The 241,131-nt window shown below is 53.8% G+C and overlaps 2 protein-coding genes, 1 long non-coding RNA gene and 2 pseudogenes across 7 annotated transcripts; 3 read left to right on the top strand and 2 right to left on the bottom strand.

The window, feature by feature from the left end:
- Positions 1 to 49,434: 49,434 nt before the first annotated feature.
- On the top strand, positions 49,435 to 107,151 carry KLHDC4 (kelch domain containing 4). Of its 2 annotated transcripts, none has more exons than XM_007994301.3 (12): positions 49,435 to 49,636; positions 53,625 to 53,716; positions 58,272 to 58,350; positions 59,465 to 59,563; positions 64,070 to 64,206; positions 79,970 to 80,062; positions 85,054 to 85,213; positions 99,603 to 99,678; positions 103,195 to 103,403; positions 104,961 to 105,363; positions 106,470 to 106,592; positions 106,833 to 107,151. In XM_007994301.3, the coding sequence occupies exons 1-11, from the start codon at positions 49,538 to 49,540 to the stop codon at positions 106,589 to 106,591; spliced, it is 1,569 nt and encodes a 522-aa protein (XP_007992492.3). In that variant the 5' UTR covers positions 49,435 to 49,537; the 3' UTR covers position 106,592; positions 106,833 to 107,151. The 2 variants fall into 2 exon arrangements, with proteins under 2 accessions (XP_007992492.3, XP_037864109.2); XM_038008181.2 differs by having other exon boundaries at positions 58,272 to 58,355.
- Positions 107,152 to 111,588: 4,437 nt separating this feature from the next.
- On the top strand, positions 111,589 to 112,509 carry LOC140711633 (uncharacterized; annotated as a pseudogene).
- A 3,210-nt stretch (positions 112,510 to 115,719) lies between these two features.
- On the bottom strand, positions 115,720 to 222,514 carry JPH3 (junctophilin 3). Of its 3 annotated transcripts, XM_007994298.3 has the most exons (5): positions 221,503 to 222,514; positions 180,613 to 181,390; positions 129,035 to 129,159; positions 123,262 to 124,142; positions 115,720 to 117,279 (listed from the first exon to the last, which is right to left on the bottom strand). In XM_007994298.3, exons 1-5 carry the CDS (start codon positions 221,882 to 221,884, stop codon positions 117,199 to 117,201), a joined length of 2,247 nt encoding a protein of 748 aa, XP_007992489.2. In that variant the 5' UTR covers positions 221,885 to 222,514; the 3' UTR covers positions 115,720 to 117,198. The 3 variants fall into 3 exon arrangements, with proteins under 3 accessions (XP_007992489.2, XP_037864108.1, XP_007992490.1); XM_038008180.2 differs by lacking the exons at positions 115,720 to 117,279; positions 123,262 to 124,142 and adding an exon at positions 128,434 to 128,816 and having other exon boundaries at positions 221,503 to 222,270; XM_007994299.3 differs by lacking the exons at positions 115,720 to 117,279; positions 123,262 to 124,142; positions 129,035 to 129,159; positions 180,613 to 181,390 and adding an exon at positions 220,418 to 220,946 and having other exon boundaries at positions 221,503 to 222,277.
- On the top strand, positions 117,626 to 118,696 carry LOC140711723 (uncharacterized; annotated as a pseudogene).
- Positions 222,515 to 224,386: 1,872 nt separating the features above from the next.
- Positions 224,387 to 240,210, bottom strand: LOC119627669 (uncharacterized). Of its 2 annotated transcripts, XR_012093008.1 has the most exons (5): positions 239,317 to 240,210; positions 229,835 to 233,359; positions 228,167 to 228,255; positions 226,390 to 226,533; positions 224,387 to 225,828 (listed from the first exon to the last, which is right to left on the bottom strand). It is a non-coding gene; the product is annotated as an uncharacterized lncRNA (long non-coding RNA). The 2 variants fall into 2 exon arrangements; XR_005243864.2 differs by having other exon boundaries at positions 226,390 to 228,255.
- Positions 240,211 to 241,131: the final 921 nt, after the last annotated feature.

Genomic DNA, 241,131 nt, shown 5'->3' with positions numbered 1-241,131 from the left:
TTTTTTTTTTGTATATTCGTTTAAGTTCCTTATAGATGCTGCATTTTAGGCCTTTGTCAGACGCATAATTTGCACGTATTTTCTCCCGTTTTGTCGGTTGTCTGTTTACTCTGTTGACAGTGTCTTTTGCTGTGCGGAACCCTCCTACAGAGCTGTTCTCTGAGCCCTGCACACAGGCCCGCCTGGGCCGCTCCGCTCCGGGCTGAGAATCCGTCGGGGTGAGAGGCTGAGTGTCCGCTGCCGCTGTGTGATTAGAGCCTTCAAAGCAAGAGGCAGCAGAGACCAGGCAACGGGTGAGTTGGGAAAACGTGGGAAAATGAACAGATGGGCCGGGAGGGAGCACTTACCTCAGGAGCTAAGTTTAATTAGGTCCCATTTGTCCATTTTTGCTTTTGTTGCAATTGCTTTTGGCGTCGTCTTCATGAAATCTTTGCCCGTTCCTGTGCCCAGGATGGTATTGCCCAGGTTGTCTTCCAGGGTTTTGACAGTTTTGGGTGTTACGTTAAGGCCTCAATCCCTCTTTTTTTTTTTTTTTTTTGAGACAGAGTCTTACTCTGTTGCCCAGGCTGGAGTGCAGTGGCACGATCTCTGCTCACTGCAACCTCCGCCTCTCGGGCTTAAGCTCAGTCTCCTGAGTAGCTGGGATTACAGGCGTGTGCTACCAGGCCTGGCTAATTTTTGCATTTTTAGTAGAGACGGGGTTTCACCATGTTGGCCAGGCTGGTCTCGAACTCCTGACCTCAAGTGATCGGCCCGCCTCGGCCTCCCAAAGTGCTGGGATTATACCCGTGAGCCACCGCACCTGGCATTCCCTGGCTTGTTTTCTAATCGGCGCCCAGCACGGGAGCCATCCAAGCTGGTGACAGGTTTTGGATGAACGGACCTGACTTCCTCCTGCAGCAGAAGAGGCTCTGCCGTCACCCGAGGTCCAGCTGCTGGGGCCGCAGTGGGGTGCAGGGGCCCACCCGATCACACCCGTCCCTCTACGCTGCTCCGTCCCAGCCCCAGGTGCTCATCACCTCAGCGGAATCACTTCCCCATTTGGCAGCTTTGCATCAAAGAACTCAGAGTATTGGGGAATTTGGATGCTTTGCTGTGGCTGGGTGAAGCCGAGGGTGCTGGCTAAGAGGAAAAGGTGGGTCTCCAGGGCCTGGGGACAGTCCTGCAGGCAACCACACTGTGGCCAGAGTCACCAGCATCCGTGGGCTGCTTCAAAGACCCCGCATGGGAGGAGACCATTTTCTCTCTTCTGGCTCTTCTGAGGGAGGGGTGTGTGGGGCAGAGCTGCCCCCTCCCAGTCATGGCTGTTGGGCTCCCTCTGCCCATCTCTGCGCCTGGGGCCTGAGCCCTGCAGCCTGCTTCAGGGCCTCTCTTGTCCAGGGACTTCCAGTGGGGCCAAGGATGGGAGGCCCATTGGAGAAAGCAGAGCGCTGGCTGGGCGCAGTGGCTCACGTCTGTAATCCCAGCACATTGGGAGGCTGAGGCGGGTGGATCGTGAAGTCAGGAGTTCACGACCAGTCTGGCCAACATGGTGAAACCTCATCTCCACTAAAAATACAAAAATTAGCTGGGCGTGGTGGCGCACGTCTGTAGTCCCAGTTACTTGGGAAGCTGAGGCGGGAGAATCACCCAGGAGGCAGAGGTTGTGGTGAGCTGAGATCGTGCCACTGCACCCCCACCTGGGCAACAGAGCGAGATTCTTTCTCAAAAAAAAAAAAAAAAAAAAAAAGCAGAGCGCTCAGTGTGCGCACTGCTGCCCCTGCCCACGGTTTGGGAGTGGCCGTGCTTCTCCACAGCTGTGTGGGTGAGTTGCACCCTAAAATATGCTCGAGTCCTAACCCCGGTATCTGTGAACGTGACTCTATTTGGAAACAGGTCTTTGCGGGTGTGATTATCTAAGATGAGTCATGCTTACCGAGGGGCCAGCCCTGAACCCAGTGACAGGTGTCCTTAGAAGAAGGGGGGAAATTTGGACACAGACGCAGAGGAGAGGCTGTGTGAGGAGGAAGGCAGGGATTGGAGCGGTGCAGCCAGGCGCCTCTGGAGGGAGCAGGCCCTGCTGACTCCTTGATTTTGGACTATAGTTTTCCAGGATTGCAGGACCCTCAGTGTCGGCTGTTAGAGCCACCTGTTTGTGGAACCTATTGACAGCAGCCCCGGGACACTAATGCCACAGCTGTGACCAGGCTCTAGGAGAATTGCCACCCCAGAAGCGGAAGTAATGCCCCAGGTGTTGACGTTGCCTCTGCACCTCCCTGCTCCCCGAAGGACCTTGTGCTCAGATCTCCTGCAGGGGCCCCGCTGACAAGGTTGCCTGCAGCGTGCAGAGGCCCAGCAGCGTGGTGACCAGTTCCAGGATGGACAGAGATGGAGAGTGGAGATGTTGCAGGGGCCACAGGTGTCAGGAAAGCATGGACAGGCCTGAGCCACAGGCACTGGCTTTGGGTCCTGGCCTCAGGGCTCTGTGACCCTGGGGCAAGCTCGGATGGACTCAGTGTGGTACAGAAAAGAACCATGGTGATGGTTCTCATAGAGTCTCTGGGCTCTGGGCCACAGCAGTGCCGCGATGAGGGGGCGGGGCACCGAACTTCGGTCAGAAGGGGCAGAACACCTGCTGCCGCATGGGGATGTGAGAGGGGCAGAGGGAAGCTGTGGGCAAACCCTGCTGGGGATCTCAAACTACAGGACGCCTCTGCACTGGCCATGCCTGTGACGGCGGCCCCCTTCCTGCCTAAGGCTGTGCAGCCAGGAGCCCAGGTGAGACTGCTTTAGTTCCCCAGGGCCACTGCAACAAATAAGCACACTCTGTTGGCTTGAACCTTGATCCTCTCATAGTCCTGGAGGACAGGAGCTCCAACTCAAGGCCAGGTGTAGTGGCTCACACCTGTAATCCCAGCACTTTGGGAGGCCGAGGCGGGTAGATCACTTGAGACCAGGAGTTCCAGACCTGCCTGGGCAACATGGTGAAACCCAGTCTCTGCTAAAAATACAAAAATTAGTTAGGTGTGGTGGTGCGCGCCTGTAGTCCCAGCTACTCAGGAGGTTGAGGCAGGAGAATTGCTTGAATCCAGGAGGTGGAGGTTGCTGTGAGCCGAAACAACGCCACTGCCCTCCAGCCTAGGCAATAGAGCAGGAGTGTCTCAAAAAAAACAAAAAAGCCAGGCGTGGTGGTGCTTGCCTATAGTTACTCACAAGGCTAAGGCAGGAGAATTGCTTGAATTCGGGAAGCAGAGGTTGCAGCGAGCTAAAATTGCACCACTGCACTCCAGCCTGGGTGACAGAGCAAGACTCCATCTCAAAAAAAAAAGTTCAAAGTCAAGGCGTGGGCAAGCCCACACTCCCAGAGAAGGTGCCAGAGGGGGACGCTTCCTGCCCCAGGCTCCAGGTGTTCCCTGGCTGTGGCCACATCACTCAATCCCCGCCTTCTCATGGCTCCCGCCTTCTCATGGCTCCCGCCTTCTTGTGGCCCCTGCCCTGTGTCTCTGTGTCCCATGTCCTCTCCTCTGTGTGTCTCTGTCTCCAGTGTCCTCTCCTCTGTGTGTGTCTCTGTCTGCCGTGTCCCCTCCTCTGTGTGTGTCTCCATCTCCCGTGTCCCCTCCTCTGTGTGTGTCTCCGTCTCCCGTGTCCCCTCCTCTGTGTGTGTCTCCCCCTCCTCTGTGTGTGTCTCCGTCTCCCGTGTCCCCTCCTCTGTGTGTGTCCCTGTCTCCCGTGTCCTCTCCTCTGTGTGTGTCTCTGTGTCTTTTCTTCCTACAAGGACACCAGCCATTGAATTTGGGGCACACCCTGTTCCTGTGTGACCCCATCTTAACTACATCTGCAAAGACCCTATTTCCAAGCAAGGCCACACGCAACCACAACAGGGGCTGCGACTTGGTCTCTGAAGCAGCCGCCAGTGCCTCTGACGTAGCTGTTCCCATGGCTCTGCGGGAAAACACTGGTTTAGTCTTCACTGTGCAAAGCTCTGCTTCAATTCAGCCTGCGATATGGGACAGGCCCCTCGAGCCTCAGCCTCCTCATTTCCCTGAGGATAACTTTTCCAGCAGGACCAAAACTCCTGCTGGTGGGAGGATAGTGACTCCCTCCACGCAGATGAGGCCACTCAATGTCACATCATCCCGCTGATCCTGGGCAGTTTGGGGGGCAACCTGCGCATCTCTCTACAGAGCAGAGGACTTCAGTGCATTTCTGTGATGGCTGGGGACTCACTCTGCCTGTTGTTTCTTTTCTTTTCTTTTTTCTTTTTTTTTGAGACAGAGTCTCACTCTGTTGCCCAGGCTGGAGTGCAGTGGTGCGATGTCGGCTCACTGCAACCTCCGCCTCCCAGGTTCAAGCAATTCTCCTGCCTCAGCCTCCTGAGTAGCGGGATTACAGGTGTGTGCCATCATGCCCAGCTAATTTTTGTATTTTTAGTAAAGATGGGGTTTCTTCATGTTGGTTGGGCTGGTCTCGAATTCCTGACCTCATGATCTGCCCACCTCGGCCTCCCAAAGTTCTGGGATTACAGGTGTGAGCCACTGCGCCCAAACTGCCTGTTGTTTCTTAACGGTGTGGCCACAGAACCTGGGCTAATGCGCAGAGGAGGAGATGCTGCAGGCCGAGGCTGGATCTGGGCTCCCAGGGCCCGGCAGAGGGATTTTCTACAGCAAATGCAGCACCTGGTGCCACACGGCTCCTTTCCTTCCTGAGTGTGGACTCCCTGCGTCCTCCTGGAGCCAGGGCACTGCACCCAATGAAGGTTGCCGTGATCCAAAATCGTGCCACTGCACTCCAGCCTGGGTGACAGAGCAAGACTCTGTCTCAAAAAAAAGAATGCCAGTGGCACAGGACATGGTAAAATGGTTGAGTTATGGGGTGGCGGGTGTCAGGGAAACTCTGGAAATCATACTGGACTTGGGCTCCAAGTAGTGTTCAGCACTGATTTCAGTCCTCTCTCTTCCTTTCTCCCTTCCTTCCACCCCTTCCTTCTTTCTTCTTTCCGTACAGTCACATACACTGAAGCAAACTTCCTCCTAGGCACCACTCCATGAGTTTTGCCAGACACATACACTTGGCAACCCAAATCCCTATCAAGATAAACAACGTTGGCCGGGCGCGGTGGCTCAAGCCTGTAATCCCAGCACTTTGGGAGGCCGAGACGGGCGGATCACGAGGTCAGAAGATCGAGACCATCCTGGCTAACACGGTGAAACCCTGTCTCTACTAAAACTACAAAAAAACTAGCCGGGCGAGGTGGCGGGCGCCTGTAGTCCCAGCTACTCGGGAGGCTGAGGCAGGAGAATGGCATGAACCCGGGAGGCGGAGCTTGCAGTGAGCTGAGATCCGGCCACTGCACTCCAGCCTGGGCGACAGAGCGAGACTCCGTCTCAAAAAAAAAAAAAAAAAAAAAAAGATAAACAACGTTGTTTAAAATCTTTTTAAAAGGCCGGGCGCGGTGGCTCAAGCCTGTAATCCCAGCACTTTGGGAGGTTGAGGCAGGTGGATCACGAGGTCAGGAGAGCGAGACCATCCTGGCTAACACAGTGAAACACTGTCTCGACTAAAAATACAAAAAATTAGCCTGGCGTGGTGGCGGGCGCCTGTAGTCCCAGCTACTCGGGAGGCTGAGGCAGGAGAATGGTGTGAACCTGAGAGGTGGAGTTTGCAGTGTGCCACTGCACTCCAGTCTGGGCAACAGAGTGAGACTCCATCTCAAAAAATCTTTTTAAAAAACAGATTCCTGGCTGTTTAAAAAACAGATCCCAGCAGTTTTGGAGGCCAAGGTGCACCCAGCTGATTTCACATTTGAAAAAGAAAAACAAATTTTTGACTTCCTTTTAAAAAACTTAAAGATTTAGTAACCTAGGGCTCACCATCCTCAGAGCCCGGAAGTGGCTGGTGCTGAAGGCTGTTGCCCCTTGGTTGCGGTGTGCCTCCGCATTTAACCATCATTCCCACCTGCCCACTTCACTCATCCCTCTCCTGGGTCTGGGCCCTGTAGCTCTTTGAGATTTCAACTCCCAGCCTGTATAAAAACCATCCCCAAGAAAACAACAATCCAAATGAGGCCAACATGTTGTAGAGCCCACACAGTTGTGCAACATGGTGGCCCAGGTCCAAGCACCTTTTCTCAACCTGGAGCTGACAGAGCAAAGGAGACTGTAGGTGTAAAGGTCCCAGAGAGAACAGTGGGAGGTGAGATGGGTTATACATTCAGGACAGTCTGCCGGGTGAGATTAGGATTGCAGGCGTCACCACCGCCCCTGTCTGCACCAGTGGCAGACATAACCAATCAATGGCAGCACTGTCTCTCCCAGCCCAGGTTTTTCAGTCTTGGTTATTGGGATTTGGGGCTGGATAAATCTTCATTGTGGGGTTAACTGGTTGTTTCCTGTGCATTGTAGGGTGCTTAGCATCCCTGGCCTGCACCGACTGGAGGCCAGCAGCAACCTCCCCCTTAGTTAATTGTGAAACCCAAAAATATTTCACGCCAAGCTTGTCCAACCTGTGGCCCACGGGCCTCATGTGGCCCAGTGCAGCTTTGAATGAGGCCCAACACAAATTTATGAACTTTCTTTTTCTTTTTCTTTTTTTTTTTTTTGAGATAGAGTCTTGCTCTGTTGCTCAGGCAGGAGTGCAGTGGCACAATCTCAGCTCACTGGAACCTCTGCCTCCTGGGTTCAAGCAATTCTCCTGCCTCAGCCTCCCAAGTAGCTGGGACTACAGGTAGGCACCAATGTGCCTGGCTAATTTTTGTATTTTTAGTAGAGACGGGGTTTCACCACGTGGGCCAGGCTGGTCTTGATCTCCTGACCTCAAGTGATCCACCCACTTCGGCTTCCCAAAGTACAGTGAGCCACTGCATCCGGCCCAAATTCATAAACTTGCTTAAAACATTATGAGATTTTTTTTTTGTGATTTCCTTTTAGCTCATCAGCTATTGTTAGTGCATTTTATGTGTGGCCCAAGACAATTCCTCTTCCAGGGTGGCCCAGGGAAGCCAAAAGATTGGACACCCCTGTTCTGGACATTGCTGTGTCCCCTGGTTAAGAACTAAGTCCAGCTGCAAACACCGGGCTGCAGGCAGGCGGCACCAGCACTGGGAGCTTGTGGGGCGAAGCGTCTCTCCCATGTCTGCTGGGGTGTGGACCGTGCGGCTTTGCATGTGTGTGCTCTGTGAGGTGCCTGGGTGATGCTCCCCCTTCCAGGCCCTCCATGGTTGGCATTGTCTCAAAAGGCAGGCAGCCATTCTGGCTCCCATTGTCCCTGTGAGGATTAAAGGGCAGGACTGACTCCTTAAAAGGCCCCACCCCAACCTCCGTGGCCTCCTCCACCCCTGCTTCCAGGAGCTGTGCCTCTGGGGGTGACTCACAGGGGAGCCTGCCGTGTCCCAGGTGAGGGCAGGCACGTGTCAGAGCAGCTCAGAGGAGCAACTGGACCGTATTACACCCATTATCTCCAATTGCACAGGTGCCAACCTGCACACAAAGGGTGCAGCATGTTCTGGAGAGAAAGAGGAGCCCTCCAAGGCACCTCCATTCCCATCCCACTCATGAACCCAGCCCCCAGGGGTCAGTGACCTTACACCAACGGCAGCTCTGCCCCAGCTGCACCCTCCCATGCTGGATGAAAAAGAGGCTGGTGGCTGGTGCAAGAGGCAGATGTGATTCAAGCAGGAAGTGTGAGTTACAGTCCTGCCCCGCAGCTCTGTTTGGGAAGGCGCCTGCATCTGCACCAGGTGGCGGCAAGGCAATCAGAGCAATTAGCGGGGCCTTGTGTAGCTCTGTGGAAGGAGGACCTGAGAGAGACCCACAGAAAAGGGAAGCCCCCTCCTCCCAGAGCCCTTACAAGTGTGTGTGGGCACAGAAGTGGGAAAGAAAACATAGGAGTCTCCCTGGAGGCACCTCCCAGGACAGGCCCTGTCGGGGCTGGGTGGGCGCCAGGCTGCTGGGGAAATGACTGTGGGGGGCAGAAGACCCCGCTCCAGTCTTCCACAGGACGGCGTGGGGATGTAAGGCCGTCGGCTTTTTAAAGAGCTGTGGGAGGTGCCCCGGCTGCAAAGGGAGGGGCCTGGGGTGCTGGGAGGCCCGGCTGCAGCTTTACCCGGCTGTATGTTGGATGGGGGCTACGGCGGTCTGCGCAGAACACAGCTCCTTTGAGAGAACCGTTCGTGACACTTTTGTTTCCGGCACACGTACGCGTATGTCTGTGGATTTCTGAACGTGGGTCATGTTAAGGGAGGTTGACAGACGTCGTCCTCAGTCACACGCCCCTTGACCACAGTGGTGTGTGTCTTGGTCACCTTCGTGTCCCAGGTACCCTAAAGCTGCCTCTCCTCCATGTGGGGGGCTGCAGTGACTTCACTGGAAGGGCATGTTCTTGGAGGGGGCGAGGTGGGGGGCAGGGGGCCTCTCTGGGCGTCCTGTGTGTCTGCTCTCCACTCTAATGCCTGGCCCTCCGCAGCCCCCTTGCTCCTCCCTTGAGGCTTCTTGGTCCTGGCCCCTGGGGGGCTGCTGCTCCCACAGCTTCTGTTGCCCCTGCTCCCCCGGGCTGGGCTCCCACCTCACCCCATCATCCTCTGGAGCAGGGGAAACTGTGCCCTGCTCATTCAATGTAAACGAGGATTCTGACAGCCAGTGGGCTCAGCTTGGCCTTCTCAGACTTCCTCTGGGAGAACTCAGGGTGCAATTAACTGCAGAACCAGGTGAGCTGCACCTTCTCAGGTGTCAAAACACAGGACCCAGCCAGGTGCGGTGGTTCACGCCTGTAATCCCAGCACTTTGGGAGGCTGAGGCAGCTGGATCACCTGAGGTCAGGAGTTTGAGACCAGCCTGGCCAACATGGTGAAACCCTATCTCTATTAAAAATACAAAAAATTAGATGGGCGCAGTGGCTCATGCCTGTAATCCCAGCCTTTGGGAGGCCGAGGTGGGCGGATCATGAGGTCAGGGGTTCGAGACCAGCCTGGCCAACATGGTGAAACCCCGTCTCTACTAAAAATACAAAAATTAGCTGGGCATGGTGGTGGGCACCTATAATCCCAGGGAGGCTGAGGCAGGAGAATCGCTTAAAACTGGAAGGTGGAGGTTGCAGTGGGCCAAAATCATGCCATTGCACTCCAACCTGGGCAACAAGAGTGAAACTCTGTCTCAAAAAAAAAAAAAAATTAGCCAGGTATGGTGGCACATGCCTGTAATCCTAGCTACTTGGGAGGCTAAGGTAGGAGAATCACTTGAACCCGAGGTGGATGTTGTGTGAGACAAGGTCACACTGCTATATTCCAGCCTGGGTGACAGAGTGAGACTCTATCTCAAAAAAAAAAAAAAAAAAAAAAAAAAGGAAGTCCAGGGGTCCATGCGCCAAGGGCGGGACGGGGAGAGCCTCAGTTCCTTCCCAGCTGAGTGAGCCACAGGCAGATGGGCATATGTGGCAGTGCTGTGATGACAGCTATGACACGGAAAGAAGCAAGCCACAGAGAGGCCTGGTCCCTCGCCCTCAGCAATATGGCTGGGCGGCGTTGGAGATCCCATGGCCACGAGGTCCCAGAGACCAGTGGGAAAGGTCAGCCTCTGGGGCAGGAAGGATGAGGGCCCATCAGCTCGCTCTCTCCACATGCTGCCCCTGCCCATCAGACCCCAAGACATGGGATAAAGTGTCTGTCCAGGTGCTATGGGTTTGACTAAGCAGGTGCCTTCCTGGAAAGGCGGAGTCAAGGGGTCATCCCAGGGAGCCTCAGGACAGCAGTCAAAGCCGTGCTGTTTTCCCTTCAATCCTCCTCAACCAGGGTTGTGGCGGGAACATGGTGGGGAGGAGGGTGGAATACAGGGAGTATTTGCCAGGGTGGGAAGGGCCTGGGAGACTGAGGCTTCAAGAGAGCAGGAGCAGGGTCCCCCGGCTGGGGGAGGACAGGGAGAGCCCAGAAGGTCCCGAGATCCCTGCAGCAGGGAGGGGCTGCTGGCCTTCCTGGAGAAGCACGCCCCACAGCAGAGCTCCAGAGGGGAGCTGGGGAAGAAAACCCAGCCACAAACCCAACTGGAAGCCACAGTGGGCAAGAGAGACCCCCATGGGCAAGAGAGACCCCTCGTGGGCAAAAGAGACCCTCCGTAGGCAAGAAAGACCCCTTATGGGTAACAGAGGCCCCCGGGCCCAGAACAGGGTGGACACAGCAGAGAGAGAATCTGGAGACTGGGAGGCAAATCCCTTCAGGTTGGGCAGGGCAGGGCTGGATAATGACACCAGGCAGCTCTGGGCAGGCAGGGATCCCAGGGAGTGGGGTAGGTGCATCCGGGGCAGAAGAGCCAAAGATGGGAGGCAGGCAGCACTTAGTTCCAGATCAGCACACTTGTTAATGTTCCTGGCATTGAACTTCAAAAGAGCTTGGTCGGGGGAATGAGGCTGGGACAAGCAGTGACTGCAGCCCTGTGCCCAGAAGGTAGAATCAGGTCCTGACCCGTGAGTTGCCAAGCCCCAGCCAGCGCCCTCCTCCACGGTCTCCTGGCACCCCACCTCCCTTTGCCAGAGCATTCTGCCAGGTCCCTGCTGCACTGAGTTCCCCAGCATGAGGAAGGGGCCCCTCTGTGGACTAGGCTGATGAAAGTGATGAAAGGGTGTTGTGAACTATGGTTCACCGACCCTTCCTGCCTCCTCTCTGCAATGAGAGCTCTAGGAAGGACCACCACATATAATTGCACAGTTTGTTCACTGTACAAAAGCACCTAGTGCCAGCCTGTGACTCATGGGCACCCCGTGCACTCTGGCCTGGGCCTCTTCAGCTCAAGGATGGGGCCTCTGCTTCTCCGCACAGAGATGGTGTCCACTAACCTCCTGCAAGACTGTGTCAGCCCAGAGGAAGTGCTGTTTACCACTGCGTCCCCCTGGAATGGGAGCCTGATTTGGTCCTCACCAAGCCACTTCTTGGGCTGTGTATTGCTGCAGAACAAATCAGCCCAACATGTAATGGCTTAGGACAATACGGTAGCAGCTCATGAGTCTGGGACAGGCTGGGCTCAGTCAGGCGGTTCTTGTGCAGGGTCTCCCATGCCCGTGCAGTCAGGTGGCGGCTGAGTCTAGAGTCCTCTCAAGGCTTCTTTGTCCATGTGTCTGGCCCCTGCACTGGGAGAGCTGGAACTCCTGGGGCTAGTTAGGCAACTCTCCATGTGGGCTCCATGGGGCTTCCCTGGAGCTCCTCGTCACCTGGCAGTCTGAGGGTGGTGGGGTTTCTCACATGGAAGCTCCTTGCTCCAGAGTGACTGTTCTCAGAGAAGGGAAGAAGGGATGTGGGAGCTGCCAGCCTCCTGGGCCCCGGCCTGGAAATGGCACAGTGTTGCTGCCACTGGATTCTACTCTTCCAGCATCCTATGACACAAGGAGGGTGAACGAAGCGTGTGGTCATCTCTGCCCCACCCCATGCTATGTGGACTGGGTGGCGGTGATCTGATGTAGGGCCCTGTACCAGGAACTGGAGAGTCCCAGAATGAATGAACCCCCACCAGTGCGTTCTGGGAGCTGCCAGCCTCATCAGGCAGACGAACACCCTGGGAGTGACAGCACGGAGCACCGTGCAGGGTGTGCTGCAGAGGGATGGGGATGGTGCCCCCTTGGCCACTTTCTTCCTTCTCTCCCTCACTCCTGGTGCTGCATGGGCTGTGAGGAGACACATTTTGGAAAAAGAAAAAGGAAGCTAAGAGCCTCTGCGGGTATCATAGTGCGTTGTCTCACTCTGTCACCCAGGCTGGAGTGCAGTGGCGCTTGGTCCGTCTCAGGCCCCAATGTGTCTGTGACCAGCTGGCAGCGACAGCTGCTTTCTTTTTCTTTTTTTTTTTTCCTTTTTTGAGATGGACTTTTGCTCTTGTTGCTTGGTGGGAGTGCAATGGCACCATCTCGGCTCACTGCAACCTCTACCACCTGGGTTGAAGCGATTCTCCTGCCTCAGCCTCCCAAGCAGTTGGGATTATAGGCAAGCACCACCACACCCAGCTAATTTTGTATTTTTAGACGGGGTTTCACTGTGTTGGTCAGGCTGGTCTCAAACTCCTGACTTCACGGGATCCGCCTGCCTCGGCCTCCCAAAATGCTGGGATTACAGGGGTGAGCCACGGCGCCTGTGCAGCAAGAGCTGCTTTCTGTGACTGACGGCGCATGTGTCTGTCCGGGTGCTGTGGGGTTGACTAAGCCAGTGTCTTCCTGGAAAGACGGAGTTAAGGGGTCGTCCTGGGAGGTCTCATGGCAGAAGTGCCGTGGCAGGAGCCTTGGGGACCCGTGGAATTTCAGTGTGTGCAGATGGCGGATGGATAGAGGGGACCAGGGCACTGTGTGAGGCAGGAAGCAGCAGAACCAGGGTGGAAGCTCCTGGAAAGGTCCTGGAGCCCGGGAGAGGAACTGCGCTGTGACCTGGCAGCCGCCCCCTAAACAGTCAGGTCTGCTCTGTTTCGTGGGACTGTCTCAGGTTGAGAGGAAACAGCCAGGAAACGGCCGTAGCCACACCCTCTTAGGTGGTCACTGGTCTCTGACAGACCCGCAGGTCACCCAGGTGGGTGTGGAGGAACTGGCTCCCTGGTGAGGGGTGGCTCTTGTCCACTGAGGGTCTCAGGCCCTTTCCAGTTCAGACTGTGCAAAAGAGCAGTTCAGCCTGGGGTGGCCCGTGCCCTGCAGGTTCCTCCTCTGGAGGCCTCTGGGCAGGAGCATCAGGCCAGTGTTGGGAGCCGCCTCCGCCTTGAAGGTCCACCTGCCCTCTCCAGCTTTCTGTTCCAGGCTGACTTGGAGCAGAAGCTTGGAGCTTAATGCTGGGGTCTTCTGGGCCAGACACCTCTCTGTGACATTGTATCTCCAATGGGGGCTTCTGCACTGGCTCCACCGGTCAGAGAAGCCACGGGTTTGAGCTGGAAAAGGGGCCCAGGACATCTGCTTAGTCAACATCCTCACTGAGAGGTCTAGAGATGGAAGCCCAGGGAAGGGAGATGTGTGTTCCCAGACCTCCATCCAGTTAAAGCCGTGGTGGGAACTCTAGCCAAGGCTCTTCTTGTCTTCACTGAAGGCCTGTTATAAACACAAAACGTGTCAGACCCACTGTGACCAGCTTATCTCCCGTCGTCTTCCAGTTCTGCTCCTCAGGGGCACATCAACTCCTCCCTCTTACTCCTCGGAAGAGCAGGGAGGAGAAGGGAAGTCAGGTGGTTCCACTGGGGATGCTGTGAAATTAGAGACCCCTCTATTCTCAAATTTATAGTGCACATGGATAGTTTTCTTTTCTTTTCTTTTCTTCTTTGAGATGGAGTCTCGCTCTGTCACCCAGGGTAGAGTGTAATAGTGCAATTCTGGCTCGCTGCAACCTCCGCCTCCCGGGTTCAAGTAATTCTCCTGCCTCAGCCTCCCGAGTAGCTGAGACTACAGGTATCCGCCACCACGCCCGGCTAATTTTTGTATTTTTAGTAGAGACGGGGTTTCACCACGTTGGCCAAACTGGTCTCGAACTCCTGACCTCGTGATCTGCCCGCCTTGGCCTCCCAAAGTGCTGGGATTACAGCTGTGAGCCACCACGCCCGGGCTGTTTGATTTTGTTTTGTGAAAGTGTTCTGGGGGCTGCTGGAACAGTCCCACAAACTGGGGGCTGAAAACAGTAGGAATCGATTCTCTCACCATTCTGGAAGCAGAAGTCTGAAATCAAGGTACCAGGAGGGCCACGTTCCCTCCTAGGGCTCTTGGGGAGCATCCTTTCTGCTATGGTTTGGATACGCTTTGTTCCCACCAAAAGTCATGTTGAAATTTGAGTCCCAATTTGCCAGTGTTGGAGGTGGGGCCTAGTGGCAGGTGTCTGGGTCATGGGGCGGATCCTTCCTGAATAGATGAACGCTGTGTCAGGAAAGTGAGTTCTTGCTCTCATGGGGCTGGATTACTGCAAGAGCAGGTGTTTTTTTCCACACATTTGGTCTCTGTACCCCCTCGCCCTCCTTCTGCCTTCTGCCATGACTTGAAGCAGCATGAGACCCTCATAGATGGGCTGCCCAATCTTGGACTTCAGGCCACCAGAGTTGTGACCAAATAAACCTCTGTTCTTTATAAATCACCCAGCCTCTGGCGCACAAGGTCAGGAGATCGAGACCATCCTGGCTAACACGGTGAAACCCCATCTCTACTAAAAATACAAAAAAAGTAGCCAGGCGTGGTAGCGGTTGCTTGTAGTCCCAGCTACTCGGGAGGCTGAGGCAGGAGAATGGCATGAACCCGGGAGGCGGAGCTTGCAGTGAGCTGAAATCACACCACTGCACTCCAACTTGGGTGACAGAGCCATACTCCGTCACCAAAAAAAAAAAATCACCCACCCTCCAGTGTTCTGCCATGGCAACACAAAATGAACTCAGATACTTCCGTGTTAGTAGGATTCTCCAAAGAGACAGAGCCAAGAGGATGTACATTTATATATAGAAAGAGATGTGCATTAAGGACTTGGCCACATGGTTACAGTGGCCGGCAAGTCTCAAGATCTGTAGGGTGAGATGGCAAGCAGGAGACCCAGAAGAACCAATGGTGCATGCTCCAGTCTGAGTCTGAAGGCCTGAGACCCAGGAGAGCTGATGGTGTAGTTCTAGTCTGAAGGCACACAGGCTTGAGACCCAGGAAGACACAATGTGTCTGTTCTGGTCTGAAGGCGAGCACAGACCCATGTCCCATTTGAAAGGCCATCAGGCAGGAGGAATTTTCTCTTTCTCAGGAGAACAGCCTTTTTGTTCTATTCAGGTTTTCAACTTATTGGATGAGACCCACCCACATTGGAGAGGACAATCTGCTCTTCTAAGTGTACAAACTCACATGTTAGTCTTATCCAGAAACATCTTCACAGACACACCTGGAATAATGTTTGAGCCACAACCCAGCCAAATTGACACATAAAATTAACCATCACACTCTCCTTGCCCCTTCTAGTTCCTGGTGGCTCCAGGCATTCCTTGACTTGAGGCTCTGTCACCGCAATCTCTGCTCCATCTTCTCATGGTCTTCTTCTCTCTTTGTGTTTGAAATCCCCCCTCTTTTCTTTTATAAGGATACTACCTATTGGATTTAGCCTCTACCTTCAATCTAGGATGATCTCATCCTGAGATCCTTAACTTAATTGCATCTGCAAAGAAGATATTTCCAAATAAGGTCACATCCACAGGTGCCAGAGATTAGGACTTGAACATACTTGTTGGTGGGGGAGGGTGTCCCTATTAAACCACTACAGAGAAGGAAACAATATGTCCTCGGGGATTCCTCTATTTCTAATTCCCAAATAGGCTTTTCTATGCCCTCTGGGGTCTCATTCCCAAGTCTTGCTCATCCATCAATATAATTTATCTCATTTATCTTTTTTTTTTTTTTTTTTTGAGATGGAGTCTTGCTCTGTTGCCCGGGCTGGAGTGCAATGGTGCAATCTCGGCTCACTGCAACCTCCACCTCCCAGGTTCAAGTGATTCTCCTGCTTCAGGCTCCCCAGTAGCTGGGATTACAGGCACATACCACCACACCTAGCTATATCTATATCTATATCTACATATATATAATTTTTAAAGTAGAGATGGAGTTTCACTATGTTGGCCAGGCTGGTCTCGTAATCCTGACCTCAAGTGATCTGCCTCCCTCGGCCTCTCAGAGTGCTGGGATTACAGGCATGAGCCACAGTGCCTGGTCTTTCATTTATCTTTATTCTACAGAATCTCTAGCACTGAAATGTGTCACTAACGCTGCTCCTCAAGTCCTCCTATGTTTTCCACTTCTTTGGTGGCCTAGAAAACACAGCAGCTAGTACCATCTTGGATAGAGGTTTTCTTTCTTTTTTAAAAAAATATTGATTGATTGATTGATTGATTGAGGCAGGGTCTTGCTTTGTCATCCAGGCTGGAGTGCTGTGGTGTGATCATGGCTCACTTCAGCCTTGAACTCCCAGCCTCAAGCGATCCTCCCACCTCAGCTTCTCAAGTAGCTGGGATCACAAGTGTGCACCAACACACCCGGCTAAGTTTTGTATTTTTTTGTAGAGATGAGGTTTCACCATGTTGCTCAGGCTGGTCTCAAACTCCTGGGCTCCAACGATCCACCCACCTCAGTCTCCCAAAGTGCTGGGATTACAGGCATGAGCCAGTGCACCAGCCTATGGAGGTTTTCTTATTGGATGTGGTACCCTCCCTCGGAGGCATTTTGGAAGTTTGTGGGGGGTGTTTGCAGCCTTCCTAGGATGTGGAGTGAGAGTAAGGAGGCTAAATGTTCTGTGATATGGAAAAAGGTCCTAAACAGTGAAGGATTGTCCTGTTTGAGTTTTCAAAGGTGAAAAACCTGTTTATAACTATGTAAGCCTAAAACCTAACATGGTTATTATTTTTTGCCAATCAACACAAAGTGGGTTTGTCCAGATTTTTTTTTTTTTTTTTTTGAGAAGAAGTCTTGCTCAGGCTGAAGTGCAATGGTGCAATCTCTGATCACTGCAACCTTCGCCTCCTGGGTTCAAGTGATTCTCCTGCCTCAGCCTCCCGAGTCGCTGGGATTACAGGCACCCGCCACCACGCCCGGCTAATTTTTGTATTTTTAGTAGAGACAGGGTTTTGCCATGTTGGCCAGGATGGTTTCGGTCTCCTGACCTTGTGATTCGCCCATCTCGGCCTCCCAAAGTGCTGGGATTACAGGCGTGCGCTACTGCGCCTGGCCTAATTTTTGTATTGTTAGTAGAGACGGGGTTTCACCATGTTGGCCAGACTGGTCTTGAACTCCTGACCTCAAGTGATCCGCCCATCTTGACCTCCCAAAGTGCTGGGATTACAGGCAACAGCCACTGTGCCCAGTCGCTTTGCCCAGTTTTGATAAGTTCTGAAATCTGTAGAGATGAAACTACCATGCAGATGAAAGTTCTGGGTTCTGACTGGAACCAGGGGAGGCTTACAATTTTAGAAAATTCCCTCCCTGGCATTTGAGCCACAGTGCTCCTGATGCTGCCAGCGTTTGTCCCGGCCGCGTTGACGGCGAATGTACACGTGGGTACGGCATTTGTGTCTTCACTGTGTCTTCTAGCATAGTGGGGCCTGAGAATTTATGTCTTGAAATTCATATCACTTTATTGCCAATTGTTTTTATTTTCATACTTCCTTTCTGCTTCTGTTTATTTCTCATGCTTATATGGTCCAAGATATATTGTGTAGATTTTTTAAAAGTCTGTGTATTGGCAAGTTACAGTTTCTGTGGATTTCATTTCAGGGTAGAAAGGAGGCATTCGAAATATCTGTTATAAAATGAGGGCAATAACATGGTGAAACCCCATCTCTACTAAAAATACAAAAATTAGCCTGGCGTGGTGGCGGGTGCCTGCAAACCCAGCTACTCGGGAGGCTGAGGTAGGAGAATCGCTTGAACCCGGGAGGCGGAGGTTCCGGTGAGCAGAGATTGCACCATTGCACTCCAGCCTGGGCAACAAGAGTGAAACTCCGTCTCAAAAAATTAAAATAAAATAAAGTAGGCAGTGAGGCTGAAGGGACCAGGCTTTGTTTAGAAGGAGGTAGCCCAATCCACACAGATGTAAACAAATGTTCACTTTCCCGAAACTTTTGGCAGATCTGACGGCCGTTCACCAGTCCCCAGTTCTTTACGCACAGGCAGGAATTCTAGTCTCAGACTTCGGGAAGGCCAGTGGGCTCGGAGTGGAGGCAATGGGTGTCGCTTCTTGGTGGAGGCCCTTATTTGCTGGGGTTCGCCTTCCCCTGTCCTCTGCATGATGGCTGGGCAAGCAGGGATCGGTATAGGTCACGTGTGGGCCCTCCCCTGGCAGCAGCTCCCTGGGGAACCTCCTGGACCCCCAGCGGACTTGATGTACATGAGAAAGAAGCCTTAGTTTTATTTTTTCTTTTTTGTTTTTTTTTGAGACGGAGTCTCGCTCTGTCCCCCTGGCTGGAGTGCAGTGGCGCGATCTCAGCTCGCTGCAAGCTCCGCCTCCCGGGATCATGCCATTCTCCTGCCTCAGCCTCCTGAATAGCTGGGACTACAGGCGCCCACCACCGAGCCCGGCTAATTTTTTTTGTATTTTTAGTAGAGACGGGGTTTCACCGTGTTAACCAGGATGGTCTCGATCTCCTGACCTTGTGATCCGCCCGCCTCGGCCTCCCAAAGTGCTGGGATTACAGGCGTGAGCCACCGCGCCCGGCCAGAAGCCTTAGTTTTCAAGCCACTGAGATGCCTGTGCTTTTTCTTGCTGCAACAAACAGGCTCTGAGACAACATTGGCAGGCGGGCAGCTGCCTTGGGTTACGGTGTCTGAGCATTCAATTCTTCTCATATGACACTGACCAGTGATTCCACATGGGCCACCTGGGAGGGACCATGGCCGGGGACATGACATTGCTTTAGCCAAGGGCAGTTCCTGGAGAACAATTTGTGGAGAGACTCCTGGTGGGGGGATGAGAGCCTCAGTGCTATGGGGCTCTCCAGAGAGCGGCGTCCCTTGCAGTTGGTGGTCCAAGGCTCTGACCCAGCTTATGTGCCCTACAGCACCCAGCGCCATCAGCTTCCCCGTGGCCCCACCGGAAAGATCAATGTGAGAGGACTGAGGGTCTCCCCAGTGGCAAGCCAGGGCCCAGCAGCTGGGCCAGAGAGATCAAAGGGGCACCATGTGGCTGATACACACAGGGCCAGGCTTTTCTCGAGCTCACTGGGAGGGAAGCATGGCAGCAGCGGAGACTAACGCCGGGAACACCTTTAGCACCTGCTGAAGACTAACTGTGAGGGCTGGTTTAGGCTGTGGTAGATTTCCCTGGCTGCTTCCCCTCGAAGACGGTCCCCTCAGCAAAGCGACCTGCTGCTGAGGACGTCCACCTAGACTTTGTAGGAAGGAGCCATCAGAGGGCTCTGCTCTGTTCCTTTCTCTGTCCAGAACCCTCAGCCTCTCCGTGGGTGTCCTGCAGCCTGGGGTACCCCACCTGGCAGTGCTTCCCTTTAGACGTGCCCCTCTGGGACCGTCAGCTCCCTGGTTTCTGGAGTGTCACTGCAGGGAATGGCAAGTCTTCTAGTGTCTGACTACCCCTCCCAAGCTCGTGAAGACTGGGGAACTCCTGCCTGGGCCGGGCCAGGAGTAGGTTAGACCTCTGAGGCAGGTGCTATTTAGTATGATTGCTGAAGCATCACCCTTGGTGAGCAGTGGAACCTCAAGGGGTTCAGGCTGGGAAGAGAACCCCACAGGGAGGGCATGCCGGGGCATTTGACTTCAGACTGCTGATCAGGGTCCACAGGGCACCGAGGTGGCAGGGCGAGCAGAGAGCCCTTCTGCCGAGTTAGCAGGGATCCCAGCTGTGCCAGAAGACATTGTAGGACCTGGGACGGGCCACCTCACCTGCACCACCAGGTCCCCTCAGGCTTTGGAAACTGCCTATGTGTGATCACAATCACCAAAAGCTTCCGGAAATACGTATTTCCTGTGGGCTGGGAAGGGTGTATGCGTGCATAACATTTGCTTAGGAAATTGTACAAAGTACCAGGCCTCTGGTTTCTTGCCCAAGGAAATGGGAGCAATCCCTTTGATCCTGAACCTGAAGGTGAGATCAGAGGTCCTCACCAATGACTGAGACATGCCTCCATGCCAAGGACGTGAGGCCTTCATGCAGCTGTTTGCTGAAATCAGAGATAGTCTCTGTTTTCTTGGGGGCGGGGAGGAAACCATCATCTCTGGTATGGGAGAATTCTGTCGAATGAAAGGGACCCATTGCAGGCTAACAATGCTTCTCAGGTTATGAAAGCAGAGCATAGTTGATATTGCCTCATTTCATCCTCTGGGACACCCTGGGGGATAAACAGCACAGATTGTTCAGTTCCCAGGAGAGATGAAGTTCAGTGAGGCTGAGAGACCTACCTCTGATCACACTACCACTAAGTAGCCAACTTGGAATCTCTATTCCAAGTATTAGCTTTTTGTTTATTTTATTTTGAGACGGAGTCTTGCTGTGTTGCCCAGGCTGGAGTGCAATGGCACAATCTCAGCTCAGTGCAACCTCCGCCTCCCAGGTCCAAGCGATTCTTCTGCCTCGGCCTCCTGAGTAGCTGGGACTACAAGCGTGTGCCACCACGCCTGGCTGGTCTTGAATTCCTGACCTCAAGTGATCCACCTGCCTCAGCTTCTCAAAGTGCTGGGATTACAGGCATGAGTCACCATGCCCGTCCTGAGTATTAGCATTTTGAAGCAAGAATTATAGCTTTTTAGCTATTCCTCCTCATTGCTCTAGGGATTGCTAATATCTACCCTTGGTTTTTCACAGCCTATTCAAAGTTAGTTTTTTGTTTTGTTTTGTTTTGTTTTTGAGACGGAGTTTCGCTCTTGTTGCCCAGGGTGGAGTGCAATGGTGCGATCTCGGCTCACCTCAGTCTCCGCCTCCTGCGTTCAAGTGATTCTCCTGCCTCAGCTTCCTGAGTAGCTGGGATTACAGGCATGTGCCACCATGTCTGGCTAATTTTGTATTTTTAGTAGAGACGGAATTTCTCCATGTTGGTCAGGCTGGTCTCGAACTCCCAACCACAGATGATCTGACCGCATCGGCCTCCCAAAGTGCTGAGATTATAGGCGTGAGCCACTGCGCCCAGCCCAGAGTTAGTATTAGAAATATAAACATTACATAAAATGTAGAAGCCTTGTGACCATATTTACCCAACCCCCTCATGCTTCATGCTACTGTTGTTTTACATATTGCATCTACATATGTTACGAACCCCAAGGTGATGTGATAATTTTTGCTTTATACAGTCCTATGTATTTTCAATAAGTTAAAAAGGAAAAGTTATGCTGGGCATGGTGCCTCACTCCTGTACTTTGGGAAGCCGAGGTAGGTGGATTGCTTGAGCTCAGCCTGAGACCAGTGTAGGCACCATGGTAAAACCTTATCTCTACCAAATATACAAAAAAATCAGCTAGGGCAGGTGACGTGGCTCACGCCTGTCAGTCCAGCACTTTGGGAGGCTGAGGTGGGCGAATCGCTTGAGCTCAGGAGTTCAAGACCAGCCTGGGCAACATAGGAAGACCCCATCTCAATTAAATAAATAAATACATAAATAATAATAAAAATCAGTTGGGTGTAGTGGCATGTGTCTGTGGCCTGTGCTACTTAGGAGGCTGAGGCAGGAGGATCACCTGAACCCAGGAGGCAGAGGTTTCAGTGAGCCATGATTACACCACTGCACTCCAGCCTGGTCTTGTGGCCGCATCAAAAAAAAAAAACAAAACCAGACCTTGTCTTTTTTTTTTTTTTTTTTTTTGATACAGAGTCTCGTCCTGTCACCCAAGCTGGAGTGCAATGGCACGATCTCAGGTCACTGCAACCTCCGCCTCCAGGGTTCAAGTGATTCTCCTGCTCAAGTAGCTGGGCAGGACCTTGTCTTTAAAAAAAAAAAAAAAAGTAAAAAGAAAATGTGTTTGGCCGGGCATGGTGGCTTACGCCTGTCATCCCAGCACTTTGGGAGGCCAAGGCAGGCAGATCACCTGAGGTCAGGAGTTTGAGACCAGCCTGGCCAACATGGTGAAACCCTGTCTCTACTAAAAATACAAAAATTAGCTGGCCACGGTGGCAGGCGCCTGTAATCCCAGCTACTCAGGAGGCCGAGGCAGGGGAATTGCTTGAACCCAGGAGGCGGAGGTTGCAGTGAGCTGAGATCACGCCACTGCACTCCAGCCTGGGCAACAGAGTGAGACCCCGTCTCAAAAAAAAAAAAAAAAAAAGAAAAGAAAATGTTCAATATTGATTGGGGTGATAACTGCACAACTCTGTCATTGTACTAACGGTCATTGAATTGCACACTTTAAATGGGCAAATTGTACGGTAGGTGGGTTATATCTTAATCTATTGCTTGAAAAATAGCACATTGTTCTCACCCTCTTGGTTAGCCTGGAAATGTTCTGAAAGCAAGCTGCCAATTCCTGTCAGGTGCCACAGTGCTGATCGCAGAGCTGAGCCCAAGACCAGCGGCTCTGTAAATAGTCCTGGATTGACTGGCTGAGTGGAAGCCTCCCCAAAAACATGTTGATGGGTTTCATGCTTACATTTTGCAACGAGGAATAAAAATCTGCCCCAGACGGGAATTTGGTTCTTCTCCTGTCCCTTCCCATACACAAGACTCCGTAGAAACTGAACAAAGCACCGAAATTCATGTCCACCGGAGCCTCAGAACACAACCGGATTTGGAATCAGGGTCTTTGCATGTGTCATTCGGTAAGATGAGGTCACGCTGGATTAGGGTGAGCCCTAAATGCAATGACAGGTGTCTTTATAAGAAGGCCGTGTGAGGACACGCACTGAGGCCACTTGAAGGCGGAGGCAGAGACTGGAGTGAATGCTACAAGCCCAGAAAGCCGGCCGCCCCCAGAAGCTGGAAGAGGTGGAGAGGACCCTCCCCTGTCGCCTCCAGAGGAAGCAAATCCCTCCCTGCCCACCTGGTGTGAAGGGGCCCGGCCTCTCTGAACCTCCTATCCTCTCTGACTTCCCGCCTTTCCCCCCATGTCAACACGCGGGGTCGCTCCCTCCCGGGTCCCTCACATGCAGGAGCCCTGTCCTCCCTGTTGGGTTGCCCTGCTTAACTTACTCATCAGGATCCCAAACCATCTTGTGTATTTGTTTACTTGTCATGAGCTCCAGGAGAGCAGAGGCCTCTGGGTGCCTGGACTGGCGGGTTAAGGCGGCTCGCCGTCCGTCTCCCGGCGTGGGTTTGTTGCCCAGTGCTGACCAGTCACTCAGACACACAAAGAGCTCTTGGCCTGGGCCAGGGGAACAGAGGGCACTCTGTGCTGTGCCGATGCCGGCGTCTCTAGCCTCTGAATGCTGTCTGTGCACTTCAACAGATGAAGTTCTTTCCAACTGGAATGAAACCGCACAGTGAAACGGGGAGCTGTGCCCAGCTCCCTGGCTGGATCTTCTCCACCCATGGTCTGGACGTCTTGTTTATTTATTTTTTAAAATTTTTTAGTTTTTGAGATGGTGTCTCACTCTGTCGCCCAGGCTGGAGTACAGTGGCACAATCTCAGCTCACTGTAACCTCCGCCTCTTGGGTTCAAACGATTCTCCTGCCTCAGCCTCCCGAGTAGCTGGGCCTACAGACACGTGCCACCATGCCCAGCTAATTTTTTGTATTTTTTTAGTAGAGATGGGGTTTCACTGTGTTAGCCAGGATAGTCTCAATCTCCTGACCTCATGGTCTGCTCCCAAAGTACCGGAATTATAGGCATGAGCCACCGCGCCCAGCCGGAAGTCTTGTTTGTTTAACCCACCACTAACAAATCAAAGTGTGGCCTTGGCTATCGATAACAGAGAATAATATTTATTGGCTTGGTGCCATTGTTTGGGCAAGCTTTGTAACCACAAGTGGGTAAATGATGCCCCGTGTCTTGGCAGTCAGGCCTGGGCTGCTCCTCTCTGGGAGGGGAGCCCCAGGGAGTTGGAAAGCTGATGATGCTGAGACAAACAGCAGAGCTGCCTGGGAGGGCTGGGCAGAGCCTGTTCCCTTGTACATTTGCCACGCCAGCCCCACGTCTGCAGGGAGCGCCCTATGGCTCTGGTGGGTTGTTAACTACAGCGAAACATACATTATCTCTGGATAATTCGAGCATGGGATTCTTTTGCCCAGGGCAAAAAAGATGTGTCTGCTAGCCAAGCAGAGGGAAAGCCAGTGAGGCCAGTCTTCTCTGCACAATAAAGATAGAAAACCTAATGCAAACCTAATTCGCCAAGAGAATCCCACCAGAGACCATGGAGACCCCAAAGAGCAGGTGGAAGAGGCCAAAAGCTAACGGCCAAAGAGAAGCAGTGGGTTTGGATTTTCTTTGTACAGGGAAAGGATCCCAGGTGTCCAGCAGGATGCTGCAGAGGAGAGGCCTTGGGGGAAGCTTATGACCAGGAGCCCCACCTCACGGCGACTCACGGCAGATGGGGGAGCCGTATTTTGAACGGTGCACTTGGCGTCTTTGTTATTTTGAACGGTGCACTTGGCATCTTTGTTAAACCACTTTAGCACGCAGTCTACACTGGACTGACTCCTGACTCTCCCATGACTCAGCAGCCCTGCAAGTCAGCTCATGCCTCGCGTGCACAGAGCAGGTCCCTCCACCCCGTCACCAGGACCGTGACTTGGCAAGCTCAGGGGCATGGCCTGGCCCCCTCTCCTGCCCTTGTGCGTTAGAACCCTCAGGATCCTATGTGTTAATTCCCAAGGAATGAAACAGCTGGAAGGACCCAAGAATTGTTGGGCTCTCATTCCCGTGGTCTACTGACTTCCCAGACCTGATGGAACAAGCCTGAGGAGCTCGCTCGGCTTTCCTGGTGGCCTTTCATGCCTCCTCTCATTTTTCCATCTTTTGCAAAAGACTGCGGGCAGCACCCACACAGCCCTGCGTGAGGCTTAGGTCAGAAACAAGGAAAACTGCCAAATGCAGCCTTCTGGGTCGTTTCAATAACACATACCTCCTCGAGCAATTAGGTCCAAAGATTAACCAGCCATTTCTTAATAGAACAAACGAACATGTTTGGCTTTGCCTGGTAGAACTGCAGCCTTCAGGCGACTGGGCAAAATCTGGCCCGAAGAACTGAAGTAAGCCCAGGAGAAGCCTTCCGCTCAGCTAGGGAAGGCCAAGAGCTGTCAAGGGGTCAGAGCTGTTTGCTGTGGTGTGCGGGAGGAGAGCATAGAGTCTCAAGAATACCCAAAGCAGCCAGGCTCCAGGGCTCATTCCTGTAATCCCAGTGCTTTGGGAGGCTGAGGCAGGTGGATTACCCGAGGTCAGAAGTTCAAGACCAGCCTGACCAACATGGCGAAACCCTGTCTCTACTAAAAACACAAAATTAGCCAGGTGTGGTGGCTCTCGCCTGTAATCCCAGCTACTTAGGAGGCTGAGGCAGGAGAATTGCTTGAACCCGGGAGGCGGAGCTTGCGGTGAGGTGAGATCAAGCCACTGGACTCCAGCCTGGGCAACAGAGTGAGACCTTGTCTCAAAAAAAAAAAAAAAAAAAAGAAAAGAAAAGAAAAAAGCAAATGGTGTTGAATCTGTAGGTCAGTTTGAGGAGAATTGACATCTTTCTACTATTTAGTCTTCTCTCAGTTACTAAGATCTAGCCTTGCATTTATTTTGGTGTCCTTACACTTCTCTCAATAATATTTTGTGGTTTTCAGTGTAGAGGTCTTGCAAATTCTTTGTTTGATTTATTCTTCATTTGTTTGTTTTGTTACTGTTTTTGTTTGAGTCGAAGTCTCACTCTGTCACCCATGCTGGAGTGCAATGGTGCAATCTCGGCTCACCGCCACCTCCACCTCCCAGGCTCGAGCGATTCTCGTGCCTCAGCCTCCTTAGTATCTGGAATTACAGGTGCACGCCAACATGCCCGGCTAATTTTTGTATTTTTAGTCGAGACAGGGATTCACCATGGTGGGCAGGCTGGTCTCAAACTCCTGACCTTAAGTGATCCACCCGCCTTGGCTTCCCAAAGTGCTGGGATTGCAGGTGTGGGCCACTTTATCTGGCCTGTTTGATTTATTCTTAAGTATCTGATGTTTTTTTTAATAAATAGTGACTTTTATAAATGGTAACTTTTAAGATTTTAGCTTCGTTTTGTTTGCTGCTGATATATAGAAAAACAACCAGTTTTTGTATGTTGATCTTATATCCAGCAACCTAGATAAATTTACTTATGAATTCTAATAGACTATCAGTACAATCTTTAAATTTTCTGCATTTTCTAAACCTTACACCTTTTATTTCTTTTTCCTGACTTTTGTGCTAAGCCTTCTGGTACAATGTTAAATAGACATGCTGAGAGAGAACATTGCAGCTTCACCTTCTATTTCTTTCTTTTTTCTTTTTTCTTAAGACAGGATCTCATTCTGTCACCCAGGTTGGAGTGGTTACCACTCACTGCAGCCTTGATCTCCCTGGCTCAAGAGATCCTCTCATGTCAGCCTTCAGAGTAGCTGGGGCTACAGGTGTATGCTAGCACGCCCAGCTACTTTTTGGATTTTTTGAAGAGACGGGGTTTCAGCATGTTGTCCAGGCTATGGTCTCAAACTCCTGTGCTCAAGTGATCCACCTGCCTCAGCCTCTCAAAGTGTTGGGATTACAGGTGTGAGCCACCATGCTTGGCCCACCTTCTATTTCTTACCCCTTTCCCTTATCAGCAATCCTATGCTGGGAAGATGGCAGTGGCAGCATCGTTTTTGAACATTCCAAATCCCCACAAAAAAGCACAGCACATGACATGATAGCAAAACAAAAATTCCAGCGATTCTCTCATGAGTGTGCAGTGAAGTTTTCCAGAGGCCATATGACATGATGCAGCCAGGAGATTGGATGCAGAAGCAGATATAAACTCTGGGCCACTGGCCTGGAATGGTGGCTCACACCTGTCATCCCAGCACTTTGGGAGGTCAAGGCAGGTGGGTCACCTGAGGTCAGGAGTTTGAGACCAGCCTGGCCAACATGGTGAAAACCTATCTCTACTAAAAATACAGGCCAGGCATGGTGGTTCACACCTGTCATCCCAGCACTGTGGGAGGCCGAGGCGAGCCATCCGTCTCACTGTGCTTTAACAGCAAGTCCATTCTGTCTGTAGGTGGTTGCCGAGCATCTGAGGTCACTATTGGGCCTCTTGGGCTGTGGGAAGGAGTTTGTTCTTATCTCATTGTCCGGAGGAGCTGGAGGTGGGGATGGATGTGGCAAGGCTGTGGGAACCAAGAGGACAGACAGACGCTGAGCCTCAGGACCACGAGGCTGAGCAGGAGGGCAGGAAGCTGGAGCCAAGGGCTGGGGTGGGCACGGGGTCTGTAGAACCCCAAGGGGTGGCCAGTCCCTTTTCCGATTTGCACAGGGTATAGCTCTGCTCCCCTGCCTTGCACAGAAACATCATGGAGTTGATCTGACCTAGGGCCTAAGGGAGGCCAGGAGGAGCTACACATCGAGGGTCATGGGCCGTCTGGGCAGGCTTGAGCTGGCAGCTGAGTTTCCTGGTGTTTGGTTCCTTGATTTGCAAAATGAAGCCAGGGGTATTGTAACGGCTCAGTGGGTTCATCTTGCTGCTGCCTAGACAGAGTCAGCTTCTCAAGCCAGGGGAATTGCAATAGAGAAAGGGTCATCTGCACTGAGCCAGCCTTGTGGGAGACCAGACTTTTATTATCACTCAAATCAGTCTCCCCAAGCATTCAGGGAGCAGAGTTTTTAAGAACAATTTGGTGGGCTGGGGGAAGCCAGTGAGCCGGGACTGCTGATTCGCCAGGGACGAAATCAGAGGGAGTCGAAGATGTCCCCTTGTGTGAGTCAGTTCCTAGGTGGGCACCCCAAGATCAGATGAGTCAGTTCATCGATCTGGGTGGTGCCAGCTGACCCACTAAGTGCAGGGTCTGGAAAATATCTCCAGCACAGATTTTAGGAGCAGTTTAGGGAGGGTCAGGATCTTGTAGCCTCCAGCTTCATGACTCCTAAACCATAACTTCTAATCTGTGGGAAATGTTTGTCCTACAAAGGCAATCTAGTCCCCAGGCAAGGAGATCTGCTTTGGGAAAGGGCTATTCTCGCCTTTGTTTTAAACTATAAACTAAGTTTCTCCCAAAGTTAGTTCAGCCTACACCCCGGAATGAACAAGGACAGCTTGGAGGTTAGAAGCAAGATGAAGGCTGGGCACGGTGACTCACGCCTGTAGACCCAGCACTTTGAGAGGCCCAAGCGGGTGGATCACGAGGTCAGGAGTTCAAGACCAGCCTGGACAATATGGCAAAACCCCATCTCTATTAAAAATACAAAAATTAGCTGGGCGTGGTAGCAGGTGCCTTAATCCCAGCTACTAGGGAGGCTGAGGCAGGAGAACTGCTTGAATTCGGGAGGTGGAGATTGTAGTGAGCCGAGATCATGCGATTACACTCCTGCTTCAGCAACAAGAGTGAAACTCCGTCCCCACTCCGCCACCAAAAAGAAGCAAGATGATGTCAGTTACATTAGATCTCTTTCACTGTTTCAACCATAATTTTGCAAAGGCGGTTTCAGTATTCTGCACCCTGGCATGGCATGTAGAAAGAACCCAGGAAGCAAGACATAGCAGTCTAGAGTTTTATCCCTGGAGCCTGGGGGAGAGCGGGAGTGGGTTTGGCCCTTGAGGTAGGAGCTCCTTCACACCCAGCACACCACAGCATCAGGGCCCCCAGAAACATCTCTGGAGGCAACGTCCCCAACCCAGCACTCTGGCCCCATCAGACACCAGGGAGTGGCCCTACCTCTTCCAAGGTTCTGGCCTGAAATCTGAGGGTGTCGCAGCCAGAAGGTGTGGTGTGTTTTGCAGGTCACCACAGAGAAAATGGGACTTGGGTGTGAGGATGTTCTGTTTCTCCAATTCTGCCTCGAAGGGCCAAGTTACTTTGGGCGAGAGATTTGGGAACTCCGGGAGAGTTATGCCATCTTCTCCACGGCCCTTCAAAGGCATGAGGGATATTCTTGCAGTCACCAAGGCAGAGAAGCAATGCTCAGAGCCTGAGCTGTGTTGGTCTGATTTTCTATTCACGGTGAAATACGGATTGCCCTATGAATGCCACTACCCACATTCCGGCTACTGTGTGGCCAGCGGCCCCTGAGCAGGAAAAATTGACAACTTGACATCCCCTGTGGCTCAACTGAGATACCCTATCTTGTTTTAACCTGAGTGACTCTCTCCTAGCAGAGGGAGAGCTCGACAGACTCCATTTTAGTTTCTTCACTTGCAGCCCCCTTTCACCTCCCTCCCTTAAGGCATAACTAGTGTAAACTGATTCAAAGCGCATCCAGGAATGCACGTACTAATAAGATATTGAGGCAAGCTGCACCAGCAGCTCCTGGGGACGCGCTCTGTGTAAAATCAAAACTAGTGGCCGGGCGCGGTGGCTCAAGCCTGTAATCCCAGCACTTTGGGAGGCCGAGACGGGCAGATCACAAGGTCAGGAGATCGAGACCATCCTGGCTAACACGGTGAAACCCCGTCTCTACTAAAAAATACAAAAAACTAGCCGGGTGAGGTGGTGGGCGCCTGTAGTCCCAGCTACTCGGGAGACTGAGGCAGGAGAATGGCGTGAACCCGGGAGGCGGAGCTTGCAGTGAGCTGAGATCCGGCCACTGCACTCCAGCCTGGGCGACAGAGCGAGACTCCGTCTCAAAAAAACAAAACAAAAACAAAAACCAAAACTAGCCCCTTCCTCAGGGCCGAGAGAATTTTGAGCGTTAGCTGCCTCTCGGTCACCGGCTAATAAAGGACTCTTTAATTTGTCTCAAAGTGGTGTTTCTTTCTGACTCTCTTGGTCACAACACAACGAGGGGAGGCGTGTTGGATTCTGAGTCCTGTGGGTTTGTTGTGGGTTGGCTTTATTTTGTGTATTCTTATCTGCGGATGTTTTCGGTTGGCTAGAGTGGAACCCCGTGATGCTCGCGCAGTTAGATGGACAACTGCCTCGGGAAGGTCTCCCTTCCATTTTCTGGGTAAAGAACTCACTTTGTCGGCATCTGGATGCGCGTGGCCTGAGTCTCCTGTGATCTCCGTGCTGGTGCTTTGGCTGTGGGGGGTTGGGAGAGGCTGGAGTGTGGGTGGCACTGAACCAGCCTGGCCTGGGCACTCGGGGAGTGTGCCCTTCACGGTGTGGGGCTAAAAGGCACAGAAGGAGTGAAGGGGTGGGACTCCCAAGGAGGCTTCAATCCCCATGACTACTAAGATTCTTTTTTTTTGAGACGGAGTCTCGCTCTGTTGCCCAGGCTGGAGGGCAGTAGCATAATCTCGGCTCATTGCAACCTCCCTTCCCAGGTTCCAGCCATTCTCCTGCCTCAGCCTCCCAAGTAGCTGGGATTACAGGCACGCACCACCATGCCCAGCAAATTTTTGTATTTCTAGGAGAGACAGGGTTTCACCATGTTGCCCAGGCTGGTCTCAAACTCCTGACCTCAAGTGATCCTCCTGCCTTGACCTCCCAAAGTGCTGGGATTACAGGCGTGAGCCACTGTGCCCAGCCTGTGACTACTAAGATTCTAGATGGTTCCCATCCAGAGAACTTGGCATCTGTGCATCTCAGCAATGGGCGATGCTGCAGCATGACCTGCGGTTTTTCCTAAGTAGCGAACGGCTGATATTTAGAATCTCGTGAGCAAGGCAGCTACAGAGACAAAGGACCCGTGGGGGTAAAGGGAGGGGAAGGCCAGAGTCAGGTCCCTGGGGAGAGCGCCAAAGGCAGCTCCCACCGCTTCTTCAGCTTGTGAAAGGAAAATAAATCTTGGAAATCTTGTGGCCCCCAAATCTTAAGCTAAAGGGAAAAGGCAATCTGGAGCTGCTTAGGGCAAAATGGCCTCCCATTCTCTTCAGTCACACCTCTGCTCTCTGAAATAAATACTATCTGATTGTGTCCTTTGGAAAGGCTGATCAGGAACTCAGAAGAATGCAACGGTTTGTCTCTCACCGACCTGTCACCTGGGAGCCTCCTCCCTGCTCGAGTTGTCCTGCCTTTTTGGACGGAACCAATGTACATCTTACATATATTGATTGATGTCTCAGTGTCTCCCTAAAAGGTGTAAAACCAAACCGTGCCCCAGCCACCTTGGGTGCATGTCCTCAGGACCTCCTGAGGCTGTGGAGGGTGTCCAAGTACTTGGTGCCTTGAACAAATAATTGGACAAAATGCACAAATAAAGCAAGAAAAGAATGAAGCGGCCGGGCGCGGTGGCTCAAGCCTGTAATCCCAGCACTTCGGGAGGCCGAGACAGGCAGATCACGAGGTCAGGAGATCGAGACTATCCTGGCTAACATGGTGAAACCTCGTCTCTACTAAAAAATACAAAAAAAAAAAAAAACTAGCCGGGTGAGGTGGCGGGCGCCTGTAGTCCCAGCTACTCGGGAGGCTGAGGCAGGAGAATGGCATAAACCTGGGAGGCGGAGCTTGCAGTGAGCTGAGATCCGGCCACTGCACTCCAGCCTGGGCGACAGAGCGAGACTCCGTCTCAAAAAAAAAAAAAAAAAAAAAAAAAAGAAGAATGAAGCCCCAAAACCAGAGATTTATTGAAAACAAAAGTACATTCCACAGGGTAGGAGTGGGCTCCAGTATAGGGGCTCAAGAACCTGGTTACAGAATTTTCTGGGATTCGAATACCCTCTACAGGTTTCCATTGGTTGCTTGGTGTTTGCCCTTTGTAAATGAAGAGGCTAAAGTGAAGTTACAAAGTCATTTACTGGGTGTATGCCCTGTGTAAATGAAGAGGATGAAGTAAAGTTACAAAGTCACTCATTTGTCAATGAAATCATTTATGCTTCATTTACCTAGATGCCCTAGGTAAGTAAAGAGAATATTTCCTGTCATAGCTGAAGTGTTTCTATTTTATTTACTTATTTATTTATGAGATGGAGTCTCACCCTGTCGTCCAGGCTGGAGTGCAGTGGAGCGTTCTCAGCTCACTGCAACCTCCGCCTCCCAGGTTCAAGTGATTCTCCTGCCTCAGCCTCCCGCATTGCTGGCATTACAGGCACCCACCACCACACCCAGCTAATTTTTGTATTTTCAGTAGAGACGGGGTTTCACCATGTTGTCCAGGCTGGTCTTGAACTCCTGTCCTCAGGTGATCTGCCCACCTGACCTCCCAAAGTTCTGTGATTACAGGTGTAAGTCACTGTGCCCAGCCCTTACATTTGATTTAGTTCTAAGTAGTCACTTGGTTCCCTTCCTCCAGGCTCTATTCTCCTGCCTCAGCTGTGTCACAGCGCCTGTCCTTGACCTGGCAAAACAAGCTTTCTTTTTTTTTTTTTTTTTTTGAGATGGAGTCTCGCTCTGCTGCCCCAGGCTGGAGTGCACTGGTGCGATCTCGGTTCATTGCAAGCTCCCACTCCCGGGTTCACACCATTCTCCTGCCTCAGCCTCCTGAGTAGCTGGGACTAAAGGCACCTGCTACCATGCCCGGCTAATTTTTTGTATTTTTAGTAGAGATGGGGTTTCACTGTGTTAGCCAGGATGGTCTCGATCTCCTGACCTCGTGATCCGCCCATCTCGGCCTCCCAAAGTGCTGGGATTACAGGTGTGAGCCACTGCGCCCGGCCAGCTTTCTTAATTGATTGAGACCTGTCTCAGATTTTCGGGGTTCACAGGCTGCCAGGGCATTTAGGGTGCACTAAGCACCATGACTCGGTGCGTTTCCTCCCAGCAGCAGAAGGAGGCCACACACCTGGAACCACACGGGGTGAGATGGGTTAGGGTCTAAAATCTCTGTACTGAAAAGTGAACCACATCTAAACGCAACGTTGTCTCCTGCGCAGTATCCTGGATGGGAACAGGAAAAGGATGTAAATGGGAAAAGACTCAGTGAAATCCAAACCAAGTCTGGGGTTTAGTTGATGGCAATATACCAGTGTTGGTTGCTTAGTTTTGACCAATTTACCATTGTATGGAAGATGATCACCGGAGAACTCCAGAAACTATCTTAGCTGTCCTGCAAACCTACAATTATTCCAAAAGAAAAATATCATCAAAACAAGTAAATGAGGCCAGGTGCGGTGGCTCACACCTGTAATCCCAACAATTTGGGAGGCTGAGGCGGGTGGATCACTTGAGGTCAGGAATTCAAGACCAGCCTGGCCAATATAGTGAAACCCCATCTCTACTGAAAATATAAAAATTAGCCGGGCATGGTGACTCACGCCTGTAATCCCAGCTACTCAGGAGGATGAGGCAGGAGAATCGCTTGAACCTGGGAGATAGAGGTTGCAGTGAGCCAAGATCATGCCATTGCACTCCAGCCTGGGCAACAGACTGAGACTCCATCTCAAAAAATAAATAAAAAAGGGAAATGAATAAAGAGCCACAGACAATAGCTCCTGAATGCTGAGCCTGTGGGGAGAGGGTGAAGGACCTGTGGGTGAAGGCAGGCACAGGAAAGCTGGACTGGGAGCTCCACTGAGGGGCACGTGTGGTTCTCTTTGCAGGAAGCAGAGCTCGGCTCTTGCCCTCTCACATCCACCTTGAAGATTAGGATGAGAAGCAAACCCTCGGCTCCTGGGCTGAGCTCTTGGCAATCATGTCTCTCAACAGGCAGGGAGCAAAAGAAGATTGTTTCTGCACTCATTTGTTCTCAGAACAGTTGAGCAAACAGTCATTTACTGGTCTCCACAAACACTGAAGAGATACCAGGTGCTGGTGACTCCACAGGTTGCAAATGTACCCGGCATCAGATTCTTTTTTTTTTTTTTTTTTTGAGGGGAAGTCTCGCTCTGTCACCAGGCCGGAGTGTAGTGGCTCGATCTCGGCTCACTGTAACCTCCTCCTCCCAGGTTCAAGCGATTCTCCTGCCTCAGCCTCCCGAGCAGCTGTGACTATAGGTGCGCGCCACCACGCCCAGCTAATTTTTGTATTTTTAGAAGAGATGGGGTTTCATCATGTCGGCCAGGATGGTCTCCATCTCCTAACCTCGTGATCTGCCCGTCTCAGCTTCCTAAAGTGCTGGGATTACAGGCGTGAGCCGCCGCGCCTGGCTCAGATTCATAATCTTTTCCCTGACCCCCTCTGACCTCTGTGGATGAGGAGAGCTGGGCAGAACACCGTGATGGGGTCTCAGGGCTCCAGCGGTGACCACTGCTGGGTTGGACTAGCAAATGGAAAGGAGCTCACGTGTGCTCTCTGTGGCCTGGGTGGTAAAGAGGAGGTGGATCCCGGGGCTGTGGATGAGAGCAGTGGGAATATCAGCGACTATTTCTTCCCTCCATTAATCCTTGCAAAGCATTGCTATGTCTGCTTAAAACTTTGGAAGAAGAATGTCGCTTCAACAGCCAGGCCTGATGGCTCATGCTTGTAATCCCAATGCCTTGGGAGCCCAAGGCAGGTGGATCACCTGAGATCTGGAGTTTAAGAGCAGACTGGCCAACAAGGAGAAACCTTGTCTCCGCTAAAAATACAAAATTAGCCAGGTGTGGTGGCGCATGCCTGTAATCCCAGCTACTTGGGAGGCTGAGGCAGGAGAATTGCTTGAACTCGGGAAGCAGAGGTTGCGGTGAGCCGAGGTTGCATCACTGCATTCCAGCCTGGGCAACAAGAGTGAGACTCCCTCTCAAAAAAAAAAAAAAAGGAATGTAGCTTCTTGCACATTATTGACCTAGGGGTAGGACTGAATTTGGGATTTCGGGGCATTGCTTCAGAGGGAACCCTGACTCCCCCTGGGCCAAGTGAGACCAGGTGGCAGGGCCCCAGTGGCTGCCCGGAACCAACCCCCTGGCTGAGTGCCACAGCAGCCAGCTCTGACGTCCACGACCGGAAAGCACACCAGATGCTTCTGTTGACGTTGACAAAGGGCTTTGCCAGGAGGCTCAGGCGCGGGCTGGTCCCCATCCTTCCTCTTAACCATGGTTGCGAGGCTACCGAGGCCGCCTTCTGCGCGGGAGGACTGACCCCTGGCGACCGAGGCAGACATGGCGGGCTTGGAGTTTGGACTTTTCCGAGCGGTGGTGCATCAGCCAATGCGGCCTAAGGAAGCCGAATAACGCAGGCTTCCTGCCACCCGCAGCCCGGGAGTTGGGAGGTGTGGCGGGTGGGGTGAGGGGTCCGAGTCCCATGGTCTAGGACGTTCATTTCTCCGAGGCTCGGTCTCTCCTCTGGTGGGACCATGTCTGGAAGAGCCCCTGGCTTGGCTCCTGGAGCTGGCAGCCAGGTAGGAACCCCCACGAAAGCTCCAACAGCTGCTGCTGAGCCCAGCCCTCGGGAACCCGTTAGGGACAGCTCAGGCCGTCTCCTTGCAGTGGGCGAAAGGGCCCGGCCTGCGCTGCCCTCGTGCACCTGGACCACAGACCCAAGTGACGTGATGTTAAGAGGAAACGAAAGGTGACCGGGCGCGGTGGCTCACGCCTGTGATCCCAGCACTGTGGGAGGCCGAGGCGGGCGGGTCGCTTGAGCCCAGGAGTTGGACACCAGCCTGGGCAACATAATGAGACCCGATCTCTGTACAAAATATTTAAAAATTAGTCAGGTGTAGTGGTACACACCTGTGGACCCAGGTACTTGGGACGCTGAGGCAGGAGGATTGCTTGAGCCCAGGAGACAGAGGCTGCAGTGAGCCGAGATTGCACTGCCACACTCCAGCCTGGGAGACAGAGCGAGACCCTGTTTTGAAAGACATAGAGAGAGAGAAAGAAAAAAAAGAAAGAAGAAAGAAATAAAAGAAAGAGCGAGAGGAAGGAAAGAAGGAAGGAAGGAAGGAAGGAAGGAAGGAAGGAAGGAAGGAAGGAAGGAAGGAAGGAAGGAGGGAAAAGAAAGAAAGAAAGAAAGAAAGAAAGAAAGAAAGAAAGAAAGAAAGAAAGAGAAGAGAAAGAAAGGAAACAGATTGCCACTTGCTACTTTAAAGATACTATTACCAAGGAATGTATTGGCAGACCCGGACAGTTTCTGACCCTTGACTCCTCCTGCCCAGGGCTGGGAGTGGAGGGCCAGAAATGGGGACCTGGTTAGGGGAAGGGGGTGGATGCTTGGCTCATGTCGTACCTGGTAATTTAGAAATGCAGCAAGTCTAGTCATGTAGAACTCTGGCTTTCTCTCTTGTTGCTTATTCTTTTATTATTATTAAATGAATGTTAATGTGGAACCGCCGTGTGCACCTGGGCAGAGCCAACAGTTCATGGGCAGTGTGCTTGTCGCCCCCTGCCTGCCGGCTGCTGTCCTGGCCTGAAATATCTGCATCTCGGTCATGGTCCTCCAGAGCCACCAGGAGGATCCAGGAGCCAGGGCCACCCTTACGTCGCCTTAGCAACAGCATCCGTGATTAGACTTTAAGGCAACTGGGACCCGTGCTCCCTATGGGAGGCTGCAGGTTCACGTCAGTGTCTGGGTGAGTACATCCCCTAACCCTACTTTCTGGAAGGCGGGAGTTGGCTTCTAGGCACCCACCCGCTGTGTCCCAGCCTCTGCACAGTACTGGCATCACGGAGGTGTTCTGTTTTTGGATAAATCATGACTTACATGAAAAGATGCTCCACCTCCTGGCTGGCGTGTGGCGCTGTCCATGCTCTGGATTTTGGCCACAGCGAGACGTGCCCAGTGGCTTCTCATGGCTGTTAGAGTTTATATATCCCTGATAGCACACGTTGCAGAGAAAGGTTCATTACTTTTTTTTTTTTTTTTTTTTGAGACAGAGTCTTGCTCTGTCACCCAGGCTGGAGTGCAGTGGCGCGATCTCAACTCACTGCAAGCTCCGCCTCCCGGGTTCACGCCATTCTCTTGCCTCAGCCTCCCGAGTAGCTGGGACTACAGGTGCCCGCCACCACACATGGCTAATTTTTTTGTATTTTTTGGTAGAGACGGGGTTTCACAATGTTAGACAGGATGGTCTCAATCTCCTGACCTCGTGATCTGCCCGCCTCAGCCTCCCAAAGTGCTGGGATTACAGGCTTGAGCCACCGCGCCCAGCCAAAAATGTCCATGACTTATAAAGTCGTTAGTCAACAATTTCCCCGTATCGGCGGATCATGAGGTCAGGAGATCGAGACCATTCTGGCTAACATGGTGAAACCCCGTCTCTATTAAAAAATAGAAAAAAATTAGCCGGGCGTGGTGGGGGGGCACCTGTAGTCCCAGCTACTCAGGAGTCTGAGCAGGCGAATGGTGTGAACTTGGGAGGTGGAGCTTTCAGTGAGCCAAGGTCATGCCACTGCACTCCAGCCTGGGCAACAGAGCAAGACTCTGTCAAAAAAAAACAAAAACAAAACAAACAAACAACAACAACAACAGACAATTTCCCTGTATCCAGGGAACATGTGAGGGACTGGGGTGCCAGGCACGTTTTGGGGGGCCCCACACAGAGGGTCTGGCAGCAGAGAGGGGAGCAGGAGGCCTCCACAACCTCTCAGTAATTCCACCTGTGCCTTGCTTTTGCCTTGGGTCAGTTTCCACCAACGCCCTGGAAAAACCAAGTTTGTGTTTTTACTTTCAGTGTTGACCATGTTTCCAGTCCCCTCTGCTCCGCCCCAGGCTACAGCAAAAAAGAAAAAGAAAGAAACATAGGCAAATATGAGATATGAATCAGAGTGAGAGCCAACAACAAATTCTTTTTTTTTTTTTTTTCTGAGACAGGGTTTCGCTCTTGCGGCCCAGGCCTGAGTGCAATGGCGTGATCTTGGCTCACTGCAACCTCCGCCTCCCGGGTTTAAGCGATTATCCTGCCTCAACCTCCCAAGTAGCTGGGATTACAGGCACCTGCCACCACGCCCAGTTAATTTTTGTATTTTTAGTAGAGACGGGGTTTCACCATATTGACCAGGCTAATCTCGAACTCCTGACCTCTGGTGATCCACCCACCTTGGCCTCCCAAAGTGCTGAGATTATAGGTGTGAGCCATTGTGATTGGCTCTGACAGCAAATTCTTTAATGGGGATGTTAAAGGTCAGAGTTACAGATTTGCAGTGAGACTATTGAGCCCTATGCAGTCCACGTCCAACTAAAACATTCCCCTGCTCTGACCATGCTGGGTAAATGTTCCCTGCACCCCGTTATGAGCCACTGGGGCCATTATTCATTGACTTTTTTTTTTTTTTTTGAGAGAGAGTCTCACTCTGTTGCCCAGGCTTGAGTGCAGTTCACTGATCTTGGCTCACTACAACCTCTGCCTCCTGAGTTCAAGCAATTCTTCTGTCTCAGCCTCTTGAGTAGCTGGGATTGCACCCACCACCATGCCTGGCTAATTTTTTTTTTTTTTTTTTTGAAGGGGAGTCTCACTCTTGTTGCCCAGGCTGGAGTGCAGTGGTGCAATCTCGGCTCACTGCAACCTCCGTCTCCTGGGTTCAAGTGATGATTCTCCTGTCTCAACCTCCTGAGTAGCTGGGATTGCACCCACCACCATGCCTGGCTATTTTCTTTCTTTCTTTTTTTTTTTTTTTTGGAAGCAGAGTCTCGCTCTTGTTGCCCAGGCTGGAGTGCAGTGTGTCAGGCCTCTGAGCCTAAGCTAAGCCATCATATCCCCGGTGACCTGCACATATACATCCAGATGGCCTGAAGCAACTGAAGATCCACAAAAGTGAAAATAGCCTTGACTAATGACATTCCACCATGGTGATTTGTTCCTGCCCCGCCCTAACTGATACGATATATTCTCTCCCCACCGTTAAGAAGGTACTTTGTAATATTCTCCCCACCCTTGAGAATGTACTTTGTAATATTCTCCCCCCACCGTACAAGGTACTTTGTAATATTCTCCCCACCCTTGAGAAGGTACTTTGTAATATTCTCCCCCCACCGTAAGAAGGTACTTTGTAATATTCTCCCCACCCTTGAGAAGGTACTTTGTAATATTCTCCCCCTCTTAAGAAGGTACTCTGTAATATTCCCCCCCACCCCGCCCCCGCCCCTAAGAAGGTGCTTTGTAATATTCTCCTCCTGCCCTTAAAAAGGTACTTTGTAATATTCTCCTCCCACCCTTAAGAAGGCACTTTGTAATATTCTCTCTACCCTTGAGAATGTACTTTGTAATATTCTCCCCCCTCCTTAAGAAGGTACTTTGTAATATTCTCCCCACCCTTGAGAAGGTACTTTGTAATATCCCCCCCCCCAGGAGGTACTTTGTAATATTCTCCCCTCCTTAAGAAGGTACTCTGTAATATTCCCCCCCAACCCGCCCCCGCCCTTAAGAAGGTTCTTTGTAATATTCTCCTCCTGCCCTTAAGAAGGCACTTTGTAATATTCTCCCTGCCTTTGAGAATGTACTTTGTATGCCTATCCCAAACCTATAAGAACTAATGATAATTCACCACCCTTTGCTGACTCCTTTTTCGGACTCAGCCTGCCTGCACCCCAGCCTTGTTGCTCACACAAAGCCTGTTTGGTGGTCTCTTCGGACGGACGCGTGTGACACAGTGGTGTGATCTCAGCTCATTGCAATCTCTGCCTCCCAGGTTCAAGCGATTCTCCTGTCTCAGCTCTCAGCCTCCTGAGTAGCTGGGATTTGCCCACCACCGTGCCCGGCTTTTTTTCTTTTTGCAAGTGGAGTCTCACTCTTGTTGCCCAGGCTATCTTGGCTCACTGCAACCTCTGCCTTCTGGGTTCAAGTGATTCTCCTGTCTCAGCCTCCTGAGTAGCTGGGATTACAGGCACATGCTGCCATGCCTGGCTAATTTTTTGTATTTTAGTAGAGACGGGGTTTCACTGTGTTGCCCAGGCTGGTCTCAAACTCCTGAGCTCAGGCAATCCGCCCACCTCGGCCTCCTAAAGTGCTAGGATTACAGGCGTGAGCCACAGTGCCTGGCCTAATTTTTAGTATTTTTTAGTAGAGATGGGGTTTCGCCATGTTGTCCAGGCTGGATTTGGACTCCTGACCTCAGGTGATCCGCCTGCCTCAGTTTCCCAAAATGTTGGGATTACAGGTGTGAGCTACTGTGCCCAGCCTTCATTCACTGTTTATCAATCATTTATTAACATCTAACAAACAGTCCAACATTTTTGTCCTGGGACATAAAGTGAATAAGACAAGGCCAGAGGGAGATTAAAATCCCCTGGAAGAGAGCCACGGCACATGAATTATCACAATGCACTAAGTTTCAAGAGTATTCTTTTTTTTTTTTGAGGCAGAGTCTCACTCTGTCGCCCAGGCTGGAGTGCAGTGGTGCGATCTCGGCTCACTGCAACTTCCGCCCTCCAAGTTCCAGCGGGTTCTCCTGACTCAGCCTCCCGAGTAGCTGGGATTACAGGCGCCAGCCACCGCACCCGGCTAATGTTTTGTATTTTTAGTAGAGATGGGGTTTCACCATCTTGGCCAGGCTGGTCTTGAACTCCTGACCTCGTGATCCACCCGCCTCGGCCTCCCAAAGTGCTGGGATTACAGGGCGTGAGCCACCGCACTCGGCCTTTGAGAGTATTCTCACTACCAGAAAAGGAAGTGCTATTAGTAGGAACATCCTGACTTACTTGGAAATCGGATAATAAGAATGTTATTTCTGGTATGTCTTTGAAATACTGGACAGCAGTGAACGAATTCTCTAGCAGAGAGTCCTAGTCTAAGCCTGGGCATGCTTCTTACAACATAGCAACCCTCAGGTTCTAGCGTAGATGTTTCTGCTGCGTTTCACCTGCTCTGTAGTAATACATCATTCACTAGTGTTGCCAAGAATAGGAGGATGTGGTTAGCTCTGCACTCAGAATGAAGGTTTCAGGACCACATTTCCGTGAAATGTAAACATCTGGCCTTCTCCAGATGGTTCGTGATGAGAGTCTATGTAGGAACAATGAGAAAGAAAAGCTCTTCTTTTTTATAATTAGGGGGTTTCAGTGCAAACTGTTTCCACGGCCAGGCAGCCAGAATTTCAGGGGCTACCACTATGAACCCTAAGCATACATTGTTGATTATGGGATTATCAGGCTGGAAAACAGCTCGTTCTTAGGTTAAGAAGCCAGATGCTCAAAACATTGACATTATAGGATTTAAAAAATCTGCTTACTTTGAGAATCATCAGTGTCTTGACGTATTTGGTCAAGGAGTTGTTTTTTTTTTTTGAGACAGGGTCTTGCTCTGTCACCTAGGCTGGAGTGGAGTGGCACCATCTCGACTCACTGCAAGCTCCGCCTCTCAGGTTCAAGGAATTCTCTGCCTCAGCCTCCCCAGTAGCTGGGATTATAGGTGCCCACCACCACACCCAGCTATTTTTTTTGTATTTTTAGTAAAGATGGAGTTTCACCATGTTGACCAGGCTGGTCTTGAACTCCTGACCTTGTGATCCACCCACCTTGGCCTCCCAAAGTGCTGGGATTACAGGCATGAGCCACAGCGTCCGGCCTGGTCAAGGAGTTTTACTCTTTCAAAAACATATTTAGCAACAAGTTTACCTGCTTTGATTGCTGTATTTCCTCTGGTCTGGCATCTCTGATGACTGCATCCAGGAAAGTGAGGCTTTGGCTATGTCTGGGTAGGGTTAGGGAACACACGCACCAGGGGACAGACATGAACCTGCAGTCTCACATAGGGAGCACACAAGGTCCACGGCTTCCTCAGAGCCAATCCTTGGCTCACTGTTGTTGATACGACAAAAGCTGCTTCTGGCCGGGTGTGATGGCTCAAGCCTGTAATCCCAGCACTTTGGGAGGCGGAGACCGGCGGATCACGAGGTCAGGAGATCGAAACCATCCTGGCTAACACAGTGAAACCCTGTCTCTACTAAAAATACAAAAAATTAGCTGGGTGAGGTTGTGGGTGCCTGTAGTCCCAGCTACTCGGGAGGCTGAGACAGGAGAGTGGCATGAACCCAGGAGGCGGAGCTTGCAATGAGCCAAGATTGTGCCACTGCACTCCAGCCTGGGCGACAGAGCAAGACTCTGTCTCAAAAAAAAAAAAAAAAAAAAAAAAAAAAAAAAAAAAAAATTTGTTTCTAGCCAGGCGAGGTGGCTCACGCTTGTATTCCCAGCACTTTGGGAGGCTGAGGTGGGTAGATTGCAAGGTCAGGAGTTCGAGCCCAGTCTGGCCAATATAGTGAAACCCTGTCTCTACAAAAAAATACAAAAAATTAGCTGAGTGTCGCAGTGTGCACCTGTAATCCCAGCTACTTGGGAGGCTGAGGCAGGAGAATGGTGTGAACCCGGGAGGCGGAGCTTGCAGCGAGCCGAGATGGCGCAACTGCACTCCAGCCTGGAACACAGGGAGACTCTGTCTCAAAAAAACAAAAACAAAAACAAACAAACAAACAAACAAAAAACAGTGTTTCTAGCTGGGCAAGGTGGTTTACGCCTATAATCCCAGCACTTTGGGAGGCCAAGGCGGGTGGATTACAAGGTCAGGAGTTCAAGACCACTCTGGCCAACATAGTGAAACCCCGTCTCTACAAAAAATACAAAAAATTAGCCGAGTATGGTGGTGTGTGCCTGTAATCCGAGCTACTCAGGAGGCTGAGGCAGGAGAATCGCGTGAACCCGGAAGACAGAGATTGCAGTGAGCCGAGATTGTGCCACTGCACAGCCTGGGCGACGGTGTGAGACTCCGTCTCAAAATAAATAAATAAATAAATAAATAAATAAATAAAGCTGTTTTCTAGTTTGCAATTAGCATTTCCAGCATGGCTTCTATCTTCTGTTCCATTTTCTGTGCTATTTTATAGGTTTTAGTAGTTTCTTCTTCCCTATCTTTGCATCTGGTATCTTACAGAGTGTCCTTAATCTTCATGTGCTCCTTCTGAGATCAGTGATAAAGAAGACAGGGATACAGCAAGAAGGAAGGAGGCCCTGTGCGCGACACTAAGATTAGTGACACCATAGCATGGACCTTTGCTCAAAATACGTCAGCAGGAAACACACCCCAAGTGCCGAGAGTGTTGACGTGCAGCTGAGAAGGCTCTAAGTGACCGTGAGATTTCCTTCATTATACTCATCTGCATTTTCCAAATTTTGAAAATGAGTGTATTTTAATTACACACTAAAAAACATCATTTACGCCTGTAATCCCAGCACTTTGAGAGGCCAAGGTGGGCAGATCACTTGAGGTCAGGAGTTTGAGACCAGCCTGGCCAATATGGTGAAATGCTGTCTTTACTAAAAATACAAAAAAATAGCCAGGCATAGTGGGGGGCACCTCTAGTCCCATCTACTCAGGAGGCTGAGGCAGGATAATTACTTGAACCTGGGAGGTGGAGGTTGCAGTGAGCCAAGATTGTGCCACTGTAATCCATCCTGGTGACGGGGTGAGACTTCATCTCAAAACAACAACAACAATAAAAAAACTTCATTTACCTGGGTTCAATGGTTCATGCCTGCAATCCCAGCACTTTGGGTGGCCGAGGCAGGGGATCACTTGAGGTCAGGAATTCGAGACCAGCCTGGCCAACATGGGGAAACTCTGTCTCTACTAATAAAAAACAAAAATTAGTTGAACATGGTGGCGTACGTCTATAATCCCAGCTACTCGGGAGGCTGAGGCAGGAGGACTGCTTGAACCTGGGAGGCGGAGGTTGCAGTGAGCCAAGATCATGCCACTGCACTCCAGCCAGGGCGACAGAACAAGACTCTGTCTCAAAGAAACCTCCCCAAAACCCACCATTTAAAAACGAAGCGATGCTGCCTTTTAAGGAATATAGTAGATATAAGTTATTTGGACCATTCTTGTAATTCAAAACAACAAAAAAATACTGGATAAATGTTGAAATAACATCAGAAAGGCATCCGAAAGCTAACAAGGCATTACCAAGTCAGACCTTAACGGAGAGTAGCAACAAAAACAAGCCATTGGGCTCTGAGACAGCTTTTACTTTCACGCATGAGCCAGTCTTGCCAAACTTAACTTTGGTTTTGACAGCCTCCAAGGGCAAGATAAATGTAATCAAATCCAAGGTGTCCAAGGTGGGATATAAGAGAGAACTCCCCAGATTAAGTCAAGATTTCAAGAGTTCTGCCCCAAAAGGGTAAGATTGAAGCAGGCATCACCCTACCCCTGTGACCTAAGGAACCGCAGAAATCAGCTCAGTGCTGTGGGAGACGATCTCACAGCCCGGTCAATTTGCATATTTTTAGTAAAGATGGGATTTTGCCATGTTGACCAGGCTGGTCTTGAACTCCTGACCTCAGGTGACCCACCCGCCTCAGCCTCTCAAAGTGCTGGGATTACAGACATAAGCCACCGCGTCTAGCCCCTGTAAGCCTTTTAAGGAATCTCTTAGAGGCTGGGTTTCAGACAACCAAAATGACAAGATATCAACAGAAAAACTGCTGGGAGTCTAGCTGGATTTTTTCCCCTAGGACCAATCGAATGAATGCTGTGGCCTCATTTCCTAGAAAAAAAAATGCATACTGTTACAAGGGTTTGCAGACCCCAAATAAGACAGCAACCCAAACATGCATTACCAGGTGCCTTGATAAAGTGTGGTACATTCACCCTACTCAGAATGCACAGGAATGAACTACTGATTCACACACAGGAACTTCAAGGATGAATCTCAGAGTGAGGCTCAGTGAATGAAGCAAGAGTTCCCCGCCACCAAAAGAGTACCTCCTGTAGGATTCCTTTTTCTTTTTTTTTTGAGACCGAGTCTCGCCTTGTCACCCAGGCTAGAGTGCGGTACCACCATCTCGGCTCACCGCAACCTCTGCCACCTGGGTTCAAGCAATTCTTCTGCCTCAGCCTCCTAAGTAGCTGGCATTACAGGCATGCGCCACCACGCCTGGCTAATTTTTGTATTTTTAGTAGAGACAGGTTTTCACCATGGTGGCCAGGCTGGTCTTTAACTCCTGACCTCAGGTGATCTACCCACCTCGGCCTCCCAAACTGCTGGGATTACAGGTGTGAGTCACTGTCCCTGGCTGTAGGATTCCATTTTGTAAAACCCCAGAAAAATGCAAACGAATCAAGTTTCTATTTATTTATTTATTTATTTGAGATGGACCCTTGCTCGCTCTGTCACCCAGGGTGGAGTGCAGTGGCGTAATCTCGGCTCACTGCAACCTTCACCTCCTGGGGTCAAATGATTCTCCTACCTCAGCCTCCCTAGTAGCTGGGATTACAGGTGCCCGGCCACCATACCCAGCTAATTTTTGTATTTTTAGTAGAGACGGGGTTTCACCATGTTGGCCAGGCTGGTCTCGAACTCCTGACCTCAGGTGATCTGCCCGCCTCGGCCTCCTAAAGTGCTGGGATTACAGGCATCAGCCACCACGCCCAGCCACATTTCTCTTTATATTTTTATTTTTGAGATGGAGTCTTACTCTGTTGCCCAGGCTGGAGTGCAGTGGCACAATCTTGGCTCACTACAACCTCTGCCTCCTGGGTTCAGGCAATACTCCTGCCTCAGGCTCCTGAGTAGCTGAGATTACAGGCATGTTTCACCATGTCCAGCTAACTTTTGTATTTTTAGTAGAGATGGGTTTTCACCATGTTGGCCAGGCTGGTCTCGAACTCCTGATCTCAAATGATCCACCCACCCTGGCCTCCCAAAGTGTTGGGATTACAGGCGTGAGCCACCGCGCTTGCCACATTTCTTTTTTAAATAAAACCCCCAACCTTATCTTTGTTCTTTGGACATACTAAAGTTCACTCCAACCTGTGGATATGCCTCAAAATGTAATTCTATGATTCCCATACAAGATGTTTTGTTTAGAGATCCATCTCTAGATTTTTATTTGGCTTTGATAGTATTAATACATATTAAAACACTTTAATTTATTGTTTTAATTAGAAGAACATCACATATTGCTTTATGCTATGACGTTGGAAAATCGGCCGGGCGTGGTGGCTCATACCTGTAATCCCAGCACTTTGGGAGGCTGAGGCGGGTGGATCCTCTAAGGTTAGGAGTTCAAGACCAGCCTGGCCAACATGATGAAACCCTGTCTCTACTAAAAATACAAAAAAATAGCCAGGCGTGGTGGTGGGCACCTGTAATCCCAGCTACTCGGGAGAGTGAGGCAGGAGAATCGCTTGAACCCTGGAGATGGGAGGTTGCAGTGAGCCGAGATTGCACCACTGCACCCCAGCCTGGGTGACAGAGCAAGACTCCAGCTCAAAAAAAAAAAAAAAAAAAAAAAAGAAAAGAAAGAAAGACATTGGAATATCTTCATGAAGAAGATGGGACACACATTTCCAGGTTTCCAATTTGGAACTTCAAGGCTGACAAATTCCATCCTCGTGTCTCCTCATCCCTTGAGGCCCCCTCCTGAGTGGGTGGCCCTTCTCAGAGGGCGGGGCCAACTGTAGATCCCTCTGACTCCTCAGCACCCACCTGCCTCACCCCCTACCTGTGTACACTTGAAATATATACAGTTTATTGTATATAAGCAACACGTAGATAAATCCCTGATTACAGTTGGAAATCTTATGATTCCTCTCTCTGGAATGGATTCAAAGAAGTAGGAAAAATTCAGTACGGCCGGGGCGCGGTGGCTCACGCCTGTAATCCCAGCACTTTGGGATGCCGAGTCGGGTGGATCACGTGAGGTCAGGAGTTTGAGACTAGCTTGACCGACATGGTGAAACCCCGTCTCTACGAAACGTACAAAAATTAGCTGGGTGTGGTGGCAGATGCCTGTAATCCCAGCTACTTGGGAGGCTGAGATAAGAACGTGGGAGCTGGAAGTTGCAGTGGGCCGAGATTGTGCCACTGCACTCCAGCCTGGGTGACAGAGTAAGACTCTGTCTCAAAAAAAAAAAACAAAAAACAACAAAAAAAAACCTTTGTATTTTGCTTTTTTACTTTCCTAAACTTTATTATTGTTTCACTTGATTTTCTGAAGAATCCTGTGTAGTAGGTGAACTAGTTCATTATTCCCACTTTCCTGATGGGAAACGTGCAAAGAGCCGCATAATCCATACCACGCTTGGCGGAACCTTCCAATCACATTGATCACTTGTGGTGAGGGTAATTAGAAGTCAGCATATTTCCCAAAAATTTAGTCTAGTATTAATAGATTTTTTTTCTCTTCTGCACTTCAACTTGAAGGCAGCAGAGGGCGCCTGATCACACAAAAGATACACTCTAAAAGCTAGGGATAGAGTAAAGATAATCCATTAAAGTTTCAACGATGTGAATTTTACTAAAATAGAGCCCTGTACTTAATCTTTTGACTGTTTTTAGGATCTGATCTTATTTTTAGATGTTCTATTTGCTGTCTTTCTCAGTAATGAGAATTTCCATCTCACGTAAATCACCATGATGCCTGTAATCCAAGAGCCTTCTAATTTAGCTTCAAGCTTCTTTCAGATAATAAAAGTATTAAACCCCGTGTCCACCAGATCCTCCTAAATCTTCAATAGGTCGTACGCTCTGCCTCTCTCCGGCCTGAAGTGGGTGCCACTGTAATGTACTGCAGACAGATGAGCTGTGAATGAAGGGCCTTTCTGCTTCAAGTGCATGGCCTCAGGGTTACCCAGGATTTTTAGAAAAATGTTAAAGGATTAGGTGTGTTCTTAAAGTCATAGCACACTAGAGGGGACAGAACTATTTCCCCAGGGCGATAGTGAGGAGTTAGCCTTTTGTAGCTCATCCTAGAAGATAATCATGCCTGGATGCCCAGGCTGGCTTTCTGTGAAATTCTCCAGCTCCTTTCTGCTCAGTTTCTAACTGGTTCTTTTTTTTTCTTCTCTATCACCACACAGGTTTCCTACAAGCAGTGCTGGAGACCATGGTGGCCTTCAACCCGTTCTATCTTTTCTTCTCATTATTTCCCCTAATTTCATTTTTCTTCTTGAAGAACTAGGTTTATGGACAAGGCTTGGAGTTGGTTGGAAAATCATTCCTCCTTGGCTGCTCGGTGACTAGTCATTGATTGGATCTAAGGTAACTTCTTTCTTTCTTTTTTTTTTTTTTGAGATAGAGTTTCGCTTTTGTTGCCCAGGGTGGAGTACAGTGGTATGATCTCAGTTCACCGCAACCTCTGCCTCCCGGTTCAAGCAATTCTCCTACCTCAGTCACCTGAGTTGCTGGGATTAGAGGCGTACACCACCGCGCCTGGCTAATTTTTTTGTATTTTTGTAGAGATGGGGTTTCACCATGTTGGCCAGACTGGTCTTGAACTCCTGACCTCATGATCTGCCTAACTTGGCCTCCCAAAGTGCTGGGATCACAGGCGTGAGCCACTGCACCCAGCCGAGTTAACTTTTTTTTTTTTTTGAGACAAAGTTTCGCACTGTTGCCCAGGCTGGAGTGCAGTGGCGTGATCTCGGCTCACTGCAACCTCTGCCCCCTGGGTTCAAGTGATTTTGCCTCAGCCTCCTGAATAGCTGAGACTACAGGTGTATGCTACTATACCTGGCTACTTTTTTTTTTTTTTTTTTTTTGTAGTTTTAGTAGAGACAGTGTTTCACCATATTGGTCAGGCTGGTCTTGACCTCGTGATCAGCCCGCTTCGGCCTCCCAAAATGCTGGGATTACAGGCATGAACCACCGTGCTCGGCCTAAGATAATTTATTAAAGGCTGAGTCACACACAAAGTAATGAACTAGATTATTTCCTGATTTATGCTTTCCTGTTGCCAAATTTTGGCTTGTCTTTGTCCTTAATTTGCCTTATTCCTTGATTACCAGTCCAAAGATGACATCTTCTAAGGAATGATAAGCGTTTTTACTCTGCTCTTTCAAATCATAACATTCCACACTCTGCAGATGATTTTGCCATTTCTTACTTAATTTGAGGGAAATCCTAGAGTACAATTTCCTAGCAGGCATTTGGATCTTACCCATCTTTATTTCTCAGGCTCCACAAATTGTGTACCCTTGCAGGGTGCTATCATTAACTCTAGCCTACCAATGAAGAAACAAAAGTCCTCCATGTTAGGATATTTGAGGACATGTCCTTAGTACCTAAGGGTGTCTGGCACATTTTAAATGGGCCGTCTTTTTTTTTAAGATGGAATTTCGCTCTTTTGCCCAGGCCGGAGTGAAGTGGCGTGATCTCGGCTCACTGCAACCTCTGCCCCCTGGGTTCAAGCGATTTTCCTGCCTCAGCCTCCCAAGTAGCTGCGATTACAGGTGCCCAACACCACGCCCGGCTAATTTTTGTATTTATAGTAGAGACGGGGTTCCACCATGTTGGCTAGGCTGGTCTCGAACTCTCGACCTCGTCATCCACTCACCTGGACCTCCCAAAGCGCTAGGATTACAGGCATGAGCCACCGTGCCCAGCCGGGACTGTCTTACTGAGGGTCTGCAAACTCTTGTAACTGTATGATTTTTTTTTCTAGGAAATGAGGCCACAGCACTCATTTGATTGGTCCAAGGGGAAAAAAATGGGGTTAGTCCAAGAGTCACCCACTTAGGCAGTTCTACACGGGGCTAAGCAACGTGCCTTCACAGGGGGCACGTGCACCCTGGGAAAACTGAAAGAGCGAATTAGTCGGGCATGGTGGGCTCCTGTGGTCCCAGCTACTCGGGAGGCGGAGGTTGCAGTGAGCCGAGATCGCGCTACTGCACTCCAGCCTGCGCAACAGAGCAAGACCCTGTCTCAAAAAATAAAAATATAAAAATAAAACTCGGAGGGCACGTCTCCTAGGACACGGGAACAGGCTAGGTGGGGGCACAGGGCGTGAGAATGGCGAGCATGGCCCGAGTATGTCAGGCCGGGGCTGCCATCTTTTCTGTTTTTTGAAACAGGATCTTGCTCTGCCGCCCAGGCTGGGGTGCAGTGGCGCATTGCTGCCTGGAACTCCTTGACTCAAGCGATCTTCCCGCCTCAGCTTCCCGAGGAGCTAGGACCACTGGCGCGAGACACTACGCCCGTTTAATGTTTTTTTTTTCTTTTGTAGAGATGGGGCGGGCCGGGGGGGGGTTGGGGGGGGTCTCGCTTTGTTGCTCAGGCTGGACTCGAACTCCAGGACTCAAGCGATCCGCCGGCCAAGGCCTCCCAAAGCGCCAGGGTTACAGGCATGAGACATTGCGCCCAGGCCGGGTCATCTTCTCCGAGGCCTTATGCAGAGTCCGAGGCCCCCGGACCGGCTGCCGAAGACCGAGCTGCAAGACTGAACCTCGTAGGGAGCCCAGCAGCACCTCCACCCGGAAGCGACTCGAACTCGAGGCCGGAAGTGACTCCATTTCTGTGCGCCGAGCTCCGCCCCCCGAGCACCTGGTTTCGGGTGGAGAGCGCGCGCCGTTTGGTACCCCGGTGTCCCATCGCGGCTTGGGACTCGGCAAGATGGGCAAGAAGGGCAAGAAGGAGAAGAAGGGCCGCGGCGCGGAGAAGACGGCCGCCAAGATGGAGAAGAAGGTGTCTAAGCGCTCGCGGAAGGAGGAGGTGAGCGAGTCAGACCGGGCCTAGGGGCCCGACGTGGCGGCCGTGCAGCCTCGTCCGACTGCCTGCTCCGCCCGGGGTTGCGGGTCGCCGTGGGAGCTGCGCCGGCCCCGCGGGAGAGCTGGAGGCCGTAGAAACTGCCCCGGCGCCGCGTGCGGGCAGCCTGGACGGGGCCCGCCCCCTCCCGAGTCTCCACGTGTGTCTGGCCGCTTCCCGAAGAGCGACGGAGCTGCCTCCTTTAACGTGCTTGCTTTTCTTCGTGTGGTGTCGCGGGCGTTTTTCTGCGTTTCCTCCCACTCCTCCCTCCCTCTAAAGGTAGGCTGGGTGGTGAGAAGAGGCAGGGGTTTGGCGTAGGACGACCTGAGGTTGAGCCTGGGGCTGCCTCTGCAAGACGTGTGGCCTGGGAGTAAGACTGTTAACTTTTCTGAACGTCACGCTTCTCGTTTTTCTAAAGAGGACAGATAGTCATCACAGCGGCCCTGAGGAGTAAGCAGCAGATGGTTAAGTGAAGAAGGCACTGAAGCCACGGGGTAGCCCGTAGCAGCTGATGGCAGCCATCACGGTTGTCTCCTTCCCTCTGGTCCTCAGCCCAGGGTCTGCAGGAGGATCCGTCCTGAACTTGGGGTTGTGTGTTCTGCGGCTGCTGCTCGTGGGTTCGCTAACCGGGGGCAGTTTTACGGCCTGCCGTGTGCCAGGCACAGCTCCCTGGGCTTTAATCCTCACAACCAGCCCAATTCCTTAGCACTGGTATTCCCATTTGACAGGAAGTCAGACCAACAGGTGAACCATGAAGTGGTATGGAACTGGGGTGTGACGAGATGTCCTGAATCAGGAGCTCTTGACCACATTCCTTTGTCCCTTTTGTTCCTGAGTCATTGATCGCTCCATGTCCTCATCTCTTAAATAATGGAGTTGGACTTTTCCCCTCACACTCCTCTTAAGCTCTGACTTTTTTTTTTTTTTTTGACGGAGTCTTGCTCTGTCGCCCAGGCTGGACTGCAGTGGCGTGGCCTGCTGGCCAGGGTTGTGGCACAGGAAGTCAGTTCATCTGTGTGCCATCTTCAGAATGGTGCCTGGCGGAAAGTAAGCACTCAGTAACCAGCTGTTATCTGCTTTCTGCTTTTTTTTTTTTTTTTTTTTTTGAGAAGGAGTTTCATCTTGTTGCCCAGGCTGGAGTGCTGTGGCACGATCTTGGCTCACTGCAACCTCCGCCTCCCAGGTTCAAGCGATTCTCCTGCTTCAGCCTCCCAAGTAGCTGGGATTACAGACATGCACCACCACACCGGCTAATTTTGTATTTTTTAGTAGAAACCGGGTTTCACCATATTGGTCAGGCTGGTCTCGAACTCCTGACTTCAGGTGATGCGCCCACCTCGGCCTCCTAAATTGCTGGTATTAAAAGGCGTGAGCCACTGTGCCCGGCCAGTTACCTGTCATTTTTACTCATCTTCATGCCTCCCTCCAGTGCCCAATACTAAAGTGATTGTAACAGTAGCTTCCCTTAAGAGAGAGAGTCTATCAGTCCTGGAGTTTGTATGTTATCTTAATGAACCCTCGAAACAAACCTTTAAAAGAACTGGTCGTCTGATTAGGCGAGACTCACAGAAGATCATCTCTTTAAATTCAGCTGTGTCTGTAATGCAACCTAATCACGAGAGTGGTATCCCATTATTTTGCAGTCCTGGGAATTATTGGGGGGAAGGGGATCTTGGGGACAGCTTGGAATTCTGCTCCCACAGAACTCATGTATCAGGTCACCTGGTTTGCACCTTCACTTGGTCCTGGCCTCTGCCTGTCTTTCCACCTGTCTCCATGGGCTCACTGCAGCCACAATGCCTTTATTTTAGTGTCTCAAACATGCCAAGTTCTGTCTGTGGTCTTACCTGTACCCCAACCATACTCCGCCTGACTCGCCTTTTCAGCGTTCAGCTTATTGTCACTGTGGAGAGGCTGTCGCTGACTGGGCCACTGGTGTCACCCAGACCCTGCCACCTTGCTCTCCTTCAGTCCCCCAGTGATGACGAGGTTCAGCCCAGGTTAAAGACTGCTGCCTTCGAGGAGCAGCAGCAGAGCTCTCCTGGTGCATAGATGCTGGGATTTGAACTGTTTGTTTAACTGCATTGAGCAAAACAAGTTGAAAGAATATACAGTATGATACCATTTAATGACATTTAATTTTTTATTTTTATTTTTTTGAGATGGAGTCTTACTCTGTCACCCAGAGCGAGTGTTGCAGTGGTGCGATCTCAGCTCACTGCAGCCTCCACCTCCTGGGCTCAAGCAATTCTCCTGCCTCAGCCTCCCAAGTAGTTTGGGACTACAGGTGTGTGCCACTATGCCGGCTAATTTTTGTATTTTTTAGTGGAGACGGGGTTTCACCATGTTGGTCATGGCTGGTCTTGAACTCCTGACCTCAAGCGATCCACCTGCCTTGGCCTCCCAAAGTGCTGGGATTACAGGCATGAGCCACTGTGCCTAGTCAGTTTAATGACATTTAAAAATGTAAAACAATACTATGGCTGGGCGCGGTGGCTCAAGCCTGTAATCCCAGCACTTTGGGAGGCTGAGGCGGGCGGATCACAAGGTCAGGAGATTGAGACCATCCTGGCTAACAAGGTGAAACCCCGTCTCTACTAAAAAAAAAATACAAAAAATTAGCTGGGCGTGGTGGCAGGTGCCTGTAGTCCCAGCTACTGAGGAGGCTGAGGCAGGAGAATGGTGTGAACCCGGGAGGCGGAGCTTGCAGTGAACCGAGATCATGCCCACGCACCTCCAACCTGGGCGGCAGAGCGAGACTCCGTCTCAAAAAAACAACAAAAAAAAGGTAAAACAATACTATATGTTGCTTAGGAATACACATGTGTAATAAAAGTGTGAAGAAAAGCTTGAGACTAATAAGCACCGAGTTCCAGGTAATGGTTACTTCGGGGGATGTGTGGGTGGGTACATGCGGGTGACACTTTATTCCTTACCCTGGGAACGGTGCACAGAGTGTCTTGGATAAAGTTCTGTAACTTGTGTGTTTTAAATATTGCATAGTTTAGAATACTAAGCAGCGTACCCTGCTGCGAGAGCCTCTGGGAGGGATTGACGTTCACCCCGAGACTGAGGGGTGGGCTGAAGGAAGCACGAGGTGGCGCGTGGCGAGCTGAGGGATCCTGGTGTTTTCATTAAAGGAACGGAGAGGACGAGGACGCCGGTGTAGCTTGGAGAATGAGGCAGGGTGGGAGGTGAGGTTGGAGAGATGGGTGTGGGGGAGGGAAGATGGTCTGCAGGTGTGTGTAGCTGCAAGACGGACACTGAAGGCTAGAAGGAACTTGAAGTGTCAGGCTCGGGTGTGGTATGGGAGTGTCTCGTAAATGTTGGGAAACGGGCACTGGGACTGAGGCAGGAACACTGGGTTCCAGTGCTGGCACATCAGTGCCTCGAGTCACTCTCCATGGTAGTAAGAATTGACACCATCTTACACGGATTGACTGCAGCAGGTATTTGCTGAGTCCTTGCTGTGCAGGCAGTGTTTTAACCAGACACCGTCTTGCTCTGGGGGAGCTCATATTTTACTTTGTTGGGGTGGAGGGATGTGGAGGAAACAAATGAGCAAGATAAATGTATCAGACACTGCTCTGCAGACAGGAAGGCAGGCAGGTGCGACAGCCCGGGCCTGGGCTCTGAGAGGTGCTGAGGGTGTCTGCAGTGAAGTCACGATGGGCTTGTCTAAGTGAAAGGTCTTGCAGGGGGAGCATTAGGGGTGTGGGGTGAGATAGTACTTGGTGCACACATCTACCCTTTAAGCAAACTGCCTTTGAGGTCAAGCTCTGGTTACTTGTGAATGTGTCAAACTCTGCATTTCAGACGCAGGCACAGTGTGTTACAATTCACAGACGTGACTGAGCCCAGTCGAATCACACTGACTGGGGGAAAGCTGGGCAGGCTGTGGCTCCGCGGCAGGTCTTGGGAACAAGTCTCATCTGTGCCTGCTTGCTTGCCCTAGGAAGACCTGGAAGCGCTCATAGCCCATTTCCAGACACTCGATGCCAAGAGGACTCAGATTGTGGAAACTCCGTGCCCCCCGCCCTCACCAAGGTGAGCAAGTAGCATTTTCGCATTGTATATCTGTTTCCTTTTCTTCTTTTTTTTTTTTTTTTTTTTTTTTGAGACGGAGTCTTGCTCTGTCGCCGGGGCTGGAGTGCAGTGGCCGGATCTCAGCTCACTGCAAGCTCCGCCTCCCGGGTTTACGCCATTCTCCTGCCTCAGCCTCCCGAGTAGCTGGGACTACAGGCGCCCGCCACCTCGCCCAGCTAGTTTTTTTTTTTGTATTTTTTAGTAGAGACGAGGTTTCACGGTGTTAGCCAGGATGGTCTTGATCTCCTGACCTCGTGATCTGCCTGTCTCGGCCTCCCACAGTGCTGGGATTACAGGCTTGAGCCACCACGCCCGGCCTTCCTTTTCCTCTATGCATTGAAAAACTGCTTTAAATAGCACCAGGTTTTGTAAATGATCAGGCACTTGGAACATTTTCATTATTAAAACCTGTTCTCGGTCACTTCTGAAGAAATGGAATGAGGCTGTTGAGCTTTACTGTCATAGAACCTGGGAGCAGGGCCTCCGGCACAGCCACTGCCTCTGGACTCCTGTGCCAGCTTTGAAAGCTCCTCCACTGGTCATGATGTGTGGATGAAAGTGTTGACCCAGTGAGCTTTTTTTTTGGTTCTTAAGGTATTTTAAAAGTGCGTATTGTAGGCAGAAAGCTGAAAATCACCTTAGCTTTTGCTGTGTTTGTAATGCTTTTAAATTCTCATTTGAAAAGTTTGTAAACATAAATTGAGTATGAGCCATTTTAAATGAATTTGAAAAGTACGTAAAAACATTCCGAGTCTGTAGGATTTCATACACATGTGGGATGAGCTGGAGTGAGAAATGGTTTGCTTTATTTCCCTCAGTAGGAGATTAACCTTGCAGCATTTACCGTCTTAATAAAGCTGCTGCAGGCCCGAGTGGAAGCCGGGGTTGCCCGTCAGGAGTTGGGGGTCTCGATTGTGCTGCGTTTGCATTAACGAGGCGCATGTGATGGCTCTGGTGCCCGAGTCCCACCCGCTGGCCTCAGGGGCAGGGTTATCATCACCGGCCCAGAGGTGGGAGGAGCGCAGGGATCAGCCCCTGAGCAGAGTGAGTGGTGGTGGGGCCGCTCCCATAGGCCGATGTCCTTCCTGGCTTTCACTTAATATCCATTAGGATTTGGGTTTTCTTTTTCCCTTTAGTTTGCATGTTGCCCTCAGGGCCAAATGTAAGTTATACGTGGTAAATGTACTTTTGTTTTTTCTTTTTTTGAGATGGAGTCTCACTCTGTCACCTAAGCTGCAGTGCAGTGGCATGATCTTGGCTCTCTGCACCCTCTGCCTCCCAGGTTCAAGTGATTCTCCTGTCTCAGCCTCCCAAGTAGCTGGGATTACAGGCGCCAGGCACCACACCCAGCTAATTTTTGTGTTTTTAATAGAGAGGGGTTTTGCCATGTTGGCCTGGCTCGTCTCGAACTCCTGACCTTAGGTGATCCACCTGCCTTGGCCTCCCAAAGTGCTGGGATTACGGGCATGAGCCCGGGCATGAGCCACTGTGCCCAACTGTAAATGTACATTTTCTTTTTTTTTCTGACGAGGAGTCTTGCTCTGTCGCCCAGGCTGGAGTGCAGTGGCACGATCTCAGCTCCCTGCAAGCTCTGCTTCCCAGGTTCACACCATTCTCCTGCCTCAGCCTTCTGAGTAGCTGGGAGTAAAGGCACCCGCCACCACGCCCGGCTACCTTTTGTATTTTTAGTAGAGACGGGGTTTCACCGTGTTAACCAGGATGGTCTCATCTCCTGACCTTGCAATCCACCCTCCTTGGCCTCCCAAAGTGCCAGGATTACAGGCGTAAGCCACTGCGCCTGGCCACGTTTTCATTTGAGTTGTTGGAGCAAATGGCTTCTGACGTTCCAGCACTCCCGAGGAAAGCCGCTTTGAATGGGGATTGGTTTTATTTTTTCTTGTAGAGACATTTTTTATGTTGCCCAGGCTGGTCTCGAGTTCCTGGGCTCAGGTAACCGTGCCTGGCCTTTTACATTTTGTTTTGTTTTGTTTTTAAATGATATTTTAGAATTTTTCCATAAATAATGTTGCCTGAAAGTCAGATTTCATGTCAGGATATAATTTAAGGGGTTGGCAGTTCCTTGGGTCAGCTGGAAATGCTTCCTAATAGGAGGGAGCAGTTACTGAAGCAGCTCTCCTGAGATGAAGACCTTTTGCTTGGTAACCTAATAACTTCGAACCTCCTACCTCTTTTTTTTTTTTTTTTCTTTTGAGACAGAGTCTCGCTCTGTTGCCCAGGCTGGAGTGCAGTGGCACATTGTCTGCTCACTGCAAGCTCCGCCTCCCGGGTTCCCGCCATTCTCCTGCCTCAGCCTCCCGAGTAGCTGGGACTACAGGCGCCTGCCACCACGTCCGGCTAATTTTTTGCGTTTTTCGTAGAGACGGGGTTTCACCAGGTTAGCCAGGATGGTCTCGATCTTGTGACCTCGTGATCCGCCCGCCTCGGCCTCCCAAAGTGCTGGGATTACAGGCGTGAGCCACCGCGCCCGGCCCCTCCTACCTCTTAATCGTATTAGTTGAGAACCTCGTGAGAGTGACCAGTTTCTAAATGAATATATCCTCAGGATTGGCTCTGATGTGACCTACCTGGAAAAGGGATATGACGCCAGCTGCCTCAGTACCTCATCTGCCTGTGCGGCAGAAACACCTGGGCTGGTGCCGCTGGTGGCTGGGTGGGGGCCTCAGTTTGGGCCCCTTGTGGATTGTTTCCAAAGCTGTGTTTGGTACTTTTCTGCCAAAATCATTAGGTGTTCAGTGAGAAAAGATTCAGGGTCAGCGGAGTTTGGGAAACACTTTATTCTTTTTTTTTTTGAGACGGAGTTTCGCTCTTGTTGCCCAGGCTGGAGTGCAATGGTGCGCTAGGCTCACCGCAATCTCTGCCTCACAGGTTCAAGCAATTCTCCTGCCTCAGCCTCCCGAGTAGCTGGAATTACAGGCATGTGCCACCACACCTGGCTAATATTGTATTTTTAGTAGAGACGAGGTTTCTCCATGTTGGTCAGGCTGGTCTTGAACTCCCAACCTCAGGTGATCTGCCCGCCTCAGCCTCCCAAAATGCTGGGATTATAGGTGTGAGCCACTGTGCCCAGCCCATAATATTATATAATTTCCTTATAGCTCTTTTTTTGTTCTCATGTGAAATAAATAGAAAGTTGTTCGTATTGGCTGGGCACGGTGGCTCACATCTGTAATCCCAGCACTTTGGGAGGCTGAGGCGGGTGGATCACAAGGTCTGGAGAACGAGACCATCCTGGCTAACATGGTGAAACCCTGTCTCTACTAAAAGTACAAAAAATTAGCCAGGCGTGGTGGCAGGTGCCTGTAGTCCTAGCTACTTGGGAGGCTGAGGCATGAGAATGGTGTGAACCCAGCAGGCGGAGCTTGCAGTGAGCCGAGATCCCGCCACTGCACTCCAGCCTGGGGGAGAGAGTGAGACTTAGTCTCAAAAAAAAAAAGTTTTTTGTATTTTCTAGATGGAAGGTATCTGGCATGTATATTGAAATACTTGAAATACTTAGACATTGGACCTTTTTTTTTTTCTTTTCCCCACATGGAATCTCGCTGTGTCACCAGGCTGGAGTGCAATGGCGCAATCTCAGGTCACTGCAACCCCCACCTCCTGGGTTCAAGCGATTCTCCTGTCTCAGCCTCCCGAGTAGCTGGGCTACAGGTACGTGCCACCATGCCCAGCTAATTTTTGTATTTTCAGTTAAGACGGGGTTTCACCATGTTGGCCAGGATGGTCTCTATCTCTTGACCTCGTGATCCACCTGCCTCGGCCTCCCAAAGTGCTGAGATTACAGGCGTAAGCCACCGCTCCTGGCCTAGATACTGAACTTTTTAGTACAATTTTAAGGTGATTTGAGAGAATAGGCTCTTAAAAGAGGACAGTTCTGAGGGTTGGGTATAGTGGCTCACGCCTGTAATCCCAGCACTGTGGGAGGCTGAGGTGGGCGGATCACTTGAGGTCAGGAGTTTGAGACCAACCTGGCCAACACACTGAAACCCTAATCTCTACTGAAAAAATACAAAAATTAGCTGGGTGTAGTGGCGGGCACCTGCAGTCCCAACCACTCGGGAGGCTGAGACAGGAGAATTGCTTGAACCCAGGAGGTGGAGGTTGCGGTGAGCCGAGATTGTGCCATTGCACTCCAGCCTGGGCGACAAGAGGGAAACTCCATCTCAAAAAAAAAAAAAAAAAGGACAATTCTGGAACATCTGATACATCAGTAGGGGCATCTGGACTTGTTCCTGCCTCGGGGCTTTTTTTTTTTTTTAAACAACTACACGCTGTGCCAGCCCAGCTCCTTGGCTGTCCTTGGAGTGTGGCCCTGGGCACTGGTAGAGGGGTTGGTGTTCAAGGGGCACCTTTGCTTCCTCTCTCAATGCCAGGCTCTCCTTTCAGGAAGTGCAGAGACAGCCAGTCTGTGGTGACAGGATTCTGTGAGGAAGGGGATGGGGCTCCAGTGGTTGTGGGGGGGGTGACTGTGCTGACCTGCTGCTTGTGTCTCTTATAGGTTAAATGCCTCCCTCTCGGTTCATCCTGAGAAAGATGAATTAATCCTTTTCGGAGGTGAATATTTCAACGGCCAAAAAGTGAAGTATATATTTTTTCTTTTCTTCCCATATTGCATGAGTATCATTTGATAGAAAGTTAACTTAAGGTAGTGACATCAAATACGCGTTGGCCCCTTCACGCCCCTCGTATCACGCACTTGAGCTGTCAGGCCTGATGTGAGATGTCGCCAGGATGGTCCAGGCACTGGCATGGCTGTTGATGTCAGTGGTCCTGGGGTCTCCGTTCCTCAAACTTAGACTGAGCCCCAGTTCCGCCGTCATCACTCTTGACGGGTGCACCTGTCTTTGTGGTTGTCTGTGCTGTTCTTCCTCCCAGTGGGTTTCCAGGTTTCACACTCAGCTTTCAGGTTGTCTTAAATAGGGAAAGTACTAATAAATCGTAGGGCTAAGTTTTATTTTTGAGCAGGTCAGAAAGACCTGTGTTTCACAATTGTGTGTGAAACACAAAAGCAGGAGCTCACCTTCCCTGCAGCCCGGGATGGGCCCTGGGGGTTCAACTGCTGGGGACAAACCTGGGGGTTTGTCCATCTTCCTCTCTCAGTTTTCATGCATTTAGAAACTAGGCTTGATTGAGTATGGTGACTCATGCCTGTAATCCCAGCACTTTGGGAGGCCACAGAGCACCTGAGGTCAGGAATTTGAGACCAGCCTGGCCAATGTGGTGAAACCCCGTCTCTACTGAAAATACAAAAATTAACCAGGCGTGGTGGTGGGCGCCTGTAATCCCAGCTACTCGGGAGGCTGAGGCAGAGAATCGCTTGAACCCGGGAGGCAGAGGTCGTAGTGAGCCACGATTGCACCACTGCACTCCAGCCTGCACAGCAGAGCAAGACTCCATCTCAGAAAAAACAAAAACATAAAAACTAGACTTGAATTAGGAGAATGACCAGTCCTAGTAAACAACAGCAAGGACTTTCAGTGCCTTCCAGATTCCTGGGCCGTGGGTCGTTTTCATTGTGTCACCATCCCCGAGGGCCCCGCCGGGGACCCAGTGGCCTCCCTGCATTACTGGTATCGTTTCCATTGCTTTAGGATGTCAGTTTCCCAGGGAACTGTCATGATTAAGATTGTTCTCACCACTCTCTTGGAGGCGTATCGTTTGTGACACTGACATTTTTCTTCTTTCCTGTAGACTTTTTTGTATAACGAGCTCTATGTCTACAATATCAGAAAGGATGCCTGGACCAAAGTTGACATCCCCAGTCCACCTCCGAGGCGCTGTGCTCACCAGGTAATGTCAGCACTGACTCTCAGCTGCCCTCCCTCCTCCCACGTGAGAGTCTGGTAGACACATGGAGAGCTGATAGGCAATGGGCGGCTGGTGTGGAGGCCTCGGCCTCCCAAAGTGCTGGGATTACAGGCGTGAGCCGCTGCTCCCAGCCTGAGTGTCTGGATTTTTTCATCTATCAAACAGTGTTGCATTTTGTCCTGGCAGGTGATTCAGTTCCTTGCAGATCATCTTGATCCCTTTGACACTCTCTCTAGGGCTGGCTTAGCCCTCAGTGGTGGCCTTTCTGCAGTCTTTAGTAAATGACCTGTGTGGTCAGTGACATCTTTTCACCTCGTCTGGTTGGAACTTGCCTGTTTCCAAGCCCTGTGTAAGCTCAGATAGTTCTCAGCATCAGAAGATGCTTTTGTCTTCATAGTAGTGGTTCCTTGGTCTCACCCTCCCAGGGTGCAGCTTAGTGTACAGAGACTCCAGGGGACGCCCCCGTGCAGATGGCCAGGGCTCTTTCTCCCATAGCTTCCTCTCTCCAGTGCTCTGCCCTGTCACTTTTAGCTGCCTCCATGTCCCTGAACTCCAGTCCTTGTCTCCTCAGCCATGCAAGACCGCCTGCCCTGCCTGGGCCCCTTGTCCCTGCACCAGGGAAGAAACTGCCTGCAGGGGCCGGAGTTGTGGGTCAGGCTCCCTGGCATGTTTCCTGGCTCTCAGGTTCGCAGTCCTGCACTTCCCGCTTCCCGTTGTCTGGAGGTTGTTGCTTCATAGATTTCGTCTGGTTTTTTCCTTGTTGACAGCGGGGAGCTAATGTGCTCCATCGTGGTCAGGAGTGGAAGTTTTACCTGTGGGTCTTCATAGTTTTAATCTTCCCTTGAATCATATTTATTTTGTTCCCTGGTGTTCATTATCTTTGAGGCGTAGGCTATACGAAGCTCTTAGACCGCTGATCAGCCTGGCTTTGTGTGGTCCTCTGGGTTGGACTGGGTCAGGCCTGTGATTCTAACTAAGATGGAGGAGAGGATGTTAGAGCAGTACTGTGGGTTACACTCTTTTGCGTGGAGTTTGACTTCTTTTTGTTTGTTTGTTTGTTTTTGTTTTTGTGGAGAACGGGGTCTTGTTGTATTGCCCAGGCAGGTCTCGAACTCCTGGGCTCAAGCTATCCTCCTGCCTCTGCCTCCCTGAGAGCTGAGATTACAGGCGTGAGCCACTGCACCCGGCCGTTTGACTTCATTTTTTAAGAATGGCTTTACTTTTTGTATTTTAGAAATAGAGTCTTGCTTGTTACCCAGGCTGGTGTCAAAGTCCTGGGCTCAGTCCTCCCACATCAGCCTCCCATTGTGTTGGCATTATAGGCATGAGCCACCACATCTGGCCAGGAATGGCTTTAGGGACTGATTATGTAAGTCTTAAGTATTCATTCCGTAAAAAATGAAAAGGATTAAAAGGAAAGTCCATTGTCCATTCTCCCTAAACTGAATTTATATTTTCTGCATGTTTTCTCTGCACGTACAGTTCATATTTCTTTTCTTTTCTTTTTTTTTTTAATGCAGAGTTTTGCTCTGTCACCTAGGCTGGAGTACGGTGGTGCGATCTCGGCTCACTGCAACCTCTGCCTCCCGGGCTTAAGCGATTCTCCTGCCTCAGCCTCCAGCGTAGCTGGGATTACAGGCTCATGCCACCATGCCCGGCTAATTTTTGTATTTTTAGTAGAGACAGTGTTTTACCGTGTTGGTCAGGCTGGTCTCGAACTCCTGACCTCGTGATCTGCCTGTCTCAGCCTCCCAAAGCGCTGGAATTAGAGATGCGAGCCACCACGCCCAGCCAGTTCATATTTCTGTGCATCTATTTCATGCAAACTGGAGCTTGCGTGTATGTGTTCTTTCTATAGTGTTCTCTCCCGTTGATGTATTATTGTAGGATTGTTCTATGGCATTGAATAGTCTTCCACGAGATGACATTTTAAAACTCCGTTGTACCGTGTGGCATGTTTGTGCCACCTAACTTCCTCTAGACTCAAAATATTTGTTAAGTTTCGGCCTTGAGCCAGTCATCATGTCTGCTGTAAAGGTGTAAATTGGTCAATTTCTTCCTATGGGACTATTGGGCTTTTAGAATGGTAGGAAACCTGGCCTGTCCTTTTACAGGTCAGTCGCCTGTGCTGAGATGACAGATGCAAATAATAACTGGAAGTGGGTGGGTTGGAGAGGGACATGCCACCCCTGTGTGCTGCTGCTCCCTGCCCCCGCTGTCTGGCCCAGGAAGGAACTGCATTGGTGCAGAGGGGCGGCACTGTGGCTGTTTCTAAGTGTGGACGGGCGGAGCACCACCTCAGAGGTGCTGGGAGGGAGCCTGCTGAGGACCACTGTCTGCCCCATCTGGGCGCACTTGACCTTAGGTTGGCACTCTCATTGCCAGCCCTCTCTGCGCCCTGTGTGGAACCATTCTTCATCTTGCTAGATCCTCACTCTTACCTCGAAACGAGAGGGAATAAAACAACAGGCTTTTATGAAAGAACCAACTCTGAAATGACCACGGCTGAGCCGGGAAATGGGGCTTCACCTGCTGCCGGGGTGCTCAGGTTGCTTTTTCTCCCTGTCCCTTTTTTTATTTTTGAGACGGAGTCTCACTCTGTCGCCCAGGCTAGAGTGCAGTGGCGCAATCTTGGCTCACTGCAAGCTCCGCCTCCTGGATTCACGCCATTCTTCTGCCTCAGCCTCCCAAGTAGCTGGGACTACAGGCACCCGCCACTACACCTGGCTAGTTTTTTGTATTTTTAGTAGAAATGGGGTTTCACCGTCACCAGGATGGTCTCGATCTCCTGACCTCGTGATCTGTCCACCTCGGCCTCCCAAAGTGTTGGGATTACAGGCGTGAGCCACTGCGCCCAGCCTTTTTTTCTTGCTTAATTACACCACCAGGTGCATTATAGTCACAAGAAGCTGGGCTGCATGACCCTGGGCAGGGTGGGTGGCTCTCACCTGTGGAGATGCAGCACTGAGGGTCCCCCTCCAGCGTGGTTACTACTACGGACTGCCTAGGAGCGTGCTCTTCCCATCCTGGACCCTAGTCGCTGCTTAACTTGCGGGTTTGGAGGAAAGACCCCGTGGAGCCTGGTGGTCCTCGCCTCTGCTTGCAGCCCAGCAGTCTGTCCAGGCAGCTCTTCCCACAGGTGGATGTGTGCCTTCTCCTAAAGACTCTGCCGCCTGCAGTTCTTGGGGCCCTGAGAGGGAGTGGGCCACGGAGGGCCTCATGTGGAGTAGCTGGTGGTGTCTGATGACCCATCAGGGATGCCCTTGTTTTTGATTGGTGGTCTGCTCTCTCCTCGGCATCCCCTGCTGCCAGAGTGCCTTTCCGTGTGTGGCCCAGAGGACATTACTCCCACTGCGCTCCTTCACCTTTACTGTGATGCTGAAGTCTTTATTAATCATTCATAATGTCACATAAGGTTGGGTGCGGTGGCTCGTGTGTGTAATCCCAGGGTGCTTTGGGAGGCTGAGGCGGGAGAATTAACTAAAGCCAGGAGTTTGAGACCAGCCTGGACAACATAGACCCCTTCGCTACAAAAAATTAAACAGCTGGGCATGATATCACATGCCTGTAGTCCCAGCTACTCAGGAGGCTGAGGTGGGAGGGTCACTTGAATCCACGAGGTCGAGGCTGCAGTGAGGTGAGTGATGACTGATGATTGTACCACCGTACTCCAGCCTGGGCAACAGAGCAAGACTCTGTCTCTAAAAGGAGAAAACACTACATAAATGCTGTCTTTTTTTTTTTTTTTTTGAGACGGAGTCTTGCTGTCACCCAGGCTGGAGTGCAATGGCGCAGTCTCAGCTTATTGCACCCTCCGCCTCCTGGGTTCAAGCGATTCGCCTGCCTCGGCCTCTGAGCAGCTGGGACTACAGGTGTGTGCCACCACGCCTGGCTAATTTTTGTATTTTTAGTAGAGACGGGGTTTCATGTTGGCCAGGATGCTCTCTATCTCTTGACCTCGTGATCCACCCGCCTTGGCCTCCCAAAGTGCTGGGATTACAGGCGTGAGCCACTGTGCCTGGCCCATAAACACTTTCTTTTACGTGCACATTGTACTTGTGAGGCTAATTTAGTTGGTACATAACAGCTAGGAAAGGGATTCACGAGAGCAGGCAGACAGCTTTATTGTAGATATTACTAAAAGGAAAACATTGCTAGGTTGCACCACACCACTGTTAATATTTGAAGTAACTAGCTGTGTCCACTTTAATGGGATATGGCATTGTCTACATTTAAATGGATGTTTATTTTGCAACCTAGGGATCCGTGAAAGTTTGTCAGACCCTTGACTGAGGACATGCTTTCCTACGAGGGTGCTTCTCTGGAATCCTCCCCTCAGAGGCAGGAGAGGACAGTGGCTGAGTGTGGGGCCGGTCACGTTGGGGGGCAGCTGAGATAGTACTAAAGCGCTCACCACTGCCGGTCACCCATGACACTGTCCCTGCTGCTGTGTGGCTGTGCCCTGACCTGTCACCTTTCTTTTCACAGGCGGTGGTGGTGCCTCAAGGTGGCGGACAGCTGTGGGTCTTTGGAGGGGAGTTTGCCTCTCCCAACGGAGAGCAGTTCTACCACTACAAGGATCTCTGGGTCCTGCATTTGGCCACCAAGACCTGGGAACAAGTCAGGTAAGAAGCCAGATGAGAAGCTGAGCTCCAGGCGTGGCTCTTCTGTGCTTGTGTGCTGAGCCCGAGTGCTGGGAGCAGACCTCAGAATACCAGGGCTCAGAGGAACCTGGGTCACAGTCCAGGAGCCCAGCCTCGCTGGGTCCTGGGAGACCACGTTTTCTCTGGACCCTTCATAGAGAAGTGTGGGCCAGGTGTAGGGGCGCCAGCTGCCTGGCTTTGTTCTCCAGGTTCCATTTGTCGTTGGCTGCCAGCCTCTCGCCTGTGTTGCAGCTCTTCTCCTGTGGTCTTCTGTTTACACCCTTGGAGGCAGCTCTGGGTGCCCAGCTTGCTGGAAGGGGAGCCCCAGGGGAGCCCCATAGGGATATGTCATTGACTAAAAGGGTGTCCTCTTTCTGTGTCGAGTTGGTGTAGAAACCGTGGAGCTGGTGTGAGACAGGAAGGACATTGACATTTCTCTTTGGTGAACCCCGCTCAGCCTCTGTTGATTTCCACCTCTGTCGGAAATGTCACTGATGGGGTTTCTGATGCACGTTTACCACGGGTGTCTCCCATTAGTCAAGCACTGCATGTCTGTCCGTGTAGAGAGCCAGATGGTGTGTTTGCATGTAAGTTATTTAAGAAATCTAGTCGAATGACAGACTGAAGTAGAGTTGTTAGCGTCCTTCTCCTAGGTGTGGCCTGGCTCGATTGCCGCTGCCATGACCCACCCTTACACACGCCATCTCTCTGCCATTAAAGCAGCACAGTGGAAGTGCCCTTGCTTCCAGGAGAGAGGCCGCTGCACGCAGGCCTTCTCCACATCCCGGGGCTTCAGCTGGAGGGCAGCGGCACTCCCTGGAGCCCGCACTTGGTTATGTCATGATGAGCCACTTCGGGGTGTTTCTTGGAGTTTGGGCTCCGTTATGTTGCGGTGAGCCTCGTCAGGATATCGAGGCCTGTTCTGCTGGCTCCACTGCTCCGCCTGGCTCTAGGCCGGGTGTGTTAACCAGTCAAAGGAAGAGTCCGCTGTGCATGGGGAGGGTGCAGACAGATTCCCTGCGCTGGGCCCACCTGCTGGAGGAGGGCTTGACCATAGCCTTACAGTGGGACCTCATTCCTCGAATGCTTGTTTATGGTAATTAACACAGGAGACTAGTTTTAAAGGTATATTGTAGAAGCTATTAGACTTTCTAAAATAGTGATCCTGCAAATGTACAATGTAGTTGCCATTCTTAGCCCCCAGTTTCAGTCTCTACAGGGAGTGGTGGGGCAGGAACAGGATCATGATGTGCTTCACTCTCCTCTTTTTGCCAGAATCACCATTTGTGGAGGCGTCTGTGTGTCTCTCTCTTTCTGGTCTTGTCTTTCTCTCCTCTCTCTCTGTCTCTTCTCTGTCTCTCTTTCTCCTTCCTTTGTTTCTTCCTTCTTCAAGAGATAAAGTCTTACTCTGTTGCCCAGCCTGGTTACAGTGGTGTGATCACACCTTACTGCAGCCTCAAACTCCTGGGCTCAAGTGGTCTTCCTGCTTCAGCCGCCCTAGTAGCCGAGATTACAGGCGTGCACCACCATGCGTGGCTAATTGAAAAAAAAATTTCTTTTTTCTTTTTTTAGAGAGGGGGTCTTGTTAATGTTGCCCAGGTTGGTCTTGAACTCTTGACCTCAAGTGATTCTCCCATCTCAGCCTCCTGAGTAGCTGGGATTATAGGTGTGAGCCACTGTGCCAGGCTGAGCTGCTTAATTTCTGTATTTCTGCTACTCAGCAGGATTCGGTTACTGCTGCTTAATGTATTTGTGATTGGGAGATGCCTAATGTTGAGCCTCGTTAAGGCCCTGACGAGACGTACAACAGTAACAAATGATCTGCAGGAGATGTTGTTTGACAGCTGATGTCCACATCCCTTTCTGCATTCTCTCCCACCTTGTAGTCATCTTGGGGTGCTGAGCCCTTGCCCTCATAAACACCAGGCGCCTTGACTGTCCCCACGGCCTCAGCCTGCCCTCTCCCACACTGCCCCGATGTCATCTTGAAGACCTTCAATGTGAGCAACCCCCTCTCTTGCAGTGACAGTTGACTGCAGTCTGTTGTGTACCAGCTCCAAGCACATCTTAGCTAAGGTTTTCTGAGCAAGACGTTCAGCAGAATCTAGAAGAGGTGGATGGATTTGCCCATATAAAATAAATAGGAAGGTCTGTGTGTGGAAAATGATGCCACAGGGAAAGTTAAAAATAGTGACCGGTGGGGAGAAAGTACCTGCAGCATCAAGCAGAGCTCACATTCAGGGAGGGTGGTGCCCTCTGAAGCAGAGCGGAAGGCGGGGTAGAGGGCATCACGAGGCATGCCCCAGGGCGGGTGCTGCGAGAGCTGTGCTGGACAATGGGTGCAGGGTGGAGAGAACATGCCCTCACTGCTCAGTGAGTGGCACCCGTTCAATGGAATTTTAAATGTGCGTGTCCCCTGACCCCCAAGTTTGCTTTAAGGATTATACCCTAAAGAAATGCTTTCTTTTATTTTGTACAAAAAACATGTACAAAATATGTACAAAAAACAGGATGAACAACATATGCTTGGAAAAAAGCCTGCGTGTGTGCACCTGTGTATGTGTGCATATGATTGCACGCATGTATGTGAAACGTGTGAGCATGTGTGCATGCATGTGCCTGTGCATGCGTGTGACCATGCGTGCGACCATGCGTGCATACGCATGAGCATGTGTGTGTGCATGTGCCTCTGTGTGCCTGTGCGTGCATGCATGTGTGACGGTGTGTGCACGTGTGTATGTGTGTGTGTGTGCATGCGTGTGTGCATGCATGCATGTTTGTGCATGTGTGTGCCTGCATGATTGTGTGCCTGTATGTGTGTGTGAGCATGTCTGTGCATGTGTGTGCATGCGTGTGCGTGCTCGTGTGTACACTTGCAAGTGTGTGTGCATACTCACAGTGACCCAGACAACCTGGTGCGTGCACACTGTAGTGCACAGGAGAAGGTCTGTATTTTTGAGGTTTCTTCTGATTTATTGATCTTTTCTTGGTATCATTCTTTATGCCATTTTAATTATGTAGCTTTATGGTATATTTTGATAGGTTGGAGGATTTTTCTCATTTACTTAAAGTGTATGCTTTTTCATGTATTTTTTTTTTCCATGAGCTTTACCATCAGTTTTTCAACTTCTATTTTTTTTTTTTTTTCTGAGACAGTTTAGCTTTGTTCCCCAGGCTGGAGTGCAGTGGTGCAATCTTGGCTCACTACAACCTCCACCTTGCTGCTTCAAGCCATTCTCGTGCCTCAGCATCCCGAGTAGCTGGGATTACAGGCGCCCGCCATCATGCCTGGCTAATTTTTTTTTTTTTTTTTTTTTTGAGACAGTGTCTCATTCTTGTTGCCCAGGCTGGAGTGCAATGGCATGATCTTGGCTCACTGCAACCTCCACCTCACGGGTTCAAGCGATTCTCCTGCCTCACCCTACGAGTAGCTGGGATTACAGATTCCTGCCACCACACCTGGCTAATTTTGTATTTTTAGTAGAGATGGGGTTTCTTCATGTTGGTCAGGCTGGTCTTGAACTTCCGACTTCAGGTGATCCCCCCACCTCGGTCTCACAAAGTGCTGGGATTACAGGCGTGAGCCACTGTACTTGGCCTTAATTTTTGTATTTTTAGTAGAGATGGGGTTTCACCATGTTGGCCAGGCTGGTCTTGAACTCCTGACCTCAAGTGATCTACCCATCTGGGCCTCCTAGATTGCTGGAATTACAAGCATGAGCCACCACACCTGGCCCCCAAATTCTAATTTTAAAAGTCCAGACTGATGATGATGAATTTTTTTTTTTTTTTTTTGGAGACGGAGTCTTGCTCAGTCGCCCAGACTGGAGTGCAGTGGCGCGATCTCAGCTCACTGCAAGCTCTGCCTCCCGGGTTCCCGCCATTCTCCTGTCTCAGCCTCCCGAGTAGCTGGGACCATAGGCGCCTGCCACCACGCCCGGCTAATTTTTTTTGTATTTTTAGTAGAGATGGGGTTTCACCATGTTAGCCAGGATGGTCTTGATCTCCTGACCTTATGATGCACCTGCCTTGGCCTCCCAAAGTTCTGGGATTATAGGCGTGAGCCACTGCGCCCGGCCAGAGTCCAGAAGGATTTTGACTGGATTGTGTTTGCTGATAAATCGCATTTAGGCAGTGACACCATCACACCCCCGGTCCTCCCCTTGGGAGCGTTGTGCATCTGTCCATTTAGTTGAGTTTATTTATTTATACTTAAGAATTTAAACCTGGGCGGGCTGTGGTGGTAAAGAGTGTCAAATCCTCACCGCTAAACCCCCTGGGAAGTTAGGTTTATTTTTTTTAACCTTCAGCCAAGTTTAAAATGGCCTGAAGTAGAATTGTAGAGTCCAGGCCTGGTGCGGTGGCTCATGCCTGTAATCCTAGCACTTTAGGAAGCTGAGGTGGGAGCATTACTTAAACCCAGGAGTTTGAGACCAGCCTGGACAACATAGTAACACCCATCTCTAAAAAAGAAGTTAGCTAGGTGTGCTGGTGCTTGTGTATAATCCCAGCTACTTGGGAGGCTGGGGTGGGAGGATCACTTGAGCTCAGGAGTTCAAGGTGGCAGTGAGCTGTGATTGCATCACTGCACTGCAACCTGGGCCACAAGTGAAGCCCTGAGACTTAACAGAACATCAAAATGCAAGGCATATACATTTAGAAAGCCTTTGACCTTGTGTCTAATGGTTCTCCCAAAAGCCTGCAGTTAGTGCCGGTGCTGGCATGTGGAGGGAGGGCTGTTAGCGCTGATGCCTGTGCGGGCGCTCCTGTTTCATGGTTTTCCTCAAGTGTTCTCCGTGCTCATCCTCACTGGCAGACGGTGGACTAAGCTGCGGCGCCTTGCAGAATGAGTCTTGCCTGCCCTGATAGGAGGACACTGTGGGCAACTCGTCTGCAGGGGCTGTGTTTTGATTCTGAACTTAGAGAACAGTGGGGGGTTTTCCTGGCACAGTGGCCGGCAGTGCCGTCCGCTGGCAGAGAAGAGGACCTTGAGGAGTGGTTCTCCAATCTTCATGCTCCACGTAGCCCCTAGGGAGCCCAGGAGAATGCTCCTTCCTGCCCTCCCGCTCCAGACATCAGTCCCATTCAGAGCAGGTTTGATGTGGGGTTGAGGAATCTGTGTTTTACCCCAACACCTCCTTGTACCCTCTCCACGATCCCGATGCTGACGGCTGTGGACCATAGATTGGGTCCAGTTATGGTCTGATCCATCAGCCTCCATCACTGGTAGAAGGCATGCTTACTTTGAATACTGTTCAACTGATGTGAATTTTTTTTAGCTGCTGCTTAAAAGAAGAAAGAATATTCATGTAAAATACTCTTAGATCCTTAACAATGAAAGTAGTGTAGGTTTTGCTTTTGTAAGTTACTGATGATAGTAGAATGAAAGCATTCTCTGAATGGTGGTTTGGCTGGTCAGGCTCTGAGTGCTGTGTGACCAGATCGTCATGGGCTAATGTAGCTGGGGATGGTACAGGGGACTGAAGGGCGCAGGCGGCCTGTTGATTTCACGGGCTGGGCTGTGGTGTGTGGCATCCCGGTGCAGTAATTGGGCTTTGTGGTTCACACACTTTGTGGCCGCTGCTGAGAGAGGACTACTCTGGCTGTTTTTCCTCTGGCATTTTTTTTTTTAATTGACCTAAAAGGAAAGGTCAGGATATTCAGCTGCAGTGAAGACGGTTTTTGCCCTTTCTGGGGAAGATTGCTCTGGCAGGCCTCGTGTGGGAATCCCCGTGGGGTGGGCGTATGTCTTTTGAGAAGTCCAGGAAGAGCTTTTCAGGAGACGGAATAGACGCGCCTGCCGCGATGCAGCCCTGCACTGCGCTTTCGTTTTTTAGTGAATATTTTTTACTTCTGTGGGGGAGTTAGTTTTTCAGCTGAGGGACTGAAGTTGGGGGGAGTTAAGTATTGGTAGAGGCACACGGAGTCTGAATTCAGTATCTGGAGTAGTCAGTCTCTTCTTTGTCTTTTAAGGGTTTTCTTGTAGGAAGGCAGAATAGATTCCCTCCTGTTACCTGGTCATTTTTAACAGTGATGCATATTTTGGGATGCTGATAATCTGATTTGAGTCAAGTTAATGTATAGTAGTGGTCCCCAACCTTTTCAGCACCAGGGACTGGTTTCATGGAAGACGATTTTTCCCCCGATGGTGGGTGGGGGGGGATGGTTTTGGGAGGAAACTGTTCCACCTCAGATCATCAGGCCTTAGATTCTCCTAAGGAGCTCACAACCCAGCTCTCGCAACCTGGATCCATCGCGTTGCAGCTCACAATAGGGTTCGCACTCCCGTGAGGGTCTAATGCTGCTGCTGATTTGACAGGAGGTGGGGCTCAGCCTGTGATGCCTGCTGACCCTCCTCACCTCCTGCCGTGCGGCCTGTTTCCTCACAGACCATGGACCTCAAACTGGCAAGCAGCAGGGTGCCTTGGCGGCCTGTCCGGGCGAGCACTTGCTGGGTGCCCTCTCCTGCCTGTTGGTTGGTTGGTTGATTGGTGAGTGTTTTTGTAGCACATTGGATGACGAGTGGATACTTCTTTGTCTTTTTTTTTTTTTTTTTTTTTTAGTAGAGATGGGTTTCACCTCGCTAGCCAGGATGGTCTGGATCACCTGACCTCGTGATCCGCCCTCCTCGGCCTCCCACAGTGCTGTGATTACAGGCTTGAGCCACTGCTTCCGGCCGAGTGGATACTTTTTAACAGTCTCTCATTGTCTTCTCCATTCTAGCAACAGACAGGGTGTCATGTGGATACTTTGTAATAGTCTCTCATCTCCATTCTAGCAGCAGACATATACTTGACGTCATAAGGGTTTGGAAATGAGGGGGAAAATAGCAATGCTGATGTCAAGAACAAAACTCAGGCGCGTGAGCATCCCGCCTCATTGGACGGCTGCGTGTGGCCCTCGCAGCTATTTTGAGATCTCTTCAGTCTCTCCCTTGAGTGGGAGTTGCCTGCAAAGCTGCCCCCATCCGACTTTGCAGCATAGATCTCCCTACTAACTGCTTCTTATTTTTGTTTCTGCGTGTTTTAAGTGTGTGTGCGCTCATGTGAGTTTGAAGGGAGTTCCATGCAAAGGCAGGAGCTGTGCTCAGGGCAGTGGTGTTAATCATGGAGGGCGTGGGAAGAGGAGGGGTTGTAAGACTCCCCTTTTCCCTCCCATGTAAACAGCTGCTGGTGACTGAAAGTCTGTCTGCAGTTCTTGGCAAGAGTGGCTGGACATTGTGAAACACTAAAAACGCCAGTATCTGTTGTTTGCAGAGCATTTTCCTTTAACGAAGGTGTGTCATGATGGAGATGGGTCAGAGCTGGGGGTGCAGACAGCTGCCAGGAAGGTGGGAGTCACACCCCCTGTGCTGGGCTGGGAGGCAGAGAGACCCTGTTGCCCAGTCTGGCCTGGATCCTCCCAGCATCAGGCTCTGGAGCAGGAGGGGAGGTGGCTGCTCCTGGGAACCCCCCAAAGTAGGATTTCCCTTCTGCTCGCCCCCGCAACCTGTCAGTCTCCCATTGTGCTGCTCAGCCCGGGACCTCTGGGAAAGGGAGCAGAGCTGGAGCGGGCGGTACCCCTCAGGAAGCACACAGGTTGGGTGGGAGCGCTGGAGCTCTCTTGTTTGCCGCCTCAGTCATGGTGGGCCTGCCCTGCCTGCTGAGCTTGCGGGCTTGAATATTCACAGCTTGGTTAGGTCGGCCTGCCACACATGACAGCCAGCGTTTCTGCAGGCGCTCGCCACCTTCTCTTTCTGTCCCCTGGAGGAGGTGCAGGGGGTTGGGGGAGATTTGTCTGAGCTAGTGCCCTCTGAGGGATCATCTGTGATTCACAAACCACAGATGGAGGCCAGGCCACTTCAGGACCCCGCCCCATAGGTGTTTCTTAACAGCTTTTTCTGAGATGTGATTTGTATACCATCAAGTCACCCTTTCAAATGTATAATTCAGTGGTTTTTAGCATATTCACAGAATTGTGCAACCAACACCGTGATCTAAATTTAGAGCGTTTTCGTCTCCCAAAAAGAAACCCCATCTTTCCTAGCAGTCACCCCCCCATCCCCGGTCCCTGCCGTCTGCATCTGTAGATCTGCCGATTCCGGGCATTTCACAAAAGCGGAGTCAAAACACGTGGCCTCTGTGAGGGGCTCTTCTTTCCGCATGGTGCTGTCAGGACGTGTCCTGCTGTTGCGGGCGTCAGCGCTTCACTCCTGTGGCTGTATGAGGTGCTGGTGTGTGGGTGTATGAGGGGCTGGTGTGTGGGTGGGTGAGGGGCTGGTGTGTGGGTGGGTGAGGGGCTGGTGTGTGGGTGAGGGGCTAGTGTGTGAATGGACCACGTTTTGTTTTTCTGTTCTCTGTTGGGCACTTGGTTTCCACTTTTCTGCTGTTGCAGTGTTGCTGTGAATATTCCTGGGCAGTGCATGCATCTTTGTGTGCACCGGAGCACTTGGGAGATGATTGATACTGTTTGGTTGAATGAAGATATAGATGTGATGCGCACGAATGTGTGTGTGCACACGTGTGTGAACGCGCGCGTGTGTGCGTGCAAGCATGAGCACTCTTTCCTCCTGATGTGAGGAAGGGGTCATCATTTGGTCCTCAGCTAAAGCTGCATCTGAGTGAAAGTCAATTTCCTGGAGAAGGCTCCTGGGCAGGATGATTCTGTTATTTTACGATTCTGTAGTGAAGGACAGCAACGAATTAGCTAATAGTGACTGGCCTCTGAGAGTCGCAGGCATGAAGTACAGGTCACCACAGGAATGGACAGGCCCTGCTCTGCCCTCTGGGTGTGGGCGTGGGCATAGGCGGGTTGGGTTACATGGTCTGAAGCTCTGACTCGCCGGAACCACCTGGGTTCTATCAATAGCAAACAGCAGGAGCTCATGAAGGCAGAAACTGCCCTGCTGGAAAGCCAGGGTGTGTATGGATTCCCCGTTGTGCAGTTTGCTGATGGATGATCATTTGTATCTGTGATAGGACGGAGGCGAGACCTATGTGTACTTAAAGAGACTGGGCTGGGCGCGGGCTCACGCCTGTAATCCCAGCACTTTGGGAGGCCGAGGCGGGCGGATCACCTGAGGTCAGGAATTCAAGACCAGCCTGGCCAATATGGTGAAATGTCATCTCTACAAACACACACACAAAAAAATTAGCTAGGCATGATGGCGGGTGCCTGTAATCCCAGCTACTCGGGAGGCTGAGGCAGAAGAATCGTTTGAACCCGGGAGGCAGAGGTAGCAGTGAGCTAAGATCGTGCCATTGCGCTCCAGCCTGGGTGACAGAACGAGACTGTCTCAAAAAAAAAAAAAAAAAAAAAGACTGATTTGTAGAGAAACCGGGAAGGTGAGCTGGAGTGCGGTGGTGTGATCTCGGCTCACTGCAACCTCCGCCTCCTGAGTTCAGGTGATTCTCCCTCCTTAGCTTCCCGAGTAGCTGGCATTACAGGTGCGCATCACCACGCCTGGCTAATTTTTTGTATTTTTAGTAGAGTCGGGGTTTCACCATGTTGGCCAGGCTGGTCTTGAACTCCTGACCTCAAGTGATCTGGCTGCCTCGGCCTCCCAAAGTGCTGGGATTACAGTCGTGAGCCTTCGCACTTGGCCTAGGATAGATGGTTTTTGACCCATAGGTTTATATTGGTGCTGAGGCCTCTAACTTCATTTGGTGTAATTTAGTGTCTTAATCAGTGTTGACAGCCAGAACACCTTGGTTCAAATTCTGGCTGTGCCACAGACTGTTTTCATGGGTTTCTTGACTTGTAGGTCTTGATTTTCTTTCTGTTTTTTTTTTTTTTTGAGACAGAATTTTCGCTCTTGTCATCCAGGCTGGAGTGCAGTGGTGCCATCTCGGCTCACTGCAGCCCCTGCCTCCTGGGTTCAAGCCATTCTCCTGCCTCAGCCTCCCGAGTAGCTGGGATTACAGTTGCCTACCACCATACCTGGCTAATTTTGTAGTTTTAATAGAGGCAGAGTTTCACCATGTTGGCCAGGCTGGTCTTGAACTCCTGACCTCAGGTGATTCACCTGCCTCGGCCTCCCAAAGTACTGGGATTACAGGTATGAGCCACCGCGTCCGGCCGATTTTCTTATCTGTAAAATGAGAATAAAGGTAATGTCTGCACCACAAGTTTGCTGTGAGGATAAATGCACATAAAAGGACTGTGCCTGGCATAGAATAAACAGAAATTGTGGTTTTTCTATGAGTGGTAGTCATTAAGATGAGACAAGGGTGTGGTTTCTAGGCTACCTGAATTCTGGAGACGGCTACTAATGATGCCACACAACGTGATTAGGTGCCCTATCTTTACTCTGCCATCATTTATTACTTGATGGACTTGCTACTTGGAAAAGCGGGGCGAAATTCCAAAGGCATGTGTTTGAAATGAAAGGGGAGATGCATGCACACGGCTCTCCCTGGCTGCGCTGTGACTGCTCTTGAAAGACAGGGGTTCTCTAGTCTGAGGATGAGCCACTAGACTGAGTTTTCTGTTGGCTCAGCCCGTGTGACCCGGACTCTCAGGGATCCGGCAGGAATTGCTCCTTTGCTCGGCAGCTGTCTCAAGGCACCTGTGCGGCAGTGGTCCTGCTGTTGGGCCGCTTCACGACGTTTTTGTCCACAACGCACTGTGCGTACAGTGGTGGTCCGCTGAGATGATCAGACTGTGTTTTTACTTCCTTTTTTGTGCTGAGACATATACTTGCCGTTGTGTTACAGTGGCCTCAAGTGTCTGGGACAGTACCATGGTGTCCAGGTTTGTAGCCTAGAAGCGGTGGGCTCTCCTGACAGCCCAGGTGTGTGGCAGGCTGTGCCTTCCAGGAGTGTGTGCGTGCACTCGGACAGCACAGTGACAAGGTCGCCTAACGATGTGGTGTTTCCCAGAACCTGTCTCTGTCATTAAGCAGTGCGTGACTGTATGTTGTACAATTTTGTAAGGTGTAGACTAACACGTAGAGAAGCGTTTGCATAGAGTGCTTAATTCTGATTATACCCTAAGCACGTAGAGTTACCTGGTGTGTATCTGTTTTCTGTAAATGTCATGGCAGTGGCCCAGTCGAGGGGCCTGGTGGTGACACTGCCTGGCAGTGTCAAGCTCGCCCTGCTTGGAGCTCCATCCTGCATGCAGCTCCTGAGTCTCGAGGGAGCTGCCCCCACGACATTCCCGTGTATTTTGTGCTGTCCATAGGCCTCTGACTGAGGAGGACATGTGGATTTTTTAAGACTCCGTATTTGGGAATGATAGCAGTTGAAAAGCCTGTTGGGGATTCAAATATAAATGGGCTTTTTAAAGTAGCTTTATTTTTCTAAAGAGGGACGTGGAATCTTTTTATAGAAAAATTTTCCCTTTTTAGGTAGAAAGCACAGTGATATTTGGCTACTGCCACAAAAAGTTAATTGAGTCCTTTGTGTCAGCCAGAGGATGAGACTCTGGTGGGATTCCCATGCAGGCAGCAGCAGGAGGCCCTGCCCCAGCACGGTTAGGGCAGCCGGGGGCACCCTCAGCGACGGGGCTGCTGCAGGCCCCAGGCCTGTGTTCCTTTGCTGGATGGGGACAGCAGTGGCAGCACTCAGTTCTCCTCTTTTTTTGAAGCGGACTTGGATGCACACACACTGGTTTAGTTTTATTTTTGAGACGGAGTCTTGCTGTGTTGCCCAGGCTGGAGTGCAGTGGCTTGATCTCTGCTCACTGCAAGCTCCGTCTCCCAGGTTCACGCCATTCTCCTGCCTCAGCCTCCCGCCACCTTGCCCAGCTAATTTTTTGTATTGTTACTAGAGATGAGGTTTCAGTAGTGGTTTAGATTTGGAGGAAGGTCTGATCCTCAGATTGTTCTTATAAAGTAATGCATCAGGAAATTCGTCAGGAGGGGCGTTTCTTGCTCCGTATGTGTGGGGTTTTCTTCTCAATTGACTGGTGTAGTACGTCTGCTGGATGGCCGTGTCCCTGGGATGCCCAGCCCGTAGGGGATGGAGCTGCTTTGGAGTCTCTGGAACTGTGAAGTGAGGCCAGCTTGCTGGACTCTAGAGAAACGTAGTGAGCTGAGATCCTGCTAGGTGTCAGTATGTGAGGGGACACCCCAAAGGCTCTTGCCAGCTCCGGGTTGGATTAATAGAATTGGTGTCTAGCAAAAGGTACTGACTGCTTCTGGTTGACATTCCATGGATGGGTGTGGTCATTCTGAGTGATACATTAAAAGGGATGCTGATATGATGGAGGGTGCTAGAGGAGAGAAGCTGGTGGGACCCCGCGTTTGAACAGTGAGAACCGAATTCGTTCCAGCTTGGGGCAAGCGAGGACCTCTAGCAGTCACCCTGACGATGCAGTGAATTCTGTCTCTGAAGTCCAGTAAACTTGGATGAGATCACTCAAGCTTCCTTTTACATTTGAGATTCCATGTCTTGATGTGTTTTCTTTGTGTGTGTGTGTGAGTTTTTTTTTTTTTTTTGAGATGAAGTCTTGCTCTGTTGCCCAGACTGGAGTGCAGTGGCTCATTCTCAGCTCATTGCAGCCTCCGCCTCCCAGGTTCAAGCGATTCTCCTGCCTCAGCCTCCTGAGTAGCTGGGATTACAGGTGCCTGCACCTGGCTAATTACTGTATTTTTAGTAGAGACAGGGTTTCACCATGTTGTAAGGCTGCGGCTGCTCTTGAACTCCTGACCTTATGATCGCCCACCTTGGCCTCCCAAAGTGCTGGGATTACAGGCGTGAGCCACTGTGCCCGGCCATCTTGATATGTTTTTTAGGGTACCTGCCCATTGGTGGGCTTTTACATAAAACCCTGTAAGTGGGTTTTGGGGACAGTTGTGTAACATGCACAAAAAATAAACGGAGGAAGAATGCATTACCTAAATAGGCACTGACTTGTGTGATTGAAGCTGTAACCATCCTTTGCAGCCCAGAGTCGCTGTGACCTGTGTGGAGAGGGGGAGGTCCAGGTGGAGAGCGGGTGTGAAAGCCACAGAGGATCCCAGGGAGTGGATTCCTAAGTAGGAGGTGAGGCGGGTCATCAGTGAGGATCCCAGGGAGTGGCTGTAGTGACTGTGCCCACCAACCCTCCTTAAGGTCCTGCCCTGGTACTTGGGGCTCTAGGAGATTTCCTGGGTAGTCCCAGCACACACAGCCTGTTCGGGCCGATGTTGCAGCCCAGAGCCATTCCTGTGTGCCCGGCCTCCTCTGTGCCTGGGCGCCCTGCACATCCGCGGCAGGCGTAAGCACCTCTGCGAGCTTTCTGAGCACCTGCTCGCCAGCGCCTCCTCCCCACCCCTCTCTGTTTCATTGCTCCTCTCTCTGGTTGTGACAGTTGTGCCTGTTCACTGGAGGACTGCTGGGAGATGCAGGAAAGAATCAAGACGAGAAAACCACTGAGAACCCTCCATGTAGAAGCTGGGATAGGATTTGCTTTGCACCTGCCTTTTCACCTACTGCGACATGCAGTATTATGAAGAATCTGATTCTTAAACATCTTTGTCAAGTTGATAGAACAAAATGGTATCTCTGCTTTATTTGAAATTATTTGATTACTAGGGAGGTTGATTATAGTTTTGTTTTTATTATTTGTATATATTTTTAAGGTTTTAAATTTGATTTTTGTATTTTTTTAATGCCATGTGTTTTTATATCAGTTTTATTGCGGCATAATTACATTAAAATTCAATAAAATGCACACCTTTTAGGTGTACACTTAGATGAGTGTTAAGAAATATGCACACTTGGCCGGGCATGGTGGCTCACGCCTGTCATCCCAGCACTTGGGGTGGCCGAGGCGGGCAGATCACCTGAGGTCAGGAGTTTGAGACCAACTTGACCAATATGATGAAACCCCATATCTACTAAAAATACAAGAATTAGCTGGTTGTGGTGGCAGGCAGCTGTAATCCCAGCTACTTGGGAGGCTGAGACAGGAGAATTGCTTGAACCCAGGAGGCAGAGGTTGCAGTGAGCCGAGATTGCCGCCACTGCACTCCAGCCTGGGCAACAAGAACGAAACTCTGTCTCAAAAAAAAAAAAAAAGGAAATATGCACACTTATGTAATTCCCACCACAGTCAGGATGTGGCCCCGTCTCACCACCCCAGAGAGCTGTAGTTGGTCTTCTCCCAGCCCCTGCCCCGGGCAGCCACCCTGGGCCAAAGACGGATCTCGCCTTTAAAACGCTCATGTGCATGGAGTCCAGCAGAACCTGCTTTCTATGTTTTTAAGATTCATGCACATTGCTGTGTGCATCAGTAAACGATTCCTTTTTTCTGAGAAGTCCTCCCCCATGTGGGGAGCACCACACGCTGAGGGACAGCTGGGCTGCTGGCGGTGACACTTACCAGAGCATCTATAAACGTGTGCACATCCGTCTGTGCAGACCGGTGTTTTCCTTTCTCTTGAGTAAATGTCTAGCGTCAGATTGCTAAGCTGTGCCCTAAGTTTATGTTTCACGTGACAAGAAACAGTCCCTGTGGTTTCACTGTCTTAGATTCTCACCGGTGGTTTCACTGTCTTACGTTCTCACTGGTGCCATGGCTCCAGCTGCCCTGTGTCCTTGCCAGCACTTGATATTGTCTTGATCTCAGGTGCCCAGCCACGTGTGGTTGGAGGTCACTGTGGACTTGGCATGTGTTTTCCCTGACCACTCGTGATGTTGGGCATCTTTTCCTTTTATCATTGGCCATTTTCCATCTTTTTTTCCTTCATTTTTCTAACGAACTTTCTGATCAAATTTTTTGCCTATATTTTTATGGAGTCATTTATCTTACTATTAAGATAGAATTCTGGGCCGGGCAGTGGCTCATGCCTGTAATCTCAGCACTTTGGGAGGCCGAGGCGAGCAGATCACTTGAGGTCAGGAGTTCGAGACCAGTCTGGCTAACATGGCGAAACCCCATCTCTACTAGAAATACAAAAAAGTCAGCCGAGTGTGGTGCTGCACGCCTGTAATCCCAGCTACCTGGGAGGCTGAGGCAGGAGAACCACTTGAACCCGGGAGGCAGAGGTTGTGGTGAGCCGAGATCTGGCCACTGCACTCCAGCCTGGGCAACAGAGGGAGACTCCATCTTAAAAAAAAAAAAAGTTAGATTCTGGATACAAGTCATTTGTCAGTCATATGTTTCAAAATATTTCTCCCCGTCTGTCGCTTGCCTTTTTATTTTCTGATGGTGTATTTTTGAAGTTTTTTTTTATTTTGGCGGAGTCCAGTTTATAATATCCTACCTAGGAAATCTTTATGCAGTCCAAGGTCTTGGAGACGGTCTCTTGCTTTATTCTTGATGTTTGAGCATAGCTAGCTGGGCTCTTAGCAGGATGGTTTGGTAGCTCGTGGATCAGATTAAGTGGTATTTAATTTGTGAACACTAAGTGCTCACAAAACAGAAATCAGTGTAAAAATTGGGTTTTAGGCCGGGCGCGGTGGCTCAAGCCTGTAATCCCAGCACTTTGGGAGGCCGAGACGGGCGGATCACGAGGTCAGGAGATCGAGACCATCCTGGCTAACACGGTGAAACCCCGTCTCTACTAAAAACAATACAAAAAACTAGCCGGGCGAGGTGGCGGGTGCCTGTAGTCCCAGCTACTCGGGAGGCTGAGGCAGGAGAATGGCGTAAATCCAGGAGGCGGAGCTTGCAGTGAGCAGAGATCCGGCCACCGCACTCCAGCCTGGGTGACAGAGCGAGACTCCGTCTCAAAAAAAAAAAAAAAAAAAAAAAAATTTGGTTTTGTTTGTTGTTGTTTTTAGAGCAACCAGAAATTAAGCAAGTTGATGGTGTCTTTTTGTTTCTTTGATTTTAGATCAACAGGGGGTCCTTCGGGTCGGAGTGGACATCGGATGGTGGCCTGGAAGAGACAATTGATCCTTTTTGGTGGCTTCCATGAGAGTACACGGTTGGTACCAAGAATGGAAAAATCTTTCTTTCCTGAAGCATTAAGGAATGGGCTTTTTATGGGAAGAACATTCTGAATACATAAGACGGACTCATCCTCCCAAATCCAGCTTCACGGGACTGTGGCTTGGGCAGCCACACAGGGCCTTGCCCTCCAAAGGGCCTCACACCAGCTTCATGCTGTATTCCTATTGAAATTCGTAACCATTGTTGAACAAGGGACCCCACATTTTAATTTTACACCAGGCCCTGCAAATGATGTGGCTAGTTGTATCTAAAATGGGGTTTTGGCTGGGCATGGTGCCTCACGCCTGTAATCCCAGCACTTTGGGAGGCTGAGGCGGGTGGATCACTTGCAGTCAGGAGTTCGAAACCAACCTGGCCAACATGGTGAAACCTTGTCTCTACTAAAAATACAAAAATTGGCCAGGCATGGTGGCAGGGGTCTGTAATCTCAGCTGTTCAGGAGACTGAGGCAGGAGAATCGCTTGAACCCAGGAGATGGAAGTTGCAGTGAGTTGAGATCGTGCCACTGTACTCCAGCCTGGGTGACAAAGAGATTTTGTTTGGGGAAAAAAATAAAAAAATAAATAAATAAATAAAATGGGATTCTCAAACATTAGCCTGATTCAGAATACCCTGGAGGGCTGGTTAGAGTGCTGATCGCAGCTCTGACTCAGAGGCCTGGAGTGAGGCCCAAGAATCTGCATTTTAACAAGCTCCCGGGTGATGCTGACGTTGCTGGCTAGGGGACCTCACTTTGAGAGCCACGGGTCTGGGATCACTTCAAAACACTCCTGTCCGGGAGAGCAGCGGCAGCACACCCTCCACAGCGATGCCGGAAGAGGAGGCCTGTACTTCTCTTCTGATGTCACGTGGATGTTTGTGTAGCCGGCATGGCTGCCCAGGGTGAGCTGCCAGCTCTCTCATTGTTTTAGGCCTGTCATCTACTCGCATACCTTCTTGAGCTTCCTTAGTTCAGTCTAGAAAAGCAAGACACGGGGAGCTGGTTATGCCTGTTTCTGTCCTAAGCGCAGTAGCGTTCTAGGTGAAGTGTCGCAGACTCTGTGATCCTGGTGAAGGCCATCTTTGAAGGGCTTTCTGCTGGCCTTGTGGTGTCAGAGACAGTGGCTGTCTTTATCCCCGGGGCCTCGTTTGAAGCTCTGTTTCTCTACTGGTCCCTTTGGAAACAGCATTGCAACTGATTGATGTGACGGTGCCAGTCACAGCTTTGTTACATTGTGAGTCCAGTTGCATGCTCTGGTGATTCTTGGTCCGTGGTGATAAGTCTGTACAGCCTCCCAAAGTGCTGGGATTACAGGCGTGAGCCACCGCACCCGGCCAGGTTTCAGATTTTCTTCACTGATACATTCTCATTAATTCTGTGAATTGAGGGGAAAAGGAATCCAAATTGTTAAATACTTTGCAAGGGGGAAAATTTTGAAAATGTATTTCAAACTAAAAAATATTTAAGGCTGGGCACGGTGGCTCACACCTGTAATCCCAGCACTTTGGGAGGCTGAGGTGGACGGATCACTTGAGGCCAAAAGTTCGAGACCAGCCTGGCCAACATGGCGAAAACTCATCTCTACTTCAAACAAATTAGCCAGGTGTGGTGGTGTGCACCTGTAATCCCAGGCACTCGGGAGACTGAGGCAAGAGAATTGCTTGAACCAGGGAGGCGGAGGTTGAAGTGAGCCAAGATTGCACCACTGCACTCCAGCCTGGGCAACACAATGAGACTCTGTCTCAAAAAAAAAAAAAAAAAATGTATCTTAGTCCATTTTGTGTGGCTGTAACAGAATACCTGAGACTAGTTAATTTAAAAAAAAGAGGTTTAGCTTTATACCAACCCACTCAGGAACTAATGCCATGCTGCAAGAATGAATTCAGAACAGCGCCCAGCCACTCACGAGAGATCCGTCTCCTGAACCACACCCCTGTCCCAGCCCCTCTCCCAGCGCTGCTGCCCCTGACACACACCCCTGTCCCAGCCCCTCTCCCAGCGCTGCCGCCCCCTGACACACACCCCTGTCCCAGCCCCTCCCCCAGCGCTGCCGCCCCCCCCCCACACCCCTCCCCTAGCCCCTCTCCCAGCACTGCCGCCCCCCCACACACCCCTCCCCTAGCCCCTCTCCCAGCGCTGCCATTCTGGGGATCACATTTCAGCATGAGTTTTGGTGGGGACAAACTCAAACCATAACAAGTAATGGTTTTGTGTCCTTGAAGGAGTTGGTTGGATGCAACAGTGCTGTAATTTTGTATGGTTTTTTAAAAAGGTTTTTAAACTTTTTTTTTTTTTAAACTTTTTTAAACTTTTTTTTAAAAAAAAAAACTTTTTAAAAAAAGTATTTTTACACTCAATCTCTTCAAGACCAAGCTGTCACTAGCAGGTCATCATCTCACATTAAAGATGAGGAAGTCAAGGTAACTAGTAAGTAGTTGAATAATAAGTAGTTGAATAAGTAGTCGAATAATAAATAGTCAAATAATAAGCAGTCGAATAATAAGTAGTCAAATAAGTAGTTGAATAAGTAGTAGAATAATAAGTAGTCAAATAATAAGTAGGCAAATAAATAGTTGAATAATAAGTTGAATAGTTGAATGAATAATACGTAGTTGGATAATAAGTGGTTGGATAGTAAGTAGTTAATAATAAAAAGTTGAATAATAAGTAGTTAAATGAATAACAAGTAGTTGAACTGCTGGTTTTCAGTGGGTCCCATTCCCTGCCCCGGCTGGCTCTGACTTTCTGTACCAGGTGACTGACTGGTTGCTTACTGCCATTTTGGAGAAGAGAGCCTGGGCCAGTTAAAAAAAATTTTATATGACTACATGTAGTCATTTATGTTCATTCTTTTTTTTTTTTTTTTTTTGAGATAGAGTCTCGTTCTGTTGCCCAGACTGGAGTGCAGTGGCGCGATCTCGGCTCACTGCAACCTCCGCCTCCTGGGTTCAAGCAATTGTCTTGCCTCAGCCTCAGTAGTTGGGACTACAGGTGTGCACCACCATGCCCAGCTAATTTTTACAGTTTTAGTAGAGACAGGGTTTCACTATGTTGGCCAGTTTGGTCTCAAACTCCTGACCTCGTGGTCCACACACCTCGGCCATGCTGGGATTACAGGCGTGAGCCACTGCGCCCAGCCTTGTGTTCATTCTTAAAATTTATTTTAAAACAGTTGTCAGAATGCAGACATGGGATTCATGAACTTGTCAGAGCATTAATCCATCACCTACTATGTGTAGGACAGTGAGATTGTACAGCCCCTTCCTCCTTTGAATTTACAAGTTATAAATCAAATCATAATTCATGTTTGTTTTAAGTTGCAACCATTTTAAAATCAGAACTTTGTTCAAAGCTATTGTTACCTTGTTTAAAATTATTTAGATGCCAACTTTGAGTTTTCCTTAAACACTATTCTGCATTTATAGAGAAAATATTCTGTATTTGTCTTACGTGCAAAGTAGAATCTTTGTACTGAAAATCTGCAATGTGAAATCAGAAAAAACAGTGGTCTGTAGCAGTCTTCTAAAGACTACAAGCTTCTACATTTCCACATTCCTCAGATTCTACCTATGTTAAGAGCTATAGTCCTGCAAAGGGTGTGGTCAGAGTTGCAGTCAGCAAGTTCAGGTTATCTTTTCTTTCTTCTTTTTTTGAGACAGAATCTCACTTTGTCACCCAGGCTTGAGTGCAGTGGCGCGATCTCAGCTCACTGCAGCCTCCGCCTCCCAGGTTCAAACTATTCTCGTGCCTCAGCCTCCTGAGTAGCTGGGATTATAGTCACCTGCCCTCATGCCTGGCTAATTTTTTGTGTTTTTAGTAAAGAGGAGGTTTCACCATATTGGCCAGGCTGGTTTTGAACTCCTGGTCTCAAGTGATCCACCTGCCTCAGACTACCAAAGTGTTGGGATTACAGGCGTCAGCCACTGCACCCAGCCTGTTTTGTTTATCTTAAGACCAGGTGTGGCAGCTGGTGCTGGGTAAACGCCCTGTGACTTTTCCTGCTTCATACAAAACAGGAACAAACAGAAAACCGGGCAGTTGAGACTTGGGCTAGAGCTATTTGCTCTTCCATGCTTTCCTTAAATCAGTTTAGCTCTCCTTTTTGAGTAGCTGGAAAGCAGCCTCTTACCCTTTCACAATTATTCTGTCAAAGTTCCACATTAGGACGGGACGCTCTGGGTGTGCCTCTGAGTCTCTCTATGCCTGCAGCAAAGCTGCCACTTCCCTGTTCGGCCCAGTCTGTGTGCTGGGTCCGGCAGGCACTGAGCAGGGTAGGGCTGCGGGGCCTCCTTGCCACGCTGTGATCTCTGGGTCCAGCAAGCACTGAGCAGGACAGGGCTGTGGGGCCTCCTTGCCACGCTGTGATCTCGGGCACAGAGGATCGGCTTCTGTGGTCTTCAGTTTCCTGGAGCGCCCAGTCCCTTCGCTCACGCCTCCAGTCCACTCTGGGGCCTTACCGCACTTCCTGCCAGGCTGTTCACCTCTCCGTTCTGATCATTGTGTTAGTGGTGCCATTCATTGCTGCCCTTACAGTTACACACCTAGTAACCTAATGGAATTATTTGTGATTGTGTTAACTGTAAGAAAATGCAGTATGACTTTCAGATTGAATTCTTCTGCCTCTGTGGGCCAGCATTATTTCCGGTTTTCAAATGCAAACTCACACGTGCTTGTAGTCCTTTCAAATAAATTCAAACTTGAATTAAACAGGTGATTTGGTAAAAATGTTGCGCTGTCTCCAGGTAGATTGCGTCAAGATTGAGTTTGAGGAGACCTGGCTGGTGTCTCTGGCTTGTTGCAGGGAAAGCGCCCACGTTTCTGTCTTGATTGTTGTGTTGGTGTGAGAGCAGAGGAGAGAAATGGTTTGAGTTTTTTCCCAAATAGTAGAAAATTTACCTTTAATTTAAATCAGGTTCAGTTTTTAATGTCAGGGCTTTTCGCAGTGTTACGGACCCTGACAGTTGGTGTTACTTCGTTCTAAGCAGGGATTACATCTACTACAATGATGCGTACGCCTTTAATCTGGACACCTTCACATGGAGCAAGCTGTCCCCGTCAGGCACGGGGCCCGCACCCAGATCAGGCTGCCAGATGTCCATCACTCCCCAGGGCGGCATCGTCATCTACGGGGGCTACTCGAAACAGGTAAGGCGCAGGGTGGGGAAACAGGTAAGGTGCACGTGGGGAAACAGATAAGGCGCGGGGTGGGGAAACAGGTAAGGTGCACGTGGGGAAACAGATAAGGCGCGGGGTGGGGAAACAGGTAAGGCGCGGGGTGGGGAAACAGGTAAGGTGCACGTGGGGAAACAGGTAAGGCACGGGGTGGGGAAACAGGTAAGGCGCGGGGTGGGGAAACAGGTAAGGTGCACGTGGGGAAACAGGTAAGGTGCACGTGGGGTGGGGAAACAGGTAAGGCGCGGTGTGGGGAAACAGGTAAGGTGCACGTGGGGTGGGGAAACAGGTAAGGCGCGGGGTGGGGAAACAGGTAAGGTGCACGTGGGGTGGGGAAACAGGTAAGGGCGCGGGGTGGGGAAACAGGTAAGGCGCGGGGTGGGGAAACAGGTAAGGCGCGGGGTGGGGAAACAGGTAAGGTGCACGTGGGGTGGGGAAACAGGTAAGGCGCGGGGTGTGGGGAAACAGGTAAGGCGCGGGGTGTGGGGAAACAGGTAAGGTGCACGTGGGGTGGGGAAACAGGTAAGGCGCGGGGTGGGGAAACAGGTAAGGTGCACGTGGGGTGGGGAAACAGGTAAGGGCGCGGGGTGGGGAAACAGGTAAGGCGCACGTAGGGTGGGGAAACAGGTAAGGCGCGGGGTGTGGGGAAACAGGTAAGGCGCGGGGTGTGGAAACAGGTAAGGCGCGGGGTGTGGGGAAACAGGTAAGGCGCGGGGTGTGGGGAAACAGGTAAGGCGTGGGGTGTGGGGAAACAGGTAAGGCGCGGGGTGGGGAAACAGGTAAGGCGCGGGGTGGGGAAACAGATAAGGCGCGCGTGGGGAAACAGGTAAGGCGCGGGGTGGGGAAACAGGTAAGGCGCGCGTGGGGAAACAGGTAAGGCGCGCAGGGTGGGGAAACAGGTAAGGGCTCGGGGTGGGGAAACAGATAAGGCGCAGGGTGGGGAAACAGGTAAGGCGCGCGTGGGGAAACAGGTAAGGCGCGCAGGGTGGGGAAACAGGTAAGGGCTCGGGGTGGGGAAACAGATAAGGCGCAGGGTGGGGAAACAGGTAAGGTGCGCGTGGGGAAACAGGTAAGGCTCCGGGTGGGGAAACAGGTAAGGTGCGCGTGGGGAAACAGGTAAGGTGCGCGTAGGGAAACAGGTAAGGCGCGGGGTGGGGAAACAGGTAAGGTGCGCGTGGGGAAACAGGTAAGGCGCGCGTGGGGAAACAGGTAAGGCGCGGGGTGGGGAAACAGGTAAGGCGCGGGGTGGGGAAACAGGTAAGGCGCGCGTGGGGAAACAGGTAAGGCGCGGCGTGTGGGGAAATAGGTAAGGTGCGCGTGGGGAAACAGGTAAGGTGCACGTGGGGAAACAGGTAAGGCGCGGGGTGGGGAAAGAGGCACTGCTGTCTGGTCTCTTCAGTTTCATGAACATTGAAACTTTCACATGGGATTACTCTGGTTTAATATAAACAATTTTAATCTAAACAGTTCTTTATATTGAATTAGAAGTAGAGATAGTGTTAATCGGCTCCACTGTGAACTTGGTGCGACTGTTGGGGCCGTGTTCTGTTCTCCACATCCCTCAGCAGTGCAGTGTGAGCGATTCTGTGTTCTGAGGGTCTCCTTCCTGCACCATGGGTGCTCACTACTGTGTAGTATTCCCTGTGGAGTGAAATTCTCCTCGCTCCTGTTAACGGGCTTGTTTCTTCTGTAACCTGAGAACAGTGCTGGCGGGAATGTTCTCGCGCCCACACCGGAGCCTCCTGCTGGTGGAGTGTGTGCTCCGCACATGTGCTGGCATCTCCTGCTCATGGAGTTTGTGCTGCTCACACGTTCATTGCTGCTTCATGCTGAGGTGTTCCATTATGTGATTGTCCCACAGTTGGTGGTTCTGTTTTTCATTGGCGGACACCCGGGCTGTTTCCATTCTTCAGAAGACACAGCCTTTGGAAGCAGCTGTGACTAAAGCTGCTCTGAGCATGTCCATGTGAATCTTTTGAGTGGCTACATGCATTGGTTTATATTGGGTAAGTGGCCGGTTCCACTTGTGCTGGAAATGTCGGGGAGTTCCGGTTGCTCCCTGTTCTTACCAGCCCTGATGGCGTCAGTCTTTCCATTTTTAGCTATTCTGGTGGATGTGTGGTACCTCATGTTTTAATTCACATTTCTTGATGACTGCTGGTGTTGGGCGCTTTTCATGAGCTTAGCTTCCCTGAAGTGTGTGTTCATGTCGTCTGCTATTTTTAATGGGCTGTATTTTTGTTAGTGAGTTGCAGAAGGTGACATTCTGGATACCTGTCCTTTTCAGGTGTGTGGACCCTCCCGGTAGTGGCATGGCTAGTCACCTTCTGAAGTGTTTGTTGATAAGTAGAAGCTTTGAGTTTTGATAAAATCTAATTTATTACGTTTTTCTTTTGTGATTATTGCTGTCTGTGATACAGGAAGACCTTGTTTACCTCCAGTAACAAAGATTTTCTTACATTTTTCTCTAAAAATTACATGGTTTTACAGTTAGTCCTGTGATCTGCCTTGGACTAATTCTCAAGAGTAGCACAAGGTGGGTATTGAGGCTCCTCTGTTTCCCCCGTATAGATACTCATCTCAGCATCATCTGTTGAAAAGGCTTTTTAGGCCAGGCACAGTGGCTCATGCCTGTAATGCCAGCACTTTGGAAGGCCGAGGTGGATGGATCACTTGAGGTCAGGAGTTCGAGATCAGCCTGGGCAACATGGTGAAACCCCGTCTCTACTAAAAAATACAAAAATTAACCGGGCGTGGTGGGGCGTGTCTGTAATCCCAGCTACTCGGGAGGCTGAGGTAGGAGAATCACTTGAACCCGGGAGGTGGAGGTTGCAGTGAGCCAAGATTATGCTACTGCGTTCCAGCCTGGGCAATAGAGCCAGACTCTGTCTCAAAAAAAAAAAAAGAAAAAAGAAAAGGCTTTTTATTCTCCATTGAATACCTTAGGAACCTTTGTTGAAAATCACATGCCTGCGGGAACATAGGTCTGTTTCTCCGTTCGGATCCACGTCAGTCCTGATGCCAGTGTCCCACCAGCCTCGTTTTTACGCCTTTCTAGTAACTCCTGAAATACAAGTCATTCAGCTGCTGCTTTTTCAAAGTCGTTTTGACTATTCTAGCTTCTTAACATTTCTGTATACATTTTAGCATGAGCTTATTAATTTCTACCAAAAAGGGGGCAAAAAGCCTTTTCAAAAGCCTGCTGGGAATCTGATTAGAGTTGTTTTAAATCTGTAGAGGAATCTGGGGGAGATTTGATGTCTTTGAGTCTTCCAGTTCTTGAACATGGATTCTCTCTCAATTTATTTTGGTTTTCTTTAATTTCTTTCCCTTTTTTTTTTTTTTTTTTTGAGAGAAGGTCTCACTCTTTCACCCAGGCTGGAGTGCAGTGGCACAATCACGGCTCACTGCAGTCTCTACCTGGGCTCAAGTGATCTCCCGCCTCAGCCCCACAAATAGCTGGGACCATCATGCCCAGCTAATTTTTGTGGTTTTTTTGTAGAGATAGGATTTCGCCACGTCATCCAGACTAGTCTCGAACTACTGGGCTCAAGCAGTTTGCCCACCTCAGCCTCCCAGAGTGCTGGGATTACAGGCATAATTCGCCGCACCTGGCCAGTTTCCTTTACTCTTTTTCAGCAGTGTTTTTTTATTTCTCAGTGTAAAGGACTTATATATATTTTATTAAATTTATGTTTATTGATGTGAGTGGAATTCTTGAAATTATACTTTCCGATTATTTCCTGCTAGTGTATAAAAACACATTTTAGGACAGGCGTGGTGGCTCACGCCTGTAATCCCAGCATCCCAGTGCTTTGGGAGGCCGAGGCTGTGGATCATGAGGGCAGGAGATTGAGACCATCCTGGCCAACACGGTGAAACCCCGCCTCTACTAAAAATACCAAAAAAAAAAAGAAAAAGAAAAAGAAAAAAAAGCCGGGCATGGTGGCACACGCCTATGGTCCCAGCTTCTCTGGAGGCTGAAGCAGGAGAGCAGCTTGAACCCAGGATGCAGACATTGCAGTGAGCCGAGATCATGCCACTGCACTCCAGCCTGGGCGACAGAAGCGAGACTCCGTCTCAAAAAAAAAAACCAAAAAAACCCAAAATTAGTTGGGGGTGGTGGCACATGCCTGTAATCCCAGCCACTTGGGGGACTGAGGCAGGAGAATCACTTGAACCCCGGAGGTGGAAGTTGTGGTGAGCCGAGATCGCACCATTGCACTCCAGCCTGGGCAACGAGAGTGAAACTCTATCTCAAAAAAAAAAAAACAAAAACCACATTTTGTGTTTTTTTGTATATTCACCTTGCATTTTGTGATCATGCTGAATTCACTTATTTTTACTAGTTTCAGATTCATTAAGATTATGAAAGCAGTCGTAATAGTGCAGATGGGGCAATTTTACTTACTCCTTTCTTATCGTTGTGCCTTTCATTTCTTCATCTTGTCTTCCTGCAGTAGCTGGGACTCCAGCATGGTGTTGAATGGAGGTGTGCAGAGTGAGATTGCCGGGGCTGTTCTGTCTTGGGAGGGAGGCGCCCAGCCACCCACCGCCAGGACCACCGGCTGTGGCTGCTTCCCAGATGTCCTTTAAGTTCTGTTCTGTTCTTATATGTCCTTTAAGTTCTGTTCTGTTCTTCTATGAATTTCTATTATGAATGAGTGCAAAGATTTTGTTAAATTATTTTAACAATTTATTGATTGTATGGTTTTTCTCTTTTGTTCAGTTTTTTAAAACTGTTTTAATTACATTTTACAAGTTTTATCAATGAATTTAAAATATTTTCTCATTTCCCTTGTGGCTTCATTGAACTGTGGATTACTTCAGAACGCGTTGTTTAATTTCAAGTCATTGAGATTTTCCCCAGTCTTATTGGTCGTGACTTCTGCTTATTCCATGGTGACTAGAAAACGTATTGTTTGTGAATTCAGAATGGCATTTCTGCCTGTTGCCAGGATGTTCAGATGCAGCAGCTTTCTGTGTGTTGAGCCTGGCGTCTGCAGCCTGAATGATGGCCAGTTATTCTGTGAGGTTATTCATCTGTGGTCAGTTACTCATCTGTGAGGTGCTTTGAGGTTTCTGTCTCGGTGATCGTGGCATTTGCAAGTGTGTTTCTTCCCCTCCGGTCCTCACATTCGGTCCTTCTTCCTGTCCGCTATGCTGTGTTCAGTGTCCTGAGATGGGGTCTTCCCTGGACACTGTGAAGAAAGGCTGGCCCAATATTTCTGGGCTGATTTGTGAGCAGAGCTCCCTAAAGGAAGACAGCTGAACTCCGCCAGAGTCCACCTAGGTCTTTCTGAGTGGACGTGTCCTCCAGCCTGTGATTGTGAGACCACGGACAGCATCCTGTGCCTCAGTTTCCCTCTGTGTGTGGCAAGTGGAGATGTGGCTCTGAACCCCCTTCTTCCCTATAGTCCTTCCCACCAGGGGATTTGCTTTCTTGCAGCTGTAGAAAAATGATCTTTGCTTTTTAATTTCATCTGCAAAACGCAGAAACAGTCGAATGCTTACTTGGTACACATCAAGTCTTACTTTAGATGGTCACGTTTAGGATTTCGGGATGTGTTACTGAGTGTTTCTTCGTAAAGTGTGAGACTTGGGGTCTCTGTAAGCTTTAAATTTCATCCCTGCTGGCCAAGAGTGCAGCTGAGAGGACCAAGTGAGTACTGACTGCCCTAGAGCAGGGCAGTGCCTTGGGTTGCTGGACCCAGACAGACCTGCGAAGAGGGAGGCACGGCGTGGGCTGCAACCAAGGGGAGAGGGGAAGGAGATGGTTAGGGTGAGTTTTCAAACAAGGACATGTTTATGAGCAAAGGAACAGGGATGGAAACGTGCAGAGTACATCTGGTGGAAGTTGGTAAGGCCACTGTGGCTGGAATTCAGAGTGTGAGGGTGGCGAGAGCCAGGGCTGGGGAGGGCAGGATGTCAGGAGGCGTTGAGCTCCTCCTTCGGGAACCGGTTTCAGCAAGGCAGTACCTGAGAGGGAGGGGTGCTGAGCTGGCATCAACAGTGCAGGGTTCCAGTTGGGGGCTGGCAGGGCAGATGAGTTAAGGGGCAGCAAGCCTGGTAACGGCCGTTGTGCAGTAAGTACTCCTAGATGAGACACAGGAAAGGAGTTGGCTTGGGACTGGTGTCGTGTGTGGCTCTCATGAGTGGGTGGGATGACTGAGGCAGGGAGGACGCCTTTGTACAGGGAAGCTGGCAGGGGCTGCAGTTGCTGCTTCTCACCTCATTTCTTAGGCACCAAGGAAGTTTCAGGCCATTCATCTGTGTGAGGCCTGTGTTTTCCTTTTGCATAGTTAGGTAATTATCATCTTGTATTTGTGAGCCATAGCTTATTTGTGTAAATAGTGTAGGCCCCAGGCAGCAGGACCCTCATGCCTGGAGAGCTCCCAGGGGAGGCATCCGTGGGTCCTGAGCTGCCTCAGTGGAGGGCATTTCTCCTGGACGGTTCTTTTGACCACTTGGATTCCAAGACCTAGTACTAAACAGAAGGTTTTTACCATTGCTTAAAATGTTTACAGTGGGCTGGGCATGGTGGCTCATGCCTGTAATCCCAGCATTTTGGGAGGCCGAGGTGGGCGGATCACTTGAGGTCTGGAGTTAGAGACCAGCCTGGCCAACATGGTGAAACCCTGTCTCCGCTAGAAATACAAAAATGAGCTGGGTGTGATGGTGTGCACCTGTAGTCCCAGCTACTCAGTAGGTTGAGGCACAAGAATCGCTCGAACCCGGGAGGTGCAAGTTGCAGTGAGCCGAAATCTCACCGTTGTACTCCAGCCTGGGTAACAGAGTGAGACTGTCTCAAAACAAAAGTTTACAGTGAAGGTAGTAACTGCAGGATCAAGATTTTTTATTTCTGTTACTGATTTTTTAATCTCCTGGAGGAGGGGCCACTCCCTGGCATATGGTTCCAGAAGAGGAAGCAAAGTTTCCTCTCTGAGTGCTGGAGCACGGGCACATGGGCCACTGAGCCAGGGAGACCTCCTCAACTCAGACGCCTCAGGGCGTTCCTGAGACCTTGGCCCGTGAATGCACACTTGTCGACCGGTCACGAAACAACTCTCAGGACTCCCCACATGAGTGTCCTGGGCCCCAGCCTCTCCCACCCCTACGCCAGTGAACACATGTCTGCAGCGCATCCAGGTAGCTGGAGTTCATTCTGCTGCCCTGGCAATAAAGGATTTCAGCCTTTTAATGGCAGTTGGTCAGAGATTGAACCAAGTTGATCGGAATAAACCGATTTTTTTCTTGGTGGTCTTTTGTTCTGCACAGAGAAAATCAACTTATTTTCTGGAGTAGAGGCTGGCATCGGTCAGGCTTGTCTAGATACTCTGGCGTCCGGGAGGGCACCGAGAACAGGCTGACTTGGCCGAAAGCCGGGCAGGATGCCCCGGTCTCGTGCTTTCTCCCAGCAGATGCATCGTAGAGTGCAGCAGGACGGTGAACAGCCAGACCGGCTAAGCTGTATCGCTTTCATCAGAATCGCATGTCATTCTCAGCAGCTGCTGTCTGCAGCCACGTGCACCCACCCTTAGTCCAACGGTAGATGATCTCAATCCACTTAGTTCAGTAGCTCTTGGCTCCGAGCCTGTGGCATTTGGAATTGCAGTGAAAAGCTTGTCTGTTTGGATTCATGAGGGATTTATCGGAATTAGTGAGAGATTTGAGTTGTGAATGGTATGGAGTGTAAAAAAAGTGGGTAGCCTAAGCAGGTAGTCAGCTGCGCCATGGCCAAAGCGGCAGCCTGCGAGAACTGACGGAAGCATCGGTACATGGCCTGTGCTTGAGCTTGGAGCTGGGGGAAGCTCTTCCTTGCTCTGGTGCCATTACACCCCCACCCCCGTGCTTTGTCCTCTTGGCAGGACCCCGCTGTGCTGTGCTGCTGCTGTGTGGCCCAGGCCAGAGAAGACCCCACACACCGTGGGCACACGCCTCTCCCCGATGCAGGCCCCGTCCATGCTCCCAGGAGGTCCTGCCACCCGCCACCAACCCTCACCTCACATTTCACTGAGCAAGTAGAGGTGGCTTGGAGAATGCCTAACCCCTGCCCGCGGCCACGCACTCCACTCTCCTGCCAGAGCTGGCGCCTCCCCGGGGGCGAGTCCTCCTCTCTGCCCTCTCAGGATCACGCCAGAGTGCAGCAGCCAGAGTGACCTGCAGAGATGCAAGCCAGGCCAGTTCTCCTCCATGCAGAGCCCCCATGGTCCTCGTCTCAGCAGGGCTGCCTCCAGCTTCCATCTCCCTGCATGTCCTTGTCCTTCTGCTTACCGTCCTCCCTGTTGGAGACAGACTTGGCCATTGTCTCCCACCTGGAGAAGAGTCTCACAGGGACAGACTTTTGTCCACTTGTGTGCCTGGTGCCTAGACAGTGGCGTGCTTGACAGTGTTTGATCAGATGAAGGCCTTCTGACCCTGGTTCTGCATGGCAAGGCTCCGGAGTTTGACATGTTAAGATCGCGGGTTCATGAAGTGGACAGTAGTGCTCAGAGCCTTGACCTTGGGGCTGTACCTGGCTCTAGATTAAGAGGAACTCAGACACCTGCCCTCCTTTCTCCTCCTGTAACCAGATGCCATCCCACGCTCCCTCAGGAGATGCATCTGAGGAGCCTCGGGAGGACTTTAAACACCCTCCAGGCTCTGGTGCCACGAAGAACTGGCAGCTTTGGTCAGGATCGTAACCAGGTTTTATAAATTTCGAGTCGGTCTGGGTCCAGCTAGTGCTTTTACTACGATGACTTGTATCCTGACAAAAGAGATGCCGCTTGTGGGCCAACAGAGACCCAGCAACGTTCGCGTGTGCGAGGACTCAGTCCTTAGTATGTGCTTCCGGTGTTGTGGGAGCTTCCGGAGAGGGAATTCTCGTTCCTTTAGAGAATCAGGGAAAGAGCACAGCTCTTTGGAAATGGTGTATGGATGGGGAGGGTGGGGGCACGATACTGGAAGGCTTATCACCTAGTGGTCTCTTTCCATGGACACATGGGCAGCCAAGGGCCGAGTCCTGCTGAGGACAGGGCCCTCCTTCCTGCCTGCGTTTTGACCTCAGTCGTCGTCGTGTGCCTGGTGGTGAGGAGATAGCGTCTGTGCCCAGCCAGGAGAGGGCTGTTCTCTGTACGCCCCACTGTTTCCACGTGGCCGTGGAGCATGCTGGCAGAGGCCAGAGCATCCTTTGATTTGCCACTTGGGAGCTGAGCTCCTGGAAGACTGGAAGCAGAGTTGTTGTGAGTGTGGGGATTGTGTGACTCGTGAGATCCCGGCTGACCCTGGAGCCAGCTCCATGCCCACCAGGCCCCTGAGCTCCGTGACCAGCTCTCCCAGGTCACCAGCTGCAGGGTGGCTCAGCTTGCCTTGTGCTGGGGAATTGGGCATGACAGCGGCTCCTACTCACGTTCCAGTGCACACAGACCTGTGGCCACACCTGTTTCTGGGTGTGTTTTTTAATGGCGAACCTGAAAATGGTCTGTCTTGGAAAGCGATGGGAAGAAGTCTCGGCTGTGGGGTGTTCAGTGGCTGTTGACCATTGAGAAAGTGGTCTTGGATGTGGATGGGAAGGTGCCCTGGGGCCCGGCTTCAGGTGTAGAGGCAGGCAGGGCCTTGTCCTGGTGCAGACAGTCACGCAGAGGGGCTTGACCAGGTTCCAGGAGAAAGGACTGAGTGGCTGGAAAGGCAGACATGGTGGGGTCCCAGACTGGCTCTGCAGAAACCATCCTGATAGCAGTGTCCCCAAAGAGCCTGCAGCTGTGGCAGGGAACATGCATGGGCTTCTCGAACAGCTTCCCTGAAGCAGTTTTCAAAAGGAAGCTGACTGGGAGTTGTGCTGATGGAATTGATGCTAAAGGTAATCGACAGGGTGTTATTTTAGCAGCAGCCCTGCCGAGAGGGTGTGCACGAGTTCATGCTGCTCACGTAACAGGTGGTTGGGTGGGGGTCCTCTCGTCATGGGTACCTCTCCCACAGCCCCGCGAAACGTGAGATGCCTCCTGTGCACCAATGTGGCTTGGTGTCTCCGCAGGGGATCAGCGTCTCTGCAGGGCTCATCACCTGTGGTTGTGTGAGGTGAGGAGGGCACAGTACGTGTGGTTGCTGCTTGCCCGAGCTGTGCTCTTGGTGGGCCACTGGACCCGCGTCTGGCGAAGGTGGTTTAGGAGTCGTCCCCGGGTGCGTGGAGGGACAGGCTCAGTGGTATGGGAAGGAACGGCCCCTGTGGTTTCTGTGTTTACACATGTCCACTTGGAACCGACACACTCTCCGTGCCTGATTTTACTTTCGGTGAACGCCGGTGCTGCCGTCAGCACTGTCTTCTTCCAGGACCACTCCTCTGGCTGTGTCTTGCCACACACGTTCCCCAGCCGTGGAGAGCCTTTATCTACCTACCACTGCATTGCCGGCCCCTTCTGTGACCAGGCCTGAGCCACTGCATCACCGGCCCCTTCTGTGACTTGGCCTGATTTTATCTACCTTCCGTTGTATCGCCGGCCCCTTCTGTGACCAGACCTGATTTTATCTACCTACCACTGCATCGCCGGCCCCTTCTGTGACCTGAGCCGGTGACGGGGCCTTGGGACGGCCCTGAGTGTCTTCTGCTCTCCCAATGATTGAAATGGGTCAGTATCTGAGCTGACGTCCAGGTGAGCCAAAGCGGCTGCATTGAGGACTCACTGCAGGCTAAGCTAGGTGGCCTGTACTTCTGCGGGAGGTGGGGTCCCATCAGGGGATGTGGCTGCAGGCTAAGCTATAGGTGGCCTGTAATACATTGTGCGGGAGGTGGGGGACTGTTGGGACTTGGCGTGTGTGGCTGGTGCTCCTCGAAATGTTCAGGCTCAGCCGTGCTGTGCTCTGGGGTCTCAGCTGGATAATTCCAGAGCCAGCCCTGTTGCGCTTACCCTGCATGTCAACACTTGAGCTCTCTCTCAGATGTCTTTGAATTCCAGCAATAATGTATTAGAATGAAGTCTAACTTCTCCAAAAATTCATGCAGATTCTGTTTATTTCTTTAGTATAGTCAAGTTGGTTTTTGTGGAAAGACTTGAATGTAAAGCTGGTTTGGTGTACAGTAATAGAGCTTGAGCACAGGTGATCCAGAAAGACAGAGGGCAGCAAGGCCACTGTCTGTTACTTTCTTTGAGGACAGATAGGTTTGATTTTGGGAAAAGTCACAACACTTCCAGAAAAGAAACTGCTGTAGAAGGAGGAGTTAGAAGCTGTTGAGGAGGTTGACCCGTGGGCCCTGTTAGAGGGTGTGGCCGCCAGCCATGTGCTGGAAGGAACCTGTGGACCCGTGTGAGCAGAGCAGGCCTTGTGAAGTGCTCTAGCTTGCATGGTCTGAAGGGAAAGTACTTAAATATTGTAGCATAAAAGATTCCCCCATAGCCTGTTAATTCTAAGAAGAAAATGTTGCTGTCAGCAAAACAAGACAGTTCGCATAGACAGGTGCAGGGTTCTATAAGGAGACAGAGACCTGCTGAAGCTGATCAGCGGTTTGAGTTTCTGGTGACAAAGAGAGACGTCACCGCATTCCTTCCTTGTCCCCCCACCCGATGAAGACATCACCGCATTCCTTCCTTGTCCCCCCACCCGATGAAGACATCACCGCATTCCTTCCTTGTCCCCCCACCCGATGAAGACGTCACCGCATTCGTTCCTTGTCTCCCCACCAGATGAAGTCTCTGGGTGTCAGTTCAGTTCCCAATAATGCTAGGCCTTTAGGTTTGGAAAAGCACTCACGGAAATGACAGTCATTTTCTATCAACCTGCTATGGAAAGAGACTAGTCTCAGTCACTGTCTGGGATGTGCAGAAACCGCATCACCTGAATTGCACAGATATTTCCAGAAGGAGAACAAAGGAGACCCAGACCCAGTTTTCACTTCCTGGGATTCAGGTCACTCTCCGTGTGGCCACTGTGGAGCCCTCTTGGTTTTAGAACACTCAGGCCCAGGTGGAAATAGGAAGGCTCTGTGGACAGTGGATCATTTCGTGTTTCAAAAGGAAAATGTTTTTCTTCCATAATAGTAAACACAGTGCATGTTAGCTATAAGAAAAATAGCTATAAACAAATGTTTGCTTGCTCTACCAGATGGGAGGGCCTAGAAACAGTACTACCCGGGAGCCGTTCACACATCCATGCCCAGATCTTGGTCTTTTTCTTTAGTTTGTTTAATTTTTGAGACGTCTCACTCTGTCATCCAGGCTGGAGTGCGGTGGCATGATCTTGGCTCACTGCAGCCTCTGCCTTTCAGGCTCCAGTGGTCCTCCCACCTCAGCCTTGGGAGTAGCTGGGACTATACATGCGTGCCACCATGCCTGAGTGATTTTCGTATTTTTTGGTAGAGATGGGTTTTTGCCATTGCTCAGCCTGGTCTTGAACTCCTGAACTCAAGCAACCTGCCCACCTTGGCCTCTCAAAGTGCTGGGATTACAGCAAATCTTGGTTTCTAATACCTTTCTGCAACAGAGGGAACCGGGACTCCCTTGAGAAATGGCTGATCGTAGGGCTGAGCAGGGGACATGTAGGAGGAATTGAGCATCTTGTGGTGCCAGAGCCTGAGGCAGTGCTGAAAGAAACGCACAAAGATGGTGCAAGTCACAGGGACGCAGGAGTAGCTGTAAAGGCTCCTAGTGGCAGCCGTGTGTTATTGAACAACCCGAGCAACAAAGATGGTGACAGAGCACAGCCGAACTAACAACCCGAGCAACACGGATGGGTGGTGACAGCACAGCCGAACTCTACGTCAGTATCCACGAGACAGAGTGTACCCAAAGTCTACATAAATATCCTAAAGACCACAGCGTGTACCCAAAGTCTACGTCAATATCCACGATATATAGAGCGTACCTGAAGTCTGTCAGTATCTACGAGACATAGAGCCTACCCGAAGTCTACATAAATACCCACAAGACCTTAGAATGTGCCCAAAGTCTACGTCAATATCCACGAGACGCAGAATGTGCCCGAAGTCTGCGTCAGTATCCACGAGACATGGAGCTTACCTGAAGTCTGTGTCAGTATCCACGAGACATGGAGCTTACCTGAAGTCTGTGTCAGTATCCACGAGACATGGAGCTTACCTGAAGTCTGTGTCAGTACCCCTGCGACCACAGTAGCATGGCCAAAGTCTGTGTCAGTATCTGTGAGAACACAGAGCATAGCTGAAGAGAAACTGTCAGACATGACCTCAGCCAGGCGGTCGGGGTCAGCGTCCACTGTGATGAATCCTGTTGATGGTGTGGACCCTTGATGGGACGTGATGAGATGGGCACTTCACCCCTGGGGTCATCCTGATGATCCATAACCCCAGTCTAGTGAGAAGGACAGCAGACAGTCCCAGTGGAGGGGCAGTCTGTAAGACACCTGGGCCATCCACACAGCCATCACAGTCCTCAGAAACAAGGAGAGTCAGAGACGCTGCCCCCAGCAACCTGAGGAGGCGAGAGGACGAAACGGCTGGCGGGACCCTCGATGGGGATCCCTGGGCAGGGGGAGCTGTGGGGAGCACTGGGGGCTCTGAATGAAGCGTGGGCTGCAGTCCCGGTAATGGGTCGGTGCCGGTTCCTGAGCCATCACGAGGGCATCAAGGAGAGGAAGGTATTCTTGCCGGGGGGACACTGGTGTGGGCGCGTGGGAGCTCTCGGTACTGTCTCAATTTTCTGCAAATACGAAACTTCTAAAATAGTGTATTAAAAATAGAGAATTAAAGTGCAGACAAAGACTAAGATGAGATGGGAATGGCTGGGGCCCTCCAGCCAGGGTGAGCGTTTTGCTGGCTGTCTCCCTCACCACCACAGGTCCCAGGTAACGTAGGGCATGGGTGCTGGGGAACAGCGCGCCTGGTCCGGCTGAGGCTCACTTGAGGCAGAGGACCAAGGGTTAAGGGACATGGAGCTCGTTGTTTTCGAAGCTTGGAGAAGTCTTTCAGTGGGCAGTGGCTGCCCTCTGCACACAGCAGTAACTTGATTTCTGCCCTGAAGCCTGAATCGTGTTATTTGAACGGCGGTGGGAATTGGGAGTCCACTGGGACCAGGAATGAAGAGTGACTGTGTAATGGTGTCAGAGACCCCGTGGCGATTTCCACACAGACCAGGGCTGCTGTGGAAGCTGTGTGCGCTCTGACAGGAGCTCTAGTATACTGTGTGATCGTGGCCGTTAGAAAGGTGGTCTCTTCAGATGGACCCGTTCAGGGGATAAAGCCCGTCGGGTGGTGCCGGCCCTCAGCACGCTGCAGGCGCACTTTGGAGCTTCGGGGCTGGTCTACAGGGAAGGCTTCCAGCCCCTTCCATCCAAAATGCGCCCACAGCGTGGGGGATCCGTAAGCAACCACTGTAGCTGCCCCCAGTTCTCACACAATTCCTTTCTTTTGCAGAGAGTTAAGAAAGACGTGGACAGGGGCACGCGGCACTCAGACATGTTCCTGCTGAAGCCGGAGGACGGGAGAGAAGGTAGAGGCGCTGTGCCTCCCGGGCGGGAGCTGGCTGGTCTGCCTGTGGCGGGAGGCGGAGCCCACACTCTCCCATGGATGCGGGGCTGCCGGTGAGCCCCTGCACCCTGCCCAGAGCGGAGGGCCTGCTGGAGATGGCCCATTTTGGGGTGGGCTGGGCGGGACAGGTCCCATAGCCCTGGTGTCTGCAGACAAAGGAGCGTCTGCTGGGCGGTCACCTCTGGGGGCATTGATGACGGACTGACTCAGACGCACGGCTGCTATTACCCTGCGGATACCCCACAATGGAGCAGTGAGCACAGTGCCGCTCAGCAGCTCCTGATGGGCGCCTGCAAGGGTCTCGAGCTCTCGAAGGGAGAACCATCCTGGGCCTGAAGTACAAGCCACCTGGAGTCACTGGGGCCGCCTGGCATTGTGCTGACAGGGCTTGCTCTTGGAGTAGTTGCGGGCAGCAGCTGGGCAGGCTGGGTGTGGGGCTGCCCACCCAGTGTTGCTTGTCCACAGAACTTCAAAAATCATCACCGAGACTGCTGTTGGCCCTCACTGGGACAGCCTCCAAGAATGGCCGTGGCCTCTGTCAGCTTGAGTCACTGAACCCTGAGGGCTGACAGAATGCCTAGATTTCTAAAAGCTTTTAGCTAAACTTGGATCTAAGAATCAAAAGTTTCTTATTAAAGCACAGGGGAACAATCATTGTTCTCTGGGACTTTTTAAAAGGATGACATGGGATGACCCAGGGGACACATCCAGAGGGCCCAGGATGTGTCAGCCACTCACCACCACCTTTTTTTTGTTGTTGAGATGGAGTCTTACTCCCTTGCCCAGGCTGGAGGGCAGTGGCGCGATCTCGGCTCACTGCAAGCTCCGTCTCCCGGGTTCACACCATTCTCCTGCCTCAGCCTCCCGAGTAGCTGGGACTACAGGCGCCTGCCACCACGCCCGGCTAATTTTTTGTATTTTTAGTAGAGACGGGGTTTCACGATGGTCTCGATCTCCTGACCTCATGATCCACCCGCCTCGGCCTCCCCAAGTGCTGGGATTACAGGCGTGAGCCACCGCGCCCGGCCTACTCTCACCACCTCCTATGCATGTTTCATGTTCCTGGGCATGGGTCATGCGTTGAGATGAACTGTTGGTGGCGTTTCCTGCCAGTGGCTGCTCATCCGTTCTCACAGACCTCTGAATGGGGAGAAACCCTGCCTGTGTGGAGCGTGGACCGTCCGTTCTCACAGACCTCTGAATGGGGAGAAACCCTGCCTGTGGGGAGCGTGGACCGTCCGTTCTCACAGACCTCTGAATGGGGAGAAACCCTGCCTGTGGGGAGCGTGGACCGTCCGTTCTCACAGACCTCTGAATGGGGAGAAACCCTGCCTGTGGGGAGCGTGGACCGTCCGTTCTCACAGACCTCTGAATGGGGAGAAACCCTGCCTGTGTGGAGTGTGGACCGTCCGTTCTCACAGACCTCTGAATGGGGAGAAGCCGTGCCTGTGGGGAGCGTGGACCGTCCGTTCTCACAGACCTCTGAATGGGGAGAAACCCTGCCTGTGTGGAGCGTGGACCGTCCGTTCTCACAGACCTCTGAATGGGGAGAAGCCGTGCCTGTGGGGAGCGTGGACCGTCCGTTCTCACAGGCCTCTGAAGCGGGAGAAGTCCTGCCTGTGGGGAGCGTGGACCGTCCGTTCTCACAGGCCTCTGAAGCGGGAGAAGCCGTGCCTGTGGGGAGCGTGGACCGTCCGTTCTCACAGGCCTCTGAAGCGGGAGAAGCCCTGCCTGTGGGGAGCATCGGGGGGGATGGGAGTGGGCTGCTACTTTTCAATCATTAATTTCTTGACTTTGAAAAAAATTGCATTTGTTTCAATTCATTCATTTCAACAGGCTGGGTCCAGTGGCTCATGCCTGTAATCCCAGCACTTTGGGAGGCTGAGGTGGGAGAATTGCCTGAGGCCAAGAGTTTGAAACCAGCCTGGGCAACATAGTGAGACACCATCTCTTAAAAAATGTAGCCAGGTGTGCTGGCGCGCGCCTGTAGTTCCAGCTACTCGGGAGGCTGAGATGGGAGGATTGTTTGAGCCCAGGAGGTGGAGGCTGCGGTGAGCTGAGATTGTGCCACTGCACTCCAGCCTGGGCAACAGAGCGATATCCTGTCTCAAAAAATAAATAATAAATAAAAGGAGACCATGGCATTTGTTCTGCTCCAGAGCAAGGGAGTGACGCCAGGAGGCACTGGTCGAGGGTGTTTGCCACGGAGCTTAGCATCCCCAGTGCCGTTAGGAAACCAGGGGACAGCTCTCATGGGAGGCTGTGGCTTGGGACCGGAGGGCTGGGCTAGACCCAGGAGACCCAGTGCCTAGGCCAAGTCTGCTTTTGTGACCCACAGCAGGTTCTCCAACCTCCCCAGGAGAGGGGACCATTGTGCAAAGTGTTTTTACCTCCTTCTTGCACTAAAATTCCTCAGGCTGAGGCCTCAGAAATACCTGAAGGGTTAATCTGAGTTCACACCCACTTGCCTGTCAAAAGGCCTAGGTGCCTCTGCCATGGCCCTGCCTTACCGCACCCCTGGCTGATGAGGGCAGACTCGTTCTTCCAGTCAGTTTCCCAGCTCACACGCCACTGAACTTGAACCTGGATGCTGGACTGTTTCCCACAGGGCGGCCCTGAGCCTGTGTGCTCCGCTCCTCAGCCCCCAAGAGGAAAGCATCGTGGTGAGGAGTGGCACACCTTGTCACCAGAGAGGGTCCTGCCCTGACTGTGTGGCGAGTTCTTAATGTTGGTCTTACCTGTTCCTTAACACAGTCGTGTGCTGGTGGGAATGAGGCAGGTGGCCCCGGAGCCACACCCGCAGTGGGCATGGGTGGGTGGTATCTAGCACCACACAGAATATGGCCATTTGCCACTTCTGGTTTTTTGTTTTTGTTTTTTTGTTCGTTAGAGGAAAAAAATCTCCATTCTTTCTCCTAGAAGTGGTGGGAAGACACCACCTGCACACCGGGCTCCATTGGAGGGTTGGCATGTCACATAGGTGTGGGCCAAGAAAGAACACAGGGCAGACCCCTCCTAAAGTAGAGCTGGCCACACTGCAGGCCCAAGGGGGACTGGCACAGGCCAGCAGGTCCCCGTGCAGGGCGGAGGGTCCCCGTGCGGGGCGAAGGGTCCCTGTGCGGGGCGGAGGGTCACCGTGCGGGTGGCCTCCCCACGGAAGCCCCTCTGTGTGTCTAGCGTGTGTGCTGCTTCTGCTCAATCCCTGCCTTTCCGCTGTGGCTTGAAGCTGCCCGTGGTCAGTGGTGCCTGGGGTGTGTGGAAAGCTGTTGAATGCCAGCTCTCTTAAGGAGAAGGGTGGAACTAAAGGGGCGTCGAATGGTGTCTGTTCTTCTGCAGCGGGAGCGGGGTTTTTGCCTGCAGTCTCACGGCTTTCATTTACCCCGTTCTGGGGGGCCCCTGGGGTCCTGGGTGTGTCCTGGGCTGGCTCTCAGGGTCCTTTCTTCTGTTCTTATCCCGTTTCCTTGCTCTCTTTTGACAGACAAGTGGGTGTGGACTCGGATGAACCCTTCGGGGGTCAAGCCCACCCCACGGTCTGGCTTTTCCGTGGCCATGGCCCCGAATCACCAGACGCTGTTCTTCGGGGGTGTCTGTGACGAGGAAGAGGAGGAGAGCCTGGCGGGCGAGTTCTTCAACGATCTGTACTTCTACGATGCCACCAGGAACCGCTGGTTTGAGGGACAGCTGAAGGTAGGGCAACCTCTGAGTGGTATGCGCCGTGGTGCGCGGCCCTAACTTGGTCCCTGCCTCCCTCCAGCAGCTTTGGGTGTCGGGGCCCCCAGAGCCCATGAGCTCTCTCAAGAGGGGCCGGGGTTCCGTCTCTGCCTGTGTCCTGGGTGACTAGGCTTGGACAGCCCTTGGTCATGGTCCCCTCAGCCCATCCTGGATGCTGGCAGTGCTGCTGCCTCAGGAGCCACTCTCCCCGGACTGAGGTGCCCGGGACCTCCCTGGCCCTCTGTGTGAGAAGGGTTTGCTGGAGGTCCTGGTGCAGACCAGCCTGTGTTGTTATGACATTTGAGCTCCCCTGGTTTCTGGCACCATCTTTACTGTCCGCATGGGCACAGCTGCTGTCCTGGGCCAGCCCAGCACAGGCACAGCAGTGGGTGACAGTCCCAGAAGGGGATCCCCCAGTTGGCCTCAGGGTCTCCAAGTGTACCAGGTCAACTGGACCCAGAAAGAGCCAAGCAGGGCTGGTCCCTGTTGGTTGCAAAGAGCTGCTCTTGACGCGTGGTGGCACCTGGGCTGGACACTGGGAAAACACGAGGGTTCGTTTCTGGATCCACAGTCCACCTCGCTCTGACTTTAGGAGGAATTACTCCAAGCAGAGTCTGCACAGGTTTCCCCTGTGGCTTTTCTTCAGAGAACGTTTTGACCCCAACTAGTGTCACAGTTCTTAAACTGTGTGATCACAGGGCCCTTGACATTTCCCGGGATCACGGAGGACCTCAGGGAGCGTTCCCTTTCGAAGCTCGTTGTTGGAGAGGAGAGGACAGGTACAGAGCGGGTCTTAGAAGTCTAGAATGTGAAGCTGACTTTGAGTTGATCTGGAGGTAGTGATCCTTGGAAAATTTGGAAATAACCTGGCAGATGTCACCTCGTGAGTTGGCAGCATTTTGTGACAAAATGGCAAAGGCTGTGACAGAAGGGTCCAAACTGACCGCTGCCACACAGCCAGGGAAATGGGACGGGGATGGACGGCTGTCCTGCAGGAGGCACCCTGACCTGAGAGCTCCCCTTTAGAAACGTTTGGTGAGGAAGGGCCCCTCTCCGACTGGCCGTTTGTAGTAAGTGAGCTGGGGTTGCGGGCCTGGCCGTTGGTCTTCCTTGGGAAAGGGGAGGAAGCCCCTCAGCCCGGCTTCCCCAGCCCTTCCGGGAGCCAGCGCTGTCGGTGGATTGGGTTTTCCCAAGGTGAGCGTCAGAGCCTGAGGGGCTGGTGCACTGGGTCTGGGGTCTGGTGGCCTGTCCACCTCTCAGTGGAGGTGTGGAGCCGCCCCTCAGTGAGGACACGCGATGGGGGGTTTTCTCCCCCAGCCCAGGAGTGAACGGCGAGGCCAGTGCAAGCCAGGAGCGTGCTCCTGCGGCCGAGTGCCTGCACCCAGGGCAGTCAGGGACGGCGCTCTCCTGGGTCACACACTCCCCACGCTTGTGGGTGGTCCCTGCAAACCCTTGCCTGGCCTCGTGGGCATAGCAGGACCGACCGCTGCCTCGCTGAAGCTGCTGCTCTCTGCTCCCTCCGTCTATTAATAGGGGCCCAAGTCTGAGAAGAAGAAGCACAGGCGGGGCAGAAGAGAGGAGCCCGAAGGTGGCAGCAAGCTGGCATGTGGGGGAGCTGGCACGCAGGCGCCTGTAGAGGTGGTCAAGGAGGTGGTGACCGAGGATGGGACCGTGGTCACCATTAAGCAGGTGCTCTCCGCCCCAGGCTCAGCAGGGCAGCCCCAGTCTGAGGACGAAGACAGCCTCGGGGAGGCCGGCAGCCCCACACCCGGGCCGTGTCCTCGCTCCAACGCCATGCTGGCCGTGAAGCACGGGGTGCTCTACGTCTACGGGGGCATGTTTGAGGCTGGCGACCGCCAGGTCACCCTCAGCGACCTGCACTGCCTGGACCTGCACAGGATGGAGGCGTGGAAGACCTTGGTGGAGATGGACCCAGGTGAGCCAGGCAACTTGGTGCCTCCGTGCCTGGGGGCGAGAGCCCACGGTCGTGTGTCGCGTCACTCAAAAGCAAGCCCTGCAAGCCGCCCAGAGGCGTCCTGTGCCGATGCTCCTCGCAGGGGCCTGTGCTCCTGCCTCCACGGTCAGACCTGTTGTGGAAAGGAGGGCCCATCCTGGGCACGTCCGTCCTTTGTCCCAGGTGCTGACAGGAGCTGCAGTTCTGGCGGCACAGGACACGGGCGCATCTGCTGCTCTGTCCACAGCATGCTTGCTTGTGGGCGGCCGTCCGTGCCGGGCCCCAAGGCCCTGGGTCTGAGCCTCCAGCGTTGCTGTCTGACCCAGGGCCCTTCTGCTGCCGTAGTCACACGTCCCCTTTACCCTGATTGCTGCTGGACTTGAGTCACCGTGCAATTTCTAAAGATCTGAGATGAAAGCAAAATCCACAAATCTAGGGAAAGGTAGTGAACCGTTGGCGCAGGATGTTTGCTGTTTTCTGAGAGCACTGTGAGCCATCGTGGAGGGTGGCAGGAGGCCCTCTTGGCCAGCCGCTCCCTTATGGGGGTGCTTTTGCATGTTTGCCGTCTCGGGTCTCTGCCTTGACATCCAGGGGAACACAGTCTGTTTTCTTTGTGGATCTGAAGGGGGCCGGGGAAGAGGAGTTAGGTTTCTTTTTCTTTCTTTTTTTTTTTTTTTGAGGCAGAGTCTCACTCTGTCGCCCAGGCTGGAGTGCAGTGTGCGATCTTGGCTCACTGCAGCCTCTGCCTCCCGTGTTCAAAGGATTCTTCTGCCTCAGCCTCCTGAGGAGCTGGGATTACAGGTGCCCACCACTACACCCAGCAGAGACAGGGTTTCACCATGTTGGCCAGGCTGGTCTTGAACTCATGACCTCAGGTGATCCACCCACCTGCGCCTCCCAAAGTGCTGGGATTACAGGTGTGAGCCACTGCGCCCGGCCAGGAGTTAGGTTTCACATCATGGTTCTTAAGTAAGAGGATGGAATCCCCCCAGGTCACCCTGCGGGACGGGTAGCCACCACCGTCCCGCGGCCTCCCCCGCCTGCCCCAGCTGCGCTGACATCTGTGTGTGTTCATTCTGCTTTTGAAGAAGCTCAGGAGTGGCTGGAGGAGACAGACTCGGAAGAGGACAGTGAGGAGGTTGAAGGTGCTGAGGGTGGAGATGAGGATGAGGACGAAGACAGCGGAGAGGAGAGCGGTGCGGAGGACTGAGGTGAGCGGGCTGGAGCTCACGGGTGGTGTGGCTGCTGGGTGTTGGTGAAAGGCTTTTCATGTTTATTGGATTTTTATTAGAATTCAGCTTTGTTCTGTAGATGCCTTGAGGCAAGTTTAAATTCTTAAAAACGGTATGTGGAGTAATTTCGGCAGCTTGCTGATGAGTGCAGCGTGCCTGTGGGCTCTTTGATGAGGTCTTCCCTGAAAACCCTGTGTTCTCTCTACCCTCCCTGCACAGGCATCCCCCTCGGCTGAATGTGTTTCTCTCTCATTCCTTCCTCTTTGCGTATCAGAAGAGCCCCCTCCAGGGGCACCTGGCAAGTGCTGTGCCCACGTCCGCCCAGGACCCAGCCGTGTTGGGTGAAGCTCTCGGGGCCAGCCTGTGCCCTGACACACAGGAGAGAGCTGAAGGTGGGTGGCCCAGGCCAGGGCGTGAACTTTCTCCCATGATTTAGTCTTTGATGCGGCGCTGGGCCAGAAGTTCAACTGAGTGCAGTGTGGGTGGATTCCCTCAGCAGCCTGTGTGTTGTGTAAAATAAATTGGACTTGAAACAAGACCACCACGGAGGTTTTCTTCTGTGCGGCCCTAGGCACACCCAGTCTTCCTGGGGCCTCTGCCCCGGGCCAGGGCTGGCCTAGGGCAAGACTGCCCCACACTGGAGGGTGGAACTTTGGACACGAAGGACCCTCGAGAAGCAGGTTTCTGCACCCAAAACCCCGGAATAAGCTGTGCTTTGTGAGCCTTTCCTTCTATAGAACCAGAAGAGGGCCCTGACTTCCCATCCATCTTCACACTCGGGATCAGCCTTTGACGTCTGGAAACTGAAAAGCAGGCCAGGGCCAGTGCACACCTTCCCTGTTCTCTTTCATGTACGGCACCGCTGGCCGACTCCACACGGGGATCTCCTGGTGGGGGTCCCTCATGTGCAGTGGCCTCACTCCTGGGAGCCCCCGTGCCCCCGCATGGTCTCTGGTGAGGCCCTGGTGGTCCCTGTCGGGTTTAGGGTTTAGGATTAGCATTTGCAAAGTGACAGGATGGGAGGCCGGAGGGCGAGGGCTCCCGGTGTCCCTATATGGCTGCCACCAGGTATCTCCAGCCAGCTCCTCCTGGCTCCCACGCTGCAGCGCCCTTGCCCCCAAAGGCTGTGGTGCGCTAACCCCCACCCGAGGCCTGCTCCAGTCCAAGACTGAAGGCCAGTTCAGATTTGCATAATTGGAGTCAAAAGTTGAGCACTGAAACCACACCCGGTGCAGTTTTGTAGGTGTCTTAAATATTTTGAACAGTGGGAATATAGGATCCTTAGCTTTCTGTAATGGGCCGACATAACTGTGGTCCCTTTTCTTATCTGGGAGTTCAAAACAAGGGTGGTGGGGAGACTCCCCTCCTGGCGGAACCAGTGTTGAGCGGAGAGGACTAGAAGCTGACTTGGCAGCGAGCAGCTGTGAGCGCCTCCCTGCTCCCTTGGCCGATTCGTCCTCATGGCTCCAGGTGGGCCCAGGAGTACCCGGGTCACCATGGGGCAGTGGCTTCAGAAGCGTCATCTCTCAGGATCACCTCAGGGGCACTTGGCCAACTCTTCCCCAGCAGGGGCACGTGCTGAGCTCCCTGGTGCAGCCAGGTGTTCAGGAGGCCTCGGCGGATGGGTGGCACTTGAACTGGCCCCGAGGGCCCTGCCTGCTGCCATGGGTGTGACCTCACTTCAGGCTTCTGTGGTCACTTGACCGAAAAGCTGATCAGAAAGGGGAAGGCTCTGAGCACTGCCTGTTCCCTGGTGGGGACACCTGTCTAGTGCGTCCGGATGTGTGGGTGGCACTGCCGACGGGTGAGGCTGCAGGCGTAGCCCCCCTTGGAGGGCTGCAGCTCGTGTTTGCGTTGTGCCGGCCCCCCTGCCAACCCCCGAGGGCTGCAGCTCATGTTGGCGGTGTCGGGCTTTGGCGGCCGGTTTGGGCACTTTGTCTCGAGTGCGGGGCAGGCAGGGCTCTTTCCTCACGCTCTCGGCTGAGCTGGTTGGGAGAGGCTCGGGCAGGGCTGAGAAGCCAGAGCGCAGGCAGCAGCGTCCCCGCCCCCACAGGCTCTGCGGCTCTGCGGCTCTGTGGCTCTGTGGCTCTGGCCCTTATCCAGAAGATGGACCCCGTTGTGTGGCCGGTTCGTTCTTCCCTCCTGCTCTTGGAGGAAGGAATGGAAAGATCTTGTTGGCTTCAATGCAGTTGTCTGTCATCAGAGATTTTCTTTCAGAGGACCTTGTAACTAATTAAATGGGATTCCAAGGAAGAAGATACTTTTGAATCAACCAAGTTGAAAGAAAGATGACAGCCCTGAGGAAGAAACTTCTTGTACACTTTCTTATACAGAAAGCATTTTGCTTTTGTTGCTAAAGATTTGATTTCAATGAAAGATGCTGATCAGAACCAATGGAGATCAGACAGACAAGCTCCCAGCATGGAGTGGCTGCCACGGCCATGATGAAAACAGCAGCGCCCCTTCAGTGTGGAACCGTGGGAGACACAGAACGCAACACAGGGTGGTGGATTCCTGTGCAGAGCTCTGCCTACCCCACGGGCCTGTGTTCTGCTTTGTCTGCTAGAGCCCAGTTTATTGAACCACTTGGTGGCCAGACAGCCGCCATAGGGAGTGAGCAGCCGGCATGAAAGCCCAGGGCCTCTGTCTCCCGGGAGCTGCTGGCACAGCGCGGCTGGGACACGCCATACTCGGTGCCACATTCACCTCCAGTTCCTCGGTGTGGTGAGCTGCTGGCTGTTAGGAAGGCTTTCCCTCGGCTCCGGCCCTCCCACACGGCCCCTGACCCCGGACCCCAGACTGCAGGGTGGGCGGGCATGTCAGGTGAGGCGCTCTGGCCGGCCCACTTGGCAGCAGGGCCACAGCTCCTCGCAGGGCTTTGTGGGATTTCGAAGGATGAATCATCTTGTTCCCCATTCTCCCCCTGCTGCCCATGCACGTCATGCTCTGTGTGAGGATGAACTGGAGGGACTGGCCGTGCGCGGTGGCTTTTTTCGTGGTTGGGGCGGGGGGCGGTGTTGGGTGGAATGAACATCAAGGGAACTACCCATTGAGCTTAGAAATCCTTGCCAGGCAGTTAGTTTGTGTTTGTTTTTAGACGAGAGTAGTGTTGACTGCAATTTGACATCTGATTTTTTTTTTAATTGAGTTGGTATAAGCAGGATGTCATTGGCTAGGTGACAGTTACAGAGTCACTGAGGGACCAGATGCCAAGATGCCTGTTGGTGAGAGAGACCCTCTCCAGAGTTTTCCAGAGGGGCCTCCTTCCACGTGATGTTCAGGACCCTCTCCGGGGCTTTCCAGAGGCGCCTCCTTCCACATGACGTTCAGGTAACGAGGTGGGACCCCGCGCTGGACGTGGCGCTCGGCTGTTGAGTGAGGAGGCGGCGCCGTGTGCTTGATGGCTTCCATCAGAGAAGAGTCTGCTTTCCTCCAGAAGGAGCAGGGGATGGTGGTTCCCAGCCCAAAAGGAAAAGGGGCCGAGCTCTAGCTGTGATCACGACCTCAGCCTGCCTGCCTTTGTGCGTGGAAGGAACTTGCTAGTGACCGCTGCTCTCCTGGGCAGTGTAAGAGTGTTGTGTGGAGGCCCATCTCGTTTTCATAACCCAGATGGCTCCCAGCGCAGGTTGCGGTCACCTCCATTTCTCTTTCACGAGAGAGCTGCAGCAGTGCCATCCACGGCCTGGCCACGCCTGGTCACTGGGGTCCTGAACAGTGGTGTCCCGAGGCACACGAGCAGTCCCTGCTGGACGCTGACGCACTGTCAGGGCCAAGGGCCACAGTGCAGGTACCACGGTGACCTGGCTTCCCTGAGTTCTGCTCATCCCCTCGTTTTCCTTGTCTCAACCTTCAGAGCTCTTCCAAGCCCCCACTGGCTGCAGCCCACCCAGGGACCCGCCTATAGAGGCTGGACTCAGAGAGGCATCACTGAGGCGTGAGAGGTGCAGGTTTACAAAACTCTGGCTGGGAAGAAAGAGATTGAGTAACCACTTCCTGAGAAACAGAAACGGGGACATTTAATTACATGAACGCGCGCATTTAAAACCCGCCTGTGCAGTCCCGGAGGGCAGAGCCTGCCTCTCTGGTGATTTTTGTGTCCCCCATTCACTTACAGGCTGTGACAAACCCCGTGCCCACACTGCCTGCACTGCCGGGAGACTCAGGGCTGGGGGAGGCATGTCCTGGCCACCACTGCCAGGAGACTCAGGACTGGGGGAGTCATGCCCCAGCCACCATTGGTGAGCCAGCGAGACTGAGGACCCCGCGCGTGCTGACCCAGGGACGCCGCGGAACTCACTCGAGACTGAGGACCCAGCGTGTATTGACGCAGGGATGCCACGGAACTCACTCGAGATTCCTGCTCACAGCACGTTTCCTGCGCGGAAGCCAGGAGAGCCTCCACGTGCCACCCAGCTCTGTCCACGTGTCCATCACACAGCTCTGCAGCAGAAGGAACTTCAGTAAAGACGCTGGTTTGTAATGAGACGAGACAAGCATTCCAAAGTGTCACACGACATTATTACCAAAAGGAGCAGAATTTCTCTTTAATCTCGACAGTGTTCCTTGCTTTCGTAATAGTAGGATTTAAACTGTTACATTCATTTAGGAAAACTATTTGATTTTCATTTTGTAAGTAACCAAGCTATCTTTCCAGCTTAAAAGCAAAGAAAAAAGGCTCAGGGTGATTTTTTAAACCACTTCGTCAATAAGAGAAGTTCTGTTTTTGTCACTGCACGGAATGATTGTACAGTGTTAGCAGACAGTTCACATGCGCCGGTCCGACTTGGAAGGAAACGCAGGTTAACACCGTTTTTTGTCCGAGTTCACAGAGGTGTTTGCAGCAGGCTTAGTTGCTTCCGCAGCTGGAACGAGGGTGCCTCTCCCGTGTGGCTCCCCTGAGCCGAGAGGCCCCTGAGGGTTTTTTCTCCACTGGGCTCTGGGGATAGGGTTTCTGTGGAAATGGCAGATGGTGCACATGAGCAGAGTCCTGCTAGAGAGGTCAGCTCAGCGTCCAGGAGGGGCTGCCATCGGCAGAGTGCCTGCGCCCGAGGAGGCCACGGACGTGCCTGGGAAGGTGCTGCCCAAGCAGTCTGCTCTGATGTGGCCGTACTTGGGCATGCGGGCTCCCCAGAGGCCCATGTGAGAAAGCCGGGGGTTCCCAGGCTGTGGGTGCAGGACGGGCCAGGCACCACTCTGCAGGGCCCACCCCCCTGCCCCCGCACCCTCACACCCATCTTCCTCTCTCAGCCTGACCCCAGGGCCTGGGAGTCCCAGGCAGACAGGCCCTCCTTGCCCAGCAGTGGCCGCCCTTTATGGACTGGGCGCCTGGCAGAGCCGCTGTGGAGGAGGAGTTGGTTGTCATGGTCGGGGGAGGCAGCCCTTGGGCTGGGTGCCGTTGGTGGTCAAGGTTGAACCCATATCCGGTGGAATCTCCTGGTCTGTTCCACACACAATCGTGCGGGAAGCTCTGGGACCCAAAGGCTGTTCTGATCTCGGGTTACAAGTTCTCACAGCAGCCTCGGGTCACCAGGGACTAGACCCAGCATTAGGCTTTTTAGGAGCTGCCTGGCTGCTGGGCTGAGCTTCACTGCAGGCCCAGGAAGATGACCAAGAAGGGCAGAGCAGAGCCCCGTCAGCCACTCCTTGGGCTGGAAGAGGCTTCCTCGGTATGGATGGCAGCTGTTAACAAGCAGTGGTGGTTTGGCCGGAGGCCTCTGTGGGGCACAGACATGGCGTGAAGGATGGCAGATGGGTGTGCACGCTCGGGAGGACAGGCAGGTGGCATAGGCCTGAGCAGGTGGCGTCGGCGCACGAGAAGGGTGTGTCTGAGACAGGATGTTTATCCCAAAGGCCAGGAGTGGACAAGGCGGACGAGTGGCCGTGAGGTAGGCATGTGAGGTTGGCGTGTGAGGTTGGCTGGTCTGCTCTGCCACCCCAGAAACCCAGCGGCCTGGGCGTAGCACCCAGACACACGGAGTGAGCTCATGCCCAGGCCGTGACCTGTCCCCGTCACGGGGCCGTTTGCTTCTCCCAGGCTTGGGAACAAGCCGGCACAGAACGCTGTGGCTGCATTCACCGCTCAGGCACTTCAGCTGGGGATTCACGAAGAGACAGACTTAGAAAGCGTTTATTTGTTCCTGACGGGTGGGCCGAAGTTTGGGAGGAGCATTCAGCTTCTTTGCAGAGCTCGGTCTCGCCTGTCCTGAGCACCCTGCGACCCCTGTTGCTAGCCTGGGGTGCTGAGGTCCTCGGCTCTGGGGGCGCTGGTCCCTGCTGCTTCTCACCAGGAGGCGCTGGCCTGCAGGGCCTTCGTGGTTTGCCGGAGACCCTTGTTCCATCCCTTCCCAGCACCCACCCCCAGCCCGCTGTGCGTTCCGTAGTTCATTTTCCAGGCAGGGGACGTGTGGTGAAAATACAGCCTGGCTTTTTTTCTTTTCAACGATGGCAGCCGCACTTTTCCTCGCTTGTTTTGAAGGCCGAGCCGGCGGCCTCCTCGGCAGTTGGGGACAGTTGCTTCCTCAGCTTCTGTGTGCCGACTGCCTCACCTGACACACAGCCTGGGCGTGAGAGAAGCCAACCAGGTGCCTGAGCTGACTGACTCCCTCCTCCCTCCCACCTCCTCCCTCCAACCTCCAGTCTCCTCTCTTCCTCCATCCTCCTCCCTCCAGTCTCCTCCATCCGCCCTCCTCCCTCCAACCTCCAACCTCCAGTCTCCTCTCTTCCTCCATCCGCCCTCCTCCCTCTGCCTTATCTGGAATCGGGGTCCTGGTCCTGGGCTAGAGGCAGACCCTGGCCTGGGAGAGGTTCTCAAGGCACTGCGGGAGGGGAGCGTCATGATGTCCTGAAGCTTGCCGCGCCCGGTGCTGTCAGCTGGCTGAAGGGAGAAACTGTCAGAGCACCCACAGCTATGGAAGGTGACGTCTGAAAATCTGTTAGGCACCTTGATGTCAGGTTTCCAAGACCAAAGGCAAGAATAGTCGGACCAAACTTAGGAAGAGTCAGAGAAACTGAGCGTGACCTAGAAGAGGCAGATGGCCCTTCCCCTCCTCTCCTGCCGAGCATTCTGTCGCACACACGACGTGAAATCCACACTGCCCTGTGAAGACTGAGGGCAGGTCTTGGATGTGCCGCCCTGACATGGCCCAGGAGTGCCAGCAGCTTGGGGGCCACCACAGGCCCCAGGGCCTCTTTACTCCCACGGGTTCAGTGGATGAAAAAACTTCCCGGGGAAGGAGTAAAGGACAATCAAAAACTTGAACTGAAAAAGTATGAAAAACAAACATTTCATTTCCCTCTGGTTCTCCCCACTAGGTCTGCAGTGCCTTGGGGGTGACTGATGGCCCTCAGTGAGACCGGGTGGCCGTGTGGTTCTGAAAGTGAAAAGGAGCAAGTGTGGTTAGAGCCAGGGGCGTGGTTAGAGCCAGGGGCGTGGTTAGAGCCTGGAGTGTGGACACCCCGTGGACCGCTGGCCCATGGCCTGGCTTGGGGCCTCACAGGGGAGCGAGTTGAGTGCATGCGGGGAGGGCCCGTCATTCTATGATGTGTATCTTTTTTTGTTTTTGAGATGGACTCGCTCTGTCGCCCAGGCTGGAGTGTAGTGGCATGATCTAGGCTCACTGCAACCTCCGCCTCCCAGGTTCAAGCGATTCTCCTGCCTCAGCCTCCCAAGTAGCTGGGACTACAGGCACTTGCTACCACGCCTGGCAAATTTTTGTATTTGTTTTAGTAGAGATGGGGTTTCACCATGTTGGTTAGGCTGGTCTCGATCTCCTGACCTTGTGATCCACCCGCCTCGGCCTCCCAAAGTGCTGGGATTACAGGCGTGAGCCACTGCGCCCAGCCCTGCCCAGCTTTTCTGCGTCACCACCATCATGTCAGTTAGCTTGGCTCAGGCTTTGCACACATAATCTGTATCTTTGGGAATCCTGTGAGTTAATGGTTCTAGATCCAAAAGAATGGATAAAGAATGTTTCAAGTTCCCGAAATTATCCAGGCACATCCTGTGCGCTACTGAACTTCAGAAAGCACCAGTCCATCCAGTGTGCAGAGTCTGGTAAATGGGCCAGCCGTGGGCACACACAGGCTCCCCAGAGGCCCCGGGGCAGACGGTCTTTTCCAGCTCTTCCAGGGCGGGGCTAATCTGTTCCTGGGCCAGGGGTGGATCTGTTTTGCAGGTTTGCAAGGGTGGGGAGATGCCAGCCTGGCCCATGGGCTGTCCATGCCCACCCCCCCCAGACCATGCTGCCATCCGGAGGGGATGCCACTTTCTCCTGGCCTCTGGGATGCACAGATAAAGCATGGAAGAAGCTGTTGGGGAGGAAAATGGCTCTCACCAGTCTGCTCTCGGGCTAATGAAAACTCATCCAATTCTCCATGCAGCAGCAGCCAGCCCGGCACACGCTGCCCTGCCCTGCCCAACTGTGGAGGGGAGCAGGTCCCCCGGGCCTGGGCGGAAGGACTGAGCGCCTGTCAGGGAAGGCCGAGACTCCAGACAGGTGGGAAGCAGCCTTCTTAATCACCCCATGTGGAAACCAATTCAAGGTTCGATTCTCTCAGACCCGGGGCATTTTAGCCTTGGTTGAATCCTCCTGGAATTCACAGGGAAGTGGCTTTGCCCTCTGCCCTTGCTGCTGGAAGGCAAGGGGCCGGCTTGGTTTTCTAGGTTGTGTTACGGCAGCAGCTGACGGTCCCTAGGCCTGGATCCACACGGCTTCGCTCAGGGACACCTGCCTCCATGCTTGTCTCATGGTGTGAACGTGTCTCCTGCTCACAGGTACCATTTTGTGTCATGCAGTTACTGGAATGTACAAAAGCAGCTGTGATGTTTGCAAAGAGTTGCAGACAATTACAAAACCCATCTCCCTGCATGGGTGATGGCAAGAGCTGCAAAGAGCAGGAGTCTTTATTTGGTTCACTTCCGGTCTGCAGCAACCACTTGATATTAAAAAACGGAAAAGATATACAAAAAGATGTCACATCCCTTTAGAAAGCGACATCATCAGAAACGTATGTGACCTTCAGTCCTCCCTCCCTCTCCTGTGCCCCCCAGACCAGGCTGCGAGAAGGAACGGGGAGTGAACATATAACGGAAAACAATAAAACTGAATTTAACTGGAACATGCTCTAATCTTTAGTTTATTTCTGGTTAAAAATATAGCAATCCAGTGCAGTGTAGTAAAGAAGTCTGCTCGAAAGGTAGCAGAGAAACAGCTAAACATAAGCAAAGCAAGGCAGAGTCCATAAGACAGGCTGGCCCCAAGGCGACCGGATGGGGAATCCCTGCAGTGCCTCCCTGGGCACAGGAGTCCTGCGCGTGGCCGTGCCTGGACCCCTCAGGCACGTCCATGCACACAAGGGCCGGGGGCACTCGGACATCCTGGCAAACCTTGTTCTTTTGTTTGGGTGATGGAGTGACCCTGGTGGAGAAGGCAGAAACATAAGGAACCTGTTTTTGTTGGACTGAAACAAGTTACATTGTACATTTTGGGGGGTTGGATATGCTACAATTTCTCAGGAAGTTTCAAGCCACTGGGTTTGAACCGCATTCCTGTCTTGGGCCCAGGCCCACTCTGGTGTAGCACTGAGGCATCTGGAAGGAATATGCATATCTGTTAGGGGAAGTTGAGGCAGGCACAGTACAAAGATGTGAAAACCCGTGGAGGTAACCATGGGAGAAGGCTTCCTTTAGGGCCCTTACTCCTGGGGACACGGAAGCCCATGCGTCCACCCTGCACACCAAGTGCACACACCCAGAGCCCCGGCTCGAGGCTGACTCCACGGCACAGCCCCTCGGCTTCCGTGCTTCGCTGAGCCCAGGCAGACTGGAGTGGGCCCCGGCTTCCCTGGGGTCTGGTGGGGGAAACGGCCGAATGGGGCCCACGGTGAGTGGGCAGCAGAAGAAAAGGGCTTTGCTTTAAAACTCGGTGTGGGGAGTCGGCTTCTCACGGAAGGCCGGGGGCAGTGCCGAGAAGAGGGAAGGACCTGCATCCGTCTCACGGGGAGGAGGTGGCCGACCCCTCCCCTCCCTCCGGTGTGCAGCACAGCTCTCACACAGAACCCGGCCGGGCTACTGCCCGCTGGGGTGGGCCACCCTGCCCCACGCCTCCCGCCCGTACTCGTCACCCGTCTGTTCTAGACTGAGGAAGCAGTGAATCCACTTTTCCAAGCTCATGTCGGCGGGAGCCAGCCCTGCTGCTCAGGGGTGCGGGGCTGGGGCTCCGCCCCGGGCTGCCCTCCGTCCACACCCAAGGAGGGACATGTGACCACGAGGACGACGTCCACTGTTACCACTGATGTGCCGGGATCCCTTCTGCTTCCACGTGGAGCTGGAGGGGCTGCGTGCTGGCCTCCTTCTGCCATGCCACACAGCAGAGTGTTATACAAGCAAAGAATTTTGGCTAAAATCCAAAAAACATTACCCAGAAAAAAAGGCAAACTGTGAGTGATACCCAATCACGTGGTTCTTCTGTGAGAGGACTTGGGAGCCGCGGGGCTGTCCGAGCTGCGGTCTTTCCCTTCTTGTGGTTTTGCTTTTAATGTCCCCTTTTCCTACCCTTTCTCTATTTTTGCTACCGCGACAGTCTCATCAGATGAAAAAGTTAATAAACAGAATGGCGACTCCGATGTTGAGCAGGATCACCATGGCCACCAGGATAGGAGCCGAGCCCTGGAAGAGAGCGAGGAGAAAGGTGAGCGACAACCACGGGGGCTCTGCCTGGGCCACCACGCCTCCCAGCCACGTCTCTTCACCAAACTGGCAGACCCTGGGGGTGGAGGTGTGCAGGAGGATGTTTGAAACGGTTGGACACCAAAGGCCCACCGGAACCTGAGCCCCTCGAAGTCCAGACTGGGGAGGAAGCCACTGGCCTGTAAGTCTGAAGTTGTTAGTCTTGGAATTCCCTTGCAGCCCTGAGACCCTGAATACCAGCTTTCCCGGGGTCCCCTTGGAGAGAACCACCCCGGCCTCTCTGTAAGCAAACGTCTCAGTGCGTGCTGCGTGCGTGCCGGTCAGCAGGTTTCTCCTGCTCTGTGGAACTGGGACCTTGGAGCACTGTGATCAGAACCTCAGGAGCGCCTGCGTGGCTGCCATAGCCCGTGTCAGATGCAGCCCAGCAGAGAGGGCCCTGGGACTCAGCAGAGGCCTCCCAAAGTCTGTGAGCACAGCTTCCTCAACAAACTCCTCGTGCCAGCTAGCTCTGGAGGGCTGTGTCCAATTGCAGGTGCCTCGGACCCAGGTCACAGTCCTGAGTGCTGCCGCCACCACCTCCCTGAAGTGGCTCACGAGTCCTCAGCCTCTACCGGAACCCCAAGTGCCAGGCTCTCCCTTCAGCCACACAGCCCGGGCACTTGGACCAAGCTGCCGCCTTCCCTGTGCTTGCTGGGGCCAGGCAGGACACGCCTCGCACCAGAGCCTCTTCCTGGGGCACCCTTCTGCAGTGATTCTTGCAGTCCCGCACCCCACTGTCTCAGGCTCACACCAGGCAGGGGTGAGGGGCAGTGTGGCCCCTCTGGGAAGCCCCCCACCCCTGGGAGGGCAGGGGTGGGTGCCGCCCTATACAGACAGTACCTGCTGCACAGGGAATGGGTGCCTCCTGGAAGATGGCCCCAGCCCAGGAATGGCAGGGGATACCCACTCCAGCCCCAGGAATGGCAGGGGATACCCGCTCCTTCCAGAGGACACTTGCCCCTGACCCCCGCCCCTCCCCACACTCCGCATCTCACAGCTGCCTGGAAGGAGATGCAGACCCCACTCGGGAAAGGAGCTGCCTGGGGACCTGCCCAAGGCAGGAGGCTGCTCAGAGAGCCGGGTCCATGGAGCCTCCACTCAAAACCTTGCGTGCACACTCCCCGCAGCAGGAATCAACAGTCACGAAGTGGAAGCAAAGCCAGCTGTCTGGTGGTGGATGAACGCAGCCAGCAAAACGGGCCATGCAACAGCAGACGCCACAGGGACGGGTGCAGGAGTGAAGCCAGGCGCCAGGACCTGGCCAGAGGCAGAAAGCAGACAAGTCCGGGAGCTTGGGGAGGGGACAGCAGGTGCCTGCTTAACGGCCCTGAGGTTGAAGGTGATGGAGCTGATCTAGATAGAATTGGAGGTAATGGTTGTACAACTCAGAATACACTCAAATCCCTGACTTGTACACGGTGGCCAGGTGAAGTGAACAGTACAAGCATTCTCTCAGTAGAGCTAAAGCTGCACAAAGAACAGCAGAAATCCCGAATGAAGTCAGCTCTCCAGGGCTACACTGTCAGAGCAGTGCCTGACACATGGGAGCTATGGGCTGACAGCAGCCTGCTCTGTTCTCACCGCGCAGGAGGGATGCAGACGAGGGGCCACTTCTCAGGGCCCCAGTGGGGTCACGGCCTTGCCAGGAGAATTCCCTGTGGGGACGTCAGCCTGTGGTCCCTTTGCCTAGCCTGGATGCCACATCCCGTGGGAGAGAAGCAGCCTCCTGCTGGACTGTCTAGCAGGGCCTTTTCGTCTCCCGGGTCAGTTTCACCCTTTCCCAGGCTGTGCCCCCAGTGAAGCAGCATCGTAGCCAACGTTGAAGGCCCTGATCCCTGCACCTAGGCTGGTCTTTCCTGGGCACCTGCTTGAGCATGTGGCCCAAAACAGCCATTATCTGGGGCACTCGGAACCCATCACGCCCTCGCCCCTTCCCAGCTTTCCAGCCCCGTGGCGGAGGCCCTGCCTTGAGCAAGCTGCGGCCCCTCCTCCTCCTGGTCCAGTCCTGCCCACATCTGGGTGCCCACCTCCCCTCCCTGTGGTCTCCAGGAGCTGCCCCCACATGCCCTGGGCAGCACTGCTCATCGTGGCCCCATCTGTGGCCGGGGCAGGCTCTAGCCACTCCTGCGTCGGCATGGTTTCCTCGGGAGGCCCCTGCTAACAGCCACTCGGCACGGCAGCAACAGGTGCCTCTGCCTGGCCCCAGCTGGTGGTTTTCCATTTGGATTCGGGGACAAGCAGCCAATGAGCCTATCTCATTCCCTTTAAACGTGAAAGAAACACGTCCAGATGCCATCCTCAGGTCTCTCACAGCCCCACGGGGCTCTGCACCACACCTGGCAGGGGCACCTCCTGCTGTGTCCTGGGTATCAGCTCCCAGGCCTAAGTGCCTCTCCTCACACTGGGGACTGGAGCCCTCATGCCCTAGAGACACTGGCTTGGGAAACTTTAAGATGGAATCTTTTTTTTTTTTTTTTTTTTTGAGACGGAGTCTTGCTCTGTGCCCCAGGCTGGAGTGCAGTGGCGCTATCTCGGCTCACTGCAAACTCCGCCTCCCGGGTTCACGCCATTCTCCTGCCTCAGCCTCCCGAGTAGCTGGGACTACAAGTGCCCGCCACCACGCCCGGCTAATTTTCTTGTGTTTTTAGTAGAGACGGGGTTTCACTGTGTTAGCCAGGATGGTCTCGATCTCCTGACCTTGTGATCCGCCTGCCTCAGCCTCCCAAAGTGCTGAGATTACAGGCTTGAGCCACCGCGCCCGGCCTAAGATGGAATCTTGCTCTTGCCCAGGCTGGAGTGCAGTGGCATGATCTCAGCTCACCACAGCCTCCACTTCCGGCCAGGTTCAGGAGATTCTTGTGCCTCAGCCTCCCAAGTAGCTGGGATTACAGGTGCACGCCACCATGCCCGGCTAATTTTTGTATTTTTAAGTGGAGACGGGGTTTCACCATGTTGGCCAGGCTGGTCTCGAACTCACAACCTCAGGTGATCCACCTGCCTCGGCCTCCCACAGTGCTGGGATTACAGGTGAGCCACCCTGTCTGGCCACCTGCCTCGGCCTCCCACAGTGCTGGGATTATAGGTGAGCCACCCTGTCTGGCTAAGAAACTTTTTGAAAAAAAAAGTGTGCTCAACAGACAAGCTGAACCCCAGTCAGCAATGGGCTTTGTAAACTGTACCCCTGGGGATGCAGCTCAGAGAGGTGGGTCCTCAGAGGGGGACGTCCTGCCCAGGGAGGCACCTGCAGCCGCAGCAGCACCAGGCCAACCCCCTCCACAACCTCCCAGCCCATCAGGGACCTGAGGCACAGATGGAAGTGGAGGGGTGGCCACAACGAGGGCCTCCACTCAACCACAGAGAAAGCTGGCCTGAGCCCTCTGCACCAGGGGCAGCGGCCTGAGCCCGGCTTTCCGTGGCATCTTGGCCTCGGGCAGATACACTGTGAGTCTTGGGCCCTGTGACAACTTGGTTGGGCCAGGCCAGCCCGCAGGGGGACAGAGAACAGCCAAGGGCCCAGCCCTGCCCACTGATGCCACCCCTCGTGCAAAGCCCCACCATCCCAGCTAGGAGGAAGGGCTGGGTGTTAGTCGGCCTGTAGTGGGGGCAGGATGGAGTGGGGCGGTCAGTGGAACCTCTTCTGCCACAGTCGTGTCCATGCTCTGGGCCAGGAAGCAGATATGCACACTGTGGGCGAGGGCATGGCTGCCTGCAGGAGGGAGGCTCCTGTCTACCCAGCCATCCCCCTACCTTGGACTTCCACCATCAGGTCATATCTGTCATTTCACCAAGAGGGAAACTCAACCAGGACCACAGAGTTCAGTCACCGGCAAAGCTGTAGGGAGAACCTGTGCTTCTGTCCCACGGGACTTTGCCCTGAATTGCCCTAAGCAGGCCTATGCAGGCCAGAATCCCAGGCCCATCTGTAGCCAGTGGTACCCAGGACCTCTGGCCTGTGAGCTCTGCAGCACGTGGCTGTTGGGGGGCTGGGAATGGAGGGGGATGGCCAGAAGACAGCCCCCCCCAGACCCTGCTGGTGGCCCAGGGAGACACTGCAGAGAGCTGCACCCCCGTGAGGGGTGACACTGAAGGCACCCAGCCCAGCCTGGCACCCAACTGCCCTGACACCTGTCCCGACATGGATGCCGGCTGGCACAGGCCCCTCCTGCTTCCCACGGATGGGGCCTGGAACAGTGCTTAGGAGTGACCACGCTTTTCTGCCCCATCTCCCCTCACAGACCTGGCAGAAAACACAGCTCCGAAGGTGTGGGGAGGGAGACGGGGAGGGAAACCTTGTTTGCACCAGCACCAGGTAGCTCCGGGCAGCCGCCTCCAAGGAGCTCGGCTGGCTTCCTCCAGGGCGGATGGGACCTCCCAGACCAGCCCCGGCTGGAGACCGGGCAGGACCAGGGCAGCATGTAGCACCCTGGGTGTCCCACAGCGAACCCACCCCCGACACCAGCTTGGCACTTGTCCCCAGCTTGTGCATTGACCCCAGGGAGGTTCATTTAAAAGCACCCAAAAGTGCTAGTGTATTAAGCAGGCTAAAAAGAGAACCCGTCCCTACACCTCCCACCCTGCCCACTGCTTGGCTGTTACTAAAATAACCGCGCGCGCACAGCCACGCACACGTCTCCGGCTGTGATGGGGAAAATCAGGTTGTAAGTGTGAGCTGGTATTTTGGTCCCAGCAGGAGCACAGGGGCTGTTCTCCGTGGGCATTTGGGGAAAGGGGAGGCCTTTTAGGAACCCGCCAACAGGACAGACAGAGGACTGCAGTGGTGCCAAGGAGAGGCAGAAACGGGCATTGCCACCCGGCAGGACGTGCCCCTTCAAAGGGGTGTCACGCTTTGACTCCTCGGGGTGGGGCTGGCAGAAGAAAACCACAGCTCCCCTAGGTCACAGACAGGGACAGACACCGACGCCTGCTGTAGCATCAACAATAAACCTACCAAGGTCCCCCCTGCCTGCCCCATGTGCCCTGAGCACCCCACGCAGACAACCCCCTGTGTCCTCACACCAAGGGGCAGATGGGCTTGCAGCACTTCTTTTCAGCATCAAGCACTGCCTGGGCAGCCATGGGCAAGCAGAGCCCTGCTGGGGTGAGGGCCTGGCCGTGTACAGATCCCACGTAGCCACCATCCCACAGCCCTTCATTCCCTATGGGAGCAGGGTGGGATTCGCACGGTGAGGGTCCCTTCAAGAGGGGGCCAGCCCTGTGTGAGGCACCAGGACCCCCAACCTCACATTGAGCCTAGCCCAGGACCCCCAGCCTTGCACCGAGCCTAGCCCAGGGGACACTGTTCTTCCCTCCAAGTCACCTGCCCTAGAGGAGTGAATCGGGGGCTGGGGACAAGGGGTGCTGGGTGAGGCTCAGGGGGGCCTCATGGGAGCTGGCCCCAACCTCAACACCCCCATGGGCGATAGAAACCTGGACTGGCAGACCCCCCACCCCGGGGTGTCCTGACTCCCAGCCCCAGGCCAGCCCCGCCTCCAGCTATTTCTAGGTCTCTGGGTTCCTGTCCAGGACACAGGACACTCAAGTGGTCATCTCACAGTCCAAGGCCCAAGGCCACTGACCAGGGCACAGACTCTGCTGAGCAGCTGGGGTTGCGCAAGTTGCGGGAGTGCAGGCTCCGGTGCTGCCTAGGTCAGGAGGTTCCTGTGCTTTCTGGACAGCCTGGGGCAGCCCTCTCACGGAAAAAGGTGTGATACCTGCCCCCACCTGGCTTCCCAGGGGATGGTCCCAGCTTCCCAGATAAACTCCCAGTGACCTGAGGGCTGCCGCTCCCAGCTGTATCCCAGCCCCACTCCACCCCTGGAGAGGAACAGGGGAGCAGCGACCGAGCTGGAAACAGGAAACCCCAGGTCAGCGGAGAGGCAGATGTCGCCTCCACTGGCATCAGCCCGGTGGCCGCCCACTCACCGTACTGGACTTGAGCTCATCCCCATTCTCCTCGTCGGACTCTAGAGCGACGGGCAGGGACTTCTGGGGCGGGGAGAAGGTCAAGTCCCAACGCAGCAGCCGGGGCTCGGCCCCGCCCAGCCGCAGGCTCGCCAGTTTCTGCACCGCGGGCTCCGCGGAGGAGGCCGGCCTGAAGTTCTCCTTGTTCTGGGCCTTGGACCGCAGTCTCTGCACCGCGAAGCCCCGGTCCTCGGGGCGGTGGTCGTCCCCGGAGCCCCGGCAGGCGCCGCCCTTGCCGTAGCGTCTTTTCTGGGGGTGCGTCTCCATCCTCAGCAGGGGCTTCATCTCCATCCGGTAGTTGCTCAGCTTCTCCTCCTGCAGCTCCAGCAGCCTGACGCCCGCGGGGCTGTGGTTGCTGACCCGGTGGTGGGAAGTCCACGTGAACACCGGGGGCGACTCCGTCCGCCGCTCCCGCGGCTTGGGGTTCCCGGGCTGCTTGCGGCCCGAACCTCGGGCGCGGAGGTCGTCCACGGGCAGGCCCCCGCGCAGGGCACCGGTGCGGACGCCCCTGGAGCCCCCAGCCTGCTCCTCGCCCCAGCTGCTGCGGGCGCAGTCCCCGGCCCGGCCCTCCAGGAGCATCTGGATGTCCCCACCCCGCTCCTCGTCCACTGACACCTGCCGCGAGAAGTGGGCGACCTTGTTCCTGGCGGCGGGCGCAGGCGGCGGGGTGGCCGCGGGGCTGGCGGGGAAGCTCTGCAGGGGGCTGTCATCGGGGGTCAGGTCGGAGGGGGTGGTGCCCTTGCGGTACAGCTCGGGGCTCTCCTGCTGCAGGGGCGTCCCGGTGGACAGCACCTCGATGTCATCACAGGAGGTCTGATGCTTCGGCCTCTGGTACTCCAGCCCTGTGTGGGGAAACAAGACGACACCGGGGGGTGTTACCCAGCACGCTCTGGAGCAAGGCCACGGGTCCTGGGGCCAGGGTGCCAGGTGGACACTCTGGGCAGCAGAGGTGCTTCCCACTCACTGAAAGGCTGAAGGCAGGGAAAGGGAACTGGGGACCGTGGCTCCCCAAAGCCCTCTGGGGGACCCCCGTGGTCCCCACCCCCACAGACACTTGGAGGGAGGCTGGCTGGGCTCAGGCACGACAGGAGGGGCGGACAGCAGCTCCCAGGCCACAAGGGAGACCCAAGGCTCGTAAAGCGCGTGAGGACGCTGGGGTGTGGACTCAGGTCCCACCGACCCCGACTCGCCTGTCCTGAGGGTGAGAGGAAGCCCCTCACCCTGGCTGACCACCTGCCTGGGGAGGCCGAGCTGTCACAGCAAGGCGGCTGACACCCACACCGCTGGGGCTGTGCCTCGGGGTGCTGGGACTGTGTCTCGGGGTGCTGGGGCTGTGTCTTGGGGTGCTGGGACAGTCTTGCTGAGAAACAGCCAATGCCGGGGCCAGCGTGACAGCCCAGGAGCCGGCTTCCCTCCCCACCTTTAGAGGCTGATGGGGCTTCGAGTCCTAGGGCGGGGCTCCTCTTTCCCTGCAGGGAGTTAAGAAGCCCCTGGTCTCCAAAGAGCTGCAGAGGCAGGGGGCTCCTGGGAAGGTGAGGTCCCAGCAGGACCCAGGGGCCAACTCTGCAGCCAGCAGCGCCCCCATCGTCTGCCGGTGGCAGCGCCAATCCCAAGGCTTGGATAGGGAGAGGCAGCATCGTAGGACTAGCCCCAAGACTTCTCCGGCGCTCACAGCAGGAGCCGAGAACCAAGAACATGACTGGGATCTCATTTCCTGCCAACGCAGGGACACGGGAGCCGTGCCCGACTGTATTCCATTAGGAGAAACCCAAGAATGCGGCGCTTCTTACCATCCAGGGAACAGTTACATGTTCATCTCAAGTAGGGTCCTAGGCTCAGCACAGAACCATGGGACTCCCGACATCCCTATCCTGCCGGAGCCGAAATGGCGCAGAGCCTTGTGGGAGTTTGGGGTGCCTTCCCTCTGGGGATGGAGGTCTCAGGCCTCCGCCTGGGGCTGTCACCTCATGAGACCAGCTCAGATACCAAGAGCCACCCCCAACCTTAGAGTCTCTGATGCTGAGATATCCCCCTGGCCTGTACCCCGAGTCTGACCTTTGGGCAGGAGGTCAGGGAGATACAGCTACCCTCGGTGTGGCCAGAAATGCTCGGTATGGCACCAGATAGGCCCTCCATTTGAAAAAAGACATTAGCAAGCAGATTTGGGGCACGCTGTGTCAACACGAAGCTGGGCTGCGGCATCCTCCTCCTCGGTGGTCTAAGATGCAATGCTGAGCACAGCAAGACTATGGCCCTGGCATGGGGCTTGGGCGCAGCTGTGTGGCTCTGGGTGGGTGGCCAGCCCTCTCAAATCTGAGTCCACGTCACACGGGGGTGTAGGCGGGCCATTCTAAGGTCTCACTCAATGACTGTTCTTCTGTGGTCACTCCCCAGAAGCAGGGCTGGCCTGGTTGGGTGTCCCACCAACGGAGCAGGGAATGGGCCAGAGGGGATCCGTGTAGAACTGCGCTGACCTCTATGTACCCACCCGACACCCAGCCCCAAGCCCTCCCACCACCTCTGTCTCCCTGTGAGGGTCCCATGTGGAGGGCAGCCCTGGCCCCGTCAGAGGCCCCCGATTATGCCCACAGTTCACCCACATTGCCCCTCCTCCTAGGCTGGGATGGGGCTTCCGAGGGGCCCGCATTCCTGTGCCTTAGACACTATGGACCTAGCAGGCCGGGATCAAGGCCCCCCCCGCATGGCACCCCGGTCTTTCACATGAGGCTGTCCACCCACTGCAGCCGAGATCAGGCTTGGCTGGCCCAGAAGACCCCACTCTAAAGGGGGCCTCGACTCCCAGCAGGAGCGCACCCTCAGCTAAAATGAGCTCCTGAGCAGGTAACGCTCCTAGAAGCATCATGGTGAAGACGCAGGGTGGGTTCTCGTGAAGCCCCTGTAGCTCTGTTCCTGTGCCTTTGAGCCGCCCTCATCCTGCAGCCTCCGACGCTCAGTCCTCCTGCCTCTGGGGCAGGGGCGGGTGTCACCAGGAGTGGCCTGGGCACTGGACACCATGTGGCCAGGCTCCTTCGTGGTCCTGCCTTCACGTGGCCTCGGGCAGAACCCTGACCGTCAGAGCTCTCAGGCTGGGAGGCTGCCAGGGTCCTCCCAGGCAGGGAGCAAGAGGCTGGAGCCAACCGCTCTCTGCAGCTGAAGTTCTTGTTTTAAATCTCGATTCCACCACCAGTGCTCTGGCAAGACTGTTCCCCTCTTGGAGGCTCCGTTCTGTCTTCTGTTGTTGGTGACCTCAGCTCCTGGCTGTGAGGACGACTGAGGAAGGACCTGGACAGCTTCCCCTGGCCCCACCGCTCCCCAGCAGCCAAGAAGGCTCCAGGGTGCCCGGTCTGGGAACGCTGATCCTGAATGCATCCGAGGTGGAAACGGGAAATGCTTGGATCACATCTCACACCAGTCCCAGCACTTGTAAAACACACACGGTCCAAACGCTCCCTCCAGGGAAGATGCTGCTCAGAGAAGTCCCCGGGGACGTCACCCAAGGAAGCAGCAAATCAGACCAGGGTGCGGCAGCTGGAGGTGAGGCCAACTCAGCCAGATCCTCGAGGACTGGACTCCCGCCAGTGAGGCAGCAGCAGCCCCGCAGGGGCCCATGCCTGTGTCATGAGGACAAGAACTGTCTGAGGAGGCAGCTTTGGGATTTAAAAGGTCAGCCCAAGGCTCCTCCCACAGGGACCTGAGCCCTCCAGGAAGCATCTCTGACTAGAAAGTCTTAACTGGAATTCTCAGGGCGGGGGAGCTGCACCCGTTTCTTGGGACTGGAGCAGTAAAGTGCCACTTGGGGGTGGGGGTGGAAACACCCGAAAGGCATCCTCTCACTTCTGGAGACCGGAAGCCGTGATCCAGGTGTCGGGAGTGCTGCTTCCTTCCAGGGTCTCTGATGAAGAGTCTGCTCCAGCCGCCCTCCAGCTGCGGAGGCTCTGGTGATCTCTGACCTCACTCCATCCACCCGTCTCCTCCTCTTCTGTCTCTTCTAAGGACACTGCCGCAGATCTAGGGCTCACCCCAATCCAGGCTGATCTTGTCTCAAAGTCTGCTCCATAATGACACCTGCACAGACCCTCTTCCCAAATAAGTCACGTTGGGAGCATCCGGTGGACGCGTCTCTGGGGGATTTGGCACAGGATGGAGGCTCAGCATTCCCTGTCCGGTCCCCTTTTCACACACAGAACTGAGGCTCTGAGAGGAAACGAAACAGGCTACAGGCGGTGGAATGTGAGCTGCGGGCCGGGCTGGAGCCGGGGCGACCACGGGCCAGGGTTGGTACGAGGAATCCCATCCTGTCCTACGTGCATTCTGCGGGGAGTGGCCCAGCCAGGGTTCCAGCAGGTGCCCCCGACGGCACTGGCTTCCCCTCCGGCATCCCTGTTCCATTCATCCATCCCGCGGCACCGCGCCCACTCCCACATGCATGTGCACGCTAAACGTGGGCCCCCAAGTGTGTGCCCCACCACCTCCCAGCCCAGGCAGCTGGTCATGGGCGAGGCAAGTAGGGGCACCAGGGAGAAGGAAAGTCAGGGCCTGATAGCAAGACCATGGAGGATGCCACTGACCACAGGGCACTTGACCTGCGGCCCTCCCACTTGGACACTTTGGGGTCCGCATGTCTGGAGGGGCCAGGAGAGTGGAGGGGATGCACTGGAACAGAAGCTGCCCAAGGCAGTGGGGGTGCAGGGGCTCATCCTCCTGACCTCCAGGCTGCAGCCGCAGGCTCTGCAGGGCCCAGCCCAGCCCTTGCCTGGTGAAGGAAAGGCCTTGGAGTGGCGGCGGACGGTCACCTCTAGAGATGACTCGCGTGGGCTTGCGTCCCAGTCAGGTGAGCGCCCAGCCCAGCAGCCCCCAGGCCGGACTCCTCATCCTGTCCTGAAGGCCAGAGTAGCAGGCGCTGCAAGCAGATGCAACGCTGTGGTGTCAGGGTGCGGACCTCCAGCGTGCAGAGCCTAATCCGAATGCCTCTCACCGGTCAGAGCTCGGGTTGAGGGGACATGATCCTAACCCCATTCTCTGGGGCCTCCTGGTGCAGAGGAAGCTTCCAGGTGAGGTAGGCGATGGGAGGCAGCTGGCCACGGCCTCTCCGTCACCCACCCCACACCCTCCGCGCCCCCACCACTGTCATTGGGCCGTATCACCCATGATCCCCCTTGAAGGGAGGACGAGGTTCCTAAATCAGGCAGCAGCTTCCAGCTCTTTCCGAGGGGCACAGCGGGAGCTGCCGTTTGTGACGCTGTCCAACCCAGCAGCCACCGGGTGTGTATAATCATAGGTCAGTTCACATCAAAGGCAGGTCAAGAGCCAGCACCCCAGACACACCCAGCTAGTGGCTGCCACACTGGACCCAGCAGACAGGATAGTTCCATCGTGATGAAGAAGGTTCCAGAACAACACTGGGGGAGGGCGGGCGGGCAGACAGTACAGGCTGGGCAGGTGGGCGTTCACCGTCAGGGACAGCCGGCAAGCGACACGTGGTGCCACGAGGACGCAGCTGTGGGAACGGGAGAGACCTGCCGAGACACACGACCTGCGTCCGGGGGAGCCGGGCCAGGCCTCGGCACAAACAGGCACCTTCCGGGAGGAGAGGCGGACACCGGGCAGAGGAGCAGCTGGGGCCGAGCCCACCTGAGCCTGCCAGCCCCGGAGGACGCATCTGCTGCCAGGACTGCCCAGCCATCCACGCACCCCCCCTCCCCATGATGCCAGTGTCAGGCCGGGCGAGACTTACCGTTTTCCCGGTGCTGGAAGGAAGGGGAGAACTCTTTGGCAGTGATCCTGGCGATCCGCGCCTCCTCCTGGGCTTTCTGAGCCGCTGTGAGGGCTGCCTCGGCCTTTGCCCGAGAGTGGGAGGTCCTGAGGGAGACAGGGAGGAGAGTGAGGGGGGCAGGAGGCACAGCTGACAGGGGTCTGGGTCGAGGTCCTGCGCCAACCCCCCAACAACGGGCTGGGCTAAGACAAGATGCCGGCACCCCGTGTTTGCCCTCAGACCTCTGGATCTTGTTCGTTTGTTCGTTCATTCATTCGTTCATTCAATGAACATCGCTGAGCACCAACCAACCAGGCTCAGCGCACAGGACGTGCTTGAAAACAATCCTGGGTGGGCCCTGGTGGCTCACGCCTGTAATCCCAGCACTTTGGGAGGCTGAGGCAGGCGGATCATGAGGTCAGAGGTTCAAGACCAGCCTGAGCAATATAGTGAAACTCCGTCTCTACTAAAAATTATAAAAATCAGCAGGGCGTTGTGGCGCATGCCTGTAGTCCCAGCTACTCAGGAGTCTGAGGAAGGAGAATTGCTTGAATCCGGAAGGCGGAGGTTGCAGTGAGCGGAGATCACACCACTGCACTCCAGCCTGGGCGACAGAACAAGACTCCATCTCAAAAAAAAAAAAAAAAAAAAAGGAAACAAAGAAAAAAAGAAAATGCTTCTGTTCTAATTATCATCAAACATCAGCACATGGACAGAAAGAGTCCAAGCCCAGAAGACCCACCCACAGGGTGGACACGGTGCCGGGCCGCTGTGCTGTGTGTGTCTGTGCTTCCTGCCGCTGTCCCGGTGTGGGTCACGGGACCACCTCCCTGCCCAGTAATCCCAGCAACTCTGACTTGGGACCCAGGGCTTGGGCAAGTGGGCAGTTCCCTCACCCAGCCAAAAGATGACGTGCCACAGGTACCGTGGCACGAAGGAGCCACGGTACCTGTGGGCGGCCAGGCACGTGGCGCCTCTGGCCTCTCCCTGTCTCTGCCGAGTCCTGCAGGGGACCTGCCCGCCCTTTGTAAAACGAGGGACTAGATGGACGCCCCGAAGGCAGAACGTGGGGTTCTGTGCATTTCAACGGCCTGGGGCTTGCATTTCTTCCTACCTGGTGTTCTGGCTCCGGGGGGCGCCTGCCAGTGCCGTGGGCACCACTTCCCTGACATTGGGGAAACTGAGGCACAATGACCAATTCCCCCACGACCAACCCCTCCTCCGAGCAACTCCCTGGGAGGTCTCTTGCTCACAGTTCCTGAATTAGCCTGTTTGGGCTGGAAAAAAGCACTGCAGCTTGGGCAGCTCATGAATAGCAGACATTGCTTTTCTCCCAGCTCTGGAGGCTGGAAGTACAAGATCAAGCTGCCAGCAGATTTAGTGTCTGCAGAGGACCCACTTTCTGGGCCCTGGACACCACCTTCCTGCTGGGTCCTCACGTGGTAGAAGGGGCAAGGGGGCTCCCTGAGGCCTCTTTCCTCAGGGCACTAATCCCCACGATGAGGCTCCGTCCTCAGCCCTGTCACCTCCCAAAGGCCCCACATCCTAGCACCATCGCCCTAGGGGAGAGGATTAACACATGCACCTGGGGGGCACAAACACCTTCTACGCAGCCTGACCCCCCATCTTTGCCATATACCTGTCACTCCAAGTCCATGGGCTAAACCTGGAATCCACACACTGTTCATGAAAGACGGCGTTCTTTTTTCAAAATTCCACTGTGCTAACTAGGAACAATTTTACTAGAAGAAAATAAACCTATGACATTTACATACAAGCAGTAATATAAACCACAGCCAAGAACATGTGTCCAGGAAATGAAGCAAGCTGCTGAGAATGCCCCATCAGGGCTCCAAGAGCCAGAGAGTGCCCCAAACGCTGGCCCAGAGAGCACACCGCTGTCTTGTGGGGGTTCTGATCCCAGGCCTTTGGGTGGTCTGTACATCCCCTGAAACTGTACTCAAAATTTTCTGCATGATCCCCTGCCAACAAGCAGAGGGTCCACGGCTTTCATCAGATTCCAGGAGGATTTGCGATGCCCCAAAACTAAAGATGCGCAGTCTGAACACAGCTGGCCCCGGACAGAGAAGCCGAGGCTCAGCCATGCTGCAGCACCCAGGACAGCCCACTCCCAGCTCCTGCCCAAGAATCAGCCCAGGACCTGAAGGAAAGCAGGCTCCGAGCTCCCCGGAAGCCAAGGAAAGGAGGAAAACATTTTCTGCCCCGGGGACACCTTCCAGAACTATGACTGCATGCACCTGCCCTTCCGGAACCATCACGACCGCATGCACCTTACCTTCCGGAACTATCACAACTGCATGTACCTGACCTTCCGGAACTATCATGACCGCATGCACCTGACCTTCCGGAACTATCACGACCGCATGCACCTGACCTTCCGGAACCATCACGACCGCATGCACCTGACCTTCCAGAACCATCATGACCACATGCACCTGACCTTCCGGAACCATCATGACCACATGCACCTGACCTTCCGGAACTATCATGACCGCATGCACCTGACCTTCTGGAACTATCATGCACTTGACCTTCCAGAACCATCATGACCGAATGCACCTGACCTTCCGGAGCCATCACGACCGCATGCACCTGACTTTCCGGAACCATCATGACCGCATGCACCTGACCTTCCGGAACCATCACAACTGCATGTACCTGACCTTCTGGAACAATCATGACTGCATGCACCTGACCTTCTGGAACTATCATGCACCTGACCTTCCAGAACCATCATGACCGCATGCACCTGCCTCCTGCGCTGGGTGATATTTTGTGAACGTCTCTCCCACTTCCGTAAGCTCCTGGAGAGGATAGGGTCTTGCATCTCCCCGGCTGTTCAGACCTCGACCACCACACGCGGCACAAGGGACCAAATGGGAAGCTCCCCAGAGGGGCCCCTATTTGGTTCTCACATCTTTGCGTAGTAAAAATACCACCAACGTTAACTCACCAACATCATACGTATATTTACATATGTACGTTCACACATATATAAAAAGACGATGTGGTGCCAACACTAAAATAAAACGAATCCAGACAAGCGCATCGCACGAAGGAGGAGACTCCCAAACGCACTGCAGAGGTTCATTATGAGACACCAGGCCTCGGCCGGGCGCCCAGTTCTCCAAGGGGTAATGGCTCCTGATGCCTGTGGCTCCTACCTGTGGAGGGTCAGGCCGCGGTGACACAGGCGGAGAGGGCATCTGAGCTCACCCGGGGCCCCCCACACGTGCACCGTGGCTCTGTGGTGCCTCCACCTGGTCACGTCACAGATCCTGCCTTTCTTGCAACCTTCCCCGGAGGAACAGGTCGTGATCTTTCTTGCCCTGCCTGGCCCTGCATGTGAGGCTCCCATGACCTGCTTTGACTCAGAAGCAAGTGCCAAGAAAAGGCACGGTTCCTGGGCCACTGCTGACCACAGGCCGGCTGGGCCAGATGCCTGGGCTCCTCCAACCTGGGAGTGAAGTGGGTGCCGGCAGGATTCACTGCCCAGGCCACCTCTGCTGTGGACAGTACTGAGGACAGAGATGGTAGCCGACAGAAGACAAGGCCACAGATACACACGATGGAGGGGCAGGTGGGGCCTGAGGGGACTCCTAGTCCTACCATCAGCACCTGCACTGGATTAAGTGGTGTCCCCCCAAAATATTCGTTCATCCTGGACCTGGGAATATGACTTTATTTGGAAATAGGGTCTTTGTAGGATGGGATAAAACCCAGACAGCCTAACCCACTCCCGGAGTGTCTGATTCCCCAGGTCTGGGTGGGGCCTGGGAATCTGCACTTCTACCTCCCAGGTGAGGTGGTGGCCCCCGCTGGTGCAGGGACCTCACTTGGAGAAACACCAAAAGGGCAAACTCCAGAGTTCTCAGCCTGTACCTTGCCTGGCAGCTCCTCTCTCCTGCTGGATGGCGACTCTGCTAGAAGCCAACTTCCCACCTCCGCCGTCCCCCTGCCATGTCCACTCACCCACACGCAAGGGGAACCGGCCCAGCCACACGCTCGAGGCACGCAGCCCTCCTCCTCCTCCTCCTCCTCAACTCCTGAGCTGAGGGCTCCTGCCCTGCCAGCATCACTCCCATGGTGCTTGGCTCTCCCTGTCTGCTGTAGGAGGGGCCACGAGATCCCGCAGCCTACATCCCCCCACCCTGGCCCAGGTCAGAACGTGGTATTCCCCACCGCTGACGGCTCCTTGTTGAGTGACAGCTCCTTGGCTTAGGTCCACTGGAAGATGCGAGTCCCAGAGCCTCCATCTCAGGTCCTCATAGCACGTGGCCCCTGCGTTCCCAGCTGCCACCTATGCTGATGACCCAGGGGCCAGAACAGGCCTGGGGCTTCTTCTTGGACCCCTCCCATCCACCCAGCCTTTATCCGACACTGTTGGGCCCTTACCATGCTGGCTGGTGCCCCAGGGGCCCCAGTGAGCACAGAAGTGTGCTGTGAGGATGGGGCTGCAGTGGGGGCTGCAGGGAGCCAAAGGCTGACCAGGACATTCTGGAGGGAGGAGGTTGATGCTGGGTGGACAGAGGTCACCCGGAGGGGCCCCTGTCCTGGAGGATCACCCCCAGGCTGGGGAGAGCCAGAGGAGCAGGTGAGCAGAGCAGCCAGGTGAGCACTACTGTGAAGTCACGGAGTGCTTCCTGGAAGAGAGGGCATCTAAGCAGAGCTGACACGGGAACCAAGAGGTCAGGAGGCGGCTCCTGATCTGTGAAGTCACGGAGTGTTTCCTGGAAGAGAGGGCATCTAAGCTGAGCTGACGGGGGAGCCAAGAGGTCAGGAGGTGGCTCCTGATGAGGCCTGGAGTCACTGCTCACCTCTCACTGGCCCTCAGCCACTTCCCTCCAGCAGGAAAGCTGGAGGTCAGGGGTCTTCCGCACATCTCAGGTGATAGCTGGGCCCGGGTGACAGCCCCCAGCTTTCCAGAGGACCCGTTCCACACCCGTGACAACCCTGAGCATCACTCCTCTTTGGCAAACGAGGAGATGAAGGCACAGAGACTCCACCTTGGCAGCCCAGGTGGTTCCGAGCCCCACAGGGGTCTCACAGCTGTGGGATGGTGGCTCTGGCCCTGCCCACATCCCCATCTTCAGGTGTCCAGGGGGTCAGCTCGATGTAGCCTGGACCTCCCCTTCCAAGTTGAACTGACCCGAGCCTCCAAGTCTATCCCCGGGCTGGGGGCAGGATTTCCCCTGACAATGGGACTCCCTCTTGTTACCGAGCCACAAGACCACTGGCTGGCCAGGGTCCAGAGGAGACTAGACACCTGCCCCCCAGGTCAGTGGAGAGCCTGAAATTTCCACGGGCCCTTTCTGAGTCAGATGCAGCCAGGTGGGTCGCAGGCGGGTCCCAGGCCCAAGCGCCACCCTCCATCGCAGTGATCCCAGATGCATCTCAGAGAGCCCGTGTCCCTGCTGGATTTTTCCTCATCTTGACGGCACACAGGCGGTCACAGCGACATTTCTCCTGGGGCCGGGCATAAGGCCGACACAGCCTGGTGTACCAGGCCCATCTTCTCTGGGCAGCAGGTACCAGCCCAGTGAGGCTCGGTCTGTCTGGGCGGCGAGGGCACAAGCCTCCTGCAGCAGTCACCCACGTGACCACACGCTGGGTGACCTAAACCACAGAAATGTTTCTTCTCACGGTTCTGGAGGCTGGAGGTTCCACCCAGTGTCAGCAGGGCTGTGCTCCGTCCAGAGGCTCAGGGGGAGACTCCTTCCTGTCTCCCAGCTTCTGGGGGCTCCTGGCGTGGCTTGTGGCTGCCTCACTCTCGTCTCTGCCTCTGTCACCATGTGGCCTCTTCCCTTCTCAGAACACCCGGATAAATCCAGGATGGCCTCATGATTCCATCTGTGAAGATCCACGCCAGCCTCTCCCTGCCCAGCCCTGCCATCCTCCCTCCTTCCAGGTTCATCTCCAGCAGGCCCCCCAAGCAGGCGTGCAACAAGGAGGCATGGATCTGGAGAGAAGGCTCCAGCAGCCCAGGAGGACCCCAGCATGGGTGACTGGGGTACAGACAGCCCCTGGTGGCCGTCCCCATGGAGACTGCGAGCTGGTGGGGGGGTGCTCTGCCGATTCTTGAAGGGTCGAAGGGGCCAGAGAGCTGGGAAGACTGTGGCCACGGGAGACTCTGTGGAGGCCACTGCCTCATCCAAGAGACAACGACAGTCTAGGGTGGTTCAGGGTGAAGTGTAAGAGCCAAGGGGCTTCCCTGGCAGCATTTCAGGAAACCCCCACCTCCTGTAGCCAGGGGCAGAGGGAGGGCAGGACCCAGAAGGCTGGACTCAGCAGGGCAGCATCCCGTGCTGAGGCCAGAGCTGGACAAGAACGAACAGGACTGGAGACTCAGGGTGGAGGGACCCGGGCAGACAGAGCTGAGGGCCTGACCTTCCCTCTGGGGCCTGCAGTGGTGACCTTCGCCCCCTTGGCAGAGACCAAGCAGCCCTTCCTGCTAGAAGACCCTTGTAGAGACTTCCCCACTTGAGGCCTGCCTCCCAGGATCTCCCCGGCTCCCCTCCTGACACCAAACCAATCACAAGGGCAGATCCCTGCACACCCCAGGGAGGCGCCAGGCTGGCTCTGGTCAGGGTTCCCAGCAGGATTTGGCCAACAGGGGCCAGGAGGGGGCTCAGGATCCATCCCTAGGCTGCTGGATCCCAGCACAAGAAGTAGAAACGGGGAGTGGATCAACACGAACTTGCTCTTTCGAGACCCAGGCGTTATTACCCCGGCAAAAACTCCGTGGGACGGTGGGTGCCTGCCGGTCTGCCAGGGAGGCTCTCGGAAGCTCTGGGGAGGGGTGGCCTGAGTCAACACTACGGCCCCACGGTGCAGGTGTGCGGCTGGAGTAAGGTAGCAATGTGCGGCTGGCACCGCCGGGAGGCACAGGTGAGGGCACAGAGCTGAGGGGCAGCCCAGGGAGGGGCAGGGCTGGCAGGAGGAGCTGGAGCTCCTGAACCGCCTCCCTGATAGCAATGGGACAGCAGGAGCCGAAATCAGAGGCCAGCTGAGAACACTTCACCACCAGAAGCCGGGTAGGACCCGTTATCAATGGGAAGTAAGGTCAGAGGACAGCCAGGGCCCCCTGCAGACAGCTGGGGGTCAACAGGACAGGGCAGGGCATTCCTAGACACACAAGGGTCGCAACAGGGGTGCAGCCGAATTTATACAATGAAAAGAAGGGTGGGTGATCCGGAGGCTGGGAGCGGCCTCCGATCCCCCCCGAAGTCCTGACCCTCTGCCCAGTTTCAAATCTGAGTCCCCAGGAAGCAGGGCGTGCAGCCCCGCAGTGTGTGCATAGGGTGGGACCGACCCCCACCTCATCTTTCCCCAAAGGGAGTGCTGACACACGGGCTGCTGGGCGCTGTATGCAGATGTGACGTGTGCATCCACGTCAGACTATCACCTGTTAGCATGTTCACGAGATCCCTGGGGTAACCACCGAGAAAATAATTCAGAGATTTATAGGGAAAGGAACAGTGATATTCTAGAAAATACCACTCTACCCGTCACCATAAGGGAGCCGAGGTGACCACACTGATCAAAGGGTCCCTCTGCGAGACCCGGGCGCGCATCAGAACCCCTTTAGAGAACGTGCTGAAACGCAGGGGCCAGGCCACGCACCAGGGTTTTCTGATTCAGGGGGTCTGGGGTAGCCCAGAGAATCCGCATCCTAACAAGTTCCCCATGGGGCTTTTTCAGGATCTGGAAAGGCTGGAGCCAGATTCTCCCTGGGGCCTTTAGGAGCCAGCCCTGCAGATGCTTGGATCTTAGCCCCGTGAGAGCCACATCTGACCTCTGACCTCCCGGACTGTGAAAGGACAGTGTGTGGTTCTCAGCCATTGAATCTGTGGCCATCAGCTGCAGCTCCACAGTCGCCGAGGCCCTGTGAGGCCTAGCCCTGGCCTGCTCCCCTCTCTGCACCCACGTCCATCCCACGGCAGGCACGACCCTGGGAAGTGCTGTGGTTACAGCACAAATGTCTTCCATTTGGCCCTGGGCAATACGGGGTCCCCGGCCCCTGACAACCACTGGGCAGCTCCCTTTCCACGGCCCCCTCCTCTTTGCTCCCCATCTGGGGGGCTTCATTTAAGCAAGGGGCAGAGACGGCTCCAGCCTCTCCTGCACTCTAGGCCCACTTGCCTGGCAGGCTCTGCCCCATGGTGCTGGGCTCACTGCTGAGGCTCAGAGTGAATTCTGGGACCCAGCCAGCCTTCTGGAGGGAGGCACACGAGAAGCCGGGGGCGTTTTGCTCCTGGCACTGGCCTGGACCAACATCAGTGGCTGCCCCAGGAGGAGCCATCACAGGGGTAAAGGCCAAAAGGCAGGGCAGCCAGGCAGGCAAGGCTGCCCCCGTCTCCTGACGGGGAAGGTTCTGGAGCCCGGGGAGCATCCTGGAGTGAGGAGTAGGCTCGGATGCCCCAGCAGCCTTTGCTTCCTGATCTTGTTTGTGTCTCTTTCCCTGAGGGCAGGACAGTGGCTTCCCGGGAGGGAAATGAACGCTCTGGTGATGCCTGGCCTCGCATCTCACACTTCCTGTCTTCCTCGGGCTGCACAGAGCCTGGGCCGAAGGGGCACTGAGGGGCCCTGTGGCCCCATTCGCCACCAACTGACACCCTCCCCAAGGGCGTTGGTTTCTGGCTGTGCCCCTCCAGACTCTTACAGGGATGCATATCTGGGGCGTTTTCACGTCCTGGGCTCTCTGCTGATCAACGCGAGTGCTCAGAAAGCTACACAAAACCTCAGAGGCCATCTCAGCTCAGGAGCCTCGGCCTCTGTGGCATCCTCAATGCTGATGAAACGCTGGCCTCAGGGAATCGGCTGGCCACGCAGGCCTCTGGCCCTTCCTGCTCCTGGAGGAACTCTTTTCAGGCAGCCTTTGTCCCTCCCCCGGCTCATTCCCCTCTCCGTGAGGACACCTCTCCCTGAAGCCTCCGAGTACCCCGAGTTGAGTTGGATCCCTGCTGCAAGCTCCTGAAGCCCGGCCTGCCCCAGTGCAGACACTGTGTCTGCGTTCTCCTGGCTGTGAGCAGGGGCCTCAGGGCACCAGGCGTCCTCAGGGCAGAGCCCATCACTGTAGTTCCCTCAGAGAAAAGCTGGCGGATGAGAGCTAGAGTTCAGGGAGAAGCAAATGCAGATCGATTCCCCTTTGTGTAATGCCTGCCCTTCCCAGGTGGCTGGCTGGTACACTCACTCTTTTTATGCATTATTAATGCCTGCAGCCTGAGATGAACATGTCTCAATAATGACCAATACGTGGGAATGAGATGAAGCATGGGGCGTCATGGACGAGAACTCAGCATCTATGTCCCAGAAAAGCCCTCATCCATTGGGTCCCCACTGATGAGGCCGAGAGCAGAGGAGTCAGCCTTTGGCTTTGGTAGGAATCATAACAACATTCACTGCTCCTCCCTGGCCGTGTACTGAGCGTCACAGGGCTGCAGGAGACGACCCCACAGCCCCTCTGCAGAGCCCTGGTGGGCAGCTTGGCTGTGCTCCGACCCTCCACACACATTTGCCATTTGACCCTTCCCCCGCTCCATGAGGAATGTAAGACCCCCATTTTGCAGATGAGAAAACTCAAGGCCAGACTTGAGCTACTCGCCTGGGGCCCTGGGGAAGTGGCGTCAAGAATCCAGACCACACTGGACAGCTCAGGGCACCACACCCGTGTCTACATCCTTTAAAAAGCCTGGCCTTGAGTTTTCTTGCACTGAGTCCCCAGCCCTGGGGGCACTGGCCGGCCAGCCTTGGTGTGGTCAATGTCCTGGTGTCTCCCAGGGAGGCATTTTACGTAATGGACAGAAGGACTGCAGGCATGTGCCACTGTGCCCGGCTAATATTTGCATTTTTTGTAGAGAGGGGATCTTGCGATGTTGCCCAGGCTGGTCTCAATAGACCCTCCCACTTCAGCCTCCCAAAATGCTGGGTTTATAAGCGTGAGCCACTGCACCCGGCCTTACATTTTTAAAGGGGAGTGACATCGTTGAACAGAAACAGGCTCTGCCTGGGGTCCCTCTTGAGTCTTCTCAGGTGGTCTCAGAAGGTCCTCTGGACTCGAGCTCCCGCTCCTATCCCTTACCACCCCCACCTACCTGTCTCCCTGTCCACACCCATTGCAGGGGACACTGGCCACACAGGAGTGCAGAGGCCAGGCTGGAGATGGAGGGGCTGGTCATATTTACAGACTGACAGAGACCACGGAGCGGGTAGCTCCGACGTGGCAGGATGGGAGCCAGACTGGGGGAGCGTGGGAGGAGGGTGGAGTCCCCCCACCACCCATTTCACAGATGAGAGGAACAAGGCCATGGAAAGGAGGGGACACGCCCAGGCTCACACCGGGGGCCTCAGGGTCTCAAACCTAGGGGCTCACGGCCCCCATGCGGCCAATCAGGCCACCAGGCGGCTGCAGCCAGAAGGCAGGTGGACTTTCCATGTTTTTTTTTTTTTTTTTTTTTTTTTGAGAAGGAGTCTCGTTCTATCGCCCAGGCTGGAGTGCAGTGGCCAGATCTCAGCTCACTGCAAGCTCCGCCTCCCGGGTTTACGTAAGCCATTCTCCTGCCTCAGCCTCCCGAGTAGCTGGGACTACAGGCGCCCGCCACCTCGCCCGACTAGTTTTTTTTTTTTTGTATTTTTTAGTAGAGACGGGGTTTCAGCGTGTTAGCCAGGATGGTCTCGATCTCCTGACCTCGTGATCCGCCCGTCTCGGCCTCCCAAAGTGCTGGGATTACAGGCTTGAGCTTTTTTTTTTTTTTTTTTGAGACGGAATCTCACTCTGTCGCCCAGGCTGGAGTGCAGTGGCCGGATCTCAGCTCACTGCAAGCTCCGCCTCCCGGGTTCACACCATTCTCCTGCCTCAGCCTCCCGAGTAGCTGGGACTACAGGCGCCCACCACCACGCCCAGCTAGTTTTTTGTATTTTTTTAGTAGAGACGGGGTTTCACCGGGTTAGCCAGGATGGTCTCAATCTCCTGACCTCGTGATCCGCCCGTCTCGGCCTCCCAAAGTGCTGGGATTACAGGCTTGAGCCACCGCGCCCAGCCCGACTTTCCATGTTTTAAACAGTGTGTTTCTCTCACTGCAGGAAGACCTTTCAGCTCTGCAAGGTGGGGACGCACACGTGATGGGCTGAACCGCGTCCCCCAAAACAGACAAGTGGCGTCTGACCCCCAGGGGCTAGAAGGCTGACAGACCTGCCCGAGCACAGCCAGGGACTCCCGTCCAGGAAGAAAAGTGGGCACAGCTCAGCGGGGGCCACGCTCAGGACAGGTGGAACCCGCAGGGGTGCCCCCAGCTGTGCAGTTCCCAGACCTGCAGCATTACCTGGCGAGGGTTTGTGTGTGTTGAGGGCAGGAGGGTGCATCACAGAAAAGCAGATTCCCAACGCTCCGAGCAGAGGCACTGGGAGCTCTGACCTCAGCCTCCTCCGGGGGATTTATTGCTGCGAACCTGGCTGAGTCTGTGTCCCTGTGTGGGGCGATGTCCTGCATCTCAACCCTGATGACACAAAGTTGGGGACACAGGAGGAGCCACATTTTGTGGACCCTGAGGCTTACATGCCTGGGGGCCTCCTCCTTTGAGACAAAAAATAGAAAATGCAGATGTGGACAGCTGTGAGGCCCCCGGGGCCTGGAGCACAAGCTCCATTTGCTGCTGTGTCTGCCTCTGGGGCTGGCATAGAGGGAGGCTGGGAAGGAGGAGGTGCAGCCTAGAACCAGCGGCTGGGCCCGCCTGGGACACCTCCAGGGGCAGATGAGCCCACGTGATGACCACTGGTGCAGACCTAGCCACACCCTGAAAGTTAAGCCCAGGGAATGGAGCAGGGTGAGGCCCAGGTAGGAGCCGCCCTGCCCATCCCTCCAGGTGGGCCAAGCTCTGTCCAGCCTGCAGATGATGGTGAGACACTGCCGCGCAGCTGGGGTTTGTACTTTGGGGCTGTTCTGAGAGCTGGGTGCCTGTCCCAGGGTGGAGGCTGTGCACCCCACAGGGCCTGAGTGAGGCCCCTGCCTGTGGCCGTGACCCTGGCTCTGAATTCCTAGTAAGGATGCTGAGACCAGAGTCAGGAGAGGCTTCCACTTTCACTCACTCTGGTAGCCGCCTTCCTCGAGCCCCTGGGAGGGAGGGAGGTGGACCCAGCCCTGCCCCCAGGAAGCTCAGTGGGTCAGACAGGCACTGACTGGCCATCACCATTGCCACTGGGTGGAACTGTCACGCAGCCCTGTAGGGGGCAGGAGCGGTGCTAAGAGCCTCCACAGAGACTCCGATGTGGTCAGGGAGGGCTTCCTGGAGGAGGTGACAGTGAGCTGAGCTTTGAAGGGGGAGCAGGAGAGTAATACAAGTTGGAGGCACTTGGGAGACTGCACTGGAGGCCTGGGGTGGGATTGGGGTACACCCAAGTCTAGAGCAGAGGGCGGGGGCTGCACTGAAAGCTGGCCCACACAGGCCTCCTCCCAAGACCAGCTGGGGGCCTCTGAAGGGCCATGGGCAGGGAGGGACCAACTATGACATGTTTGCTGAGGGGGCCCCTGGCCAGTGCTTGGAGGACTGGGGTCAGAGAGCACACGGCCAGACCTTGTAGATGGTGACCATCAGGACTGAGGCTCTCGTGGGCCCTGGCCCAGCAGCAGGTCAACACCCACACGTGTGCACACGGAGAGCCGGCACGACCCCGCCCAGACAGTGAGCACCAGCTTCCCAAGCCCCTGGCTGAACGCGTCCACGGGGACAAGGGAAGGATTGGCAGGGTTTTAAAAACCATTACGGTCAAAGAAGAGCTCAAGGGGAGGAAACTTCAGTAACAGTCTCTCCCTGCAATTATTTTAATGGGCTTTTCTGCCGATGTCAGGATGGAAGACGGAAGCTTCTGCAGAGCCCAAGCCAGCCCCATTCCCTGGAAAGTGCATTTCATCAGATCAGACCCAGGCTGGATTGTTAAAGACAGGAGGTCTGCGATCAGAGCAGCCTGGAAAGCCAGAGAACATTCTGGATCCAGCCCTAACAGGTGACCCCTCTCTTTATCTTTAGACCGAGTCTTCCCTTAGCCCTATTTTTATTTAAAAAATTTTTAAAGAAAGAAAAAGAGGAACCCAAAGCAGTAAAGGAAGTGGCGTCCCGGCCACGGGCAGGTCCAGCTACTCAGACTCCTAAGGGTGGCTGGGACAGGCAGGAGGTCGAGGAGCTCTCAGTTGAGCCTGCCGAGCTGGGGGACGGGCACACGGGGGCCCCACTGCCCAGGTCTGCGCCTGGGGCTGTGGGACGGGGAGGATTTGAGGTGTGGGGTTTGTGTAAGTGTCCCGGCTGCAGTAACGAATGACCACTAACCAGGTGGACTTAACACTCACTTCTTTTCTCACGGTCCTGCAGTCCCGGAGTCCAAAATCAAGGAGTCACGCCCCCATAGGAAAGGCTTTAGAGGATCCTCCACCCGTCCTCTCTCCAGTCTCGGGCGGCTGCTGGCATCCTCGGTGTTCCCAGGCTCGTGGCGGCCTTACTCGCAACCCTCAGCCTCTGCCCTCACGTGGCCTCCTCCGGCACGTGTCTCTCTCCTCTTCTGCCTCACAAAGGCACTCATCGTTGGACTGGGCTCCAGCCTGATCCAGGAGAATCTCATCTGCAGATCCTTAACTAATTCCATTTGCAGAGACCCTTATTCCAAGAAGGTGGAAGTGAGGTGCCAGGCAGACGTAGCTTTTGGGGACACCATTCAGCCCACTAGAGACAGTGTGAGTGTGTGTGTGTATATATATAATTTTTTTTTCAAATGGAGTCTGGCTGTGTTGCCCAGGCTGGAGTGCAGTGGCATGGTCTAGGCTCACTGCAACCTCCGCCTCCCAGGTTCAAGTCATTCTCCTGCCTCAGCCTCCCAAGTAGCTGGGACTACAGGCGCCGCCACCGCGCCCGGCTACTTTTTCTATTTTTAGTAGAGACGGGGTTTTGTCATGTTGGCCAGGCTGGTCTCAAAACCCTCAGGTGATCCAGCTGCCTCCGCCTGGCCAGAGTGCTGGGATCACAGATGTGAGCCACCGTGCCTGCCAGAGTGCTGGGATGACAGATGTGAGCCACCGTGCCTGGCCAGTTTATAGTTTTGTTTTTTAGAGACAGGGTGTCCCTTTGTCACCGAGGCTGGAGCACAGTGGCACGATCACTGCTCACCGAGGTCTTGAACTCCTGGGCTCAAGCAGTCCTTCCACTTCAGCCACGCAAGTAGGTGTAGGAGGACACCACACCTGGCTAATTTTGTTTATTTTTGTAGAGATGGGGTCTCACTATGTTGCCCAGGCTGATTCCAAACTCATGGCCTCAAGTATTCCTCCCACCTCAGCCTCCCAAAGTGCTGGGATTACAGCAGGAGCCACCACACCCGGCCCTACATACAGGGTCTTAATGTTCAGTTCCTTCGTGACTTTCAATCCCAGGCCAAATGTCACTCCTTGGAAAAACAGTCCTGACCTCAATCCCCATCCCCACAAGCTCAGGCCTCCAGCTTTACCTCGTTTACACAATTCTGCGATTGTGGTCCGTGGAGGCAGGAGCGGGTCTCCCTGGCACACACTTGTAGGTGGGTGTTCAGCTGAATGAATGATGAGTGAATGGGCAAGTGAGCTCTTCTGTAAGGAGCCTTCCAGCCCGGCCAGTTCCTTTGGATCTCTGCTCTCCAGACTCCCTGGACAGCGTCGTCAACTGGCGAGAAGGTATGACGGGGACCCCACTGTCCACGTTCACCAGCTGCTTTACCTGGGGCAGGCTGTATAATCTCTGGGCCTCAGTTTCCTCACCTGTGCAGGGGGTTTAATAAGAAGGACCCTTGTAGAACCCCTGCAAAGATTCATGGGATGAGGTGCAGACAGCACACAGCCCAGTTGTGCTTATGCTGGATAAGACACCTGATGGATACTTGGTGGGCGAGTTTTACTTTTTTAGCAGCTTTATTATCATTTATTTTGTTTGTTTTTTTGAGACATAAGTTTTGCTCTGTCACCCAGGCTGGAGTACAGTGTCATGATCACAGCTCACTGCAACCTCTGTCTCCCAGGTTCAAGCAATTCTCCTGTCTCAGCCTCCCAAGTAGCTGGGATTACAGGTGTGTGCCACCATGCCCAGCTAATTTTTGTAGTTTTAGCAGAGACAGGATTTTGCCATGTTGGTCAGGCTGGTCTTGAACTCCCGACCTCATGTGATCCGCCTGCCTCAGCCTCCTAAAGTGCTGAGATTACAGGTGTGAGCCACTGTGCCTGGCTGAGCTATTTATTTATTTATTTTGAGATGGAGTCTTGCTCTGTCACCCAAGCTGGAGTACACTGGCGCGATCTCAGCTCACTGCAACCTCTGCCTCCCGGGTTCAAGGGATTCTCCTGCCTCAGGCACCTGTGTAGCTGGGATTACAGGCACGTGCCACCACGCCCAGCTAATTTTTTTATTTTTAGGAGAGACGGGGTTTTATCATGTTGGCCAGGATGATCTCAATCTCTTGACCTCGTGATCCGCTCACCTTGGCCTCCCAAAGTGCTGAGATTGCAGGCATGAGCCACTTCCCACCCCTGGCTGAGATATATAATTTATATACCATAAATGAAAATATCATAAATGATATATTTATATACCGTAAACATGAAGAAGGAAGTCTGAAGTGACTGACAGAGCGACTTAATGCATTTATGGATCCACTCGTTCAAAAAGATGTTAAATTGAGTGTCTGCTACAAGCTAAACACACTGTTGTGGGTTAGGACATGGAGGAAAAGGGAGAGACAACCTCCTTGCTCTGATACGGATTCTGGTCTCATCGAGCAGACGGCTGATAAAAAGGTAAACATATAAAAAGAGCACATTTCCACAGCCACACGTTCTATGAAGACAGCAATTACACTCCAGTTGAGAATATAATCCATTGGTTTTTAGCACATTTACAGAGGTGCGCCGCCGCCGCCGCGATCTAATTTTACAGCACTTTCGTCCCCTGCGACAGAAACTCCGTATCCTTCAGCTGCCCTCTCCATCCCTCTTCCCAGCTCCTGCCAACGGCCGAGGCCGATCTGCTTTCTTTTTGCTTTTCTTTTTTTTTTTTTGAGACGGAGTCTCGCTCTGTCGCCCAGGCTGGAGTGCAGTGGCCGGATCTCAGCTCACTGCAAGCTCCACCTCCCGGGTTTGCACCATTCTCCTGCCTCAGCCTCCCGAGTAGCTGGGACTACAGGCGCCCGCCACCTCGCCCGGCTAGTTTTTTGTACTTTTTAGTAGAGACGGGGTTTCACCGTGTTAACCAGGATGGTCTCAATCTCCTGACCTCGTGATCCGCCCGTCTCGGCCTCCCAAAGTGCTGGGATTACAGGCTTGAGCCACCACGCCTGGCCTTAGTTGTTTCATGGAAAGCATTTCTTTCAGAAAGGAATTACGGAGCGAAGGGCCAGCAGGGCAGAGGCGCAAGCAGCCTGGTGGGTGGGGTGGGAAATAGGATGGGAGTGGGTGTGTGTGAAAGGTGAGGAAAGGTGGTCCCCTCCCCAGCCCCTCCTGGGTCAGAGGCGATGCCGGGGAACAGGGCCTGGGCAGCAGGCGCCCCACACCTGCTTCCTGCTGCAGCTGGGACCACCTCTAAACCTTCACTCTGGAGTCCCTTTTTGAGTTAACAGAAACTCTGCTATAAAATCAGACAAAACTCTAGAAAGCCACACTCCCAGAGCAAAACAGTAAAAGCCAGAGCGGACGTGTGGAAAACACAGCCCAGACACAGAAAGGTCCTCCCACAGCACGGCTGTGCCACTGTGGGCTGCCTGCCGCCTCCGGCCGCAGCAGTGTCTGTCAGACTCATCTGTCCACTAGCCCAGTACACACAGACAGGGCACATCCACATGCTGGCTGTGTGCAGGGGCCAGGGCCTCAAAGCACAGGGCAGGTCCTGCCCAGGAGCAAGAGGAAGGCCGGAGGGGGAGGCTGGTCTGGACGGGGCCACTGGAGTAATGAGCATCACCAACACTCTGGGTTGGTGCCCAGCATCAGCCCAAAGGAAGCAGGCGTGGCCGAGGCCTGGGAGGCAGGAGTTGGCAGGGGGAAGAGAGCTCCAGGAGGCAAAAGGCCCAGGGGCAGGGGAGGGGTCAACGAGTCGGGAAAGGCGAGGGTGGTGAAAGTTCTGCCAGCTGGGGGTGGAGGCATCTGCTCGGGGGCGGGGCATGGAGTGGTAGAAATCATCCTTCCACTGTCTAGCTATTCTCAGGGACTGTGGCTGGATATTTTATTTTTAAAAATATACAAAAGTTGGCCGGGTGCAGTGGCTCACACCTGTAATCCCAGCACTTTGGGAGGCTGAGGCGGGTGGATCACCTGAGGTCAGGAGTTCAAGACCAGCCTGGCCAACACGGCGAAACCCCATCTCTACTAAAAATACAAAAATTAGCTGGGCCTGGTGGTGGGCGCCTGTAATCCCAGCTACTCAGGAGGCTGAGGCGGGAGAATCGTTTGAACCCGGGAGGCGGACATTGCAGTGAGGCAGGATCTTCCCACTGCACTCCAGCCTGGGCAACAGAGCAAGACTCCATCTCAAAATAAATAAATAAAAATGAACAAAAGTAATATATCAGTTCTTTAGAAAAAATTTTAAAATGTAGAGAATCAAAGTAAAACTTCTCCTTCAACCCATTCCACATGTGTTCAGCTTGCCACGGAAAATGACTCTTCATTCTGATTGGTTCTCTTTCGGTTCCTCTCCCCATTGACTGATCGGCATACACACCTTATTTTTGCCACACAAATGGGGTTATACTCTACATATTTTTTCCAATGACTTGTTTCTGCTTTTACTATGTCACGGGTGTCCCTGTTTAGGAGTTTACCAACATACCTCTTGTTTTTCATGTCTGCACAAGACTCCACAGGACAGGCTCCAGTTTGTTTTTGTTTTTTTTTTTTGAGATGGAATCTCGCTCTGTCGCCCAGGCTGGAGTGCAGTGGCCAGATCTCAGCTCACTGCAAGCTCCGCCTCCCGGGTTTACGCCATTCTCCTGCCTCAGCCTCCCGAGTAGCTGGGACTACAGGCGCCCACCACCACACCCGGCTAGTTTTTTGTATTTTTTTAGTAGAGATGGGGTTTCACCGGGTTAGCCAGGATGGTCTCGATCTCCTGACCTCGTGATCCGCCCATCTCGTCCTCCCAAAGTGCTGGGATTACAGGCTTGAGCCACCGCGCCCGGCCACAGGCTCCAGTTTTCAAACACTCTCACATGCTAGAAACCTGGATACAAGTGTTAGCCCACCACATGTGGTTCTGCCCCTGCTTTTGTTTTGTTTTTTTTAACCTAACACTGTATCTTGTATATTGTTCCATATCAGCAAACACAGCTTTCTTGTTCTATTAATTTATATATTTATATTTTAATTTATTTTTTTGAGACAGGAGGTGCACTCCTGTCACCCAGACTGGAGTACAGTGATACAATCTCAGCTCACTGCAACTGCTGCCTCCCAGGTTCAAGCAATTCTCCTGCCTCAGCCTCCTGAGTAGCTGGGATTACAGGTGCATGCCATCACACCAGGCTACTTTTTATATTTTTAGTAGAAACAGGGTTTCGCCATGTTGGTCAGGCTGGTCTTGAACTCCTGACCTCAGGTGATCCTTGCGCCTCAGCCTCCCAAAATACTGGGATTACAGGTGTCATCCACTGTGCCCAGCCTCTTGTTCTTTTTTTTTTTTTTTTTTTTTTGAGACAGAGTCTTGCTCTGTCGCCCAGGCTGGAGTGCAGTGGCGCGATCTCGGCTCACAGCAAGCTCTGCCTCCGGGGTTCACGCCATTCTCCTGCCTCAGCCTCCCAAGTAGCTGGGACTACAGGCACCCGCTGCCACGCCCAGCTAATTTTTTGCATTTTTAGTAGAGACAGGGTTTCACCGTGTTAGCCAGGATGGTCTCGATCTCCTGACCTCGTGATCCACCCACCTCAGTCTCCCAAAGTGCTGGGATTACAGGCGTGAGCCACCGCGCCCGGCCGCCTCTTGTTCTTTTTAATGCCCATGACAGAACACATGAAGTCTGCCCATGCTGATGGACATGAAGGCTGTCTTCCATTTTCTCCTATTACAATTCACAGTCTAATAATAACCTTGTAAATTTGATATTTCACACACAAATCCATCTTCAGAAGATACTTCCAGAAGTGCAACTGCTAAATCAAAGCTGTAGTTTAAATGATCCTGGAGTCCGAACTTTGCTAGAGATTCACAATTTTCTCTCCAGGGAGGAGAGAACATTTACATCCCCACGAGCAAAGATGAGGGGCCTGTTTCCTCGCATCTTCTGCAATTCAGTAGATTGGCATTTTTTTAAAAATCTCTCCCAAGACAAGTGAAACCCAGCATTATCTCATTGTCTCATTGTAGTTTTAATTCACATTTCTGTTATTAAGAGTGCGGTTGATTTTTTTTTCTTGTTGATTTGTAGAAGTGTTTTATTCAGTAAAGAAACCAGCTTTTATTATGTTTTACACTTACACTTCTTTTTAATGACAGAGTCGCACTCTGTCGCCCAGTCTGGAGTGCAATGGCGCGGTCTCGGCTCACTGCAACCTCTGCCTCCCGGGTTTAAGTGGTTCTCCCGCCTCAGCCTCCCAAGTAGCTGGGATTACATGCATGCACTACCACGCAAAGGTAATTTTTTGTATTTTTAGTAGAAATGGCATTTCACCATGTTGGCCAAGCTGGTCTTGAACTCCTGACCTCAGGTGATCTGCCCACCTTGGCCTCCCAAAGTGCTGGGATTACAGGCATGAGCCACTGCCTGGCCTACATTTAAACTTTTTATCCATCTAGAATTATTTTGGTATGAGGTAGGGATCCCGCCTTACCTTTTCCCGATGGTCACCTGAGTGGCCCAATACCATTTAATGAGGCACCCATTCTGCACTCACTGCCCACTTATAAATGCCACTTTTATCAACTAAACGTGGCCCGCCACGTGGACGCCCTGCTCTGGTGGTCTACTCCTACTGCGACTATGCCCTCGTCACCCACACCAGTCAGAGCCTTCACTGGTCCCATCGCTGCCAGCATTATGAATATCCGGCACAGACCTCAAGCAAGCCCCGTTCTTCCCCCTCACGAGATGAAAGTGATGGACGGCTGTGGGGCCACAGTCTGTCCACTCCCACCGTGTGCAGCTCTGTGCTGAGGAGGCTCTGCAAAGCTGCCCATCATCCCCCATTCCTCACAGTGAGAACACAGAGGCCCCTGGGACGGAACCCCTGCCAAGGGCACGGCTGGGGTGTTTACTGCCCTCAGCAGGGGTCTGGGAGCAGGTTCAGGCCAAGAGAGAAGCCCATTAGCCGGGGACCATCTTGTTTCTGGGAGTGGGGAGGGATGGAGAGGGACTCTTGCCAGTTTCCATGACAAACCGCAGGGCTCCCAGCGTTAGAAATGGAGTCTTCAGGAGTTGATCTCGCTCTCCTTCCCGCCATCTCCCCTCACCTACAGGCCACAGCCTATGTTTAGATTCAGCGTTCCCCTCTTCTCCCTCACCCCACACTCCCACCCCCACACACTGGGAATAGCAGGCGAACCCTGCCCCTCGAGGAGCCTAAACCCCGGCTGGGCGAGGGCACCGCGTCTCCACCTGCCCAGCCCCACACCTGCCTGGGACTGAACACGGCACGTACCCTGTCAGGCACCCGAGGCGAGCACCCCCCACGGACGAAGATGCATTTATCTAAAAACTGGTTTTAGAAGCTGCTGCATGAACAACCTCCCAGTTCACCTTTTCAGTGCCCTGCTGAAAACTGATCTTCAAAATAACTCTGCTCTACTCAGTTAAGAAGGAAGCAGGTCTGTCCCGTGTCTGGAGTGGGTTCAGGACTGGCCCGGCCTCCATGCATCAGGGAGGAAGGGGCTTCTTGAGCTCCAGGAACCTTGGGGTCAGGGAGGATGCGGCAATACCAAGGGGTGGGAGACCCCAGCACTGGGAGCTCAGGTGCAGGGCTGAGCCGGTGCAGGGCTGAGCTGGTGCAGATGGCCTGGACCCCAGGGCTGGGAGCTCAAGGTGTAGGGCTGAGCTGGTGCAGGTGGCCTGGACCCCAAGGCTGGGAGCTCAGGCGCAGGGTTGAGCCGGTGTAGGGCTGAGCTGGTGCAGGTGGCCCGGACCCCAGGGCTGGGTGCAGGCGTTGTGTGGGTGACTCCCACTGTTAGGGCCTGGTGGTCACCTCCCTCCCTGGCCTGTGCCCAACCACGGAGGACAGGAGCAAGCACAGTGGCCACTGCCCAGGACACACCAGGTGAGGCTGGTGAGTGGCCCCTGCTGAGTCACTTGTCACATGAGCCTGGCGCTGTCATCTGGGGTGGGTGGAGTGCCCAGCCCTGACCAACCAGGCCCTCGGGGCCCCTGACGGGGCAGAGGGCAGTGGTGGCGTGTGGGGCTGCCTCCTCCAGCACGATCCAGTCGCCACCTTGGGGTGACAAAGGGGCCAGGTGGGGGATGGTCTCTGGGGCAGGCAGCTGAGAGCCTGCTGGGAGGCGAGGAGCAGAGAGAGGTGTCTGTGCGTGGGCCGAAGCTCCAAAGACCCCCGCACATACCCCATTGTCTCGCTGGACTCCCCAGCACAAGTTAACAAAGACACAATGATTAGGAATTTCAAGGTGGGGACCTCAGTGTTAACCTCTGGGTGCAGGGCCCTGTTGGGCATGGGTCCCGGGCGACTGTATGGGCCACAGCCCCAGGATGCCAGCCCCAGGCACCACCCTGGCTACCCTCACCTGGCAGGAGGGGTCACACCACCCTGATTCGGGGAGGGCCAGGACTGATTCCCGCTCTTGGGCCTCTGACCAAATGTCACTTCTCTCGAGAAGCCTGTTCCTGACCCCCTCCCCTCCCCTCCCCTCCCCTCCCCTCCCCTCTCCTCCCCTGTCCTCCCCTCCCCTCCCCTCTCCTCCCCCATACAAACTGCCGGAGCCCGGGGATCTCTACCGCGTCCACGCCAGGGGAACAGGGTCTTCGTCTCTCACCCCAAGAACAGGGCCTGGCACAGGGCAGGCCCCCGTTGAAGTGACACATCAATGTACTTCTGTGGTTTTTCACCAGCACTGTCCCCACTGGCTCCTTGAGAACCGGTGCTGTGTGGTGCCCTGCGTCCCATGTGCAGTGTGTGGCACCCAGTGGGTGCTCCAGAGATTTGTCTGAGGAGTGCTCGGAGGAAAGGCGGATCGCACAGCCCTGGCATGGGCTCGGAAGGACGATCGACAGGAGGCTGACCAGGGCCTGGGGAGAGGGACAGGCCGCTCACTGGGACAGGCCCTAGCCCGCAGTCCACTGCTTGGATCCTGGTGCCCAGTGCAGGGCCATTGATAGAATAATTGGTGGCAAGGCCAGGCCGGACCGCAGGGAGCAGCAGGGGTGTCAATCAGGCCTGGCCAGGAGACCCTCCCCGCCCACCCTGCAGAGGCCACACGTGGGTTTGCTTCTCCCAGAACCCTGGTGACAGGATGAACAGAGGCCAAGGTTGTTCGCAGGAGGCACCACCATTCTGGCACATTCCAACAATGCTGGTGGCTGCGGCCGACACCCACAGAACCCCACCCTTGCTGCTGGGCTCCCAGGGGCGCACCAGTTGCCCACATCGGCCAGTGCAGACCCCGCCTCACCCTCTGCTCCTGAGGGGTGGGGAAGCCTCCATCAGGGCCTTGGGGGTCTAGGAAACGGCTGCCTCCCGGTCACTGTGGAGTCCCCACCCTTGGGTCCCTACCTGTGAAAGGAAGAAGGCAGAGCTCCCACAGCCTCGGGATGCAGCCTCAGACTACCCACGCCCCCACGGCTGGCGCTGGCGCAGGCGGGCAGGCACACCCATGGCCTCTGAGCCCCACGTACAGTCCAGCCCTCACCGGGAGATGCTGGCCGGCTGCTGCAACCTCTCTGCTCCCCCGGTCCCTTAACACACGACAGAGGGCCTGAGAGTCCATCCACACTGGCTGCCCGTGTGGACGCACTCACGTCAGCAGTGATGGCTCTTGGACTTCCTGTCGTTCGTTCCCCTTTTTCTGCCTGGGTCCAGCTTGGTTTTCATCTCCCTATGGGGTCCCGCCTCTTGCTCTGACCAGGCGGCCCTCACACTGTCCCGGCCTCCACCCCACAGGCCAGGCCTCTTGCTGATGTGGAAACTCGGCGTGAAGCAGGCACACAGCTCTCACCACAGGCCACTGACCCACATCTGCGCTCCCACGCTATCTGTCCGTGAGCACTGTGCCAGGGTCACCCCACTTCACAGAAGCACACTGAGGTTCAGAGGCTGCCAAGCAACGTGTCCAAGGTGACAGACAAGTGGCCAGAGGGGACAGAACCCCAGGCGTGTGTTGCAGAGCCCTGCTCTTCCCTCCTGTGAGACAGCACCAGGCTTTTAGCCTAAAGATGGCCAAGTCTCCTTCCTTTTCTCGGCCCCTCCCAAGTCAGGTGTGGAGGAGCCCAGACATCCCTTCTGGGATTTCAGCCTCACTCAGCACCCCATCCTACCCAGCAGGCAAGCATCCCGAATCCCAGATCCCACTAACACGCAGATTCCTGCAGGACTGGGGCTGACCAAGGGCTTTAGACCACCCGGCCCGAGAGCAGACCGATGCCTGCGCCTCCACGGCAGAGGACACTGCTGAGGATCCAAAGTGGTGCCAGACAGGAGGCCAGCCGCACCTCCACGACCCTGTGCCACCTGGAGACGCAGTGGCAATTTCCTTGCTAATTCTCAGGGCCCCAAGGGCAGGGCTGCCACAGGCCTAGCCTCGTAGGACCTCGAGAAGATTCACGAGATGTTTGTAACATGTGTGCAGCTCCTGGAGCCCACATCGAGACAGGGAGAGGAGACTCATTAAATACGGCCTCTGGGGCAGCCGGAGGGGGTGGGAGCTGAGGGCGGGGCCGTCTGGGTCCCAGTTGGGGCTCCACAGGGATGTCCCTCCCCATTTTCACTGTGGGGATGGTGGAGGAGGCAGTGTCTGGAATCCAGTTCTTTGGCCTGTGATGGTGTGAGCACCAGGGCTCGGAGCTGGGCACGAAAGGCCCCATCTAGAGACTGACAGCAATGGAACCAGACGAGGTATCTGGCCAGACTCCGCCAAGAAGAGCAGGCACAGGACTTAACACTCAGCAAGCTCCGCCCGTGCCCTTGGCTCAGCTCATGGAACTCTCATGGACACTTGGCAAGGACAGGTGATTTTCTCCCATTTACAAAAGGGGAAACTGCATTTGTTGTGAGAGATGCAGGATGAGTGTGACGGGCCACGCCATGCCGAGTGGAGCTTCTCCCTGACAGGGAGGCACGAAGGCTCAGTGACGGGAACTGACTCACCCAAGTTCCCGTGAGTAGGGCCAGGATTTGAACAGGATCTGGAAAGGGAGTTTGCGGAGAGGTGAAGGACACAAGCCTGGGAACTGCCTTCAGGCAGCGGAGAAGGAACAGGCCCAGACGGGACCTCCAAACACGAACCACGAAAAACAAGAGACAGCAACGCTGCTGTCAGACATGTGCGCCGGCTCCGGCCTCTAGATCCAGCAGCCACGCAGGACTGGTGAAGAGGCCAGAGCCTCCCAGAGGACCCGGAGCGGCTGGAGGGGCAGGGAGAGGAAGGAGGAACAGGCTCGGGCAGGGCAAGACACTAAATGTTGGCGCACACAGCCGGGCGCTGCGCTCTGCTCATCACAGCAGTCAGAGGATGCTGGATTCTCAGGGCAAACCAGCCAGATCGAAAGAGCAAGAAGATGAGTTTCTGAAGCCACAGAGCCTGTTCAGAGCCGGTGTGCACTCAGCATTTGCAGGTGGAATCAGAGTGTCCACCAAGGGCAGGGGTCTGTGCACGCAACCACAGGCTAAATACAGCCCAGTGGCAGCCATGGCCTGGAGCTAGGAATGGGTTTTGCTTTTTAAAGGGGTTGTAGGAAAAACAAAACAGCCTGGTCTCAAACAAAAAGAAACAAACAAAAAACAAAACAAAACAAACAGAGAAGAGTATGTGACTTAAACCACAGGACCAGCAAAGCCTAAAATACTCTCTAGTCCTTGATGGAAAAAGTGTGTTGATCCTATGTCAGGGGCAGCTCCAGGAGGCCAGTCTCTAACCCCTTCATCTTCAAGGCCCAGAGAGAGGTGGGACATTGCCCAAGTCCCTCCGCTGTCACAGGCGAGGACTAAAACCCAGGTGTCCCAATGCCAGGCCCTGCCTCTGATGCTGTCCTGCGCCCGTGAACCCACCTGGCCTCCAAAGACCAGATAAAAGGTCCTGACGCTCAGACTTCAGCTTAGGGTGGGGCAGGATTTCCTTCTGTCTTTCTGAACAGGGCGACAAAGAGAAGGACGATTGTTCAGATCAGAGCATGGCACTGTCTCGACTGCCTGTGCTTGGCAAAGACAGTCGGCTGAATGGTGGCCCCCAACGAGGTAGGTCCAAGTCCTAATCCTCAGAATATTCCATTCACGTTGGGGAAAGCATCTCTGCGGATGAGATCAAGGTGCAGTTCTTGAGAGGAGGGTGGTCTGGGTTGTACAGGGGGGCCCTAACGCAATCACAGCTGTGCTCAGGAGGGGGCAGAGGGAGATACGAGACAGAGAAGGAGAGGCCACGTGACGATTGAGACCGCAGCAACAAGCGATGTGGCCACTCCAGGGAGGCCGGCAGCCCCCAGAAGCCGGAAGGGACCCTCCCCGCAGCCTGCAGAAGGGGCATGGCGCTGCCACACCCTGGTCTCAAGCTTCTGCCCGGAGCCAGGGGACTCCATGTCTGTGTTTAAGCCCAGGTTTGTGGTGCTTTGTCATGGCAGCTGCAGGAAGCTGATACGGCCATGGAGGGGGCGCACAGGCCCAGGAGCCAACGACCTGGGTTCAGATCCCAGCCCTGCCAAGATCCCACTGGGTGATGAGGCAGGCTGCGTGGCCTCTGTGGCCTCTGTTTCCCCATCTACAGAATGTAGACAACAATACTGCTCACCTCACAAGCGTGCAGGCACAGCTAAATTAGGGTTCCCTTATATTAAAAATTATCCATCAGGTGGCCACGCACCGTGGCTCATCCTGTAATCCCAGCACTGTGGGAGGCCGACGCAGGAGGGGGTCTGGAGAACCCAGAGCACCAGCCCAGCCCCTCTCTGGCTTGAGCCCAGGAGTTTGAGTCCAGCCTGGCCAACACGGCGAGACCCCTGTCTCTACAAAAAATTTTAAAGAAAATTAATAGGGCATGGTGGTACACACCTGTAGTTCCAGCTACTTGGGAGGCTAAGGCATAGAGGATCACCTGAGCCCAGTTTGAGGCTGAAGTGAGTCATGATTGCGCCACTGTACTCCAGTCTGGGCAAAAGAGTAAGACCCTGTCTGCAAGGAAAAAAAAATAGGCCAGGCGCGGTGGCTCATGCCTGTAATATAAGCAGTTTGGGAGGCCGAGGGGGGCGGATCACCCGAGGTCAGGAGTTTGAGGCCAGCCTGACCAACACGATGAAACCCTGTCTCTACTAAAAATACAAAAATAAGCTGGGCGTGGTGGCGGGCACCTGTAATCCCAGCTACTTGGGAGGCTGAGGCAGGAGAACCGCTTGAATCTGGGAGGCAGAGGTTGCAGTGAGCCAAGACCACGCCGCTGCACTCCAGCCTGGGTGACATGCGAAACTCTGTCTCAAAAACAAAAAAACAAAAAACAAAAACAAAAAGAGGAAAAAAAGAAAAAAAAATTCCCTGTTATTTATCTGATATCAATATGATGGGCATCCTGCACTAGCATTTGCTGATCTGCCTCATGGATCGAGCGGGACCCTGGACACCCTGGTTTAGCACCTGGTGAGGAGGTGCCAGCTGCGACCAGGCTGAGGTTGGCAGAAGCCAGCCAGCTACCTGGGGGGCAGCGATGGGATCTGACTTCAAAGCTGAGGACAGGGCTGTGTCCTAGTGTTCCAACCAGGGACAGAACATTCTGGGAAGCAAAGGTCTTGGTTACACCGGCCTCATCAAAGAGGGAGAGGGACGGGCTGGGGAAGGAGGCCGGGTCTGACGGAAGCCAGACTTGGGGCAGCTGGGAGGAAGAGGGGGTACTTCTACACCATGTTGAACTGTGGTTGTTGCGTGCCTCTCCCAGGCCTGCTCCCACCACCAGCTTCCTAGGACCCTCACCTGCAAGTGAGGCCGGGCCTTAGAGCTATGTGGGGTGTGGGGCTGGGAGCTCCACGCCTCTAGGCCTGTCTCAGCATCTGTGAGGTAAGGCTCACCCCACAATGTTGGGGGGCCTTGGGAGGCTCAGAGAAGGTCGTTCACTCAGAGCTCGGGTCCCAGAATCAGGATTCTCCAAAGATCACTCCCGCAGACCTAAAGCACTAAGTGCAGGGTCAGTAGGGCACAGCGGGGCTGGGCCGGTGCTGTCGGTTCTCCAGGGTGACCTGGCTCAGACCCTACCTCAAGACCCTGCACGTCAGGGAGAAACCAAAACCCAGGGAAGTCAACCCAGGCAGGGGCTTTGCAATGGGAGCCCCCGATAAAACAGAGGTTCTGGGCAGCTGACTGGCTCAGGGATCCAGCACTGGGGGTCCCGGATGGGAAGCCTATGAGCTCGCCCTGGGGAGAAGGTTCTAGTTTGGCTTCTCCACCGAGGGGCAGGCCAGTGATCTCCCCCATAAAGACTGTGGTGCTCATGACCTCCCTCCCTGGAGTCAAAGGGATGAGCTCAGGCAAGGAAGAGGGTTGGCTGGCTCCTGTTTATCCATTCAAGAAGCAACCACTGACCGTTTGTCAAACAGGAGTAAACAGACAGTGGCGACGCCTCCTGCTGTGAAGATGCACACGGTTTTGTGTGGTGGCGGTTTCAGGGGACAGGCAAATGCGCTGGGCAGGGGCCAGGCTCACCCTGGAGATGCACTGGTGACCTGGGTCCTCATGACGCTTCCTCGGGCATCTGCATGCAGGTCCTGCTCTGCCACCTGCTAGCTGGGACCCTGGGCAAGTCACACAGCCCCCGGGGCCTCAGTGTTCCCACATGTGAGCTGTGGGTCATACACCTACACTGCCACACTGCAGCAAGGATGAGGAGGGCCAGTGGCCTTCACTCGGGGGTGGTTCACCGTGGCTCTCCTATTCCACCCTGTCCTCAGCCTCCACTGGCCGAGGAGACAGCCGAATTATTACTTTTTGAGACGGAGTTTCACTCTCATTGCCCAGGCTTGAGTGCAGTGGTGTGATCTTGGCTCACTGCAACCTCCACCTCCCAGGTTCAAGCAATTCTCCTGCCTCAGTCTCCTGGGTAGCTGGGATTACAGGCGCCAGCCACCATGCCCGGCTAATTTTTGTATCTTTAGTAGAGACGGGGTTTTACCATGTTGGCCAGGCTGGTCTCAAACTCCTGACCTCAAGTGATCCACCCACCTCAGCCTCCCAAAGTGCTGGGATTACAGGCATGAGCCACTGCATCTGGCTGGCCGTATGATTTTTAACCCCTGAGTACTTCAACACATATTTCCTTGAAACAAGGCCATTCCTCACATGAGCACAGAAGAGTCGATTCCACTACAACTCGACATCTGCGTTCCTAGAAATCACTGCGTGCAAAACCGCACAGTCAAAACCACAGGGCTTGTGGGGAAACAGGGTTAGGGGAAGGGCACTCAAAGCAGACAGGAACCTAATAAAAACGGCAGCACGGCTTCACACGTTAAGGGGTTCAGAGACACATAAACACGGCACTTGGGCTTGGAATGCTGTAAGTTTATCAAGGGAGGTAGGCTGGAGAGCTGGTGCAGAGTGGCAGAGGCGGGTCAGTGGACACAGGAGGAAGTTGTGCCCTGACGAGGATGGGGTGCCCAGGGCAGCTGGGGCTGTGTGAGGTGCACATGCATCCTGTGTGTTCCTATGTGAGCGCAGGCGCATCAGGCCGGCTGGGGACAGTGGCTGTGTTCACCCAGTGCTTCTGGTGGGTGAAATCTCGCAAAGGAAAACAGGAAACTTGTGTTATCTTCAAACTGTTCCCTGATATATCAATCATGCTGGAACCAATTCTCATTTTCAAAACAAGCTTTGTAGCAAAACTGACTGTCCAACTATCACTATCAAGAAATTAACCTTGGCCGGGCACAGTGGCCCACGCCTGTAATCCCAGTAGTTGGGGAGGCCAAGGCAGGTGAAGCACTTGAGGTCAGGAGTTGGAGACCAGCCTGACCAACACAGTGAAACCTTGTCTCTACTAAAAATACAAAAATTAGCCGGACATGTGGCACGGGCCTGTAGTCCCAACTACCTGGGAGGCTGAGGCAGGAGAATTGCTTGAACTCAGGAGGCGGAGGTTGCAGTGAGCTGAGATTATGCCACTGCACTCCAGCTTGGGTGACGGGGCGCAACTCCATCTCAAAAAAAAAAAAAGAAAAGAAAAAGAAAGAAATTAACCTTGAAACAATACAACCAGGAAATCTATAGCCCTGGACCAAAACTTGCCTACTTATCCTGCCAACCCAACATGGCGTTTTTATGATCCAAAGAGACAGGTTGGTGCCTGACAGCATGTGATGGCTGAGATTAGTGAGCTCCGGGCTTATAAACCAGGCAGCGGCAGGCCCCATGGGGTGCTGGAAGTCCATGAAAGGAGGCTGTGCTTTTCCGTGCAGGCAGTGGAAGGCCTGAAAGGTTTTAGGCAGGGAGACCATCCCAGGTCCCAGGCTGCCCCGTGGAGGGCGGATTTCACAGGGAGACAGATGGAGGACGTTGCACCCCTGCGTGGGGGCTGAGGAGGGTCTGAGCCACATTTTAACTTCAAGGTGAGCCAGAGGAAGGCAGCCTGCCAATTAAGCCCCCGAGGCAGGTATGCACTTCTCCCAAACTCTCCACATAGCTCAGTAGGGACAGGGGTCCATGACCAGGACAGACTCTGGAGGGGCCACCAGGGGGCCAGGAAAGGAGGGCAGAGCCTCACTCAAGCCTGGTTCTCCCGCCTCATCCACCCCAAAGACCCTTGACCCCAAAACAAGCATCCTGGAAAACAAATCGGGACACTACACCAAATTCCCCTATAAACAACCATAAAATAAACCCAGGCCCATATGCTGACGATACTAAAAGAATCAGACACGTGCCTAGTGAAGTCAGGCAGTGGGGAAAAATCTGGCTGTCCTTTTGGTTTTGGTTTTAGGAGATGCAGAAAGTGCTGCTGACAGAAACTATGCATTTGGCACCCACCGACCCTCAAACATCGACAGAGAACACCGGGTGCCTCACACTCGCCTCTCCAGGCAGGGGGCTGCTATCTTGGCAACGTAGGGTATCTTGCCTCAAGTCACAGAGAAACAGCAGCAGAGCCCAGGCTCTGGAACCGGGGCTTCGGGATGTCCCTGCGCCCAGGGCAGTCAGGGGAGGCCTACGGATCCCTTTTGAGGGATGACCGTAGGTACAGAAAATAAAAGGTACAGGGTTACAAGGGAAACCAAGCATTTTGAAATGTTAAATTGCTTAAAAATCAAATTTGTGAGACAGCCATGCATATCCTTCTGAATTAACATACTAAACAGGATGCATCCATGAGCGGAAAATCAACTGTCACTTAGGAGTAGTGGAGGCGTAAGTGCCCCTCAGCGAATGGGACGTGAGTGTGATGTAATGAAATACCCAGGCTTCCTGCTGGGGGCCAAGGCCCTGGCTTTATAACTGGGGAAATACTGAGTTTCATCCAGAGGCAGCGAAAACCACAACGCTGTATGTTCCCCATCTAAGTTGAAGCCCCATGAATTCTCTCCCCGCCCTGTGGCGGCCTGTGGGGAACTCTCCGAGGTGCTGACCCTGCCCTTGGATGGGTCTCGGCTCTTGGACAGGGGCGTCCCATGACTCTTCGTCTCTGAGCATGCATGGCTTGCCTTCCGGAGAAAGTGGGTGTGTTCTCGGGTCTCCCCAGTCAGACCCTCGGCTTTCTCGCCCAGCCTCCCTGGACAGTCACACACAGTGGTGACCCCATGATGTCAACCCCTCCCCAGTCCTGGACCCCTTCAAAGTCCAGCCCATGCTCAGAGCAGGAGGCTTTGCTTCCCCTGAAGTCCACTGCTGTCCTCAGGTCCAAAAGGCAGGTGCAGAAGAGGGCGTGACCGGCAGAATCACGGCCCTCAAAGATGTCCCTGTTTTGAATGTGTCTCCTTATGTGGCAAAGGGGACTCTGCAGAAATGACTGAGTTAAGGATCAGGAGAGGGAGAGATGACCCTGGATTATCTGGGCGGGCCGCCCTGAACCACAAGGGTCCTTGTAAGAGAGGGACAGGAGGTTAGAGAGGAGAGGAGACAAGAGGCTGCCCTGCTGGCTCTGAAGGCAGAGGAGGGGCCTTGAGCCAAGGAATACAGGCGGCCTCTGGAAGCTGGGAAAGGCGAGGAACAGATTCTCCCTGGAGCCTCCAGAAACTTAGGTATTACAAATTTCATGTTTAGACTTGGGTCCCATCCCCACGATATCTCATTATGTGCATACAAACATTCTACAACTTAAAGAAAGCCGAGATCTGAAACACTCCTGATCCCAGTCATTTCAGATAAGGGATTCTCACAGCCTGTACCATTGTCATTCCATTGGACAGATGGGGAAACCGAGTCTCGGAGGAATCATGATGGGCTATGGGAGACCTGCCTGGAGGTGTCCTGGAGGGCACGGGAGGGACTCCCATAACTGGGTAGAGCTGTTTGTCTCCAGCCTTATGTGGATGGCCCATTAGGAGGTACCCCCTCCTACAGACTAGCACACTGAGGCTCAGACAGGCAATGTGACAGTGTGACTGGGGGTCCATCCGCGGAACAGGCAGCTGGTGGGGAGGCAGGGACTCACCTGTCCACTGAGAGCTGTGGCTTCCTCTACAAAACAGGGAGACTGGGGGGGCTGCGGTGACTACAATGGACACGTGCCAGACCCTGGTGCACTGGTCTGTGCTGCCCCAGGACAGGAGCATGGGCAGTGGCACCCAGTCCTGCCTGTGGCCCCTGGTGGGAGTGGGTGAAAGGGGAGCATGGAACTGAATTAGCTTGGCCACTTCGGGACAGAGTCCTGGGAGAGGCTCTCTGGGAAAGCCCCTTTCACTCCAGCCCTACGGCAGAGCTGGGACTCACTCCCAGGAGTCCTCTGTGTCCTCCCTGCAGCCCCCTCTGTCCACCCGAGACTGTTTCAAAGCGTCTGGTCTGGGGAAAGGCTCAACTCTCTGAAACAGAATCCAGGGAGTCTTTCTCAGAGGGATGCCATCGGCCCGGAAAGTTCTCTCCATTATTACTGAGACGCACAGCTGGTCCCTGTGCAGCACTGTCTCTCCCCAGCCTCAGAGGCAGGTCCTGTCCTCAGCTCCTCTTTACAGATGAGGAAACTGAGGCACAGGGAGGTGACGCTGCTTACCCAGGGTTTCCAGGTGGCAGGGCTGGGGAAACCAGGAATACAGGGACGAGGAAAGGAATCCCCTTCACAGCAGAGCTCAATGGGCCCAGAAGGGGCGGAGCAGGGCCATGCTATCCGGCCCCAGACAGCAGCTGCTAAGTGCTTCATCCCCAGGCTGGGGCAGGGAACCCGGGAGGAGGAGTTAGTGTTTGAAGGGTGCAGGGCTTCATTTCTGCAAGGTTCAAGGTGAAAGGGGTTCTGGAGACAGATCGCAGTCATGATTGTACAATATGCTTAACACCACTTACTGTACACTTAAAAATGGTTAAAATCATACTTTTTCTTTTTTTTTGAAATGGAATCTTGCTCTGTCGCCCAGGCTGGAGTGCAGTGGTGCTATCTTGGCTCGCTGCAACCTTTGTCTCCTGGGTTCAAGCGATTCTCCTGCCTCAGCCTCCCGAGTAGCTGGGATTACAGGCGACGGCCACCATGTCCAGCTAATTTTTGTATTTTTAGTCGAGATGGGGTTTCACCATGTTGGCCCAGACTGGTCTAGAACTCCTGACCTCAAGTGATTCACCCACCTCAACCTCCCAGTGCTGGGATTATAGGCATGAGCCACGGCCTGGCCAAAATCATACATTTTATGTTGTGTGTATGTGTATGTAGTTTTCTTTTTTTCTTTTTCTTTTTGAGACAGAGTCTTACTCTGTCACCCAGGCCGGAGTGCAGTGGCACAATCTTGGCTCACTGCAACCTCCGCCTCCCAGGTTCCAATGATTCTCATTCCTCAGCTTCCCGAGTAGCTGGGATTACAGGTGCCTGCCACCACACCTGGCTGAATTTTTTTTGTATTTTTAGTAGAGAGCGGATCTTGCCATGTTGGCTAGGCTGGTCTCTAACTCCTGACCTCAAGTGATCTGCATGCTTTGGCCTCCCAAACTGCTGAGATTACAGGCATGAGCCACCACACCCAGCTGCTCCAGCAGCGGTCGCGACAAGGCCAGGCATGGTGCTGGCTGCGCCACTTTCGCTGTGGCTGCTGCAGCTATCCCAGGCTAAGTGACAGTCCAGGTCTGCAACTGTGCCCTTGCCTCCAGCAATTGCACCCTTATTCAGCTGCTTATTACCCAGCAAGGCACCAGCCAGTCAAGCTGCCCTGCTGGGCACACAACTAATTGGGATGGTTGGGTTTGGAGAGGAGGAAATGGGGGCTAGGGGGCCACCCACCCCTGCCTCAGCGCCAGTCCCACAGCAAGCCCCAATCCGCCATGTCCCTCTCATCAGGCCCCAGGTGAGGGGTGCCTGGAGGAGAGAGGAGCTCAGGAAAGGCAGCTCTTGACTCCCCAGTGCAGGGGGTGAGTCCTCCTGCTCCACCTGCTGGGGCCTCCTGCTTTACAAACACCCACACGGGGTCACCTGGACACCTCTGGGGCCTGCCTTCCACTACATCATGCCCTGGGTCTGTTTCAGGAACCCACAGGTGAAGAGACAGAGAAACGCAGGGGTTGGGGGGAGAGAGAGAAGGGGCAGCAAAAACAGAAACAGTGACAGAGAGCGAGATAAAGAGACAGGGAGGGAGGGAGATGGAGAAAACTAGGAGAGAGAGAGAGCAAAGCAGATAGGGAGAGAGGAAAAGAGGGAGGGAGGGAGATGGAGAAAACTAGGAGAGAGAGAGCAAAGCAGATAGGGAGAGAGAGAGGAAAAGAGACAGCACACACTGGGCTGACCAGCTCAGGAAGAGAAGTTGACGCCATGCACCCCGATCGGTTAACTTTCAAGGGGTGCAGCTTGCCAACAATCCCCCGAGACCCACTATCGAGCTCCACTGCCACGCAGCAGTGCCCCACCCCCAGCAGTCCCACTCGGGACATCAGTGCAGAGGCCAGGAGGGCACGTGGGCAAAGGGAATGGCATGGTGACAGCAGCTGAGCGGCAAGTGAGACCCCTAGGCAGACTCAGGGCCAGGCTCACAGTCAGCACTTTCTGTCGAACCTCATTCAATCCAGAGCCTCCTATGAGGCGGGCAGAGCAGATGTGGGAACCGTGAGATGGCCAGACTGGTTCCCTACACGGGGGGCCGGGACGTGGGCTGGTGCCTGCACTGCACTGGTTACATGTTCTGAAGATCGCCCTTGGAAACAGTTATGACTATTTAGGGAATATAGGAAATTAAAATAGAACATTATTGGCTGGGCACAGTGGCTTACACCTATAATCCCAGCACTTTGGGAGGCTGAGGCAGGAGAATTCTTGAGGCCAGGAATTGGAGACCAGCCTGGTCAACATAGTGAGACCCCATCTCTACAAAACATAAAAATATTAGCTGGGCATGGTGGTGCATGCCTGCAGTCCCAGCTCCTCAGGAGGCTGAGGTGGGAGGATCATTTGAGCCCAGGAGATTGAGGCTGCAGTGAGCTATGATCTTACCACTGCACTCCAGGCTGGGAGACAGAACAGAACAAGACCCTGTCTCAAAACATAAAATTATTTGTTTTGTAACCAGGGAGAAAGAGGCTTAGCAAAGTGAAGCCACTTTCCCTGATGGCCACGCAGGGAGGCTGGAGGGCCTGGCGGGCTGTGTGCCTCAAATATGCAGCCCAAGGGCCCTGGCAGGGTGGCGGGAAGGCTCAGGAAGCCCACAGCAGCAGACTCGACTCTCCCATCTCCGCGGTTACTGCTGATGCAGGGTCTGACCCTGCCAGGCCTTCAGGGAGAAACCAAGTAGGGCCCCACTCAAGACACTCAACCCCCAGGCGCTGCCTGCTGACCCTCAGGCAAACTGGCCCCTGGCTAAGGAAATTCGCCAGGCCTTGCCCCCGGACGCCTCCAACAAAGAGGAGCTGGTTTGTGGTGACAGCGTTTTCCCGGAGCCGAACTCCAGCAGGGATTTATCACACATTCTTGTCAAAGGCCACCAGGTGACCAGTGGACATGTGTGGTTACGCCCAGGCCGAGTGGCCACCGGTTCCTGTGAGAAGAGGCCAGAGCGGCGGTCAGAGCTCATGGGAGCAGCATCTCCATGTGGCAGGCGGGCCTCAGAGGTGCTGCTGGAGAAGCCCCTGCAGGTGACTACACAGCCAGCGTGCGGGGTTTGCAACCTGCCCCTGCGGACCCCAAGGTCAAAGCAGCGAGGCTGAGATGCTGATGGTCATGATTTTGGGGACTTTCTGGTGGCAGGGACGACCTGAGCAACCCATTCCCATGGCTCCTTCCCATCCCATTCCCCAGCTGCCACTGGGAAGCAGAGTCTAGCAGATTGTCGTGCCTGAGGCTCAGATGAGAAAACTGAGGCTCAGGTTGGTGAAGGCTTGCACCAGGTCGCACAGGCACAGGCTGGTCTGACCACACCTAACCACAAAGAGGTGTTCATCTTTATTAGAATGTTCCTCTCCTTCCCTCCTCCCCCACCGCCTGCTGAAAGCTGAGAAGGAAGCTGACCTAGCTTCAGGGAGCTCACAATCCCAACAGTACCGAAAAACTGTACTACAAGATAAATGACCACATAAAGGCGGAAAAGTGTGTGTCTCAGGATCTGAGAAAGGGGGCAGCCAACCCCATCTGGGAGCTGGGAATGAGCAGGGAGGCACATCTGGAATGAGCGCAGAGAGGCGCATCTGAACTGGGTCTTGAGGGGTGCATGGGAGCTCACTAAGAAGGAAGGGCGGCCGCGCGCGGTGGCTCACGCCTCTAATCCCAGCACTTTGGGAGGCCAAGGCGGGCGGATCCCGAGGTCAGGAGATCGAGACGATCCTGGCTAACACGGTGAAACCCCATCTCTACTAAAAACACACAAAAAAACTAGCTGGGCGAGGTGGCGGGCACCTGTATTCCCAGCTACTCGGGAGGCTGAGGCAGGAGAAAGGCGTGAACCCGGGAGGCGGAGCTTGCAGTGAGCCGAGATTGCGCCACTGTACTCCAGCCTGGGCGACAGAGCTGGAGTATAAAAAAAAAAAAAAAAAAACAAGAAGGAAGGGCATTCCCAACAGAGGGACCAGCATATGCAAAGAGGAAGGCACAATGTACTCGTGGACCGTTCAGAGGATGGTGGGCAGATGTGCAGAATACCGGCCAGGCGACAGCCGAAAACAAGGCCAGAACTCCAGGGGGACTGCACGTCTTGCTGGGGAGCCTGGTCTTTATCCCAGGGACTCTTACGCAATGGAGCAGAGTGATCAGACTGCTGCTCTGCCATTCTGTCACCTGCAGAGATGACCACACCAAAGATGGGTAGCTAGGTGTCTCTCCAGAGGTGGGTGTCCTGGGCAGGGGTCATGCCCCACTCTCCTTGTTGTCTCCTCTGCACGGGTGTAGACAGCAGGCCTCTGTCCCACGTGGCCTTCTCTGTGTGTGTCTGTGTCTCTTCTCCTCTAAGGACACCAGTCCCACTTGACTCCAGTGGGACCTCATCTTAATTAACTACATCTGCAACAACCCTATTTCCAATTACAGTCATGATCACATTCACTGGCATAAACTTTAGGGGCATGATCAACCCTGTGATTGGAACTGTGCAACCTCCTTCATATACATAACCCCGCAGCAGCTTCAAGGGTGGGTACTCTTACCCACTTATGGGGGGGTGGACAGGGAAACTGAGGCCCTGGATGGCAGAGCCAGGGCTCTAACACCCAGGCTGTTTCCTTATCTCTTCCCCAGGAATCCAGGTCCAGCGGTCCCAGGAGCCAGAAAGGTAAAGGTGAGCCGGGAGAACATCACCCTGGGGCCCCCTGACACTTCAGCAATTTCCCTAGTACTTGGGTGGCACGGGAAGGTTCAGGGACCCAGGCAGCTTTTGCCTTTCCGGTAAAAGGCAAAAGCTCGGCAGGCTCTGCAGCCACTCCCTCTAGAAGGTGAGCTCATCAAGTACCAAGTCTCCCATGACAGCTGCAAAAGCGACGTGCGCCCGGGGGCCGCCCTCAGGTTTGGCCCCAGGGTGCGCCCCGCCCCTTCTTTTATAAGACGGTGCCTGGTGAGGAGGGCTTGGAGCCAGGCGGATAAATACCCAGGACCAGATGCACAGCCTCGTCCCTCAGTGCCTACCCAAACTCACAGCCCAGACCTCTCCTGAACACAGAACCAGGCAGGGCCCTGCCCTGGGGGAGCTCGAGGTCTCAGGCAGAGAGGCTGATGCTGACAGAGAAACACACTCAACACTGAATGAGATGCAAATACTTATGAAAAACCCAAGCTGTAGACTTTTCACTAAAGTAGATACACAGTGGCCCACAAGCACACGGAAAGGTGCTCACCGCCATCAGCCTCCAGGGAATGCAAATCACAGCCACAGCGAGATGCACCTCACAGCCCTGAGCACGGCGGTAAGCAAGAGGCAGACAGCGGTGAGTGCTGGCGAGGACAGGCCACGCTGGAGCCCTCCGGCACTACTGGTGAGAACGCCAAGGTGCAGCTGCTGTTGGAAACAGTCTGGCTGCTCCTCAGGAAGTTAAACTCAGAGTCACCACAGGTCCCAGCAACTCCTCTCCTGGGTGTCTACCCGAGAGAAGTGAAAACACACAGCCACATGCAGGTGTGTACACAGTGTTCGTAACAGTGTTATTTGTAAGAGACAAGAGCCGAACAACTCCGATATCCATCAACTAATGAGCAGATGAACAAAACGCAGTCCATCCACACCGGGGCTATTGCTCAGCCACAAAAGCGAGGGGAACCCTGACGACGCCCGCTACGATGCAGGTAAGCCTTGAAGGCATCACACAGAGTGAAAGAAGCCAGCACAGAAGAACGTACTGTCCGGTTCCAATCACATGGAAGGTCAAGGATACGTAAACCCAGAGAGACAGGAAAAGAGTTTGGCAGTTGCCAGGGGCTAAGGGAGGGGCAATAGGAAGGGAGATGAACAAGGAGTTCCTTTTTTGGGGTAAAGATGTTCCAGAAGTAGACACTGGCAAAGGTTGCACAACTTGGTAAATGCACAAGAAACCACCAAATTGTGTAGTTTGAGAGGGTGAATGTCATGGTATGTGGACATACCTCCATAAAAAGAAAACTGGGCCAGGCCCAGTGGCTCACACCTGTAATCCCAGCACTTTGGGAGGCCGAGGTGGGCGGATCACCTGAGGTCAGGAGTTCAAGACCAGCCTGGCCCACATGGTGAAACCCCGTCTCTACTAAAAATACAAAAATTAGCCAGCCGCGGTGGCGCATGCCTGTAATCCCAGTTACTCCAGAGACTGAGGCAGGATAATCACTTGAACCTAGGAGGCAGAGGTTGCAATGAGCCAAGATTACACCACTGCACTCCAGCCTGGGCGACAGAATGAGCCTCAAAAGAAAAGAAAAAAAGAAAGAAAGAAAATTGGGCCAGGTGTGGTAGCTCATACCTTAATCCCAGCACTTCAGGAGGCTGAGGCAGGAGGATTGCTTCAGCCAAGGAGTTCAGGACCAGCCTGAGCAACACAGACCCCCGTCCCTACAAAGAAATAATAAAATAGAAAAATAACAAAATAAGACTACCGGTGGGGCGCACCTGTAGTCCCAGCTACTCAGGAGGTGGAGGCTGCCGTGAGCTGAGATTGTGCCACTGCACTCCAGCCTGGGCAACAGAGCAAGATCCTGTCTCAAAAAAAAGAAAAGAAGAGAAAAGCAGAGAGGAAAGAAAGAAAGAAAGAAAAAAGGAGAAAGATAAGAAGGAAAGGAACAAAGAAAAAAGAAAACTGACAGGGTGCCGGCACATTCCTTGTGAACATGAGGAATGAGCTCCCACACCGCTCCCCCTGGGCTTGGGACAGTGTTTTCAGTGTCCTCTGAAAACCATCCCCTGCCCGTGTCCTAGGGGAGCTGCCGGTCAGCATGTCCCTCCCACAACCACCTGCCCTCACATCTGCAGTGAGCACGTGCCCGGCCTGGTCAATCAGAAATTACATCCCTCATAGGCAGAGATCAGGCAGGGAGCTTCAGCGGAGCCCACTGAAGCCTTTCTAGGCCCTGGAGAAATGGGTCTCTCCCCGGCTCCAGGACTGAGAGCCTTAAGGGCTATGTGAGCACAGACACACTGGCCTTTCCTAACACACATGGAACACCTGCTGCGGCATGAAATTAAACCCAAGGAGGAAAGCAGAACCAAGACAGGGAGTGAGGGAGAGCATGCCCTGACACTGTGGGCACCTGGATCCAGCTATGCCTGCAGCTACCCAGAGAATAAGAGCCAATGAAATCACTTTTCACTTAAGCTAATTTGAGCTGTGATTGTGCCTCTTGCAACCAAGTCCTGATTGATAGTCAGCTCACATTTTACACAGATGTGGATATGGAGGAAACCTCAGTGGTCCCAATCACTTTTTTTTTTTTTTTTTTTTGGAGACAAGTTTCACTCTAGTTACCCAGGCTGGAGTGCAGTGGAGCAATCTCGGCTCACCGCAACCTCCACCTCCCGGGTTCAAGCGATTCTCCTGCCTCAGCCTCTCAAGTAGCTGGGATTAGAGGCATGCACCACCACACCAGGCTAATTTTGTATTTTTAGTAGAGACAGGGTTTCACCATGTTGGTCAGGCTGGTCTCGAACTCCTGACCTCAAGTGATCCACCCACCTCAGCCTCCCGAAGTCCTGGGATTCCAGGCATGAGCCACCGTGCCTGGCCCCAGATCACTCTTACAAAGGTCTGTCAGGGCTATGTGTGTAGGAGCCCTGTTCTGCAAAACATATAGACCTTTAAGCAATGGACTCTACGCAGAGCAAGACGCTAAGGAGTGAGGTCTGTCTTGCTCCTTTCTTCCCTGCCTGTTTCTTTCTTCTGCCTCCAGGTGGGAAGGTGGAACTGTAAGCTGAGTGCTCGAATGGTGTGACTGCCCAGGCACTGGGAGCCTAATGAGCTGGAGGGTGAGGTAGGTGATCCACTGTGCAGCAGAATCCCCCGTGTCCCTGGAGAGACAAAGCAAGGCCCAGGGCCCAGGCTGGGGATGCAGAGGTGGAGGTGGGGGCAGTGCAGAGCCACACACAGAGAGGGTGAGGGGCGTGTGAAAAGCGTGGCATCTGAAAGCAGGGGCGTGTTCTCTTGGGGACCGAGACAACCCACCCTCCACTTGGCCAAGCCATCTGTGAAGTCGATCGCACACATGTGCTCCTGCGGGTAGTTTCTCCATGGAACACTGTCATGGTCAGCAAAGCACCAGGTGTGCGGACACGGGGGCCACAGGCGTGGGGCACCACGGTGAGCACACGGGAGCCTGAGGACATAAAGAAAATCTGGTGGGGAGAGGAGGGGGAGGGGCTGAGCTGACATCCAGGTTATACCAGGTGAGTGGCAAGTTCTGAACACACCAGGGAACACAGGTGAATCCGAGGTGGGGGCCGTGATGGGCAGGGGGTGAGGGGGAAGGTCAGCAGCACAGGTTTCAAAACCCAGGAGAGGGCCGGGCACGGTGGCTCACACCTGTGATCCCAGTACTTTGGGAGGCTGAGGCGGGCGGATCACCTGAGGTCAGGAGTTCAAGACCAGCCTGGGCAACATGGTGAAACCCCATCTCTACTAAAAATACAAAAATTAGCTGGGCGTGGTGGTGGATGCTTATAATCCCAGCTACTCGGGAGGCTGAGGCAGGAGAATCACCTGAACCCGGGAGGTGGAAGTTACAGTGAGCTGAGATTGCACAACTGCACTCCAGCCTGGGCAACAGAGCAAGACTCTGTCTCAAAAACCAAAAAAACAAAAACAAAAACAAATCCCAGGGGGCAGCCTGGGCCACAGTGGAACCAAATCCACACCTACCGGGAACCCGATTGTGACCTTACTGGAGATGAGCCCTCTGCAGGTGGAATAGTTAAGATGGGGTCACACTGGAATAGGGCAGGCCTTAAATCCAATGGCTGTTGTCCCTAGGAGAGGGAGACAAAGACACACAGAGGGAAGACAGCCCTGTGAACTCAGGGTGGGAACTGGGGTGATGCGGCCACAAGCCAAGGAATGCCTGAAGTCACCTGGAGCTGGAAGGGGCAAGGAGGGTCCTCCTGAGAGCCTTGGGAGAAAGTGCAGCCCTGATGATACTCGAGTTTAGACCTGTGACCTCCAGGGCTATGAGGGACCTCCAGGGCTATGAGGGACCTCCAGGGCTGTGAGGGAGTGTATTTCTGCTGTTCCGAGCCGCTCTGGGGTGCTTTGTTATGGCAGGGGCAGGAGACTCACACGGGGAAGATGAGGCATGTCCTGGAGGAGCAATGGTCCTCTGTGGCTGCAGCCCATGGTGTGAGGACAGCACATGGACAGGATTCTCCCGTATGCCTTCAAGAGCCACCCACCAGGCTCTGCATCAGTCAGCGGCTGTCACAGCAAAGCCGAGTAACAAGTCCCTCCAAGAAACAAAGAAACCCCACTGGGTGACTCAAAATAGTAAGTTATTTCCATGCATGAATGGATGCCCATGCTCAACCCATTTTATAGAACTGAAAACAAGGCCCAGAGAGCTGAAGCTCCTTGCCTGGGGCCACACAGCTAGCAAACAGCAGAGCCACTGCTGTTTCTCAAGAAGATCAATGAGAACTGGGCTCCAGCTACCACAGGGGTTTCTGGGGTTAGATTTGTGGAAAACGTGCCTGGCAGTCACCAGGACCTGGGACAGACTGTCAGGAGCATTTAGGAATTTCGCTCCCTGGGGCCTTTAGGGAGAGAATGGGCATGTCCATTCTAGAAATGGGAGCACCAGAGGGGACAGACCTGCCCCAGTCAGAATGCGGAGTGTACGGGTCTCAGGAGCTGCCGAAAGTGACCACACACAGTGGCTCCAAACCACACACACTTATTCATGTAGAGCTTTAGAGGTCACAAGTCAAGAGGAGTCTTATGGGGCTGGAATCAAGGTCTTAGCAGGGCTGCCTCCCTGGAGGAGAATCCATTTCTCACCTTTTCCAGCTTTTAGCAGCCACCTGCCCTCCAGGCCTCGTGACTCCCCCTCCACCTTCCAGTAGCATCGCCTCTGCTTCCAGGGTCCCTCACGTGGACTCTGTGGCCCTCCCCCAAAGCCCCCGTGATTCTATTTGCCCATCTGCATAATTCAGGGTGATTCCCCCGTCTCGGGTGCCTCGACTGAGTCACATCAGCAAAGTCCCTCTTACCAGGGAACGTGACACCCACAGGTTCTGGGATTAGGATGTGGACATCTATGGGAGTCATCATTCCTGCCGCAGGGAGAAGTCCCTCAGTGACACAGCAGTCAAGGCCACCCAGTCATCTCCTCCTGGAGCCCTCCCTCCCAACCAAGGCAAATCAGGACAGCCCTGAACTGGGTAACGAGGCAGCATCTACCCACAGCTTTGAATGCACACATCACCTAGCCAGCAACGCCTGCTGTAGGAGACCGGGGTGCAGAATTCCCCAGGCTAGCAGCAAGGGAGGGTGGGCTTGAACAGCTGTTGCAGTCTTGTGAGACTGAAAGATCAGATGTGTCCAAAATGCTCATTACTAGGGTAAGGCTAGGACGACACGGTGCATCCACGCTGCGGAACATGACGTGGCTATTAAGGACACACACACATGTAGATACCCTGACGTGGAAAGACGACCTTGATACAAGTGAGGAGGAAAGAAAACAAGCTATAAAGCAATATGCATGGTATGATTTTATTTGTACAAAAGGGAATGGCGTAGGAGTGACACGGATTTGACGACGTGTTGAAAAAACTCTGAAGACGCTGTAATGGCCTCTACGGGGGTGGACAGCGTGCAGTGGGACCTGGTGACTTTATACGCATCTGTCTCACTGTTTTAATATTTTTATGAGGATGTGTTATAATTTTAATGAGAAATAATTTTTAAAAATCAAAAATATCCCACTCCATTTCAGGTCCTTAAAGGCTGCCTTTCCTAGATGGCCCATCAGAGTGTCCCCGGTGAGTTTCCTGTAGATAATTCACCCTCACCAGGGCCCACCTGTGGGGCTTCCTGCTGGGCCTCCCTCCACCCTCAGCTCCAGGCATGGCCAGCCGAGATCCCTAACTCACTGGAGAACCCTGCAGCCAGGAAGCCACAGCAGAGAGCAGAGCGGGGACAGGCAGAGGCCCCAAGGCACAGCTCGCAGACCCCAGCTTGGGCCAGGCACACAGCAGGTGCTGGAGACACAAAGGGATCTGGAAGCCCCTTTCTGAGCAGGTCTTACCCTGGGTTTTGCACACCCCCAGAGCAACGCTGTTTAGAGGACATTTCAAGGCCGTCATCAACAAGAATCCCCGAGCCTAGCCTGGGTGTGAAGGGTGTGAGAGGAGGAACAAGACTGAAAGAGAGGCCTGGGTGAGAGTTCTAGTCCCCCCCAGGCACTGACCAGCTTGGAGACCAGGCACTGCCCTTCTTAGCAACCAGGCCCCAACTTCCCCCTGCAGTTCACTTCCTGCTATGCCCGAAGGATAGTCCTGAGCCGCTAGAAGGACCTGCCTGGTGAGAAGATTCTGAACGTAGCCACCAATTAGCTGTGTCTGTAGTGGGTGCAGGGCAGGAGGAAGAGAGGAAGAGTGGCAGAGGTGCCCAGGATGTGTCACCTCTGATCTACATGCCCAGTCAAGGCTACACTCACAAGGAAAAATCACAGACAGGGACATCACCTGACGACCAGCACATGGGCCTGCCACCATGGTCCTGCTGACTGCTATGGAGATCCAAGGGCCTCAACTCCCAAAAGTAGGTACCGTCATCCAGGTGGCCACCTCCGTAAGCTCCACACCTGCCTGGCCTCCAGGATAGATGGGGGCTGACCCTACCCAGGCCATCCTAGCCCAGCTGTGTGCACCCTCCCCACACACTGAAGACTGAAGAAGGAGGATCACTTGAGCCCGGGAGGTCAAGGTTGCAGTGAGTCATGATGGCACCACTGCACTTCGGCCTGGGCAGAGCAAGACCCTGTCTTGAAAAAGAAAAAAAGTTATGTTTCTACTATATTGTAGTCTATTAAGCGTGCCATAGCATTGTATCTTAAAAAATTACAAATCTTAATTTTAAAATACTTTATTACTAAAAAACGTGAACAACCATCTGGGCCTTCAGTGGAGGGCCTTGGCTTGGCTGTGGATGATCAGCGTGGTGAGTGCTCAAGGCTGAGGCGGCAGCTTCTTAAAATAAGACAACAATGTTGGCTGCATCAATGGACTCTTCCTTTCACAAAAGGCTTCTCTGTAGCATGTGATGCTATTTGATAGCATTTGACTCACTGTAGAGCTTCATTCAAAACTGGAGTCAATCCTCTCAAACTCTGTTGCTGCTTTATCGACTCTGCTGAAGGAATATTCTAAATCTTTGCTGTCACTTCAACAATGTCTGCAGCATCTTCGCCAGGAGCAGATTCCATTGCAAGAAACCATTTTCTTGGCTCACCCCTAAGCAGCAACTCCGCAGTCTTTCAAGTGTGATCGTGAGCTTGCAGCAATGCCGTCCCATCTGCAGGCTCCGCTTCTAATTCCAGTTCTCTTGCCATTTCCACCATGTTTGCAGTTGCTTCCTCCACTGAAGTCTTGAGCCCCTGAAGCCGTCCATGAGGGCTGGAATCAACTTCTTCTAAACTCTTGTTAATGTGGATATTCTGACCTCCACCCTTGAATCGCAAATGTTCTTAATGGGATCTAGAATGCTGAATCCTTTCCAGATGGTTTTCAATAGACTTTGCCCAGATCCATCACAGAAATCACTATCTATGGCAGCCTTACAAAATGTATTTCTTTTTTTTTTTTTTGACAGAGTCTCGCTCTGTCGCCCAGGCTGGAGTGCAGTGGCGCGATCTCGGCTTACTGCAAGCTCCGCCCCACTGGGTTCACGCCATTCTCCTGCCTCAGCCTCCCGTGTAGCTGGGACTACAGGCGCCCGCCACCACACCCAGCTAATTTTTTTTGTATTTTTAGTAGAGACGGGGCTTCACCGTGTTAGCCAGGATGGTCTCGATCTCCTGACCTCATGATCCGCCCGTCTCGGCCTCCCAAAGTGCTGGGATTACAGGCATGAGCCACTGCGCCCAGCCACGAAATGTATTTCTTAAATAATAAGACCTGAAAGCTGAATGCTGGATGTTGTGTTAGCAGGCATGCAAACAACATTCATCTCCCTGTACATCTCCATGGGAGCTCTTGGGTGAGTAGTAATATTTTAAAAGGAACCTTTTTCTGAGCAGTAGATCACAACACTGGGCTTAAAACTATTCTGGAAACCATGCTATAAGCAGATGTGCGGCCATCCAGGCTTTGTTGTTCCATTTCTAGAGCACAGAGTAGATTTTACACAATTCTTACGGGCCCTAGGATTTTCGGAATGTTCAGTGAACACTGGCTTCAAGTTAACGTCTCAGCTGTGCTAGACCCTAACAAGAGAGCCAGCGTGTCCTTCAAAGCCAGCCATTAGCTTCTTTCCAGCATGAAAGTCCTAGACGGCATCTCCAATGGAAAGATACTGAACATCTGTTTCGCGTAGCCACCTTCACCAACAATCTTAGCTAGATCTTCTGGGTAACCCACGGCCTCACCTTGCACTTTATGTTCTGGATGTGGCTTCTTTCCTTACACCTCATGAACCAACCTCCACTCACTTCCAGCTCTTCCTCTGCAGCTTTCTCACCTCTCTCAGCCTTCACAGCATGAAAGAGTTGAGCCTTGCTCTGGATCAGGCTTGGGCTTAAGGGAATGTTGTGATTAGTGTGATCTTCTCTTCAGAGCCTAAAACTTTCTCCATATCAGCACTAAGATTGTTTCGCTTTCTTATCATTCGTGTATTCACTGGAGTAGCACTTTTAATCTTCTTCAATAACTTTTCCTTTACATCCAAAACTTAGGCTGCCTGGTGCATGAGGCCTGTCTCGATTTTCGACACACCTTCCTCTCTACGCTTAATCATTTCCAGCTTTTGATCTGAAGTGGGAGATGTGAGTCTCTTCTTTCACATGAACACTTAGAGACCACTAGAGCGTTATTAGTTGGCCTAATTTTAATACTGTTGTGTCTCAGGGAATAGGGAGGCCGGAGGGGAGAGAGGGATGGGGGAGCGGCTGGTTGGAGGGTTGGTCAGAACACAGAGCATTTATTAAGTTCACTGTCTTATGTGGGTACGATGTGTGGCATCCCGAAATAACCAGACATAATCATGAAAAAGCTTGAAATACCCTGAGAATTACCAAAATGTGACACAGAGACACGAAGTGAGCATGTACTGCTGGGAAAATGGCACCAATAGGCTTGCTCCACGCACGGATGCCACGAACCTCCAATGTGTAAAAACACAGCCTCTGCAAAGCACAATGAAGCGAAGTGTCCTGAAACAAGGTGTACCTGGCCCCCAGAACAATCCTCCCTCCTCCTCTCAGCTTGGGTTTCTGCTTTGCAAAACCCCTTGGCATCTCTTCACAGCAACGTTTACAGGAGACGCAGCAGAGAGGGGGTCCCAGCAGAAACGATGCCATCAGATCCCAGCTGAGCTCTTGCAGGCTTTGCGGGGCTGCAGGAGGCACAACTTTCACATGGGCCACCCCGTCTCTCCCTCTCCCGCAGCAAAGGCAGCCAGTGGGTCACACTTGAGATGCCTCCTGGGCCATGAACCTTCACCCTGGGCTTCTGAGCAGGTCCCAAGGGACAAAGTGGGGATGGGAACAGGAAGGAGAAATGGGCTACAGTCTGCCCCATCGCCCCCAGCTCGGCTTCTACCAGAGCTTTCTGCTTTTATTTGGTGTCCACAGGGGGTAGGGATGAGGGGGCTGTGAGAGTTGCTGTGGCAGAGGGGTCGGCTGTTGAAAATAAAGCCATGCCACACTGTGGGACTTTCCTCTCGAGGATAGGTGACACATTTACATTCCGATTCCCAACCCAAGGCCTCTAGTGAGCAGCAGATCAAGGAGAGCAATTGAGTTTCATCTTCTAGAGCAACCCAGGCTTTGAGGAGGACTGTGATGAATTCCTTATGTCCGCCCGGGGACGGCGAGGGGTTCAGGACAGGCAACGCCGTGCAAAGGTGCCCTGTGTGTGCCCTCCCGGCAGGAGATGCGTCATGAAAACATCTTGAGCGTGTGACAGCAGGAGGGGCCAATGCCCTGGGTCCACTGCTAGGCGACACGGCAGGATGGAGCCATCTCAGACTTTCACTAGTGGGAGCTCCCACTGGAGTGAGGTGGACCCCACAGGAGAACGGCACGGGAGACTTCAGCCCCTTCTCACCTGACCTCAGCTCCGTGGGGCCACCGGCTCCTGCCCCTTTCTGCAGCAGAGGGTCTCACCCAGACGGAACCTCCTGGAACCACCTGCTTCACCACGCACCCCCCACCACCACGTCTCCACTGCCACACCCTTGCTGGGTTGGACTCTGCCTCGAACCTGTGTTGTGTCTGCATGTGCGATGCCTCATCTCCCCGCGGGGCCAAGGCCTCCCGGCAGCAGCACCCACACCAGACAGGAGACAGCCGGGGGCACTCAGGCCAGCAGCATTTGCATCCTAGGGACCAGGTCAGATGCAGATGTTGGGGTCCCATCTAGATATGATGAGACAAAGTCCGGGGCCTGACCACCATTTTTACAAGCCCTCCAAGAACCTGGAGAGTGTGGAAGGCTCTGAACCCCGAGCGCATCCCAGACAATGATGTCACATGGCCGGGGAGGGCATCGTGTGCCTTAGAACCCACGGTGACTCCAGGGCCTGGGGCTGAGACACGGCCTAAAGAGGAGTCCTGGATCCTACCCTCCCAGCCGAGGACTGGGGCCAGTCCCCTTAGCAGCACAGGACCTCAGTCTCCCCCTCTGCCAAGTGGAAACAACGGCACCACCTCTCAGATTCCGAGTTCCACACCTCCCGCCCCGTTTTCCAGGAAAACCCACATTCCATCCTCCTCGGCCTTCCCTGCAGAGCTGCTCTCAGGGGAAGGGCCTGGCACTCTGTGGAGGACACAGCAAACCGTTTCTCACTTTGCGCGGCCTGACAAACCCTGCCGGCCGGGGCGGGCGAGGATAGCGCCAGCTGCCCTACAGCTCCCTCGCATCTCTCGGTTGTGACAGTGGCAGGAGCCCGCCTGGGGCCAGTCACTCCTCAGCCCACGTGGTACGGCCACTCTCACGCTCCAGTGGAGGGTTGGCCCCGGGCTGTGGGCGCCTGAGCCAGTCATTCATCAGCTTCCCTCTCCAGGGTGGCGGACTCTGTTCCCTTCTTTTTTTTTCTTTTCCAAATTCTAAGTCCATTGAGAAAGCACAACTCCAGGCCCTGCAGCCCAGAATGGAGGCTCATCCCCCATCCTCTGATGACCAAAAATACTGTGTAGCCTCCCGCCTCCGAGGGTCACACCAGTGAGCTCACAAACACACATGCCTCCCATGCTTCTCACAGCAGGGCTGGGGGAGGATGACACCAATGGAGACAGTGCAACCACAGGCCCGGCCCCACGCTGAGGCTACTACAGGGAGAAGGGAGCCCCACCCCGCTTCAGTGGGGAACCCAGCCCAGAGAGGGGAGGCGACCAGTCTGGGATGTGCGGCCACAACAGCCCAGGCTGGACGTGGGTCTGCAGGTCTGAGAGGCAAGGGTGAGAAGCCGGTTCCTAGTGCCCATTTGAGGCGTGACACCTCCTCTCTTGGACACTTTAAGTGCCAGTAACCTGGAGACCACTCAGGCCATACACCCGCACCTGGGCGCACCTGTGCAGCTGTATGCTCTGGCTCCATGGGTGCGCACGATTGTGCAGGCTATGCATAGCGGCGTGGAGGCCATGAGTGGTGTGCAGAGCCATGTGCGTGGACAGCAGGACACAGCGGGTGAGCCAGTCCCTTTCTCACAAAGGAGCTACACTCCAAGACCCCAGTTGTGTGAATGCAGAAGCAGGAACCACCTCCCTCCTCACGGTGCCTGCTCGGGCAAAGGGTCGGAGTCAGCTCGGACTCCACCAGTGCAGAAGGCAAAGCCCCAACCCGCCAGGGAGCACGGGCTGCTGGGTCTTGAAGGCTGTCGGGGGCGGGTGGGGGGTGGGTTCCGTCAGTTTCACAGCTGCACAGGCCTGCAAACCCTTCCCTCTCACTCCCTCCGCCCGTCTGCCAAGGCTGGCTGGCCAGTGCCCCAAGGGCTGGGGGCCCAGTAGGAGCCGCGCCCACCCTACCCTGGCCCCTTTACATGGGTCTCAGGTCTCGCCCTCCCGACCCAGCCCCTGGGCTTCGTGCCAGCATGGTGCCCACTTGTACGTAGGCATCTCCCCCAACAATGCTCCCACAGAGCCCCTGGGACCCCAAAACCCCAGGAAGAGGCTGGATGCCCCAGGAAGGGAGCTGCTACCACCTAAGCTTCACAGGCCTTCAGAGATTAGAAGCTGAGGTCCAGAGAAGCTGACAACCCGCCGTGGGGAAGCTCTGCACCTACGCTGCCCCAGCCCTGTCCAGGCCACCTTGGCTCCATAACAGGAACCTGCTTCTCTCAATGTCTAGGGGAATTCGTCTGAAAACTGTCCCAAGTCCCACGTCCCCCCAGTCCTATAGACATCCGCCCAGTGCCAGAGCTATGAAACAAGCTCAGTCCTACCGAGCACTGTCTGCTAAGTCCCCGAGCTGCTGAGAACTAATGAACTGATGAACTCATGAACCAATCCGCAGGTCACACGGGAGCTGCCACGAGCCTCCTCAATTCCGTGACGTCGCTGTCCCCCAGCCCCCAAAACTGTTTCTTGTCCACTAGGGTCAAAAAAGCAACTACACAAAATAGAAAGGGTCGAAAAACGAAACACAGAGGAAAGAAATTCACCAAAATGCCACAGAGAGCGCTCGGCCGATTCATCAGACCAGAGCTAATGCTGCTTTCCCCCTCCTATTATTTATTTTCCTGTGGAACGAGTATTACATTTATGATGGAAAAAATAACCACTGATTCTAATCTGTTCTTAAAATCCCAGGTGAGTAGTCACACGTGGGCTCCTGTTTATTTCCCTGGCTGAACATTTCTGGGGGAGCAGGGAAGGGCAAATAGAGCAATTTTGGACCTCAGTGTCAGGTGGTAATTCATGTTTCTTTCAGCTTCTTAGAATCAATCTTGTTTCCCTCTAAAACAACAGAAGTCACGAGTGGCATATTCTGCCAACAAACCACAGCCACCATTTTTGTTTTTCACTGTAGATCATGGATCACTGAAAATCAGAACCAAATGGGCTGAACTTTAATTAGCGACAGGTCAGGAAGGGCTGAGTCGCACCCAAGCTGGGAGCTTTCCTGGAGGAACTCCACGTGTGCCCCGGCTGAGAACACAGAACCATCCAGAAAGACGCAGGGAAATGTCCCCCAGGAAGCCTCCTGCCTGGGCAGCCCATGGCTTCCCACGCAGCTTCCAGATCCCTGTCTCAAGCCTCTCTGGGCTACGCCAAGGGCCCTCCTCTGGCCCAGGAAAGCAAACGCCGGTGGATAGCAAAGGCTCTGGTTTTTCTGAAACACCTTCCCGAGTCTTGACAAAGCCCTTTAGTAACCTCAGTTACTTTAGAACCCAAATGTCTACCTATGGGACCCGTGGCTTTCCACAGGGGAACTTCCTCCAACCTGCAGCAGGCAGCTCCTGCCGGCCACAGCCTTCCTAGGACCAGCCCCTGGCTCACACACTCACCCACAGGAGCCAGACCCTGGGCGCCTTCCTCCAGCCCTGAAGGCCCCACCCTGCACCCACTCCTAAAGGTACCCACAAGCCTGTGGACCCCACCCACAGTCACCTCTGAAGCCATTCCTTAGGGCCTGGAGGCCCCACTGGACCCCAAATTCAGTTAAGTCATGCAGTGATTTAGAACAGCGGCTGCCCCAAAGCACCAGGCCTGCATGAGCCCCTTGCCAGGCACCCACAATTGGCCTCCCAACTGCTGCCATCTCCCAGGGTCCAGGAAGAATCCAGACCTCAGGTCTGCCTAGCGGAGGCAGCTCCTAGTCGCCTCCTACAGCCCTGCAGTGCTGGACCTGCCACCCCTACCTGGTGGTGTCTCCCCTCCAAGCCAGCACAGCAATGCTCCAATGCATTATACCAACAGAACACACCACCTTCTTTATCCACCAACATTTTACACTAAACATCGCCATACAGAACAGAGAGACACTGCTGGGTTTAAGGAGGCTGTAGGTCTCTGCACCCTCACAAATCAACCGTTCCTCTGCACCAATCCCGCCCACAGTCACCTCTGAGAACCTCCAGGGAACTCTAGGGGCATAGTATGAGAAACACCAGGGTAGGCCTCAAACTGGGCCCAGCACAAGGCCGTGGGCAACAGCAGGACTGAACAGACCGGGCTCACAAACACCTTCTGGGCACCAAGAAGGGCCCCCGCCCCCTCGCCCTCCTACCTGGAAGCCGCGATCTCAGCCTTCTGCTTGGCGATGGTGGCAGCCCGCTCAGCGGCCTCGACGGCGCGGTCCACCTTCTCGCGGATCTTGCTGGCCCGCAGGGGGATGAGGTTCTTGCGCTTGCCGCTGACGAGGATGTTCTGCTTGTACTTGCCCTCCTCCTTGGTGCCGTCCGGGAAGGTCATGCAGCCGTAGCCGTGGCGCCGGTTGCTGGCCCACTCGCCCTCGTACTTGAGCCCGTCCGAGCGCTGGCTCACGCCGAAGCCGGAGCGTTTGTCGTTCTTCCACTCGCCCACGTAGGTCTCGGTGGTGGTGGCGTCGATGTCGTCCTCGATGACCGCCAGCTCGGCCTCGGCCTCGCCCAGGCTGATGGTGGAGTGGATGTCGCTGGCCGTGGAGCTGACGGTGCTCATGCCCGCCTCGCTGCGGAAGGAGCTCTGCTTGCTGCGCTGGCTGGCCAGGCTGCTCTTGGACTCCGACTTGCGCAGCTTCAGCCCGCTCAGCAGCGAGCGCCGAAACAGCCCCTTCTTCTTGCTCTTGAGGATCTCGGAGTCACTGTGGGCCACGAGCACGAAGCCCCCGCGGGACACGGCCGGGCTGCCGGCCACCGCCGGAGAGGCGTCGGGATGCAGCGCCGTGCCGTTGGTGTGCTCGCTGCGCAGGGAGTTGATGGACGTCCTCAGGGGCGAGCGGATGACCGCAGCCATGCCGTACGGGACGCTCTGCCGCACGCCATAGCCCTGGCGCATGCCACCGACCCACTGTCCCTGGTAGGTCCCTGGGGAGAAAAGGAGCAGGGGTGAGTGCCTAGCGACAGAGAAGAGGGCACAGCCTGGCCACGGACAGGGTGGAAGCGGCCACAGTCCTGTCTGAGCTTCCTGTTGTTTTGCTTTTTTTGAGAGAGGTTCTCGCTGTGTTGCCCAGGCTGGAGTGCAGTGAGGCCATCACAGCTCACTACAGCCAGGAACCCCTGGGCTCAGGCGATCCTCCTGCCTCAGACTCCTGAGCAGCGGGGACTACAGGCACATATTACCATGCTCTGCTAATTTTTAAATTACTTGTAGAGATAGGGTCTCATTATGTTGCCCAGGCTGGTTTCTAACTCTTGGACTCAAGTGATCCTCTTGCCTCAGCCTCCCAAAGTGCTGGGATTACAGGCATGAGCCACACCACTCCTAGTGTGCTTTCTATCTTGATGAAACCTGGTGAGGTTTGTGTGGAGGCAGACAGACCACGGTGCCTTACAACTTCTATCACCAGTGGCTGTTTCTGAACACACCTCCACCGTGCTTCTCATGGCTGGATCTTGTTCTCTCTTGGAAACCGGGAAGAGAGAAGGGAGGCATCAGAGTCTGTGGTGCAGAGTGAGGACCACAGAACACAGAATGAACACGGAGCCCCCCACCATGGGGACAAGGAAACGCGTCCTGGGTCAGGAGGCCAATGAGTGGCAGCTACAGGGACACAGGTGTGGGCTACACACTAAGCACTGAATGGGCTGCTCTGGGAGGCAGTGAGCTCCCCATTGCTGGAGGTATCCAAGAAGCGTGTGGAAGACCACACAGTGGACACACCACGGAAGAGATTCAAGGGCATAGGGAAGAGGCAGTGGCCCAAGACCTTCAGACATAAAGTCAGCAGACGCGATATCCCCAAAAGAAGGGAGGGTGGGGACTGAAGCAGGTGCCTGTGCACCTCGGTTCTCAGCAGCACTGTTCCCATGACTGGAAAGGTAAAGGCAACCCACAAGTCCCTCACCCAGTAAATGGACAGACGCCATATGGTCTGTCCATACAATGGAACATCATTCAGCCTTGAAAAGGTAGAACATTCTCCCACAGGCTGCAACGTAGATGAATGCCAAAGACATTACACAGAGTGAACTGAGCCGGGCACAAAAGGCCACATACTGGATGATTCCATGTACACGGGGTCCTTCAAGTAGTCATGCTCAGAGGTGCAAAAAGTAGCGCGGAGGGTGCAGGGGCTGGGGCGGGGCGTGTGGGGTTAGTGTTGAATAGGGACAGAGTTTTGCAGTGGGATGAGGAGAAAGTCTTGGAGGTAAATAGCGATGACAGCTACCTAGCACCATGAATGTAATTCATGCCACTGAATTGTATACTTAAAAGTGGCTAACACGGTACATTTTGTATTTCTCTTACCACAATAAAATAAAAAGGAAACCCGGTCAGCAGACCTGCGCCCATGTCTTGCTTTGTGAGCTGTGACTTCAGGCAAGTTTCTGGGCCCTGCTAGCCCTCAGTGTCCTCGTCGATAGAGTGGAACTAAGACTCCTCATGCCACAGGTCACCGTGAGGACTGGGCCTCAGCACGGTGCCCAACACGGCAAACCTCAGGCCTCAATTTGTCCTTCGAGCTTCTCATTGCAGCCAGGCACTAACGGAGTGGATGTGCCACCCTGGAAAGGGCTTTTGCGGGGAGAACAGCGGGTCCGTCCACCACTCTTCCAGCTCACAGTAGCACAGCCCACAGACCAGAGGCCTGGAGGCCGAGACTTACTGATACGTAGGTTTTATCCATTCCCCGCTATTTTCATAAAACTTTGGAATTACCTGCCAACATCTCAAAACCAAGAGATTTTACATAAAAATTCAGCTGTCTCATATCTCCTGAAAAATGAGAACCTGGCCACCCCGACCTCTCTGTTAAGAGGACAAAACGGACAGGAGCTGGCAGCAGCGGCTCCCGTCCTGCCAGTCACTTTTTTTTTTTTTGAGACGGAGTCTAGCTCTGTCGCCCAGGCTGGAGTGCAGTGGCGCGATCTCAGCTCACTGCAAGCTCTGCCTCGCAGGTTCACACCATTCTTCTGCCTCAGCCTCCTGAGTAACTGGGACTACAGGCGACTGCCACCATGCCCGGCTAATTTTTTGTATTTTTAGTAGAGACGGGGGTTTCACCGTGTTAGCCAGGATGGTCTCAATTTCCTGACCTCGTGATCCACCTGCCTCAGCCTCCCAAAGTGCTGGGATTACAGGTATGAGCCACCGTGCCCAGCCCTACCGGTCACTTTTTAAACGGAGAGGCTGTAGCGGGTGGCAGGTGCCGCCATCTCTTGGAGCGAAGCAGCCCTTCACTCCCCGCTGCCCCCCACCTTCCCTACCCAGGCCCCCTCCACGCACGCACCCCTCACCAGAGGGCGGGATTCAAACTAAGTGTGGAATTCAAAGTCCTGTAGCCCCAAGTGACCTGTCCATCCCCAGGGTATCCCCACACCCTGCCACCTTCACTCACCACCCCCCAAAGGGTCCTGATCCTCCCAAGCTTTTCTGTCCAAGGCTCTGTTCACACACTCTCCTCTCTCAAACTCCCACCCTCCAATCTAATCCCATGGGCTCCAAGCCAGCCCCACCCCTCCTCCACCCCAGTCCCCAGGCCCACAGCCGCCATGCCCAGCACCGGCGGCATCCTGACTCAGGACAGCGGCTGGGGTCCAAGATGTTCCAGAATGTATCTTCCAGCTCAGCCACATCACGAGCCCCCAGAGGGACTTGCGGTACAGGCCCCTCATGCCCCACATGGCCCATGGCCCAGCCAGGCAGAGGAGGGGTGTGCAAGGATCACCAATCAAGCTACAGCCCCAGACAGAGCCCCTGAGGCTGCCTCACTCCAAGAGATGGTGGCACTTGCCACACACTGCAGTTTCTTTGTTGAAAAGTGATCAGCAACGCGGCCTCTGAGGGCAGCTTCTCCAGGAGCAGAGCCTGAGCTGGGGGTCCTGTTAACATGACTTATTTGGAGCAGAAGGCAGGTGCCAGGAGGAAGGACATGGCAGCAGGGGACCAGGCTGAGTGAGGTGGACTCAGCGGGAGGTCAGCTTCAGCCTTGTCCCACTTTCAGGCGAGGGGGTCAGATGTTTGTACTCCCACACTGGTTGGTCATTCTGTACCCCCAAAGCTGCTTGGGGAGGCAGCTAACCTGGAGGCAAGTCCATGCCATCAACATTGGAAGCGACCTCTGACTCCAGTGATGGGGTTCCTGCCCTCCCACCTGCCAGGCCATGGCACCTTCTCCTGCAGGAGGCCGAGAACCCTGCAAGCAGGGATGTGTGTGGACCTGACCCCAGGGACCCCACGAGGGATGTGTGTGGACCTGACCCCAGGGACCCCACGAGGGATGTATGTGGACCTGACCCCAGGGACCCCACGAGGGATGTGTGTGGACCTGACCCCAGGGACCCCACGGCACCGCTGCACACCTTTCCAGAGCGTCAGCCTCAGAGGTCCCAGCACTGGGGGCAGTTGTGGTGGGCATGGGGAGAAGGCAGAGGGGGCAGCTGACTCAGAACCACCCGGCACCCCAATGCGAACCACACTGGGGGGAAACCCTGTGGCTTGCTCCATACCCGAACGCCCTTCCAGGCTGGGGTTTGTGAGGGGGAAACTGGAACTAGGCTCAGTGGGTCTCAGGGGGTGGCCCTTTACTGAGGCCAGACCCGCCCAGACAGTGGCCTTCCCACAGCCAGTCCAAGCGGGACACAGGCTGCATCGCAGGGACCTTCACCCCAAGACTGCACCCTCAGCGACTGCCCCTTCCATGTGAGGGCTGTGGACAGACTGTCAGATAAAACACAGGACGCCTGGGAACATCTGAGTTTCAGATGAACAACGTGTCATTCTTTAGGGGACACACTGCATGGGACATACTTATATTTAAAAAGCATTTGTTGGCTGGGTGGGGTGGCTCATGCTTATAATCCCAGCACTTTGGGAGGCCGAGGCAAGCAGATCACCTGAGGTCAGGAGTTAAGAGATCAGGCTGGCCAACATAGTGAAATCCTGTCTCTACTAAAAATACAAAGCTAGCTAGCCATGGTGATGGGCGCCTATAATCCCAGGTACTCAGGAGGCTGAGGCAGGAAGATCACTTGAACCTGTGAGGTGGAGGTTGCAGTGCGCCGAGATCATGCCACTGCACTCCAGCCTGGGCGACAGAGCAAGACTCAGTCTCTAAACAAATAAATAAATAAAAATAAAAAGCATTTGTTGATTACCTGACATGCACATGTAACTGGATGCCCTATTTTTTGTTTTGTTTTTTTGAGATGGAGTCTTGCTCTGTCTCCAGGCTGGAGTGCAGCAGTGCAATCTCAGCTCACTGCAACCTTTGCCTCCCGGGTTCAAGCGATTCTCCTGCCTCAGCCTCCTGAGTAGCTGGGACTACAGGCGTGCGCCACCAGATCCAGCTAATTTTTTTGTGTGTTTTTAGTAAAGACAGGGTTTCACCATGTTGGCCAGGATGGTCTCGATCTCTGGACCTCGTGATCTGCCCTCCTCGACCTCCCAAAGTGCTTGTTAAACTGGGCCGCCCCTCAGCTGAAAGTCCAGGATGGTGGGCTGCCCCCACAAAGTGGAGGATCACCCTGGAAAGAGGAGAGGCTCACCCACTCCCCAACGTCCCTCCTCCATCAAGGGATGCTCCAGCCTACAGACACAGATGGGAACAAGAGCTGAAAAGTGAAGGCATCACGGATAAAGTGACGTGGTCCCCCCATACAGTGGAATATTCCTCAGCCCTAAAAAGGAAGGAAAGCCGGGCACCTGCTGCTTCCTGGATGAGCCTTGAGGCCGTCATGCAGAGTGGAACAAGCCAGGCTCCAAGGGACAAATCCTGTGGGATTCCACTCTCATGGGGTCCCTGGAGTCATCAGATTCACAGACATGGAAAGTAGAACGGAGGGTGCCAGGGGCTGGGAGGGAGGATGACCAGTGAGTACTTAGTGGGACCGAGTTTCGGTTTGGGAAGATGAGAAAGTTCTAGAGCTGAGGTGATAATGGCACCCACCTCTAGGTTTAAGTAACACATGAGCTGACGGAGCTCTGGCCATGCCTCCCGGCACGGAGTAACAAGGGCCGCCAAAGCCCTTCCTGCCCCGTGTTTGCAACTGCACGGTGCTGGGTTTTTGCCCCCCGTGGGAACATAGCTCTGATTTTATAAATGATATAAGAAAAGGGCTTTGGCTACACGAAAGCACATCGGCTTCATTCAGTTCTGTCGTGACTGCTTGTGTAGCCTGACCTCACCACCCCACAGCAGAGGGCACCAAAGCGCCAGGGACAGGCAGCGAGGGACAGGGCTTCCCCCAGATGGAAGCTCTGCGGGCTGGGCCTCCACACTCACCGCAGTTGCTCCTCTCCCTCCCTCCCTCCAAGCAACATCCACTGTGATGGAGCTATTGAGCGCACGCGCCTGCACCATCAGCTCGGCCACCCCCAGCCCTTTGCATTTATGCTGGATTAAGTAAACAAAAAGTCTGGGCTCAGTTTTTTTCTTTTTTTTTTTTTTTGAGGCGGAGTCTCGCTCTGTCACCCAGGCTGGAGTGCAGTGGCCGGATCTCAGCTCACTTCGAGCTCCGCCTCCCGGGTTCACGTCATTCTCCTGCCTCAGCCTCCGGAGTAGCTGGGACTACAGGCGCCCGCCACCTCACCCGGCTAATTTTTTGTATTTTTTTTAGTAGAGATGGGGTTTCACCGTGTTAGCCAGGATGGTCTTGATCTCCTGACCTCGTGATTCGCCCGTCTCAGCCTCCCAAAGTGCTGGGATTACAGGCTTGAGCCACCGTGACCGGCCTGGGCTCAGTTTCTTGGCTGTGCCAGCAACACCCTAGTGCTTGGCGGCTACCTGCGGCCGAGGGCAACTGAGCTGGATAGTGCAGATGCAGGACACCCCCCACCCCACCCCAGGGCACGTGGTGGAGGCCTCTCCCAAGGTCAAGATCCAAAGCTGTGGGGGGCAAATCCCAGGCACCAATTCCCAAAGCCTGTCCCATCGAACCCAACTGGTCACCTGCAGAACAGACAGCTTATGTGCAAAAAGACGGGACCCAGTGCCGGGGGCACAAAGCTGCCCCGCCAGCTGCCCATCCCTATGGGCCGCCGAGAGGGTCTGTCTCGGTCAGCATGGCCCCCAGGGCTAGATAATGTTCTGTGGGCTCCAGCTGCCCTGGCCCTGGGGCCCCGGAAGACAGCCCAGAGGCAGGTGGGTTGACAGGGTGCCCTGCTTCCTTCCAGACCCTCTCAGGAGGGTGTGGCTGCAGGGGATGTCGGTGCTGCCTCCACACACAGGTGCCCCGGCTCTGCTGCCGCCACCTCACCCACCGATGGCCCAAACATGGTGAGATGGAGTTGGAAGACGTGAGTGGACCCCAGGTGAGGACCAAACCCCCTAAACCTTGCCGGTGAAACACCGACTAGAACCACCACAGACTCGCAGAGAGCAGACGAGATGAGGCCACCAGCAGGTGTCAGTCGAGCCGCAGCTGTGTCCCCGCAGGGCTGCACCCCTCCCTTCCTGTTCTGCCAGGCTGGCGCCGCCTGAGAAGCTGCATTCCTAATGCTCAAGGGACCTGCTCGGAGATCCGCTGGGACGGTCACTTAGCACCTGGCCTGCATGGTCAGCAGCATTGTCTGAGTCCGAAAGCCAGAGCCCTGGGCCAGCATAGCCCCTCGGCGGGCCTTGCGGGTAAGTGCGGCCAGCAGGCTCTTGCTGTTGCCTGTCTCTTGCCAGGGCCCGCACATCTGACACACTTGTTTATTTTCCTCCTCTGAAGCCCCACCCGTCAGCTGACATTCTTCCCAAAACATTAGTTTCGGAGCCCGGGCTCCCAGCTGGGGAGAGCACAGCCCCCACCCTCAGAGGTGACTCAGAAGTGGCTCCTGTGGGCTTCCCATGGCCTCCCCGTTCCCAGCTCTGACACCCCTCTGGCCGGCCCATATCGACCAGCACCCATCTTCCACTTGAGCCGCTTTGGCTGGGTTTCTGTCCCCTGTACCCACTCTCCGCCCAAGATGCCCCAGAACAGACCCTTGTCCTTGGGGTCTTTGCCTGTTATGCCCCCTCCGGGACCCTCGCAGCAACCAGGCCCTGGGCACAGGTCTAATGTGACGGTGAGAGCCCTACGCTAGCCAACAAGGGCATTCACAAAGCTCCAGGGCTTTCTCCACGGATGGCCCCCATGCCCCGTGCCTGTCCCTCCTGCCTCTCTGCACCTGCTTTGTCCCCAGCTGCAGGGAGCCCCATCCATTGCATGGCTGTTTCACAAGCACATCAATTACAAGCTAATCCTATGCCGCAAGGTATTCAGGTCACTCCTCCATTTTCATAGCTAATCTTTATATGATGTTAAACTTTATCCTTTGGATAAATTCCTAGAATGAAATTGCTTGGTCAAAAGGAAGGTTTTGGGGTTATAGTTTTTAAGAAATTACCCTCAGAAAAGACTCTAAGAGAGAATATCCCCTACCTTGTTACTATCAACACTAGATAGTTTTTTATTTTTCGAGATGGAGTCTCATTCTGTCGCCCAGGCTGGAGTGCAGAGGTGTGATCTTGGCTCCCAGGTACAAGCGATTCTCCAGTCTCAGCCTCCCGAGTAGCTGGGACTACAGGTTCCCGCCACCACACCCAGCTAATCTTTGTATTTTTAGTAGAGACAGGGTTTCACCATGTTGGCCAGGATGGTCTCAAACTGCCTTCAGGTGATCCACCTGCCTCAGCCTCCCAAAGTGCTCGGATTACAGGTGTGAGCCACCGCGCCCGGCCCATCAGTTAATTTTGTTGTTGTTGTTAATCTTAGCGGAGCTCTGAATAGTTATGTCTGCTGGAATTTGCTATAGGCTTAATTGCATTTCTCCAAAATGCATATGCTAAAGTCCTGCCCACCATCCCCCCACCCTCTGCCACCTTAGAATGTCACCTTCTTTGGAGATAGATAAGGTCTTTAAACAGGTGGTTGAGTGAAACACGAAGGCACTGGGGGCCCTAATCCAATAGGCCTGGTGTCCTTCTAAGAAGGGACTCAGAGGTATACAGAGGGACAAGCCCATGAAGACAAAGAAGAACCAACTCTCCCGGCACCTTGACCTTGACCCTGACCTTCCAGCCTTAGAACTGCAAGGAAATAAACTGTGGTTTAAGCCACGCTGTCTGTGGTATTTTGTGATGGCAGCCCAAGAACACAGAATTCTTAGTCTCTAGTGAGGTGATTAACTATATAAATAATGAAGCAAAAGTTAGGACAGGGGAGGTGTAGTGGCTCACGCCTGTGATCCCAGCACTTTGGGAGGCTGAGGCAGAAAGACTGCTTGAGCCCCAGAGTTCCAGACCAGCCTGGGCAACACAGCAAGACCCCGTCTCTATCAAAATTTTTTTTCTTTTTCTTTTTTTTTCCTGAGACAAAGTCTCACTCTGTTGCCCAGGCTGGAGTGCAGTGGCATGATCTCAGCTCACTGCAACCCCCACCTCCCAGGTTCAAGCAATTCTGCCACTTCAGCCTCCCGAGTAGCTGGGATTACAAGTGCACACCTCCATACCCGGCTAATTTTTGTGTTTTTAATAGAGACGAAGTTTCACTATGTTGGCTAGGCTGGTGTTGAACTCCTGACCTCAAGTGATCCACCCACCTCGGCCTCCCAAAGTGCTGGGATTACAGGCGTGAGTCACTGCACCCAGCCACGGTTTTGTTTAAATTAGTGTGTGTAGTGGTGCACACCTGTAGTCCAGTTGCTTCAGCCCAGGAGGGGTTGGAGCCGAGGAGGTTGAGGCTGCAGTGATCATGCCACTGCACTCCAGCCTGGATGACAAAGCAAGACTCCATCTCTTAAAACAAAGTTAGGACAAACCAAGAAAAAGGATAAAAAGCCAGATTGCTGAAAAATATAAATAATGAATGAAAGGAAGAGTTTTTTCTCCTTCTGCAGAACCCAGGAAGAAAAGTTTCTAGGCAAACAGAATCAGACAAGCTTACCCCAGGGCACCAGGCAGAGGAGGGTCGGAGGAGGGTCGGGGGAGGCACAGGAGTGCTAGGGAAGTGCTCTTTTTTCCGCCAGTGCTTCAGCAGGCACTGAGAAAGTGCTCATTCTGAACTGAGAGACCCTGCCTGCTTCCCCACCCAAACAGGAGAATTACTTCATCCGGGAGAGAGATGGAGAATTCCTCCGAAAAAACAGACTGCAGCCAGAAGCGAAGGCTGCCACACACACAAGTTTCCACTCAGCTTTTTGGTACCTCACTTTCATACATGAACAGTCAACCGTCCTCAGACATAAGGAGAAGCCTTGGCAGGGAAGAAAAAGACCAAAACGTACAAATAAGTGGGGGAAAAAAAAGGGGGAATCAAAAAATGCAGCAGGTGGGAGAAGACATCAAGGGACCAGGGTTTAAATCCTTAGGGATAAAATACAAAATGAGAATAAAATGCTATTAAAAAGGAAAGACTAGGGAAAAAAGCTCCCGGAAATTAAAAGTATAATAGCTAAAAGAAATATTTTGGTAAATGAGCTGGAAGATAAAAATCAAGAAAATCTTTCAGAAACTAGAACAAAAAAAGAGGTAGGCAAAACAGTAAGAAAATTAAAGGATTCATCCAGAACACCTAAACTCTAAATATCAGGAGTTCTAGAAAGCAGGAAAGGAAAATAAGCAAAGATTTAAACAGGAAAGTCTCCTGGAATGGAGGGGTGTGAGCGTCCAGACTGGAGGGCTCACAGATACCACACAATGAGGGGAGACACACCCAACCAAGACACAGTGGCATGAAATTCAGAACTCAAACAACAAAGACCCTAAATGCTTCCAGAGAAAACCAAAAACAGATCACAAATAAAGGACTGAGAATCAGAACAGCAAGGGCTTTTCAAGAGCAACACTGAACCTAGAAGTCAATGGGAAACTGCACCTCCACTGCCCCAAATCAAGAGCAAAAATGATTTTCAACCTAGCATACTATGCATACCAATTTATCAATTAATCAAGCCACAGAAACTGTATCTTCCTTGCATCCTTTCTTAGGAAGCTACTCCAGGATGTGCTCCACTCAAATGAGGGAGGAAACCATGAAAGAAGACATGAGGAAATGAGACACAGGAGAGGTGAAGGAAATATCCAGGAAGACAGGAGAAGAATTGGGAAGAAGGCAATCAATTGATAAACAAACGTATTTGTATGTTTGTGTGTATTACTGAGAGAATCTGGCAGGTTTGCTCAAGTGCAAGCTGCATTTGAGAGGTGTTTCACTGAGCAGCTGGAAGCTGAAAAAAGAATTAACTGGTGATTTAAAGAAAACTGCAATTGAGAAAAAGTGAGACAATTACTAACTCAAGCTATGCATGAGAAGTGTACAGAATCAGACTCCATTGCCTGGCTCAGCAGTAAGCAATACTCACATAGTCATAATGAAAAACACTGAGTATGGATTTAACAAAAAAAATGCAACATAGCAATATTGAGATAGCAGGGAGAGGATGGGGGTCTAAGAGACTGAAAATCTCCATCTACTACAGTAGGAAGTCAACAGATAATGGCTAAAAGTGAGCATGAGCTCAGGAAGCGGCAATCACACACACTTGGAAACATGGTGGTCTCTGAAAACACACGATTTTTGCTCCAAGCTCTAATTTGTTTTTAGCACCAAATGACACCTTAAACTATGGGCACACAGTATCTCAATAAGGATTAAAAATGTTAGAGGAGGGGAAGGAAAGATGCATTTATGAGAAGATTCTCACAATAGTGATACTAACCTCATTTTTCCAGCCACAGAAACTAAGGCTCAGAGGGGACGGGACTCATATGTTGTCGAGGTGGGTGAAGACCTGAGCCCAGCCTCGATGCACAGTCCTGCTCCCCATAGAGGACTGTCTGGCAGATGCCCTGTCCTTGCGTATTTGGAAGTATGCTGAGGAATGCCAGGAAGGGGCAGGTCCAGGATCTCCTCAGAAGGACAAGCGGAGAGGAGTCAGCAGGGGTGGTGTCAGAAGGTCTGCAGATGAGGGCGAGGAAGATGATTGTGACAGGGTGCACATGCCAGAGGCCAAAAGCACCGTGTGCAGACACCATCCCCCCTAGGGTGGGAGGTGCCAGGAACAGCAGCTGACCCCAGAGGTGGGCAGCAAATAGGACCCAGGTGCGTCTTCACCCCGAGGAGAGTAGCAAACAGGACCCAGGTGCGTCTTCACCCCGAGGAGAGTAGCACATAGGACCCAGGTGCGTCTTCACCCCGAGGAGAGTAGCAAATAGGACCCAGGTGCGTCTTCACCCCAACCAGGTGAGAAGGGATTCGGAAGGCCAGTGCCTCCAGTGTGGGGGCTAAAGGTTCACCAATCTGTGCTGTGGGGACAAGACTCAGTCAGTCAACTGAGTGGAGCAGCCACACCCCAAGCGGCTTCCAGAGTGGACTCCAGGCAACATTTTTACTTTGCATCTTCTACTCTCCACATTGGTTCATCGCACTAGGTCTTTTTTTTTTTTTAACTTTTCCTTTTTAAAAAATACTTTAGAGCAGTTTTAGCTTTAGAGAAAAATGAGTGGAAAGTACAGAGAGTTCCCATCTCTGTACCCCCTCGCCCCCCACTTCCCCTGATATTAGCATCTTGTACATCTGTCACAATTGATGGGCCAAGACGGATACGTTATTAACCAGAGCCATGGTTTTCATCAGGGTCCACGCCTTCCATGGATGTGCACAAAGGCATCCAGACATATACCCGCCATTAGAGTATCTCAGAGGAGTTTCACTGCCCTTCAAATCTCCGGGGCTCCACCTGTCCGTCCCTTCTCGCCCCCAACCCTGGGCAACCACTGATCTTGCCACTTTCTCCAGAGTTCTGCCTCTTCCAGAATGCCATCTAGTTGGAACCCCATGGGATGTGGCCCCTTCACAGGGGCTTCTCCCGCTGAGCAACATACATCAAAGGCTGCTCCGCGTCCTCATCACTGTTTGCTTATCCACTTCCCTATTCAATGGCAACTTTGTTGCTTCCGACTTTGGGCAATTACAAATAAAGGGAATGTCTTTTTCACATCCAAATTAAAAAAAAAAAAACCCACAAAGATAGGATGGCCAAATCTTAGAATAAAGAGCATTCTTTTAAATCAAATGTACGTTATCTTTACCAAAACTCCTGCGTCAGCTGCTTTTTGTTTTGTAGCAGGGACAGAAAAACCTTCCTGAGCCACCCCAGCAGTAGCCCAGCAGTCAGGAACCCCAGCTGCCGTGTCTGAAGGACACGGTCTGCTGGCATTTGCTGAACACTTGTGAAATACCAAGACAGCAGCAGGCATGGTGTCACTTCCCCATGGCACACAGAGGCTCAGAGAGGTGAGGTCACTTGCCCAAGGCCACACAGCAACAAGAGGTAGAGACCTGAGCCCTCCCCACAGGGTTAGCCCTGGAGCCTGGAAGGAGCCTTGGAGACTCTGGATCCAGCCCTTCTGTTCCCCCCTCATCCCTGACATGGAGGAAGCCCCATACCCAGTAACTCTGGCTGATTTGTGGACCCAGGACAAGGCTTAGAAGTGGGGCTCATCTATAGACCCTACTGGACACCCTGTCCACTGGCAGCACAGTGACCCCCAATATTCCCACCAGCCCTGAACATCCTCCCAGCCACACCTGCTGGGGACCGACTCTGCTTTCTCTTATCCCGATCTCACCCGGGAGGGCTAGGGTCTCCCACCGACCATGAAGGCTGACGCCGCCAAAGCCACTCACCACGCATCCGGGCCACGCTAGGGGTTTCCACAGGCCACTGAATCGATTCTCGCACAGCCCCGCGAGGGAGACATTAGCATGTTATTGTGCCCATTTTACAGATGCCAACACCGAGTGACGAGGTTAAGCCACTTGCCCAGGTGCTAACATCGGGGAAGCATCTGAGCCAGGACCCCTACCAGGCACGTCTGCTTCCAAAACCCACACTCTGTATGAATATTCTTTACTGCCACCGGGCAACAGAGCAGGCAAGGCCAACACCCACAAAGATCAACTCCGGCTCTGATCACGACCCGGCCCCACCCAGCCCCTCCCTCACTCAAGAGGGCAGACACCAGTGAGGGGGGGCTCACTCGGAAGTGTAGCAGGTGGGGAGGGCACCGCCCAAGGTGGCAGCCCTGTGCCCAGCATGGGGGCGCTGGCCACTGAGGGCCAGCCTGTCCTGGGCCATGGAAGGGTCCTGCTGCTCCTTCTGACCTGCCCACGCCAGTGCCGTCCTCTCCCAGGTAAGTAGATTAGATGCACAGGCTCAGGAGACCTGGGCGTCCTGCTGGCTTCTGAATTTTAGCCTCGTGCACGCCTTGTGGGGCCTGGGAGAGCAGGAACTGCCCCTTGCCCCCAACCCCGGCTTTCTCCCTCCTCCCTGGGGTGTGAACCCAGGGGAGGAAGGGACAGGATGCAGCACAGAAGGGCGCCCTTCCCAGTCCTGCCCCACCCCGACCCATGCTCCCCTCACTGCCCGCTGCAGAGCTCTGATGTTGGGAACGCTCACCCAGGGGGCGGTGGGGTCCACGGGCTGGCCTGGCAGATAGCAGGGTTAGTGGAAACCCCTGCGAGGCGCAGGGTGGAATGCAGGGTGCCTGACTGATGCTATTACCTGTGCAGAGATGGCGCCGTGGGGCAGGACTGGCCCCTCTCCAAGGAGAAGATCCCCCAACACACACACACCACCTGCCGTCATGGGCGGAAACCGGGCAAATCTCAGCTCGGCTCCTGGCTGTTCGCTTCCAAGCCACGTGACCTCAGAAACAAGTCCTTGACTTCTCTGAGCCTCACTTTCCCCATGTGCAAGATGGGGATAAAAATCAATCCCTCCAAGCTACAAAGGAGCACAGCAAAGGGATGAGAGGCTGGGAGCTGCAGCCAGATGCCTGGCACCAACAGCCGTCACGGTCCCCTCACTGTACCTGCCTATAAAACGGGGACCACAATCTCCACCTCCAACGGCACTGGAACGGGTCTGCATTTACACAGCACGTTAGACACACTGGGCACGAGGCCTGCACCGTGTGTCTGGTACGTAAAATCCATGGGTGGTCTCGGTGGTCTAACCCGTGAGCACGTAGAGGCCTACAGAAGGTTCTGGAGACTGCTGCTGTTATCGTGACAGTGGCACCACCTGGGAACTCTGAAATGCAGGCTCTGCAGCGGATTTTCAGCTCACTCCAACAGCTGCATCCAGGAACTGGGGCTGGGGCCCTACAACGTGGGTTTAACAACCTCCAGGAGCCCCGACGCTCCTCAAGCTGAGCCACGGCTCTAGGGCAGAGGCTTGAATTGGAATCACCCGGAGAACTTTGGAAACTAATGACCGGCCTCGCCGTCCGGCCCAGAGATGCTGATTCGGCAGCGCTGGGGGAGGCCCGGGCTCAAGGCTTTTAAGAGCTTCCCAGGTGATTCTTATTTCAGAACCAACCCCGTTTTTAAATTATCTCTTAAAAAATACATTTTAAAAAAATAAATAGAGATGGGCCCTCACTATGTTGTCCAGGCTGGTTTTGAACTCCTGGCCTCCAGAGATCCTTCCACCTTACCCTCCCCAAAGTGCTGGGATTACAGCCATGAGCCACCATGCCCTCCCCTATTTACATGATCTTTTAGGATCAACAGTCTTGTGGCTGAAGAGCTGTGCCCGAGTGAAGCTCATGTCTTCTCTTGAGAATCCCTTGGCCCCAGCCGGCACCTGCTCCCGCCACTTTCCCTCGGAACATCTGCATTTCCAACCAGCCCAACCTTCCCAAGGGTCAGGGTTCTGGACGTGCACGACCCCATAGGCTGGGTGGCTCTGTGTGGCGGCCTCAGGCTGAGGATGGCGTGGGAGGGAGGCCGCCTAACCGGGGTGTGGCCTGGAGCAACAGACTCAGGCAGGCCTATCGGTATGGGCAGCTACGAGCCGGTACCTTGGGGAAAACCTGGGCACAGAGGCCCCCACACCACTAGGAGCCTGTCTCTGGGCCCCAGGTGAAACCTCACAGGCCTCAGTCTCCTGGGCACTGGGCTCAACGGCCGTGGTGGTGCTGGGAGGAGACCCCAGTCCTCTTGGAGGACTCAGGGTCAGAGACAGAGGCAGGCTGGTGGGAGTCGTGTGCTCAGGCTCCGTGCGAAGCCACCAGGGTACAAATCCCAGCTCCATGGTGATAACCATGCAGCCTGGGGCTAGTTAAGCAACCTCAGTCTGCACATGTGCAAAATGAAATATTATAGGATAAAAGATTCTTACCCCACAGGGCTGCCTTGAAGACCCAGTTACTAAGCACAAAACAGCAGGAGTGGCCTCACAGACATTAGACCCCGGCCCCACTGTTGCTCTTGGCACCCCCAAGGAGGCTCCTCCCCCACCAAACACCTGTTGTAGGGGAAACGCCCCAGATAGCAGTAACTTTCGCATAATCCAAGAACAACCTGAGCTAAGGAATCCGGGAGTGGCCAACCTGGAGAGTCCCTCCTTGGCTCTGAGGAACCTCTGAGCCCCTGGCCTGTCCCGTGGAACACGCGCTGTGCAGGGGCTTGAGACCTTGAGTTTTGGGTTGAACGACGGTTGCCAGGTGGAGGTTGTTAGGGGAGGGTATGGGGTGAATGTGCCATGTGAACTTCATGTGAACTGCAAGCCGCTGCAGTTCTCCCATCGCCGCACTCCCCTCCCCACCCCGTGGCCTGCAAGAAACCCCGGGTCTCCTTTGCTAGCCCTGGGTCACTTCTTCAGCCCTTGAACCCTGTGTTATACCCACCGGTGTTGGCAGGGGTTTGGCACAACATTTGTTACAGCCTCATGAAGGCCCCCCAGGAATCCCCGTTAGAGCCTCATGTCCCCCTCCGGGTCTGTGCTCTGAGACAATGTGCAGCGGGTGGGACAGTCCTCCTCCTTCTCCTCGCCACTTCCTTCTCGGGACCTCGGCTGCAGCGTGCATGCTGGCCCTGTTCCTCCTGCTCAGGGGACCCCTCTGCGAAAATGGCCAGTGACCCTGCAGCACCGAGGGCAGGGTTCAGACCTCTCACGTGGGTGCCCGGCGGCTGACGATGGGGCTGGGTCTAGGCAACCTGCGAGCTGCTGGGGGCTGGTGTGGAGGAGAAGGATAGCAATCGGCCAGGACCCCCGAGGAGGGAACACTGAGGGTTCAGGAATGGCCCACCTGCCCAGCACCGACTGTGCCCTCCAACAGTCACAGCTGTCACTGTCACCCCACTTCCTCCAAACAGACCTTCCTCTTAAACAGACCTCAGCGTGCCCAGTGGTCAGTCCCCAGGTAGAGCCCTGGAAAACACTTCTCAGCTTCCAGAAGTCTCTTTTTAAAAGAAGCCATGGGCCAGGTGTGCTGGCTCACAGAGGGACTCCGTCTCAAAAAATATATAAAATAAGACCAGGGGAGGCGGCTCATGCCTGTAATCCCAGCACTTTGGGAGGCTGAGGCAGGTGGATCACTTGAGGTCAGGAGTTTGAGACCAGCCTGGCCAACATGGTGATACCCTGTCTCTACTAAAAATACAAAATTAGCCGGGCACTGTGGTGCATGCCTGTAATCCCAGTTACTTCGGAGGCTGCGGCAGGAGAATCCCTTGAACCCGAGAGGTGGAGGTTGCGTGAGCCAAGATCGTGCTACTGCACTCCAGCCTGGGCAACAAAAGTGAAACTCTGTCTCAAAAAATAAAATGAAATAAATAAAAATTAAGAGAAGCTGTAGGGTATGTGTTTAACAGCTCTTCTCAGAGAGTTGGACCCAGAGCTACCTAGCAACCCAGCCAGGCCACCCCCGAATCTCCACCCAGGAGGAAACGGAACCACGCAAACGTTCACAGCAGCACGACTCAGGATAGCCCACAGGTGGAAACAGCCCAAAAGTGACCCAGGGCTAGCAAACAGCCCAAACCTCTGCCAGGTCTGAGCTGCTTCCACCTGTGGGCTGTCCGGAGTGGTGACAGATTCACACAAAACGCGGTGCCCCCCAGTGGAATATCACTCAGCAATACGAAGGAGTGGACTCATGCAGTCCCCACGTGGGTGATTCCTGAAAACAATGCTAGGAACAGAAGCCACACACAAAAGGCCACTCAGCGTCTGACTCCATGCATGCGAAACGTCAGGAGCAGGCAAACCCACAAAGACACGAAATGAGTCGGGCCACCACGGGCGGGAGCCGCGGGAACGGGGAATCGATCACTAGCTACAGGGTTTCTCCTTGAGACGATGAACATGTTCTAAAATTGATTATGGTGAGAGTGACACAACTCTGAATATTCTAGAAACCACTGGACTGTACACTTTAAACGGGTGAATTGTACGGTGTGTGAAACAGATGTCAGGAAAGCTGTATTTTTTAAAAGCCAGGCTTTTTGGAGCCCTTTTTCTGCAATCAGAGAACAAAGGGGACCGTCCATTTGGGGAGCGATAGCTACAACCTGGCCTCTGGAGGCTGCCCCAGCCTCAGCCCTGGGGAGGGCCACACAGTTACCCTGTCCCCTCCCAGCTTGCAGGGACACACCTAGATTTCTGGGCAATGCCAAGGCCATGTTTGACAGCAACACCCTCCATTTCCGTTATGGGGGCTCCACGGGGGGCTCTCACAGGAGGAGGATTTCCCCGAAAGCTTGCTCTGCGGCCTCAGGGGACCCCACCGCTGGACATGTGGTCCCCAGGGAGGACCCCACAGTTTCCAAGCTGTGCCCCTAAACCTCCACAGACACCCCAAAATCTGCCCAGAGGGTCCCTGCGGCCCATGCGATGTGGGGGAGTGTTCGGGCCAGGACCAGCGCAGGACTCAGAGACGGGGCCTCAGACTCATGCACCACTTTCACTCTGAAAGGGGATGAGGTGAGGGGTCCGGAACCTGGGATCTGCAGCTCCCAAGGGGTTCTTTCACAGAGGGAATTAGAGGTTGTTTTGTCAGGGAATGAAATCGTGTCCTTATTTTCACTAAGCTTTACTCGAAATTTAGCATTTCCTTAAACTAGAAGATGCCTCAGCCCACAGGGGTACTGGCCACATCGGTGACTCTGTCACTCATGGAAACGGCACGTCTCCGCACAGCAGGATCTAACACCCTAGGACAGGTTACCCCAAGGCCTGCCCTGGCTGTGGAGCCTGCCACGAGCCTCATGCCCACCCTGCCGCATGTCAGAGCAGCCAGTCGGGGAGGAATGAGCCAAGGACAGCAGTGTCCACCCTCGCCTGCCCCTGCAGCCCTCCATGGACACTGGCTCCGAGCGTCAGCCAGGCCTTGGGGGAGGGATGCCCAAGGCACGGAAGGTGCCTAGGATCTGCAGTGTGCAGGACCACACAGCTCCCAGGAGGCTAGGATGAGAGCCCCGCCCACACTGGAACCCAGGCTGGCCGGGGAATGTCTGGGGTGGGCAGAGTGGACCCCTCCATCAAGGCCCCCACTGCTGCCTCAGAATCTGTGGGGCTGGCCTGGGAGGGGCCTGGACACTCCTGTGGCTCCCCTGCCCACAGCTGACCTCCACCAGGTCCCCCTCTGGCCTTACACCCCTGCGGGACCCAGGTAGTAGCGGCCATTGCAGAGAATGCAAGTCCTCCAGCGACCCTGGGACCCCAGGGCCCTCTCACACCCCCAGTGCCTTGCCAGCACTGGAAGGGTGACCAGAGGCTGAGTTGGGGGCATGGCACTGGCTACACCATCTCCCCAGCCCCAGCCCACACTCCTGGTCCACTCCAGGTTTGGAGCGGGACCAGGCCTCTTGGGGGAGGGGGGGGTTCTGATTTATCAGAAGGAGACCCTGACCATCTCTGGGGCTCCCCCAGACCCCATGCACCCTCAGCTCCTCCTGCAGGTCCCAGCCCTCAGTTCCTCATGGAACTTCTTCTGAGCCTGCCTCTGGCAGACCCCCATCCCAGCCACAGCCTTGCAGAAGGGAGAGCTCTCCTCCCACCCCAGCCACAGCCTCGCAGAAGGGAGCTCTCCTTCCCAGTCCTGTCACAGCTGCTGCTACACAGGCAGGAGGGGCTGTCTGCACCCCCCTCTGCAGCCAAGGGCCACAGCACCTGGTGGTCACTGAGAACGGGGAGCACAGCTGAAGACATCCCCCGCCCCTGCCGAGGGTCAGCAGCACCCGTTCTCACTCCGGCCACTCTCTGCCCTCGCTCAGAGGCTTTGGTGCACCCTGGGAAGCTGACCTCAGACCCAAGCCCAGGAGGAGAGAAGGAAATGGCTGGGCTTTCTGGAAACTTCCCCTGAGCCATCACCCAAGGCTCAGGGGAGGACTCGGAAGGCAGGTGGCTCTGGGGCAGATGTCCTGGAGACGCGGAGACGCACAGGACCAGCGGAGGACTCGGAAGGCAGGTGTCTCTGGGGCAGACAGTGGCAGAGAGGTAGCTGATGGCATGTGGCTGGCTCTGAGGTGTCCCCTGCATCCCAAAGGGGCCCCCTAACACCTGAAGCTCCCACCAGGCTGCGTCGTTCCTCCGTTGGATATAAACCATCTCCCAAAACACCACATGTGGACAAGGTCACTCTGAGATCACAGTGGAGTAAGACAAAAACAGGTCACTGTGCCACCCACAATCGCCAATCATCCCCTCTCTCAGCTAAGATGAGGGACGGCTGCTTCTTGACCAATCTCCGCATTATTTTGGTGCAGATCTCCCACGTCCACAGGCGACAGTGACCGAGGTACCCACAAAAGAATCGATCCCTTTCTAACAGCACCTGGTCTAGTGAGCCCCACATCCCTAGACTCTTCCCTCCCCATCACCCACCCAAACCCCAAACCCTCTGGCCCCGTGGTTCCTGGGGGAGCGTCTGCCCTCATTGCCGGGAGGAACAAACCCGGCCCTTCAACCAGAGCCTTCTAGGGGCTTGGTTGGCTGCATCCACTGTCTGAGACAGTCCTGGGTGTTTGCACAGCAACTGCCCCCCGCAGGCGGCTGTGGGTGGGTTTGTTTCTCTCAGAGGAGAATCGAGAGGGGACGCCCTGGGGCCTGGGGTCAGTCAACACTCCTGAGAACAAGAAGGCACCGGTGGGATCCAGAAGCTCCCAAGCCCAGCCCTGCAGCCTTGGATTCACAGAGCTCAGAACCAGGCACAGACCACCCTGGAGGCCCTTGCGTGGCTGGAGATCCCAGGTCTGGGCTGTTCCCGCCCCGAACTCCCCTCCTCCTGTAGGATTTTGCAGTGACCACCTCCTCCTGCCAGCAGCCCCTCCCGACACAGAGCAGACGAGGGCACTGGCCCTGGCACTCTGGACCAAGTCGGGTCCAGCTGCCAGGGTGAGAAGTTTGTTGTTGACCCCCGTGCTCCAGGGAACCAGTTTCTTTTTCTTTTTGAGACAGTCTCGCTCTGTTGCCCAGGCTGGAGTGCAGTGGCGTGATCTCAGCTCACTGCAACCTCCGCTTCCCAGGCTCAAGCAATTCTCCTGCCTCAGCTTCCTGAGTAGCTGGGACTACAGGTGCACGCCACCATGCCTGGCTAATTTTTGTATTTTTTGTTAGAGATGGGGTTTCACCATGTTGGCCAGGCTGGTCTAGAACTCCTGACCTCAAGTGATCAGGCCTCAGCCTCCCAAAGTGCTGGGATTGCAGGTGTGAGCCACTGCACCCAGCCCAGGGGCCCAGTTTCTATCAAATGCTCCTAACAGTCCTATGAGACCTCTTCACAGGGCCGGAAACTGAGGCAGGTGGGCAGGGAGGCCCAGTGCCACCCCAACAGCCGGACTGTGCGGTCTTGGGAAGTTTGCCGCATCTCTGGCCTCAGTCTCCTCCTCTCAACAGCAGGAGGACAGCGCCTCACAGGGCTGCCATGTGGAATCCAAGGAAAGACGCAGAAAGAGCTGTGGTGTGTGGCCGGGCGCGGTGGCTCACGCCTGTAATCCCAGCACTTTGGGAGGCCGAGGCGGGCGGATCACAAGGTCAGGAGATCGAAACCATGGTGAAACACCGTCTCTACTAAAAAATAGAAAAAAAAAAATTAACCGGGCGCAGTGGCGGGCGCCTGTAGTCCCAGCTACTCGGGAGGCTGAGGCAGGAGAATGGCGTGAACCCGGGAGGCGGAGCTTGCAGTGAGCCGAGATTGCGCCACTGCACTCCAGCCTGGGCGACAGAGCGAGACTCCGTCTCAAAAAAAAAAAAAAAAAAAAAAAAAAAAAAAAAAAAAAAAAAGAGCTGTGGTGTAAACGCAGGGAAAACCTGGAAGGGAGGAGTGAGGAACAATGTGCACCCCCTGCCACAGCACGACTGACGTTTCCCCCTCTGCAGCCCTGCCCCCCCCACAGCCCACCCCTCTCCCTCTCTCTCTCTCCTTCTCTCTTCCTGTCTCTTCTTTCTCTCTTCTCTCCCTCTCTTCTCTCCTTCTCTCTCCCTCTCTCCTTCTCTCTCTATCTTCTCTCTCCTTTTCTCTCTCTCTCCCTCCCCTCCCACCTCTCTGCTAACCACACCCCCATCCAGGCTCAAATGCTCCTTCCTTTTGCTCCTGTCACTCTGGCCAGGACACCAGGACCCTGCTCCTATGGGTGTCTCCTGGTCACTGTCTCTGCAGCGCCTCCACACTGGCCTCTGCTGCACTCTTCCACACAGGAATGCACCATAAACCTCCTCAGGATGGGTCTCTGCAGTGTGGACACGGCCGCTCGGGCTCAGTCTGTGCTGGGATCCCAGTCCCCACTGCTGGCCCAAGGGACCCCAGAGCCCAGGTGACTCCCACACTTCTCCCTCCCATGCAGTACCGTGGGCTGGGCCCTCCATTTCCCAGAGGGTTTACCTCCTGGCTCTTGTTTTTCTTTTCTTTTCTTTTTTTTTTTTTTTTTTTTTTTGAGACGGAGTCTTGCTCTGTCGCCCAGGCTGGAGTGAGTGGCGCGATCTCGGCTCACTGCAAGCTCTGCCTCCCGGGTTCACACCATTCTCCTGCCTCAGCCTCCCGAGTAGCTGGGACTACAGGCGCCCGCCACCACGCCCAGCTAGTTTTTTGTATTTTTAGTAGAGACGGGGTTTCACCGTGTTAGCCAGGATAGTCTCAATCTCCTGACCTCGTGATCCACCCGCCTCAGCCTCCCAAAGTGCTGGGATTACAGGCTTGAGCCACCGCGCCCAGCCAGGCTCTTGTTTTTCTTAACAACTAGATTGGCTCTGGGCAGACCCAAGGGTGAAGTGTGAGGGCCCCTTGGGCTCCTTGTGTGCTGAGTCCCAGGGTGGTCCTGTTCCTTCTGCCCTTGGTGCTCACAGATGCTCCTCCTGACGTCTGGAAGGCCCCATGGTTCCTCCCTGACCCGCTCACCAGCCTCACTCCCCAGAAGGCATCTCCAGCCCCTCCTTGAGCCCCATCCGTGCCCCGCCCCATCCTTGCCCAGCAGGAAGTTGTGCAGGTCTGACTGACAGGTCCCACTCCACCAACCAAGAAGTCCGAGGGCTCTTTGTTCACCACTGTCCCCAGGGCCAGCTTGTTACCTGGGACACAGTCGGCGCTCAGTAGATACTTGTGTGGCCCAACATTCCCCCAGACTCCGTGGCTCCTCCCTCTGCCTGCAGCTGTTGTGGTATCCGAGGACTGGAGCTGGTGAGCAGAGCCGGATAGCGACAGCCGGACCCCAGACCCCTCCAAGTCACAGATTGTGATCCTGGCTCTGTCCTGTCGCCGCTTACTGAGCACCTACTGTGTGCATGGCACCGTGCCTCGTACTCTGGAGCCAAGACAGACACCCAGCGCAGTTTATCTCAAGAAGTCCAACCTCCAACAGAGCAGTCAGCCTGCAGCTGGGCGGGCCGGGGTGCAGCGGAGCCCAGGGCTCACAGGGTGTCTACAGCCTACAAAAATGTCACAACTCAACAGTAAGAAGACAAATAATCCTTCTTTTTTCTCTCTCTTAACACAATGTCTCACTCTGTCACCCAGGCTGGAATGCAGTGGCATGATCATAGCTCACTGTAGCCTTGATTTCCTGGGCTCAAGTGATACACCTGCCTCGGCCTTCCTCGTAGCTGGGACTATAGGCACCACCATGCCCAGATAATTTTTTGCATTTTTTATAGAAATGGGGTTTTGCCATGTTGCCCAGGCTGAAAACCACCCCCCCCCCCCTTTTTTTTTTGAGACAGAGTCTTACTCTGTTGCCCAGGCTGGAGTGCAGTGACGCAATCCCGGCTCACTTCAACCTCCGCCTCCCAGGTTCAAGTGATTCTCCTGCCTCAGCCTCTGAGTAGCTATGCATGCCACCACGCCCAACCAATTTTTGCATTTTTAGTAGAGACGGGTTTTTGCCATGTTGGTCAGGCTGGTCTCGAACTCCTGGCCTCACGTGACCCACCCACCTCAGCCTCCCAAAGTGCTGGAATTACAGGTATGAGCACTATGCCCTGACTGAAATAACCCAATTTTTAAAGGGGCAAGGATCTGAACACACATTGCTCCAAAGATGTACCCATGGGCGACAAGCACATAGAGAGACTCAGCACCAGCCGCCAGGGAATCCATCCCAGAAGCCGCTGCAACCAAAAAGACAGGTGACGACAGGTGCAGACGAGGACACAGAGACACTGGAGCCCCCATGCTGCTGGCAGGAACCAGTAAACGGTGCAGCCAGGTGGAAAAAGGCTGGGGTGGAGTTAGTGCCACACGGCTGTCACTGTCTCCCAGGCCTGGGCTACACCGTCTGTAAAATGGGCACGGCACATGGACGCACCTGGCCTCACGGGGTTGTAGGACAGCAGGGATGATGGCCAATGGCCTAAAGGATGAAGTATTTGCCACAAGGCCAGGCACAGGCCAGTGTGGCGTCTCATCCTGCCTCTGCTCCTGTTCCCGGCGTGTCCACACCCTCCTCCCCAAGCTGCTGCCTGGCCTCCCTCCCTCCTTTTCCCTCCTCCTCCTCCTCTGCCCAGTTCTCGAGTCCTGGGGCTCCCCTAGGCTCCATCCGGCTCATTTCTCCCCTTCCACTTTCTGTTTTCTTTCTTTTCTTTTCTTTTCTTTTTTTTTTGAGATGGAGTCTCGCTCTGTCGCAGCCCAGGCTGGAGCGCAGTGGCCGGATCTCAGCTCACTGCAAGCTCCGCCTCCCAGGTTCACGCCATTCCAGCCTCAGCCTCCCAAGTAGCTGGGACTACAGGCGCCCACTACCTGGCCCGGCTAGTTTTTTGCATTTTTTAGTAGAGACGGGGTTTCACCGTGTTAGCCACGATCTCCTGACCTCATGATCCACCCGTCTCGGCCTCCCAAAGTACTGGGATTACAGGCTTGAGCCACCGTGCCCGGCCTTGTTTTCTTTAAATAATACTTTTTTGCCTTATTTCCAAGTTTTCTTATTTATTTATTTATTTTTGAGACAGGGTCTCATTATGTCTCCCAGGCTGGAGTGCAGTGGCCTAATCTCAGCTCACTGCAACTTGCATCTCCCAGGCTGAAGCAACTCTCCCACCTCAGCCTCCAGAGTGGCTGAGACTACAGGCGCAGGCTACCATGCCCCAGCTAATTTTTGTATTTTTTGTAGAGACAGGGTTTCGTTATGATGCCCAGACTGGCCTCAAACTCCTGAACTCAAGTGATCCGCCCGCCTCAGCCTCCCAAAGTGCTGGGATTACAGGCAAGAGCCACCGCGCCCAGCCACTCCCCTCCCACTATTCAATGCCACCGGGAGTGGGAGATGCCCCACCCCTTCCACCCAGACACACCATCCCCAACACGGACACACCCCTGCACCAGCTGTGCACAGCTTCTCTGCTGAGCACGTTTCATAGTGCGACTCTCAGCCCCTGCACCTGCACCTGCTCCTCCTCCAAATCCCCTCAAAGACAGGACCACCCAGCCCCAGACCCCTGGCCTCTGCCCTACCGCGCAGCCCCCCCATCTCCACAGCCCCCACCAGACCCAGCCAGTATCTCCACTCCTCGGACACAGGCACCCCTCTCTAGAGGTGGCATCCCTCCCACGACCGCCAGCTTCCTCTCTGCCCCCCCTTTTCCCTGTCCTCACAGCACCAGAGTGACCACCTGAACTCAGCCATACAACTCCCACATGGTCCAGCACCAGCACTCCTGGCATCCACTGTGGAGAAGCGAAGACGTCTGTGCACAGAAAAACCTGGACCTGAGAGTTGGCAGCAGCTTTTTAAATTCACAACATCCCACGCTGGAGACACCCCAGATGCCCTTCAAGGGACGGATGGTTAAACAAACTGGTCCATCCACACCGTGGGACACTGCCCAGCAATAAGAAGGAAAGGACTATTTGTTTTTTGTTTGTTTGTTTGTCTGTTTGTTTTTTGAGACGGAGTCTCGCTCTGTCACCCAGGCTGGAGTGCAATGGCGTGATCTTGACTCACTGCAACCTCCGTCTCCCAGGTTCAAGTGATTCTCCTGCCTCAGCCTCCTGAGTAGCTGTGATTACAGGTGCGCACCACTGCACCAGGCTAATTTTATATTTTTAGTAAAGACAGGGGTTTCACCATGTTGGCCAGGCGGGTCTCAAACTCCTGACCTCAGGTGATCCACCCGCCTCGGCCTCCCAAAGTGCTGGGATTACAGGCATGAGCCATCCAGCCCAGCCTGGAACGAACTATTAATATAGGCAACACATGCAAGAATCTCCAGTGAATGAGGCTGAGCGACAAAAGCCAGGCCCAAAGATGATGAACTGTGCGATTCCATTTACAGAGCATTTTGGAAACGACGAAACTGAAAGAATGGAGAACAGCTCAGAGGCTGCCAGGCGGGGGCAGTGGGTGTGGCTACAAAAGGGCCACACAAGGGACCCTGGGGCGCAGGTGCTCCCCATCCTGACCGTGTCCATGTCAATATCCAGTTCCGACATGCCATGAATTCACAGGATGCTATGTCGGGGGAGACCAGACGAGGGGGACACCAGATCTCTGATCTATTCCTCACCACTGCCTGGGAATCTACAGTGATCTCAAAATAAAAAGTGTAATTACAAAAATACGAAACCTGGCTGGGCACGGTGGCTCACGCCTGTAATCCCAGCACTTTGGTAGGCTGAGGCGGGCAGATCATGACGTAGGAGATCGAGACCATCCTAGCTAACACGGTGAAACCCCCGTCTCTACTAAAAATACAAAAAATTAGCCAGGCATGGTAGTCCCAGCTACTCGAGAGGCTGAGGCAGGAGAATGGCGTGAACCCGGGAGGCGGAGCTTGCAGTGAGCTGAGATCGCGCCACTGCACTCCAGCCTAGGCGACACACCGAGACTGTCTCAAAAAAACAAAACAAACAAACAAAAAACACACACAAAAAACCAGACTGTGTTGCTGTTCTGCTTAAATCAGACGTCCTTCCCAGGCCTTGGACAAAATTCAAAGTCCCCGGACCCCGGGGCCTGGAAGCTCTCTGTGCTCCGACCCCGTGCCCTTCTCCCAACTGCAACAGCCAGAGGGCTCTCTGAACACCAAGCGGGCTCTGGCCATGGCACCCCTGCATGCGCCGTCTCCCTCCTGCAGGCTCTTCCTCCCTCTCTCCACACTGCTGGCCCCTCCCATCCCTCAGAGCTCGGCTGATTGACCACTCATTGATCCATCCAGCCATGACTTCTGGAGCTCTCCTCTGCTGTCGGGCGCTGTGCCCGGGGATGACCCCGACAGACCTGGTCTCTGCCCCCACCTGCCTCCCCCTAGCAATGCCTCCTCTGCTTGTTTCCAGAAGCAGAGAAAGGAAGGTGACTATGGCTTCTCAAGGGCCGGTCCCAGCACCACCTGCATTGAACGGCCCTGGCTACGTGATCCTCCCAGGCATTCCCGGGCTCCCTTCTGGGCAGCCCAGGTCAGGCAGGCCGGGTCAGGCGACCCAGATGTGCACAGAGTTTGAGATTCGTGACTGGAGTTATGGAGTCCCTGCTCCATCACTTCCCACTTCCGTTGCCTCTCTGAGTCTGTTTCCCATCTGGAAAATGGGGGAGACATGCTTTCCTCACAAGGAGACGAAACAAATGAACAGGGTAAGCTCCAGTGCCCGGCCCCACTCTCTGGGCAGGAAAGAACCACAGCAGCTTTCACTCAAGTCCATGCCGAGCTGGGGGAGAAGGGCTCAGGACAAGAAAGAAGCTTCTGGGCATCTCACATTGCCTGGATGCTGACCCCAAGGGTATAGGGCCTCTGGAAGGGGGCGAGGTGAAAGACCAACTCTGCCTGGGTCTACTCCAGCCCAAGCCTCCACCAGGCCTGTAGGAATCTGCTGACTCTGGACTATTTTTTTACTCACTGTGCAAACTGAGATCTGGGCACACTTAGGCCCCAGGGAAGATGGACAGGCTCTTATCTAGGGATCTGTGGATGGGTCTCCGGGAACCCGTGAACCCTCAGGAGAGCCACCAACCCTTACGTGTGCAGGGACCTGCCTTTATCCTGGGAGGGGATGCGCGGCTCCTCACGTGTGCAGGGACCAGCGTTTATCCTGGGAGGGGACACACAGCTCCTCACGTGTGCAGGGACCAGCATTTACCCTGGGAGGGGATACACAGCTCCTCACGTGTGCAGGGACCAGCATTTATCCTAGGAGGGGACGCATAGCTCCTAATGTGTGCAGGGACCTGCATTTATCCTGGGAGGGGACACGCAGCTCCTCATGTGTGCAAGGACCAGCATTTATCCTGGGAGGGGATACACAGCTCCTCACGTGTGCAGGGACCAGCGTTTATCCTGGGAGGGGACGCGCGGCTCCTCCTGTGCAGGGACCAGCGTTTACCCTGGGAGGGGACGCGCAGCTCCTCCTGTGCAGGGACCAGCGTTTACCCTGGGAGGGGATGCAGAGCTCTGTGTCCACACCACACTGGCAGTCCCCCAAGTTTACAAATTGCTGGGCAGAACTCTCTGCCCCTGCTTCACTGAGACCTGGGGCAGGGCCCCTCCCTTGGTGGGCCTCAGTTTCCTCATCTGTAAAGCAAAGGGGCCCCTGGAATGCTGGTTTCATCACGAAAGGCATCTCGGGGCACCGGAAACAATTGTGTAGCCGGAAACAACTTTGCAGCGGCGTGAACTCAGCAAGTGTGACCCCGTGAGCCTCACCTTTCCCGTCTTTTAAATGGGAGCGGAATGCCTTATCTCAAGGCATTATCTTAAGGAATGAAAGACATAACGTCTATGACAAAATGCCCAGCACAATACTTGGAACAAAATAGATGTTTTAGAAAGAAAAAGTATGGGAGGCGGAGCTTGCAGTGAGCTGAGATCTGGCCACTGCACCCCAGCCTGGGCGACAGAGTGAGACTCCGTCTCAAAAAAAAAAGAGGCCGGGTGCAGTGGCTCCAGCCTGTAATCCCAGCACTTTGGGAGGCTGAGACGGGCGGATCACGAGGTCAATAGATCGAGACCATCCTGGCTAAAACGGTGAAACCCCGTCTCTTCTAAAAAAATACAGAAAAAGTAGCCAGGCGAGGTGGCGGGCGCCTGGAGTCCCAGTTACTCGGGAGGCTGAGGCAGGAGAATGGCGTAAACCTGGGAGGCAGAGCTTGCAGTGAGCTGAGATCCGGCCACTGCACTCCAGCCTGGGCCGCAACAGAGTGAGACTCCGTCTCAAAAAAAAAAAAAAAAAAAGAAAGAAAAAGTGTTTTGCTTTCAAAGGAATTCCCTGGCATTGCAGTTCTAAGTTATCAGACACAGTCAGCCCTCTATAGCTTCAGGTTGCGAGTCCACAAATTCAACCAACTGCAGATCAAAAATATATTTAAAAACAACACAATAGGCTGGGCTCAGTGGCTCACACCTGTAATCCCAGCACTTTGGGAGGCTGAGGTGGGCGGATCACTTGAGGTCAGGAGTTCAAGACCAGCCTGGCCAACATGGTGAAACCCCATCTCTATTAAAATACAAAAATTAGCCAGGCGTGGTGGTGGGTGCCTGTAATCCCCGTTACTCGGGAGGCAGAGGCAGGAGAATGGCTTGAACCCGGGAGGCAGAGGCTGCAGTGAGCCGAGATCACGCTACTGTATTCCAGCCTGGGTGACAAAGTGAGACTCCATCTCAGAAAAAAAGAATAACAAAAAAAAAAAAAAAAAAAGAACAAAAACAACACAATCAAAATAACTGTACAACAATTAAAATAATACAAAAAACCCAACATGGTATAATTATTCACATAGCATTGAGGTAGTATTAGGTATTATAAGTAATGTAGAGATGACTGAAAGTGTATGGGCGGATGTGTGTAGGTTATGTGCAAATACTATACCATTTTCTTTTTTTCTTTTTTTTTTTTTTTTTGAGACAGAGTCTTACTCTGTCACCCAGGCTAGAGTGCAGTGGTGTGATCTCAGCTCACTGCAAGCTCCACCTCCCGTGTTCACACCATTCTCCTGCCTCAGCCTCCTGAGCAGCTGGGACTACGGCGCCCACCACCACGCCCGGCTAATTTTTTGTATTGTTTTAGTAGAGACGAGGTTTCACCATGTTAGCCAGAATGGTCTCGATCTCCTGACCTCGTGATTCACCCGCCTCAGCCTCCCAAAGTGCTGGGATTACAGGCGTGAGCCACCGTGCCCGGCCTATACCATTTTCTATGAAGGACTTGAGCATTTGAAGATTTCAGTATTTACAGGGGGTCCTAGAAAGAATCCCCTGAAGATGCCAAGGGACAACCGTATGGGCTTCGCAGCACTTTCCAACCGACATCTGGAAGACACCGTAGTGAGTAGAATCGTGTACCCCAAAAGATATGCCTAGGTCCAAACCCCCAGCACTTTATTTGGAAAAAGAATCTCTGCAGATGTAATTAAGTTAGGGACCTTGAGATGAGATCATTCTGGATTTAGGCTGGACCCTAAATCCAATGACAGGTGTCCTTGTAAGAAACAAGAGGAGACTACGTGCAGTGGCTCACACCTGTAATCCCAGCACTTTGGGAGGCCGAGGCAGGCAGATCACTTGAGGTCAGGAGTTCGACACCAGCCTGGCCAACGCGGTGAAACTCTATCTCTACTAAAAGTACAAAAATTAGCTGGGCATGGTGGCAGGTACCCGTATTCCCAGCTACTTGGGAGGCCAAGGCAAGAGTATTGCTTGAACCTGGGAGGCAGAGGCTACAGTGAGCCAAGATCGTGCCACTGCACTCCAGCCTAAGTGACAAAGCAAGACTGTCAAAGAAAGAGAGAGAGAAAGAGAGAAAGAGGAGAGGACACAGACACAGAGGAGAAGGCCACAAGATCACAAAGAAACAGAGCAGCATTTATCCTTAGAGAAATGTAGGTATCGTCTGGGCACGGTGGCTCATGCCTGTAATCCCAGCACTTTGGGAGGCTAAGATGGGCAGATCACCGAGGCTGTGAGTTTGAGACCAGCCTGGCCAACATGGTGAAACCCTGTCTCTACTAAAAGTATAAAAATTAGCCAGGCATGGCGGCATGTACCTGTAAATCCCAGTTACTTGAGAGGCTGAGGCAAGAGAATTGCTTGAACCTGGGAAGAGGAGGCTGCAGTGAGCCGAGATCATGCCACTGCACTCCGGCCTAAGTGACAAAGCAAGACTGTCTCAAAAGAAAGAAGGAAGGAAGGAAGGGAGGGAGGGAGGGAGGGAGGGAGGGAGGGAGGGAAAGAAAAGGAAAGGAAAGGAAAGGAAAGGAAAGGAAAGGAAAGGAAAGGAAAGGAAAGGAAAGGAAAGGAAAGGAAAGAGAAGAGAAGAGAAGAGAAGAGGAAGAGAGGACACAGACACAGAGGAGAAGGCCACAAAATCACAAAGAAACAGAGCAGCACTTATCATTATAGAAATGTAGGTACTGGCCAGGTGCGGTGGCTCATACCTGCAATCCAAGTACTTTGGAAGGCCAAGACAGACGGCTCACCTGAGATTGTGAGTTTGAGACCAGCCTGACCAACATGGTGAAACCCTGTCTCTACTAAAAATACAAAAAATAGCAAGGCCTGGTGGTGGGCGCCTGTAATCCCAGCTATTCAGGAGGCTGAGGTACAAGAATCTCTTGAACCTGGGAGGCAGACAGAGGTTGCAGTGAGCCAAGATCATGCCACTGTACTCCAGCCTGGGTGACAGAACAAGACTCCATCTCAAAAAAAAAAAAAAAAAAGAAAAGAAAAGAAAAGAAAAAAGAAAGAAACGTAGGTATTGTGCTTGGAAATTTTCTAGTCTACTTTATTTTAATGTACTATATTCATTTCAGGAACCATTTGACCCAGAGTTTGAAAAACTCTACCTACAGCTGCAACTCTAGGCCCTGCTTGCTGTGACCAAATACTCAGGCCGAGGCCTCAGCCTTAAAGTTTCCAGTGTCAGGGGTCTTGGATGGACCCTGGCATGGGTCAGTTATCAAAGCTCCCAAGAGATGTCCAGCTACAGATGCTCCGGAAGAGTGGTCCTCAACCTGCACTGAACCTTAGAATCACCCGGAACATTTCAAAAAGAATCCCAGGCCAGGCACAGTTGCTCACACCTGTAATCCCAGCACTTCAGGAGGCCAAGGTGGGCGGATCGCTTGAGCGCAGGAGTTTGAGACCAGTCTGGGAAACACGAAAAAACTCCGTCTCTACAAAAAATACAAAAATTAGCTGGGTGTAGGGGTGCATGCCTGCTGTCCTAGCTACTCAGGAGGTTGAGGTGGGAGGATGGCTTGAGCCCAGGAGGCAGAGGTTGCAGTGAGCCACGATCACATTATTGCACTTCAGGATGAGAGACAGAGCCAGACCCTGTCTCAAAAAATTAAAATAAAAAGAATCCCAATGCCCAGACTGTACCTAGAGGACCTCAATCAGCACCTATGGGTGGGGCCCGGGCATCTGCATTTTCTAAAGCAACCTAGATGAAGCCCATGCACAGCTAAGATTAAAGTGAGTGCACTAAAGCAGTGTCTCCTGTATTGGAGCCACCTGAGCATCTCCAAACACACATTCTGACCCTGGAGGTCGGTGGCAGGCCTGACACCCTGCATTTCTAACAGTCTCCCAGGGACACATTCTTGGCGACTCGAATGTGTAGCCAGACTTAGGAGGTATAAGCCCAGGACTGTGGTTCTTAACGTGAGGTCCCCAGATCGGCAGCCTCAGCATCACCTGAAATTTGTATGAAATATCAATTCCTGGGTGGCATCCCAGGCCCAGAGACTCAGGGGTGGGGCTGGCAATCTGTGTCCTGACACACCTTCCAGGTGGTTCTTATAACACTCAAACTTGGGAAGCACCTGCACACAGCAGCAGACAGAGGCACGCCTATGTCCTGCCCAACTCAGACTCCACCAGCAGCAGAGAGCGCGACTCTCGCTGTTTTGGGAAAGCGTTTGCACCAGAGAGCCTTCCCTGGGTCCAGAACGACACCTATTACATTCATAGGAAGCAGGGAGATGGCACATGTTGAGAAGGAAAAAAAATGTCATGACTAAATCATAGAGACGGGGAAGCTGAGGCTGAGGGAGACGTGGCTTCCAACAAATCTGCAGCCTCGGGCTTGGGATAACAACTCTCACCCTGCCGCCCTTCCAGACTCCACTCAGGCACTGCCTACCCCCAGAAGCCTCTGCTGCTCCTGCAGGGACACACACACCTCCTCCGCCCCTCCTCAGGCCCCCGCCCTGTGATGCTCCCATTCAGGATCCCCACTGTGGCATGAAAAACCCTGAATTATTCCATATATCTCGGTTTTGCATCCCTGTTCAGACTTCTTATTCTTCCAGGTAGAACATAGGACTCCTATTTCTTGCATTTTCATGTTTCTTTTTTTCCAATCTTCCACATTACCGCAAACTCTGTACTGCATACACAGTGAGTGCTCAGCAAATACAGGCTGATTCACTGAGGTTGGACCTGAGCTTTTCTGTCTTTGTGCCTTGAACACAGTCTGAACTGGGCAAATGCTTCTCCAATGACTGAACGAATCAAGCCAAGGAAAAGGGAGCAATAAAAAGACAGTGAGAAATTAAGCAGACTGGAGGGTACTCATCTCTCTGTAGGTCTTTCTTCGCACTTTGCAATGAATGCTACTCATTAAATCGTGGTCCAAAAAGGCCTCCCAGTCATAACTGCTTCTCATCACTAGAATGGTATCACTCCCTGATTCATGGCATTCAACACCATCGTCTTTCTCATATAAAACACTGGCAGTCTCTTAAGGAGCAATGACAAAGCCAACCACAAAACAAAACTGATCAAGGAATTTGAACAGGCATGTTTTAACGCTAATTGTAAAGTAAGACTGACCTGTGGACATGAGGGTCGCAGGGAAAAACTTCCCTTTAACTATGTCCAATTCTAAGATCTTGCAATGAAACAGGCATATGAAATAATGATGGTAAAGAAAATTACCAAATACTACTGCATTTACTTGCACAATTCATTCATTCCACAAATATTTATTGACCACCACGTGCCAGCACTATTTTAGTCACTGGGCACATGGCAGTGACCAGCATGGACACACACCCCTCCCCGTATGGAGCTTACACTCCAGACCAGTGTTGCTCAATAAAGCTTTCTGCGCTGATGGAATGTTCTAGATTTACATTGTCCAATATGGTGGCCACTAGTCCCATGTGGCTGTTGAGTCCTTGAAATGTGGTTGGTCCTGGTTCGTGGCCTGTTAGGAACCCAATCACACAGCAGGAGGTGAGTGGCGAGTGAGTAAGCAAGCAAGTGAAGCTTCGTCTGTATTTACAGCCACTCCCCATCACTTGTATTACTGCCTGAGCTCCGCCTCCTGTCAGATCAGCAGCAGCATCAGATTCTCATAGAAATGCAGAGCCTATTGTGAACTGCTCACACCAGGGATCTAGTGTGCACACTCCTTATGAGAATCTAATGTCCGATGATCTGTCACTATCTCCCATCACCCCCAGAGGAGACCATCGAGTTGCAGGAAAACAAACTCAGGGCTCCCACGGATTCTACATGATGGTGAGTTATATTATTACTTCACTATATATTATAATGTAATAATAACAGAAATAAAGCACACAATAAATAGAATGTGCCTGAGTCATCCCAAAACCATCCCCCAACCCTGGTCAGTAGAAAAATTGTCTTCCATGAAACTGGTCCCTGGTGCCAAAAAGGTTGGAGACCGTTGGTCTAGAGGATTCACCCATTGAGGCAGATGTAAAGAGAACGGTGGCCAGTCTCACTGACTGATACAGACAAATCACTCCTTTGCCTGCCTTCAGCTGTGCACCTATGATCCTTATTATTCTCCAAGAGAACTGAACACACACAATCTATGGCAGGAATACACCTTAGACTTCAGAGCAACTTCTATACATCTTACTAAAGTCTCACCCCAGGTCGGGCGCGGTGGCTCACACCTGTAATCTCAGCACTTTGGGAGGCCAAGGCAGGCGGATCGCCTGAATTCAGGAGTTCAAGACCAGCCTGGCCAACAAGGCAAAACCCTGTCTCTACTAAAATACAAAAAAACTAGCCAGGTGTGGTGGCAGGTGCCTGTAATCCCAGCTACTCGGGAGGCTGAGGCACAAGAATCGCCTGAGCCCAGGAGGCGGAGGTTGCATTGAGCCAAGATCACTCCACTGTACTCCAGCTTGGGCTACAGGGTGAGACTCTGTCTCAAAATAGATAGATAAATAAATAAATAAATAACACAAAAAAATAAAGTCTCACCCCCAAACCCACTTCCACAAGCTGGGAGCTGCTCTCCCAGTTGACCAGAAGAGGATGTGACCCCAGAAGACACTCACTTCTTCAGGAAGGACTGACAATATGGGGGTGAAAAAATAGGCAGGTATGCCAAGTGGTGGCCCTTCCTAGAGCACAGAATCCATGCACTGACTGAGTAGGACCAGGCACACTTCTTTTTTTTCTTTTGAGATGGGGTCTGGCTCTGTCAGCAGGCTGGAGCACAGTGGCACCATCTTGGCTCACTGCAGCCTTGACTTCCGGGGCTCAAGCAATCTTTTCTCCTCAGCCTCCTGAGTAGTGGGACCACAGGCGTGCATCACCACACCTGGCTAATTTTTGTATTTTTTGTAGAGACGGGGTCTCACAATGTTGCCCAGGCTGGTCTCAAACTCCTGGGCTCAAGTGATCCTTCCATCTCGGCCTCCGAAAGTGCTGGGATCGCAGGCGTGGCCCCCACGTCTGGTGCAGGTATAGGCACACTTCTGGTGGTTGAGTGTGCTGGAGGGTCCAGGGCCAGGCGGTCACTGGCAAGGAGAGGCGGTTTGGCTTGAAGAGGATGCCTAGAGGGAAAGTGAGCCCAGCCGTCCACCAAACCCAGGCAGGCCGGGAGCGCTCTCCAAGGTCCTGAAGGGACTGCCTCTCTTTTCTCCTCTCCAGACTGGAAGCCAGCACCTTATTCAAGTTCGAGCCAGGACCCCAGTGCAGCAGCGGCTCCATCCACCATGTGGCCTTTCACAGCCAGGAAGCTACCAGCAGGGGAAGTGGCCAATCCACCGAAAGACGGACCAATGTGGAAAATTCATACCAACATCACCCTCTCCTCTAGTACTCACAAGTCTTTTTGTCATCTAAGGACACAAAGGGCGTTACATTCAACATTATTAGCTCACAGTTGAGAGTTCGTCATATTTAGAGTCGTGGAGGCTTGGGGAAAACAGGAAGAAAAAGTCTTGGAGAGGAACAGCAGAGGCTCCTGCCCCCACCCTCACACCCCACCCTCTCTTGCTCTCTCCTGCTGGATGTCCTCAGAAGAGAAGGGGTCAGAGTTCTCTCTCTCCTTCTCTGTGTCAGCTAGGACTGCTCACTCACTACTCCAGATCACTGCTGTAGGTGGGTGCTGGTCCTCACTCCCTGGCCAGCTCATCTCAGGATTCCTCATATAAAGCCCGTCAAACGGCCTGAGGGCCGACGTGGGTAGGGGTGCTCCTCAGCCACATTTGTTTCTCAGCTATAACTGGCAACAAAAAAACTAGCTGTTTGCTTCTTCCCTTCTCTTTTCACCTTACGGAGCCTTTCACCACCCGCCCCCCAAAGTAGCGGAAAGAGAATCTCAGAGAAAATGCTTTCATCTCCAACTGCTCAGGGCTTACTTCTTGTTTCCGAAATGAGTTTCTGTTGGCATAATCTCTGCACCAATGAACCTGATTCCTCCTAACCTGGGCACTCATTTTAAAAAGAATTTACTTGTCGCATAGTCATAGCCAAGCACAAAGCATATGCCCAATGGTAGTTTATTTTGTTTAGATGAGGGATTTTTCTCCCTAAAAGGGGCACTAACAGCATAAACGTGTGTTTAAAATGGAAACGAAGCACACCACCACCTCTGTCATCTGAGCCTGGTTTACAGGCCTGGTGGAGATTCAGAATCCTTGGCCAGTGGGGAGCAAGCAAGGCCGCCAGGGCGCAGGGGCTGCATTTCGGGGGACAGGGTGGAAAATGTCTCCGGGTGGCAGGTGTTTTGTGCGCGTGTGTGTGCGCAGGCGCCTGGGGGGATCTGAATTCTGACTGTGGGTGTGTGTGATTTGTGTGGGTTGAGGAATCTGGGCCGGTGAACGGGACCTGAGTATGAGGGGGAGAGGCTTGGGCGTGAGATGACTCATATCTTTCAGGGTGTAGGAGGGCTTATTGGAGGGGATAACTTTTGATTTGAGGGGTTCTGTGTACACAGCACCCAAAGGAAAGATCTACCCGTACAGTGCAGCACAGGCATGCATGGTGGGCCTCAGGGGGCCAGGGGTTCTGGGCAGGGTGTGGATTTGCCTGTCTGTGCATGGGCATTCACCTACAATTCCGGGCCACTGTACACACATGGGAACGAGGGATATAAAGGAGAGGAAAGAACGGGAGGTATTTTTGCACAGGGGCATTTAGAGAGAGGTGTACCTAGCAAAAGCCCAGGCTCTGGGACGGCTGTCCTGAGCATGACGCCTGCTGGTTCCTCCCAAGCCACACCCACTCAGAGCCTCCACTTCCCAGTGTGGAAAATGGGAATAACAAGAAAATCACCCTCTAGACGTGTAAGAATTAAGGGCTATAATTCATTTAACACTTGCCACATGCTTAGCAGACAGTAAGTATCTAATGTTGCTATTTGTCATCATTTACATGATCACCAGTCTCACGTCCAGATATTGGTTCTAATAATGATCATTGTAAGTGACATGCATTGCCTGGAAACTATAATGATAAAACTAATGGTAAATAATAATGTATGCTTACTATATTCCTATATTCCTGGCATAGCCACACACACCATTCTCAATTAATCCTCACCCACCTTATAGGTATTGTTATCAACCTTTTGTAAAGATGAAGAAACAAGCTCAGAGAGGTTAAGTAACCCGCCCAAGGTCACAAAACAGGGCACGTAGGGCAGGGATTGAAGCCCGGGATGCAAGCTGGGGTTGTGACTTCAAGCATGTGTGCCTGTACCCCACACCCCCAGGCCTCCCCATGCAGACAGTAGAAGCTCCTCAGCCCCATCAGGGAGTACCCTAAGGGGAGGACACACCTGGAGAAGGAGGAGTTGGCACAGGTGTCCCCAGCTGAAATTCCACACCGATTCCAGCTACATGTGGAATACACTGGCTGCTGGTGCATCATTCTCCAAGTCAGTGCCGAGAGCTGGGCTAAGGTTCCAGAGCTTTGCTGATGGTTGCTCAATATTCCCCCACTTCTTGTGCAAAGGAAAAGTCGGACTGGAGCTAGGGCCATTAACTCCTTCCTCACTGCCCCTCGGACACGGCTGTCACCACCCACCAGTTGACTGGGAAGGAGGCATGGAGGCCTCTGCCCCATTCCAGGGATCCCCATATCCTGTGGGCTCCCTCCATGGTCTGCCTGGGGATGCTCAGTGCCACAGTCACCCCTTTCCCAACAGGAAGCTGGGAGCCCTCCAGAAAAATGGCCCAGATGTCCAGGCCCGAGTCCCCAAGACCAGAAGGGTCAATTCTATTTCCCGTCATGCCATGTCGCCAACCAAAAGGGAGAGCCGGCCATGCAGCTCCCCATCTGCTTCCCTGCCTGGCTTTGCCTATGGGACAGCTGAGAACCGCACACCCCTTGAGAGGATGGTGAAAATCTGGGCTTCTTCCGTGCAATGTGATGCCAGAACAAGGGGGGTTTGATCCCAGACAGATCAGGGATTCCTGCAGACAAAGGCTGGGACTCTTGAATCACACAGCCCAGGCCTTACTGGCCTCATCTGTAGAATGGACACGATCAGGTAGGACCACAAGGAGGGGAAGGGCTTAGGGGAGCACGACGCTGAGGGAGCTGGCTGGCTGGAGTGGAGAGCCCAGGGAAGTGGACCCATGGAGAAAAACATCTCTCCCCTTAACCGGTCAGATCCTAAACTCACGGCCAGCCACAGAATCAGATCCTTTCTTCCCCAAAAAGCCACAACATAATTGCTGCTCCTCTTCCTTCAAATGTAAGCTCCATGAGGGCAAAGATTTGTGTCTGTTTGCTCAGTGCCAGAGCCTGGCACACCTGGCTCATAGTAACATTCCATTAGTATTTGTTGAATGAAAGAAATGATTCCTCAGGACACTGGAGATGTCTGAGGAGTGTGGGCAGAGTGGGGTGCTCAGCCTCACCCCCAGATATTCTCGGGAGTTTCAGAGACGACGAAAGCCCTGGCTCCTCTCTTCCCCATGCCCTGCGTGAGCCCAGCCTGCACAGTCCTTCCGGAGCAGGCTCAGCCAGGAGCACCTCTGGAGGACAGGTCTGCAGAGCCTTGTGGCCAGAGCCTGGGGGTGACAGCAGCCCCTGGGCTCTAAACAGCCCAGCTGGAAGCGCCAGGCTGCCTGCCTGTCTCAGCCACCCACATCTGCTGCCCGGGCCTCCCTGTGCCTGCACGAGCGCGCACACACATACACACACACAGGCCCACAGCCTGGAACCAAGGGAGCACCGTCTGCTCCCGCCCGGCCCTCAGCGCCCCAGGGTCAGGGAAGCTCTCCAACCTGCCCCATGAAAACAACAACGGCACAGAAAAGGCCGCCTGAGACCGGGGCTGGGCACAGCTTTGACAGGCAAGAGCATTATATAATTAACTGCCCCAGACTCCTCCTCCTCTTCGGGTAATAATGAACCCTGCTTTTCAGTTGCATAAGCCAAAATAATAATTACTCTCCAGCCCCCTGCCACTCCTGGATGTGGCCGGGGAGCAGGTGTTTCCAGCTTTCTTCATGAGACTCGCAGGCAGCCAGCAGGCGGGGAGGACCAGACCACACGTACGCTCAGGATTTTTATTCCCGGCAGAAGCACAAGTCATCGCTGCACCTCACTCCCTTCCCAGGCATCCAAGCCTGAAACAGGCGAGCCGCCCGAGGGAGGCAGGGGACCCAGGGCCTCTGAGCATGAGCTCCCACATGGGGGTGGACTGGTCGGGGAAGCCAGTCTGTTTGTTTGGGGTCTGGCTTCCAGGAAAGGACCGGCTCCATATGTGTCAGGTGCACTGAGGAGTGGATATCGGAGTATCCAGGCAGGCGGGCAGCTGCAGAGCCGGCCAAGGCTCCCTGCACAGAAACCATCTTACAGCAGCAGCAGCAACAGCAGCAGCAGCAGGCAGCTCCCTGGCTTCCGGCCCGGCTCTGCCCCGAATGTGGTGGCATCTTAGAATGAAAGCACAGACCGATTCCCTCAACTAATGGTGAAAATGATGCAGCCACTGAAAGGCGAGATTCCTGGGCTCTCACTGAGCAGATGGGCCTCCCTCCTCCCTCCAGCAGCCTGCTTCGACAGCTCTAGTCCGCGTCCAACCACCTAGAAGTTTATTGCCTGGCTGTTTTGGTTCGGGTTGGCATCCCCCGCCCCTAGCGCTCCCCATCACTCCCTTTCCCTCCGCTTGGGCAGATTCGGGGCTGAGGAAGGCCCTCGGGCGCTGCAGGAACACTAGAAGCGAAGCTGAGGCCTGATCGAACGGCGGCCTCCTGGGTGGGGGGCAAAGCCAACAGGGGGAGGGGCCCTTCTCCCAGCCCCCTCTGTCCTTGCTGGGTTCCCCAGGGCCGCGGGCCCAGCCTGGCCCTTCCCGCAGGTCTCCGGCCTGCTGTGTCCGACGCACGGAGGCTCTGCTGGGCCCCGCCTGGCTCTGCCCCTGGAAAGCCCCCAACACCCTTCAGCTGGCACAGGGGCACTGTCCCCACCAGGCAGCGGGGCAACCTGTAGCCAGGAGCCTCCGTGGCCTCCAGGGAAGCCCGGGAAAGGCCCCTGGTGCCCACGGCCCAACCGGAGGGCGCAGCTCAACTTCCCCGGAGATCCACAGAAGGGGCGCGATCGGAAGCAGGTCCCCTCCCGCCCCGGCCCGGCCCGCGGCACCTACCTCCGTCCGAGTAGGTCTCGGTCCCGTAGCCGTCCTGCAGCCCGTTGCTCCAGGTCCCTTCGTATTTGGCCCCGTTGCCCGCGCACTCCCGCACCCCGTAGCGCCCCTTGAATCCGTGCGTCCACTCGCCCTTGTACACCCACTTCCCCTTGCTCTCCAGGCCGATGCCGTGGCGCTTGCCCTGCGCCCAGGTGCCCTGGTACGTGTTGCCGCTGGGCCAGGTGTAGACGCCCAGCACCTCGAAGCCGTGGCTCCACGAGCCGGTGTATTCGCCTTGGCCCTTGGGGCCGGTGCAGACGCCATGGCCGTGCGCCTTGCCGTCCTCCCAGCCTCCACAGTAGGACCCTCCGTCGTCAAAATTAAACCTGCCCCCACTGGACATGCATGTAACTCGGTTCCAGATCCCGCAAACGGTGAAAACGGACTCAGGCGATCGACACAGCGGAGTCGCGGCCGCCGGCGGCCCTGGGTCGCGAGCGTTTTCCGGAGGAGAGGAGGACGCGGCCCCGGAGCGCGGTCTCGGGCGCGGGCGGCCGCGGCGCCGGCTCCGGTGGAATTTCAGTCAATCGGGGGCGATTATTCCTTTTCGAGCTGCGCCGCGGAGCCTGACCAGCGTCTCGCGCTCCCGCTGGAGACAGGACCGGAGGGGAGGGGGAGGGGAGGAGGGAGGGAGGGGGCAGGAGCGGCGGCGGCGGGGCCCGCGGCTCCACCTCAGCGGCGAGAGGGCCCCTCGCCGGCAGCCCCGCGGGGAGGGCGCCGCGCCGAGGCCGGGCGGGGGGCGGTTCAGGCCCGGGCCGCGGCCCCCCACCTGCGGCTGCCGCGCTGCGGGCGCCCGAGGGCGGCGGCGGGGCCCGCGGGCGGCGGCGGCAAGGGCGGCGGCGCTGGCGGCTGCACCATATTGGGGGCCGCGGGCCGGGCGCGGGGCGGCGGCGGCAGCAGCAATGCGGCGGCTCGAGAGGCGGCGGCGGCGGTGGTGGCGGCGGCGTGCGCTCCGGACCCGGCTCGCGCGCTCGGGCCGCGCGGCGCGCGCCCGCACCCCGCCCGCCCGCGCGCCCCCGCCCGCCCCCGCCCCGGCCCCTGCCCCCGCCCCCGGAGCGCGACGGTCACAAGAGGGGCGCGGCTGGGCAGGCTGGGGCTCGGCGCGCGGGCGGGGACCCTGGGCGCCCCGCCCTCCGCGCCCCCCGCCCCGCGCTCCCCGCCCGGGGCTTCCCCGGGGCCCCCGCCGGCCTGGAAACCGGGGTCCAGCCGGGGCGCCCCCGCCCCCTCCGGGACTGGGATTTAAAGGCACAGGAACTGCGTAATGGGAAGGCGCCCAGCACCCAGGGCGCCCTCGGCCCCCTCCCGGGAGCCGGGCGGTGAGGCTGGCAGAGGAGGCCCTGCGAGCTGAGCGCCCCTGCCCCTGCCCGCTCCCGCGCGTCGCCCCTCCCGCCGGGCTCGGATCTGCCCCGCCTGCCCCTGACTCGACTGAGGCCCTTTGCAAACCACAGGTGGTTTTCTCCGGTGACAAACACTCTTTCCTTCTTCCTTCAGGGCAGCTTGGGTCCAAGGGTGGGGGGAGGGGGGCTTACCCCAGAAAACAGGGATTTGGCGAATCCCTCTCCCCTATAAATTAAATGAGAGTTGAGGCACACGCACCTATCTTGGAGCAAAGTCACCCGAATTCCGTGCGCCCTGGCCAACAGGTAGCCCCCCCACTCGGGGAACGGTCGCGCTTTGGGGGAGCAAAGTGGGACCGCCATTCGGGCGTTTCTAGGTTTCTCTCCAGACATACTCTCACCCTCCGCCCCACCCTCCCCCAAGAGACGGTGTCTGATTCTTGGATCCGAGCATCCTGGGACCCATTTAAAATGCATTTCCTGGACCATAAATCCTCAGGCAGAAGCCGGCGTCCCCAGCCCTCCTGGAATGCGTGCGGGAAATGGCAGGAGCCCGGTGCAGTGGGCTGATCCGGGTGGGGAGGCTGCCCAGGGTCCTCGCTCCTGGGAGCGTGGGCCGGTGACTTCGCGGCGCGATGAGCCAGGAACTGCAAGCCAGGCCTGGAGTCTGAGATTAGGACAGGAGAAGAGGTGCGATTCGGAGCCTCCAATCAGCCAGGAGCCCTGCTCCGATCTTCCCCTGTCTGAGAGAATCACGGTGGTCCCCACTCTTGGCTCACTCTTGGCTCATGGGGCTATCAGGAAAATCAGCCCCTCCTGGGAGTCCCAGAGTTCAACCTCAGTCTCCTGCCTTGGGCACCAAAGCCTCCTCCCCAGGGTAGGAGCAGCCAGGAGGACAGTCACCTCCTTATACACCCACTGCCAATGAGGGACATTTAGGGCGGTCGGCTGTGTTTTGTGCAGTTACAGTGATTCAGTGAACTTCCCAGAGCTGTCTCCCTGTGCCCCTCTACAGAAGTTCTCAAAATGTCTGCGGTGGCATCATCGGACCAGCTACCTCTTGGACTTTATTGGAAGCTGCCAAATTGCTTTCCAAACACCTGCAGCGATTGACCTGTCACCCTTCAGTGTGCCTGAGTTTGTGGTTCTCTATTTCCTGGCCAGCACTGGTGTCCTCAAACTTCTGATTTTCTTTCCATTTATTTTACTTGATTCATCTAAATGGGTATGAAATAATATCTCTGGGCTGTTTCATGTCCATGAAAATTTCTCTATTGTAGATGTGTGGGCCAAAGGAACAGCACCTCGTCCTCAAGAGACTCGGGTTCAAACCTTGGCTCCAGGGCCCACCAGCATTGTGGCTTTGGGCAGTCACCGAATGTCCCTGAGCTCAGTTTTCTCATCTGTAAAACGGAGATGACATAGTTCCCGTAGGGTTACCGTGGGAATTCAAAAGCCAGGCGACCAGCACTCAGTAAGAGCTCAGGAAGTGAGAAGTAATGTTACCAGAAGCCAGCCCCCCAGGGAGGGTCATGGATTCCTGCATGGAGACACCCAGCCCTCTGCCTGTTGAAATAAACATTGCCACCACTCATACGCTCTACTTTCCATTTCTTCCATTTTATTTCCAACCCTTTTGCTGCTGAATCAGCAGCCCTCCTTCACACAAGCAGTGGATTGCAACTGAGATCCTACTGAAACACGGTGGTTTTTTCCAAGCAGTTACTGGTCAGCACCTTCCACCCTTGGCCAGTGTACCCTCTGCTCCTGCGGTTCCAAGCCCCCCACCCCTACCGCCAACTGACCCTGTCTCATCTCCTGCAGTCAGTCACTCCAGCGGTGACAGGCTCTAGTCTCAGAAATGCAGATATTAGAGGCATTTATTCTGTGCAATTTGGAAATCACTCCCCCATAAAGTAGGGCTGGCAGTATTGATTTCATTTTGGAGGAAATTCTCCAAGCCCATAAACATAGTACCAGCCAGCAATTTAAAAACAAAAACCAGGGAGAAAGACAAAAAAGCTGTAACCCACATGTGAGCCAGGCACGAGGATGAAGACAGCACGTTAGTCATCTCGTGGACTCAGGTGATTTGGAATTACTCTCCTTTTTAAAAGACGCACTTTTCCCCACCAAGGTAAAGTGCCTTGCCAGAGGGAAAATAATGACTGGGCAGGATTCAAGTCTGCCTGGCCTTCCAGCCTGCACCCTTTCTGGCCTCCAGCATGGGTCCTTGCTGCTTCTTTTGCCTGGTGCCTCTTCCCATGACAGTAGAGCTTTCTGGTCTCAGCTCCAGAGAGGCTTCCTGACTGTACTGCAGAAAGTTAGTTCCCCCTTCATCCCCACAAAAGCCTACTGATCTCCTTCAAAGAACTGAGCCACAATCAACTTATCTGTGCTTGCCTTCTTGTCTTTGCCTGTGTTTACCATAACACTGTGAAACGTCCACAAGATCCCCCATTCCACATGATCTTCTTTCAGGGTGGTATTGACACCCCTCCTGTTGAGGGAGTGCTTTGGGGGAGCAAAGTGGGACCACCATTTGGGTATTTCTAGGTCTCTGTTGAGAGGTGGGCTTTGCATTCCCTTCCCTTGACTCTGGGCCAGTGTGTGATTATCACAGAAGTGACATGATGTGACTTCAAAGGTCAATTCATAAGCAGCAACACAGCTTCTGCCTCATGCTCTTGGGGTGCTCAAGCTTGGAACCAAGATGCCATGATGTAAGGAGGTTCAAGCAGCCCCTGGACATGCCAACAAGGAGAGATACAGGGTCCTCCAGCCTACAGCTCCAGCCAGACTCCCAGCCAGCAGCCAGTACCATTTGACAGCCATAAAAGTGTACCATCTTGAAAGTAGACCCTCCAGACCCCAGGCAGGCCACCCTAGCTAAAGCCACATGCAGCCAAGACAGACGTTCCCCATCACACCTTGTCATCATTTCAATTTTCTGGGGAAAAAAAAAAAAAAAAAAAAAAGATTGTTGTTTTAAGCCAGGCATCACACAAACCGTAACCCAGAGGCCAAATCTAGTCCACTGCCTTTCATAAACAGAATTTCACTGAAGCACAACCATGGCCATTCATTTGTGTGTCTGGAGTGGCTTTTACACTGCAATGTAAGAGTGGAGTCATTGTGACAGACACCATATAGCCTACAAAGCATAAAATATTTACCATCTTGTCCTTTACAGAAAACGTTTACCAAGCCCTACGTACTAGTCTTTGAGGGCCAGCACAAAATTCCGCAGACTGGGTAACTTAAACAACAGAAATGTCTTACAGTTTTGGAGGCTAAAAGTCTAAGATCAAGCTTCTGGCTGATTCAGTCCCTGGTGAGAGTTCTCTGCCCAGCTTGCAGATGGCCACCTTCTCACTATGACACGACCCAAACCTCTCTATTTTACTGGGCCCTACATCTCTGCTCTCAGCCATCCTGCCTTGTGTTTCTGCCTTCCATAGACCAGCTTTATCTGTTGCAATCTGCTCTTCCCATCCCGACAGTCCCTAACCTGAACTCTGGGGATCCTGATTCCTGAGTCTTAGGAGAGACATTCAGCTTGGGTCAGGTGTCCCTTTCTGACTCAATTAGCTGTGGTCAAGTAGTGGGGTCCAGGGTCCTCCCTCGTGATGGCAGAAGGATGTGATCAGCATTTCTAGTACAAGTAGAGGAAGCAAACTGAGCCAAAAATTGGGATATGGGGGTCTGTCGATAAGACATGATGTAAAATTGAGAATGGAAGAGCTTTGACAAAATGATAAGCATGATTTTACTTCCTTACTTACTAAGATCTAGAACTACCCATGACTCCAGATAGTGCTGTCACTGGTCATTCAATTTCAAGATGAAGATAATTATGAAAAGAGAGGTGGGAGGAAGGAAGAAGAGGGGGATAAAGCAGAAGTAATTTGGATGGATTAACACGAAGGAAAAATAAACTTTGTGATTGTGATGATGATATAGAGGATAATGAAGATGATGATGTGCTAGTGATGATGATGGTGGTGGTGGTGGTGATGGTAATAATGGTAATGATGATGATGATAGTGATGGTGATGATGGTGATAAAGATGATGACAATGTTAAAGATGGTGACAATGTTAATGATGGTGATGGTGATGATGATGATAGTGAGGATAGTTATGGTGATGGTGATGGTGATGATGGTGATGATGGTGGTGGCGGTGGTGATGGTAATAATGGCAATGATGATGATGATAGTGATGGTGATGGTGGTGGTGATGGTGATGGTGATAAAGATGATGACAATGTTAAAGATGGTGACAATGGGCCGGGCGCGGTGGCTCAAGCCTGTAATCCCAGCACTTTGGGAGGCCGAGACGGGCGGATCATGAGGTCAGGAGATCGAGACCATCCTGGCTAACACCGTGAAACCCCGTCTCTACTAAAAAATACAAAAAACTAGCCGGGCGAGGTGGCGGGCGCCTGTAGTCCCAGCTACTCGGGAGGCTGAGGCAGGAGAATGGCGTAAACCCGGGAGGCGGAGCTTGCAGTGAGCCGAGATCTGGCCACTGCACTCCAGCCTGGGCCACAGAGCGAGACTCTGCCTCAAAAAAAAAAAAAAAAAAAGATGGTGACAATGTTAATGATGGTGATGGTGATGATGATGATGGTGAGGATGGTTATGGTGATGATGATGGTGATGATGATGATGATGGTGATGATGGTAATGATGACAGTAATGGCGGTGATAGTGATGATGGTAATGATGACGATGGTGGTGATGATTATAATGATGGTGATGATGATGGTGATGGTGACAGTGATGGTGATGTGATGGTGGTAATGGTGATGGTGGTGATAGTGATGGTGATGGTGGTGATAATGGTAGTGATGGTGATGATGGTAATGGTGGTGATGGTGACGATAGTGATGATGGTGATGATTATAATGATGGTAATGGTGGTGATGATGATGGTGATAGTGATGATGGTAGTAATGATGGTGATAATGGTGATGATGGTGATGGTGGTGAGGATAGTGATGATGGTGATGATTATAATGATGGCAATGGTAGTGATGATGATGGTGATGGTGATGATGATGCTAGTGTGATGATGGTAGTGATGGTGATGAGAATTATGGGAATGGTGATGATGGTAGTGATAATGATAGTGATAATTATTACATGTATGTGCCTGGCTCTGTGCTGAACCTATATTATCATATCGTATTTAATCCTAAAGCAACTTTATGAGGCTGGTAGTATTATTACCCTCATTTTACAGATGAGGAAATCTGAAGCTCATAAAGGCCAACTCACTTACCTAAGGTGGAAGTGAAGAAGCAGTTGACAGCAGAGCACAGGCTTGCAGCCACCACACTCTTCTGTCTCAAGTGTGCAAATGTCCCCTTGCTGGGAAAAAAATGAGTTGTCTCTGGCCAAGCCACATATTTGTATAATTTAATGAATATTTAAATAGTAAATGCCCAGATAATGACCACCCAGGTCAAGGAATTAGATATTATTGGAACCCCCAAAACCCACTGTGTATCCCTCTCCAATCATAACCTTCTCGTCCCTCCAGACAGAGCCATTCACCTGAATTTATGATCACCTTTGCTTTTCTGTATAATGTTACCACCTGTCTATGTGCATCTTAAGCACTGTGGCCTAGTTTTCCTGTGTGTGAGCTTCGTGGGACTGGAATCCTACCAAATCCTTTCTTTTCTGCCCAACATTGTACTTGGGATTCATTCCTGTGGCTGGGTCCCTTAGGTTCACTTGTTCTCTTTGCTGTATAATATTCCATCCTATGAATATCTCCAGTGTGACTGATCCCTTCTACTGTAGGTAGACATAAGAGTTGCTTATGGTTTATGGCTGTTTTTATTCAAAACAGCTGCTTTCACTTTCTTGTCTGTGTTTGCTAGAACGCGTGCACACAGCTCTTCCTTGCAGAACACTCATTCACTCTCAGCCTTCACCATAAACACCCTCTCCAGGGGTCCCCTGGAGCCACTTTAGGTGTCTCTGAGCTCTGTCAGCACCCTGTGCACCCCCATTATAGCACATACCGCTCTGCCACGTAACTATCTTCTAACTCATGGTCTCATCCACTCAAGTGGGGAGTGGGGAGCGCTACCAGATTTCTCTTCTTCTCTCTCCTTCTCTCTTCTCCTCCTCAGTACCTGGCACAGTGTCCGGCACGCAGTAGGAGGCAATCGTTACATTTTTGAGTGAATGATAAATGAACAAACAAAGACATGACTGGGAAGTCAGCCTCCCCTAAACATTTGTTGAATCAATGCTTGTCACATGAAGTGAAGGGTGTAGTCTGAAAGTGCTTTTAAGACACTCAGCTGTGGCTATTTCTGTGATCCATGTTTTGACCTTGTTTGACATGAGCTGATATTGCCAACATGGCACTTGGGGACAGCTGTAGAGAGTTACAGAGGTCCCACTCACCCCTTCCTGCTCAGCAGATGATGCCAAGTATATAAAGACATCCAGATGGGGCGCGGTGGCTCACACCTGTAATCCAAGCACTTTGGGAGGCTGAGGTGGGTGGATCACCTAAGGTCAGGAGTTTGAGACCAGCCTGGCCAACATGGTGAAACCCTGCCTCTACTAAAAATACAAAAATTAGCCAGGCGTGGTGGCGCACACCTGTAGTCCCAGCTACTCGGGAGGCTGAAGCAGGAGAATCGCTTGAACTCAGGAGGCGGAGGTTACAGTGAGCTGAGATGGTACCTGTGCTCTCCAGCCTAGATGACAGAGTAAGACAACATCTCCAAAATAAAAAAATAAAAATAAATAAAAAGAAAAAAAAAAAGAAAGAAAAGAAAAAAGAAAAAGACATCCAAAGAAACGCTTTCCCGGATGGATTGCTTTTATGTCTTCCCTCCTCCTTGTCTGGCTCCCAGGGCTAACAACTATGATTAGACCTCATTAGAATGAGGTGGCTAGTGGTTTCCTCACACCTTTGTCTTACCTATCGTGAATCCGTCCATCCCCGTGGAAGGTCACTGAGCAGTGTGGGCGGCAGGAAGAGGTTCGTGAATCTGCTGGTTCATCCAGGAAGGCAGCGGCAGTCGTAGAGTCTAGGCAAGGCTTTGGGAAGGGGCTGAGCTACTCCAGGAGGGTGGGTGCACCCAAAAGTCAAAGCTAGGGTGGAAAGGCTCAGAAATTGGGGAGATGAACCCAAAAGTCACAATAATGCACTGAGAGCCCTGGCCAGTGTAAACCAGCTTCCTGCAGCGTGCAGCGCAGCCCAGGCGAGTTCCCACCTGTTCCGTCAAGGCAGGTTTTCATCAGAGCTCACTGGCCTCAGGATAACTCCCGGTCTCCTTCACACGGATCCCAAGGCTCTCCCAAACTGCTGTCTGCCGAGCCCTCTTGCCTCCCCATCTTCACCCCATGCTCCAGTTCTCATATCCCACCTACTTGAGCTGGCTTCTGCCCATCCGTACTCTGTTCCCTCTGCCTAGTGTATTCATTCAGGTCTCTCGTTCTTCCAGGAAGCCTGGCTGGCCTCCCACCCCACCCAAGGCCAGGATGGGTGCTCCTGCCCTGTGCTCCCATCACCTCTCAGGCCATTTGTATCAGCGCTCGGCACCCCGGTGGCCGGGTTTGTGTCATCATCAATGCTTGTCACTAAATGCTTCAGGCAGGGACCAGATCTGCTGTATTCACTTTCTCTCCCCAGGGCAGTAAGTGTCTGTATACACTAGGTACTTAACAAATGTGTGGGGGTGACCAAATGAATGAATATGGTGGGGAAGAATTTTCTTGGGATCACAGAGCAGCTGAGAGTAACAAGGGACTAAGGACAGCTCCCTTTCTCTCCCAGAACTTCCCCAACCTTGCCTTCTGCCTGGACGGGCCGGGAAGGCCTTGCCCTCCTCCTCCCCTGTGCCAGTGCAGCCTGCAGGGGGCTTGGGTTGCCCAAGGGCAACTCCCCTTTACTGGGGCAAAAGCACTCAGGTGTCTCCGTATACTCAGCTGTTGTGTGGGATGGGCTTGGCCTGGGTGCTGATAACCTGTTTCAGACCCTGGATCCAGCAGTACCTAAAGCCAAACTACCTCTGAACTGACCCATTTACCAAGGAATAGGCACCAACAAATTCCCTTTTTGCCTAAATCACTTTAAGTTGGATTTTCTAGCATTTGAAAATGAAAAACTTTTTTTTTGAGACAGAGTTTCACTCTTGTTGCCCAGGCTGGAGTGCAGTGGCATGATCTTGGCTCACCACAACTTCTGCCTCCCAGGTTCAAGCAATTCTCCTGCCTCAGCCTCCTGAGTAGCTGGGATTACAGGTGCGCGCCACCTTGCCCAGTTAATTTTGTATTTTTAGTAGAGACAGGGTTTCTCCATGTTGGTCAGGCTGGCCTCAAACTCCCAACCTCAGGTGATCTGCCCGCCTCAGCCTCCCAGAGTGCTGGGATTGCAGATGTGAGCCAACATGCCTGGCTGAAAGTGAAAAACTTTTAAAAAACATTTATTGAGAGAGAACTTACATTCCATAGAGTTCACCTGTTTGAAGTGTACAATTCAATGTTTTCAGTGATTCATCAAGTTGTAAACTATCACCACAATGTCATTTTACCTTTTCACTACCCCGGAAAGAAACTCCGTACCCTACCAGGCGCAGTGGCTCACGCCTGTGATCCCAACACTTTGGGAGGCTGAGGCAGGCAGATCCCTTGAGCCCAGGAGTTAGAGACTAGCCTGGCCAACATGGTGAAACACTGTTTCTATCAAAACCAAAAAATTAGCCAGGCATGGTGGCGCGTGCCTGTGGTCCCGGCTACTCGGGAGGCTGCGGTGGAAGAATCACCTGAGCCCGGGAGGTCAAGGCTGCGGTGAGCTGTGATGGCACCACTGCCCTCCAGCCTGGGCGACAGAGTGAGACCCTATCTCAAAAAAGGAAAGGAAAGGACAGGAAAGGGGAAAGGAAAGAGGAGAGGAGAGGGAGGAGGGGAGGGGAGGGGAGGAAGAAAGAGAGAGAGAGGAAGGCAGGCAGGCAAGCCCATACTCGTTAGCAGTCCCTCCCTCCCCACAGTGCCCTCAGTCCCTGGCAACCACTCACCTGTTTCTTGTTTCCCTGGATTTCTTAGTTCCAGAGATTCCCTGTGAATATAACTCTGTGATATGTGATCTTCTGTGTTGGCTTCCTTCACTCAGCGTAGTGTTTTTGAGGTTCCTCCGTGCTGTAGTGTGCATTGGTGCTTTCGTCCCATTTCTGTCCAGTTAATCTTCCACTGCGTGGCTGGATCACACTTTGTTCGTCCATTCATCAGTGGATGAAATGTGGGGTGTTTCTAGCTTGGGGCTATGATGAACATGCATGTACAAGTGTTTGGGTGGACATACTTTTTCAATTTTCTTGGGTATATACTGAAAAGTAAAATTGCCAGATCACATGGTAACTGTGTGTTTTACTTTTTAAGGAGCTGCCAAACTGTTTCCACAGCGGCTACATCGTCCTTCCTTCCCACCAGCAGCATACAGGGGTTCCAGTTTCTCCATATCTTCTTCGACACTTGTTTTTGTCTGTCTTTCTGATGACAGCATCCTCACTGGTGTGGGGGCATCCGACCAGCGTCCTGGCTGGTGTGGGGGCGTCTGTCCGTCTGGCATCCTCACTGGTGTGGGGGCATCCTGGCTGGTGTGGGGGCGTCCTTGCTGGTGTGGGGGCATCCATCTGGTGTCCTGGCTGGTGCGGGGGCATCCAGTTGGGTGGTGATTTGCACTCCCTGATGATGAGAGGTGCTAAGCATCTTTCCAAGTGCTTATTGGCCATCTCTATGTCATCTTTAGAGAATTGTGTGTTCAGATCCCTTGCCCATTTTATTTTACCTTTCTACAAGTTATTGGTAGAGACTTAGTCTATTTTAAAATTTGTACTTTTATTACTGAGTTATAGGAGTTCTTTTTTGGAGTTCTTTTTTTTTTTTTTTGAGATGGAGTCTCGCCCTGTCACCCAGGCTGGAATGCAGTGGCATGATCTCGGCTCACTGTAAGCTCTGCCTCCCGGGTTCACGCCATTCTCCTGCCTCAGCTTCCCAAGTAGCTGGGACTACAGGCGCCCACCAGCAGACCCGGCTAATATTTTGTATTTTTAGTCGAGATGGTGTTTCACTGTGTTAGCCAGGATGGTCTCAATCTCCTGACCTCATGATCCGCCCGCCTTGGCCTCCCAAAGTGCTGGGATTACAGGTGTGAGCCACCGCACCTGGCCTGAGTTATAGGAGTTCTTTATACATTCTGGATACAAATATCTTATCAGATATATAATTTGCAAATGTTTTCTTCCATTCCACGAGTTGTCTTTTCATTTTCTTCATGGTATCACTTGCAGCACAAATTTTTAATTTCGATGAAGCCCAATCTAAAATCGTTCTTTTTAGCTCCTTCTTTGGATGTTGTGGCTGCAGGAGCCTAAGTGAAACACTCACATTCTTTGTGAGGATGTTCGCCCGCATCCATGCTCCTCTGCTCCGTGCATTCATGGCCCTGTGAGGACAGGGAATACAGCGTGTGATGCCAACCCCCGCCATTTCAGATGTGGCAGCCCTGCCTCTCAAATGAAAGCCTTGTGCCCGGAGGATGGGGCATGTGTTGCAACCAAGACATGAGTCTCATCCCACCCCCATGATCTGTTCTTGAAGAAAGTGACTCAGGAGCCTGGACAGACCAGGATAGACCTGGCTCTGAGACACTCACTCCTGCCCCACACTGTGGCCAGAGCTGATGGGATATCCAAGGGCTTCCTGGAGGAAGGACTGGTCCCAGAATGGCCATCGGGGAGTGGAAGACATGGTTAAGGGGGAGGTCACAGAACGAGAGCTCAAGTGGAACCTCACCCCTTTGGGGGCCAAAGACCGCGGAGCTCCCTTAAGCCTCAGTGACTTGCCCACCCCATGACGGCTTCTGTGAGCTCCATCTTATCCAAGAACATGTCTTGCCTTGGGCTAGCAGGAACGAGTCTCTGCCCTTCACCAGGTGGGGAGCTGGGCGGGGTCAAGCCTCTTCTTTATGCTCCCACCCCCTCCCCATCCACCTTGCTGCCCCCAAACCAGACCCTCCACCCTGAACATTCAACAGCTCACTCAGTATTCATCCAAGATACATGAGGCCAGGGCTGGGACTGTGATCAAGAGCAAAACGGACGCAGACCTTACCCGTGTGGCTGGCGCGTGACACCACCATAGAAGCTCAGGGCCTTCGGTGGGCCATTGGTGAGGACAGTTGCTGATGACTTGAAGACTGGGTCTGGCTGGCAAGTAGTTACGTCAGTTTCAGAATCTCCAGACTGAATATGAACTAAAGAACTTCCGGAAGCCCGAAGTGAGCTCTGAAGATTTGTGTTCAGTCCTGACTCTGCCCCTTGCTAACCGCGTGGTCTTGGGCAAATCACACAGCCTTCCTCAGCCTGTGAGTTGTCACCTGTCAAATGGGAAGGAGAAAACACCCCCTCCTCTCTGCACAGAATGAGGCTGTGTGCACACTGCAAATGTAAGTGACTGTCCCTGTTAACAGCAGCAATCCCTCCTGTCCATGTACAACTCTGTACCAGGACCAGGGCTGAGCACGACTCCGCCGCGTCCACACAGCCCCGCTCGGGAGGCAGGACCAGGGCTGCGCACGACTCCGCCGCGTCCACACAGCCCCGCTCGGGAGGCAGGACCAGGGCTGAGCACGACTCCGCCGCGTCCACACAGCCCCGCTCGGGAGGCAGGACCAGGGCTGAGCACGACTCCGCCGCGTCCACACAGCCCCGCTCGGGAGGCAGGACCAGGGCTGAGCACGACTCCGCCGCGTCCACACAGCCCCGCTCGGGAGGCAGGACCAGGGCTGAGCACGACTCCGCTGCGTCCACACAATCCCACTTGGGAGGCACCCCCAGGAAAGGGAACAGAAACCTCAAGAGGTGGGAGAGGCAGAGCCCCTGGCCTGGGAGCTCTGTGTATTTCCTGGAGAGTTGGGTAAAGAGAACATGAACGTATTACAAGGCAGGGTAGTACTCATGCCCCCAAAGTAAAGACCAGGATGCGAGTCGCATAGACACGCCTCACTGCCTCGCGATTGTAAATAACGCCATTGCAGGGACCATGTGCGTATGGAGGCTGCGGAGGCCGGTGGCGGGGACAAGCGGTCTAGAAGCCGGCTGTCTGAATTAAACTTGTAATGCCACCTCATCCTGGCTGGGCAGCCTGAGGCTCCTTAGGGCCCTAGAGCCTCAGTTTCTTCCCTGTCAGAGCAGCCACCTCCCAAGGTTGCTGAGAAGAGGAAATGGGAGCCTCCACCATGGCCAGGGCACCATGACATCTGCGGTGAGCATGGAGTCACTCTTCCAAATGTTTCCATGTGTGTGTGAGTGTGTGTGTGTGTGTCTGCTTCCTTCCGATAAATCCCAAAAGGTGGAACAGCAGAGCATGTGCACTTTGCAAACCCTCTGTCTGTTGCCCGGTGGTTCTGTGTGTGCCAGGCTGCCCCACCTGCCCACATGCATCAGAGTCCCTGGACTCTTGTTCAAATGAAGGTTCTGGTCCAGGAAGTCCGTGAGGGGCCCGAGACTCTGCATTTCTATGGTGATGCTGATGCTGCTGGTCTGGGGCCCACATTCTGAGTGGCCAGGGCCCCAGGTGTACAGGTCTCCCCCTACTACCCCTCTTGCAGGAAGCCGGAGGCCGATGACAGCCCAGGGCAGTGTGTTCATGGCCAGGCTTGACATGTGGTCTTCAGGCTGGAGAAGCCCATTCTTGGGACGCTGCCTGCGTCTGGGCAGGGCTCCTGCCTTCTCCGTGGTACCTGAATCTCTGCCATCAGCCGCCAGTTCAGCCAGGCTGTTGGTGCAGCCAATTCCTGCCAAGCCAATCGGCCCCAGGGAGGATCAGAGCCACCCGCTCTCCGTATGGAGACCAGGCAGTGAAGGGCCTGGCCGGAGGCATCGGGAAAGGCCGGAGCCCCACGCAGAGGGGCTGGAAAGCTCTCCTGCAGCTTCACAGCCTGTGGGCCTCCATTCCTGAGGCCGCCTGGCGAGCAGGCCCAGAGAGGATCGCGGACCAAGGGAGACCCCGTCTGGACGGCAGCAACCGTGCAGCACTGCAGCCGCCTTCTCTCCATGGAAATTGCCGTGTTGCCAATCCCACCCCCAAAAGGCTGCAAATACCTGTGCACCCCCCGGGCTTGGGGGGAATAATAACCCAACTTCTTACCCATGTGAATGTTGGGGGGAAGAGTGCAAAATATTTAGTTTGTTTTACTTTTCAAATGAACCATATGAAATCGTCAGCATTTGGCCATTTTACATCTCTTAAAGGGCAATTTCACATGGTCCGATGTGCACCCTCCCAGCCAACCTTCAGGGTAGTTTTCGTAACTACTGCATGCACAGGACACACGATGCCGGCAGGCCTGTGCACAATCATCGTCACACAGCTGCCGATGGCCTTTGCCATACCCTCTATGGAACCTAAGATGCCACCAAGCGTGAGGGGCTCTGGGCCCCTTTGCCTGGTGACAGCCGAGGCGAGCCACTGACCGAGCTCTGCAGATTTGCAAACAGTTTGCTCTCCCCAGTGTTTTAGGGCTGCCGTGCATGCCCAGAGCCACACACCTGTGAGGACTGATGAGCTGGCCCAGGAGAAAGTGTCCCCCACCCACCCAGGAGTATCTGCCTCCTGCAGGCAGGGGCAGTTCTTACCACCGAGGCCTTGAGGGGCAGTCCTAGGGGAAAGCCGTGGACTGGGGCAGGGAGAGGGAGGCCGGACTGCAAGCTGTTAGCGAGGAGAGGTTTCACCCAGGGGCTGGGGCCGAGCTGAGGCTGAGCTTAGGAGACAAGGGCGCCAGTGCCAGCTGATGGAGGCCTGACTCACCTGGCCCTGCCCTTTCAGAATTAGGAGGTGAGTGCTTCCCAGGTGTCAACGTGCTGTGGCCACACCGAGGAAGTGGAATGGCCCCCCACCAACCCGCAGTCAGATTTAGATGTCACGACACACCAGGACGGGAGGGAGAAGCCTGCCTCCCACAGAAGGAGGCTATCCGGGAGAGGAGGCCGGCTGCCCAAGCCAGGCCAAAAATGGCTACGGGAGCAAGAGACAGAGACCCCCTGGGGGCTGTGCTGTGGTCGGCGTGTGGGGCGGGTGAGGGCTTCCGCACACGTGGGAAGGGCTGTAGCTTGTGCTAGCACCAGGTCTAGTGGGGACACCTGGGCCCTCTCATCACCTTGCCCGGGTCTGGGGCAGAGAGCAAGGGGCGGTGAACACGTCTGTGTTCACACATGTCACTGACGGAGGATGACGGCCCCCGTGAGCCCTGGCACTTCAGCATCCCCGTCAACATGGGGGTGTTCAACCCAGGCCTCTCCCTAGAGCATCCTCACAGCAGTGAGCCTGTCAAAATACACTCACGATTTCCAGCTATGAACTGTTCAACATGTACCAGACACCCCTGTACCACCCCCCAGATTTCACAAATGTTCATCCTTTCCATATTTGCTTTTGAGTGTTCATTAAGGAGATGAAAGTTAGAGTTGCAGCTCTTCCCCCCTCGCCCTGTCCCCGCGCAGAGGTCACCCCTCCCTGAAGCTTTGCGTGCCTCTCACGAGGCTTTGCTTCCATTGCTCCTATGCCAACACCCGGAAACCACGCGGCACACAGGATTCGTGTAAAGGGCATCACGCTGTCAAATCCTTTAACAACTGGCTTTTTTCTACTCGATATTACGTTTTTGTTTGTTTTCTTTTGTTTTTGTTACGAGATAGACTCTTGCTTTGTCACCCAGGCTAGAGAGCAGCTGCATGATCTCAGTCACTGCAACCTCTGCCTCCCAGGTTCAAGCGATTCTCCTGCCTCAGCCTCCTGAGTAGCTGGGATTACAGGCACCTGCCACCATGCCTGGCTGATTCTTGTATTTTTAGCAGATACAGGGTTTCACCACGTTGGCCAAGCTGGTCTTGAACTCCTGACATGAAGCCATTCGCCTGCCTCAGCCTCCCGAAGTGCTGGGATTACAGGTGTGAGCCACCATTCCCCGCTGATATAACATTTTTGGTTGATCAACATTAACCAGGTAGCTCTCATTGTTCACCTGAAATGTGGTGCGGGATGCTTCTCCACCTGCCACAGCTCGTGCACCACCCTCCTTCCTCCTGGCAGACAGGTGGTTTCCACTTTTCCCTTATAGTCCTTGTTTTCAGAGGAAGAGCACAAGGCCACTCAGCCAGGAAGTGGCAAGACTGGGACACGCACACAAGGCTGCAGACCCCACATTTCCCATTCTTGCCACATCATAGGCCAGAGTTTACACAGCAGCTCACAGAGCCTGGGTGAAACTACAAACCCCTGGCTGAGCACACCCCTGGTGCTGGTTTTAAAGATAGGTCCGCACATTCCTGGGCACTCTGCTCCTAAAGACGGAGAGCTTAATTCTCCTGCCCCTGAGTGCAGGCTGGACTTAGTCATTCACCTCTAACAAGACATTACAGCAGACATGGAGCCATGTCGCTTCCGAGATGAGGTTACAAAAAGACCGTGGCCTCCGCCTTAGTGTCTCAGCTTCTCTCGCTCTCTGTGGGAAGCTGCTGTCATGCTGTGATCTGCCCTACAGAGTCCCAGGTAGCAAGAAACAGACGCTTCCCGCAAACAACCAGCAAGGGCCTGAGGCTTGGTCAACGACATGGAAGTGGGTCCCGCAGCCCCCTTTGGAGCCCTGTGACCCCGGCCCCAGCCAATGCCTTGACTCTGACCACGTGAGATCCCTGGGCCAGCACCACTCAGCCAGGCAGCGCTACATTGCCAACCCACAAAAACCATGAGATGATCAATGTGTATTGTCTTAAGCCCCCGAGGCTGGGGGTGTGTTAGGCATCAGCAGATAACAGATGCATGTGTTCATCACAAGGAGGCCAGGCAAGGGGACACAGATGAACTTGGGCCCAGCAGGTTCCACCCCCCACAGCCTCGAGACGTCTCTTCCCCATCACGTCCTGGCCTCAGAGGGCATGTGACAACGCACACCCTGGGCCTGAGGCCGCAGCCACCGACATGGACCCCATCACAGTGTGCTGAGCTGTGCCCACGCAGGGGCCGACCCCCAGCACGTCCATTTGCACAGGGATATGGGGATAGTGAGCGCCTCTCTCTCGCAATTCCCCTCCCTATCCCCGGGTCAGCTGCCCTCTCTCCCCCATCCTCTGCCGATTCCCTCACTGCCTTGACTCTGGAATCAGCACAGAGCCAGCCCCGGTTTGGAGGGAGCCAGCCCTCAGTGGACGTTTCTTACTGAGTCTAACGTGCTGACACCAAACCCAGCAGCCTTCGCCACAGGAGGGGTTTGGGATTCCCCCAAGTGCTGAGGGGCTTGGGAGTCAGACAGACCTGGGTTTCCCAACCCGGCCCACCGCCCTTCTCCCTGAGCCTCAGGCCTCACTCCCCTCATCTGTGAAGTGGGATCAGTCAAATACCTACCTCCAGATGACAGAAATCCCGGGAGACGAAGCAGCCGGTGCATAGGGCGTGCCAGATCTCAGGTCATGGTCCAGGCAAGCTTGGGGATTGGCCAGGGAGGCTTCCTCTCACACCCCTCCAGGCCTTGCTGCTGCTTTGGGTGCCACGCTGAGCAGCGCCTCTGTCCCCGGGCCCTAATGATGCCGATCCCTCAGCCTGGAATTCCCCTGCTCCCTGCTAACTCTTTTTATTTAGGCAAAATTCACATAACAAAATGTATCATTTTAACCATTTTGTTTTACTTATTTGATTTCATTTTTTAATTTTAGAGATGACATCTCACTCTGTCGCCCAGGCTGGAGTGCAGTGTGATCACAGCTCACTGCAGCTTCTGACCTCCTGAGCCCGAGTGATCCTCCTGCCTTTGCCTCCCGAGTAGCTGGGACTACAGGCATGTGCCGCCACGCCTTGCCTATTTTTTTTTTTTTTTTGAGACTGAGTCTCGCTCTGTCGCCCGGGCTGGAGTGCCGTGGCCGGATCTCAGCTCACTGCAAGCTCCACCTCCCGGGTTTACGCCATTCTCCTGCCTCAGCCTCCCGAGTAGCTGGGACTACAGGCGCCTGCCACCTCGCCCGGCTAGTTTTTTGTATTTTTTTTAGTAGAGACGGGGTTTCACCGTGTTAGCCAGGATGGTCTCGATCTCCTGACCTCGTGATCCGCCTGTCTCGGCCTCCCAAAGTGCTGGGATTACAGGCTTGAGCCACCGCGCCCGGCCACGCCTTGCCTATTTTAACCTGAACAATACAGTGGCATTTCGTACATTCACAGAGTCGTTGCAACCAGCAGCACCGTCCATGTAGCACCAGAGCATTCCTATCACCCCAAAACACCCCGTCCCCGTTAGCAGCCACTCCCTCTTCCCCTCCTGACCCCTGCCCCACGCCCCTGGCAACCACTCGTCAGCTTTACGTGTTTATGGATTTGCCTATTGCAGACATTTCACATAAATGGAATCACAATGTGTCATCATATTTTATGATTGCATCAGTTTCCAGGCCATGTTACTGTGTGACTCAGAGCTTCTCTCCTTTCCGTGACTGAATAACACTGCATTGTATGCACGCCGTGTTTATCTGTTCATCCATGACAGACCCTTGGTAGTGTCCGGCGTCTGGCTGTTGTGGATAATGTTGCTGTGAACACGGGTACGCAGGTATCTGTCTGAGCGCCTGTTTGAATTCCCTTGAGTAGACACCTAGGAGCAGAATTGCTAGGTCATAGGATGATTCTCCATATACTTTTGAGGAACCACCCCACACACCCAATCCTTACCGTCCCTCAGAGCTCACTGCTGTCTGGCCTTTGTCCATCTCCTTCATATCCCTCCCCCACGCTTTCCCATTCTACTTGGCTTTGTGGAACCTTCTGGATGAAGGGGGCAAGCCTCCTGCAGGCACAGGTGTGTGCCTCGCTCCCCTGAACCCTGGCCTGGCACATGAAGGCCTGCATTGAGTATCTGTTCACCTGTGAATAGAGGACCACGTGTGAGCCAACAGTTGTGCAGAGATGTCACCAGGGAGCCCACGAATCTAGGAGTGAGGGCCACACCAGAGTCTGGGGCACAGGGTAGGCTGGAAGTGCTGGGAGTTTACACCCCAGGAGCAGCCCTCGTCCAACAACAAACAGGAGTCAAGGTTTGCGGTTTGTCCTATGACTGCCCCTGCCCCCACCCTGCAGCAGGACAGAGCTCCAGCTGCTCACTGCCACATCCTGTCTGGCTCCTTCCCTTCCCCACCACGCCCCCGCTCTCCCACTGTGCTTCTTGGATCCCCTCCC

The sequence above is a fragment of the Chlorocebus sabaeus genome, chromosome 5 (assembly GCF_047675955.1).
Source record: "Chlorocebus sabaeus isolate Y175 chromosome 5, mChlSab1.0.hap1, whole genome shotgun sequence".
Taxonomy (NCBI): domain Eukaryota; kingdom Metazoa; phylum Chordata; class Mammalia; order Primates; family Cercopithecidae; genus Chlorocebus; species Chlorocebus sabaeus.
Note: the sequence above shows the minus strand (reverse complement) of the source record. Positions and strands in the feature narration are given on the sequence as shown.

Coding starts and splice junctions, on each gene's coding strand:
- KLHDC4 (XM_007994301.3), top strand. CDS start 49,538: ATGGGCAAGAAGGGCAAGAAGGAGAAGAAGGGCCGCGGCGCGGAGAAG. Junction 49,637..53,624: donor AGCGCTCGCGGAAGGAGGAG/GTGAGCGAGTCA, acceptor TGCTTGCCCTAG/GAAGACCTGGAAGCGCTCAT. Junction 103,404..104,960: donor GGTTTGAGGGACAGCTGAAG/GTAGGGCAACCT, acceptor GTCTATTAATAG/GGGCCCAAGTCTGAGAAGAA.
- JPH3 (XM_007994298.3), bottom strand. CDS start 221,884: ATGTCCAGTGGGGGCAGGTTTAATTTTGACGACGGAGGGTCCTACTGT. Junction 181,391..221,502: donor CGAGACCTACTCGGACGGAG/GTAGGTGCCGCG, acceptor TTTTCTCCCCAG/GGACCTACCAGGGACAGTGG. Junction 124,143..129,034: donor CTTCCAGCACCGGGAAAACG/GTAAGTCTCGCC, acceptor TTCCCCACACAG/GGCTGGAGTACCAGAGGCCG.